This window comes from Panulirus ornatus, chromosome 7 (genome assembly GCF_036320965.1).
Source record: "Panulirus ornatus isolate Po-2019 chromosome 7, ASM3632096v1, whole genome shotgun sequence".
NCBI classification, from domain to species: domain Eukaryota; kingdom Metazoa; phylum Arthropoda; class Malacostraca; order Decapoda; family Palinuridae; genus Panulirus; species Panulirus ornatus.
Window position 1 is genome coordinate 4033288 of NC_092230.1, and position 288358 is coordinate 4321645.

The 288358-nt window shown below is 42.5% G+C and overlaps 2 protein-coding genes and 1 long non-coding RNA gene across 5 annotated transcripts in view; 1 reads left to right on the forward strand and 2 right to left on the reverse strand.

The window, feature by feature from the left end:
• Positions 1-6814: 6814 nt before the first annotated feature.
• LOC139749377 (glycine receptor subunit alpha-2-like) lies at positions 6815-238344 on the reverse strand. Of its 2 annotated transcripts, none has more exons than XM_071663162.1 (11): positions 238142-238344; positions 225509-225750; positions 197666-197751; positions 167308-167375; positions 157768-157991; positions 145989-146071; positions 122316-122450; positions 67787-67978; positions 49673-49741; positions 23963-24159; positions 6815-11626 (listed from the first exon to the last, which is right to left on the reverse strand). In XM_071663162.1, the coding sequence occupies exons 2-11, from the start codon at positions 225556-225558 to the stop codon at positions 11456-11458; spliced, it is 1275 nt and encodes a 424-aa protein (XP_071519263.1). In that variant the 5' UTR covers positions 225559-225750; positions 238142-238344; the 3' UTR covers positions 6815-11455. The 2 variants fall into 2 exon arrangements, with proteins under 2 accessions (XP_071519263.1, XP_071519262.1); XM_071663161.1 differs by having other exon boundaries at positions 225509-225913.
• Positions 238345-282563: 44219 nt separating this feature from the next.
• The window catches only part of LOC139749380 (uncharacterized), a 7916-nt gene continuing 2121 nt past the window's right edge, over positions 282564-288358 (reverse strand). Inside the window, exons 2-3 of the long non-coding RNA XR_011712956.1 lie at positions 283027-283179; positions 282564-282922 (exon numbers count right to left, since the gene is read on the reverse strand). This is a non-coding gene — a long non-coding RNA (uncharacterized lncRNA). The remainder of the gene's footprint in view (positions 282923-283026; positions 283180-288358) is intronic.
• LOC139749378 (L-proline trans-4-hydroxylase-like) overlaps positions 285918-288358 on the forward strand; it is a 13834-nt gene continuing 11393 nt past the window's right edge. Inside the window, exons 1-2 of one of the 2 annotated variants that reach the window (XM_071663164.1) lie at positions 285918-286072; positions 288103-288193. In XM_071663164.1, the coding sequence (XP_071519265.1) occupies positions 286066-286072; positions 288103-288193 (98 nt within the window). In that variant the 5' untranslated portion in view covers positions 285918-286065. Of the gene's footprint in view, positions 286073-286527; positions 288194-288358 lie in introns of those variants that run through there. The other variant, XM_071663163.1, reaches the window with a different exon arrangement.

The following is a 288358-nucleotide window of genomic DNA, read 5'->3' on the forward strand; positions in this document are numbered from 1 at the left end:
TTTTGCTATCCTGTCTCCAGGACCGTTTTTAACGCCACCCCAACAGATAACCTCGTTATGGACCATCAGGTCTTGTGTTATCTGACCTTCCCATGTACTGTCCTCCAGCAGATAACCTGGTCATAGACCATCAGGTCTTATGTTATCTGTCCTTCCCATGTACTGTCCTCCAGCAGATAACCTGGTCATAGACCATCAGGTCTTGTGTTATCTGTCCTTCCCATGTACTGTCTCCAGCAGATAACCTGGTCATAGACCATCAGGTCTTGTGTTATCTGTCCTTCCCATGTACTGTCCTCCAGCAGATAACCTGGTCATAGACCATCAGGTCTTGTGTTATCTGTCATAAGCCATCAGGTCTTGTCTTACGTACCTATCACTCCACTCTCCCTTCCGCACCGCCTTCCCACTCACCCGTACACTACATCCCTCTCACTCATCCCTGCCCTTTACTCTCCCTCTCACCTCTTCCTTACACTCTCCCACACGTCCTAATCCTTCAATATTCCTTTGGTTCTTCGTCCTCAGTCTTTCACTCATTGTCCTTCGCGGTCCCATCTACACCCATCTACACATTCCCCATCCCTCTCACCCAAACTCCTCACCTATCCACTTGCCTCCGTCCTTCACTCGCTCATCCACTCGCCTCTCTGTTCTCACAGTCAATATAACCATCCACTCTTCCAGTTATCCATATATCTTACTATCCCAAAGTCCCATCCCCTATCCACTCCGAGCTACTTTTCTCTATCCCAGTCATCCTGACCTATGATAGGCTGCCTATCCATTCACCTTTATACTCTACGTTAATATTCACTTCTATTCCCTGGCCTACAACTCATCCTTAATCCTCATCCTCAGTTCTCTAATCCTTCTGCTCATCCTCACTACATACATCCATTCTTCTGCCTCTAACCATTCCTTCATCCATGATGTCCGCCTAGGACCTTCACTTATCCCATCATCTGTCCCATATTACTAGCCCCCTCCCTACAATCCCATCCATCTAGACACACACACACACACACCTTCCTCGCTCCCCTTGAGCCTCATAACTCCTCATCCACCCGTGCCCTCCACCCACTCACGTCCATCATCTCCCAATCCCCCCCATTATATTCTCCACCTTCCCAATTGTACCCATCCCCCCCCCCCCCCCCTGTCGTTCGCTATTCCGCTCACCCTCACTCTCCCATCACCCATTTCCACGAGTTCATAAACCCTCATATGACCCGCCACGTCCAATTAAGCCCGGAAGTTTCAGCAGCCGTGTGTCATACATCCACCTCCTCATTCTCGTGTTCTTTCTCCCTCTCCTAATCATGTCTCCGATGATCGTATCACTCCCAACTCTTCTATCCTCTACATATGTCTTACGGTTTAGTATTATCGTGGGCATCTTCACCTCTCTGTTTATCCAAGTTCTCCTACCTCTGTCGATTCAATCTTCTTCTTCTTCTTCTTCTTCGTCCTCCTCTTCTTCTTCTTCTTCTTCTTCTTCCTCCTCTTTTTCTTCTTCTTCTTCGTCCTCCTCTTTTTCTTCTTCTTCTTCGTCCTCCTCTTTTTCTTCTTCTTCTTCGTCCTCCTCTTTTTCTTCTTCTTCTTCGTCCTCCTCTTTTTCTTCTTCTTCTTCGTCCTCCTCTTTTTCTTCTTCTTCTTCGTCCTCCTCTTTTTCTTCTTCTTCTTCGTCCTCCTCTTTTTCTTCTTCTTCGTCCTCCTTTTTCTTCTTCTTCTTCGTCCTCCTTTTTCTTCTTCGTCCTCCTCTTTTTCTTCCTCTTCGTCCTCCTCTTTTTCTTCTTCTTCTCCTCCTTCCATCTACTTCTTCCTCTTCCTCCTCTTATCGTCTGCTTATCACTACTATCTTCTTCTCTTGACAACAGAGAGCAGCGCGTGTCACAAGGGCCGACTCACCTCATCAAGAAGTTGAGCCAAATGGCTTATAATTCATCATCCCTTTCTTCCCTCCCTCTCGGCTTCCACCACCAGTTCGCCTGACAGAAGCAAAAAAGCCATGTATGTATACGAACGCTCCCCAAAAGGTGCCATCCAGGTGAGGATAAAGAATACTGGAAAAAAGAAAGAAAAAAAAACGAACTTGAAAGTGATTAACTTAAGATTGACGTCCAACTTCTATAGATAAGGACAGGTTATTGATACTGTCACACTGAACGTAGATTTCGAGAGGGGAAATTCTACGAACGTTTGGTTCCCAATGGGGGAAAAAGATATGTATTATACAGACATGAGACAGGACATACTGTGGCTTCCCTGTAAGGCCACTACACCAGGAAGTCTCCACACACCCACATGCACCACAATGATGAAGATTTATCCCAATATCTACATCAGATTTGCTAGAATTCCCGCAACATTTCCAATCAGAGAATTAATCTAAAATTCCAACTAGGATATCAATGATTCTCTCTCTCTCTCTCTCTCTCTCTCTCTCTCTCTCTCTCTCTCTCTCTCTCTCTCTCTACTGACCCTGTCTCTTCTCTCTACTGTCTCTCTCTCTCTCTCACAACTCCTCTCTCTTGCTACAATTGTTGAATCGATGCTTAATTCGCCTCCAAATATTACCTACGAGTCTTGAGGACGAAGAAGCCATTCTCCACCAGGTAATATATAGAAACACCAAGGCAGAATAATTCATATATTCCACTTCCAGAGATCTATTATCATATATGATTTACATACCCCCTTCACACTGTATAATATATATATATATATATATATATATATATATATATATATATATATATATATATATATATATATTGGAAAGGATCACAATTTTGTGCGTGATCAAGTATATTCCTATGAGTCCACGGGGAAAATGAAACACGATAAGTTCCCAAGTGCACTTTCGTGTAATTATCACATCATCTGGGGAGATACAAGAAAGAAATATAAATCACCTGATATACAACGAAGAGACAAGTTTCATTTTCCCCGTGGACTTAGATATATATATATATATATCTATATATATATATGTATATATATATATATGTTTGGAAGTCTTGTTTAACATATCTTTGGGACAGAGTACTAGAAACATGAACAGTTATTTAGAACATTTATTTCTAGCTCAAATGGAAATTACTAACTAGTAAACTACTTGTATTTTTAAGCAAGATAAAGGAAAGACATGTCAATAGAGCATAAGGGAATATTAGATATGTAATTTTGCAAAACTGAAACTATCATATAATCCAAGTAAACTGCAGATTTGAAGCTTTACTAGAACTTGTTTACAGTAACTATTGTTTATGTGTTAGTTATGACTGATCTATGTTTACATACTGTACATATATGTCATATATCATACCCATGTTTAAAGAAAAGGATAAGTGGATCATAGAAAAAAAATGATAAAACTGAGATAGAGGGATATCATTTAAAAATTCCCTCTTATTGCAAAGAAGGAAGGCATCCTAGAATATCAGAATGAAGAACAAAAACTGTGATCAAAAAGAAGAAAATTAATAATTATTGTGGAATCATACTTAGGATATAGGAAAATGTAGCACTTTTCTTGAATAGTTTCTTTAGATGAAGCACAAACGTAACTTTATAGACACTGACAGCTCTTAAGAATAAACAAAACACTTCTAGGGGAAGGTCTACAAGATTGTTTTCAGCATTTCTTAAGAATTGAAAAGCTTACCTCTGTAGTGTAGCAGCTAGTGTTGCTGACCTTGACACATTCATGGGCCGCTTGGAATTGAGCACATAGGTTCTAATCCTGGTTGTGGCAGCTGTGCTCTGTCAACCCAATTGTTTGTCCTCCCTTAGGGGTTGGTCACTAAAATGAGTACCTGGCTTAGGCTAGGGTAAATATATATGTAACATTAATGAGATGGCCTCAATTAGGACACTCAGTTGTCCATGCTGTCTCACCAAACATTAAAAAGAAATTATAGAGAATTTCTACAAAAGGTCAGACAGAAAAAAGACTTAAAGAAAACTAAGCATTTTCATGAATGAGATGTGAAATATCAAAGGAACTGTCAGAGCTTTCCTATGCTGCAGCAGCATACAGTATGCTCTTTTACGAAGGTATAATTAAAGATGAGAAAAGAAATTACTTTATGCAACAGTTCCAGTTATAACAGATTCCCTAATTTGACAGTAACTAATCAATAATTTACTCCCAGGTGTTTGACATTTTTCACTCGGAAAATGTTTTATGGAACTTTTTTGAATATTGATAGCATAGTTCGATAAAACTTTAAGGGTAGAATCACAAAAGGATCCTCGCAGTAAGTTCTTTGTTCAAAATTTATATGCCTCCTTACAACGAGAGAGAATTTTCGAAAGCATTTCTCGTCTACCCTCTTGGCTTAGTGAAAAAGGCAGAGGCGCATAAAATCCAAGGGGATACCAACACATCACTACATCTTCCTATCCCATTGTTTTGTAAAGTGCAATGAAGTAAAGTCAAATGACTCAGCTTTGGAAAATGCATCAATCCCAAATGTTCAAGAACCTGTTTAAGAGCCTGTTTTTAAGGTTAGCATATTAAGCTAGAGTGTGGTATCAGTGATATACAAAGATTGTAAACTAATGTTTAAAGATACCTAGACAGCAAATGAATGAATTTTTCTGTTAGTGAAACTACCTTGTCTGAGTGAAAAGACATGAGTGCAGATAAAGAAGTTCTTGTATTACTTATCTTCAGCACTGTTACATTAGCTGCAACCACAGAATCAAAGCATATTGAGTGACTTTTTTTTGTTGTATTACTTATTTTAATGGACTGCTGCATTAGGAGCAACCACAAAATCATTGCATATTAAATGTCAGTGGAGAGTTAAAGTCTAGCAAGTGAGGTTTGAATATTCGTCACTTACCTATTTGGTATTATGTAGTAGTTAGCTGAGGCACTGGTTGTATGCAGACCAATGATTGGTTGAATTTGTTAAGCAGTTAGCTGTTGGTTACTTAGGCTGTTCTTTAGTTTTTTGTGATTGATTATGGAAAGTATTATCAAGGGTAACTGTGGGCTAATTACAGTGTTACTATTCCATTGAATTCCTGTGCCTGACACGAAGAATGCTTACTTTATCATATTCTTTGATTGACTGATAATCATAACACTCACTAAAAAATTGAAAATAGCATTAAGAATTTGTTTGGAAGGAAATTGAATTAGACTATGCTTATTAAAGTGATCATATTTTTTTTCTTTCTATCCTTTTTTGTCACAGGAAACAGGTTTCTCCTTTCCCATGCACACACATACACAGTTGCATGCACTTTATGTGGCTTTAAGAAATGATTGGTCTGAGAATGCATGATCATATTTTTACTATAAGTCAGTCATACATGTTGATGTTACTGAATAGTTTTAGTTGTATTGTACCTCTGAATTCAACATTATCTAAATCAACAGTTGAATGACTGATAGAGTGCAAGCAGTTGCTGCATTTTCTAAGAATCAGATGACTAGGTTTGAACTGTGGATAGAACATAGAATAAGCAAATTTGAGAAAGACAAGTCAGAGTGAAGGAAGTGGTTGATGTTGATAAAAGAGTACATATGAGTTATGACAATAGGAAGAGAATGATTGAATGAATGCTTTAAGTGAGATGAGTATGAGTTTATCCCTGGGGATAGGGGATTAAGAATACTTCCCACGTATTCCCTGCGTGTCGTAGAAGGCGACTAAAAGGGGAGGGAGCGGGGGGCTGGAAATCCTCCCCTCTCGGTTTTTTTTTCAATTTTCCAAAAGAAGGAACAGAAGATTGGGCCAGGTGAGGGTATTCCCTCAAAGGCCCAGTCCTCTGTTGTTAACGCTACCTCGCTAATGCGGGAAATGGCGAATAGTTTGAAAGAAAGAAAAGAATATATATATATATATATATATATATATATATATATATATATATATATATATATATATACTCAACTCTTACCGTTACGCATTGCTCTCTTCTCTACTCCTATCTAAGTGGAACAAGCCAGCGCAAGCCATCACACACCACACACCTCTTCTGGTCTGTTTTCATCCTTACCCAGATCAATCTTGACCTCACAACCCTCTAACCTCTTTACCACAACCCCAAGAGTCCACCCCCTCGTAAGGGAATCAACCCCATCGTTCGCCCTTGGCTTCTCGTTCACCCTGGACATCTACGGCATAAAACCATTCCCGAAGCAACGCCAAACTTCTCATCCTTTCCATTTTGTTTTCCCTGAGAGCTAGAACATCCAATAGGCTTTTCTCCTCAAACGTAGGTATAAATCTCTCCCACATTATCCCGTTGGTTGCACGAACATTATAAACAACCCAAGACTGAGCCTCTGACGTACAAATTATCTCTTGGCTCCTTTTCTAGTTGTTTGGTTGGCAGACCAATGACCCTCGCCCTCATAGGACACGCAGATAATAATGCAAGGATACCTTATCTTTTTCATCATAGTGACGGACATAGCACGAGTAACATATGACCTAATCAAGGCCAACTCGAAAAAATATGATAGAAAAAGAAAGCGAAGTTTGATTAATCCTCAGCGAGTGTCTGTACACAAAATATGGCCTAATCTTGGGCATCTGAGAGAATAGAGCGAAAGAAAATTAAGATGGAGATTAATCAGAACTTCGCTAGTGCCTGCATACTCGATTCTCAAGATAAGACATATTACATGAAGAGGAAATAAAGAAAATGAATTGTCTTTCCATGTTATTCTGTGCTTTTTCTAATTCCTGTAAAGTTATGCTGTAGGGAAAAAATATCCATCTTCGCCCCTCGTGTATATCAAACTCTCGCCCTCCACCTTGTTGTCAGAAAGGATATTAAAAGAATATTCATATACTACCACTTTTAATATTCATCTTAAAATAGACACGAATAACAACGTCAAAATCAATCCGATACCCATATAGTCATGTGTGTGTGTGTGTGTGTGTTTAGACAAACAGTGCAAGGAAAAGATATAAACAGATAATCGGTATCTATAAGATTATAGCTATTACCTTAAGATAATTCAACCTCTGTGTAAACTTGAACAGTACTTTTCTTGCAGACTGGCAGCCAAGAGCTACACCATGAAGATCTATATGTACTTTGTATCACATCAATGATTATCAAACTTGACAGGTGAATATGGGGTCTTACCATCATCTCGAACCAGTGTCCTCATACAAGAATATCAAACCTTACCACACACATATCCAGTTGTGTTGCTGAACCCCGAAGATAAAACTGTAATACGGTTATGTAATATATATTCTTCTTCTACTTAATGAATACACAAATATAAATAACTTTATTCTACTAAGTATCAGGATAACTTTACCAGAATAACTTTACTAAAACACTGAATAAGCAGATATCATAACCAAAATTGGCTAACGCCAAAGCCATACATAAAATTATATAAACTACCAATTTAACTCTTAACTACCATTGTCATATGGGGATGAATGATAATCGAGGATTATCTGGGCCTTGGATCACAGATGATTATATATATATGAATGATTATATTATCAAAGCAAAACTCCAAAGAATTAACCACATAAATTATCCGTCTTAGAAACACGGTATGAAAGGTCTGGCTCAACACTTTATATATGATACTTATCAAACATTAAGTAATGAAGAGATACTTGCTATAGGAGTAAATGATGGAGTATGGTATACGTAAAGAAGACTGTGTTATAACCACAGTTAATTAACATATCCATGAAATATATTCATAAACAATGATGATATATATATATATATATATATATATATATATATATATATATATATATATATATATATATATATATATGGTGCAATGACAGTGCAAACATCCAAAACACATACAGTATCCTCCAACTGCAAGGATTCGAACCGCTGTTCTTGTGTAGAAGTTAGGAATGCGAACTGCTGGGTTATGTAGCCCATATAAAAAAAATGACCATTCATTTACGAGTAATCGATTACCCTTCGTTAAGTCCCGCAGTAACCATTGGTTAACGAGTTACCAGTCGTACAGTCAAACGCCGAGGCACATGAATACGAAGAGAGAGTATTAAAACCACTCATATACACACTATCCTCCGACAGAAGGATTCGAACCGGTACCGATTCTATGAAGCCAGTGCTAGAGAAATGACTATTCGATCACAAGTAATCATACACCATTTGTCTTGCAGACTGGTTACCTTGTGCCTGTCAGGGATCATAATAATCGGTGAAGAGGACCCAATCGTATATACGACGAAGGGTATTCGATCACTTGTAATGGAGCTGTCGTTTTCTATCACCGGCTACATAATATAGCCTGCTGCTTCCTGGTTATTATGAGACGCTGCACAGGTCTATATCATGAGCGGTAATATATTCAGTGCAAGAGTCAGGAGGGATGAAAAATGAGCTCTTGTACGTAGAGTGGAATCATTTAACGTAATTATAATAATTATGCATTTATTCATATACATATATACGTATATAGTGTGTGTGTGTGACCACTCAGCTGTCTTTTCCTATATGGCAAGGAGACACTTCCCTTCTTGCTTTACCCTATCAGACGAACAATTAATCACTTCACAGTGATTAAACGATCATATCTTTATATATTAAATGTTCTTTATGAATCGGTTGGAAAGCAATAGTATATCGATTCCCTTCAGAATAGATCCATACTTCGCTCAAGTCCACGACTTACATTATTTGCGCCTCCTTAGTCACAAAGGCAATTTATAGGTTTATCCTCTTTACCACTTTGCTCTCTGACTTTTACCACACTAATCTATGTGTATCTGATATCTTCCACTATCACAAATAGCCTCGAAAAGGACCTAAGTGGTCTGTCGAAAAGACCCAAATGGTCTGTCGAAAGGACCCAAATGGTCTGTGTTGAAAAGACCCAAATGGTCTGTTGCTGTCTAATTCTGGGTACTCGATTGTGTAACGTTCACCAAGTAAACAACACTTGTTATTGTTTACCATAGAAGAGAAAGTTTAGGTCTGCCACATGTATATGGGAGCTGCATAAACTCCAAGAGATGTATGGCAATGTATAGGAGACTTGATTGTGAACTTGGACTGAATATCAAAATCCTTATCAGGCCTTCACACATGAACATGGTTTATATGTCTCAGGAACCAAGACTCTGCCAGATGCTCCCTTATCTCTCTCTCTCTCTCTCTCTCTCTCTCTCTCTCTCTCTCACACACACACACACACACACACACATCTTCAAAGTTAGAAAAAGCTGTTCATAAAAAAAACTAAGAAAACTTTCATCTCAATCATTATGCACCGAAGGAGTTATTTTTTTCTTTTCTTTACGAGTTCTGTAAGTATTTGACAACCAGTTCTATTGGGACTCAACCAACTTTGGTGGCTATAGATTATATCAAATATGTTCCCTAGATTCACATAACTATCATATAGACTAAGATATACTCTTAATGCACAAGTCAGCTTCACAGGGAAGAGTTAACTGAAGACAATATATTTTACCGAAATATGATGGTTAATGTTGTACGCTCACACAACACGGGCCAAAAGGTCACGATTCTTAATTAGGGGAATAATTACCTGTCAAGAGTGATTAATGTGAGTTATAATGTACTTTTCCCCCCCAAGTGTATGATGACAGTACATTAACGTATGCATATATCTGACGCTGTGTATCTTGCCTGTATCACATTACTCTCAAACACTAGTTTCCAAGTTGCCTCAAGTTCCCTTGCAAGAATCAGTGATAGATAATGGCCTCTCTCTCTCTCTCTCTCTCTCTCTCTCTCTCTCTCTCTCTCTCTCTCTCTCTCTCTCTCTCTCTCAGGGGCTAGTAGAGTTCTCCGAGGCACCAGCGCGGCAATATGGCCTCCAACACTATGGAAAACACACAGGACAAGAATAGATGGAAAAAAAAAAGATGTCAGAAATAGAATTCCAATCTCATAAAATGGTAACAGAAACGGCCTATGTTTTTCACAGTATTTTTTTTCACGTTCTAAAAAAAATAGATGTGTGTGTGTGTGTGTGTGTGTGTGTGTGTGTGAAGTAGACTCTAATCTATCATATCTCAAGACTCGATCTATTCACTGCACGTCACAAACATGCTTACATTACATACTTGTGTATAAGCTGAAATCAACTGCTTTTCATGTCATAACGCTTTCCTTTCGATTGTGTCTTTCATTTACTCAATCTTATTATTCTTTTAGTCGTAAAAACCTCTTTTACAGGTGTTATTTCCAGCTTCAAAGCTGCGCTACATTCAGTAGCATGGGAAAGCAATGGGAGGGGGAACTATTCCTTTGCAGTAAGAAGTTGTTCAACGAGTTTGTATACTTCAACGATACAAATTCGACCAATGATGTTACCTTTATTAAACAGCACGGTTTTGACAGATCATGCGAGCTCAATTTCCTTAACGCATCATAAACGAAAAATATTATTTCAAGCCTTTGTCTAAATAGAGGAACATTACTATTCGCTATGGTCATACGTGCTGAGGATATCAGTAATTGAGAGCTGGGGGTGGTGGGGTGGCCAAGACCTCATGGGTGGGGTTAAATACTCTCTCAGCGCCACCTAGATGGCTACGTTGTGTTACTATAACTTATGTATCAGCAACGCCTCACTCATGACCACTGGAAAACTACATTCGGGTAGTCACTCGTTTATCAAAAGGCGTCCTAGCTACGTCTCTCTGTTGTATCTCCCCTGATGATGTGATTATTGCACGAAAGTGCACTTGGGAACTTATCGTGCTTCACTTTCCCCGTGGACTCTTAGGAATAGTATAACATGTTGTACCCTCAAGAAAGCAGAATGTTTTCACTATCTGGGCATATAATGATATCCCAAATACTTTGCATGTCACACACACACACAATAATATATATATATATATATATATATATATATATATATATATATATATATATATATATATATATATAGCCTAGCAGTGGTGCTTCCGCCTGCTACGCAGGGGTCCTGGGTTCGATCCTGGCTGTTGGAGGTTTATATATATATATATATATATATATATATATATATATATATATATATATATATATATATATATATATAAGCACATTTCTGAAAAGAGGATGTGGTGGTGAGGGGAAAAAAAAAGGAGATGCTTTTAGGCATTTATCACAATAGGTGCTTTCGTGTCTGTAGAGAGAACGAAAGACAATCGTCTAACCTCCCAACGAAGTACTATGGAAAAGCAGCGAAGCATAATGAAAAAGAAAATGCTTAAACTTACAAAGATCAACGATTACGTGTTTCAATACCAATATTGTCAACGTGTTTTTACAGACCAAAAACTGTAGCTATGAGACGAGGACTTCACCCTTAACGCTAAGAAATGCAATCATTCACAAAGGTATTAAGAGTTACGAAGTAGTGCGTAGTGAGACGCGTGTTGCCCTTTGGAGAGGAAGGGAGGAGGAGGAGGAGGGGCTTCTTCTTGGCTTCCTCCTCCTCCTACACCAGGTAATAACACCAGTAGCAGACGTTGAAGAACCCAAAAGCAGTTGGGAAGAGCACCCGGCACCACTCGTCAATCTTGCGCGCCTTCATCTTGTTCGTCTGCGTCAGAGCTTGTACAAACTGCACGGGGAGAGTTCTCAGCTCCTCCGGGGTCGTCTTACCGCCCTGTTAAGACCACAACGAGGGAGAGAAGAAAGCACCACCAGTGGTCAGAACGAGGCAAACAACATGATTTAACAGTGATTAACAAATGGAATTAGGCAAGCAACATGATCTAAGAGTGATTAAAAACAAAAAGAATGCTTCAAAAGATATTACTAGAGGTGTATGTATAGAGACGAGGTGGAAAATGATTGGGTAAAAGAAGAAGAATAAAGTACGTGATGAATGTGATGAAATATCGAAATTGAAATGAGACATTATTGGGAATACAGTTATCGTAGAGAAATGATGTTAAAGAAAATGGAGCAAGGGTGATAAAGAAAATGGAGCAATGGTGATAAAGAAAATGGAACTGATGAGAAGGGAAAAAGGTATTAAAGAAAATGATAAAAATCATCATTAATCATTGACTATATAATTCTTTATTTCAGAACAAAGACATTTATTGAAAAGTTATGGAATGGTTTTAGATATTTCATTTTTATTCGTTATTTCAAAATATATTACACCAATATGTATAAATGGAATGAATAGAGTAGATCTATCCTAGAAGAGAAACGGAGATGAGAGCGACTATCTACTTACATAAACAATAGTATCTATTTCTATAAAGACAGTGAACAATATCTGGTTATATCAACATATATGAACGTATTGTCAAATTCCAACAAAGACAAAAATATCATTGAAGTTCTTTGCCAAACAAAAAGATATAGAAATAATATGCTCAGAGAGGCTATTCATATATAATTCTTATAGTGCAAACCAATCGTAAACTTCTAAAAGGTGATTTTGAAAACAGAGGACACACACAAACGAGGTTAGATGAAATCTTAAAAGGTTTCCAATCATTTATCAGGAGTAACTGGCGATAGAGGAACAACTAATAAGGGAATCAGGTGGAAGAATATATATATATATATATATATATATATATATATATATATATATATATATATATATATATATATGATTATTACACGAAAGTGCACTTGGGAACTTTTCGTGTTTCATTTTCCCCGTGGACTCATAGGAATATCTTGATCACGCGCAAAATTGTGATCCTTTCCAATATATATATATACATACACAGAAATAATGGGCCACGACTTGTCAGGGTTCACTAGCACGCACGAGTCGGGAAGTGAACAGCTGTTCGATATTACAGAGCCGAGGGCGATAATGTCACAAATGCAACAGGTATCAGCCAGGTGTGTGAATGTCAGCTGGGAGGTGAATATAGATGTGTTCTGAGCAAAGTCGAGGAAGGAAACTCGAGTAGCTACGGCAACAGATCTGGAACACAGGTTGATGTAGGAACTTTAGAAAGTTAGGATCCAATTCCCTCCTCATGTTATACACACAGGATCTGGACTACTGCAATTTGTGTTAGTGTTTAGGGGGAATATTGTTGGCTATAGATAGCGGTCGTGAGGACTAGGTTGGTAGCAGATAAAGCTGCTAGGAAGGCCTAGCTGGATGTCTACCAGCGAACGCAGGATGAGGAGTGCTGAAGCAGAGGTGGAGGCAACATTTCTTCCGAGTTAATATATACCCGCGGACTTCAGATAGAGTCTGGAAACGAAGACGCGTTTTGATAAGGATTACGCCATCTGGACGACTCCCGGGGGAATCAGAGACCTTGGAGGGGCCCTGGCTCCAGATAAGATAGGGAAAAAAAAGATATACAAGACGAAATTTCTAAACCAAAATCCTGACATTTTTTCCCACATTCGATGTCCATCGAGGTGGAGGGTAAGGCGCTGTCAACCCTAAGGGGATCAATAAGGATTCTCCACCTGCGTCAGGTAGGGTCTTCCTTCGTCTGCCACCTCGTCAGGACGCCCTGAGTGCCTAAGAAGAAGACGACGACCACCTCCTCCGCCTCCATCTTCGCATGGACTACATAAGAGTGTGAGCTTGGTCGCCCCGGTGATCTAGGGTACCACTTGAACTACTCCTCATACCTCAAAGTCACGGTGTCTCCTTGGGACTCCAAGGTGTCTCTGGGGACATCAAGGTGTCTCTGGGGACATCAAGGTGTCTCCCGACGTCTCAGGTTGGATGAGGTCTGGAGGAACGGTGGTGGTGGGAGGAGGAGGAGGAGGAAGACGACGTCGTCGTAACGCAACGGTGTTGGAGAGAGGGAAGTCACTGATCAGAATCTAAACCTAGGTCTTGGAGGGTCTCAATGTCAGGGATTCCGCCTCTCCCTTCTGACATGGACTCGGGAGGCGAGAGCTTAATTTCCAACACCACACACACACACACACACACACATACATACATACACACACACACAAACTTTCCCATTTTATGGACGTAGCGTCTGGTATATGGGTAATACCAAGAGGGACTTTATAAGCAAGTGTGTTAGGGAGCATTTGGGTCTGTTCTGTAATGTTAGTCCTAACCACACCAGCACATCCCATAATTAGACTACATTCCCATTAACACAGTGATAAACTTTATCTTAATGTGTATTCAGTATTATATGCGAGCTGCAGCATACTGTAATCCTGGGAGCCTTGAAGAATGTGTGGAAGTCGAGAACATTATCTCGGAAAGCAAAAATGGGTATGTTTGAAGGAATAGTGGTTCCAACAATGTTGTATGGTTGCGAGGCGTGGGCTATGGATAGAGTTGTGTGGAGGAGGATGGATGTGCTGGAAATGAGATGTTTGAGGACAATGTGTGGTGTGAGATGGTTTGATCGAGTAAGTAACGTAAGGGTAAGAGAGATGTGTGGAAATAAAAAGAGCGTGGTTGAGAGAGCAGAAGAGGGTGTTTTGAAATGGTTTGGGCACATGGAGAGAATGAGTGAGGAAAGATTGACCAAGAGAATATATGTGTCGGAGGGGGAGGGAACGAGGAGAAGTGGGAGACCAAATTGGAGGTGGAAAGATGGAGTGAAAAAGATTTTGTGCGATCGAGGCCTGAACATGCAGGAGGGTGAAAGGAGGGCAAGGAATAGAGTGAATTGGATCGATGTTGTATACCGGGGTTGAAGTGCTGTCAGTGGATTGAATCAGGGCATGTGAAGCGTCTGGGGTAAACCATGGAAAGCTGTGTAGATATGTATATTTGCGTGTGTGGACGTATGTATATACATGTGTATGGGGGTGGGTTGGGCCATTTCTTTCGTCTGTTTCCTTGCGCTACCTCGCAAACGCGGTTGACAGCGACAAAGCAAAAAAAAAAAAAAAAAAAAAAAAAAAAAAAAATTATATATATATATATATATATATATATATACTCGACACATTATGTTAGTTCCTAATGCTATTTTGCTTTCACTGTGATCTTAAGTTCCATTCCTTTAATCAAAATTGCCTCAAAATTTTTACTCTATCTTCACTGCTATTTTTTCCCTCCAACATGGAACTGTTATATTGGCAATTAATCTTTCCTTCCATAGATTAGATGTTCAAACTACTTCTTCACAGAATTCCACCTGTCTTCTATATCCATCTTATATTTTAATCCTGAACGTTCTCCTTTGAAAGAGAATAAATAGTTAATTACTTACGCGTACCTATGGTTAAAACTTTGCCAAAAAGGAAAGACCTGCGCGTAGTGCTCACCGCAGGGAGAGCTTGTTGTGTAAGATCGTGTTGGCAAGTGTTATGCGAGAGAGAGTATATTTGTGGGCTGAAAGCCACCAGCCCATGTATGGATGCAACAGAAAGACAACGCAACGACCGGGGGGTCAAAGGAATGAGACTAGAAAGCCACTTTCGTCCAGCCTCAATGCCGTCACTCACCATACCAATAGACACACACACACACACACACACCCGAGTTGTACCGATAATACATCTCCCTGGTCTGAGGCTGCTTACAATCTACTACGTACCTGAGAGAGAGAGAGAGAGAGAGAGAGAGAGAGAGAGAGAGAGAGAGAGAGAGAGAGAGAGAATATATCTTTCCCTTCGTCTCGTACTCTCGATATTGTGAGCAGAGGTAAAAAAAAAACAACACACCAACACAGACCCACCGGTGATGCAGACAATACTATATAGTGCGTTTAACTGTCACATACATCGTCCCCTAATTAAGCCATCAGACTGAACTAGCGAGTCTTAATTAGCGACACAGCGAGTTAATCACCACACATTTTGGATTAATGACAAACTTCCTCACCGCGAGACACACAAAAGGATCGAATCCTCCTAAATACAGAGGAATCAAATCCTCTTGAAGCTCAATATTTAGGATTTCGAATCGTCCAGAGGGATGGGATTGGATTCCTGGGTAAGGTTAAAGAGAGAGAATTTCGAAACAGGTTACCAGGTCGAAATGTAGAATTCAAAGCTACCTATAAGGTCACACGCGGTCACCTCAACATGTACCAGTAACTCAAACTATTCTCTTGAACTGGAGAATATAAATTTGCATATCTGAATCGACAGAAAGATGAAATTATTATATTCAAGATTGTATGTAGTCAAATTAAATGTATACAAGAAAGATTCCTGTCCAACATTTTAGTGCATGATGAAAAGTTGACAAAGATGATGTGCGTGTCAGAACTGGAGGGAACGAGGAGAAAAGGGCTATCAAACTGGAGATAATGGATGGAATGATAAATATTTTGAGTAATCTGTGTTGAAACATGCAGGAGGGTGAAAGGCATTCACGGGATAGAGTGATTAAGAACGATGTGATATACTGGGGTCGACGAGCTGCCAATGTCCGGACTGAACCAGGGCATGTGAAATGTCTGGGGTAAACCATGGGAAAATCTGTTGAGCTTGGATGTGGATAGGGAGCTGTGGTTTCGGTGCATTACACATGACAGCTGGAGACCGAGTGTGAACGAATGTGGCCTTTGTTCTTCGTCTGTTTCTGGCGGTATATCGTCAACGCGGTAAATGGCGATAAAGTATGCCAGTAATACCATTAATGATGGTAATACTAATAATAATCTCTTAAAAATTGTGTTATTTAAAAGTATAAAAAGGTTTAACTCATATAAACCTAATCATTCAATTTTCAAAGAAATGGGAAAGCAAAAAGTGTAGGGATGATATTCATAAGATATAGTCTCCCTGTGAAAGACTACAGTAATGCCCCAGAGGGATTCCAGTCTTGCACTGCCTTTCTGTCAGTGAAGACCTCGCCAGAATGCCAGTCTAGATCAGCTCCCATAGGAAGATCAGGTTCCTTTAAATTCACATTCATTTATTGCCTTTAAGTTCTTGACTGATGGATGAGTTGTGCGTGGCGTCTTCACCCTCTGGTCACTCCCAAAAAATGGCGGGAAACGGAGATTCCCCCCTCCTAAAGCTCTTCTTTACCCTTAGCAGAATGAACTTGATGAATACATGAATTTGAAATAATCCATTTGGCTTTTAAATGATTTCGCCTTTTTATTCCTCGAAGTCATATTGAATATCTCGAGCATCTTAATGGCGCCAAAAAAAAAATGCACTAGACATTAAAGATCTCTTTCATATCGGTGACTCATAATATTCCTTCTGGCTGGAGAGACTCTCTCTCTCTCTCTCTCTCTCTCTCTCTCTCTCTCTCTCTCTCTCTCTCAGATCTCAATGCTCAAACATCCCATCCCACACAGACCCAGAGTGCATCCAGAACGCGCTTAAGAGACGAAGCATCTGTACAGTATTGGATTCTGGATCGAGAATGGGTTCAAGGAGAATGTGTTATTCATATGGAGTCCTTTTTTTTTTTTTCTTTTCCAGGTCAATTTGTCACGAAGGGGATAACCGTCAGACTTCCAGTTCTCGTTTCCAGGTTTTCACAGATCCACCATCGGTGTGGAGGTAGATGCAATATATCTTTTTCACATGCGAGGGTCCGGGAATATCTTAGTTCTTTCCTCTCTCTTTTCGGAATTTTCCCGGGGATGGGGGGGGGTGGCCTTTTTCATCACAGGAACCGAAAGGGTCTGAATATTCCACTCTCTCTCTCTCTCTCTCTCTCTCTCTCTCTCTCTCTCTCTCTCTCTCTCTCTCTCTCTCTCTCTCCACACCCAGTAGACCCTGGTTCTTGTCCATTTCGTTCCAGAGAGAGTTCCATAAATTTCGAAAAAAAATCCAGTCAAGTCTCTGCGGAAGCTCGAATTTTATTGCGGATCACATGTTCTTGAAAAATACAGATCTGGACTCTTGATAAAGAGACACATTGACGTGATGGAGATCAAAGACCCTGTGACACAGAGACTACCCTCTGAGGCTGAGAGTTGAGGTTAGGTCTGGTGAGATGTCTCCTTTTGTCTGTTATCCTTTGAAATGGTATAAAAGAGGACGATTCTTGTCCAAGTTTTCTAATCACGGTGATTTAACTGTGGCCTACTGCAATATATATATCTTTCATACTATTCGCCATTTCCCGCCTCAGCGAGGTAGCGTTAAGAACAGAGGACTGGGCCTCTGAGGGAATATCCACACCCGGCCCCCTTCTCTGTTCCTTCTTTTGGGAAAAAAAAAAAAAAAAAGAGGGGAAGATTTCCAGCCCCCCGCTCCCTTCCCTTTTAGTCGCCTTCTACGACACGCAGGGAATACGTGGGAAGTATTCTTTCTCCCCTATCCCCAGGGATAACAATATATATATATATATATATATATATATATATATATATATATATATATATATATATATATATATATATATATATTGCAGTAGGTGACAGTGATACGCATGACCTAATATTCCCTGATAACAACGAGGAAAAATGAAACAGTTTGATCGAGTAAGTAATGAAAAAGTATGAGAGATGTGTGGTAAGGAAAAGAGTGTAGTAGAGTGTGCAGAAGAGGGTGTGTTGAAATGGTTTGGACATATGGAGAGAATGAGTGAGGAAAGGTTGACAAAGAGGATGTACGTGTCAGAGTTGGAGGGAAGGAAAAGCGGACGACCAAATTGGAGGTGGAAGGATGGAATGAAAATGATTTTGAGCTATCGGGGCCGGCCCTTTTATGCAGGAGGGTGAAAGACATGCACGGGATCGAGTAATTTGGAACGATATACTATATTACACTATAATCATCAATATAGTATACTGTACACACAGTGGACTGAACCAAAGTATGTCTGTTGATCACTTCCTCCTCCAGGTCTCCTTGCCTATAGACAAGTATGGCTCTTTTCCATTCTCTTGGCACTGAGTTTCTTCAGCGATATTTTGAAGACTATCCCAAGACTATCTACAGATAACCATAGCACATGCAGCGAATTTTCATCACGACCAAGAGCCTTTTACGTGTCAAGACCTTTCAGTATTCTTTCAGTATTGTATTAATGCCTTTTTTAGGCATCTCGCCGATATATTTTCGTGTATGTATGTGTCACTGTGCGTGTGTATAAACCATCACCCCAGAGTGAGTGGATTAGAATTGTTAGAAAACAGTTTCATCTTTCTCTAACATTTCGGCTTGCGCAGAAGGTGCGTTCCAGAGCTATCTAAAATTCAAAGGTACATAACCATGTATACATCAGTAGGCTCATTTATCACCTTGTTGAACGCCGCACCACTGTGTTTTCAAAGGGGGAACATAGTGTGGCGTCCAGCGAGGTGAAGAATAGGCCTTCGGGTACATACAGCATCGCGACTATGTATCCTGGTGCCTCTATAGATGGCGTCCAGGCAACACAAGACCTTCCTTCTACTTCGCTTGTTTTCTATCTTCTTATTTTGCTAAACAAATGAGTTTGATAACTCGAAAATCTATACGAATATTTTTTCGAAAATACCCTGGCCAGTAAAGAGGCAATATATATCTGCCCACATAAAAAAAAAAGTCAATTTTCTGAAGCCATTTGATGGATTTGGATGAATTCAGTCTCGCCAAAGCTGACGTGAATATCTATACCATTTACCTGACATTCGTAGATTAATACCACAGTGGGTCGGGGATAGATCTAATTAAGAATACCCTAAAATATTTGAGAAAAAAAGAAACCGAGAGCCTGATATACGAGCAGTTTTACATTTGTGTGAACGAGAGGGAACTCGCACAAACTAATTTGAATATCACTTCCTCCATTAAATACAGTCTAAAAGATAAATATTATCTAGAAATTATATCAAAACAGTGTACGAGTAGGACTAAGTGATAACAATATCCTAAAACAAATGCAAGCGATTGACAGATACGAATATATTTCAATTCCCTTTTTCGATAGAGCATTAAATATTCTAATAAATGCATTCGTATGGGTCATCTGGTCATTTAGGTATTTCCAGGAACAGAGGAATACATCCAGCATTCGGGATTAGGGTCGGGGATCCCAGTTCTTCAAAATTAATTACAATTTAAGCTTCAGTTCGTGTGTGTGTGTGTGTGTGTGTGTGACCTACTACCACATCACGTAAGTGAGGAATACGAGGTTAGGTTCATGACAATGAAAGGGAAATGAATTTACATGCATAAATTACTCCATACCTCCCCTCTCGCTTTCTTCTTAATTTTTTTCTGAAAGGGGAAGAGAGAAGGGAGCCAAGTGAGGATATTCCCTCAAAGGTTCAATCCTCTGTTCTTAACGCTACCTCGCTGACGCGGGAAATGGCAAATAGTACGAAAAAAAAATTACTCCATTGTCATCAAAACTATAAGAAAAAAACTATCGACCATGTGAGGAAAGATAAAGTGATGCGAGTCAAATCAAAATTTGATCTGAAATGTTCATGATCGACTAATGTTATGGTATTGAACAAGTTCATCAATATATGAACGAGTCATCGATTTAAAACAGAAAATGGAAGTTGGTATGATCCAGTTCAGCAAATAGAAAAATTATTCTAACACGAACGTATAATACGCTTAATTTTGAAGGTATGGCAAATGAGTGGCCAAATCAAACACAAATTGGAAGTTAATACAACCCAATTCAATTTGAAAAATATGATACATCAAATAATATATCAAAATTTTGAATGCATCTCAGTATCGTTGAAGAAAAAACATGAAATGACCCTTTTATTGAACTAAAAAGAAAACGTAACTACATTCTTCGTCACGAACGTATAATACATCAAAATTTTGAAGGCATCAAAGCATTGAAGGAGGAAAAAAATAAATGAAATTACCCATCTATTCACTTATGGACGAATTCTGACAGCTATGAAGGACGGTATCCGAGGATCAGAGTCTCAAATATTCACAGGTCACCTGGAGGCTCTCGTGCATAACCCAGAAGTGACCCCTAACCCTTGATACCCACTCATACGTATACTCACAATCATCAAATATATATAAAGACTGGCAACCTTCCTTGGTATTCCGCGTGTCGTTCATATATATATATATATATATATATATATATATATATATATATATATATATACACTGCCCATGTATTACCTGAATGTCGCAGAAGGCGACTAAAAGGGGTGGGGAGCTGGAAATCCCCCCTCTCCAGTTCTCACTTTTCCAAAAGACGGAACAGAGAAGGGGGACCAAGTGAGGAGTTTTCCTCTCTTACGCTAAGTCGTCTGTTCTTGACGCTACCTCGCTAACGCGGGAAATTGCGGATATGTATACATGTATACTAAACATCTGATGTGTGTATTTAACTTCCTCTTTCAGTACGACTGGAAAATTGAAGTCGAACACCAGGTAACCACTTGGACGGCTCTCGACCACTAGGAGTGGCGTCGTCCACAAAATAGTAGGGAACCATACCTTGAAATCCTCTACAGAAAAAGAAAAGAAGACGTTCTCCAGTGGCTAGTCCCAGAAAGGGAGGCTGCTCAGTACACAGTTCTCCCCTGGACAGCAACCAACCCACCTCGGAAATCTCTAACAGGTGGCAGTTCGCTCGAACTCACCAGTTCTCACCACCTAACGTAATTCCCATATCCCTAATTGGCTAAATTCCCTTTAGATAAATATCTAGTCCACTACGAATTACTAAGTGGACAGGTACTACGCAGTGGAGTTTATAAACGAAGTCAACTCTCCAGTGGGTAGAGAGACCACGAGAAGTTTTTCATGGTGTAATTTGTAGAATTTTAAACAATTCGAGGTTTATACCCTGGCTCTGAGATGAGTCATGGGGTTGATATACGAGGCTAAACAACCTCGCGAGGAGAAGCGACTGAGAAGTATCATCCTTACAGTCGACATGTGAAGAAAAACGCTTTTGGGCGGAGGAGGAGGAGAGAGAAGATGTATGACAGGACGCGGTAGCTGGGAAATTTGTGTGCTGGTGTAATGGAACGCTGAGGAAAAGGTACGTTGGTGTATGATATCATAAGAACAATAAATGCTTTCTGGTCATCTCGTATCATTGCTACCTTATGATACGAGACGAATCTGGACGAGACGAAGAGATTCTTATGAGGAAAGGTACGTTGGTATATATATATATATATATATAGATATCTGGGAGTGGATCTGGCAGCGGATGGAACCATGGAAGCGGAAGTGGATCATAGGGTGGGGGAGGGGGCGAAAATCCTGGGGGCCTTGAAGAATGTGTGGAAGTCGAGAACATTATCTCGGAAAGCAAAAATGGGTATGTTTGAAGGAATAGTGGTTCCAACAATGTTGTATGGTTGCGAGGCGTGGGCTATGGATAGAGTTGTGCGCAGGAGGATGGATGTGCTGGAAATGAGATGTTTGAGGACAATGTGTGGTGTGAGGTGGTTTGATCGAGTAAGTAACGTAAGGGTAAGAGAGATGTGTGGAAATAAAAAGAGCGTGGTTGAGAGAGCAGAAGAGGGTGTTTTGAAATGGTTTGGGCACATGGAGAGAATGAGTGAGGAAAGATTGACCAAGAGGATATATGTGTCGGAGGTGGAGGGAACGAGGAGAAGAGGGAGACCAAATTGGAGGTGGAAAGATGGAGTGAAAAAGATTTTGTGTGATCGGGGCCTGAACATGCAGGAGGGTGAAAGGAGGGCAAGGAATAGAGTGAATTGGAGCGATGTGGTATACCGGGGTTGACGTGCTGTCAGTGGATTGAATCAGGGCATGTGAAGCGTCTGGGTTAAACCATGGAAAGCTGTGTAGGTATGTATATTTGCGTGTGTGGACGTATGTATATACATGTGTATGGGGGGGGGTTGGGCCATTTCTTTCGTCTGTTTCCTTGCGCTACCTCGCAAACGCGGGAGACAGCGACAAAGTATAATAAATAAATAAATAAATCACAGGAACAATAAATGCTTTCTGGTCATCTCTTATCATTGCTACCTTATGATACATTTATGATTCATGCCTGCTTGTAATTACCCCAGGACCAATTTCTATGAAAGAAAACGAGTGTTACACACGACCCGTGTCGAAAAGCTCCGTGCGCTACTTTCAGTAGCAGGGAGAAATGGATACCTTTAGAGTGAGAAGTTCGTCAATGAGACTATATACTTCCGAAGACACAACTTTACCAAAGTGCTCTTTCACTGACGGCGAATCCTCGAGCTGGCAGAGTCCGGTAACACCGACCATTATAAGAACGGATGGTAGTTAAGATACAATCTTTACTTACTGAGGATTGTTCGTATGATAAATGGGTCACTGGACAGAGATAGATTTGTCGTTCGTGAGGGACGGATGGATAGATGGGGTAGTGCATCTCTCGTTCGTTAGGGGTGGATGGATAGATGGGGTAGTCCACAGAATTACGAAATGTAATCTTACATTAGATCGTAATCATCCAACCTAATATGTCAGAAAGTCTTGTGTTTGTGGCATGTAACTCGGGCCCTTACTCAAAGGACCGTCAGGGTGTTGACAAAATCTAGTGTAGCACTGACTTCACACCAATCCATCACTAGAGATCTTTCCTGCATGCTGAAGGTGGAGAAATCAATTCTTAAAGAACTGTAACTTTCCCTAAATACCAGCGTTAGGAGAGTAACTTGAGGTGTCGCTGTGTGTGCACAGCGTATCCCTCAGTGTGGTGAGTATGGTATATAAATGTGTGTGTGTGTGTGTGTGTGTGTGTGTGTAAATACGAGCCCTAAGAGGGTTATGATCTCAAACACACTCCAGCGATGATCCAGTCTATCACTCGGTTCACATCATTGAGGCAAAGATCCACCTAAGACCACATTAAATGCAAGCACAGATCACCTGGGAACCAGCAGGCCCCAAGAAGTGAACCTTCTTGAAATGGAAAGCTATCATCATTATCATCATCCATTTCCCCCCTATGGTCTTCGAGCCAGTTATGGCAGAGTGCACGAAGAGATCAATTACAGCACCTTTTCTCGAGGCTTTCCAGCAGCCTGGAGGGGGGATATATATGGAACTGGGAGAGAGGGGCCAGCAAGTGAGGAGACGACATGAGCTTTTCCACCTATCCGAGACCAGTGATTGTAAACATTAAGGTCAAGGAGGGAGACTAAGCTTCAAGACATATTCTTCTTACCGTGAGTGTGGCAGCTCCCAGGATTGTGCCTCCGCTGCTACCTTCTCCCTCGTTGTTCCTGAAGCCGTTGCAAGGTCCGCCAAGCCTGGTGCTGCCGCCGCCCGAAGACCCCGACTCGCTCCCGCCAAAACCTCCTGGTCTTTTGCGCCACAGGTAATTCACCAGAGTGAACTCCAGCAGCGCGCAGAACACGAACCCTGTAGGAGAGAGAGAGGAAGAGAGAGAGGGAGGGAGAGCCATATATGGCCATGCAATGTCCCTGCAAGAGAACGCTGTGCAGGAGAGAGAGAGAGAGAGAGAGAGAGAGAGAGAGAGAGAGAGAGAGAGAGAGGTATGGCCGGGTAATGTTCCTGCAAGAGGAGGAACGAAGGGTGAAGGGTTAAGGGGATGAGACACTCAGCTGTGGATATGATTTACCTTTATAGGCTTTTAAGAGGCTTATATTCCCTTCCCCAGACGGCTAATGCTGTAGTTTTCTTCTTATAGAGAGAGACAGAGAGAAGCCAGTGGCGGTTGCTGACGTGACTTATTGCCATTTGGGAGCGCTAGAGTGAGTCGTATAACAAATGTTTTACGTTCGTAGGGCGTGACCCCGAGACGCGAAGAAGGGTTTACTACAATAACCCATCATGGGTGGGCGACAATAACTGATCCGTGTGTGTGATGTAGGGACGATATGGTCTCTCAGAGAGGGGCTGGGAGTGATACTTTCCATGAGTCAGCAGGGGCCAGCCAAGGGTTGGACCAGTATGAGTTCGAGTCTCAGGATGTGGCGGTCGGCCTACACCAAGCCTAGGTGTTCATCCTCCTCTCGTACAGACTGGTCGATAAATTAGTACCAGGAAATAAACTACCCCTTTATTAGTGTTCTTTATTGCTCTTTACGTATACAAGCAGAATAAAGTCTTGCCTTTATTTGACCGTTCTCCCAGAACCTTAGAAATCTTTTCACAACTTCTAGAATTCTTTTCACAACCACTTGTAAAGGAGGACATCCACAAGAATGTTTCCTCCCTATGAATCATACGTCTGCCCGAGATTTCAAGATGTGGTACACTGCGGTGAAGATAATAATCAAGAAAGATCCGAATGTCTACTCATTCATCTCTATTAATCAAACGAATGATTAATGTTCCTATGGCAACACAAGAACTAGCTTTATTAATCAAATGATTAATATTCCTGGAGCAACACAAGAAAGAGCCCTAATGCATCTAATTCATTTCCACCTCTGGAACGAAGCCAATAATGGTTTTTCCAGTATAGTTTCTTGTATTTTGGCAGTGAGCATACACCACCTTGCAGTACACAGCAATACCCAACCTCAGTCAAGTCTGGATTCCAGCTCTCCTCTGCCCTTCTCCTCCATTCCAGCAATACCCACCAGGCTGTTGCTGGAAAGAATTCGAACGCAGATGGGACTGAAGAATGAATGAATTTCCAAAAGAGACATTCACGAGTCCAGTTCACGATACTTAGTCAATATTCTACCATCTCCAGCAAAGCTTTCCAATCCTCCTGTTGCTAAGCAAAGCTTTCCAATCCTCTTGTTGCTCAGCAAAGCTTTCCAATCCTCTTGTTGCTCAGCAAAGCTGAGTCCTCATACTAACAGTGTCGTGTTGCCTCGAGCCGCGCACACACTCGACCAAAAGCTCACACAAGTTCAAGATCTCTGTTCTTGAGAAAGATAAAAAAAAACTATTAAACATCCCTTGCAGAAAAACGAATAAAAAAAATGCTCTATTCCGAAGGCGAGTTTATAAAAACGTTCGTCATAAAACGTTACTTCAGTCCAAAGGCCAGAGAAGGAAGACCTCATGAAGACAATGTCTGGACTGCAGCTCTCGCGCAAGAAATCTCCAACGTTGAATCTGGACCGCTGCTCACAACTCCAGGAAGTGTCAATATTGGATCACCACATTCGTAAAGTCATGCGAGGCTTGAGATAAACGTTTTATATAATAGGCCTTCACCCGCGCCCTTGTATGACGCCTGTGTCGTAGAGGTTCCCTGATAACGTGACCCTAAGTGCCAGAACTCGTCGACGACACAGAGGAGGAGGAGGAGATGCTGCTGGCACTTGCCTAAGACAGTTTGGCTTCGCGGAACTTCACCGCTAGTGCAGTGCGCGCGCGCCCGGGAGCCCCAGACCAGGTCAGGAGCACTGAAGAGATTAGCAGCATGATGCAAACCTGATTAGTTTACTTCACTATCCATCGGGATCATCTGGTATCCGAACACAATCTCGAACTACACCATTTAATGGCGCTCTCTCTCTCTCTCTCTCTCTCTCTCTCTCTCTCTCTCTCTCTCTCTCTCTCTCTCTCTCTCTCTCTCTCGGACGCGGAGCGTTATATATTCGCACAAATGCATCCAAGGGCAAGCCAGTCGATCAAGTCTCGTATTCTAATCGAAGAACTGTGTGTAAAATGGCTCTCCCGACGTCCATTAGCCACCTCCACGCCCCAGTACAATGGCCCTCCAGAGGGGGACGTATAACCAGTCTTGGCGAGCCGCTGGAACTGGCAAGTCTCTTTATGACTGCGATGCACCTACCCTGGGGTCAAAATAGACCCAAGTAGCCTCTGGATTTTATTACTGACTCGCATGAGCAACATTTGCGTAGATCTAAACGTGCAATAACGAAACGAAATCAGAGTTCTTGTCTGAACTATTGCGATGCGTATTTGCGTTTACAAACTGAAGTGGATTCAAAGATACTTACTTGGAGGAGAACTGACACCCTCTCCGTCAATTTCAATTTCAAATCAGGGCGAAAGACGCTAAGGCAGAACCAAAATAACAGAACACAACTAGATATAAAAGCGTGATTAAAGATGTCTTAAGGGCCTACGTGGTGGAGTGGTTCAGTGTTGCTGACCGTGAGTGATGCATTCACAGGCCACCAGGGGTTGAGCGCATAGGTTCGAAAAATGATTGTACAAGACTGTCCACAGGCAGCCTAGCCGTTCACCTTTCCTTAGGGGTTGGTCGATCAACTGGATACCTGGCTTAGGTGATGTGTGTATATATATATATATATATATATATATATATATATATATATATATATATATATATAGCATTTATGAGTTGGCCTTGACTATGGCATTCAAGTTAAAAGAAAAAATAATTCATTGTAGTTCACTGTAGCAACATAGTGCCTTTGAAGGCAGTTTCCAAGCCACAAAAGGCAAGAAATGTCCACCTCAACTACACACATTACACTTGTTTTCCCCCAGCCATTCAAAAAGAAAAGACAATCTGATTAAAGGATCAAAGGCAAGATTTAAGGGAATCGGACCCTGATCTTAAAGATCAACAACGGCTACTTTAAAGGATTAAAACACATAAACTTCATGGTATCTATTCACCTCAGATGTAGTCATACAAATTCCAAAACTTCTCAAACAGCCTCGAAGGCTATTCGAGAGCCGACAGAAGGTCATCTTCATATATCTTTTATGAAAATCCAACATTTTTCTCTCTCCTGCATAACTGGGGCTAACCCAGCTGAATAAATACATAAGATATACATTAACATATTCTGGAAATAACATCACAGATGTGTCTCTAGGTTCTAGAGACTCGAGAGAGATGTACGTTGGTTAGATACTATTCTCTGGCCTGAGTTTGCCACCCAGGCAAGAAGCGAGGCAACGAGACTCCTTAAATCCAGGAAGGGAACAGCAAGAAGCATATACAAGTCTTGAGATGGAGCAACGGGAAAAAGGTGAATCCAGAAAACGAGTGGCAAACACACACACACACACACATATATATATATATATATATATATATATATATATATAGAGAGAGAGAGAGAGAGAGAGAGAGAGAGAGAGAGAGAGAGAGTGCATAGGAACGCACACCTTCATATAACATACAAACCTCCAACAGCCAGGATCGAACCAGGCTGGCTGTTAGAGATATATATATATATATATATATATATATATATATATATATATATATATATATATATATATATATATATATATATATATAATGAATATATAAAGGTATGGAGGAGCGAGAAGTATTTAATTTCAGACAAGAAGCAACGGGAAAGATATACATTAAAAGCCGAGTGGGGTATAAACGCATCCGTGTGGGCCAACGGTAAGGTGTATAGACATTTCCCTCACACTTAGAAACCTGGGCATGACACTGGTGGGTCATCATACCACATCTCATGGGCTGGGTTCATGACACATCTCTACATACATCTGCCACGATGGAGGAGGAAGACGGAGAGGACGTCTTCGATCTCACGTTCTCCGGTAGATGCTGACGGGGACGCGGAGGGAGAGGAAGGGAGGAAGGTAGGAAGGAACCAGACCGAAATAGCTGTTGGGTTCCTATCAAAGGGTTCTATCCTACTTTACATGGAGAATTAGGCACTTCAGCCTCAGTGAAGAAGGCACCCGAGGCATCAAAGGCCCATGAATATATCTTGGGAGTATTCCTGAAAAATGTTGAATGTTTTGGACCGTGTCAGAAAACGGAAGATGGGAGACGGAAGGGGGGGAAATTATTTTCGAAGCCCCCGAGGAAATAACACTGGAGCCTACTAGTCTTGGGTCCGCCCCTTTGAACACGAGAAATTAATTCAATTCTGTCATTAGAAAATATAAAAATTAATCTTTTGAAGCTGTGAAATTCATGGATATGAAATCATTCTTAATGATTCCATTAATAAAAAAAAAAAGAAAGGAATATTCTCTGATCTTATTTCTTTCATTTTGAAAAACAGCGAACAAAATATTTCGTAATTTTGAGGGGTATCAAAGCCACCGAAGTGCAATATACACAAGAGCCAATAAGCTTGAGAAAGATTCGTTTCAGACTGGAGGTTGCAAGAAAAATGCTCATTCGGGTTTTAGGAGAAGGGAAGCAATATTTGATAGAAGGAGAGTACAGTAAGATTTTTCACCATCCATTATCAGGCACACAAACACACACACACACTATATACCTTTTCCTATTCACTTTTTTTTTTGTATATACCCAGGACGAATTTCTATAAGAGATCTGATGCTACCCACGATCTTTTAGAAAGGCTCCTGCGCTAATTCCAGTAGCAGGGCATGTGGACATCTTAGAAGTGTGAAGTGCTTTGAGGAGATTGTACTTCCTAGTGATATCGCCTTGCCAAAGGGGACGTTTTATATGCGACGTAACCTCAAGGAAGCTTAGTCACACACACACACACACACACCCACACTTACATATACAAGGACGCGTAATTTTCACCTGTAAATTAATCTACGCACCTTCGCCTCTACGCATCCGAGAATCGAACCCGCATCACCACCAATATTGGGTGGCATACAGCTACCCTCAGGACCATTAATGGTCCCAAAGAACCCGTCTTTCCTAAGCAACGGCTGCAGCTTTTAGGTCCCTGTGCCCACACACTCTAGGTCAAGTAAGGCATGACCTCCCACTCCCCCTGTCAAGTCTGGAGGACTCTTCAAAGACACTCACGTCTACTGTGGTCATGTCTGGGTATCGGAATAGGGAACGACCACATGCAAATCCACCCAAACACTTTCTAAAGCTTGAGGGCGATGAAAGTCACTACTCATCCACAAAGCAAGTCCAGGGGCGTTTGCTCCTTCCTTGCGGAGCGAGGCAAGAACGATATACCCCGAGCTATGGAGACAGAAAGGCCAGGAAAGCTCTGGAATCAGCACATATTACCTTGAGACCTAACATCAACACGAGGTTAGACAGCGCGGTGTATGCGAAAGCAGAGCCGAAATAGCAGCGCGTGATTGGAGAGTTTGGGAATAGAGATCGGCAGACGACCAATCAGAGAACCCGACGCATCTCCACATCCTTCATAGAGTGGCGAGATTTGTATAAATAACATGTAGTCTCACCGTGTCATGTCACACGAGGACCTCATATTTACACAGAGAATGTAAGTGGTCTTATAATTATAAGTAACTCCTGAAGAAAGTGTAGTAACTTTGACATCCACGACCTTAATGACCCTGGTAGTTGATAGGACTCAAACACAAACAACCAACGCGAGTCGCGTTTTCTATAAAGGAAGACTGAAAGGTGGAGACACATTGCAAGAATAGATTTCCTAACTCCTGTTTGTGTTACGGGACTCCATCAGTCTCCTGTATGTAGTCCAGAAGGTACTTATCGATCGTATTCCTACAGAAGATATTTCAAGGTCTCTTCACACGTACACTCTCCCAAAAAAAGTATCGGCACCCCTCTCCCTACAGACCTGAAAGTTTCAATGATCTACATCTAAACGAGAGAGATTAAAACTTGGCTTCACTGCCACCTTGATAACAGTTGTAAACTACATCAGGGTGGCAGCGAGGGCAAATTCTAATCTCGGTCACCCAGTTGTAGATTATTAGAAAATTTAAGCCAGGGGGTCCCGATACTTTTTTGGGAGAGTGTACCTCGCTCTTTTCACAACTTTTCCTCCATTTCTTCCCACCTTCGTAATCGTTTTACATTGATACACTCCGTTCCCCAGACTTTTCTGTTGTCATATCGTAACCCTAAAGAGAAAGAATCTTTGGTAAATGGAAAATCAAAATCTCTTGCCGATATGGAGTCTTACGTCTCTCTCTCTCTCTCTCTCTCTCTCTCTCTCTCTCTCTCTCTCTCTCTCTCTCTCTCTCTCTCTCTCTCTCATTTACTCCTTTCCCTTGACTGGTTTCGTTTTTGATACGATTCAATATCCCTTTGGCAGCGTCATATGTCATCAGTCTCCCAATTAACCTGGCTGGTATCAAACACGTACGTTTCATCAATACGTCAAGCGCCTCTCAAGTCTGATCAAACGACTTCCTGTAAATCCCCTTTGGCGATATATTAAAAATCTTTAGACCCGATTTCAACAAATCTTTGATGTTAAAATCCTGATGGTCGTCAGTTTCTTTCATAACTTTCTAGCTTCAAACGACATAGTTTGGCAAAGTTCGAGATCATATAACTTATATTATAGAATGTCTATATGTTTGGCTACCATCCCTGGGGATGAGGGAGAAAGAACATTGCTTGTGTGCCCCCTGCGTGTCGTACAGGGCGACTAAAAGAGGCTGGAAATCCTCCCCTCCTACATTCCTTTCCAAATGAAGGAACAGTGCAAGGAGCCAAGTGAAGAATCTTTTTCCCTCTAAGGCTCCGTCATCTGTTTTTGACGCTACCTCGCTCACGAAGGCGAAAATAAACATACAAGAATATAAGAAAGAAAAAGTGTTTAATATTTTCCTGGAGTCGTAAGTAGAAGTAGTAAAATCTTTTTAGAACTAAATCTTTAGGCAATGATAAAAGAGAGAGAGCTCAGGGTGGGTTTGAATAGGCTCGACTGAAAACTTATGGACAATATTCTTTTTTTTTCTACCAGGAAACTTACGGTTGCATGACTTCGCTTGGGGGGGAGAGAGAGAGAGAGAGAGAGAGAGAGAGAGAGAGAGAGAGAGAGAGAGAGAGAGAGAGAGAGAGAGAGAGAGAGAAGAAACGCATATCCAGCAATCTGATGCCTGGCCCCTTTATATGAATGTCTGCACGTGTCCAGCGATGTAATTCCTCTAACACCAGTTATTGCCTGGACCAGTCTGCATAGTTGCTATATTTCCCATTGGGGAGGTTTTACAATCGTCAAAGAAATTTCAGATTTGAAAGGTGTGACTATATTGCACCTGAGTAATGAAAAGCCACTTATTCAAATAATAGTTTCACTGTTATCAAGCCATCGAGATAGGGCTGTGTCGCTATCAATAAGCCAAAGAGAGAGAGAGAGAGTAATATTATAACCCTAAGGGAAGGATGATCCAATACCATTGTTGAAAGTTTAAAATGGTTACGAACATACGAATCTAATCCAACACCCAGAAACAAATGCTTTCATATTCAGCTGCCTTACTTCCTATTAACAACTTCGTGACCACAATTCTGAAGCAGATATGGCCAAAGGGATGAAAATGGCACCGAACTAAGGAATAATCTATTTGATTTTATTTCCATTTTGATTGCGCTATGATGGAAAATAACTTATGGAGCAAATTTGATGAAACAAATTATTTGCAATTTGGTCTGCAGCAGGGGATGCGAGATATCACTATGGTTGTTGAATTCTTTATGGATATTGTGGCGAGGGAGGTGAATGCAAGTCTTGGAAAGAAGAGTAAATATGTAATTTAGCAAGATACAGGAGACCTGAGAAGCGAGTTAGCTGTTGTTTGTCTATGACACACAGCACTGGTGATAGATGTACAGAGTCACTCCCAATCATTCGCATTAGTTCCTCTCTAATATCCAAGATAATCCAATTGGAATTTCAGCTCAAATGAAGATGACACCGTCTCTCAATATGTTGTCCGACGCCCTGGACCTCTCATATGTTGTCTCGTTACTGCCCGTCCTCCCTCATATAAATGATCCCATTAAGAGTTATTGCAATTACTGGACTCCCCCTTACAGTCTCGTCCCTCACCATCTTTGAGCTAAGGCAGGTGGAGGAAGCTTCTTGCAGTTCATACTAGTCTTGCTAGATGTAGGAAACGCTCTTTCCTCCTGTTGCCCCCCTCGCTGTATGTATGTGTGTGTGTGTTTGTGTTTTACGGGGAGAAAGTTTTACAATTGTGCTGCCCCGTCTCTTAACCTTGCATTTATGCCCCATGTCTTTACTTCTTCAGACACACACCAGCCAAAGTCAGCTAACCATTTATCGACCAGCCCCGAGAAGAGGGTAAACGCCTGAGTTACCTGTTAGCCAACTGCGGGCTCGATTCCAGGCTGGCCCGTGCTGACACATGGTCAGTAACGATAACCCCTTTAACATAGAGGTCTCTGTGTGTGTGCGTGTGTTAAGGAGAGCATGGAAGTGCATGAGTATATGCCTCGTCGAAGATAAAGTGGCTATATGCGTATATCAGTATATATTTTGATATACTGCTAATATATTCATCATCTCGAGTGAATGCTCACGAGTACACACGTATGTACATCTGTGTTTACAACATTATTCCATTTCCTATACGAAAACAGACTTGTTTGTTTCAAAGTACATTATACACATATCCTCACTTTTCCAACTGTAATCATGCAGCAAAAAAAAAAAGCAAACATATGAACCCCAATGAAGAAGGACAAGCTATCGGAAACCAATTTCCCTAATAGGTACTTAGGAACATGTGAACTACGGACGAAGGATCATTATGTTTGCCGCACTCTGGTTAGCGTAAACGAAGGCAAGATCCTAGAACGTAAAGGAGGGGAAATCGTTCGCCATTACTGAAATCAAGTTCCTTGTAAACATATTCTGTTCAAATGACCAGATACCGTTTTCTTTTGTCAGAGTCTTTCTGAATGATTTTAAGTTGCCCCTTTTTTTATATGCTTCCTTTGCTTGTCTTAACGTTTTGATAGGAATTCATTATATCATCATCAAGAGCGTTTGGAGCAGCTGGGAATGACTGTGGGTAGCTGAGTGAGACTGGGTAATACCAGTAGGCGGACGTGCATGTAGCGCTGCGCTCTTATTGGCTGGTACGCGATGCTGGGGCGTGTAGTAGTAGTAGTAATCTGTCTTGTCCTGTGTTCTGGTTGTCTAGTTTCGATTGTTTTTCTTCGATGATTAGAGATCCAGCGATGTGTAGGAGTCTTATGTCTTGTTCATGGCGTAATGTTCTTGTAAGATTTAACAATCGTGTCTCGTGTGAGGGCAGTGTTGTGGTTAGTGACATGTAGATTGATGGAACAGTCTTGAAGGTGTGGTAGAAACAGTCTTCTTGATAATGTACAGGTTCTCCTTCCCAAGTGGACGAGGTTGGTAAGGAGTACAGAGTCTCTTTGTTGACATATGAATTCATCTCTCCGTTGGATTCTTGTAATGTGGCCATATTTCTAGTACACCTGGTTGGTTATGATGAGGTTACTTGGTTTTTACGTGTTTCTGTGGTAGATTCTTAGCTTGGTCGTCTTGTGTGGTGGATGTCCCTGAAGACGGTGTCTCGCAGTTGCACTTTCATCTGTCGTGTTCGCTGTTGTCATCTGCGTGCAGTGAGGTTACTCTCAATGTAGAGTTTCTTGTAAGTTGCTGCCGCTGTGAGCTGGTTTCGTAAGAAGTTTTTTTTCTTTTGAGTGATTTGTATCCGTTGATATATATTCCTTGTCGCCAGAATAGTAAAATCGTCTCGATATTCTCGACTTCACAATCCATTTTCGAAGCTGTTGCCAGATACAACACCCAGAGTGGCGTTGTTGCCAGATACAACACCCTGAGTGGCGTTGTTGCCAGATACAACACCCAAAGTGGCGTTGTTGCCAGATACAACACCCAGAGTGGCGTTGTTGCCAGATACAACACCCTGAGTGGCGTTGGTTGCCAGATACAACACCCTGAGTGGCGTTGTTGCCAGATACAACACCCTGAGTGGCGTTGTTGCCAGATACAACACCCTGAGTGGCGTTGTTGCCAGATACAACACCCTGAGTGGCGTTGTTGCCAGATACAACACCCAGAGTGGCGTTGTTGCCAGATACAACACCCTGAGTGGCGTTGGTTGCCAGATACAACACCCAGAGTGGCGTTGGTGCCAGATACAACACCCAGAGTGGCGTTGTTGCCAGATACAACACCCAGAGTGGCGTTGGTTGCCAGATACAACACCCAGAGTGGCGTTGGTTGCCAGATACAACACCCAGAGTGGCGTTGTTGCCAGATACAACACCCTGAGTGGCGTTGGTTGCCAGATACAACACCCTGAGTGGCGTTGGTTGCCAGATACAACACCCAGAGTGGCGTTGTTGCCAGATACAACACCCAGAGTGGCGTTGTTGTCGTCCATATCTGTGCTCATATTCCCTACCAGAGTGGAAGCATCTGCTGTGTGGGTTAGGAATAGCATTGGCAAGAGGAGGGTGACTGAGGGAGCAAGCTGGCTCAGGAAACTGAGTCTTTGTTCTACGGTGATCTCTGGCGTACTTAACGACGCTGGTTTATGGTGTAGACTTTTTAAGTTAAAATATTTCCTCTGGCACACGTATCAGGGAAATGGTTCTGTGAATTTTTTGCTCCGGTATCTGGTAGTTTCGTGTTGGTATTTGGCAGTCTTCGTGTTGCTATCCGGCAGTCTTCGTGCTCCTATCCGGCAGTCTTCGTGCTCCTATCCGGCAGTCTTCGTGTTGCTATCCGGCAGTCTTCGTGTTGCTATCCGGCAGTTTTCGTGCTGCCATCTGGCAGTCTTCGTGTTGCTATCCGGCAGTCTTCGTGTTGCTATCCGGCAGTCTTCGTGTTGCTATCCGGCAGTCTTCGTGTTGCTATCCGGCAGTCTTGGTTTTACTATGTGTTACCTTGGTCGCCTTCAATCTCAGGGGGAGAGCATATCCTTTGTAGATGGCGAGGAGAAGGCAGCGAAAGCCTTTTTCTTCTTTTGTCGTCGCATTCTTATGTTTCTTCTATATGTCCCATTCCTGGGGCTGTCCCATTCCCAGGGCCTTCTATATGTCCCATTCCCGGGGCTGTGTTATTGGACCTTAACTTGGTTGTTTTCCTCCCTGGCGTGTAAACTGTCATTAAGAGGCGCGTGTCTTATTGTGGAGAGCCATGTCGAGTCTATGCTGCTGGTAACATGATGGTTGGTTTCCCTGCTCTGAGTCAGCCAGTTAACATTTTCTGATCTTACGATTCATGACAGCGACTCGATGGAGCTCGAGTACAGTTTATGACTCTGTATTTACTCGTTCTTCTGAGCTGCCTCTCGTAATGTAGTCGGGTGCACCACACAGGCAAACAGAGCTTTGCAAGTCTCTGGCATTGGAACGGGCATTTGTAAAGAAAGTTTCTCTCTCGACATCGGAGCACGTGAAGCAATGAAGGTAGAGGCAGAGAATGAATGTTCAGACCCAATTATAAGGCTGTTGATATGCAGATGGTACACTCAGGCCATGTCGGCTTGGCTCCACCCGATCACACACACACAGCCGAGCTAAACCAAAATGGTGTATATACGTTTGCGCGTTTGATCTCTGAAATCTGGGTACGGTAGTCATTCCAGTGCTGGGTTCTGAACTCGCGTAGTTACCTCTTTGATGCGTTCCAGGTCGTGTTGTGTGTGTGTGTGCGTGTGTTGCCTTTCTCCATCCCTGGAAACTCCAGGGAAGAGGGAGAGGAGGTGTGGCTGCCACGGCTGAAAGGTCTTTAGATTTCCAAATCTAAAAACATACACCTAGCATCGTACATAACCTACCCACGCCCCCCTTTCCATCAGGTCTTCCTGCTTCCCTTCCTCAATATCTTCTCTTCCTGTCCTCCCTCCCAGAACGCCGGCTATCTACTAGTCCTTTTCCTTCCTTTCCTCATCTCAAAGATATAATTCATTCCTTTTTTTTTCGCATCTCAGTTATAATTTATAATTTTTCTCTATGATTTTTTCTCTCTCAGAGCTGTAATTTATTCTTATCTCACAGATATACCTAATTTCCCTCTGCTATAATTCTTTCTTTTCATTTCACAGCGATGATATATAATTCTTATATCGCAAAATAACAATTCATGCTCTGTAACAGGTACGAGTTAATCTTTATCTCACGAATTTATTCTTTTATCCCACAGCTGTAATTTATTCTCAGCTCAGATGTGATTTATTCTTTTTCACCATCTAGCCACAGTGAATCCTTTCTGCTCGATCGAAATCACCTCTGGATTTCCCTCGTAACTGTGTACCAACAGATGTCTCAATTGCCTATCTAACATCCCACATCCCCCAAGATCATTAAATCTGTCCCATGTGATAGAACATGCAAGCAAACCTTCATAGAGGTCTTCTCAGCATCCTTGCTCCTAGGATTTACCACTCTAATGCACTTCCGTATCCCACAAGGTTAGGGACACAGAGCTGTGTGGCATCTTAAGTCATTCTCATCTTTCTCCAGTTCTTGGTCTTGAGTTTTTCAAAGTGTCGTCCCAAAGGCCCCTGTTCTCCTCTTCCCTTAGAGAGCTCCTCTGTCTGATTTTGAATCTATTTTGTCATGTTTCATTGATAAAAAGCCCAGGGGATTCAATTCCTTAATTTCCTAAATTCTTATTTAAAGGTATCTTAATTCCTCGATATGATTGTTATATAAAGTCTAATTCTTCACTTGTGCAATGTCGCCTTCCCTTTTCACTGCATATACGAGCGAAACAGTCATGCATATGTAAGCAAGAAGAGGAGAGGGAGCCAGGTACGAGTAGGATAGCGAAATGGTAAATAATATAACTTTATAAGCGAGAAAATTGTAAATATGTTCCCAAAACAAAGGTTAACCCGAGTTTGTAACTTGATAGAGATGGGGTCGTCGAGCGTGACCTGTGCCCTAATCCCTTCACCTGTTTCTTAATTCATTGACCTGTCTGAACCAGGTACATATTCTATGGACCAACCCTTAGGGAGGGACGAACAGCTGGGTTGACTGTGGACCGACTACCGTAAACAGGATTTGAACCTATATAGCGGTAATGAGATGGCCTCAATTCAGTTCCCCGTGCCGTCTCAGCTAACATGAAAAATGAAATACATTACATGTAGCTTGAGAATCTTGCTAGTCATTCCTCCACACTGCAAGATAGTAAAAAAAAAAGAAATTAAACTAGACTCAGCGAGATCACCGTAAGCAAAATGTGCAGCGAGAAAAATTGATGAGCTAACAGAAAGCGAATGAATGTTAAGTATACACAGGTCTTCAACAAACTGTGTGTTAAAGATACTATTTTGCCTGCTCACACGTATATATATATATATATATATATATATATATATATATATATATATATATATATATATACACGCTGCCATCTCTACTCCCAGATATCTAAAAGCATTTCAATCACTATTTTCTCCATCCAAACTCGCACCTCAACTAACTCATCACTCTGTACTGCTAAGCATTGTAACCATGCTTTTATTAACCAACTTCTACAGTTTCTCACTTTAATCTATCATGTGTGGCGTCAAGAATCAATAACTGACTCGCTTCATAGAACCCCTTCACCCTCTAGAGAATGCATACTCTCCTCTCTCTCCAAGACCCTTGCATATATACCGCCCTCACCGTCCACAGACAAATCAAACAACCATGATGCCATTACATACTCCTGTCGTAGACCAATCTTCACTTGGAACCACTCACCCTTCTCTCAACCTATTCGCATACGCGCCTTACACTCTTGAATAAACCTCTCCTCTACACCATATATTCGTAAGACCTTCAACAAGGCATCTCTGTCAACCCTACCATATACTTTCTTCAGATCCATAAATGCCACATACTAATTCTGTTTATCTAAATATTTCTCATACATTCTTTAAAGCAAATACTTAATCCAAACGTATGTACCAATTTCTTATCAGACCTGCGTTTAGAATCGGATAATTACAGTCGAACCTCCACACGAAATGATGATACGCTTATCTGTACAAGCATACAAAGCTTCCAAAGCTTAAGAATTCCAGCTTCAATCAACGGCCAAGATCTCGTACAATATGGGATAATGACTTTCACATGAGTTGATTTCTACACGTGTTGGAGCGAGAGCTCAAGCTTTATTTTTGCAGCTTGGATACACGTGTTCATCTGAGAGCTCAAGCTTTATTTTTGCAAGCTTGTTACATGTGGTAATCTGAGAGTTCAAGCTTGATCTTTGCAACTTGGATACATGTGTTCACCTGAGAGTTCAAGCTTGACCTTTGCAACTTGGATACGTGTGTTCACCTGAGAGTTCAAGCTTGACCTTTGCAGCTTGTTACATGTGGTAATCTGAGAACTCAAGCTTGATCTTTGCAGCTTGGATACGTGTGTTCACCTGAGAGTTCAAGCTTGACCTTTGCAGCTTGTTACACGTGTTCATCTGAGAGCTCAAGCTTGACCTTTGCAGCTTGGATACGTGTGTTCATCTGAGAGCTCAAGCTTGACCTTTGCAGCTTGGATACGTGTGTTCATCTGAGAGCTCAAGCTTGACCTTTGCAGCTTGGATACGTGTGTTCATCTGAGAGCTCAAGCTTGACCTTTGCAGCTTGGATACGTGTGTTCATCTGAGAGCTCAAGCTTGACCTTTGCAGCTTGGATAAGTGTGGTAATCTGAGAGCTCAAGCTTGACCTTTGCAGCTTGGATACATGTGTTCACCTGAGAGCTCAAGCTTGACCTTTGCAGCTTGGATACACGTGTTCACCTGAGAGCTCAAGCTTGACCTTTGCAGCTTGTTACATGTGGTAATCTGAGAGCTCAAGCTTGCCCTTTGCAGCTTGGATACACGTGTTCACCTGAGAGCTCAAGCTTGATCTTTGCAGCTTGGATACGTGTGTTCACTTGAGAGTTCAAGCTTGATCTTTGCAGCTTGTTACATGTGGTAATCTGAGAGCTCAAGCTTGACCTTTGCAGCTCGGATAAGTGTGTTTATCTGAGAGCTCAAGCTTGACCTTTGCAGCTTGGATACGTGTGTTCATCTGAGAGTTCAAGCTTGATCTTCAAGCTTGACCTTTGCAGCTTGGATACGTGTGTTCACCTGAGAGCTCAAGCTTGATCTTTGCAGCTTGGATAAGTGTGTTCATCTGAGAGTTCAAGCTTCATCTTTGGGGCTTGGTACAACCTACATACGAGGGAAAGGAGTAAAAACGCCTGCTGCTATACCTCAAGCTATCACTGCTCCACACAAACCCAACCTCCACGTTGAAGTTCGAGTAAAACTATGGGTGGGTCTGGCCACTGGAGCACCCATAGACATTGAACATCGCAAAGTCTCTATTACTAGAGATCTCAAGGTGTAGTTTTTAATCTTAAATGCCCTACAACCCCCACGCGTGTACTCGTACTGTAGTAGAAAAGACGCCTGTGTGTAAACATCTGGGAACAACATCTTTAAATCTAACGAAGCTCTTTCATATTATCCTTCGTCCTGAATATTACTCAGACCGAAACTTTACTTTAAAATTCATTAAACAATTTCCCACAAGTTTGTTGCGTACATTACAACTTTGCTGGACACTGTAAAATGAGCCAGTGCTCTGGGAACACACCATTGCCTCCAGGTTTTCTCCCCTGTTAGCTAAGGCATTAGTTACAACTTTCTCCCTCTCTCAACATGTATCAGTGAAAAGAAGAGCGAACCCTTCATCATAAAGAGGTTTTCTTTGAAGCTCTGATTCGTCATTGTATTCCAAAAAAAAAAAAAGAACAGATCATACCTTAAAAGCTGCTTAGGCAACACACGAATAGGATTAGAATTACTATAAATTCAGTTAGTATTAACTGAACTTTGTAAATAAACGAATAGGATTAGAATTGCTATAAATTCAGTTAGTATCAACTGAACTTTGTAAATAAATCATTATACGTGGGATCTCTATATACGATGACATTTCGAACGCGTTATCCAGTCGCTTATTTACAGTCCAAAGATATAAATTAACTCGACTGCTTTCTACATCATATGTGAACGTCATATTCTCACGCTCAGATATGTCATGAACGCGAAATAACAAGAGAGAGACTTTAAATTATAGGTCTTAAACACGAGAAATGTATCATCTACAAACAGTTTGATTTATAAATCAGAGTTTTATAATATCATTGGCAATAAGCAAGCCAATTTCATTTCGTAATGACCCAAAAGAAAAAGGGGCATTTTCTAGGATCGGTTTTAATGGAGATCCCATAAGCATTCCGTTAATTTGCATCATTAAATGATACATTAAAAAATCCCTTTACTGATAATCGTAAAAACCTTCCTTCATTTATTTTCAATCAAGGCCTTTAATTAACTACGAATCACTGAAAAAAAAAAGAAAACATTGTAAACATCTGTCGTTTCCATTAAAGGAATATTCGTGAACACGAACAGAAGCCCGTAGCCAGGCATTGCAAATAGACATGACAGCATATGTTTCCAAAGACCAAAACCCGTAATATCTGTGTGTGTGTGTGTGTGTGTGTGTGTAAGTCGGCTCACCAGTAGAGGCACGAGGGATATAGACCCAAACACTGCATGATGCAGGTCCCAGAAAGTCGTAATGAGCGAAATCCAATCACAGTGGTAGATTTCGACGTATGTACCATTCTATCTGGTACACTGGCTGGCTATGTACGCTATACACCCTCCGGCTGGCTGGCTATATACGCTATACACCCTCCCACCAACCATCCCCCCCCTAAACTTCCGTTAACTATACCCAAGCTATACTCGCAGGTCAGGTTTCCAGACGAGGTCAAAAAAAAATTAAAAAAAACCAAGTTATTTCCTCCGTTAGGATAAATTCTCATCATTCCTTCCTTGCCAAGAGATGATGATGATGCATTGTTTCCATACTCTCGTCTTTCCCTCCTCCTCTTCCTCATACCCCTCCGACACCTCGCGAGTCGAGACTGCAAACACCTCCAAAGCCAAAGGTAATCTCTTTTTATACTCGATTCATTTCTCTTACTAGAGTATTTCACCTATTCATTTAACATGGTTCTGACTGTGGCATATATATATATATATATATATATATATATATATATATATATATATATATATATATATATATATATATATATATATATTCAAATTGGAAAAGGAAAAATGCAGTGAAACAGATTTTGAATGATCGGGACCTAAGCATGCAGGAGGGAGAATGGCATGCGTAGGATAGAGTGAATTGGAACGATGTCATATACAGGGGTCGATCGATGTGCTGTCAATGGACGGAACTAAAGCACGTGAAGCGACCATGGGAAACCATGGAAATGTCCGTGGGGCCTGAACGTGGATAGGGAGCTGTGGTTTCGGTGCATTACCCATGGGGTGATAAAGAGAAAATGGATGTGAGCGGGTGCCTCCTTTCCTTGTCTTTTTCCAGCATAAACTTACACACTGATGAAGTCATTAGACCAGTACAGACGACGACCCATCACGTACAGCTTCTGTAGGAAGACTTGAGGCAGACGACCTCCCCCCTCCCCCCCCCCCCCCTCCGTCAGCCATAATGCGATAAAAAGATAAAAAGGAAAGTTAATGGAGCGACAGAACGAACGCGGGAGATCTAACGAGCCGGACAAGCTAATGACCAGGGGGTAACGGGGGAGAGTGAGCCAGCCAAATGGCTGGAGGTATCCAGGGTTTTATAGCACTAGAAGTGCAAATACGAGAGAGAGAGAGAGAGAGAGAGAGAGAGAGAGAGAGAGAGAGAGAGTCAGTGTGTGAGAGAGAGTAAGTGACTGTGTGAGAGAGCGAGAGAGTGTGTGTGTTTGTGTGTGTGTGTGTGTGAGAGACTGTGCGTGAGAGAGCTTGTGAGTGTGTGTGAGAGAGAGAGAGAGAGAGAGAGAGAGAGAGAGAGAGAGAGAGAGAGAGAGAGAGAGAGACTCCCAGATCAGTATGTGAAATCAAAAGCGGATGCAACATCCACAGCTCCTGGTCTGCAAACTCGACTTATCAAGATTGTGTATAATTTATTCCCACTCTAGTGCTATACACTAGTGCTCGTCTGGGATTATCCGTGACCAGATGTTCCAATAAAAACGAAAAGCTTGAAATATCATTCATTTGTTATACTTTATAGCCGTTTCCCGCGTCAGCGATGTAGCGCCAGAAAACAGACCAAGAAAAAACCATCCACTCATAAACACATACATACATGCACATACACGAACATATACAAACATCTACATAACATATCCACACACAAGTATACACATGTACATATTTATTCATACTCGCCTTCATCGATTCCCGACGCCACCTCGCCTCACAGGAGAGAGAATCGCCTCACCGCTACCCCCCCCCCCCCCCCCCCCCGCGCGCCAGCGAGGTCGCGCTAAGAAATAGACGAAAAAAAAGGGGCCACATCCGCTCACACTCTGTCTCTAGCTGTCATGTGTAATGCACCGAAACCACAGCTCCCTATCCACACATCCAGGTCCCACAGACCTTTCCATGGTTTATACCCCAACCTCATCCAACAAAAAAAAAAAATAGATATACAAGAGAGAGAGTAAGAATAAAGCTTTTTTTTCTTCCTTCTTGATCTTGGGCTAAAAAGCTTTTGGGATAATACCATCTAATTGCTGGGGGGTTAATGATGGCTGTACCAGGGTTCTGGATCTAATTAACGTGTGGAAACAATCAGCATCATAAATAGCACACAAGATTCGGTTTCCGCTAACATTGTAAGTGTAGTGAACTAATCTATTTTATGTATATTATCATGATAGCAGCAGAGATCGCTCGGGATGGACGAGGGTGTGTTTTACCCCTTCATCGATCTGGTCCCCAGCAGCGGGAGAGTCTGTGATGGAGAGGGTGGCTAGGGAGGAGAGAGTGTTGGAGAAGTGGGTTGGAGAGGAGGCTGGGCTGTGGTGTGTGTGTGTTGGAGAGGAGGCTGGGCAGGGTGTGTGTGTGTGTTGGAGAGGAGGCTGGGCAGGGTGTGTGTGTGTGTGTGTTGGAGAGGAAACTGGACAGGAGACAGTGGCAGACAGGAGGTTGGGGAGGGGAGAATGGTGGAGTGGAGGGTGGGGAGGAGAGAGTGGGGGAGATATGATGGGGAGGGGTAGTGAGAGCGAGATGGCTGGGGAGAGTGCTGGAAAGGAGATGGGGGAGGGAGATGTGGCTAGGCAAGAATATGGGTGAGAGGAGGCCAGAGACAGAGAAAGAGAGGGGGACAAGAGGAAGGCAAGAACATGGGGAGAGAGACGGAGAGCAGGAGAGTGAGGCAAGGGAGAGCTGGACGGAAGTCACGGGATGGGAGAGGAAGTCCAAGTCCAGGGAGGGGCGATGACAAGGGAATGGGGAGGAGCAGGAGAGGCTGCAGTGGTGGAAGGGTAGTGGACTTGGGAGACGAGAGGATCGGGAGTTGAGGGGGTGGGAGAGAGGAGGCCATGTGAGAAGAGGTGGGGGCGGTAGTTGGGGAGGAGAGAGAGAGAGAGAGAGAGAGAGAGAGAGAATGGGGGTGTGGGCTCTACCGATACAGCTAGAACGCAAACGAACTCAAAAGTTTTATCCTATGGAGGAAAAGATAGTATGGAAGAAGCCTGCCCAGAAATCCTTCGAAAGACGTAGCCCCTAATGTGTGTGTGTGTGTGTGTGTGTGTGTGTGTGTGTGTGTGAGTGTGTGTGTGCCTATGTGTGACGAAGAGAGAGAGAGTCACAACTGTCCCTTTAAATGACCTTGACTGAAGTGTGATGGAAACTGAACTCCGTTACACACACACACAAGTGTGTTACACCCGGCGTAATGAACTCGAACCGATAAAGCTAATTAACTCTCGGGGACTAATTAGATCCGATTGCTTACGAGCAATTACAATCAGACCGACGACGACGTTGGAGAAAATGGTAGTGGTGGGGAGGTGGTTGGACTTGAAAGTGACTCTTGGTATCTCGTTTTATTACCCGAGTCTTCTTTCACATCCTCTTATATCACAGAATTTGTGTATCAATACTGTCATTTTATCACGTAATTCTGTAAATTCTCTTCAATAAATTTCATCCATTAAGAATTCTTTTGATAGCATGACACATTTACATAAGAAGATCCGTTCCATATTTTCCATAACATTCGTCTATATCAAAGCCTTTCCTTTTCTCATTCATATACTCGACATTCCCTTTCCTTATGTCTGTTCTCCTTCGCATCATTTTTATTCAATTTCCATTCTGAATACATTTTTTTCTCTCGTTGTTGAAGGCGACTAAAAGGGAAGGGAGTGGAGGGGGGCTGGAAATACTCCCCTCCCGTTTTTAATTTTCCAAAAAAATGTAACAGAGAAGGGGGCCCAGTGAGAATATTCCCTTTATGGCATAGTCCTCTTTCTTCGCGCTACATCGCTAACGCGGGAAATGGCGAATGTATTACATATGTGTATATATATATATATATATATATATTTTATATTTATATTTATATATATATGTATATATATAGTACAAATGACAGACATGTAAGAGAAAGGAGAAAGCGACAGGAGGTCAAGTGGTTGGGGCAGGGGCTGAAAAAGAAGACAAATGAGAGTTTGGTTTGAGCATCAGTAAACATCAGGGAGATTAAGTGGTTCCGGAAGGCATCTAACAGCGGAACAAAAAAACTGAGAACACACGGAGCATCGGTGAAGGGGGGGCTAATGGGTAATGGGTAACAGGTAGTGATAAAAGGAGGAGGAGATGGAGCGAGTAATTTGAAAGATTAATGTGCTTAATGATAGGGTGGGAGATGTAGGGTATTTGGGTAGGAGAGAGAGAGATTTAAAGGGAGGAGATTTTTGTGGAAGATGCATCGAAGATAATGGTGTGGAAGAGAAGCTATTAGAAGCGGCGAGGAGGTTTTTATCGAGGGAAATTAATGTATAAGTAGAAAGAGGAGGGTGGCTGGTTCCAGGTGAAGGTTGGTGTATGAGAGCCTGAGACGAGGAAAGAATGGAAGGGGTGTTTTGTATATCCAGGTGTTGAGTCGAGTCATGGGGGTGGGTGAGGGACCAAAAGTTTGGGGCATTTAAGAGGTATGTTAGAAGGTGAAATAGTCGTAGCGATGTTGTATGGATGAGAGGCATGGGTTACATACAGACGAGAATGAACTGAATAAACAATGAATATACAAAATAAAATATGAAGATAAACAGATATAACTTTAAAAAGAAATACGATTATATTGAGAATATATTGCCCCAGTTAACTGAGAAACGATATGATGAAATCAGCTGCTCAACAGGTGGGAAGAATGATAAACAAAACGAATAATAAGCTAAAGGAATGACGTGACTGACTGACACGCACGCTTCGGAGTGGTAAAACGTAAACAAAGAGAAAACATTATCCTCTAGTGAATCAACCAGCCCGCCACCTATTGGCAGAAAACCCAACCACCACACTGGCCCACAGGTTACATCTCCGGCATTAGATCCGATGGCCCATGACACGCTATCTCCACACAGCCGTACCAAAGAGGACCTCCCTCTCCACCTACTACACACTCACACGCCCTCTGGCCTCAAGAAGAGATCCGGAGGTCTTGAAGTGTCACAGATTTCTCCTACGTGAGGCAAGTCGAAGTTACATGGTGGTGATGAACACCCTACGAGGGATTCATTCACTTATGTGAACCAGCAAAGAGACCCAAGTAAGGGCGTTTGAATACGTCACACCGAAGTTAAAAAACAGTCACCTGTGTACTTGTGTTTTATTTGTGTGTGTACCAACACTTAACTAGTGGCTGTGTCTTTGTAACTTGAGTGTGGCCGAGGTGGATGGACGTTCTTCCCAGGGTTCGAATCCTACCCGTGATTAGTCAGGTGTTTCAGTTACTGAAGGACATTTCTGTCAAAATTTTGCACACATAAGAATACACGAACAGGTGTTAGGCTTAAGTCGGGTGTGTGAGAGGGCAACTTCGAGTGGATGATTCAAGGAAGTGTATGTTAAAGTCAATTGTGTCCACAGTAGTCATGCTTGTGCGAAATGCAAGATACACAGTAGCCAGATGTGGGAATCAGGCTTGAGGATCAGTAGTCATATATATATATATATATATATATATATATATATATATATATATATATATATATATATATATATATGGACTAATAGAAGATTTCATATTTAAGATGTGTGGGTCTTAATGCGAGGCTCTGTAGCCATATGTACACACGGTGGGGTAAGTATGCCAGGTATATATCAAGGCCATACGGGAGCTGAGTCAGGTGTGCAGATCAAGTATGGGGAAGTAAATAAGAAACAGAAGAGACTATGAAGAAAAAGATTTAGACCATAATGAGTCAAGATGTGTCTCAATAACCAAAGGAGGGAATAGGTAAGCCAAGCGAAAGATGAGAGAGAATATGATACAAGCGTGAAAATAAGGAATATCCCATAATGGGTAACAAATATAGGAAAGAATACGTAAAGAAATAAGGGGACATACTGATGAACGATAGAGGAATACATCAAAAGTTGAAAAGCACGAAACTTGGTAAACGGTTTGGGGAAAATGACAAGTGTTCAGAAGAGCAACTTACCCTTGGGCCCCCCCCACCTCAAAAAAAAAAAAATTGAAGAGAGAGATACTCCACTGAAGCAAAGAAACACGCGGGAAAGATATGCAGATCTCCACTGTGTATTCTAACGAGCAGGAATTTCTTCTTTTTTTTTTTATTCCACATGAAACTGATGCGTTAGCCGCAAGGGGTACGATAACAACGCAGTGATTAAATGGACGAGTTGAGGGAGGGAAGACATGCTCCGGGCGCTCAAACCACCCGCTCTTATATTCGTTTCGTTCGACCTCCGTCGGGCAGAGATAGAAAGAGAGAGAGAGTGAGAGACCATCGCCCCGTCAGGCAGCGAGAGAGAGAGAGAGAGAGAGAGAGAGAGAGAGAGAGAGAGAGAGAGAGAGAGAGAGAGAGAGAGAGACCAGCATCTCAGTCGTCCTCTGTGTGTTTTTCTGTTTTATATATACAACAGCTACATCTATGTAGCCACAATACACACACACATTGCAAGTCGTAGGAGGAAGCCAGCCAGACGCGGGGTCCAACCGAGTGGACGGCCACACACATTAAAAACCCACACCACAATATTACCTTTTTCTTTTTTACTCACGAGACGCATAACGAGACTCTCGTACTGCCTCCAGCTACAGAGGGCTGTCCAGGTAAGGGCCTGGACACACAGTCCGTTGCCGAGTGTCAACGGTGGCAACGGGAGCGAGAAGTATTGCCACTTAATTACCCCACGAGTCTCTAACAGCCAACACGAATGATACAAAGCATCTCGGACATTTTTCTCACAACAAAACGTCCCTTGTCAGCAACGCAAGTGTAGAGTACGTTGCCTGGGCATTATATACTCACTCGTATTGTCGATTGGATTGCGAAATACGAGGAGGACCGGAATAATGATTGGAAAACAGCTTACACTCCACTGACCAATCCCAACCTAAAGCGGATCGAGCTAAGACTATGAACTGCATGCAAGAAAATAGACAAGAAAAAAAAAGTAATAAAAAAAAATATTGTATTTCGAGAGCGTTTCTCCTCCTTTCTATCGAAAAAAGACATGACACGTTTTGAGAGACTTTAGGGAAGGGGGAGGGAGGGGAAGAAACGAGAGAGAAATATGTGAAAGAAGAGCCCCAATGTGGAGGTCGAGATTATCAATAAATGTTGCCTAAAGTTGAGGAACTGGAAGGGAAAAAGAAGAGCGTCTCTCTCTCTCTCTCTCTCTCTCTCTCTCTCTCTCTCTCTCTCTCTCTCTCTCTCTCTCTCTCCTGGAGCAATACTATATATCCCAGCACCGTATTAGCTTCCCAGTACGGACTGGCTCGAGGCTGCCGCTGCTGGTGGTGAGGGAGGAGGAGGAGGAGAGGAAGAGAGAGGGTGGGTGGGTGGTTAGGTTAGGTCCTTATATTAAACACAGGCGAAAACCCTGGCGGCTGCAGGGAACGTACCTGAATATCGTGGAATTCAAAGCGCACATTGTTAGTTGATAAAGTCCCGCAAGAACTAATGCCGAGGGGAAAGTGTTTGTTAGCCCAAGCACAGCACTACTCTGGGGGGCCAGTGGTAAATGCTACCACACCTTAAATGCCAGTCCAAACTTAAATGCCACCCCGAACCTTAAATGCCACCCTGAACCTTAAAGGCCATCCCGAACCTTAAATGCCACCTCTAACCTTAAATGCCACCTCCAACCTTACATGCCACCTCTAACCTTACATGCCACCTCTAACCTCAAATGCCACTCCAACCTTAAATGCCACCCCGAACCTTAAATGCCACCCCGAACCTTAAATGCCACCCCGAACCTTAAATGCCACCCCAAACCTTAAATGCCACCCCAAACCTTAAATGCTACCCCAAACCTTAAATGCCACCCCGAACCTTAAAAGCCAAACCCAACCTTAAAAGCCACCTCCAACATTAAATGCCACCTCCAACCTTAAATGCTACCCTACCTTAAATGCCAACCCAATCTTAAATGCCACAGTTTGGCAACGCACACTCCATCCTGCGGTCGAACGTTCAAAAAAGAAAAAAATCCACTGTATCTTTTCACCACACAAGTGGACAAAGTTCCTTTGGAAAATGACATACCAAACAACACTCGAGGCTTCCAGGCCTCACCCTACAAAAATGCGACTGACAACAACAGTGTTGTAAGAATGCTTGTAGAGCAGTGGCCTTTCCCAGAACTACAGAGCTGTTTGACTACACAGCGCGAGGCGTAGGGGAGCAAACTGCCAACGTACATCCATCTTGGCTGCCAACATAGTGGACTACGGGAGTCATCAGTTTAGACCCGAGCCCTCGGATATAAACCCACCTGACAATATGGTTCTTTGAAGGGACTTCCCTAGGCTATTGCCTCCTAGTAAAGCCTTCTGAAAACTGAAAATTCTTCTATGTCAGTTTATAAGTGTTCCTGAACATTATATATATATATATATATATATATATATATATATATATATATATATATATATATATATGAGGTATTTTACACATCACCTCTCTTTCACTTACGTAATTGCTCCTCTGTAGGAAGGCATTCATTTGCCTTTTGATTTAACAGATCCTCACAGACCACACTTGTCTGGGCGAGTGTCCAGTGGTTCAGTGCCTCTAGTGTCTGTGTGTGTGTGTGTGTGTGTGTGTGTGGATAGTGTCCATGATCTATACACATCTCAATAATCCTTTTCGAAGGCACTGGCTGACAGGAGACTCACCTGTGCAAGCGCCCATCCACACATCGATGGCCTTCACGTACGACACCTGGGGCAGACCTCCCTGGATCCCTGCAATAGGAGAAGAATGACTGATGTAGTCATGTACAGGGGAGGGAACACTCAAAGGGAGGGAGGGAAATGTAGGCATGTATAGGGGGAGGAACACTCGCAGGGAGGGAGGGAAATGTAGGCATGTACAGGGGAGGGAACACTCGCAGGGAGGGAGGGAAATGTAGAACAGAGGAAAGGAACACTCTGGGTGGATGGAAAACGTAGTACAGATGGAGGAACACCACCACTGGGTGGATGGAAAATGTAGTAGAGAGGGAAAGAACACTCAGTAGAGGGGGTGATAGAAAAATCCAATCATTCACAATAATAAAATCATTAGACTTTCTCATGTGTATATGACCCTCATGTTCTCCTAATATTGCTTCCCAATAACACTTGTGATTTTCTTTGTCTCGAGTCTTCTGTAGATTTGACGTAAAATAGAAAACAGTGTCCAGATATATCAAAAATATTACACACACACACACACACACACACACACACACACACACACACACACACTTCGGTAAAGACCTTGATAGTATTCATACATCACAGATCTTTACCCAATCAATGGGCAATTGTTCAACCTTGAAGCAAAAGAAAAAAACTAAATACAGAGAAAAAAAAGGAAAAAAAAAGGAACATTCCATTGGAAACCACAGTACAATTGTAAACCAAGTTTGACCATTAAAGAAGATTTAATCCCATGCTCAGTTGTGATCTCACCCACGCTGCTCAGGTCCTGGATAAATAACACAAGTTTTACAATGATCTTAAGAACGGAAAATGTGAAGATAATTCTTTTGCTACCTCGTCCAGGCAAGACTTCTAATGGGACAAGGTGGAAAGGGACCTCCGCCCGCCCCCTCTAACTCTGGGCAGACATAATAACATTCTACACTTTTGGAAAATTTTAATTGAAGATGATACTGTTCGTGCTGGAGAGAGAGAGAGAGAGAGAGAGAGAGAGAGAGAGAGAGAGAGAGAGAGAGAGAGAGAGAGAGAGAGAGAGAGAGAAAAAAATACTTGATTGCAGCTTCCTACTTTAGCGAGGGAGCGCCAGGAACAGACTAAAATCAAGTGCCAGCATCCTCTTCCATTCTCTAGCTGTCGTTTGCTGTATCATCAGCAAACAACAACCGATTCACTTCTCAGTCCCCCTCATCCTTCACAGATGGCACACTCGCCCCTCCAAAACTCTTGCACTTACCTCTCTCACTACCCCATCCATAAACAAATTAATCATGATGACATCACACACCCTTAACGAAGCCCAATCTTCACTTGGTACCGTTCACTCTTCTCCCTACTAATACACCACAAATCTTTTCACCGCTTCCAGCATCTTTCTTTCTTCCCTTATGGAAACTTACGCAAGCTTTCACCACCTCTTCTCTCCTCACCAAACCCCACTCTATGACTCACTTTACATACCACCTCGACCTAAATACCCTACATCTGTCACTCTATCATCAAACACATTCAACAGTCCTTCAAAATACTCATTCCATCTCCTCACTTCATCACTACTTGTTATTACTTCCCCTACTGCCCCCTTCACGGAAGTTCCCACTTGTTCTCTTGCGTTTTTCATATAATTCATCTCCTTCCAAAACACGTTCTTATTCTCCCTAAACTTTACCGATACTCGCTCAACCCAGCCCTCATTAGCCCTCTTTTTCAAACCCTTCATCGTCCTCTTGACCTCCTCCCGCTTTTTCTTATATATTCTCCATCATTTGCATCGCCCAAAATCCTCAGTTTTCTCTTTCACAAGCAACTTTACTTCTTCATCCCACCACTCACTTCCCCTTTCTAATCTGCCCACCTTTCGCACATCACGTCCATTTCTTGCACACGCCATCACTGCTTCCCTAAATACCTCCCATCGCTTCCTCTTTGCCAAATACCTCTCCAAGTCTTTACCTTCCCCTCCACAAGGTGGGAGTGATCAAACATCCCATCAGCTGCCCTTCTCAGCTCGTTTACATCCAAAAGTCTCTTTCACTCGCCTTTCACATAATCCATAATCCAATTATGCCATTCATACATATATAATACAGTGACCTATTCTCTTTGGTCATCCTCTTCTCAAAAAACAAGAGAGATTAAACATATACAAATCGAAAGAACCAGGAGAATGCTAAACAACTTCCCCTCAACACCCCACTAGATATACAACCATGTGAAACGACACTCCCCAGACATAAACGAGGTATTAATTCTCGCCCTAGACACCGTTCATTCCTATATTACAAACAACGATTAAACGTATCTTAAAATTCTTCAAGCCTACATGGCAACTATCACAATGAACACAGTGATCACTTATTTCTCAATGGCCCCACTCTTACCTCACTTACACACACACACACACTTACATCACTACTACACTTTACGACCTGTGGTCCCAACTGGTGAACGTGGCTGGCTTGCCCGGCGCTGCGGGAGCACCATAGAAGATGGTACAGGGTCTTGGAGCAGACACATAAGGCAAGGTACAGCAATAAATCCATTTCATAAATTAGTTTTCTGACAACCCAGTTATACATGGCATTTGTACAGGTCGGTCTCCGCCTCATTATTATCTGATTAGGCTAACTCGTTTGTAATGTTTATGGTAAATGTCATTTATCAATTAAGTGGGAGGAAAAATAAGATTACGAGTCCCCTACTTTTGTATCTGGGAGTAGTTGTTCGCTAATCTCTCCGTCTCATATATATATATATATATATATATATATATATATATATATATATATATATATATATATATATATATTCCTATGAGTCCACGGGGAAAATGAAACACGAAAAATTCCCAAGTGCACTTTCGTGTAATAATCACGTCATCAGGGGAGACACAAGAGAAATATAACAGTCACTTGATATACATCGAAGAGACGAAGCTTCATCTCTTCGATATATATATATATATATATATATATATATATATATATATATATATATATATATATATATACGTGTATGCGTTCGTTATGATTGTCTTGGCTTCACTGTTACGTGAACCTTATTTTTCATTGTATTCTTCTCAGTCTTGATCTACAATACATTACATAATGTATTACTCTTGTATCACATTGGCACAAGCACATAAAAGTATGATTTTGCTCAAATTATAATGTTAATGTAATATCAAACGACCTTTAACTATTGTTGTATTGATTTTCATTATAGTGAAAAAAAAAATCGTACTCCTTAAATTTCTTAAAATGAAGAACTTTCCAATTTTCAAGAGTCTTTGTTATCCATTATTTGCACTTAATCAGGTTCAAGTCACGGACCAAAGTTTCTATCAAGGCCGGGCCTTAATCCAAATATAGAGTGATTAATAAAAGTGAAAAATAAGAGACGAGGGAAAATATATAAGAACTTTGGAGGAAGTGAAAAACGTCATATTCAATAACCACTCAACTGCTCATTACATATATTTTCATACATATCTGACTCCCGTTTTCGTTTCATCTTATAGATAAATCATTTCAGACACTCACGCAGATGCTCCCTAAACACTTGCTTCGCATCCACCTTCTTCTAAGCTGGTGCACAAGTACCAAAAATTGCCAGTCTCTTACTTTCTCTCTTTTAAAATCCCTGCAAACACCCTCTTGACCTCCTACCGCTTTCTCTTGTACACATCCTAATCACACGCCTTCCTTCCTTACGGGTGACATCCATACATTCCTCTCTTCTTCCACTAATAACTAAACATCTTCATCGCAATACTAATTGTCTTTTCCTCACATACAACCATCCACATGCAACACAGTCCAGCCACACATACATCGAATGCGCTCTTAATTACCCCCTTCCATTCTCCACAAACTACACACCCTTGGTTCCATTTTACTCTCACCTCACGCCAGTCTACACCCAGTCTACCTTAAGTGTCCCCCGCACAAGAGCCTCTTTTCTACACAGTTACTTTCACATCTCACTACCCACGCCCCTCTCATTTCCTCTTCCTTAAAGTCACCACAAACTTCCACGCTCACCTTCCAACAAGGAGTGATCAGACATCCCTCCAGCTGCATCTCCGAACACCTTCATATCAAATAGTCTCATTTGCATGCCTTTCATTGGACTTAAACTAAAAACTCACCTTCGTTTATTCATGAATGCATGATAATTCTCCCCTCAAAGCAGGTGTTCCTAACCACCAGTCCTGTTTCAGTACACGACGCCACGACCCATTTTCATTTACCATGGCGAACACACCCCCTTTATGCCCTCCAGTTATAACCTCGGTTAACTGCTGCATCACCCGGCCACCTTGCATCAGAATTTGCCGACTTCCTTTTACGAGGTTCTACGCAGCTTCATGACCGCGCTTCAATTAGGAGGAGGTGGGGAAACCATGAGCACTCATGAAGTGCGAGATGGTTCGCAGCAAGTCTATCTCGACTCCTTTTTCCATGTATTAATGATAATGATGCGGTTTTGTAGAAGGTATATTCTTACTGCGTATCTGCACGTTGTCAGAGTTCTAATATATATATATATATATATATATATATATATATATATATATATACACGAATAAAGTGTATATGAACGCGCACCTTCATAGAACATACAAACCTCCAACAGCCAGGATCGAACCTGGGACCCCTTGTGCAAGAGGCAGGCATGCTAACCGCTAGGCTAAGGGACTGTATAATGGGAAACAACTATTCGAAATACTATATATATATACATTATATATCATACGCTCGTTGTCTGTCTTGGACAATTACATGTCTATCCAATGGCGGCCTAGCTACGTCTCTTCGTTGTATATCAACTGACTGTTATATTTCTCTCGTGTCTCCCCTGATGATGTGATTATTACACGAAAGTGCACTTGGGAACTTATCGTGTTTCATTTTCCCCCGTGGACTCGTAGGAATATCTTGATCACGCGAAAAATTGTGATCCTTTCCAAATATATATATATATATATATATATATATATATATATATATATATATATATATATATACACAGCGAGTCCAACATTTACTAATGCATGTCTGGACATTTGCCAGGCTCCTCTGCATAATGATACGCGAGAGACTAAACCCCCGTCTAGTTATACTTGGCCCATGACAACCATGTCTTCACGGACCGAGTCATTTCATAAATGAACTCGACCCTCGTCGACTCTGAGTTACTCTGATTAGACATCGCTATTCCTAGCGAGCGAGGCCGTACTTGGCAGCCTCTCCCGAACTGGAGTGCATTGTGGACACAAGGTTCTTAGCCAAGGTGGTGGCGAGTGGAGAAGGCACAGACTGTGATATAGTTAATTACTCGGTTAACATACGAGGACCTGAGAAGTTCTCTACATTTTCTTTTTTTTAGCTTTTGCTTTTCAACACAGTGCAATAGAATATTTCACTTAGGATTTCTCAAGTAGTTCCTTCAGGGAAAAAAAGGAGAGAAATACTCAGCCACTCGTGGTATCATCTGGCGTCCAACATGAAGTTGGCATGAGAAAAAAATGAAAAGTTTTGGTTATAGGGGAAAAAAAGTTGAATGTGAATTGTGTTAAGGCTAGTATCTCTCTCTCTCTCTCTCTCTCTCTCTCTCTCTCTCTCTCTCTCTCTCTCTCTCTCTCTCTCTCATCCATCCATCTATCCGTCCATTTCTATCCACCAATCCTTCCATCCATCTATGCCTCCATCTCTCTATCCATCAATTCCCTCCATCCATCTATCCCTCCATCTCTCTATCCCCCCCATCCATCAATCTCTCCATCCATCTATCCCTCCATCCATCCATCTATCCCTCGCATCGTCTCCCGCGCCTCGCATATTCTGCCCCTCCCCCTAAACCCTCTCCTCCTTTCACATCGTCCATATTCATCACAAATTTTACTGTGTGCTTTTAGCTCAAACCCCTTTTTTTTTTTTTTCTTTTCCTACCCGAGTCGCCTTTGTGTTTCCCAAGGCTCATCCCTCTTCCCCCGAGGCGACTGCACCTCAACCCAAACTCCGACGACTCTTTCAAAGTATTATCATAGAATCTTGTGTATATTTTTTTTTTTTTATATACGCCCTTAAAACTTTCCTCTCAGTATGTCATAACACCCTTCTCAGATGTCTTCTCCTCTTCCTTCCTCCTCCTCCTCCTCCTCCCTCTTCCTTCCTCTTACTTCTTCCTTCCTCTTCCTTCTTCCTTCCTCCTCCTTCTTCCTTCTTCTTCTTTCCTTCCTCCTCCTTCCTTCCTCCTCCTCCTTCCTTCCTTCCTCCTCCTTCCTTCCTTCCTCCTCCTTCCTTCCTTCCTTCCTCCTCCTTCCTTCCTCCTCCTTCTTCTTCTTCCTTCCTCCTCCTTCTTCCTTCCTCCTCCTTCTTCCTTCCTCCTCCTTCTTCCTTCCGCCTCCCTCTTCCTTCCGCCTCCCTCTTCCTTCCGCCTCCCTCTTCCTTCCGCCTCCCTCTTCCTTCCGCCTCCCTCTTCCTTCCGCCTCCCTCTTCCTTCCGCCTCCCTCTTCCTTCCGCCTCCCTCTTCCTTCCGCCTCCCTCTTCCTTCCGCCTCCCTCTTCCTTCCGCCTCCCTCTTCCTTCCTCCTCCCTCTTCCTTCCTCCTCCCTCTTCCTTCCTCCTCCCTCTTCCTTCCTCCTCCCTCTTCCTTCCTCCTCCCTCTTCCTTCCTCCTCCCTCTCCCTTCCTCCTCCCTCTCCCTTCCTCCGCCCTCTTCCTTCCTCCTCCCTCTTGCCTCCTCCTCCCTCTTCTTTTTCCCCTAGTTGCTCTTTCTAAAACCTTAAACCCCTGTGTCAAGTGGACCTCTGCCGAAACCAGGATTCGAACCAATGCCCTCGTCCCCCTGGTGGCCCATTATATGTTGATCTTTTTTCATACTCGATTGCAGTTTCCTATATTAGTGAGGTAGCGCTAAAAATAGACTAAGAAAGAACACATCCACTCATCCATTCTCTAGCTCTCACGTGTAATGTACAGAAACCACAGCTCCCTATGCACATCCAGGCCCCACAGACCTTTCTGTGGTTTACCCTGGACTCCTCACATATCCTGGTTCAGTCCATTGAAAGCACGTCGACCCCAGTATACCATATCGTTCCAAGTCACTCTATCCCGTGCATGTCTTTGACCCTCCTGCGTGCTTAGGCCCCAGTCTCTCAAAATCTTTTTCACTCCATCCTTCCATCTCCAATTTAGTCTCCCGCTTCTCTTTGTTCCCTTCACCTCTGACACATATATCCTTTGTCAATCTTTCCCTACTCATTCTCCATGTGTCCAAACCATTTCAACACACCCTCTTCTGCTCTCTCAACCACACACTTTTTATTACCACACATCTCTTCCCCTTTCATTGCTTACTCGATCAAACCACCTCACATCACATATCGTCCTCAAACATTCCATTTACAACACATCCACCCTCCTCCGCATAGCCTTATCTATAGCCCATGGCTCGCATCCATATGATATTTGAGTCTACTATTCCTTTGAACATATTCAGTTCTGAATCCCCGAATAATATTCTCCGTTTCCACACATTCTTCAGAAACGTATAGTGTGTCATACTGAAAAAATTTACTATATTATTGTACCTCTTCTTCAATTATTTCAACTCTTATTCTGTTTCTAGGTATTTTCTACACTCTCTATTCTCCATTATCTTTACACTGTGTGTGTGCTTTTCTTTCGAACGTTCTGCAACGCATATCTCATTTGAAGTTCTACCCTCACTCTACTTGGTGTCATTCCTCACCCATGCCTTACTTGTCAGTGCCTCCCTATGCCTCGCCTAGTGTCACTTCCTACCCATGCCTCGCCTAGTGTCACTCCCTACCCACGCCTCGCCTCGTGTCACTCCCTACCCATGCTTCGCCTAATGTCACTTCCTACCCATGCCTCGCCTAGTGTCACTTCCTACCCATGCCTCGCCTAATGTCGCTTCCTACCCATGCCTCGCCTCGTGTCACTTCCTACCCATGCCTCGCCTGGTGTCACTCACTACCCATGCCTCGCCTCGTGTCACTTCCTACCCATGCCTCGCCTCGTGTCACTCCCTACCCATGCCTCGCCTAGTGTCACTCCCTACCCATGCCTCGCCTAGTGTCACTCCCTACCCATGCCTCGCCTAGTGTCACTCCCTACCCATGCCTCGCCTCGTGTCACTCCAAACCCATGCTTCGCCTAATGTCACTTCCTACCCATGCCTCGCCTAGTGTCACTCCCTACCCATGCCTCGCCTCGTGTCACTCCCTACCCATGCCTCGCCTAATGTTTATTCCTACCCATGCCTCGCCTCGTGTCACTCCCTACCCATGCCACGCCTAATGTCGCTTCCTACCCATGCCTCGCCTCGTGTCACTTCCTACCCATGCCTCGCCTCGTGTCACTCCAAACCCATGCTTCGCCTCGTGTCTCTCCCTACCCATGCCTCGCCTCCACCCCACATCCTACTCCCACAGTCTATCCACCTCACACAACCAACACTCATATTCTCCTCACCTCCATTCATTACCAACTCATCATTTCCAGTCTTCTCAACATTCTCACAGGATATGAAAGGTCTCATTTCTCCTTTATCTCCTCATCTATCACATAAAAGTCAATTTTAGGCAAGATACTGATTCATCCCTCAAGAAATCCTTAATATCTTCCACTCATCCCCCTTAAATCTTTTCCCTCCCATCTCTATCCCTTAACCCAGCCAGTTCCCGCCCCTCTCTACTTTCCACACCAACCCTCATATTTTCCTCTTCCATTTATCATTTTTTTCCATTCTTTTCTATTCCCTTTTTTGCCTTTATTATGCTAATCTTTACTGACTGGTTCTTTTGCACCCAAAGGTTATAAGCGTCCATGTTTCTGTTTTGGGTTGGCCGTAACGCACATTCTCTCTGGCTTCCAGCTCACTCAAGGTGACGCACTGGAAACTCTGGAAATGACAGGACTTTATTCAAAAGGCTGGTTCCAGAACGAACTGTCGTCGTTATGCAAATCTACGTTCAGGCTATGTAAATATTTTCTGGCTATGTCAATCTGTTCTAGTTATGTAGATCTATGTTCTATCTTTATACGTCTATGTTCTGGCTATGGAAATCTATGTTCTGGCAATGGAAATCATGTTCTGGCTATGGAAATTATGTTCTGGCTATGGAAATTATGTTCTGGCTATGGAAATTATGTTCTGGCTATGGAAATTATGTTCTGGCTATGTAATCTTAGCGTAACTGATCGTAAACAAAGAGAAACCAGCTATGTAATAATAGAACCTATAGAGCAACGAGTCTGGGAGGGGGGGGTCTTTATCCCAGGGCGGCCTCGCGTTTTCTTTCTACTCTGGGAGGAGAAAAAATGAAAACGGTATCTAGGACATGGGATTTTTAAGAGGGTGTGTGGGGGAGGAGGAGAAGGACGCTGCGTGGGTTCGTCAGCACAACGCAGGACTCGGCTGGATGCTTGTCGACCAGTGCTCCGTTGAGCGTGGTATCAGCGCTGCAACAGACGGGAAGCAAATTGTGCAGCGATGTATTAAGGGTAATGATAGGGACGCTAGTAGGGCCGTTCGCCAACTTAAAAGGGAGGAAGGCTGGTAGAGCCATTCGCTGACTGAAGGGAGGGACGCTAGTAGATCTATTCGCTGACCCAAGGGATGGACGCTAGTAGAGCCATTCGCTGACTGAAGAGAGGGACGCTAGTAGATCCATTCGCTGACTCAAGGGAGGGACGCTAGTAGATCTATTCGCTGACTGAAGGAAGGGACGCTAGTAGAGCCATTCGCTGACACAAAGGGAGGGACGATAGTACATCCATTCGCTGACTGAAGGGAGGGACGCTAGTAGATCCATTCGCTGACTGAAGGGAGGGACGATAGTACATCCATTCGCTGACTCAAGGGAGGGACGCTAGTAGATCCATTCGCTGTAGATTTAAGAATCGTCTCTCGTGTGAGGGTAGTGTTGTGCTTCTTGGTGACATGTAGTTTGATGGAGCTCTCTAGTAGGTGTTGGGCGAAGTCTTCTGGATAGTGTACAGGTTGTCCTTTCCCTGTACGTCATATTACCAAGTCTCCTTATTGACGTTTGAATTCATTAATCTACATTGGAGTCTCGTAATATTTCTTGATTTTTGTACAGCTGGTTGCTCACGAGATGAAGTTGTGAAGTTGCATTTCTTTTGTTTCTGTAGTTGCTGAAAAAACTAGACTTTGTTGTCCTGTGTGGTGGTTCTTTCTGGAGACGATGTCTTACAAGACAGATGAACGTGTATTACGAGTGTGTTCAGAAACTACAACACGCTTATAGATACAGCGCTAGGGACAGATGAGGAGAGGAGTCATTTGTTCACATCCATTCTCTAGCTGTCATGTGAAATGTACCGAAACCACAGCTCCCTATCCACAACCAGGCCCCACAGAGCTTTCCATGGTTGACCCCGGCCACCTCACATGCCCTTGGTCAGTGTATTGAGAGTATGTCACCCTCTCAGTAACATCAAGGATTTGCTGTGTCCTCGTTGACTCTTGTTAACGAGTGAGGAGCATCTTCTCCAACTGGAGTTGCAGATTTAGTCTGTCTATTGCTGTACATAGGGTGGTTCATCTGTCAGTGGTCATGCCTGTTTGACATCCCACTCAGCACAAGTTGGGATCTATATGAAGAATTATGTATTACAAGTACCACTTGATCTTGTCTGTTTAGATCTTGTTTAAATCACATGACAAACTGGATGAACTAATAGCAAATCAGTTAAAAGATTACGACTGTTAGTTGCAATAATCTACGTATCAGTTCATACCATAATGATGATTTATCCAATTGTGTGGGAATGTCTGGCACATCACTTCCAATCATTCTATGAGATACTGGGATTCGAACGTGTCTTTCAGTACTTCAGGTGGGGGTTCTTGTGTCTTAGGTAATGCCTCCTTGTCTAATTCCAAGTCCACCATCCACAGTTCCTAATTTAGAGAGAAATTCAACTTACAGTTCGTGGTTACTTTACACCCTGCCAGAGCCCTGGTGAGGTGGGGGATTATAATTGACCTGTGCGTGAATGTCATCCATCGTCCAGACTCCAGACCCAACACCACAGACGAGGTGTATTATCACCCATCCAGACCATCAATTCTGCCCTCAAGTTAACACCACTGGAGGTGTCGGGGACGCCCATCCACCAAGACAAACTCCGGCTATGATAATGACATCACATGTATTACCTGTGCAGTAAATGCCTTACCGCTGTCAGACCACAGGACGTGAAGAGCCCCAGGATCAAGATATATTTGGGGTAGTTCAGGCGCCACCTCATCTAACTGTCCTGGATTGAAGTAGACTGACTTCATGAAGTTTAATCAGATACTCAAAAGGCAGTGATGTATACGATGGTAACCTCTCTCTCTCTCTCTCTCTCTCTCTCTTTATATTACCATTAAGGTCCATTTGTCCACGTTCTCTCAGGTTAGTTAGAGACAGAGGGAGTAAACGACTCCTTAAGGTGTGTGTGTGTGTGTTCCCAAGCCTTTCCTCAGTCCATGTCACACACACCGTCTAATGTATTGCTGTGTATAAGAACGTCAGGTGTGGCAGCAAGAGAACCATTCTGAATCTTTTTTTGTATGTTTTCATCTCCATGACCAGTTCTTCTACCGATCTCATGATTTATGCTAAGTAGGTATCCTTAACTGCCATGTATTTATCATGATTTTTGTCAAGTTTCATCTTCAACAAACGAAAGCTTTTGTAGAACATGACATTCATCTGCAAGGAGTTTTTTTTCCCAATGTTTTCGAACTTCGATAAATTTCAGTTCATGTTGCCCTGTCTGTGTGGGGACCTTCCAAGTCCTCGATGTCTTCGCCAGTCACCAGACGCAGAAACTGATCACTGAGGCGGCAAAATAAAGACCAACTCTTTAACATCTGCTAACCCTCACTTCCCGTAGTGAACTAAATGTTTAGCCATGTGAATATGCTGTTCACACTCTGCCTGTTCTAACCCACATCAATTTCCCATTCCACTCTTCTCGCAGACGATCGTGTAGAAGACTTTAAAATCTCCTACATGAAGTTGTCCAGTACATTAACTGGGTAATAACACAAACGGGGCGAAGCTTGTGTGTCGAATGGAATGATACAGGTCATCTGGAGTGCGCGTCCGAGCGCAGGGAACTTGGAAGAAGTGCATTGGTTTAGATACCTTGAAGAAGCTACGAAAGCGGATGGCACCACGGGAGCTGGAGCGAGCCATACGTTGGGCGAAAGACACAAAGGTCCTCGTGTTGGAGAGAGAGAGAGAGAGGTCGATATCTGTTAGTGTAATGTTGGGGTATGTTTGACGGCACAATAGTCCCGACGGTGTTATGACAAACGTGTGGAAGACAGAGAATGTGTTGAAAATTAGATGCTTTGAAGACAAGTGGTTTTCTTTTTGGGTGTGTGAGGAGGACTGATCAAATGAGTGGTGATGGAGGGAGAGAGAGAGAGAGGTCTTGGTTGTGAGAGGATCATGTGCGTGTCTGTGTTAGAACAACTTAGTCAATCACCAAAATCAATGACAAATTTAGTTACTAAGCCAATAATGATAAGCTGAGTGGGACATATATATATATATATATATATATATATATATATATATATATATATATATATATATGTGTGTGTGTGTGTGTGTCTGTGTGTGTGTGTGTGCGTGCGTGTTTTAGTATCATCTGGTTGGAGTCCCATACTTAGTTATCTAACCTTGACGGGAATGACAGGAAAAGGAAGAGAGGCATTCCTTAAAAGTGCCTTAGGTAAGGAAAGGCGTAACGATCCATTTATATATATATATTCCACTGGAAGGAAAATACCACTTAAAGACTTCTATAGATATATGAAAGTGGTTCAAGGATATGGACATCTCACGTCTAAGTAATTATAGGAAACCTATAGTTAAACAGTTTCTATAAATTCCCCAAAAGGAAAAAAGAGAGAGATATAGATGCACGATATTAAGAATCCAATTTCGTTTTACTCTCAGAGAAAACCGAACCTGTTATCCGCTCTCGAAGGGAACAGGTCAACGAGACAAGACTCATCAGACGTACTGAGCAAACTGAAAGCCATTTCGAATAGTCTCAAGAGATTAACGACTTGTTTGCTAAAACCAGCGGAGCCAGTTGTGATGAAGTGGATTAAATGGATGATCAGAAGTTGAGTGAACATGATGTTGGATGACGTGTGGCCCCGAGTGACGTGGGTGTGTGTGGTTACCGAGGGACGTGTGGCCCCGAGTGACATGAGTGTGTGGGGTTACTGAGGGACGTGGATGTGATTAATAATCACATTATTTACAGATTAATGATCATCACATTTACAGATTAATCCCCCTGGAATCGTACATATATTGTTCTATTTCAATAATGGTATGGTAACAAGTTAATCCATGAACCACAGGGAAGTCAATATGAGAACCAGAAGACATCCTCGCGCGAGTATGTTAATACACAGAGGTGCCACAGATACCCACTCTCCGGTGCCTCTCGTCTTTGCATCGTATGCGTGAAACGGAACAAAGGCTTCAGGATGGGTATTCAACCACAATAGCCACATTACCACCTCCGCCTCCGCCGCTGTCGCAAAAAGGCGTCCACGCTCTGAATGGCAAGCAGGAATATATATATTACGCGAGACTCCAAGCTGCTTTGGGAATAGCTCAAAGCCAACCCTAAGCAACAGGGTTTAATGCCACGTTAGGAGAGGTTTAAAGTCGTAAAGTCTATGGGATGAAGAAGAATAGATTCCAGTCATCTCCAGCGGCTATAGAGTATGGCTTGACGGAATTCCCGATAGAATGTGTCATCTCACTTGTCAATAACAGATTTCTTTTTTATCCTTTTCGTTTATGAGGGAAAAAAAAGAATTGGAGCCTATCATTCAGAGGGAAATATTCATAATAGTAATATATCTAAAATATACATCACTATGTACACACGGCAAAATAAGTATCTTCGCGGATGGATACGATAAAATTCAAATTGATCAATACGACTCGTGTTGGCTCAGTAGAGATGGTTGGTGTTAATAAAAGAAACATCCTAATCCTCATGGTAGCTACATTTAATGGCTATTTCCATCGAAAATAATAAATCAGCAACATTTCTCATGGTAGATAACTGGGAAACATCACAAGAAATCGATATATGACTATCATGAAAACGGAAACGAAGCAGGAGGCCAGACCAATAGGTATTTCTCAACATTCTTCGCCCGCGGTGTCATAATGCTTCGCACAAAAAGTGGTCAGATACTTATTTACCGTCACTTGGTTCAGTTAAAGTCCAGACCCCATTTTCTTTGTGTGGTGTGCGTATTTCGAACCATTATCTTTCCTTTCACACTTGGCACAAAAGTACAGTAACCACCTCACCACCATCATCTCATCCCCTATAATCCACTTTCCTCAGGTAAGAGACTAAAGCTTCGTGCGCGTCTCATACATGATATTCTATTCCGTGGATTCCCATGATGTGACAAAGTCGCATTATATCCTAACTCCGTTTCAGATCCTCTTTATTGCGGGCAGAGTCGTCCCTCGATCGCATTTTGAAAAGGAATTTAGATACGCGGCTCTCTGTGAATCAATGCAATCTGCTGTCAAGCCAGACCCCCATATTTTTGGGGGAAAGGACATGGTTCTATTGTCTTCCCAGAAACGCGCGTTTTGAGACGGATCTGTTTACATTCTAATATAAATACAATTATTTTTTTTGTACACGGATATCTGGTCCTCACGGGAGCGCGGCACTTCTAAAGGGACAAGACATTTCCCATATAGCGAATGCGTACCTTGGAAAATACATGTAGCCAAGCACTCGCCTCATGATTCTACACATTCATCTCCCACACCAATCATAAGAAGGTACACAGAGCCTCCGCGAACACCACTTCCTTGTCTTACTCATTAGCATTTACTCTACACCTAAAGCCAGTAATAGACTGTTTAATCTCCAATCCGATATATAGTCGCATTCGATTCAAATCCAAAGGAAATCAAACAGCAACAAACCATTGGATCTCTTCGAAGCTGTTTATGATACTGTCTGCAACATATCAATGCCGGAAACACAAAACTAGTAACCGCAAATGAGGCGTTTCTCAATTGTGATAAGCGGACTATGGTGACTTCCCTGGCGGGGACACACGAACTCTGGAGACAGTCAGGGCAGGATACGCTCCACTAAACACTAAACATCATCTCAGGAAGGAGTAAGGACAAAATACCCTACGTGTTCTGATACATGACTCAGTATCTGTGTGTGAGAACATGTTCGACAGCTGGGGGGACACGCGTTGCCAACAGGTTATATTCAGTCAATATCAACCCGAGGCAACATTTCATAATAAATCAGGTCACCTAAACTGCACAGAACCGGAGGGCAGATAGTGTGGGAATATCGAGAGGGGCTTGTGTGAGAATTCAGCACCGGTGCTGGGAGGAGATTTTGGATTTATAGAGTAGGCGATGTCATCCATGTAACACGCGTAGATAAGACGGAGGAGCGAAAGAAGGTATTCAGAACCTTTATGGCTTCGTTAATAAAGGCTAGCGAAGGGATCACCAACTCTATAAGCATTGATGAAGACAATTGAACGCAAACTATAAAATTCTTTGTACGAGTAGACCAATGGCCGACTGGTTGGTCAATTGGTCTTTAGGGCTATCAGCTACTGCCAGGGGTCATTAAGGCTGTCAGCATCACTTCACTAGTTCCACTAAACGAAAACAAGTAGTCCCAACACCTTCTTCAGGTGTCAAGGGTAATTCTAATACCACATACCCTCTCACTGTACATATACCCAGTGGAGTGTATGGACGACATGGTGAGAAAATCGACCTTTTCACAAACCTGAAGCCAATACAGCCACCTCACCTCACGAGGAAGACTACAGATATCACCTGAATTTGCCGAAGAAAAAAAAAGTTAGTGAAATTTGACATCAATTTCCAATAGATGTGGTCCCGATTTACAGTCTGTGAAGATAGAAAAAATTATCAACTTTAAGTGTAATTCTGCATTTACTTTTCCTCGTGTAAAGTGCGTGGTACTAACATTAACTGTGCCTTCTCAACTTAATGTTGGCAAAGCACATTTCTAACATCGTATAGCCTATGCACGGTGAAATAGAAAGCAATTTAGATTACAAAAAGTAAAGAAAAAAATCCAAAATCAATACAAGAACAATCACGTTAGTTTATAAATTCTATGAAAGAAAACTTACGAAAAAAGATCAGAGGAATTCTATGATTTCAAAGGTGCCCAAACTTTTCGCTGGTTCAAATGAGACTTTAAAAGAGTGGTGTTCAGACTACGTGACATTCTAGTGTACCTAAAGATCACCGTGGCTGTGTCTACAACCTTCAATATAATCTACCTTAGTCTAACCCACAATTCGGGAGCTTCCACCGAGCGAAGAAACCTCACCAGAAAGACGAAATGTTCAGAGGTGGATGAATATGATCACAGGCGAAGACAGAGTTCGGGAGGAAAGGAGTTTTAAAAGTAATATTCCTCTGTCATCTATCAACACACTGTCCCACCTACCTCTGAAATGACAGCTTTTGAGATATCAGGCATCTGAAGTGAGATATAGATCTTTAAGTAACGTTGGGTGAAGGAGTAACGAAGACAAAAATGAAACCTACTAGTAAATACAAACATGTCCTTACGTTGGTAAAACTCAACAATAACGAAAATAAATATGATAATCATGATAATGTAACGAATAATAACAAAGAAAAAGGGTCTCTTAAGAATTTTGAGAGGAACACAAACTTGCTTTCTTAAGATCAAAGCTTCGAAGTCGGCACTTCGAGTGGACCCACATTACCACGCCGGGAAATTAAACTGTTATTCACATCACACAAGATCCCAAGCGACAGCAGGTGGTCCTTCCATGCCTCAGTAACCCCATTGTGTGTGTGGGGGAACTGTTGCCAGTAATGGAAACATCTCTCGAAGAGATATTTATAAATCCCATTACAATTCCGATTTGGGAGCAGTTAGGTAGACACGTAGAAGGGATTTAATCCTAAGGTATTTTGAATTGGAGGAGTGTGGCAGGGGTATAAAAGACTGAAATATTATACAAAAGGATTAAATTCAATTTGAAGATCGAGGTTATTTTCCAGTCGAGGTTCATTTTTTTTTTTTGCCCCTACGTATGGTAACGGAGGACCGATAACAGTACTACGAAAAGAGGCTAGAGACAGTGGCGAGGACCCTGGAGAGAGAGAGAGAGAGAGAGAGAGAGAGAGAGAGAGAGAGAGAGAGAGAGAGAGAGAGAGAGAGAGAAGAGCTTTTACACAATTCATAAACTACCATACGAAAGACAGACTTACCAGGGGACATGATCGAGTTAGTGAGGAGGGATGGCTCTTATCCCAAAGGGGAAACTGCGAGGAGGGTGGGTGACTTACCTGAGGACTTGGAGGAGACCGTCAGGAGGGTGGGTGACTTACCCGAGGACTTGGAAGACACCGTCAGGAGGGTGGGTGACTTACCTGAGGACTTGGAGGAGACAGTCAGGAGGGTGGGTGACTTACCTGAGGACTTGGAGGAGACCGTCAGGAGGGTGGGTGACTTACCTGAGGACTTGGAGGACACCGTCAGGAGGGTGGGTGACTTACCTGAGGACTTGGAGGAGACCGTCAGGAGGGTGGGTGACTTACCTGAGGACTTGGAAGACACCGTCAGGAGGGTGGGTGACTTACCTGAGGACTTGGAGGACACCGTCAGGAGGGTGGGTGACTTACCTGAGGACTTGGAGGAGACCGTCAGGAGGGTGGGTGACTTACCTGAGGACTTGGAGGACACCGTCAGGAGGGTGGGTGACTTACCTGAGGACTTGAAGGAGACCGTCAGGAGCGTGGTGACTTACCTGAGGACTTGGAAGACACCGTCAGGAGGGTGGGTGACTTACCTGAGGACTTGGAAGACACCGTCAGGAGGGTGGGTGACTTACCTGAGGACTTGGAGGAGACCGTCAGGAGGGTGGTGACTTACCTGAGGACTTGGAAGACACCGTCAGGAGGGTGGGTGACTTACCTGAGGACTTGGAGGAGACCGTCAGGAGCGTGGTGACTCCCAGTGTAGTTCGTCCAGGCACAGAGTCCACATCCATCCAGAAGGAGACCCAGGAGATGACTACGATGAGAATAGTGGGCAGGTAACTCTGGACCAGGTGGAACCCGATGGCTCGCCTCATGTGGAACTCCGCCACCAGACAACTGTAGTTACCTGCCCAAGCAGACGTGAGAAAGTGTCAGTCAGTCAGTCACTCACGCAATTGAATCGTTCCGCATCCAGGAAGGAACGTCTGTATAACGAATAAGAAGCTTAGGAACATGATCAGTACACATCCTAGGCTGGCACGCCCCGCGGTGGTATTCGGGAGGGAAACAAATAAAAATATATATACGAACAAGACGGAGGAGGGAAGATTTAGCATCCATTCCTGCAATGACAAGTTCATAACTCCTGCAGGAGGGAAGTGGGATAGAATATCTGGTGTGGAGGTGTGATAATGTATATAAATATATATATATATATATATATATATATATATATATATATATATATATATATATATATATATATATATATATAATGTTTGCCATTTTTCGTGCAGCGAGGTAGTGCCAGCAACAGATGAGAAAAGGTCTCATTTGCGCCAACATCCACTCCCTCGCTAACATGTACAATGCACTGCGAACAATGCCCCCTCTCCAGAGCCAAGCTCCACAGGCCTTTACTGTGGTTTCCTCATGACTTTATACGACCTGATTCAACGCGGTGACAAGCATGTCGCCTCATCGCTCCAGTTCACTCGTCCACGTCCACACGACCTCCTGAAGTTTCAGGTCCTCCGACCCCTCTCAAAGCACATTCCACTCCTTCGTACAAACTTCAGTTCTGTCTACCTCTTTTCCTGTCCACTTCCGACAGCTTAAGTGATTCTCTTATCACTCATTCTCTCCTTATCTCCATATGTTCAATATATGATCACACTTTCACCTCTTATAATCACACCTCCACCTCTCTCTTACCCTATCATTCAATACTGGGGCGCCCCTACTCAAACCAACAGTTGTCCTCAAGCATATCTAACACATCCACAATCTTCCATACATCTTTCTTTTCATCTGGAGCCCACGTCTTGCATCCACACCACACCACTGGGACTCCAATACCATCCGACATGCCCGTCTTTGCCCATAAAGATAGCGATCTCTCTGCTTCAACATCTTCAATGCAGCTGGAGCCTTAACCTTCCTTACCCACCTAATTGTTAATATCAGCTTTCAAGATTCCATCCGATGCTAAATCCATTCCAACTTATATGAAAAACTCCATTTTCAGAGAGAGAGAGAGAGAGCTTTATTGCATTATCATATCTTCAGGGAAAAGAAAGAGGAGAAACGAGACCAGAAGAATGATAATTCAGTACCCAGCCAGTTTGTGTGGACAGAGGAAGTGTTTTGTTTGCCTTCCAATGTAGTGTCTGGCAAGAGGCTGGGCATAGCGTCCCTCATACGACGAAATAATCCACTTCATACAATCCTTGTTATAATTCTTACTATACTTAATCAGAAACGTTTCTTTGATATTTCTGTCATCTTACATCCCTTATGAGAAGTTTCTTTTGCATCATTAACTCCAGTCTGACGTCTGTGGCCTTACAGACAAGACACACTTTAAGAATGCATCTGGTTACACACCACTGGCGAAGCTTTTGGCAACGCATGACCGATTTAATCTGTGGTGTTCACAGACTCTCTCTCGCACCTCACTAGGGATATCCCGCCTTAAATATCAGAACATTGACAGGAGGTTGAACTTTCACTCACAGCCTTGATCCAAAGTTGATCCAAAGTCCTTTATGAGCTCAGAGTAGCGCCAATGAGCTGCAAACGACTTCTGACAAAGAGCAATTTACGTACATTAGCTCAGAGATGCGCGAGTAATTCCACCTGCATCGCCTGGGTATTAAGTAACCCTCGTCCACTACGTCTACCGTTGGGATAATTGTACAGTTTCCTGGATTAGTACAATTACACTCGACCCGTTCGCTTCCCTCTTTTTTTTTTTTTATATAACTTAATTTTAACACTTCCAGCAGCAGGGGAAGGTAGACTCCCCTTTGAAGTGAGGGAAAGTTCCATGGCGAGGCTGTTACTTCGTATGATACAGCCTCGACTACAGGTACTCCTCACTCGCGTTGCAACCTCAAGCAAGCTGCACCTCGAGCCGAGCTGCACCTCGAGCAAGCAAGTTGCACCTCGAGCCGAGCTTGGAGACAAATGACTGACATAAAAGAAGGGTTTCCAGGGATTGTATGTCAGGTGTTGGAATACACGACCAAGTAGTAGAATCCACGACCATTATATGTACACACGGTTACAAAGACACTGCAGCAAAGAAAATCAGAACTAATGTAAAAGAAAAACTCAAAAATAAAATGTATAAAAAGACATTTTCATAACGTGAAAAATAACCCTAAAAAATTAACTGCATAAGAAAAAAATTTAATGATCGTATTGTCCCATTATCTAAAGACAATGGAATACTGACAATGGTTTATTGACTGCCTATTTCAACGAGTATTTCAACTCGTATTTACCATCGAAAATTAGTCTTATTTCACCTCAAGCTCAAAAAAAAAAAATACTTCTGGCCTCTTTTAAAGAAACTGGACATGAAGATTATCGAACGCCATGAAGTACTTCAAATATCTAGAGAAACTAGATCTCGAGAGCTAGACGATTTGGGAAAATGAACACCTGGGTTGGGTGTGGATCAACCCCCCCTCACCTAGGATTCGAACCCATGCCCCAAGGTGCATTTTGATATACGAATCATCTGCATGCCTGTGTGTTTGTAGGAAGCTGTATCCTCCCAAGCTTTTTTTAATTTCAAATGTGTTTGTATGAAGTTGTATTTTAAGCTTTAATTTTCATTTCCTGTCATTTTATTTGAACGTTATGCATTAAGGTTTATTGTGTCCGGCTCTTTGTATTTACCGTGAGCAGCAATTATAATTTCCACGAGAGTTTCACTTAACTTCCTAACTAATTACATTAATTTTTGTTTTCATGGTTTTCGTCCAGAGTGAAGCCACACTTTTTTTTTTTTTTCCATCTGGTTTAGACGTGCCTCAATATGAAAACTTTCCCAAATCCAGTGCCTTTATATATATATATATATATATATATATATATATATATATATATATATATATATATATATATATATATATATATATATATAAACTCCAGACAGACAATAACAGCCTAGAGAATCTATACAGACGGTCCTCTCGCGATTCTGCCCCTGGATGGGCAGGCAGTGCCGACATTGTGATTCAAATTTTTAACAAGTTGAAAATGTTAGAATGAGCATCTGGGCATCTACATTGCAAGCTGAATTGTCCTCTATACTTACCGCTCTTGAGGTGGTAGAAATCACTACCAGAGACAGTATGATTATATTTAGTTTATCTTCACTACTTGCCCTTAACATCCTGAGATCAGACTGTAACATGCTGGTCTCTGAAGCCAGAGACAAATATTGACATTATTGCTCAAGGGATTCAAATCAAATTATGGATTTTCCCCTCATATAGGCCTCTCTGAGTATGACAAATATGATGCAATGAACCATTCATCTGCCACTTCATGAAATACATTTAACAAAAGATATTTTCTCGAGTTGTGTGCCGATGCACTTGATAAACCACTTTAAATACCGTTCCAGATGTGGATGGAGATGAAAGCCAGTGACACGGGAATGGAAAATACCAAACGTCATAGCTTTTTATTGGAAAGGAGACTGGGCGGGAGTTACTGCCCCGCAGACCAGCATTTCTGGTGAAAATGTCGTCTGTAAGGTACTGGAAAATATATTCAGACTGGATAACGACCCAAGTGAGGAACAAGACGGTTTTGAAGAACGAAGGTCATGTATAATGAACCTCTTAGATTTCCATGAGAAAGCGAGCTCTCTTTTAGACAAGAGGAAAATCCTTTTGGACTGCTTGCATCTCGACTGATGGAAGACATTTGAATTGGACCTCATGGGATGATGAATAAGATTACCAAGCAGGTGCAGGAGGAAGAAGTCTTCAATGGATGGACGATTATCTTCATGGAAGAGAAGAGAAAAGACGCATAGCAGAGAAGTCTCCTAAAAATGGGTCGAGTTCACCACTGGAGTGCCGAAGGGTTCTGTTCTGGGACTATTCCTCCTCATGATCCATGTGAACAATTCGCCGTAATGTATGGACTCCTACCAGAGTGTTTGCAGATGATGCCAAAGTCACTGGATCAGAAGAAAACGATGGAGATTGCATCAACTTACAAGGGGACCTACGCAAACCAAAAAAAAATTAGTTTGATACACGGTTGATGAAACAACCAGAGTAGATAGAAATTAATGAGATGGGCCAGACCGAAAGAAGGCCCTAATATGAATATCATCTAACTGGAAATAAGATGTACAAATGTGTGTGCGAGAGAGAAACTTGGAAGTAGACATCATCCCTAATCTGCTGTCAAAGTCTAAACTTAAGACAGGAGTTGAAGAAACCAACTGCCTGGTGGTAAACAGAACTACATTCAAGGTCATAAGAAAATATTCAGCAAGCAAGCTGTTCACATCCTACATTTGAGAAAATATTAAGAATTTTCTTAATTTTGGTCACCACATTTGAAGAAGCACAAAGAGCTAACTGTAAAGTTACAGGGAAGGACGACAAAGAAAAATCCAGAAGTTAGGAATCAGAGTTACAGGGAAAGGTTACAGACCTTAGGTTTAATCACCTGGAAGACAGAAGAGAGAGGTGTGACCTGATCATAACCGTGAAGGTTCAAAGGTCATGGCTGTGGTTTCTGGGACCTGGCGACGTCTTCATCGACCTGGTTCAGTATTCTCGGGTCAAGTCAGTGTACATCATCTGGGGTTAAGGAGCACTCAGTATATCCAGGTTTTTATGTGCTGATGGCGTCTGAGGGACTTCAAATGCTGGGTGTGTCTACAGACACTGAACGGTTCTTTGAAACGTGTAAGGATAACAACCAGATGTCATGACATGAAACTGAGCGAGAAACTTGCTAAAAAAAAAAGATGTAAAGAACTAATTCTATAGTGAAGTTGTGGTGACTGAATGGGATACGCTCAGCGACAGCAGACAGAGTTCTAAAAGATTTGTTACAGTAAGGATGGTACAAGAGATGGGCCACAAGCGTGTAAAACTCCCTTACCGTACAGTTCAAATAGGTATTTACAAACAGGACTTACAAGCATACACACAAAAAAATGATACACATATACGCTCTAACACACACAGAGACCGCAAAACATACATACAAACCAAGGAAAAAGAAGTAGGGACAGTCACACATTTGCTTACACACACACCTCTTCGATTCTGCCAGCTAAGCCAGCAACGCAAAGCTGTAGTCTGCTGACCTCGCTCATACATTCTTCTCAAAGTGCTTAGGGAATCGTGGCGGCGAGTATGTCTCTCTCTCTCTCTTAACCCTCCTCAATGCAGAGGCATCTCCTCCGCTCCAGAAACTGAAAGCGGCTTACACGCAACGCAACCAGAGCTTCAGATCAAAGCTTGAAGATGCTACCATTTTGCTTCGTGTGTCCCAATGGGTTCCAGGACCACTGGTGACGCACTGGATCAAGTGATGCAAGAATTAAATAGGATGGAAGACGATATAGACGTTCTCTTTTTTTATATTTTCCTTGCGATTCCTCGACTCAAAAGGATTAGACTACATCCTCAGCTTAACACTACCTTAAGAGCAGCGAGAGACTCGGGAAATATAGCGAAAAATGCTAGTTTACTTTTGAGGAAGACCTGGAACCTTCGTTGGAATGGCTCCCAATAGACTTGCGTGGTGTAGCGGTTGGCGCTGCTGAACATGATGCACTCAAGGGCCCTCCCTCCAGGGTCGAGGGTGGGTCAGCAAAGGTTCGAATCCTGGTCGTGGAAGTCTGTGCACAGATAAGCCAGCTGCTCATCTTTACCTAGTAGTTGGCTGATAAAATGGGTACCCGACATTCTATGGTATATAGATAGATAGAGAGATAGATAGCGAGTGTGGGATGGTCTTAATTAGGGCCTTCAGTTACCCGTGCCGTCTTGGCTTAAATAAAAATAAATATACAAACCGAATCAAAACAAAAGTCATGTATAATGCATCTCAACACATCTACATTATCCCAACTACATGCTAGTATTTCTAGTCTCATCCAGTGAAAGTAATCCTCAAAAGGAAGCCAAGTAGTAAATCCTGGATTTCAAAAGAGACATAAAGGAGTCGAGATGATCGAAATCAGATGAACTAGAATGGATTTATCTCAAGGCGCTTTCTCATCTCTCTCCCCCCCCCCCCCCCACAAGACATGACCAAGGGAAGAGATAGCAGACGTTGAAACATACGCTCACTTAACCCCCAACTGTCCAAACTATGCCCAAGAGTGTACACCATTACAGTACACCATTTCTAGACTAATTCTTCTCTTAAGTTTCTTGCCGACAGAGAGTTTGCCAGACACAGAATAACTTGTATTTTAAGGCCAGACTGAAAAAAAAAAAAAAAGGACTTTCTAATACTTTGCCTTCCAAGTAGTTAAGGTCCATGTCGATCTGAGGGCACGGGGCAAATAATGGGCTGTGATGTAGATACAGAATCCATTCCCTGGGCAAAAGAAAAAAAAATTACTGAAACTGTCACGCGGGTTGCAAGAAAATGGGGAGGTTTGAATGGGGAATGGGGTGACTGATGATGGTCTGCGTTCAAATGGGGGAGCATTTACATCTCGTGGAGACTGCATGATTTTTGCTGGCAATTCCGTCGATGACACGAGGAGGCAAAACGTGTTTTAGTAGATATATCTACAGCTCCAGAATGGTCGAATTTCAAGGCGAGGTCTGCGAAAACGTTATGGAAGAAAACGACTTCTGGGCTAAAACAAGCACCGAAATGGATCAGGTTAGGTGGATGAGGACACACCAGATACAGACGTACTGTGTCAAGTTTAATTCATGATTCCACTCAAAACATTTCAGTATCAATCGTGTCAACTTAAATTCATCAAAATTCCACCAACATTTCATAAGTCTTGCTCATGATTTAGCTTTACCTCATAGTCTTGCAGTATCTACACACATGTTGAGAGCTTAGATGAAAAGTCCAGGGATTGAGAATGGTCCAAAGTTCTTCCCCTGAGGCACCCCACTTGTCACATCCCGGCAATTGGTGGCTTCACCATTCATGTGTGTGTGTGTGTGTGTGTGTGTGTGTGTGTGTGTGTGTGACTGTTAGCGAGCTGGTAACTAATCCATGCACATAACTCGTTTCCTACGTCATATAAATCACTACTGTTTACGGAAGTCGTTGACGATGACCAGCGTAAAACCAAATTGTGATTATGGAGTGCAAAATGATAATTAGAACGAGATAATGGTTCTTTTTTAATGAGAGTGAAGAAGGAACAAAAGATTTGTCAGTAGGACGACGAATAAATGGCTTGATAAAAGTGCAAAAATGTAATATTAAAAGTGTAGAAATCTGCAGAAGAGAAGGAGTCGAGGAAACTTGCGCAATTACGAGTTTTGTTCGAGCGAGTGGATGCTGGCGAGGGGAATATCAAATTTGAGTGTTCAACTCCAGTGATCAGCAGAGAAATCGAAAGGCTGAGGAAAGACAAAGAACGAACCTAAGGGAAGAAATGAAAGCCTAGTTGTAGCTTAAGTGTATGGAAATTCTGGAAATTCTTTCAACTGCAATTGATACGCTACCTAAACAATGACAGCTGAATTCTTAGCTTCAGTATATGGACATAGTAGTACATAAACACCCTGGAGATACTGGTTTTTAAGCTGCACGTAACATGTTACTCATCATCGTTACAGCCAGTCACAACTCGCATAAGAAGTTGTATGCGTGTCTTTGGTGAACATGAAAGTCCCCTCTCAGCCAAGCAGAACTGATGACATTTCCGAGCTTCGTTATAGAATCAGATTGCTATGGTCAGAATCGATCCCCTTTTAGGAGGAGGCCAGTTCACACACCCGATTACGAGAATAAAGATTAATAGGAGGCCAAAAAAAATTGCTGGGGGTCCAACGAGATGACAGATGATACTTTCCACCTACACTCTGGTGGCTCCTCTCTAAGGCCAGCTTATTCAGAAGCGAGTGATGTGGTGTAGCACACAAGGGGAACACACTACACCAGAAGCAAGCAACATTAGGGTGTTTAAAGCGACGCAGTATAAAGGCATCTTCGCGGTAACGAGATGCTGAATAGAAATAGCTTTAGTGACGAGGGAACTGGAATGCATTTGTGCATGGAAGTTCATGGAAATGTTATCCAGAAAGTGACTGGAAACTCTGAAAGTCTCGTTCGGGGTTTAGGACAACAGATCACCTCATTGATCTCATTGACGGACCAAGATAGAAACCCGAAATGGAAACAACTAAGAAAAGTCTGGAGTTTTATTTCTGGGGTTAGTTACATCTGCCCTGGAACGCTGCTCCAAAAAAGACAAAGACTCACCAGTACTTCCCTGTGAGCCAGACACTCAGTCATCAACTGTGAACGAGTCTCATCAGCCGATACGAAAAGCTGATTAAAACTCTGTCACAGAAGAAGCTTTGAAGGCTCTACAAGTGTGTGTTCCATGGAACGCTTCTCTCTCCCTCCCTCACTGGAACGTAGTTATCTTGTGTGAAATAAGAACTGATGGAAATGTTTTAGGAAAATATATAGAAAAATCTGTATATATTAAAAATTTTACAGAGCCAATGATGAAATTTCATGAAGGTACGAGGCACAGTGAGGTTAAGGTCAAACCCATTTTCTAAGCAACACAACTCGAGCAAAATCCAACGTAGGTGCGGATCTTATGCGATTAATTAACTGCTGTAGAACTAAGTTTATAACGTATTACGAGTGTCATCACAGTTGAATCACACCTTAAACCTGCTCGGTACCCGCTGATGAACGATAAACAACGCGAACCCAAAATTCTCTGCCATTCTATGAAGGCGACAGGAAAAGAAAAAAAGAATGGTTCCAAGGCCAAATTGTAGATATTTTCTTAAAATTGTGTGTCAGGTTAAGCGCCAGGTTCCGCAACCCTTTTTTTATTCACAAAACGCCATAACTCATGCATAATGCAAAGTAGGTTTTATTGGGTTTTGCTCCATTCAAAATGCAAATTACGGCTATTGGAGTTTTGCTCCCTCCATTCTTTTTAAATATACTGTGGACGCAAATGTATGACTTGTGGTACACTTCAGGTTAGAATGTGGCTCCCGGAGACAGACAGACCGACAGAGACAGACACAGACGGATCGACAGACAAACACAGACGGACCGACAGACAAACACAGACGGACCGACAGACACACACAGACAGACAGACCGACAAACACCCACACACACACAGACGGTCCGACAGAGACAGAAGACTGACGGATAATCTAATGCCAGAGCTACCGTCATGCGACTCTGGCAAGACACACGAAAAAAAAAATCAGGTCATGACATCAAAGTAACCATCACTATAACATGGAAGTGTGTAAAGGGTTGATGTAGGAACGTCCCAGACTGTGTTGGTTCCCACGACGGAGGGGACGAGACTACGAGGAGGAGAGGAGGTGGGGGATTGAGGATGAGGAGGAGAGGAGGTGTGGGATTGAGGAGGAGGAGAGGTGGTGTGGGATTGAGGAGGAGGAGAGGTGGTGTGGGATTGAGGAGGAGGAGAGGTGGTGGTGTGGGATTGAGGAGGAGGAGAGGTGGTGGTGTGGGATTGAGGAGGAGGAGAGGTGGTGTGGGATTGAGGAGGAGGAGAGGTGGTGTGGGATTGAGGAGGAGGAGAGGTGGTGTGGGATTGAGGAGGAGGAGAGGTGGTGTGGGATTGAGGAGGAGGAGAGGTGGTGGGGGATTGAGGAGGAGGAGAGGTGGTGGGGGATTGAGGAGGAGGAGGAGAGGAGAGGTGGTGTGGGATTGAGGAGGAGGAGGAGAGGAGAGGTGGTGTGGGATTGAGGAGGAGGAGGAGAGGAGAGGTGGTGTGGGATTGAGGAGGAGGAGGAGAGGAGAGGTGGTGTGGGATTGAGGAGGAGGAGGAGAGGAGAGGTGGTGTGGGATTGAGGAGGAGGAGGAGAGGAGAGGTGGTGTGGGATTTAGGAGGAGGAGAGGAGAGGTGGTGTGGGATTGAGGAGGAGGAGGTGGTGGTGGGGGATTGAGGAGGAGTATGGGAGGGGTAAAAGTGAGGGGGTTGTGTGTCTTATAGTGATGCTGGGAGTGTCGCGTCGGGAGAGAGAGAGAGAGAGAGAGAGAGAGAGAGAGACCAGGAGTTATACAGTGGTATGAGGTGGTCGTGATGATCGACCTGGTCCAGCGGGGCACAAGACGCATCGCTCGCGCGCGCGCACACACAAACACACACCCTCTCCCTACTCTTCTCTCCTATTAGCATAAAAAAGTGCGCCTCTCACTCGGTTAACTAGACCGACTGTCTCTCTCTCTCTCCCTCTTAAGTAGCGAGGCCAGACCACGTCGCGGGGACCTTGGGTCTGTGTGGTCTATGCATCTATGTTCAGGTACCTCTCTCTCTCTCTCTCTCTCTCTCTCTCTCTCTCTCTACGCCCCTGAGGGACAGACTCGTTCGGATAACCAATGCAGAGGTCGCGCCAGGGGTTTTATAGCGAACCTAAGGTTCTCTGTCGGATATGTCGGCACTGAGTCGAATTCAGTGACGGAGCGACTTACGAGGAAGAACGTAAAAAAAGAAAAGAAAAAATCTTGCTGACTAGAGAAGCAGCCAGAGCAGTCAGTCAAGAGATGTCTTAACCTAATTTGCGAGGAGCTTTGAACCGCTCGTGTGGCGATATTGGACGCAACTGGTGATGCTTACGTCCTCATTGGTGAAAACAGCTGTTAAGCTTTACCACAACGGAGAAGACATCTTCGTGTAGGGAGATGACAATGGTTTGCCTCTGCTGTCTTCTCCGCTATGTGTAGATGAACTCATTTTCCATCTATCTTACGTTAGAGAATTGCAAGAAAACGACAATATGGAACACTTATGAGAAATGACGCTGGCGAGGCAGTGGTTGTATTAACATTCCGATCCGACTTGCGATACCCGACTTACGATACCCGACTTGCGATACCCGACTTGCGATACCCGACCTACGATTCACAGAGCCGAGGAGTACAAGTGTTGCACTGAAGACGCGCACACGAGGGACGTGAAGAATTCAAACACGTGCCGTCTCCATGTTACAATAGCAAGCCAAAGAAAGAGAGAGAGAGAGAGAGAGAGAGAGAGAGAGAGAGAGAGAGAGAGAGAGTGTCAGTGATGCTGTAGCGGGTACAACGTTATATGCAGATATTTCTTTTTTTCTCCCCTGGCGTTGCGCTCCACGAGAATGGAATGAAATCCCAAGGAGATATTCTCTCCAAATATTAAGAGTCAGATCTTCTAATCTTCATTCCTCCACCCGTCCTCCACCTCCACCCGTCCTCCAGCTGGAGAGCTGCGGTGGCTGCGACTAGCCAGCTGCCGCAGCTGGTTCACCTCTGGCCAATCATCATAGCCCCCCCGCACCCCCAGCTGGCTCCTGGCTACAGACAGCTCAAAATTCGCAGGTCATGGACGGCACCAGAAGACCACACACACACACACACACACACACTGGTACGGAAAGAAAAAAAGGGGTTTCGGAAATTAAAAAACGGGGGGGAGGGGAAGAGAGAGAGAGAGAGAGAGAGAGAGAGAGAGAGAGAGAGAGAGAGAGAGAGAGAGAAGGGGCAGGACAGGAGGGGAAAAAAAAGGACAGAAAACTGCTGGCGAGACACAGACTCGAAGAGAGAAAAAGTAGTTTTTCTGATCTCAAAGCCCCACATTTTTCTCTTTGCCGTTCGTCCCCTGAACGTGCGATCATACCCACATGAAACGGAGGATTTAGAGAAAGACGAAGAGCAACCACCGTGCTGTATATCTATTAGCGTTCCTGACCGTGACGTATTTACGGGCCCGCCCGGGGTCGAGCGTGGCATAGGTTCGAATCCTGGTTGCGGTAGTCGGTCCATAGTCAACCCAGCTGTTCATCCACCCCTAGGGGGTTGGTCGATCAAACTGATACCTGGCTCAAGCTAGGGTATATATGTGTGTGTGTGTGTGTGTGTGTGTGTGTGTGTGTGTATTTCGGTGGAAAATAGGTAACATCCAAGACTCGCTCCTTCCTGAAGGAGAAACTAGGCCGTGTAAGGCAACGTACTGTCTGACGAATGTGGTAAACAAGTGGTAGGCAATTATCCCCCTTGACTTCCCTCTCTAAAGAGAAGCATATACGAAAGAGATTTAAGAGTGTAACTTCCCCGCATCACGTTTTCTGTTGTAAAGTCCAGGCTAAGGAATTAAAAGTTGCCTATTTCCACGTGTAGAGATGATCCTGGCCAATTGAGGACGACTGAGAACGAATAATGTTGCCCTCGATAAGACACACACACACTTATGTGATAGAATACTATAGAAGATATTAAGGGATACACTTATACTATTGAATACTATACAAGGGACACTAGTATGATACAATACCATACGAGCTATCTCAAGACACTTATACAATACTGTGTTATCAACGGACGCTCATACATGACAATCCTATAGGAGTTATTGAAGGACATATATGATAAAATATTATTAGCCTTATTGTGATCGGGCAATAGGATGGAAAAGGACTCCACACAGATAGCCTTAAGCACGTCACACTGTGTGAGATCTGATTCCTCAAGGAAGGCGTGAAAGGCTTTCTATACAGATTAGTATCGTCTTGGTCCGAGGTACGATTGCTATGTAAAAGCCCTCTATTAACCGGACTCCAAAAATCTGCTTGAAGTATTGGAGAAACCAATGACGTCAAGTCCAGAGACGAAGATTTTGAGGTTAGGGTCGTGTATAAAAGCTAATGTTGTTTGGAAACTTCTCAGGTAGAAGCTTTGGAGTGAGGCAGAGCTGACGAAGTCTCCGGCACAGAGGCTGAATATCCCTCCTTGGCGCTCCCAGAAAGCACTAAACCCCGAAAACCAGGTCTCTAGTACTAAGGCTCTGAATGTCCCTCCTTACCGCTTCCAGAAAGTACTAAACCCCGAAAACCAGCTTATCCAAGACGAGATATTGCAAGACAGTTACAACCCCCCCCCCCCCCCTCCCTGTGTAGAACCGGAGACCCATACGCTGGTATTAAACGCTGGTTCTTGTGGCTTCGAGATCCACTTGGGGTACCGCTTCGAAGAAGAGAAGCCATTTGAAAGACTCCTCCGCTACAGACCTGCTGTTAATACTGTACAAAGAGGGAATCAGCCTCCACATTGCGTTCTCCTTCGGTGACAAGAGAATTGGAGAGAGAGAGATAGAGAGAGAGAGAGAGAGAGAGAGAGAGAGAGAGAGAGAGAGAGAGAGAGAGAGCTAGACAAAAAAAAAAAGACATTTTCCATGAAATCTATATTGGACAGGAATTCACCAGAGCCCATGTCCATCAGCCACAGAATAACCACAATAATATCCATCAGAAATAAAGAGTTCTGGAACCTGGTCTCGTTCCATTCCAGCGATCGAAAAAAATACAAACCGTGGAATCAACAGTTCCTTTTGTTGATACGAGATCACACTCGTGCCTCCATCCAAAGCCCTGCAGCGTACATGAGTCTTCGAGGAATGGAAGCGCTTCTGCGAACCATTGGAAAAGTCGCTTGGAGGCCTCCAAGGCAATAGGCTATTCCAGGCCATCTTTACATCAATCCAGCTGGCTAAGAATTCGAGGAGTTCCAGGGGAATGATGTCCGACGAATACATCAGCAGGTAGGACAAACGTTTCATCAGCAGGCAGGACAAACGTTCCCTATGGAATCACCTGGGATGAATTCATCAGCAGGTAGAACAAACGTTTCATCAGCAGGTAGAACAAACGTTTCATCAGCAGGTAGGACGAACGTTTTCTAAGGAATCATCTGGGATGAATTCATCAGAACATTTCTTTGGGAATGATCTCAGATTCATCTACAGGAAGGACATACGTTTCCCTGGATAAACATCAGAAAAGAGATACATCAGCAGGAAAGTTCGTTTCTTGGGGGACAAGCTTCGGATGAATTCATAAGCCAGTAAACCCCAACGTTTCAAAATCCTGTTGACCTAGTAAGATCTTTGGGAAAAGCGGTTCTGATTAAAAACAGGAGACTAAGATATGTTACGCATCCACAATCAAACATTGCTTTCAGACTGTTAAAGAGAAAGTCCGATTTTTCTCTTACTTGGGATAGATTACTCGTTTCCCCAAAGTCTCTGGCTTGTATTGGGGAAAAACAGTTGGGCTGGAAGACCGCTGAAAAATAAAAAAAAGAAGTCTGTCTCCTTCCAAAAGCGGTATTGACGACGCTGGGAATCTGAATTACCTTCAAACAATACAGAGACGAGTAGTCTGGTTACCCAGAGGGATTGCTGTGCATGGAACAGCTTATTGCTCCGTGTGCAATGATGTCCAACTGATAATAGATTCCATCGATCAGCAGGTGGCGTCCTTGGAAGAAAAAAAAAGTGACTATCGATCCTATAAACTTATGGAGAAGAGGAGGAGGTGGAGGAGGACCATCTCTTCTTCAGGAGAGACAGGGTCTCTGAAGCAAGTTCCCCCGATGGTACGTCGTTCTTTAAGGCCTCAGGGGCCAGAGGTCTTCAACTAGTAGGGAGGTTACAAGACCAAGGGCTGACTAGGACATGAAAAGGGGCTTTTAACCCGTCGGGAAGGGCTTCAAAATTTCCTGGAGGAGGAGGAAAGGAATGAGGAATAAGAGCATTACAGCTGTGAGGCGGGATGACAGCGAGGTTACAAAATCCTCAATCTGTAATGGGTTCAGCAGATAGTTCTCGAGGACAAATTGACAGGATCCTCTTTCCCTTAACGAGGGAGCACAGGCTTAAGGACTTGAATACCCCTGATGTAGGAGTCAGCCTATACACAGTCTGACGAAGGCTCCTGAATCGACGAAGGAGCTACGTTTCTCAACCGAAGAACCTGCAGAAGCTGTTGGCGAGTCTACTGACGAAGGTGACGAATACACTTCGTTTGCTCGTGCTTCTAATGGTGGGTGGTCACAGGATACACCCTTGTCTTAACGAGGCAAATTGAGAAGTTAGTCAACGGCTCAAAAAAAAAAAAAGAAACGTGCCATCAGAACCAAGTTGGTGAAATCCGTCACCTCACACCATTCAAATACGAAGGATCGACCTGGAAGAGGCTGAAGCTGCCATGATGAACATCACACGGGAGCGACCAACTTCAGTTCGACCCACACAGGTGACGGGACCTACACACACACACACAACACACACACACACACACACACTGCAAATGCAGACTTGACCCTCCGGGATGCCAAGATCATGTGGTAAAGGAGACTATGATCTAAAGGCTACTTGAAGAAAGGAAAAACAAATGACCCAAATATAAAAATGAATGTCCTGATTAGCCCAGAGCTGAGCCTCCCAGCTATTACCGAACGCCTACTGTAGTCAGATGGGACACACAATCTCTCTTTAGAGAAGAGAAGGAAAACACACTGGGATACAAAAAAAAAAAAAAAAAAAAGGGAGGCCCAGGACCTAACGCTCAGAAACTGCTGCAAAAATATAAAGCTACATGATTTAGGTGTCAACATAAGGGATACTCTCGGTGTTTCACGGCAGTAAAGTCCCAGGTGTGAAGGGCAAAAAAAAAAAAAAAAAAAAACAAGTCTCGTCTATTTTCGGAAGGAGAATAGTTCTCTTTAAAGTCTCTACGAGACAAGACTTAACACTCACAGGCGTTGGGTAACCATGGGAGAGGCTCACCTCTTGGTCTTCACAGGGACTGGAGTCCCTTTGTGTAACTTTCGCCTTTCCTTCTTCATTTAGCCATGTCGATCATCGTCTATTGTTACCACACGATCTACACCGAGACACGATCAGGGTAGGGCTAAATGATACATCATTTCCTCGTCTGTCTCCTGGCTTAGGGTGGGTAAGCAGAGCGGTCGGGAGTTACGGTGCTGAAGGAAAAACCTATTTCTATCCTTTTAACCACATCAGCTCGAGGATATGAGAGTGATAGAGTCCTATGACCTAATCGGAAGACCAGACCTCCTCCCCATTGCACCAAATTGGTCTGGGTGTTGATGGTCACTATATCTACAAGAAAGGGGCCCTTCCGTTGACAACTACGTCGCCTTCATCTGTTTTCATCCTTTTCTTCCAATTTCCACAAGGACGACGCAGGAACCACGATCCGTCGCCTCATGAGGAGGCTCCCGGTACATTAGAAACTCCAGGTACCTGTGACTTAAGGTTGATTCAAAAGGCAGCGTCCCAGGACCAGAGCCATACCACTGGAGGGTGAGACAACACACACTTCGACTGAACCGGGATCGGAAAAAATTAGCTCGTGTTCAGCGGTACCAAGTCGATCGAGACGAGCAATCTCGTGGAAAAAAAAATGATATCTCGACTCTTGTATCGAACACTAAAAATGTAGCAGATAAAACACTTCAGAAAAATGAAAAGGTTTTTACCATGCACCTCTCTTTTTTAGAAGAACTTCAGCACAAGGGATTTGCCTGAATTTTTCAGTCCCTCGGGCAGGCACAGTGTGTCCCTAGTAAGATAACGGTGCTGTTTTGGTCGAATCGTGGGACCGGACCAGCTATCATGAAGCAATGAACCAACCCTCCCAGAACGACTACAATTTCCCCTTCATCCTCAATTACGTAGACCCCCAACCACAACACCGTGGATCAACGAGAAAATACAGTATCCATAAAACATACCCTTCGATTCCCCACAAGGACCGAGGTGTTGGAGTTAATTCATTAGTCTACCGACGCATCAGCAGAGGTCAAAGCCAGAGCCAAACGCAATCGGAGACATTGACCAACAAACGTTCGTAAAAGGATTCGAAACAGTGTCGACACTTATTACAGTGCAGCAAGGATTCGAAACAGTGTCGACACTTACACTACAGCGAGATCAATCTAAGCTCCTTCCAGTGTAAATTCCCCTTCTCTGGAAGTATTAAACCCTCCAAAAAATAAGAAATAAAACGACGGCTGTAAAATCTATCGAAGCACAAGGGAAGGGATGGACTCCAGTGATGGAAGGGGAGGTTAAGAGAAGGGCAACAACCATTACCACCATCTTGGGCCAACCAGAACCAAGAGTCTTCAACAGAAAGTCACATTGAGGACTCCTAATGTCTCACGTGCACCACTTTAAAGAACTACTTCGTTGTACCAACGTAACACAAAATGGACCTTGATAAAACCTCAAGCATTACGTTATAGAGAGCAGTATTTCGTTGTTTAAGATGGTGTTATGCTTAGGTGCACAAACAAACAAACTACAAGACATGCCGAGTATGGGAGGGGGCAACACCTACTATAAACACAAGAAAAATTAGTTTCCTTGCGCTACCTCGCTAACGCGGGAGACAGCGACAAAGTATAATAATAATAATATATATAGGGGAGAAAGAATACTTCCCACGTATTCCCTGCGTGTCGTAGAAGGCGACTAAAAGGGAAGGGAGCGGGGGGCTGGAAATCCTCCCCTCTCGTTTTCTTTTTTTTTTTTTTTTTTAATTTTTCCAAAAGAAGGAACAGAGAAGAGGGCCAGGTGAGGATATTCCCTCAAAGGCCCAGTCCTCTGTTCTTAACGCTACCTCGCTATCGCGGGAAATGGCGAATAGTATGAAAAAAAAAAAAAAAAATATATTATATATATATATATATATATATATATATATATATATATATATATATATATATATATATATATATATATATATATATATATATATATATATATATATATTCCTAGGATAAGGGAAATAGGATTTCGGCAAAGGATCCCAAGATATTCGCACAAGGTTACTGAAGGGGGAAAGAGCGAAGGGCTGGAACGATGTGGTATACAGGGGTCGACGTTATGTCAACGGACTGAACCAGGGTATGTGAACTACAGAAAGGCCTGTGGGGGCCTGGATGAGGATAGGGAGCTGTGGTTTCGGTGCATAACACACGACAGGTAAGAGAATGGACAGGACTGACTGCGGAGTTGTCTCTTCGTCTGTTACTGGCGCTACCTCGCTAACCCGAGAAACTGCAAAAAGAGAATATAAAACATATAAAACACCCACACACAATTATTAAACCATGGAATGAAAAAAAAAAAAACTTGTCTGGTCGTACGTCTTGGCTAAGCGCGACCAGGAGAAAATGTGCGACGCTGGGAATCAGTGGGTCGATGCTGGTCGTTTTTGTGGGTTCCTCCGATTGGTCGAGGGTGGGTCTAACACGAGCCAGCTGCCGCTATCTGGCTGGTGGGAGAGACGGATCACGGATGGGGGAGACAGTCGTCGTGTCCCCTCGAGAGAGAGAGAGAGGAGAGAGAAGGTCCTAACTCCCGATATTTCCAAAGCCTAGGCTGAAAATCTTTCGTAGACAAGAAAACAAAAGAAAAAATATATATTCTTTATGGCGCCTGACATGGCACGGGTATAAGATGGCTCAGCATCTCTGATGAAAAAGTAAGTACGAGAAAAGTGCAAGTTGAAATTAAACAGGGCTCTGCAGGTGTCTGCAGACCCGACTCTTAAAGGAGGACAGGTTATATGAAGAAGGAAAGACAAAAGGAAGAGGATTCGATACCTTAGCTGGTTGAGGGATGGAGGCGCCAATACAGCTAATCCTCGAGATTATGTTCCCTAATGATCCCTCTTTTTATGACGTCGACGAGAACTTATTCTACTGATTGCTCTGCCTAATGGGAAGAAATAAGAGCAAAAAACTACTTTTTTCAGCTATATGAAAATATTTTAAGATATCTACAAGTGCACTGCGTATGTAAGACAAATTAAAATAGTCTAATTGTTATTTTGACAAATACTGCTATGGCAATTGGATGTACATATGTTCTTACACTGGCATATAATTGGTTGCAAAATCCTTTTGGATAATGACAAAAGACACCTAGACCTACCCCCATGCAAGTCAAGTCTGCAACACTTCTTATGGCTATATCCGTCCTCGGGTGTCTCAGCCGGGGATTTGAAGGACTTCTTGAATAGTTATCAGTAGCACCTTACTGTACCGCTCTCTCCATTCATTGTAGCGATTCTAGGTAAGAAGTACAACCCTTCCCTACCCATTGTACCACTTAAAACAACCTCAATTCATGACATTATCCCCGGTTTTCGGAGTCTATTATTTATGAAGTGTTTACACCTGGTGAGGACTTATGCCACGAAACATGTTGAGCATTGTGAAGTTTCCATAAACCAAGTTACCTTAACTCCTACTGAAGCGCAATCAATATATAATAAATTCCATTTTTCGTGTCAACTTTCTAAATTTGCGAGTGCCAGGCACGGACGAGGCATAGTTTTCGACGTCCAAAAATCGGTAAAACTAATACGAGTTCATTTCATCTGTTGACATAAGCTGCTCCATCACAGAGGAGGAGGAGGAGGAGGAGGAAAAGTGTATCTGTCCAGTTAAGTTTATCGGGTGAGGAATTAATTCATATTCAGAATGGGAGATATTGTGGAGGAGTATATAATCAGTGTGTTGCTTTGACCCAAGCTTGTGTTGAAAGACAAAACCTAGAATTGTGTTTTTTCTCTTCAGACAAGAGAGACAGACAGACAAACACAGACAGAGAGAGAGTCAAATTCTTCTGGTAAAACACCTCTGATTTGATGATCCGTGAAATGACTTCAAAAACATTTTCGTTTTTTTAGCACAAGGTTTTTGACGCTGAAGACATTATTCTATGTTATCTCTGTTCAAGGGTCCAAACGCTTGTTAACTATTGTAAACGTAAAGGTCTTCATAAAGATCGAATATTGGATTGCGATTTAAAAAGAGGTCTATCCACATTAATATTTCCTTCTATTCGTATTTTACTTCATCTACGCCACGTCGCTGTTCGTATTTTATCTTGTCATATCGCGGGATGAATCACCTTCGAAAAGCCCCCACGCTTCCAAAATTCACTTACATTCATGTCTTGTTGAAGGTAAATATGTGGCTTTTCATCCAAACCCACAAGATATGAAAATGGTCAACACACACACACACACACACACACACGGATCCATCCGTGGTAAAAGGGTATTGTTTGGTCGGGGAAGTCACACACACACAGACACACACTTGTCCTGTCATTTATCTATCTCAAGTCCTGTGTTTACGATCGTCTGATTCATGTTCCATTGATGTTTCCCCTTTTTACGTCATCCAATCCCTCTCTATCATCGGCATGAACATAACCCACTTCTAATGACTCATTTATTGACATATGTATCCAATTTCTTCTTCGTCTTTTCCTCTTTCTTTCTCTATCTCTTTTGCTCATTACATTTTCTTACGTCACTCGTCTTCATCTTTTCATTCTAGTTTTGATTATACTTTTTTCCTGTTATCGTAGAACCTATCATTTTTTCTACTTCTGAATATTATCATTTTCCCTTCACGTTCTCCATTTACTCATCTTTAACCTGTTCATCATTTTCTACAGTATCTTTATTATCGTCTCCTATTCTTTCTCTTCCTTGTATTTACCAAGGAGAGTTAATCCAATTCCCACTATTTCTTCCAGTTCTTCTTCAGTATGTACTACTATCCTCCATTCTCCTTTGTTCTTCCATCTTTCCCTTCGTGTTATTCTTTCCCATCATTACATATGCACAGGGGATGGCCATCACAACACTTCTCTTCAAACCGGAACTTTTGCATCTTTCTTAATTCAATCTAATTAAATTTTCTTTGCCTCCCACCGGGGTCATTTCTCTCTCACGTCTCCTAATATGTGGGAGACGTCTGGGCCTGGCATAATTCTGAGCTTTAAATGAAGTCCAAATTAAAGCAAGCAAGTGTCGTTAATGGTGAATATCGCTTTATCCAAAGAATTTCTTTTTTGAGGCACAGACCGTATGGAATTGAGGCACAGACCGTATGGAAATTGAGGCACAGATCGTATGGAAATTAAGGAACAGATCCTATGAAAATTAAGGCACAGATCCCATGAAAACTGAGTTAACGGTGTATATTGCTTTATCTAACAATTACTTTCTTTTTCGAGGCACAGACCCTATGAAAACGAGGCACAGACCCTATGAAAACGAGGCACAGACCCTATGAAAACGAGGCACAGACCCTATGAAAACGAGGCACAGACTCCATGAAAACGAGGCACAGACCCCATGAAACTGAGGCACAGACCCCTATGAAAACGAGGCACAGACCCCCATGAAAACGAGGCACAGACCCCCCATGAAAACTAGGCACTCCTGACTTATTCTAATGAAATCCCTTCTTCCAAATAACACACAAACGTACTCATGAGAATCTATGTAAAATATCAGCCACAAACCAAACCCAAACACACCCACAAAAAAAAAAATGATGAAACCAGAATCACCTAAATTGATACCATCCAGAAAGAACTACCTACCCACACTTCATCCCCCACTGGTGTAACAATGCCATAAAAACCTTAATCATCTCATCTTATCCATGCCCTGATACCATATCAAATCAATTATAAGAACTACAGCCCATTTGCAATCCAAACACTTCTAGATGTTTTCAATTACTCCAAACACAACAAAATCCCTAACATCTGGAAATCTGTCACAGATACCAATCCTGAAACCCCTCTAAACCACCCATCCATCCCCCATCCTTCTACCACTATATCACTCACTCTCAGTATCCAAACTTGACAAAAAAAAAAAAAATATAATCCAAAACAAAACCAAAGAAAACATCCCATGCTCACTGACATAGTATAACTTCACATACAGACATTCTACAACCACAAAACACATACTGAGCTCACACAATACATGCTGGATGGATTCAACGAATGACAACCCCCCCTCCCGCACAGTTCTAGTAGCAATAATCAACAAAGCATTTGACACTGTCCCCTACACAACTGTCCCCTACATCAACTTATGCGAATCACTTCCTCTTGAGGATTTAGGTGTATCTATGGATGTAATCTAAGAAGTTAAAGCACTTAAGAGCATGTGACAAGTCTCTCTTTCCCGCTTGTCTGTCTATAGGACAGTCTCCATCCCAGGTACTCCCTCATGGTTGTCTGTGGGGCAACGACTCCCCACTTTCAATCTATACAGCAGCGTACTCAAAAGTTCTTTCTTACCACCTACCCACTCCTCCTTTCTCCGAAAATGACCTCTCTAGGACCCCCTTAACCTATTCACTCCCCCTACTAATGATTCCACTCCACATACTTCAACTCAATTTCCCTTCCCTTGCCTCGAGCAGGGAACATAGTTGCCTTCTTAATTAAGATCTGTCCAATGACGTTGATACAACCTCGCCAAAGGTGGCTTTTCACTGGCGATGTAATCACATGTAGACGAAGCCCAGTGACACCTATAATTATATATATATATATATATATATTTTTTTTTTTTTTATACTTTGTCGCTGTCTCCCGCGTTTGCGAGGTAGCGCAAGGAAACAGACGAAAGAAATGGCCCAACCCCCCCCCCCCCCCCATACACATGTACATACACACGTCCACACACGCAAATATACATACCTACACAGCTTTCCATGGTTTACCCCAGACGCTTCACATGCCTTGCTTCAATCCACTGACAGCACGTCAACCCCTGTATACCACATGACTCCAATTCACTCTATTTCTTGCCCTCCTTTCACCCTCCTGCATGTTCAGGCCCCGATCACACAAAATCTTTTTCACTCCATCTTTCCACCTCCAATTTGGTCTCCCTCTTCTCCTCGTTCCCTCCACCTCCGACACATATATCCTCTTGGTCAATCTCTCCTCACTCATTCTCTCCATGTGCCCAAACCATTTCAAAACACCCTCTTCTGCTCTCTCAACCACGCTCTTTTTATTTCCACACATCTCTCTCACCCTTACGTTACTTACTCGATCAAACCACCTCACACCACACATTGTCCTCAAACATCTCATTTCCAGCACATCCATCCTCCTGCGCACATCTCTATCCATAGCCCACGCCTCGCAACCATACAACATTGTTGGAACCACTATTCCCTCAAACATACCCATTTTTGCTTTCCGAGATAATGTTCTCGACTTCCACACATTTTTCAAGGCTCCCAAAATTTTCGCCCCCTCCCCCACCCTATGATCCACTTCCGCTTCCATGGTTCCATCCGCTGACAGATCCACTCCCAGATATCTAAAACACTTCACTTCCTCCAGCCTCTCACCATTCAAACTCACCTCCCAATTGACTTGACCCTCACCCCTACTGTACCTAATAACCTTGCTCTTATTCACATTTACTCTCAACTTTCTTCTTCCACACACTTTACCAAACTCAGTCACCAGCTTCTGCAGTTTCTCACATGAATCAGCCACCAGCGCTGTATCATCAGCGAACAACAACTGACTCACTTCCCAAGCTCTCTCATCCCCAACAGACTTCATACTTGCCCCTCTTTCCAGGACTCTTGCATTTACCTCCCTTACAACCCCATCCATAAACAAATTAAACAACCATGGAGACATCACACACCCTGCCGCAAACCTACATTCACTGAGAACCAATCACTTTCCTCTCTTCCTACACGTACACATGCCTTACATCCTCGATAAAAACTTTTCACTGCTTCTAACAACTTGCCTCCCACACCATATATTCTTAATACCTTCCACAGAGCATCTCTATCAACTCTATCATATGCCTTCTCCAGATCCATAAATGCTACATACAAATCCATTTGCTTTTCTAAGTATTTCTCACATACATTCTTCAAAGCAAACACCTGATCCACACATCCTCTACCACTTCTGAAACCGCACTGCTCTTCCCCAATCTGATGCTCTGTACATGCCTTCACCCTCTCAATCAATACCCTCCCATATAATTTACCAGGAATACTCAACTTATATATATATATATATATATATATATATATATATATATATATAAGGACGTGGTGTTGAATACGACAGCATATTCAAAGTCATTTATCTTCTTTCTTATGTTCCCTAAGTTTCTTATCACTATTCTAAAATAATTTCACCGAAATTGATTATCATTTTACTTCGACGTTTCACCTTCAATGAGCCATCGCCAGGCGGCGATGGTTGTATCCAACTGTCGACACTATATACACCAACTAGTGTGTCTAGTTACTCCATGTTTATAATTAATCCCAATATGTATGATGAATAGCTTATAGAGAGTTCTACACTCCAAGGTTAAAGGGAAGAGAGTCACAGCTAGACTGCCCTATGTCAGGTCACTGGTTGTTGAACGAGGTCAGGACCCCAGCAGGGGCGAAAGAGGGCGAATTGGAAAGCACACGAGAACATATAAACTAACCAGCCACGAGATAACTATTAGAATCATTATTCTACAATGACAGGTCATAAAGAACATCTTGGAGAATAAGACAAAATACAAGACTTCAAGAGTACAGTAGCAGCGAGGAAAAGAAGAAATTTGCGACGGCATGAAGCTAGATTTGTCAAAGAGGAAAGGAACGAAGTTGCCAACTCGATCTAAAGGCTGAGTGATTGAACCTCGAAGCTGTCACTCGACGCACCCCAAGCAATAAAACTTCCTCCTCCTTTGTCATGGGAAATGAGATGCGTCTTAAAGCAATGGAGAAATTCGTAAGAATGGCAAATATCCAAAGAAGAACAGAGTGAAAAAAGAAAAAGTGTCGTTTAGAGATGGATTGCTATGCTGGGGACAATTAGTCTTCATTGGCTGGAGAACAGATGTAATTGCAATTAACTATGATCAAACGAATTGTTGGCACTACTCGCCTATGCAACTCGGAGTACAAAGGGGTACACAGAGTGCACGGAGAGGTTCCCTCAACCCAAGCAAACACAAACCCTGAGTCACACGTTTGACTACCCAGCAAATATCAGTCAACCGCCCTCAAGCACAGTTTAAAATCCCACTCCATCAGACCACCATTTAACACTATACTATCCCATCTCTACCCGTGGATTTAGGGCTCACAAGCATTGTTCACACAACGATGATGGTATTACTATACCATCAAACTTGTCTACTTTTACCCTCGCTGACTCGCACACATTTCCTCCTCCGAAGAACCTTTGTCTTCGCTACGTTCCCTCGTCTTCCTCCAGCTCCTATAGTTCCATTGGCTGCCATATCCACTCACAGCCATCCAAGGCACTTAACTTCTTCCATGTTCTCTTCGTCCAGACTCAAATTGACCTCTCTAGGCCTCTGCTAAGTCTCAAACTTCATTCTTATTTATATCGACACTAAACCTCCTCTCATCCACTCTCCCCAAACTCGAGAATAAATTTGTGCAACTTCTCGCTCAAGTCGGCCACCAGAGACTGGGAGCGACCGACCTCTCACCCCCCCCCCCCCCCCCAACCTTAGAATACCAAGCCGCGCTCCTCCCTCCATGACTCTAGCACTTTCCTCCTTCCTTACGTACAGATAAATCAGCTAAGTTGACATCACGCATCCTTAATGCACTCCCTTCTTCGCCTAGGGCCACTGACCCTCCTCCCTCCCTCGCACACACGACATACATTCTCGATAAAAGCTCCTCTCTGCTTCAATTAGCTTTCCTCCTATATTCGTAAAACCTGCCACAAGGCATCTCCGTCAACCCTATCATATGCTTTCGCCAGATCCAAATATGACGCATAAAAATCATTCCCTTTCTCCAAGAATTTTTCCACACAAACTCGCACATCTTTTAACACCTTTTAAGCTACGTAGCTCCACCCTGGTAGTTTTTTTATTGAGGGTGTAAAGTATCCGCGCGAGCAAAAAGAGGAAAGCGAATGGTTTCTTGTGAAGGTGGTCTGCGGCAAAGGTATAATATGTCACCTTGGCTGTTTCATTTCTTAATGCATGTCAGCGGGGAGGGGGGATGAGGGAGTTAAATGAGTGTTGATGAGGGACGAATATGCAGTCTGTAGGGGGTGAAGGGGCCTGGAGAGCGTCTTTTTCTTCGCTGATGACAAAGCACTGGTGTCAGACTTGAGTCATCTCAAGTCAAAGAAATTAACTGAGCTTGGAAGACTGCGAAATGAGCAAGTCGAGAGTCGAAGCAAATAAAAGCAAGGCTATATAGTTTAACATGTTAGTTAGGGCAAGAGCTTGAATGGATAAAAAAAAATGGGAGGAAGTGAAGTGCTTTATACACTTAGGAATGGACATGGCAGCGAGGGGAACCATGGAAGCAGAGAGTCACAGACGGGGCGTAAGTTCTGGGTGCACTGATCAATGTGCAGAAATAAGAGGGCGTTATCTGGAAGGAGAAGACTAGGTACGTTTGAAGGTACAGTAGTTCCAACGATGCTGTATGGGTGAGAGGCGTACACGGGATAGAGTGAACTGGAATGATGTGGTATACAGAGTTCGACGTGCTGTCACTGGACTGAACCAGTTCATGTGAAACAGCCGGGGTGTCAATGTGTGTGGATGTAGCCAAGATGAGAAGAATGGGCAGAAATAGTATGTTTGAGGAATGGAAGCTTTTTCCCGTAGCAGTGAAAAAAATCTAAGGGATTAAAGGGAAGAATGTAAATATTTTCGGAATAAAGTCAGGGGTTGGTGCGAGGGCAAAAGCTAAGGAAAGGGTAGAACCATTGCTATAGCAAAAGTTGTGGGAGTGTGCGTAAGATCGTAAGGAAATGAGCTTTAGAGAACAGGATTACTCAACTGTCGAAGCCTCAGCTAAAACAGTCTTTTCGTAACCTGAGTGACCCTTAATTATATACACACGTCTGATGTTTACATTACATTTAGAAATGAATACATTGTTGATATTTTAAATTCATTTGTCAACTTTATGCGAGTGACGTCTAATACAGTTACACCCCTAACCAAACAGCACGAACACTGTAAAACGAAAAGGCAGAACCTCGTTTAACATTTGAGCAACGCAAGTGGATTCTTCAGTGCTACTGGGGAATTGAAAATGTAATAGAGGTGCAATGACGCTGGGGGAACTCGACTTGCAACTTGCGCCACCATCACTAACAATTGCAAGGTTACGGGGCAAGTTCGAGGCCGAGGAGAGAGTGCATGATGAGAACAAACACCTGGGAGACATCTCCCACATCAGTCGTGAACGGAAAGTGTTCAGACATTGTTACAGGACTTCGAACGATCTTCAAGTGTGTGTGTGAGACCATCTTCTCGTGGACCTGGTGCCTGTGGAACCAGTGTGTATCATACACTATTGCACGGTGCGGAGTGGCAACTGTATATGCAGTGTGCTTCGTGTCGTGAATGATAAAGATGATCCGGGTCGTCTAATCAAACTTGAGTGTTTTGTGTTCACGTGTAACGAAAACAAGAGTCTTTTCTAGATTGAATTGCTTGATCTAAGGCAACTGGTGAACTTAAATGTCAGTCTGCACAACAGTGTATGCTAACCACGAGAAATTACGTATGAAACAAGGCACTTAAGCTGCAGGAGGTACCATTAGGTTGCGGTCTACCTTCCATTGAAAAGACGAGAACATCGTCTTAAATAAAGCTGGAGGAAAGAATGATTGATGCTGGATATCGAGGACTTGTACTTGGGTTGAAGCCTGTTTCATTCAACAGGTCGGTTCGCCACCACATTACCACACGAATGCGAGACATCTTAATGCTCGTGCCCTTGAAAGGTGTGTGGGACGGAATAGGGCCAGTATGGAGCACCCTACCTAACCTTCCCCTTTTCTCCAACCCGTCGCTTACTCCTTCATGGTGTTGAAAAACTAGTTCCTCATACATGAACTCACCTCACAGAAACAGTGCTCACTCACTTAGGTAGTTTCTCTTCTACAGTAACTCATCAATTTGCTTTCTAATTAACTTTGCCCCAAACTTACGGATCACACTCCGTCAGGGATACTTGGCCGAGGTTCGGCGCATCCTAACGGTTGCCTTTCTTATATAAAAAGGCATCACGTTAGGTCTCTTCCATTATGTTGACCCTTTCCAGTAGCATCTTCAGCACATGTGGATTAATATTTGTTAGGACAATAAGTCTCGCATCGGCCAAGAACCCTTTATGTTAGTAATTATGTCTAACATATATTTCAGTACTTTTGAAGATTTCCATCCCATTCCACCTCAGTGGTGCTGGGGCTTTACGTAGTGCCCTCCACTGTGAATAAAAAAATTGAACTTGTCATTCAGTTCTTCGTATATCCTTACATCATCCACTGCAACACTCTCTCTCTCTCTCTCTCTCTCTCTCTCAATTCTTTAGCCCGATTACCTCTTCTTCAACTGACAACATATTTCTAATGGTTAAAAGTTTTGGATTCTCTCTAAACTTGTTTATAATATTCATCAGTACTCTCCAGGTCTTCCCTTTTTTTTTTTTTTTTCTTATGCTGCTATACTCGTTCCTTCCTCTTATACTTTACCCTCGCTAAGTGTCGCCTATACATCTTCGCTACAACGGATGGCAAATCTCCCTTCCCATGACCTTCGTCTGTAGCAGAGGCTAAAGCTACCAACTTGTCTACACATTCACGGTAAATAACACAAAACTTTCCACTACAAAGCCTTGGTTCCTACCTACTAAACTCCACAGTTTATGTCGCTATGGAAATAGAGTTCTGTGTAGTTTGCACGATTGAATCTCTTCTCATTCCCGTCGTATCTCTCTTTTTGTGTGTGCGTCCTCATTTACATTTCCAAACTTATTACAATATCTATTACGTCTAACGAAGGGGCTTCAATAAATTCTAACTTCCTCCGAAATTTCTCGGCCTATCTACTTATCTTCTGACTACACGATCTCGTAAGCAACCATTACTGAACGCCCTCCTCGGGTTCCATCTTACCAATGTGCCAGATTTCTGATGTCACACAAACTGCGTTTGTGTCGTCTATTGCCTCTAATACGCTCGTACTCCGCTCTGCCTCTTTTTCCAACATTTTTTTTGTCATTAACTCATCAGGAATTGATATTCGTCCCAGTGTTTTAACAACTTCCTAATTTTTAGTGCCACATCTTTCAGCGTTGATTGGTCAACCTCCATCTCTTGTATTCAATAAATTAAATTTTTCTTCTGCTAACAACCTCTTAATTTGATTAATAATCACTTTTCTCTGCGCTTAATATTACCTCTATACTCAATTTCCTCGGAGTAGCACTCTCGTCAAAAAACGCATTTGTTACAAAGGTGTATACTCTTCCCTGCTACTGGACGTAGTGCAGACTTGGGCCGCATGAGCCTTTAGAAAGGTCTTGGTTAATACCAGGAAGGACTTTCTCGTGGAATTTGATCCTTGGGTACGATAATTTAATGTCCCTAGGCCTCTCTCCCACCTCATCAGTATACTTAGAGTCCTTAGAAAACATACCGGCACAGATTATGACACGTGTGGGTACAGCCCACAAAAGGATAAGTTACACACGCTTTCAAGTCCCTAGAAAGTTGGAAGGTGAGAGGCAATCACCAGTATTTTGGGAAGCCGTTGCTCTTTGACGTGCTCGGGCGCTTGTCGAAGGGCACTAAGGCAGCATGGAAAGTGTTCCCAAAGTTTCCAGTGGCGTCTGGAGGAGGAGATGATGGCACGTATGATGTCAAGGAGACAAGAGTTTTGCTTTGTAGACACTTTGGCATTGTTTCACCAACAAATACTGGACGTCATGCGACACAGCCTCTTTATGAGGGACGTCCATGAACTACAGACACACAACCTATGGCCAGCGATGCCCAGCAACGGAAAGTTCAAGGGTTATCAGAGTGGTGACTCCATGTAAACAACACCCATGATGGAGGCTGGCAAGACCTGCCTGACGGACTGAGGGCTGTATTGAGGCAGCTGACGACGTCCACTTCAGCCATTATCTGTCGCCCTCCAGTTGTGACGATGAGGAACAGAATGCAAGACAGCAGCTTGCATGTGTTACACGATTCGCCTCAATGGAAGCCAGTGTGTATAGGCAATGCTCTTCAACTGTTTCAACCCCACGAAGGGACTTACAACTGGAAACTGCTACGTCGTCTCAATGGAAGCCAGTGTGTATAGGCAATGCTCTTCAATCGTTTCAACTCTACGAAGGGACTTACAACTGGAAACTGCTACGTCGTCTCAATGGAAGCCAGTGTGTATAGGCAATGCTCTTCAATCGTTTCAACCCTACAAAGGAATTTAACTGGAAACTGCCATGTTATTAGTTCCAAGAGGCTAGGTAGACCACACAGTACTAAGCAAGCTGCTACGTCACGTGATTGTGTTGCCATTGGTAACTCGAGGGTGGGCCGTTTTGATAACTGCTTCTTTCCTTACACCTCGAAGCTTTGGAATTCTCTACCCTCTCATGTCTTTCCTACCAACTATGAACTGGCACATTTCACAATACATGTTTTTCACTTCCTCCATAATTCTTATGTGTTTTCCCTTGTCTCTTCTTTCCCCCCTTTCATAATCCTTTCTATATTTCAACTAAGGCCGGGCCTTGATGTGGACTTTGGTCCAGGACTGGAACCTCCAACGTAAAAACAAAATGTATCACTGTTATAGTGTACATAGATAACATGGACAATCACATACCGATAATTTACACTACACGAGCACATTACTTGCATACTACTAGAATATTAACATTAATATTCAGTAATGAACACGATAAAAAAACATTCATTTTATTGCCATGCGAGAATAATGCGAACACCACCATTAACATTGTTATCCCTATATTTCTGCTGAGTTTTTACGACAGTAACCTCGAAAATTATATGCTTAGACACTTAAGATATTTCCCCACTTTCGTTTAACACTTTTGGACAAAATACATACATGTTCCTGAAAGTTATGGGCCACGATTGATGGATAGAAGTTGACATTGACGGCCTAACTGAACCCAGGCAGATGACAGTCTTAATCCATTCATAACACTGGAAAAGGGGGTTCAACACCTCTAACTGGTGTTTCAATGGATTTGAAATAGACTTCAAACGTCAAATTCTGTTAAGTCATCGCCTCTCATTCAGACCCTGGGGTCATATTGAAGATATGTGTGTGTGTGTGTGTGTGTTGGAGGAGGAATAGTAACCAACCTGTGCCAAAAAACATATCAAAAAAAAATTCATTTTTTTTTCACAAACATACCAACCAGGTTTGGTCGTCCGCCTAAAAGGAAAAAATTGGATTTTCGACACCAACTCCGTAACCTCTCATGTCTTCCACAATAACTATGACCTGACGCATTCTGAAAAGAGACTTGGGAGAGGAGAGAGGGAGGGTGGGAAGGTGGGTTCCACTTCCTCCAAAACTCTGTGAATACTTTCCCTAGTCTCATCTTTCCTCCTTTGATAATCCTCTCCAATTTTTCAATTAAGGCCTGGCCTTGATGTGAGAGAGAGAGAGAGACAGACAGACAGACAGAGACAAAGGTGAAGCAGGTTGAACGCGGATCAAATCAAATTCCATTCGAAGTCGAGAGAGGTTATGCTATCTTGAACATTCTCCTTTGTCCATTTCCAACACACGTTCGTAAGACGATGCATGAGGAAAATAGAATAAGGATTGGACCCCAGTTGGAAGAGGCTGGGAGGAAAATCAAACTAGACGAGAGATCTTTCAAGTCTACAATTAATGGTGATGAAGATAACAAAAGCTTGTGGCTTTATCAGTTTGCAGAGTCGGCTATAGATTGATCGGGCAGAGAGACAGAAGGCGGAAGTTAGATTACAGAAGTTTTACTGGAGACTATTTTAGGCAAGAACAGAAGCTTTGTCAGCAGTGGTCACCGAAGTTCTCATTTTGTCATGAAGAACAGCTTACGAGAGAACAGCTTGGCCGTGATGCTCAGCAGGTATGAAAGCATAGGAGGATACAGGGAGACAGAATATCAAAGTCATAATTACTGTAATGCAAAGATCCAGTGTACTATATTGTCCCCGTCTTTGGAATTATATATATATATATATATATATATATATATATATATATATATATATATATATATTTATATATATATATTAAGAATATATGGTGTTGGAGGCAAGTTGTTAGAAGCAGTGAAAAGTTTTTATCGAGGATGTAAGGCATGTGTACGTGTAGGAAGAGAGGAAAGTGATTGGTTCTCAGTGAATGTAGGTTTGCGGCAGGGGTGTGTGATGTCTCCATAGTTGTTTAATTTGTTTATGGATGGGGTTGTTAGGGAGGTGAATGCAAGAGTCCTGGAAAGAGGGGCAAGTATGAAGTCTGTTGGGGATGAGAGAGCTTGGGAAGTGAGTCAGTTGTTGTTCGCTGATGATACAGCGCTGGTGGCTGATTCATGTGAGAAACTGCAGAAGCTGGTGACTGAGTTTGGTAAAGTGTGTGGAAGAAGAAAGTCGAGAGTAAATGTGAATAAGAGCAAGGTTATTAGGTACAGTAGGGGTGAGGGTCAAGTCAATTGGGAGGTGAGTTTGAATGGAGAAAAACTGGAGGAAGTGAAGTGTTTTAGATATCTGGGAGTGGATCTGGCAGCGGATGGAACCATGGAAGCGGAAGTGGATCATAGGGTGGGGGAGGGGGCGAAAATTTTGGGAGCCTTGAAAAATGTGTGGAAGTCGAGAACATTATCTCGGAAAGCAAAAATGGGTATGTTTGAGGGAATAGTGGTTCCAACAATGTTGTATGGTTGCGAGGCGTGGGCTATGGATAGAGATGTGCGCAGGAGGATGGATGTGCTGGAAATGAGATGTTTGAGGACAATGTGTGGTGTGAGGTGGTTTGATCGAGTAAGTAACGTAAGGGTAAGAGAGATGTGTGGAAATAAAAAGAGCGTGGTTGAGAGAGCAGAAGAGGGTGTTTTGAAATGGTTTGGGCACATGGAGAGAATGAGTGAGGAGAGATTGACCAAGAGGATATATGTGTCGGAGGTGGAGGGAACGAGGAGAAGAGGGAGACCAAATTGGAGGTGGAAAGATGGAGTGAAAAAGATTTTGTGTGATCGGGGCCTGAACATGCAGGAGGGTGAAAGGAGGGCAAGGAATAGAGTGAATTGGAGTCATGTGGTATACAGGGGTTGACGTGCTGTCAATGGATTGAATCAAGGCATGTGAAGCGTCTGGGGTAAACCATGGAAAGCTGTGTAGGTATGTATATTTGCGTGTGTGGACGTGTGTATGTACATGTGTATGGGGGGGGGGTTGGGCCATTTCTTTCGTCTGTTTCCTTGCGCTACCTCGCAAACGCGGGAGACAGCGACAAAGTATAAAAAAAAAAAAAAAAAAAAAAAATTTATATATATATATTGTGGGTGTGTAGGCAGAATATTTCATCATATACACTGTTTGCTGAAGACCAGTGCATATTTGACACACGAGTTCTCTGTTGGTTTTTCCAATTTTCCTCACCACACGTTTTGCTGCATCAGATAATGCGAGAATCAAATGTCCTACAATAATTTTCCCTTTATATATATATATATATATATATATATATATATATATATATAAATTATATATATATTCCTTTAAGAAAATTTGCTTATAGATATATTTCTTCGGGTAAATCCTCACCAGAGGGTCTGTATCATACCCCAAGTGCGAGACGTACTGGCTAATGGCATCAGTGGCGGGGGGGGAGGAGCAACTTTCTCTTCTCCAGGCTAATAAGAAATGGACCAACTCCTTCGTGTCTTCCTGAAGCGCAGACGAACGTGAGGAGGAGGGAGGAAGAAAAGTTCTTTGGTTTTGCGTACATTTGATCAAGAGTCGTGATTCAAATGGTTTAAGGAATGGAAGCAATTAACGAATATCATTAATGACTTGATAACTATATTAATTGGACTTTTATTTCTAAAAAATACCAACTTGAGGCTTTTTTTAATTGTGTGATAAAGAAATCCTGGAAACATTTGAAATCCATCTTTAAACTTCATTACGACTTCCATGTTGAGGTATTAACCTAGCATCGAAGTTCAACATTTTCTTTGCAATGAAGTTCACGAGTCGAGGGATTCTTAATGGAAGTTAGACTTTTTACCACAAACGCGTCGCTTTTTTTCACAGAGAAATTCATACCTCTTAAAGCTAGCTTGGCTTTGAAAGTCCTGCCTATTACGTTCCTATGCCACACCTTCTCACTAAACACCGGAAAGTTTTGCGATCGAAGGCGGAGGAAAAAACAGGAAAATAAGTGCACACGATACCTTGACTTGGAACCATTTATTTCCTTGTCACGTCAGTCGATCCAGTTCCAAGACCTTTAGCAACATACCTTCACCTAGTATCTAATCCCAGTCACAATAAGTAAATAATCTGTACGTTTCTCATTCTTCAGTTCTTATTAACCATCTTATACCAGACTCTCACCCAGAAATTAACAAATTAAGGCAATTCAACATTACATTCATCATTTTGACTATGAATACTACCATTATTTCCAAAGTTACACCGAAATATTTTTCATTATCCCGATCTGGTCCAGCACTTCCCTAGGCGTCCAGTTACTATCCCGTGTCTATCAGTAACACTAGTTATGAAGAAGTCCTTATTTTTCATTATCTATTCTGATCTTGTCCTGCCCTTGGCATTCATAATATATATATATATATATATATATATATATATATATATATATATATATATATATATAATCATCCCTGTACCTTGTGTGCATACAGAAGTCTTTATGAGACCAAATTATCTTCAATCCTTATTGGTGGTACTCGTTACGCGCTATCCTCGTACAGATGGAAATGCACTAGGCTACATCCACTAGATTTACAGTACATCAAATGCCACTCTGTACGTAATAGATGGCGCTTTGGGAAGACATACGCTCGTCTTACGCAGGAAAGGAGACCAATACGCCCTCCAGCAGGTTAGCTGAAGCCAGACAAGAGTGTAATCGGCCAGTAGGAGGAAGAGAAGGAACAACGAGACGGATCGATGCCAAGTCTTTGTCAGTGTCTGGTGGCGTGGGCTGCCCTAGAGATCGTGTGGCCACTGCAGACCACATGCTAGGAATTTACGAGAGTCTAATATCATTCCTATTACTATTCTCCAGTTCCAGCTGCTGTCTGGGGTATACGGGTAGGGAAGCCGTGGTATTCTTGGCCAGTTTTGTTTCGTTACAAGTAGAATATTCTTTGGTGTTTCAGTTTTTGACTGCCACTGTTAGGTTATTGTGTTCCCCTTTTATACTTGACATCCTTTGTGTAACCATCATCCCCCCAACACACACGCATACAGGTACCAGTTGGTGCCAAATTTTGGCTTTTTATTTTTGTTTTTACTTCTGGGATCTTATGAAAAGCTGCCATTTTACCTTGGCAAAGTTTATTGCCGCCAATAAATTAATAAATACTACTTCAGAGCAATATGTTGCCAAATTTAGGACACAATCCAAAAGAATTTGTTCGCGACATTCTATATCATTCAGCAAACGATTTCGGTGTTTAGCGATAAATACGCATTTTCTCACATCTTGGCTACTTTTAGCGAGGAACCTAGTAATAAACTGGGGTCACATCATCTCGGTCTATAGCAAAGAACATAACTACACCTTACATAACCTTTACTCCAGTTACTACTTTTTTTCTTCAAAAAATGCTGACAACACAACTATTTCCATCGATGCCGAAGTGGCATAGCAGCATCGCCACTAAAAAGCAGCTAAAAAGCAGTTCCTCTTCTCCGTACACGTCTCCCAGGTCTCCTCCTCCGCCACCTCGTTCCTCCTCCACTTGTGGTCTCAGATCGAACACACACACACACTTCCCCTCCGTAGAACACAGTCTGTCCACTTCCAGTCCCCCCCTTACCTTCTTCATCTCCTTTCTGAAACTAGGCTGTCCAAAAATGTTACCCCTCCTCCTCCTCCTCCTCCTCTGCAATATTGGATCTCTAACTTTAATTCTTACCAGGGTTTTCGCTTCTGGGATGACGTTTGCACAAGATGTGATAAAAGGAAAAAAAATATATATGCCATGGCTCGCCTCGTGGATCTCGGGGTCTCCCAACTTCGTTGCCACCTGGCACAAATACATTTTTTTCTTCATCTATAACTTTACTCATATGTTTCGTATCCACTCTAACCTTCCCCACCCACCCTGCCATTTCTACCAAGTATGTGCAACCAAGTATTTGGTTTCCTGGCGAGGTATTGCTCTCTTCGAAGGCACGTGCCGAAATCCTATATGCAAGAGATTTCAACATACACCACAAGGATTTGTTAGGTTTCAGCCGTATTGATTCTGGTGGAGCCCAAATCTTTTTCTCTTTTGTCTCCTTCACGACCTGGAATATATACACAAACACCCAACTCGAGTTCCCTACAGCCACGACCACTTTTCCAAAACATAGTCGACTTTTTTTTCTACACCTCTCAATTCTCGCGCTCTGAATCTAGAATTTTTGCCCCCTTTGACGTTCACCGACCACAATCTTGTTTCGGTCACTTAATTGGGCACCCCCTTCTTTTTTTCCCCTCCTCAAAACGCGGACTTTGGCACTCTGGTTGAGGTCAAAGGTCATCAGAGGTTCAAGGACGGCTTTGAACCTAACTTTGGTCATTTTCTCCTCAGTGCATCAATCTTCACGTCTAAATTTCTTGAACCTAAGTTTGACCATCTTCAAACCACGTTCAAGTACCTTTATGTTCAAATATCTTTAATAAGCATAGTTCAAATAACTTCAAGCCAATTTCAAACATTTTCAAGCTTGGTTCAAATATAAATTTGAGTTTCAAGCTGGCCATGAACCTAACTTCAGATTCCAAAGCAAAGAACCCTGGAGAATTCTTTGCATACGCAAGAAGCAAGGAAAAGAAAATCAAGGATACAATTGGCTCATTATACAATGATGATTAATGGACTTCGTTAACGTAGCGATTAGCGTTCCTGACCGCGACGCATTCGCCGATCAAAGTATGCAAAAGAAAAAAAAAAAATATAGATATGTGGAGTGGATGAATGAGGAACTGCCTAACTAAGAGGATCCAAGTTTCAAAAGTAGAGGGAACAAGCTGGAGAGAGAGAGAGAGGCCGAGAAGGAAAAGGAAGGATGGAGTGATGGAGGCTTTAGGGTATCGGGGCTTGAACTTCAGGAGTGTGGAACTCGTGCAATGGATACAACAGAGTTGATCGACTCTGTATATACTGGGAGCTCTAGGCTTTTTATGGTGTCAACCAGGGTATATGAAGCTGTCAAGGTCAACCATGAAACAGACTGTAGTAATGCTTGGCTGTGGGTAATACGTTATGGATCCAGAGCTAATTAATATAGATGCGAGCAAATGAGGCCATTTTTTGTGTTGATGCTTCTATGCCAAGAAAAATCAATTACAATTATTCTTGTTATTAATATTTCAATTATAATTATTTTTACAATTACTCTAAGTATCATTAACATTTTTTTTCAATAATTTTTCTAAATTAGTTGAATTTTCATACCTGACGCAGGTCTTCCTTGAAGACCCAAGAGACTTCGTGCACTCACTTATTTTGCACAGCAATCTTACCAACTGCATCACTCCCCGTCCAGCCTATCATCGTCCCCGCGCCCCCAGGATGCACCAAGTTGCGAATCACTGCTCATAAAGACTCACAAGCCCCCGCACTTCGTTGTTTGAGGAGGGACTCATAACCTTGAAAGTTGACTTTTTTTTCCCCCGCCCTCCCCCGTGACATAAGTATGCATCTTCTAGGCCATTACCCTCCGCGCGAACTTTAAAAAGTTAAGAACGAGATGCAGAGGGGGTCGAGAAAGTGTCGGTTTTGAGTAAAAGAAAAAAAAGAGGAAGGAAAGTCTTTGCCCAAAGGAGTTTTCTTAATGTCCTCGGAAAGCAAGTGTCTTTCAATATCCTTTCACTTGATGACGGAAGTTTGTCCATGAATTACCCTCAGGAGGGGAGGAGGAAGGTCGATGTTATATATGTAAATACAAAGTCGAGGAGGACGAGATAATTAGGGCAGTCGCCCTTCGCAGGAGGAGACACATGGCCTACGTTAGGTTAGAGCAAAGTCTCGCATTTGTATCATTCCTAGACAGATGAGAAGAGGAATTCAGACAAAGACTTAATTCGCTCCAGACGACGGAGGTATATATTCTAACTCAAGATATCTCGTCCAGTAGAGAGACAGAGAGAGAGAGAGAGAGAGAGAGAGAGAGAGAGAGAGAGAGAGAGAGAGAATGTTCAGCCATGCATAGGAACCACAGACCTAGGCTCTCGACGGGAGGGTAATCCACGTAGGTTATTAATGACTGCGGTACCGCATTGGAAGTAGCTTCTCGGAGCTGCCGTTCGCCAAACACACAAGCTAATTAAAGAAGCGCCCCCTCCTCCCCCACTCCCAAACTGGCCCGTTATTACAGCTTATGCGGCAGAAGCAGCAGTACAAAGCTAACAGCACGTACAACGAGTCATTACTGCGAAAGGACATTAACGCAGGAGATTACACCACGCACACAACGTTAACACTTCGCTACTCACCCACACAGAACAAGCTTAGAGACAACAATGGGTTCGGCGCGTACTGCACCCACCCACACCAAACCTACCTTCACCTGCACTGCATTTCCAGAGGAAATTTGCATGACGTATATATTTTTTTGAAGCTAGCAAACAAGCTGCCAACTTTCATAATCCCTGATTACCAGGAGAGGGAAGGAGGGACCGAGGGGACCCTAACTCCTCACAGCGAGGGTGAACCAGTGATAAACCTCGACACGAGCCTAGAAAAAGGTGTGAAAATCAAGGAATTACGTTCGCCCGACGTGGTAGATGGACCATCCCGTGTTCCAACATTCAAAAATAGGTAAACTTTGACCCTTTTTTTTTTTCCCCAACCTTCGAGAATACGACTGCCTCGCTAGATTGCAGAAATGGCTATGACTTGGGAGTACAAACTGATCCCAGAAAACATCAAGCGTAGCTATTCAAGCGGCCAGATCTCCTTCAGGAGTTAAGACGAACTTAAAAAGTCGTAAACCCTCGATACAACCATTAATCTAGCAGGTTCATACGAGTATAAACAGATTCATATACTTGTCTACAATCTTTCTTGCAGAAAAAGCTGGGTAGAGAAAAGATTATGATAACGAACCTGAGTGAATTACAGCTTCTGTCAGGAACTTGTGCACACATATATAGACAGACAAGACATATCAACCATGTAGTGTACAAACGTCAACTATTTACCATCATATCCCTATTTTCGAACCCCGGTCCGTCTGTGTGGCAGCCACGTAGCCTAACCCCAACGTAACCACGACGCCTTGCGAGTCTTTAAAAAGAAAAAAAAACGCATCCCTTGTCTTGAGCGTAAACAGCATTATCTTCATCTGGAAGGGAATCGCGAATCATGATTGGCTACAGAGGATATACTGTCTTAAGCTCGTTTTAGTCTAAAGGTTAGGTTACCTAGCTGCCATATACATGATCACACTTGTCAGTGATAAGGTGAAATCGTACTTCAGTAGTAGTTTATACAACTTCATTTAAACTTTTGATTTTTCTATGCATATGACACGTTTCGTGGAGACAATCCACCTTGTTCTAATCCTAACATCACACTCAAGTCCCGCCGTCCAGCAATAAGTTCTTTTAAAAGAGTTCCAATATTTTCTCGACATTCCAGTTTTCAGAAGTCAATTATTTAACAGACATTCCAGCTTTTAAGAACAAGTCCTCAATTTTCTTTGCTTCATATCCCATTTCTTTTTAGAAGAGTTCCATAATTTTCCTCGAGGTCTTGATATTCCAGTATTAGAATTCCAAAATTTCCATTGAATACTCAAGATTCCAGTTTTTAAGAGTTCCATAATGTTCTTGATTTACAAATTCATTCTTAAAGTTCCACAATAGTCTTCAGTTACTAGATTCCACTATCTTTTTTTAGGAGATCTCCACAATGTTATCTAATTAGTATATATTCCAGTTTCTTTTGCACTCTTGTGGCTTCCCCAAACATCAATCTCTAGGCATGTCTTTGAAGTGGGTTAGGCTTCCTCAGACGCTCTGGAGTTGGTTAACAGTGTAAACAATCATATTATTAGGAGGGAGCTCGTCTTTGCCTCCAGGATGATTTAAAGTTTCCAAAACATCGAAGTGCCTAACTTAAGACGGTGCCCTTTGCTCAGAGTTTAATGGACGTGTTCTCGCAGACGTCCAGTACTTTTTTTTTATCTAATATTCCTAAATGAAGGGAAAAGTACATCTGGAAGGCTATGTGAAGTAGTTGACGTCCTTCTCCGGTGCTCTGGCCACACACAAAACCTGACGAAGTCTCAATTAAAATCCTTCCCATATGCCGTGGCGTTGAATTGCTGGAGTTAACAGGTAAGAAGTTTGAGTGGGAGATAAGGCATTTGATGGTCAATGGTTACATTGGAAACTCATATGTCGTAAAAACTGAAGTATTTATAACAGTCAAGAGGAGAAATTGATGCTTGATATCGTGGAAATATATAAAGTTTGCAATTATATAATCATATTTGAAGATTTATAGCCGCAACAAACGTAGAATTTTGAAGAGCCGAAAGTAGACTTGTGACGGTAGACAACATGGTAGAGGTAACAGCGACCAGTGGTTCGGAAAATGGAAAAAAAAAACAGAGGCTTCCTATAGCCTGTGGCTCAGAGAGGTGGCCCCCGGCACAGTTCGTCTCCATGTTGTCGAGTACACGAGCCATCAATATGTAAAAACTCGTCATAACGCTACACAGGGACATGTCTCCTAGCCCCGAGGATTCTGACAGGTTACACAGTTGGTGTACCATCAGTCAGCAAGGGTACGGAGCTTTCCAATTCTACTTTTCTTTTTTTTTTTTTGACCTTGAACTTAGTTCGTAAAGGTGACGACGTTGCGCAAGGACACCGTAGCGATGGAAGTCTTCCAGAGACATCTAAGAGAACTATGCTAATGGGATATATCCAGAGCTGCTAGACATAACAGGAGGCGAAGACCACACACACAGATTCATACTTTAATATTCCATAGACATTTAGTCACTTCCATCGTTTTAAGACCAGGTCTTCTCTTTAGACTCTCAAACGCGCACCACTTGCGTTAATATACGTGTTTACCGTTCACTTCACAAGACATTGAAGAGAGTTCTGGGAAAATTATATAAACTACAACAGAAGCGTGGAATCACCGACTGATCGTCCTGGGAATCAGAAATATGAACCAAAACATCTACAAATGAAGGAACGGACCATTATCAACCTTTAGAAACCCGAACCGTGCAGATATCTATTGCAAACCAGAGTTCTTGGGTTCGAAACCAACCGAGATAAACAACACAGCCAGACCTGTCTACTTTGGACGAAATTAATAGCGTAGCCATCCCATGGGACAATTAGGATGTCTCATTTCAACATATCTAGTAAGCTAACCATCAGAGTTCGACTGTGATGGGGAAGAGTCAATGTGCTGTAAACAGCACCTCTACATCCTAGACCGACTGAGTCTGGATTAGTTGAAGGAGAGATCAGTCTAGATGGACTGCACTACAAAAAGCAGCTGGGAACTGATAAACCTTACATCTGGGAACTGACGAGACATACGCATATATATATATATATATATATATATATATATATATATATATATATATATATATGGCATAGGGGGCAAACTCACATAGAACTTCCCTCCAACAGCATGGATTCGAACCCTGTGCCATTTGCGTGGTAGGTGGATAAACTAACCACTCACCGATGCGGCCTATAATTGGGAAATGACTATTCGATGACTGGTAATGTATTGCCCTTCATCTCGCGTCCATGAGCAACCGGGTCGAGACCGGCGGTCATATCCCGTTGGGCTCGCATTACTAGTGATCGAATAGTCATTTCCCTATTACTGTCAGCATAGTCAAGTGGTTAACGTACCCAACTACCATGCAAATGGTACAAGGTTCGAATCCCCGCAGTTGGGAAGCAAATTAGAATTTCATATATTCATATATAGGACACCATTTGGTAAACATGTGATTGTCCAAATGGCGTCCTAGCTTCGTGTCTTCGATGTATATCAACTGACTTATATTTCTCTCGTGTCTCCCCTGATGATGTGATTATTACACGAAAGTGCACTTGGGAACTTTTCGTGTTTCATTTTCCCCGTGGACTCATAGGAATATCTTGATCACGCGCAAAATTGTGATCCTTTCCTATATATACAAAACCTATATTTTTCATTTTCTCAGACAGTGATGGTAAGTGAACATGGGTCACATATATAATCGTCGATTACCTGTAATCATCTTTGTCTAATGTATACAATGTTTTATTAATGTTACTGTAAAAGCATTGGTGGTCAGAGGCACGAGATGAACTTATCCTAAACCCGAAATTCAAAATTTACTTTTAAACACCTTTGTTCGGCACTTTCAAGGAAGGTCAAAAACAAAATACATTACTTTCCCATCAATATCCCATTCTGTCTACAAGTTTGCCTAACACGCTGTGCATGGTAAAAGCATTCATTAACTTTAAAGCAAACATTCTTCATTGTTATTTGATCTTCAGCTGACAAATAAGACGAAATCAACAATTGCATTTGGTGTATCTACTAAAAAAATGTTCAGTTAAAATATACGTAAACATTTCTGATATATCGACCCTTTCAAAATGAGCAATATAATGACATGATATACAAGAGACAAGAAATGCTAGATATCAGCAACGAAGGGACGGTATAGCTATATACTAACCAGATGAACTCATTACAACGTGGTATATAACAAAATATATAAGAATACACTACCAAAAGATATCTACATTGTAGGATGTTCACACTAAATTACGATGCTCACACTAACTTAATGCCTCTTCCTTGCCTATCTTGTAATACAAATGTACTACCTGGTAACTACTTATTAATCCAGACCTTAAATGAAAGCCATATTGCGATATTGAAATTCAAGAGTATTATATTGGTCCAATCTAGAATACATAGGACCTGTTTTAACCCAGTGACCTTACGTCTCCCCTTGTATGTCAACTCGCTCAAATTTACTCTATCCCGTGCTCGCCTCACACCCTTCTGCAACTTCAGGCCTTGATCCCCCAAAGCATGTTTCACTGTACCCTTCCGTGTCCAATTCGTCCTCTATCATCATTTGTGACATACCTTTTTGTTAACCTCTTCACATTCGTAACCTCCAATCTGTCTAAACCATATTAGCCCATTTTCTTCAGCTCTCAACCATAACCTTATTACCATAATTCTCTCTTACCCTATCATTCTTTGATCCATCAACGCTCCTGAAGCCACAGGCTTTTGCAGATTGCCACTTGAATTGGCCACCAGAAGCACGTCATCAGCGAACAACAATGTCCACACATCCCAGGTGTTCCTCATCTACGACACACTGCAGACCTCCACTTCTCTCCAAGGCCTTAGCCAGGTACCCATTTTATCGACCAAACCCTAGTGGTGGTAGAACAGCTGGGTTGATTGTGAACCGACTGCCACAACCAGGATTCGAACCAATGTGCTCGACCATGGCCGGCCGGCCCGTGAATGATTCACGGTCAGGAACTCTAACTCGAGGAAACTTTTCTGTGTGTGTGTGTCCCTCGGGGAAACTTTCCGGGGAGTTTGGCAGGTGAAGGTCGTGCGCCTCCTTCTGCAGCAGGGAAAGAATGGGTTCCTCTGGAACGTTGTGTTGACTGGCGAGGCTTCTGTGCCAGTGATCCATACCAGCCCAATGTAACATTTCCCAAGTGTTGTAACCTCGTGCAGATGCAAGACTATATATATGTGCGTGAGTGGGCGTTTATGTATATACATGTGTATGGGATGGGCCATTTCCACGTCTGTTTCCTTGCGCTACCTCGCTAACGCAGGAGACGTCGGTTAAGTACAATGAATAATGAAAGAAATAATTCAACTCCGTAGTATTTGAGCATTAATACCTGCTCTAATTTTATTTTATTAATCTCAAAATTTTCTACTGACGAAAATAATTGAGATATTACGAGAGGAAACAGACAAAATCGAATATCCTATTACGTGTAAACATTACGTCAAGAACTTCAGTAAATAAAGTTATTACAACAGTTATAATTCTTCCAGAGAGTTATAGAACTGATTGTTAGGACGGTTATGGGGACGTCACCGAAAAGTTAATAAACTAAAGGACCAGAGATTTGCGGAAAAGGAAGAATGAATAAGAATCCTTTAGTTTGAAAAACATAAGCAAATATTCTATCGGTTTGGACCCAGAAGCAGAAGTGTAGTCAAAGGAAAATATAAGAAACTAAAGGAATCAAGGACCACAAAGTTGTAAAAAAGAAAAAAAAATGCAAGATTAAAGATCCTAAAGTTTAAAAAAAAACAAATTAATATTCTATTATCTGTTTGGACCCAGAAACAGAATTCAACTCTGTAGTCATCAACGGAAGACAACGGTAAAAAAAGAAAATAAAATGAAACTCTGGCGAAGATGCTGGAACTAAAACTCCCACTCACCTAATGACCTGTTCCTCCTATTTCGGACTTGAGGAAAACATGCTAGACTCACAGTCTCTGTCACAAGACGGACGTTGCTGACCAACTTGAAAAAGTCTTCCTGTGGCTCTTTTCTTTTTTTTTCTTCTTTTGCTCCTCCTGACCCCAATTGCAACAAGCAAGGTCAAGGATAGGTCGTCATTCTTAAAGAGAGGAAGCCATCCTTGATTCCGATGCTGAGCAGAGTTCATAAAGCCAATGTTTTTTAATGAATTTTGTGTATATAATACACACAGGTTTTTGCAGTGCTTGCAAAATAGTCCTACCTTAACTCCAGGGTTTTGCTATGCTAATGAAATATACGTAACTGCTGGGTTCTGCAAAGCTCATGAAATATGCTCAACTTCAATACAGGTTTTTGCAATGCTCGTAAAATATTCCTACCGTAACTGCAGGACTTTGTCATGCTCAGATTCACAATACAATTTAGCAAGGAATAACAGCGCTGCCTTAAGAAGCAGAGGATTATGCGATTAAGAGTCAAACAAATCTTCACGTAGCGTTGAACATCTAGGTGAACAGAAGAATTTCTTAAACCTTCAAGAAAATTGCTTTCAGTCCAAGAGTCGTACACCAACTAGCTTTCCAACACTTATTTTCGGCCCTTGACCGTATTTTGCAATCTTGCCACGTCTTAAAACTAATGTACTGAGCAACGCTGGTGATAAAAGTCGTTCAAAAAATTTGGAAAATAATGTTGTTCCTGAACAAGGCGTTGGGATAAAAGAGTCGTACTCGTTATCAGAGGTACACTTGTATTTTGGGCTAAGAGTAATGACCTTATTAAGCAGTTTATAACACTTGAAGGGTAATTACCTACAACCAACTTTAAGTGGTCCAAGTCGATTTGAAACCCGTTTCACAAATACCCAAGAGACTCGAATTCCAAAACTACAGATTCTAAAGCTTTTGTCTCAAGCTTACAAGGAGACACTGTGTATGGCAGGATCTTACACTATGTAGGAAAATAGTTAAGACTATTCAACCGTCTTCATCACCTTTTCTAGGCGTTTCCATAGAGACGAGGAGTCAAATTTAGACATTCTTTAAGCTTGCCGAAACATTCAAGAGAAATAAATTCACTAGTGGGGGGTGAGTGTGAACCGTTCCAGAAATGTCCAAATATATTTCAAGTCTTCATCAATGCCAACAATATACTGCGTCACTGGAACGACTGCGCATTTAATCCTTCTATGATTGAGTAGGGCAATAAAGTTTTCTGAAAAGTGCGATGGCCCCCAATTTTTACTTTCAATACTTCAACATTGATCTTGGTGTGTGTGTGTGCAGCTACGGTCTGCATATGGAGAGTGGAGTTTCCCCCACTGTTATATAGCAGAACCTGTGGGATAGCTTCATGTTTCCAGGAAGCTTAGTGAGCTTTGATTAAAGCAGAGATCCTTATTCCAATGTCAGTATTTAAAGTCTTCCTCCGAATTTCCAAACGAGTCTAGCGAGTGTAAACATTTATATCCATGTTTTGCCGAGCGTACAGAAAGGTACACAAATAAGAAATATTACTAAATAGCTAAATAGATTAATCCTATTTTGAATATATTTGAATGCACTGATAAGCGCATGTAAACATTTATATCCATGTTTTGCCGAGCGTACAGAAAGGTAGACAAATAAGAAATATTACTAAATAGCGAAATAGATTAATCCTATTTTGAATATATTTGAATGCACTGATAAGCGCATGTAAACATTTATATCCATGTTTTGCCGAGCGTACAGAAATGTACACAAATAAGAAATATTACTAAATAGCTAAATAGATTAATCTTATTTTGAATATATTTGAATGCACTGATAAAGTTGTCGGTCAGCCATAGGGCTTCCGCGAATACTGGACACGAAAGAACATGGAAGAAAATGATTGAGCCCAAGTGAAGAGCGTCTAAACTACTGCGAATTTGCAGTGGCTCTCGATGTGATACAGGAATTGAGGATGGAACGAATGCTTAAAATTCGATGCAGTTTTATGCTCATCGTGGTCTGAGGGTTTGGTTGTCCGGCTACCACACAAACGGTCCAGGGTTCGATTCTCAAGGCATAGTGGTAAATAGTTTACATCAGATGTGCGTGTGTCGTCAGAGAAATGGATAACTTTTCATTCTGCGTTCACTTCCCCACAAATTTCTTTCTTCGTGGTAGCTATCAGTCGTGGCGAAAAATAAAATAAAATATCAAAAAGAAATTGTACTGGTGCCCGATATTTTTACATTTTCTGTTAGAAGCGGTCGTGTTCAACTGACAATATCTCTGGCAAGTGCTGCACAAACGCTCCCTCTCTTTGGAGGGAAAGAGCGTCATGACCTCGCGTCCCTGGCCAGATTACCTGGTTGGGGCAAGGGTTAGCAGTGATGACCGCATCACCATTTGGCCTACCTGACCCACTGCAGGAAGGGCTGCTGTGAGAGGCAGCTAGCTTGGTAGGTCAGGTTAAGCGAGGTCAGGTCACAGGCGAGCGAGTGTACTGGGTTTTGGTAAACATTGTATTACTTGTTTGGGTTCATTTTGGAGTGTATCGCCTAATCGCTTCAGCAGGGGTGGCGTACCGATTTTTTTGGAGGGTCACTTGGTGCGTGTGCGCGTTGGGGTATTTTGAAGGCGGGAGTCCTCATGCCTTAAGGCTAGAATAAAACATACGAAGTAAGAGTCTAGTTAAAGAATTCCTATAAATACACCTCCATTTTCAAACTTAATCTATCAAACTTAATATATACTTGAATAAAAAGATCACATTACTGGAAAAGGGGCACAGATTTATGAATTCCTCATTAAAAAAAACAAAATACGTCTTAACTGATCGTTTTAGATGTGGTCACTTTGGTAGGTTTCCCACTCCACTACCTGGAGACGGAGAGGATTTCATTGACAGCTAATGAAATAAACACCATCGAGAACGAGAATGACGACATTAAAGTATTCTCATGGTATAAATATCAGATGCTTCTATTTCAGCTTTAACTTGGAGAAGCAGCAGCTACATGCTGCTGTTGAGGGAATTTGGTCATGTAAAATTTCAAAGATTCTTAGAAGAAAACTCAAGAGTGGCAGTGCATGACCAAGCACACCATGCAACACTTTCGTGACCGAAATGAATTCGGCATGAATACACACCCTCCCTCCTTCCTCCCTCACGACTCCAGGCAGGTCAAGTGGATGCGAGGGAACGTAGCGGTTCCTCCTCCACCAGCACGAAGCTTGAGCAAATTGTGTTGAATGTCGCCACTGCAGCAGTTCTATTCCATCAGTCACGAACGCTTCCACGGCAACCTCGAGCGCGCCAATGGCACTGAACACACATTTTGGTAAAATATATATTTCAGAAAAGCAACAGCAGTGAGGAAGGAGGAGGCAGCCAGCCTTCACCTCTCTCTCGGATATCATCATTAACGACGAGGTCTCGAACCCTGACGACCTCATTCTAGCTCTCGTTTGACACTCTCAAAGGCACCAGCCTGATCCGGCCAACGTATATTGCGAAAGATTATTGGGAGGAAGGCAGATACAGTCAGTAGCGAGTTCCTCTGCAAGACGATTTCTTGTGCCTTTGTATCACAGCTCATGATGGATGCGTCTCACGAATCCCTACAGTTATCAATGTGTAACGAAAGCATTAAGGAATTCGAGCAGGGCAAGCGCCAGATTTTGACAAGCGTGACCCGTATTATCGAAGCACGTAATGAAACTAGGCTCGTGTTAATATCTTCCAAGCAACGCAACTTATTAACTAGTCCACCAAGTTGATATACTAGGCTAGTGTTTACATCTTCCAAGCAACACTACTTATGTTAACTAGTCTACCAAGTCTATATCTGGAGTACAATCTACTGCAACTTTTAAGGTACTTGGCTTTCTTCACGCAATTGAATATAGTGTCTATGTCGTGCCTTCCCAGGAGCGCAATGAGCTCATCTCGCGTTGTAAACTGACAAGGAAGTGTCGAATCTACTCGCCCTATATCGTATGAAGCTTCCGAGGCGCTAGGGAAAGGAGAAGAGGGTCTTACTCTGATGAGAACAACGTCCAGCCCAAAGAGAATTTTCATCGTTTGGCGAATCCTAACTTATCTGATCGACGGAGGCGTATGTGGAGGCCACACCAGTACTTTTGGGTTCCGGTTCTGTGTGACTATTGCCTTACCCGCCTACCGAACTCGCCCAAAGGGGGTCACATCCGGCAGGTTGTTAAAACAGATACATTGTTGGTCGCTCATACCCGTCGAGTGCGATCTTTTAATTTTAAGTGACCAACATGGTAAAGGTAAGTAATATGCCCCAATTAAGGCCATCTGGAGCGAAAGCAAGAAGTTATAAAAGAAATTAGAAGTTCCACAAGTGTTTATACACACTGGTCTTGTAGGAAGCAGCTTACGTGAAGAGGAAAAAAAAGGAATTGAATTCCTTAGATTAGCTGATCGAGGGAAGGAGGAGGTACAACTGCCACTCTGTACACCCAATCGTCGTTATGTTGCCGACGCCAATGATAAGATTACAGACGAAACAGTAAACGCTGCTAGTAGGGTGCAAGGCGAACCACCACATCCGGGAAACCATCTCGCCGTTACGATGCGTTCCTTCGAAATGCATTTCTCGTACCTCTTGAGCCCAGGAACGTATTGTATAGAGGCATCAAAAGGATCCATTCACGTCAGTGATAGAGTTGGAACCTCTCGTTACCCAGTGCTAAATCATCTCTTCCGATGCTCGCTCGGGCGATAACCCGAAGTCGTTTTGGAATCCCGCGTTCGAAATGATTTCTGCGATACCCCAGACTAGAGTGTTATGTGGCTGATATCATCGACGTGTTGCTCAATCTCTCCCGCTTTCAGTTCTTCATCTGATGTGGACACTCGAGATTCCAAGCGAGCCTCCTCATTTGTCACGTCTGAATAGTGTCTGATGCTCGAGCAATAGCGAGCTGCCCGATGCTCGAGGAATAGTGATTTGGCATCAATGCCAAAGGACAAATCAGTGTTCAAATCATACGTGGTATGCAAGATAAGAGCGACGACTGAGCGGATGGTGGCATGTACAGATCATCAGATGGGATAGGAAAAATGTGGTTTCAGGAGAGGCAGAGGATGTGACGATCAGTTTAAGAATATGCGATATATATATTCAGAGAAAAGGGGGTTTCTTTGTAGGATATATAAACCTGGAAGAAGCATGAGATAGGGTGAATAAAGACGATTTGTGGGAGTTTCTACATATATATATGATGTGCGGGGTAAGCTACAGAAGCGATGAGAAGTTTTTATCAAAACAACGAGGCTCGTGTGCGAGTAGGAAGAGGTGGGTGAATGGTGCCACGTGAAAGTTTGTCTACGGTTGGGGTGTGTGTGTTGTCACCATGGCTGTTTAACTTCATGGATGGGGTGGTCAGGGAGGTAAATGCCAGAATAATTCACAATGTCCTTACCTCCCAAACACTTAAGACACTGTAGTTCCCCCAAGGAGCCGTTCTTTCTCCACCCTTCAATATCATTGTACACGATCTTTCTTTATATCTCCCACAGGCCACATTGCGATAGTCCTCTCACATGAAGAGGATCTCAATCATATAAGCATAAGCAATAAACGTGAAACATTACACCACACAATGAGAACACTGGCGCACCCAACACACATTGAATCGCTACAAGAAATATCCCGTCACCCACATCACACAGGTTAGAAGATTCCATGTTGCAATTTCTATAGCACTGGTCAACCACTCCCAGTGAAATCACGTCATGTTACGTATAATACCAGCAGCATAGCAATACTTACTGCCCACATCACAAACACAAAGGCCTTAATCAAACCCAACGCTCTCAGAACACTTACCAATACCAGCTCATGACAAGGAAAAGAATCCCTTAACCTCTATATACACTTCTTCAGCTCCACACTAAACTACGCCTCACCCTTTTCGTTATAAACCCTGTCGAAAGCGAACACAATAGTGTAAACTACAACTACACAAGACCAATCGCCAGCTGCTGAACCCCCACAAACACCCAACACGGCGATAGAAAAATACTTCCAGTACAATCTCGCTTCAATATGAGAGATATCCAGTTCTTTGCAGCAACTTTAGAACTTTCCTACCCATACCGCATCATAACCGACCACAAAACCAAGTTAAGTAGCAACTTAACACCCTGCCTCACACTTCAACACATCAAACTCAGATTCCACGTCAAAATGATACTCAAATTTCCACCCACATTCCTCATAAATTATTCAATATCCCGGACGAAGTTTTCCAAAACAAGAACGAAATTCTTTATTCTACGATGGAATCTCGCTCTGGCGTTCCTCATCTTCGAAGATGTTGATGTTTTCGAAACAATATTTCAAGTCTGATTTTTCACCATCTCGAAAATCAGACTGGATTAGAAACTAGTTGAACAATCAATATCTTCGCTGTCAGTATCTCATTTTCATTTCTAACTACCACACTACTCAAGGTATTTATCAATATCCCAATAACTACATCTATCACGGTGATGCAAGAAAAATACGTAACATACACCTGCTCTTTTCTCATACTTTACCACCAAGTCATTTCTGTCAAGTTTCCCATTGTCTTGCCTAGGAGCCACAATTTTCACCATGTCTCCAGTTATCTATAATCAATTTGTCAGTTGTGCATCTATTTTAACACTTCAATACGCACAGCTATGTTCCCGTGATCGACAAGACCCTCTCAAGGTAAATTCTGGAGTCTTTAAACGAAACTAAACACTTGTAACAGCACACTGATGTCGTCTCGTGTCTGAAGAGGACACGCACTTTCGTGGATATTGGAAATGAAGGGAGGAGTAACAGGGAGTAGCAATAACAGAGGGAGGTATGAGAAGCACTGGTTATGAGGGAGAGATGAGAGTGCAAGGAGATAAGAGAATGATACAAGGCGTGGGTCGAGTACGGATATAAATTGTCTAAGGGGAGAGGGGTGGGATGCGTGTAGAGGTTTCAAGAGAGAATTCAGGGGATAGTAATAGTGACTGTGTATATATCTCTAGACCACACATATCCAGGAACCTACCTCTATATACATACGCCATTTGCTCAAAGGATAAACTCTAATGTGAACGACGGGACTAAAACGTAAACCTTCACCTTGCCCAACATATATAAACTCGGGTCACATCAACGTCACTTGTTCAGGCCATGATTTGTGGATGAGCGAAATATAAGCAATAAATATGTACCACCCTCCGCAGTTTAAGGACAATATTGTTAAGGTCAGTAGATATATTATCCTCGCTACTGGACGGTGCAACTTTTACAAGCAATTTTACACAATACACCTTCTGGATTCGAACACAAAATGGCTCGTATTTAATAAATTGGTTATTTGCATTTACAACTTCAGGATTCGAACTCAAAATGGCTAGTATTTAATTATTTGTATTTATCAGTATTCCAAGAAAGCAGGTCTGTACAGCTCACAGACGTGTACGTATATATTGCCATACACAATCCTTTTTGGTTCTGGCTACACTACCCTATCATGTGGCGCTGTGGCTGACACAGATTCTACACACTTATCTCGTCAGTGTGGCATGATGCCACAGCACCATCCCCTCCACCGTAATCTCCTGGTATCAGAGATCTCTCACCGTCAACTTTCAGTCCAGCATCGCAGAAGTTTCAAACCCATATTATAACTCGTACACACCATAACAAGAAGAGACCAATCACAACCATTGTTAACAAATCTATTTAACCCTCGATTCTGTAGACTATCATTATACTTCTCTCTCATGTCTAGTGTCAGTCTTTAGCTGAAGTTTAGCAAAAATGTGTAGAGCGGTTAGCGTTCCTGACCATAAAGCACTGAAGGGCATCCCGCCTATACAGGGTCGAGCCTGGTATAGGTTCGAATCCTGGTTGTACGGCAGTCGGTCCACAGTCAACCCAGCTGTTCATCCACCCTTAAGGGGTTGGTAGATAAAATGGGTACCTAGCTCAGGCTAGGGTATAAACATATGTATATATATATATAGCGTTAATGGGATGGCCTTGATTACGGCACCAGCTACCCGTGCCGTCTCTGCTAACATCAAAAAATCTATACACTATTATCAAACCCAGAATTCTTAAAAGTACCACACCAGACCAGCTCCCGCACCAACCATGCGTGTGATGGAGACTTTCCCCCCACCACACACACACTATGAAATCCTGAATCTAAAGGACGAGAGAATATATTACCACAGATGCATATCTGTCTCTATAAATACCTAAGATGACTGAAATTTTTAGCGTAAGCTGAGTGAGCCCACAGGTTCCTGGGGAGGGTGAAAAGTTATGCAATATGTAAACGGCAGAGCAGACGAGCGGAGGTCGTGTGCGCGTCTTACATCATAGTGGAGGTCGTCCATGCGAAGAGGTGATGAAGTGTGTTATAAACGTAGCCTGTATGAGACATGCCCTAGCCATTGATGTGGGTAGTGGTCATATAGTGAACGACTATATAATATTCGTAGGGTAAACAAAACTATCCTTTTTTCATTACTTTATTATGTTATAGAACTGATCGCAGTTTCCTACGTAAGCGAGGTAGCGGTAGGAATAGAAGGCTTCATTTGCTCATCCGTTCTCTAGATGTCACTAATGCGCCGAAACCACAGTTCCTTATCCACATCTCTGTCCCACAGACCTTTCCATGGTTTACCCAGGACGTTTAACATGACCTGGCTCAGTTCACCGACAGCGCGTCGACCCCTGTATACCACATCTCAATGCATTGTATAGCTGTGCACGCCTCTCATCCTCCTGCATGTTTAGGCACAGATCACTTTTTTCTCTCCATCCTTCCATTTCCTCAGACGAGGTTCTCAAACACCCCAACACAGACCATCGTTTCGTATATTCTTGCATCGGTTTCATTATGTAATCTGTGCTTTTACCCATATTTACATCGTGAGACACGTAGCTGCAAGCAAGCTTTCCCCTTTCCTGTAGAAACTACTTCGGTGTCTGCTGCTACCAAGGGTCTGCGTAATCCACCCATTGTCTAAACCATGTGACACTCGTGAGTTCGCATGATTAGTGTGTGGCCGCTGTCAAGCCAACGGCGGGTCGTTGTGACATCTATTTCTTTCCCTACGCTTCGAAGGTTTGGAACTATCCTATCTATGTCTATCAACGCTTCTCTCAATCCTCCTGGCATTCAAAACTGCACGAAATCAAAAAATATAAAGACGAAGACCAAAAAAAGAATGAATCAACCGCTTTTGTGGTTGAATATATTTAAGTCAAAAATCCTTTTACAAATGACTCTCTCCAGTCTGCCGTATAACATTATCATGACCCTTTCCAAAGACGAAGATTCACTCCACCTGGAAAGTTACCTGTTCTTGCACGCCACAGGAACATCAGACCAATGCAATGATCACAAGAAGAACTTGTATCAGGACTTTCATAACAACACCCTCACTCTCCACTGACCCTTGCGTTATGACATTACATATACCTCAGACTCGCATCATCATTTCCATACGACACCACCACTATAACACGACGTTGTCTTATGACGCTACAATAGTGTTACTCTATACAAGGTCTTTTATTATGGTGCTATACCACCGTTAACTATCACTGGGTCATTTCTATGTACTAATATAGCACCATTAACCATATTGCCATTTTCTATGTTACTGTACCACCGTAAGACTCGTCACCCAAGGAACTACACCGTAGTCAAGACTTTATTCCCCTTATGGCACTATATTACCGCTAATATTCTGGGAATAACTGAATAACTATTCCAAGGACTAGTATATACCTCGATAACACAAGACCCTTAGTTATTATATGTTCAGACCCTTCGTTATGTTATATGTTCAGCGAATCAGAGAACATATTGACGTCAAAGCTATTGTTTCCCCCCTGCATACAATGTTGGTCTACCTCGATGCCAAGTCTGACACTATTACCAAACTCGTAAGACCAACCTCCTTGTCTTTACCACCACCAGAGACTACTCACCAATCTGGAAGCTCTCCTGGCAGGTGGTGGCAACGATGTCATTAATCTCAAACTGTGGCATCCTCAGGTCCTTGTACATCTTCACGGGGCTCTCCTGCTTCCACTGTAGGCTCAGCTCCTTCATCGTCTTGGAAACTAGAATACAGATAAACAGAACATGTCCTTTACTTTCTACTCTCTTATGTGTGTATAAAAACTAGAATAGATATAGCATGTCCTTTACTTTCTATTCTCTTGTGTGGGTAAAAACTAGAACAAACATAACATGCCCTTTACATTCTATTCTCATACGTGTATAAAACCTACAATATACAATGTCCTTTCCTTTCTATTCTCATAAGTATAATAACTGATTAAATATAAGTTCTTTACTACAATTCTTGTGTGTATAACACATTATTTCAAAATAATCAAGGAATTACATTTGATTATCAAATTACCACACGATCTTAATAGAGATAATACAGGATGAGATGATTATAGACAAGACTATAATAGAGTTCTTTCCCATCCATAGATGCTGAAGAGTACGCGCACCGCAGCAGGTGATGTAAAGCCATAACAAAATTGATAGAACTAACATCTTATTGATGATAATACCAGTTTTAACAAGTGACAATTATATTTTCAGTAATGGTTATCTTAATGGGTCGTTGACCTCGGTCTAGCTTTCATGCATCTACCATTTGCCTGAATAGCTTGATAGATGGTTGAGAAATGACGTCTCATCTGGGTCACCTTACGAATGTGCCATGTATAATGGGAAGAATCTAGCAAAATATTCCTTCGCACTCTCCTGTCCGCCTACAATTGCCTTAGCTGGCACTCCCGCAGCGCCAAGAACGTTGGCCACGTCCACCGGGTATGGCGAGAGGTTAAGAGCTGTAGCGTATGACCCGTGTGGCCAATGGCTTTACCTCTCTTCCCAGGTCGTGGTCCAGTGGTAACATACAGGCCTGCCACGCGCGAGGACCGGGGTTCGATTCCTTAGCGCTCAAGAGAAATCATTATCCTCTATCCAGTATGTGTAGGTGTGTGTTTGGTGGACCCAGGTGTTGGAAGCGGCAGGCATCCCTCACTGAGGCCCACACAACCATGGCTGGTGTGGTCCACTTTGTAGGTCCAGTGCACTCTTGAACTTGTCTACCGTGCACCATGTTTCTGATGATGGTACATGGCAAGGTGGTGAAGACTCTTGGGCCCCGGCGGGCGGGTTTAAGGTGTTCTCTCTTGTCCATATGACACGAATTTCAGAGGTGGTATTGTACACAGTCATCCATGAGTGTCGTGCCAGTAACATGTTTACGAGTATATGATGGAAACCAAACCTTCCAGGTTCTTCCAGGTACAGATGATGCATCTCTCCTGTGTGATCTTCAGGGAGTATAGCCTCGGAGAACGAAGCCAATCCAAGTAATCTAGGTCCTCTGCCACATTAATATAGGCCGTCAATGACCTCTGAATATCTTATAATTGCGCCATATATACAAGGTTACGAGACCGGGGGGGAGCAATACGAGTGTAAACCTCTCTTCTCGTAACAAATGCGCGATGGATGAGCAAGATTCAGTGGGATTCAAAGTGTCGGAACACAGCCTTGTGAAGCTGGTATGTGACTAAGGCATCGAGACGCCCAACACTGCAGTCTTCATGGGGCACGCGTTACACCAGCGGTCGAAATGCTGCAGACTTCACCTCAGCGGCTGCTACTTGAAATCCTTGGAGAGGACGCGTCTGAATTAGCCATCAGTCAGTCGCGAGTCCTTAAATCTTGCAAGAGGTCTGGCTCTGGGAGTGGGCGCGCCCAGGCGGTTTCATCTTAAGTCACATGTTCCCTTGTCGTTCAAGGAGACGGACATGTCCTGCAGGCGTTGGAGAGCAAAAAAAAAAAAGATTAATCGTCTTCCAGTGTTGAGTTCGAGAAAAGAGAAGGCGAAACCTGAGGGAAAACTCAGGTTTCTAGTGTTCTCGCTCCACGTTCAACTCGAACGGGAGAAAATCAAGCAGAGGCTTTCTAAAGAGATATTTAAGAAATGGTATGTTGAGGGAGTTCTCGCACAGAAGTATTGAAGAGATAGACTTGTGTATTTTCGTCTGTATTAAAAAGATTCTGGGCTTCTAAAGTTACCAGATTATCCTGTCGGTAACTTCTTGATAGAAATCAGTGCTTTTCAGCAAATCTTTTCTTTTTCTTTCATACTATTCGCCATTTCCCGCGTTAGCGAGGTAGGGTTCAGAACAGAGGAATGGGCCTTTGAGGGAATATCCTCACCTGGCCCCCTTCTCGGTTCCTTTTTGGAAAAAAAAAAAAAAATAGAGGGGAGGATTTCCAGCCCCCCGCTCCCTTCCCTTTTAGTCGCCTTCTACGACACGCAGGAAATACGTGGGAAGTATTCTTTCTCCCCTATCCCCAGGGATAGGAAATACTAGAGGTGATCCAGCAACACCTGTGGTACGCCAGCGAGCAGACGACTTCACTGGTTCTCCTCAGTCCGGATCTTACAACAGGTACGAAGAAACGAACGTTTGCGTTTCATACAGAGGGCGCTAAAGGTCCCTCATAAGTGTGCGCGCGTGTGTCGATATCACCAACATTATGACAAACTAAATCCCATTTGTTACCGACTAACGATCCTGTTATCCATCATTCTTCCAAATGTATCGAAGGATATCAATAAAAGGGAGCAGAAAAAAAAAATTAAATTCTCGTATCTGCATTTATGTTTAATGACGCCCCAAATATGGAAAATGGGCCTTGTCGAAAGCAGTGGTTTATGAACATTACTGGCCTACTGTGAGCACGACTGAAAATAATGACCCGCACTTACCCAAGACGAAGGGTATTCGACCGCAAGTTATCAAAGAGCAATACCTGTATTATGATATCCATAGCCTCAGCGTCTATACAAACATCAGCACATCGAACCTTTCTGTTCTAGGGATGGTTTTTTTTATACACACAAAGGGACTGTCGCAAACATGTTAATATATAAAGACCCATTTCTTGTATACCTGTTTATCACTACTCCAATACAGTTTCGGACCTCCGTGGCCTTTGCCAACTGGTAACCGAGAAAGATATAGCGGAAAGGAGGGCAAGAACATGCTATGTACAGACTACGTAAATGCTACACACTAACAGCGTGCAAGCCTTTCCTCTGTCATGCAACTTTAAACCTTTTGGCCACACAACTTGACCTGAAAGGTTCGTTCCTGTACGAAACTTGTGTGTCAGACTCCTCATCCGCATTCTCTTGCTAATTCCATCATGTTAATCACCATTTTCACAAATCTGGACATTTCTAAACACCTTTAACTTCTTCAACTATGAATACACTTTACAGAATGTAATGTAAACAGTATATTGTGGTGGATTTGGTCTGGATAAAGTAACTTATGCAGAAATTAAATCTGTGGATTCGTGTTAGCTATAGGCAAAATATCTATAGAGCATGAGAGCGTTTGACACTTAACTACACGATTTACCGGAATCTCGTACCATGATTTTGATATGCATGGTTTAATTAGATATCAATTAGTGACGTGTAATGCAAATTCAATAGACTGGTTTTTAATGTGTATAAAAATGCCGGCTGCCTAGGTAATGCACACTGTTTTATTTCACCCATTTATATTAGCTGAATAAGAGTATTCGAAAAAAAAAAAACTTGTTTCGAAGCCCATTTTCAAAGCGTAGTAGTACATAGATTTCCTCATCTTATCGATTTATGCCAAAGTCGATCACTCATGACTGGGCTAACATGTGACCAATCCCACGGTAATCACCACAGAGCCACACACGCGCCCACCACACACACACACACGCCCACCACACACGCACGCCTCACTCCCGCCTACCTCACTCCCGCCTACCACACTCCCACCTACCACACTCCATGCAAAAGCTGACCACTAGCCTCATTTTTCCTGGTCTTATATTATGATTCTAACTTATCGAATCTCCCAACACATGTTCTACACTACAGGAACCTAATGAAACGTATACCCACGCGTGAACACTCATCCACACAAGGTGCAGTCATACAGACTGGAGGAATAAAAGTTAAGGAAATTATTCTGGTGGTATATGAAGTGTTAATCTCCTTTAAATATGTACGAATACTACAAGTTACAGTGTCTTCAGTAGGTACAAGCTGTAGAGAGGAACATGTTGGAGTAAAGTAACCCATCTATTTCAACAATGACGCTTTACTGCAGAAAATGGGGCACTGGCCAGGGTATTTAAGATGAGCAAACCAGGGAAGTACCGTTAAAATATGGCATCTTGTACGACGTTTTCTATATAACCATCACTAAATCCGTGCACGACGTTTTCCATATAACCATCACTAATGTTATCTTAATGCCATTTTCTATATGCAAACTTTTTCATTCCGCCGCTTCAAGCCTGAATTATCAGGGGCGGGGACCCCACACCATGTTTCACTTGTCTCTACCCTCACACCACGTTTCCCTTCCCTCCACCTTCACACTCCTCCACCAACTCCCCTCCCATGGCGATTGTACCTCTGGTAGCAAAGATCATTATCAAGTAATGGGTATGATCATTTATCATAGCTTTTGATACAAGCAACACCGATTTATGAATTTTGGTTATTGCCTAGGTCAAGATAACACAGACAGGACAGTCCGTGCATCACTAGAGTCAAATGATGACTGGCTGACTGGTGTCTTCTCGCAGCTCAAGCTCAGAGAACGCCTCTGTCTACCCAAAGGTTTGGCTTCGAACTCACGAGTCGATCCCCTTGGGTTCACACGCCACGAACAGGAAGATGTGAATAACTTCTTGTTAGTTTATCGAAAACTGAAGTTAACATCAGATGTAGCGAGACGCCGTGGTGTGGACACTAGTAACAACATCGACATGAGCAAACTTCAGGACAAGTGGAAACTTCGAAGCAGCTTGAACTAAGAGCTTCGAAGTAGCGAGTCGATACTGCTTGGGATTCATACCTCACGGAGGGAGAGGACTGACAAAGACGACTATCCTAGTTGAATACCGTGGAGTCTATGTATATATATATACATATATATATATAAACATTACACGTCTATGTATATATATATATATAATATATATATATATATATATATATATATATATACATATACATATACATATAAACATATATACATATATACATATATACATATATACATATATATATATATATATATATATATATACATATACATATACATATAAACCATGGAAAGCTGTGTAGGTATGTATATTTGCGTGTGTGGACGTGTGTATGTACATGTGTATGGAGGGGTTTGGGCCATTTCTTTCGTCTGTTTCCTTGCGCTACCTCGCAAACGCGGGAGACAGCGACAAAGTATAAAAAAAAAAAAAAAAAAAAAAATATATACACATTACACGTACGTGCCTATTAATGTACGCATACCTACACTGCTATATTACATTCATCCACCGATCTTAGTACTAAATAGTACTATTTAGCGTCATATCAGCTACTGATAACTATAGTGCTATACGTATTGTGCAATTAACGCTAGTACGTATCCTTGTTTATTCATTCCATCAAGGTCGTAATTATGTTAGGGCAATTATAGATATATTTATTTTTTCATTATTAGGAACCTGTTACGATATTCAATAAAGGGCGATGGGGATATTATCCCATTAATCAGTTTGGTATCCCAAACACCTGATTTTCGATTAATTACCAATTAACTAGTCATTTTATTTATCATTTTTCTTAATGGTATCATAACTTCCATTTTCATGGCATCATTCAATTACCTTTTTTTTACGACCTTTTTTAATTGCTCTTTCACGTACCTGGAGGCAGAGAATTAATTTCTAACCCCTAATTTTATTTTCTTTCAATTTAAACTTTTGCTGACGATTTCAACTGATCGTGAATGAACGAAAAATCTTTTCCTTCTTGAATATTTCAAAAATGATTCGATACATTGAATTATTCACTTTCAAGTTACAACGCTTAAGAGATCTTATTGCCTATTTGTTAAGAGGATCAATAAGCGACTAACGAGTTCCCGGATGTAACGTTACAGCGGTGCTAAGCCACATGAATAAGGCATTAGAATCTCTTGTACATGGGGGATGGAGTTTCAGATTCACTGAACCCCACATGTACTCTGCTATCATACAACTCAAATCTATAAGCTTCGTTATGTCTATTTACAGCCGATACATTCCCATTAGAATAATCTGATCTACTGCTGCACATATTATAAAAGAACTACTTAACATCCTTTCTAACAAGCGTCATTCTGTAGTTTCACACCGTAACCTCTGGTTGGTCTAGCCATACAACTTTCTAGTCATCTGTTGCCCTTAACACCACCGAGTTAGACATCTAAAGGCTGCACTCGGGTCACTCCTAACTCTTCTCTCTTAGGTGAATTTGAGACCCATAGCCTTTCTTTATTACTATCCTAATTCTGGTACCGTCTCTATTGCCATCCTGTATACCTTCTGTTTTGTTTTTTTTTTGGTTTTTCTTTGCGCTTTAGAGGTTTACAGAAAAGAGAATGTTGGGGGTGAAGAATGGCGAGTAAGTGAGCATGGAAAGGAAACGTGTGTGGAAGAACCAGGAGAGGGTGTATGCAGAATGGAAAAAGATGAGGTGCGATGACCAAACCTGAGAGGCATATTCGAATTCTGGCCTCATGTAGGATGTTAAGGACTTGTCTAACATTCCCTTATCCATTAACTTAACTACAGTCTTAATATTTGGTAGTAGACAGCTGATCTCTAAGCTCCTAAGCTGGGACTCTGGCTACAGGATAGGGACGATGTCAACTCCCAAGTCCCCTTATAATATATATAGATTCCTGCAGTTTTATTTTTTTGTTTTACCATCAAAATGATATTCATATCTTTCGCTGCGACTCGACACGTTCCTGTGTTGGTTGATGCAACAACCCAACTTGCATTTCAATACCCTGAAGACGTTTATAATGTGCACAAAGACTAGTCCATCTACATTAAGCAAATTAGTTTTACATAGCGGACCCCTCAGGCTAGTTGGACGTGACGAGTGGCGTGCCCCAGGGATTAATATTTAGCCAACTTATCAAAACGTCCATTCATGATCTAGAAATGGATTTCATATCCAAGATTTCCATATGGAAGAAGCTAGATCATCGATCAGACAATATGACGAATCTAAAAGTCAATTTGTAAGTTCATGCCCTTTGGGAGAGAAAGAAAGATACGAAACATGAAACTCAAATATTCATATATTCGTCAGCCAAACTGAACGAAGAGATTTCATGGTCAGCATCGCTAGCCGGTACCCCACCGTAGGTGTGCAATGCCTTGATATACATTTACCCAGCGCCACTGTCACGAAGCTCAAAGTTTTGAAAAGAAAATTACAGACGTTCGTGCAGATGAGCACCTTATATAACACAACGGCAGTTTCATGTTGCTCAGAAGGGGGATTATAATAATCAGCACTTCCGTAATTGCACTTTTCCAAAACCGCTCCTCGGACCCGAGAGTGTACTCTCCCTCCATGATATGCAAATTAGGCGATTCTAATGAACGTCTCCACTCCATATATAGTTTTTAAGCTGAACCTTCTCTGCTACTCTCACTGTTGTCTGTGCGTGTGTGTGTGTGTGTCCTCGAAGGTAATTTCCCAAGGTATTGTAACAAACGCTTCATATCCACTTGGCTTCTCCTCCAGCATTCAGTCTCTCGCTTCACCTCCCTCAGCGAGCCACCTCACTCACTCCAAGCCCACTCCTCCCGCACTTCTCGTAGCTCAACTCCTGCTCTACCTTCCTCACTTCCGTCCTTCCCCTGCACTCCCACAGCCTCTGATCCGATTAAAGTTTCCCTGAGAGACTGTATTCGCCACCTCTTCAACAGCTTATATCAATGATATCTTGTTAGCCGAGATTGCACGGGCAGTTGAGGTCAACGAGATATATATATATATATATATATATATATATATATATATATATATATATATATATATATATATATATATATTCCGAGCCACATACTCATTTCATCGACTAACCCCTAGGGGTGGATGAACAGCTGGGTCGACTGTGGACATACTCCCCGTAACCAGGAATTCGAACCGATGCGACTCTCGACCACGTATGGACGGCCCGTGAATGAGTCATGGTCGGGAACGCTAATCGCTACACCAATTTATCCTCTTTCTTACGGCTATATACATTAAACAGATGGTTATAACGAATTATACTTTATCATTTACCCTTGAGAACTCATCCAAAGTTTCTCCTTAATACCTAATGAATGTATTCATATTACACCTTCCATCTTGCACTAGTGTGCCTTCAATCCTCAGATTCTTCTGAAGCAATCATTTCAATTACAGATTTCTTAATCGAAATATTCCATTTTCCTTCATGCAGATCTCTTCATCCTACACACTTACGTACAGTGCCTTTGGGGCACCACAAATGTCTCTACAGTGTTCCGTTACTAACATTATTTCTATTTCTCTCATTTTCAGTTTACATCATCGCGACCTTCCTCACGCAGCTCTGCACACATTTCCATCAACTGCGCCAACCATAACTCACTCAGCACTGAAATACGATCGACCAAGAGACGATCTAATCCCATTATGGTCACTAAAGAGAGTTTGACCCGTTTGCGTCCTTTCGTATCAAATATCAGAACTGAGCGGTCTTCACCGTAGCCTATAGAATTACGGACACGTCTTTGGCAAAGAGTATCTCTCAGCTACACATCTTGATCTTCTCAGCCTTGTCGTTATTTCAAGGACCTTCCTACTTGCCTGTTACGTAGTCCTCACATCTAAATCATCCAGATCCTATAATGACCTATCCTTGGACACCACTTTCACTCATCCATTGAAGCTAATCTCTAACTTCTAATTTCTTTATGTTTGCCGAGACTGCAAGGGCAGCCGAAGCCCTGATCAAAGTCATCCCATTAACGCTAGACATATAAAGGGCGAAAATCGCTCTAACGTAGGTCACAATGTAATGTTTCTATACGTGTGGCCCGACATGTTTCGTAGAGTAAATCCGCTTCATCAGGTGCGAGTAGTTGAAGTTACTTAAATCCCAACAGAAGATACGTCCGTCGTCTACCAATATTAACGACACATTTACCTGACCGACAGTAAATGAAAAAGGAAAGTAAATAAAGGAGGTGACAAGTGATGGGGGTTAACCTGGGTAGATGAGAGTCTTGGACCATTCTTACATTTTCGTCATTTATTTAATGATCTGGTTAATGATAAGATGGGCTTTTAAAGTTGCCTGGGGACAAATCAAAGTTTTAAGTATTAGCAATTAAGAAATTTAATGACTTTACGTATGACATTATCAGCAGAGGGGTATAAATAACCGGGATTTTCAAGATGTATTGGGGTGGTCATGTTCATGACAATTTTAAGATATTGCATTTTTGTGGTCATCCCTGCGTACTGTGTGACGGTGCCATCATCATCTTACTGTCAGTCTTACCTGTTTGGCCAATGTATACATCTTTACATGCCTAGCATTTGACAGTGTAAACACTCCCAACTATTGAATGCTTTGGCCTATTCATTGAGGTCTTACTGATGGTGTTATTGTACTGGAAGGCAACACATTAAAATCACCAATTTTCAGTATATTTCTTAGATTAGCCAAGTTGGGAGAATAGGATAACACTAGACCATTCAGAACAATCCTCCTTTGTCCTTTTTGTGACGTGTGTGTGGACGTACGTTTGTGTGTATGTACGTGTGTGTGAAAATAAAACCTGCTGGAGTAAAACTTTTTTGTGCTGGACTTTAACCGAGCAATAAATACAACGTTGTTTTTTTTGCTTTACTCAACAACAGCATGTGACGTAAGGCTTGTGCTTCGCCTCTGGGAACCATCAAGCGCACCCAGGAACTACTATTTCAGCTATGCACGGCAGTGACGTGGTGGTGGTAAAAAAAAAGCATTTTTGCCCGCACCTGTTATGTGACCTACTCACTTTAATGCAACCCACTCCAGCGACCTGGACAGCCATCTTAACTGTCATGGGATGCAAACAAGTTTGGAACTTGATGGGGATAACACGTCAGGGAATATATATATATATATAAATTTTCATACATATTCGCCTTATCCCGCATTAGCGAGGTAGCGTTAAGAACAGTGAGCCTTAGAGGGTATATCCTCACTTGGCCCACCTCTCCGTTCCTTCTTTTTGGAAAATTGCAAGTCCCCCGCTCCCTCCCCTTCTACGACACGCAGGGAATACGTGGGAAGTATTCTTTCTCCCCAATGATTATATATATATATATATATATATATATATATATATATATATATATATATATATATATATATATATATACCCAAGGCAAGCAGATATGAATACGTACATGTGGTATGCGTGTATAAATGAATACGTCCGTGTATGTGCATGGATATGTTACGTATATGCGTTTACGTGTATACTAGTGGATGGGCAGTTCTTAATCCGTTTCCTGGCAATACTTCGCTAATGCATGAAAACGCGATAAAGTAAGGGTTAGCGTTCCTGACCATGAAGCATTCGCGGGCCCCGCAAGGTCGAGGGAATAGGTTCGAATCCACCTTTCAGTACATTATACATGTAGTCATGCACAGAGTGGGTGTGGACCAGTAATATAGTTTTCTTGACAATTGTTTGCGAAGTGGGATGGAATTACTTTGTGATATACGGGGGGCGGGGACAGTTCCACAACGGTGCTGCTCCATCTCGATCTCGTATTTGTGTACCATTTATTTGTTCATACCAGTGTTAGAACGCACCCATTTTGGTTCTTGGACAGCTAGATAAAACGAAACGTATCTTTCCACACTGACGTTTTTCTCAAAAAAATTATGACAAAATACGAAATAACACACAGGCTTTGCGATACGAGTATATCAATTCTGGCAAATTCAGGAAAAGGAACGAAAACTTAATTATATTGTCTCCAACCTCCGCTTCACTTGCATTCAAGATTCATGACCCACAACTCCCACACTAAAAAAAATTACGACTATATATTCTTCCGATTATATTATCTTCATAATTCAGTAAATATAATCACGCGTGTGTGGCGCTTTTTCGAACAAGCCGACAGAGGTGATGGATATATATATATATATATATATATATATATACACATTCCCCTTTTCCTTTGCTAGCGATCCAGCGTCTGGAACAGACGAAGGCAGGCAACGTTCGTTCACATCCATTCTCGAACTGCCTTGTGTAGTGAACCAAAAACCACATCTCCCCATCTACATCCAGGCCCCACAGACCTCTCCATGGTTTACCCCGGTCACTTCATATCTTCGGGGGGAAACACTATGAATTACTACCATACGAGAACTCTCGAATGCTTTAAAGAAAAGACAAAATCCATTCAGACATTTCAAGACATGCCCATGTCTACAAAGACAGTCAGTGTGGAAGAGACCTCTTAAAGTGGCCACATTGGTTACCAGTCGACAGATTAAAGGAGTCAATTGAACCCTGGGCTTCTCAATTGCATGCGAGGAGCAGTGTGTGGGGGACACAACATTGCACAAGTCGCCCCTCTCCGCAGATATGTGAATTCTGAAGGCTCCCATGAGGAGGTGATCGAGTTTCTACCCCTTCAAAGGTCAGAGAAAATATCTTGGACCAGCTGTTATCAGTTTATCTTCCCAGCTGTTATCAGTTTATCTTCCCAGCCGTTTTCAGTTCTTTAAAAGGGAAAGACTTCAACACCCACCACTATCGTCTCAAGTTCCGATTAAAAGCGCACTACAAGATGGCAGAGCACACAATGGACCTACATTTCCCTACTGAAAAGAAAGTTATAAATAATTCTTTCTTACCTAGTTTTAAGGCCGAATCAACCGCGCTCGGACCTGGGGTCTGTGTGGTCTGTGTATCTACATAACTCTTGAATCACTTTGCCTAACTACCCCAGGGGTACTCTATACACAGTCGTTTCCACCAGGGTTTCCCCAGGTGTTGACCTTAGGGGCAGGTACAATCAGTCGTCAATATAGGACCTTCTCTTGCAAAAGAGATGATGACTGAGGAAATAAGCACTTGTGAGTTGTGCGTTCGATTCTGAAAAAGCGAAAGAGGTTTCTATGGGAGCAAGACGACGAGGATAAAGAGCTAACAGATCCCCAGTAGATGAAATTGTACTTCATGGTAGCCATCACATTTAAGAATCCCTAATCTCTAGAAAGGAAATATTTATTCAGCTTAAAAGATATTGATCACCAGATCGACTGAAGCAAAACTAAAGTTATCACACAATAACTAACAAATAGAAACAGTAGAATAGTGTCTTATCAAGCAATAGAAATATCAGTACGAATCAAAAATGTCTGCTTATATAAATCATTTAACTTTATAAGTAAAACAAATGAGTATGCGTCCAAGAACAAAGGTTAACTTCGAGTTTTTCAACTTGAGAGATGTGAGGTCGTCGAGGCTGACCTGTGCCCTAATCCCTTCACCTGTTTCTTAATTCATTCGTCTGCTGACCCAGCACAGTGGCGGGCGAGTGGCTGGTGTAATGTGTTATGGTTTTCTTCATCTGTACTCACGCCTGACCATGTCATTATACGAAAGCGCTCGACAATTCGTGTAGTCCATTCTACTGTGGTTTTACTTACGTCTATGTGTAGTCAATAAATAAAGAACGTTCTGATTCAAGGATCATTCGGTTGAAAATATACCATTAAGAAATTACAGCATTGCTCGATAAAAAATCATAATATTACTTAATCACAGAAGATCTCGTAGCTCCGGCCAAGTATACGAGTGAGGCAAGTCTATACACAGTAAACGAGGTTTTATTGGGCAAATGTTGTGGTTTATACGTTATACATTGGATGGTGAATTAAGTGAACACTGTCAAACAAATATATATTCCGGTTGAATTCTAGTAGTATTATGTAAACATGCATTATGCATTCGTAAGTGAGCATTAAGTGATATAACGTTACATTACTCGTGGTAGTGCAGTGGTATTGTGTAGATATACATTATGTATTCAATGGTGAATATTTAATCGTGAATACTTCAACCCAGCTTGCGTTACAGTAGTATAATAGTTGACATGAGAAAACTAACGCAGATATGCGTGTTGTGTGCGCGTGTGCACACTTTTTGGCGAAGAACGCGAGAGGTATGGCTGAAAGAGCCGAAAACATACAAATATGAAAGCATTTGAGGCACTAAAGATCACAATCAATGCTCAAGTATAAACGAAGAAAATGCCCCCTCTCAAAAAACATATACCCCTATCGTATGTTTTATAAAACAGTTGGCCCAAAAAATCTAGTTTCGTAGATGCAGCTCTAACACAAGTGGAAACTTTTATACAACTGCACCAGTGACCATAGTCTTCTGTACGAGAATATAAATGAAAAATAAGAAAAAACTTTGCATACTTTAGAGAAATGTTGGCCCAACCTTATCGTTGTGGATGCTAGTCTAAGCACAAATGGTGGGGGTAATTTTAAACAGAAGCGCAACTTCGTAGGATGGAAACTACACTGTGTTTCTAAGCTTATCAGATTATCTTTCACAATCTCTAAGGGGCTGAAAGTGGTCTGGGATGAACATCGCTTCAATACCCAAGGTTCTGCACATAGTACAACGAACACACAAAGCTCTCGAAATGAACGCGGGTCATCAAGATTGGATCTACATGGAAGGTTAAATGGCGACATTTTCCTGTGTGAAGATAATCCAAAATAATGGAATGCTGGGCTAAAGGCTTTCGCTTGTGATAAAACACTTTCGTCGGTACTTTTAGAATTGCTACATAGATCTTATACCTTCGACTAGAAGCATAAGAACCGAATATCTTCGCTGAAATTATAAGAACGAAGTATATTCTCTAAGAACTGCTTCCGAATATTCGCCATACGTTAACATAAGAACTATTCTTAAATATCTTCGCTAAAAGTAAAGGAACTGCCACTGAATATCTTTGATGAAACTACAAGAACTTATTCAATATTTTCACAATCAAAAATATTGCTCCCGAATATCTTGACCAAGATTAAAAGCTGCTAAAGATCCTTCTAGAGATAAATGCTCCTACATATCTTGCATAAAGTTAAAAAAACTGTTCCTGCATACCTTGCATAAAGCTAAAATAACTGCCCCTGCATACCTTGCATAAGCTAACTGCCCCTGCATACCTTGCATAAGCTAACTGCCCCTGCATACCTTGCATAAGCTAACTGCCCCTGCATACCTTGCATAAAGCTAAAAACTGTTCCTGCATATCTTGCATAAAGCTAAAAACTGTTCCTGCATATCTTGCATAAAGCTAAAAACTGTTCCTGCATACCTTGCATAAAGCTAAAATAACTGCTCCTGCTCATCTTGCGTAAGCTAACTGCTCCGGCATACCTTGCATAAAGCTAAAAGAACCGCTCCTGCATATCTACGCTCCAACTAACTTAATAGAACTCCGTTTATCAAGTCTCCCCTAAGAGGGTTGTTGCACGCGAGGCGCGTACCAAAAATTCTATATACTCTGTACGAGGCTGGTGGCCTCGCTGGGGTAGTTCACAGCACGAGAACAGGAAACACAACGATGATGATTTCCCTGGTGGGATTTCTCGTATGTTGCATGCTTGGAGGACCTTCGCTCCTGGTGGGCGTGCGCGCGTTCTCCATCCGCCATAAGAGTATAGACAGTGAACAAGACTATTAGGGGAATATCAAAACCCATAGAATTTAAGCTAATGTGTTACATACGTACTTGCACTTCAGTCTTGTTAGTTAAAGACGGCACGGGCAGCTGAGGCAATAATTAAGGCCATCAATCAACGCTATATATATATATATATTTTTTTTCTTTTTTTCTTTTTTTTTTTTTTTTTTATACTTTGTCGCTGTCTCCCGCGTTTGCGAGGTAGCGCAAGGAAACAGACGAAAGAAATGGCCCCCCCCCCCCCCATACACATGTACATACACACGTCCACACACGCAAATATACATACCTACACAGCTTTCCATGGTTTACCCCAGACGCTTCACATGCCTTGATTCAATCCACTGACAGCACGTCAAACCCTGTATACCACATCGCTCCAATTCACTCTATTCCTTGCCCTCCTTTCACCCTCCTGCATGTTCAGGCCCCGATCACACAAAATCTTTTTCACTCCATCTTTCCACCTCCAATTTGGTCTCCCTCTTCTCCTCGTTCCCTCCACCTCCGACACATATATCCTCTTGGTCAATCTTTCCTCACTCATTCTCTCCATGTGCCCAAACCATTTCAAAACACCCTCTTCTGCTCTCTCAACCACGCTCTTTTTATTTCCACACATCTCTCTTACCCTTACGTTACTTACAGACTTCCCCAGAACTTTAAAGGGGAAGTAAATGTTTATAGTTGTGTTACTGGAGTGATAGTTTTCATGCATGGTGTTTTTGACAAGAAAATAGTGAAGTTGGAGAAAAATGTAGCTTAGACATTGAAGCTTATTGATACAGTGGTGAAATTGATGAGAACTGCTATTGACGTTTGTGTGAATAAATTGTACATTTCCTTTTCCATAGCCAGAGGTTGAACCATTATGTGACATTCATTTTTTTCATTCATTTCAAGCTAAAAGTTTGTTTTCTAAATTGTTTCTTACATTTGTCATATGTATATATATGTATGTGTGTGTGTGTGTGTGTGTGTGTGTGTGTATGTGCGTATGTGTGTGTGTGTGTGTGTATATGTATATATATATGTATATTATCCCTGGGGATAGGGGTGAAAGAATACTTCCCACGTATTCCTCGCGTGTCGTAGAAAGCGACTAGAGGGGACGGGAGCGGGGGGCCGGAAATCCTCCCCTCCTTGTATTAACTTTCTAAAATGGGAAACAGAATATATATATATATATATATATATATATATATATATATATATATATATATGCCTGAGCAAAGTACCAGTTTCTTCGACCAATCCCTAGGGGTGGATGAACAACTGGATTGACTGTGGACCGACTGCCGCAACCAGGATTCGAACACATGCGCGCGACCCTGTGAATGCATCACGTTTATACTCTTAACACCTACAGACACATTCACACGAGCAGAAAAAACTGAAGAGACTGTCTATATGGGATCTCATTTAACAGATCTCTTTCCAAAAGTAGAAAAATATATTTCCTTCATCTTTACGCCGCTCCACTACACAGGTCACAGACATACAGGAAATGGAGGTATGGACTGCCTCACCTAAGAAAGGAAAACGGCCCAACGGAAGAAAATATACGGAGGGTTGACCAGGGAAAAAGAATAGAGAAAAAAAAAAATGCTTCGCTAAGACGAGGGATACAATGTATGAAGACACTGACGGCTGAAGATCGGCAAAGAATGGCGGGAAGGTGGACCAGCAGTGGCCATAGACCTGAACAAGTAGACATATCAACCAAGATCTACATCATACATAACTAGAGACAGTGTAAACTAACGTGGCCTTTCTTGGTCTGTTTCCCTGGCGCTACCTCGCTGAAGCTGAGGGTAGCGATTCTGTTTCCTGTGGGGGCGAGGTAGCGACGTGAATGGATGAAGGCAAGTATATAATAGGAATAAAGTACATGGTATTCGAATAGTCATTTCCCTATTAGGGGCGATCGTAGCCTAGTGGTAGCACTCCCTCCTGCCACACAGGGCTCCCAGGTTCGACCATGTCTGTTGGAAGTTTGTATGATATAACATAAGATAATGATTAATGTACCAAGCTTCAGTTTGGCTACACAAGAAGCTCCTTCAATTAATCGTTATGTCTAATCTGAAATTAATCACCTACCACCGGCCCTGGGATCGTCATTACAGTGAATAATCGCCAAAGTTTCTTGCCTGCTTCACACACAGAGGCTCTCCCGTCTATCGCCAAACCCCTTCGGCAATATTCACCACCACTCGTTCCTCCCATCGCCATGTTATGCTAAACGGTTCGAGTACATGGGTCTATTTTTTTGCCCTTTTTCAAGGAATCGCTAATTTTTAGATGTAGGTACTTCAGAATCAAGGTTTTAGGCTACAGCATATCAATTAGCCAAGACCCTATTAAGGCCATCAAAAGACGACCTTAGCCAGATTTTCTGATAGTTATACTCGCTCAAAACAGGAGACCTTGCAACCTTAGATTATAAAGTTACCTTAGGATCAGTGTCAGGATCTAAGGGTACCAGAACTCGGGCCTTAAAGTTGACAAACGACGCCTTTAAAGGTTTAAAGTTACAACAGATTCACGTGGCCCCTAGAAGACCAAACTTTTGGATGTAGGTATTGTAGAATATTGGAAAGGCCAAGCTCTTTTCTTGCTATGTAGTATAGGCTACCAAAGGCCACCCCAGCCTTGAAACTACTTATTTCCTACTTATTTCACTACAATTCAAAATATGTGAACTTGGAGCCTCGTATCAAAAGGAAGGATGTAAAGGCTTCAAGACCAACAAATGCCACTTCTCAAGGTTCTAGCATCATACTAACACTTTAATGTCCCTTATTTTGGATACGGATACAATCTACGAAAGGCCTTAAGCCATCGCCAACCTTCAAGGTTTACACCCAATACATCTTCAAGCAATACCGAAGGATCAATAATGACTTTATAGATATTTCAGATCCTGAGCAATATTCTAAGATACTAAACGGTAGCCTTATAGATTATTTCAAGGCCACCAGAGGGTTCCGGATCGCCATCCAAGACAATACACCACACCGAAGACCGCCATCCAAGCAATACAGATCGCATCGAACTCGCCATCCAAGCCGTACAGATCGCATCGAACTCGCCATCCAAGCCGTACAGATCGTATCGAACTCGCCATCCAAGCCGTACAGATCGCATCGAACTCGCCATCCAAGCCGTACAGATCGCATCGACCTCGCCATCCAAGCCGTACAGATCGCATCGAACTCGCCATCCAAGCCGTACAGATCGCATCGAACTCGCCATCCAAGCCGTACAGATCGCATCGAACTCGCCATCCAAGCCGTGCAGATCACACCGAACTCATTCAGAATAGACGACACAACAGCTGCAAATCGTAACGAAGGTATTCCAGGATCAAGACGGGGTCCAAAAGTTATCAAAAGCCTCGCATTTCAAATGCCAACAACAAAGCCCCCACTTTGCAAAGTTCACACACATTTCAGGTTCATAATATTCAGCCAGCGTAAAAGTTCCTCGCATTTGAATCTTTCATAAGCCCGTCTAAAATGCCACTGGAAAGCCAACAAAAGTAATTTTCAATGAAACTATTCAAATATAACCCATATCTTTCGCGCCCGCCCGCCAAGTAAACCATCGGAAGTTGATGTAATCTTATCTATACATCTTGGTAGTAATTCACAAAATTCAAAGGTAGTTCTAATACATGAAAGTATTAAGGCCTTTACAATTTAGTTAGTGTGAAGTCACAGAGCAAAGCGTTCGTATTGCTATTTTCCTTACCAACTTTTCATATTCATCTATGGATCTTTAGGTTGAACATTATAGATTTTCTACCAATGTTCAACCTAAGTAGATATTCTACCACTGTGTCCTTTCTTATCTGCCCACCTCACCTTTCGCATGCCACACCAGTCTAACATACAAGCACAGTCATCAAACACCTACCATTTCGCATCCACTCCCCTAACTTCGTTTACTCTCGCATCCATCCATTTTCTTACAAAATTTCTCCCGATATTTCTCTTCACACAAGTCTTTTCCAAACCTAACTCATCACCCTCTTCTCATCCAGTGTTTCCTTTCTCGAAAACCTCTACAAATTTTCACCCTTGCGTCTACGAGACATTGATCAGACATCCTACTACTTTCCCCTTTCAGCAAATTTTCATCGAAAAGTCTCTTACACAAATATGAAATCAGTATGTAATCCGATGACCAGATGACCATCTTCCCTGCTGTCATGATTGTCTATGTCCTTTTTGAAACAGGAATATCTAATCACCAGTCCTTTTACCACTCAAAGGAGAGCAAGACTCGATATAATGGATAATTTCTACATGATAGATCGAAATCTTACGATTATAAGCAACAGGTCCAGCATTTCCACTGGCCCTTTACATCTTCTCAAACCCAAAACTCTCATTGGCTCTAGACGCGCGCGCGCGTGTGTGTGTGTGTGTGTGTGTGTGTGTGTGTGTGTGTGTGTGTGTGTGTGTGTGTGTGTGTGTGTGTGTGTAGACGGAACCAGCAGCGACCTCTCATATCCTCCCAAGTCCCTCACTCCTAATGAGCCGGAAATTTAGTGTCGACTTGATGACTGGTGAGGCGAGGGTAGTCTGCCTCGCGGGCATTTGGTGGGCCTTTTTTCATTCTATCCAAAGAATTGTCGAGATTCACCGAACTCAATCTAACGCGTTCAAATGATAATGAAAGCACTTCCTATCAGGTTCTGGTCATTTTGAGAGGTAAGAAAACGTAAGAGTGCAAGACACTGGGTCACCTCTAATATACGTGTATATCTCTTTCAGATACGAGATGACGTTACCAAAGACAATGAATCCAAAAACCAACAACTACAAATATAACCTTTTTGGGAGGAAGCATTTTGCTACTAAAAGAAAATTGGAAAAAAAAAACCATTTTTTTCGAGTGAATGTTCTTGGAATAAGAAAAGACTACCATTTTCTTTGGAGTTCTTGAAAATGTTTGAATGAAGCAATCCGAGTGAACCTTTACCTTATGACACGTCTATCATCCTCCAAAACATCACTGGAAGGGAGGAGACACACACACAAGCGAAAAGAACACCGCCTTGAGCCACGAGACATACAGGCTCCTGGGAATGTCGCCAATGTCCTTATCAGAGTTTCCGAGAAGAGACCCAAACTCAAAGACCTTCCTTCAGCAGCAAATAAGTTCTGCTGGAGTTGGGGTTCTCATGCCCTCACCCTTGACTCTTCGTTCATCAATAAACACACTTCGGTGATCTCAAACAGTTGCAATCGTTCATGAACAAGGAATTATGCAAAAAAAAAAAAAAAAGGGAATATATCTACCTTCTGAAGATACACTAACTCTAGTAATGACATCTTGTGAATGATCGCACGAATTAGATTTCATGAGAGGGACGTCTGTCTCAGGTCTTGATAGACATACCACAATCTTGCATTTCCATCCTCGCCAGGAGAAAGTCTGGTGATCTACCTAACGACTTGGTTGAGCTCGACCCACTCAGACTTTCTTAATGGGTGGACTCTGAAAACACACTCGAGATGCACCTATTGAAGCAGGTTGTACGCCCAATTAAACAGGTGACCATATAATGCCTCAAATCTTGCCTATACACAAGTGGAGTTCCGCGACTTTTGAGGAATAATATAGCAAGACACACACACACTCTCTCCAGATCCCTGCTGGACTTTAGAGTTAATATGGTGCATCAGGTAACACGAGAGAAGCTCGCGCTCTCTCTCTCATCTTGCTTGTAGTGCTACGGTGAACATACCAGAGAAAGCAGACGTCCAGTGGTTTCTTCTTTCGCGAAGAAGAACAAATGTTTACGGAACAATTACGTTCACACCAGATGTCATATCCAGCCTAGAGTTTTACTCTCGTTTCCGTAATTATTTTCTTTGCATCTAGAATCTAAATATTTTTTGGCTTTTGCAACAGTTTTACGCTGGCTTTGATAAAAAAAAAACCAATATCAGGTTATTAGCCCACTCAACTTTATCCGAATGACCAAATTTTATATATTAATATATATATATATATTATATATATATATATATGAACGCTTAATCTATTGAAATACGACACGTATTGTCCCTTTTATGAAAACCCCATTTTACACTTTTTTTGGGTGTACACTTGAATGCACAATATGCTGTTGCCTTACTGATTGCTCATTTCACATTTTCATTTGAGGTAAATTATTTTCGACATACGTTTCATGATTGTCGAGCGCAACAGTCGAGGCCGACCGCTAATTACTTGCTGGCAAAGAGGGCGCCTAGTTTTATAAAGGTGGCTGAACCCTGACCTAAATCACGGGGTTTCAGATCTCCTTTCCTCCAACTACTCGATCCTTTACTGTGGTCCTACGATCCTATCGTCTTTAAGTACACGATCCTCGCCTCCTACTCAGCACCAGGGGGAGGACAATCGTTCATTATAGCCAACTAAATGATCCTGGCAACGTAACTTATTGTCAGACGCAGTGATTATACTGCGCTTGTCTCGATGCTTGGAGATGGTTGTTTGAGAAAGAGGGAGGTTGGCAAAAGTGGCGCCAAGCACACGCACTGTCTGGGAAGACAAATGAATTGCGAGGAAAGTCGAGATCACTGTAAAGATTCTTCAAGAGTTATCCATTCTCTCCGTTTTCTGTCAGAGTTCACCAATTAATCTTGCCGTTGCTTTCCCATTGTTTGGTCATTACGTACCTAACTTGCTGTACATTTATTTTCTATCCGTCTGTATATGCATTACATTTTTGGCAAGCCAATTTTCTCGGACTTTTCCTTTCATACTTGATCGCCGTTTCTAATGTAGAAGAGTTAGCGTCAAGAACAGACGAAGAATGGCCGCATCCGCTCACATCCATTCTCTAGCTGTCATGCGTAATGCACCGAAACCACAGCTCCCTATCCACATCTAGGCCCCAACAGACCCTTCCATGGTTTACCCAGGACGCATCACTTACCCTTGTTCAGTCCATTGACAACACGCAGTGTGGTATTACACGATATATTCTGTTTCGTATCTCCCAGTTTCAACTTATGGCCAGTTCCCTGACCACACTTGCGTTACAAGTTCCACAGTTTCCTTAGAAAAATGCCTCCTGAGGCTCCTGGTACGTTTCATAACCAACCAGGTACACAAGACATTACACTATTTTCCCTTCAGAGATAGACTGTGGACGCTCCATCCCCTATTTCACAGATATTAGTATCACAGAGTTTTCTTTTAAAATGGAAAACGCGACTGGTGTTCTTTTGCAGCCCATATCCAACCAAGTAGAGAGATCCTTATGCCATTTTTCCCCTCAAAGTCACACCAGGAGTTTTCGATACACGACTACAGAATTGTGTAGATCTCCTCCACAGGTGTTGAAACGCAGGCTACACAGACGAATGTCTACAGAAATATTAGGCGGACTGACAGACTCCTTCCTGCGTTCCTCTTTTTATGGAAGCACATAAATGGGGAGGAATTTCAGTCCCATGCTCACGTCCGTCTTATTCGCTTTTTTACGACATGCAGGAAATATGTGACCAGTACTCTCTCCCTTGACCCCGGGATTATATGTACGTATATCATACATCTCTGCTCCCTATCCAAATCCAGGCCCCTCATACTTCCTTAGCTTCCCTTGGATACTTGATATATACTCTGTTCAGTCCTTTGAGGGTTCGTCGACCCCTCTATACCACATCCTTCCAATCTACTTTATCGCAGGTACGCTTCGCAACCTCCTGCATGTTCAGGCTCTAAGCATTCAAAATAGTTTTCGTCCCATCCTTCCATCTCCAGTTTAGTCTCCCTAATCTCATTCCCTCTACTTCTGACACCTATATCCTCGTTTCTCTCCATATCTCTAAACTCTCTTCAGCATTCGATCATATTCTACTTACCTCTTCTCTTACGCCATCATTTACTGGATCAAATGACCTCAAACCACCAAATGTCCTCGGACAATTCACTTCCAACACATCGACCCTTCGCTGCACATCCTCACACAACTTGCGTTCACACTGCATCGCTAGGACCACTGCATCATCAAACATACCCATTTGTGCCCTAGATATTAGCTACTTTTTCCACATTCATTTAATATAACCACGAGGGAAAAATGGAACGAATGAAAAGTGTAATTTCGTGTTTTACATCCACAGGGGAGACTAGACGTAAAGGCAGATAACCAAGTACGCGAGTTTTGAATTAGTTGCTATAGACTACGGCAGCCAGTAGGTCAGTGGAAAATACTTTCCGTATTTCTGAAGCCTCGAATTGAAACAATTTATACTCACACCGACAGTCACACAGTCCGTGGATGCGCGACTACCTCGATAGTGTTAAACACGAAGCCATAAACTTGGTATTTAACTTATGCTGGAAGCCGTAGAAAAAAAAATGACAGACTTGATCCTAAAGTGTTCGCGTGTCGCACCCTCAGAAAAATCTATAGTTTCGACTCTAGATTTGTCACGGGAATGCACGATATAGTTTTTATTCATAAAATTAAAAAATAGAATGATTCCGCTGGTTAATGATGTACGTCATCCGTTAAGAGACGAGACCTCTAGGTTTACACGAGGACATAACGTTGATTCACACGAAGGTCAAACTTGATGACCATTGCCTGCATCCGGCATAGAAGCGCAAGTGTTGGTAATGTGTTATAACGTCTCCCAGTGGCAATATCCACGAATATTCCTCTCCGATGCTTCACGTCTGTATGTAACTGAATCATTTCCCTTGTTCAATGCAGAATCCACTTCAACACCCTCGCGTATACGCGAGAAATAACATCTTTAAGCTTAGCGTGAAGACCATAACATTACCATTTCATCACCCTTGCTTATACGCGAGGAGAAGCATCAAAAGCGTGAGGAAAAGTAATATTACCAGTCGCTTTGCACGGACCTGTAGCCACATAAAGGTTAAACAAACTACTACTACTTGTACTCACAGCTTGCCACTTCCATAGTGCAGACCTGCGAATCCAGCGGGAAGGCAGACAACTCCATCATACATGAGAACACCAACTTCAACCTGGAATGCAGAGGAAAGCGGTTAAGAGGAGTGAAACCTCGAGTAGGGGGAAAGCTGTGTGGGAGTCTAGACGAGGAGGAATTCATCGTTAAATGAAAGGGATTTCAAAGGCTACTAAGGTTCTAGGAAACTACTTAAGGAAGGCTATACTATCTTCACTCTTTGCTAGACGCACGCTGAAGACAGTGAATAAAAAGCTACATTAATATTTGTACAAGATTTATCAGGAAATCTTAAGTTAAATGTAATATATAAACGCAACAAAATCATAATAGTATACTTGAACAGACAACCTAAAGCATATTCGGTGAATTTCGAGAGGTAAAATACATTTGTGGCTAACAAAAGTGTGTTATGATATATGACAAGGTAGGATTATAATCAAAGTATTAAATACAAACAGGGTATTATATAAGGTAGGATTATAAAGTACTAAATACTAAGTACTTGATTAAATACAAGGAGTTGCCAAAATAGACAATACGAGAAATATGCCATTTATCTTAAGTGTGCCATGGAGTTAGACAATGGGATAGAGTCAGGATAGATCACTAGAATGCTAGTATGAAGCACAAATTACCTTGCATTCAAACCAAAGGGATAGAAGAGCGGTTCTTTTGAACACTTTAGCCAAACGTGAACATGGGGCTGACGACAAAAGGACAAGAGAAAACGAGGAGATAGTTGTCACTTTTTTCTAATTCTTGGTTCATTCCCAGTTGTCCCGGGGTCAATCAGGCAAGAAAACCAGTTATATCAGCCTTCCGAGAAACTCTCCTTCCCTCTCAGATTTCCAATCAGCCTTCATCTTTCCTCATGATCACTGCAAGTGTATTGTCCGCAAGACCAAGTGTTCCTATTGCCCAAAGAAAGTTTGGCAAACTTCGACTGTTTACAAACTTCCCGACTGTTTACAGAGAAGTCATCCTGGGCTTCGTCTAAAGGCATCTCAAACCATGTTTTGATCTCCACCTTTTGCTCAACTCTCTCGTTCTGACGGTAATATAGCTACATCCGATCGGTAAAGTAACTTTGCTTGGCTATCTTCTTCTCTGCCTCTCAAAACTCGCCCTTGAACGAGTAGAGTTAACCCACCCCAACGATGTTCCTCTAACTGGTTCTAAACCCTTTCCTGTGGTCTCCTTTCGTACTCTCGAAAAAAAAAAAAAGAGCATCACAAGCATCTGTTCTCATTTACAGCAATTATAACACTTGCACAACATTTACGGTATTTACATATGTAAGCCACATGAAAATGCATTACGATTCTTTTTACAAGAGGATTGAAAATAACAGAACCCAAGGTCAAAACATAACCATCAATCAGTATTATAAAGGATACAGAACCTGGAGTTATTCCTGGCATATTAAGCTTAATGGTGTGCGATTACCATTCGGGATTACCATCCATGTGTTACAGGGGGAGAGAGTGTTTTACACTCTTGTTGCCCCCGTTTCTTGGCTGTGTACACGGGTACTATGTCTATTCTTGAGCGTACACACACACACGGGTACCTCCGTGGTGCACATGTTAGAAAATAGGGCCAATGAGAATGAGCATCAGTGTGACGAAATGTAAACTTTAGGTACACATATACGATAGGTAAACATATGAAGTATTAACATCCATTCTCCTTAGTGAGAGTGAAGGCTTTCAACTAGGTTCAAACATCTCCAAAAAACACCAGGATGTTCTGAAATTACTAGGCATAAATCCTTTTCCCAATGTGTGTGTATATATATATATATATATATATATATATATATATATATATATATATCCTAATCTGAGCCAGGTACCCATTTTATCGACCATACCCTACGGGGTGGATGAACAGCTGCGTCGACTCTGGACAGACTTACGCAACCAGGATTCGAACTTAAGCTGACAGCGACTTGAACCAGCGGAAATAACTACCTCGTACTCTTGAGCAGATGACCTGAATTGACCTGGTTAATGACCTGTGCCCTATCCAGATACCTGTGATGAGAACAGATCCACACATACAGAGCTAAACGGACGAGAGACTAAAGCCATTTACATTCATTAGCGTTTAATCTCAGACATTAAGGCTTTAATGACACCATTATTAAACTTAAGATCAGTGTAATCAAATACATATGTTGGAGTTTTATACGCGATCCACAAACAAAAAAAAAATGAAATTAAATTCACATTACACTGGCCGAGTGCTCTGAATTACCATCAGACATACAGAATACATAATTCAAACTTGAGTTTCATGTAATTACGGGGTCATTAAGCGATCAACTGCCAGTGTCGAGAATGTATCAAAAGGTGGTGCTAGTCTGAGCTTAATGGCCATCACACGGCGCTTGACGACTCTTGAATAGTTATGATCGTCGAAGAGGAGGAGGTGGTGCCATTAAGGCTCTCTCTCTTCACTCCTATGTGGGGGTGGGATGTGGGGTAGAATCCCACTAATAGCCCTATGGGACCCCACAGTCCCAAGGTAGGTGGGGTATCTTGTACCGTAGGATCTCGACCAGACAATCCCACGACATGTGCGTCTTGATCCCAAAGGTACACACACTCACTCGTTAAGAAGAGGGGATAGAGAAAGGAAGTGGACAGGGGTTAGGTGCACTTGATGAAAGGGGACACGTACACATGTACATATTCATACTTTGCTGCCTTCATCCATTCTCGTCGCCACCACGCCACACATGAAATGGCACCCCCCACCCCCCCAAACACACACACACACGAGGTAGTGTACAGCTATATGGTGTACGTTTGATGTGTGTGGATGGATTGCTGGAGACGTGTTTACGACGCCTGTTCCCTGTTCTTCCTCGCTCTTCCAATATGCCCTCGAGACTCTTCACTCAAGAGAGTTGGCTTCAATTAATCTCGAAGACCCAGACTCCTGACATGGTGGAGGAGGGAAGGGGTATTCACCCACAGACGCGTTTGGCCTCATAACATGAGAACGGAGTTGGCCAATCTCCACAAGTCTTCTTCCCTGATCTCTTATGATGATGAAGAGCGAGCGTACTCTTGATCCCATCCTCATAAAATTCTCAGCCCGAGAGAGAAAAAAGATTTTTTGAGGTCTCCTCCATGTCACCGCAGGTCCATAACCAAGGACCGATGAACCCTATGACTGAACTCCTTTCTCATCCCGACACTGCAGTCTAGAGTAGGGGCATCTTAGCCATATATCCGTCGCCTACTACCCCATTCGGCTCGGCCCTTATACAAACATTGATCGACCCCATGTTCCCCGGAATGGAGAGAGACGCGCGCCTCGCTCATTAACCCAACTACTCGTCTCTCTGTTCCTGTACGGAGGTGCCTTGATATTGTCCCCTACATAACCTCATGCCCTCGCCTTAGGATGAGACGGGAGGCCAAACGTTTAACCCAATACGTTTTGTAGGACGTGTGATGTGTTCCATAGACTACTCCCCCACTCCTAAACTCACACTTCCAGGATAGGATATGTGCATTACCCTCAAGTAAACCCATTCCTATGGTGTATCAAACTGGAGGGAGAGGTTGCCTTCGTCTATTGTCCTTCTGAGGGAGGAGACTCCCATTCAGCCTCCAGAGTCCTATGCTAGGTGGTGTCTAGCACTGCACGGTCCCAAGATGAGAGGTCTGGCCTTCCAGTACAGCAGTGGTGGGTTCCAGGCCTCTGGTACAAGATACGTGGGTTGTAGCCTTCCAGTTCAAGACTGATAAGCAAAACCATCCAGTACTCAATTCTCCAGTACACAACGGGTCCAGTCCTCAGATAAGAGATGGGAGAGACTCGGGCTTCCAGTACCAGGAAACCTAGAGGATCAAGCTAGAGGATCAAGCCTCGAGCCAAAGACTACTGGAACTCCAACCTTCCAGGACGCTGCCAATCCTCTCCGCTTTAATCCTCGCTTCAAAACTTGACATTTTGACCTGAATTTTGTGGTGGAGGACACCAGGAAATTCAAAAAGATCCGGGTACCCTCACAACATAACCCTGACCCGTTATTCAACAGTTTCCAGCATTTCAGTATTTTCCAGGGTTCGAAACGATGTTCCATATCACCAAGAAATTTGTTATTCACACTGATCCGGCACCGTTTTATACGACAGAGATAAAAGTCAAGGAAAATGTAGTCGACATTACAATATATACATATATGCATAACATTAACACACACACATATACAACTGTACATATTCATACTTGCTTGCCTTCATCTATTCCTGTCGCTACCAATAAATATTCAACACTAGCTTTCCGTTTGTTTTCCATTTTTTCCTACCTCACGTTCTACTTCATCAAATAAAGGGAAATAAATGTCATTCATTTACCACTTATCCTTGAAATACACCAGACACTTCTGGCACAAGAACACTGCGCGTCTTAAAGTCACTTACTACAAGAATAATAATGACTACATTATGAGATACACCCTCACATATAACCCATAACCAATGGAGTTTACAAGTACTGCTGCCTAAGCGAAGGTTGTAAACCTAACCTACAACGATACAACTACATCACTGTCGACATTCAACACTTCAAGACTGAGGCCTTTGACAACTACAACAGATACAACAATCTTAGTCTCACTCGTCAGCATCTTGCTGATAACACGATAATGCTGGAACATTGCCACAACCCTACAACAGATAACCTGTACATAATAGGTTTATCATAAGATAGCCACGAAGCGGATCATTAATTCAAGTTAGATATAGTCTACGTGAGGTGTAGAGAGTCTACAGGTGTTTATACGAACTTCTGTAGCTGCGCTAGATGAATGTATGGCAGCTCCAGTCAATCTAAAAGAATCTATATAAAGCTTCATATATATAATATATAAGAGTTTGTGAGAGGCTTATATTGTCCATATAATCTACAGTATATCAACCAAACTGTCCCAAAATTCATTCTCTCCCTCCCTCCCTCTCCCCGTCTTGGAGACCTAATTATATACTCCCACCCCAACCCTGACTAAGTTAATTTACTCTATCGGCGTCTGAGGGTAGTTCCCCACCGCCCCTTTCTTCCCCACCCACCTCTCCTCCTATCACTACAGCTAGGGAGGGTAAAAATACCACGAGTGTGGCAGGGCGGCGATATTAATACCATCACTTTACCCGCCTGATTACTCTCAAAAAAAAATAAAAACGTTCCCAAGGGAGCAGTACATCTCGCCAACGAAAACAATTTAAACGTTTGCCCAAAAATGTGTTGCCAGGTTCACATTTCCCTGAACGACTTCTTTCTCTGTGAGGGGGAATGGGAGCGAGAGTTTTTGCAGTAGGTGTTTAGAAAAAAAGACAAGTACTTACGATTTTCTACTTTTTTCAACAAAGTCTTTCAAAAAAAAAAATGGGGAAAGGTATAGTATTTTCTGCTACTTTTTTCAACGTATTAGAATCAAATTCCTTAAGTTTTTCGATAGTTTAGAAGCATCGATATTAGTCAGAAAAGAACCTATACAGGCGAAATCTTGGGAAAGAAATTATTCCTCCATATCCCATATTAGTATTCAAAGTCAATGGCAATCGAAGTCACTGACAATAGAAGACGGTTTACATAGAGCATCACAGCTAGTACATGGGACCTACGTCAAACATTCCGCTGCACTTCGACCTATCAAAAAAACTTTATAGATCCCCAGGTAGGCCATTCAACTTATACCATCCAACAACAGTATTCCATATATATACATATATACACTCCCTTTACATTTGGAATCCAGGATGTAAAGACACAGGTTTGATCGTAGAAGGCCCATGCATGCTAAACTGTCGGTAATGCCAAGTTCTATAACAGTCGTGTGTGTGTGTGTGTGTGTGTGTGTGTGTGTGTGTGTGTGTGTGTGCGTGTGTGTAGTCTAGGTCAAAATCCCACGAGAGACTACATCTTCAGACTGCCTCCGAAGAACTGATCTAGAAGTAAAACTCCTCCAGACCGCAGCCTAGTCTACACCATTAGGGTAGAGAGCACGATTCTACCTCATGAACTGTGGCCATGCTCTACACCATTAGGGCAGAAATCACAATTCTCATGAACTGCAGCCTTGCTCTCCTATCTGCAGGTGCCAAAGGCCTTTGACCCAGCCTTCTCCATCATAGGGACAAAATGAAAGCTCCAAACGAGAAATCAATATAAGAATTTTCAAACAAGCCTTTTGCGATAACAAGAGTCCACCTCCCCCAGACGTCATTTGTTACGGGGGAATGATCACACAGGGTACATGCCACACTCCAAGGGCTTCAGGGTGGACGTCCTTCAAGTGCATGCAGCGAATATACCGACTTTCACCAGCAGACTCAATTCTCCGCGATCCAGAGGTTTTATAAGGCTATCTTATTTATCCCATCTGGCTCTGCAGGTTTTCATAAAGTGTAAGATCGACAAAAATAGGATGAACGAGGTGTACAGTGATGTATCTTGTAGGGAAACTCTCGGAAGATTATGGGATACATGTGAAGATACGTGCCACAGTAATCGGGTATGGTTCTCATTGTATTAAATTGAAAGATGTGGAAATTCAGAAATCCACAGCGGAAATTGAACCTCAAATGTACTGGATGGCGAGAAATGGGAGACTTTGCGTAAAGTTACCTCCACCTTCATAAACAAGAGAGTTCTACTATTACATTTCCCTGCTCTAATGTATCTCCTCCTCACCCCCTAAACGTCCCTCCAACCTTATCCCTCTCACTAATATAATCAGTCTTACTATAGCGGTTATCAGAAGGCGCAGACTATCTTATCTTACGTTTTATGATATGCGTCTCAAGAGTGTGTGGTCCAAGCAGACCCATCGCATCATAGAGGCCCAGCACAACCCAACGTCCTGCTAAGCTCGCGCAGTGCTCTGCCACCTTCCTCCAAAACGTTTCATCTTGATGCGAATGTGTTTAATTTTCGATCCTTTTCATTTCGTCCTTTATTGATGATCTCAGTATCCTTCAGTGCTCTGCTGTTTACTTTCAAGTATCTCACGCAAATAGCAAACAAATTTCCTTGTGTATCTGAAAAGATTTAAAAATTCAGCCTTTAATAGGCCAGTGCCATGAAAAACTGCTCCATAATAGTCCAGTGGCATTAATTTCTCCTTTATCCCGACCCGTCAATTCCAGGGCTGCATTGTTTGATCTCAAGACTTCCTGACGCCTTCAAAGTTCCTCCGGTCCAGATGGTAATTCTCCCTCAGTCCTGGAGACTCTTGTCGTCGCAAAGCAGTCAAAGAGTCTCTCGTAGTTACAACTTCCATCTTGAACGAAAGTTGGTCTGACATCAGTTGTGCATCGCTACTTTCCTCCCTTCTTCGCTCCCCCGAGCGACTGACTGGCTGGCATACAACTTGCCCTTGAAAAACAATGGTGATGCTTCCTCCTCCTCCCAAGCTCGTAGTACAGACGCGTCGCTCAGCTTTAAGGTTTAATTCCCGCCAAAGGAGAAAAGTTCTCCTTCGCTCGAGATATTCGTAATATCACAGACACACGCGCGGTATGTGGGTGGTGCTATTGCATGTCCCCCCACCCTGGAGGAGGTCTTCTTCGTCCCCCCCCCCCCCCTCCACCCTGGAGGTCTTCGTCCCCCCCCCCGCCCCACCCTAGAGGTCTTTTTCGTCCCCCCCCCCCACCCTGGAGGTCGTCGTCTTCCCCCCCCACAGGTCTTCTTCGTCCCCCCCATCCTGGAGGTCGTCTTCGTCCCACCACCATGGAGGTCTTCGTCCCCCCATCCTGGAGGTCTTCGTCCCAAGTCTTCTTCGCCCCACCCCTCCACCCTGGAGGTGGTCTTCGTCCCCCCTCGAGGTCTTCTTCGCTCCCCCCGAGAGGTCTTTTTCGTCTGTTCACTCAAACCTCTGATGCTGCTACAGAGAAACTGGCTATCATTTTTCCCAGAGTGCGTTGGGCAATGTCAAGCATTAACCTAACCACTCACCCCCACGAATCTTAAGACTGTCTGGCATCAAACTACGCACTCCTCTCATGAATCTTATTCCTCTGCAATGTCTTCACGAACGCTGCAGTGGTGTTGGTATACTATTTGTTTACCCGTGATCAACTTCGACAAACGAACGCGCTTGAGACTCCGCATTTCCAGTTTCCTCGTGGATTTACTTGCATATTTACCGAATGGCGTCCTAGCTACGCCTCTTCGTTGTATATCAACCGACTTTTATTTCTTATCTCCCTTGATAATGTGATTACACGAAAGTGCACTTAGGATATATATATATATATATATATATATATATATATATATATATATATATATATATATATATATATATATATATCAGAGTCCACGGGGAAAATGAAACACGAAAAGTTCCCAAGTGCACTTTCGTGTAATAATCACATCAGGGGAGACGAGAAAAATATTACAGTCAGTTGATATACATCGAAGAGACGAAGCTAGGACGCCATTTGGTAAATATATATATGTATATATTATATATATATATATATATATATATATATATATATATATATATTGTTTTTTTTTTTTTTTTTTTTTTTTTTTTTGCTTTGTCGCTGTCTCCCGCGTTTGCGAGGTAGCGCAAGAAAACAGACGAAAGAAATGGCCCAACCCACCCCCATACACATGTATATACATACGTCCACACGCAAATATACATACCTACACAGCTTTCCATGGTTTACCCCAGACGCTTCACATGCCTTGATTCAATCCACTGACAGCACGTCAACCCCGGTATACCACATCGCTCCAATTCACTATTCCTTGCCCTCCTTTCACCCTCCTGCATGTTCAGGCCCCGATCACACAAAATCTTTTTCACTCCATCTTTCACCTCCAATTTGGTCTCTCTCTTCTCCTCGCTCCCTCCACCTCCGACACACATTCTCTTGGTCAATCTTTCCTCACTCATTCTCTCCATGTGCCCGAACCATTTCAAAACACCCTCTTCTGCTCTCTCAACCACGCTTTTTATTTCCACACATCTCTCTTACCCTTACGTTACTTACTCGATCAAACCACCTCACACCACACATTGTCCTCAAACATCTCATTTCCAGCACATCCATCCTCCTGCGCACAACTCTATCCATAGCCCACGCCTCGCAACCATACAACATTGTTGGAACCACTATTCCTTCAAACATACCCATTTTTGCTTTCCGAGATAATGTTCTCGACTTCCACACATTCTTCAACGCTCCCAGAATTTTCGCCCCCTCCCCCACCCTATGATCCACTTCCGCTTCCATGGTTCCATCCGCTGCCAGATCCACTCCCAGATATCTAAAACACTTCACTTCCTCCAGTTTTTCTCCATTCAAACTCACCTCCCAATTGACTTGACCCTCAACCCTACTGTACCTAATAACCTTGCTCTTATTCACATTTACTCTTAACTTTCTTCTTTCACACACTTTACCAAACTCAGTCACCAGCTTCTGCAGTTTCTCATGAATCAGCCACCAGCGCTGTATCATCAGCGAACAACAACTGACTCACTTCCCAAGCTCTCTCATCCCCAACAGACTTCATACTTGCCCCTCTTTCCAAAACTCTTGCATTCACCTCCCTAACAACCTCATCCATAAACAAATTAAACAACCATGGGGACATCACACACCCCTGCCGCAAACCTACATTCACTGAGAACCAATCACTTTCCTCTCTTCCTACACGTACACATGCCTTACATCCTCGATAAAAACTTTTCACTGCTTCTAACAACTTGCCTCCCACACCATATATTCTTAATACCTTCCACAGAGCATCTCTATCAACTATCATATGCCTTCTCCAGATCCATAAATGCTACATACAAATCCATTTGCTTTTCTAAGTATTTCTCACATACATTCTTCAAAGCAAACACCTTTTCCACACATCCTCTACAACTTCTGAAACCACACTGCTCTTCCCCAATCTGATGCTCTGTACATGCCTTCACCCTCTCAATCAATATCCTCCCATATAATTTACCAGGAATACTCAAACTTATACCTCTGTAATTTGAGCACTCACTCTTATCCCTTTGCCTTTGTACAATGGCACTATGCACGCATTCCGCCAATCCTCAGGCACCTCACCATGAGTCATACATACATTAAATAACCTTACCAACCAGTCAACAATACAGTCACCCCCTTTTTTAATAAATTCCACTGCAATACCATCCAAACCTGCTGCAATTACCAGGGCAATTACCTTTGAGAAATGGTCGGTGCATCTATTTTAAGTCAAAATACGTCACCACAAAGTCAGTCTGGCAAGAAAAATCCAATCAGGAAACCATATTTACGAAAGAAAACGCACCAGAAGGGGTTAAAATATTCATGGTCTAAATGGACTGAGTAGTATAATATGTTTACAGCTTAACACGACTGCATTTAGTGTAGGCTAATCCAATACACTGTTCTGGAAATTGAATTTCACCAAGGCTCCCACTACAATAAATGCTTTCCGGAGTGGTATACTTTCCAGGCTTCCAGCATACGGCACAGAATCCTTTCCAGGCTTCCAACATATGAAACGAAGTCCTTTCCATGTTTCTAGCATATGACGCGAAATCCTTTCCAGGCTTCCAGCCTATCACACAAACCCTATTTATTCAAACTGTCGAATCCGTTAGAGCGTTTGACAATTCAAAAAGGCTTTTTTTCACGTTACCCGAGACATAGGCAAAGGAGACACCAATCAAGGCGTTACACAAGGCACCAACATGGGCCCGCTCTGTTTCCTCATTCTTATCAGTGATACCTTGAAGGACACAAGATACCGTTGGAAGTACAAAGACTTCACCTTTGGCATCACTATCATCAACTACTGACTTCAGTGTCCTTCAGGAGTGGACTATAGGCAACTTCATTAACCAAACCAAACATTTAATGCAGATCAACCTGGATGCAAACAATATCCTGCCCCCCCCCCCCCCCCCCCCCCCCGACATTACAATAGGCCTCGACATCCTCCGTCACTTCAGATAATCATTTATAGTGGAAAAATCACTTCATCACACTCGTCGACTTCCTCATACCGTCTGTACCTTCTCTGTATACCCTGGCATTAGACATCCCGTTTACATCAAGTGCTACATCCTTTCCATGATTTCGCCGACCTAGTTCATCCCATTACACATCGTCATACATGACCACACAAGTAACAGTTCCCTTCAACCTCGTACGAACGCACCTCCCGGCCTCCTGTATCAACACTCATACCCTGGCGATTCAATGCCTGACAGCGTCAGTTTTTTTTAATAGGGTTGGAAGGGTTCTCGTAATCTAGGTCGAGGTCACGAACCCAGGGGTCTCGCAACATATGTAAACTTGTGCGTCTCGCAGGCCAATAGACCCGTCGTGTGTTGGTTTGATCTCTGTAATAAGGCTGCCTGGACGCTAATGGTATTGACAGACTGTATATGTACCATACGGTGGAGGGCACTGCCGACAGCAATGGCTTTAATATATGTATATTTCATTAACGCCCTGAGTGAAACACGATACACACGCGATAGGGCGTAGAATCCTCCTATTGAGATGCTGAATAACGGACCAGAATAGGGTGTTCCTATACATGTATTCCTTTCTTACCACGGGGAAATGAAACACCAAGTTCCCAAGTGCATTTTCGTGCACTAATCACATCAACAGGGGGAGGATACAAGAAAGAACTATACCAGTCGATATACAACGAGGACACGGAACATCACAAGTACCATAAAGAGGAGAGTCTCACCTGAGCATATAGAATATCTCGCCCTTAGGGTTGATTCGGACTAGGACGTTAGGCACAGTCACGAACTGGAACTCTGCATGCTTGGCGTTGGGGAAGTACACCTCAGGTTTCCAGATGGCCTTGACGAGGTTGGGGTCATTGAGGTCCAACGGCTGCATGATGTCTGCGTGGTTCAGACGCTCGTCTACCCACGTCTGTCTGAGGTAGATGTCCACTTGATAATCCTGGAAGAGAAACGAAACGTTTAGTGGGGAACGAAACCCAAAACGTTCAGTGAAGAACGAAACGAAACAGTAAAGAAAGTTTTTCCATTACGCAAAAAATCACGAGATACTTTTATATTATTCTGGTTTGATAAACTTTTAAGTCTTGAAAAGTTCAAGAAACAATATATATACAGTTTCCAGGGTACGTTCTGTCCCTTATGGTAAACGCGACGAAATCTTAGAAGTTTCCAAGACATTTCATATTTCATCAGTTCTCTCTGACGTGCACAGAAAATACATATATACTACTACCGAAAAATATATATATGTAGCAAATATACAAAGTGTAGGCAAGATGCAGGTAAAAACCACATTGTAATGGTAATAACGAAGTAGTAAGCGCTTTCGTATGATAACATGGTCAAGACTCAGTCTCAATGGGATTATACGAAAGTGCTCAACGCTTCGCATTTTCCTCTTCAGTGTGGGTTTACCTTCATCTTATGTACACTCGCTACTTGTGCAACACACACACACACATATATACAAGGCTAAGACGACATGGGCAACTATGCCTCCATCTAGTTCGCTGTGCACTACAGCGAACTAGGATTCGACCTTATCGGTCGACCCCAGCTGACTTGTGAAAGTCGCGGTCGACAACACTGCTTCACTACTAACATGGGAACTGTGAAAAACATCTTTGCGACGTTTTTCGAGGATACAGTTCCCATCCTCAAGGCCCAAAATAACGCGAGAAAATAACTTAAAAACACGTCACTTAACGATGGTTTGAAAATACAACCACCACTTTTTCATTAAAAATCACACTCGGTACACAAATCTTAGATCAATGACTTCAGAAATGCACTATACTGAAACTACTTACGTCAGTGAAAGTGTCATCCGAACGGAAAATTCAGTATTTCGCACATTATACGAACTACGTAAAACCAGGATTGGGTATGTTTACAAAAATCCTTTGCACTTCTCAGTTCCAGATCTATGGTTAAAATGGCACTCGTTCTCCAATGCACCTTACAAGTCACGTCGCGTATCGTTCTGCGCATGCTCATGATTGGCTCGATGACTGAATAGCTGCTTCGAACAACAATATGAACGACTCTTGCGCAAAGACACGAGACAAGATTTGCGTCGTAGTCTTAACAAAACGCTGAGATTTGACTCACACACACACACGAATTTCCTGTATAAACCTGATGGCTGTAGGCAGTCCGGGATCCTACCTTTGATGATTGCTCATGATAGACCGAGTAAGGCAGATTGCTGAGCGGCTGGTTCGAACGAAACGAGCGAACCTTTTCGTTCAGAGATACGAGACAAGAGGTGCTTGGTCGTTTTGCCAATACGCTGAGGTTTAGCTCTCATACATGAACTTCTGCATAAAGATGATGGCTTTAAGGCAGTCAGGGGATCCTGGCTTTGAATATGAACCGGTTTTGGAACACATCATGAAGTTTAAGATCAAATTCTCTCATTAATGGTAAGCTTATGCAGTGATGATAGTCTGAGTTGCGGTGGTTTAAGTGCTTGTTAGGTCATTTCCTTGTGTATATGTGTTTGTTTGTTTTGTTTACTAGTGGGACGAAAAATGTGTGAGTATAGGTTCATGAAGGGTGAGGTAGGACTCATTTCTTTTCTTTCTTTTTCCTTCTTATTTTGTTTCTACTCTGGGGTCGGTGGTTCTTTATAGTGGTGTGGATGGAAAGGGTCTAATACTCTTTCAAAGACCTGAGTAGCGATTATCATAGGGTAGAATTATATACTTGTAAGTTCTGATTGCTTGGAGATGCTGGCCAGCTAATGATTCTTCCTACTGGTTTGTTTTGCGAGGTTTGAAGCTCTGCTCAATTTGATACTGAGAGTTGAAACGACCAAAAAGGTGAGGCGTAGTTTACGGTGGCGCAGATGAATTGGTCCTACAGGTATTCTATTTTGCACAAATGTAGGACGAGTAAGAGATAGGAGGACCTTTTAATCCTTTTCGTTGCTACTGCTTTGATGTTTGTGGTGTGTGAGTGAACGCGGGCCATCTCTTTACGTTACTCAGTCTTGAAAATGTCGTTAATGAAAGCGCCTGATCAGACTTCATTTCAAACGTTGCCTTGTGGTTTGGTCTTCATCTTGTGTGCACTCGTGTACTGCTTCTATTTATATATCTACAAAGTCCTTACGTTAGGATTGTTGCCCTTAGGCTTAAAACTTTCCGTCATTAAAGTATAATGCTCCACTTGGATGTGTTTTTCCCGCCTGTCCTCTTGACGCACATTAGCTGACAATTTTCTTTGTTGTGAGGAGTGAACGTCAGGGAAAAGCGTCGCGGGGTCGTGAAGATGCTCATATCAGCGTCTCTCCCTCCCACACAGGTGGATCAGCAGCCCAGACATAGATCGGAGGCCCCTTTGAAGTAATGCTGAGAGGCGTAAAGCCTTTTCGAGGAAAAAAAACATTATTTGAGTCGCTAGCGACCAAAAAAAAAAAGGTATTTTGTTCATGTTTTAGACGGGGTTAAGGGCTTGGATCACGAGGATTACAAACTCACTCACCCAGAGGTAAATGGAAGAAGTCCTCGCTTTGTATCTCTCCTCGTTGTACACAATATTTGCTCTGTATGTGCCCCCGGGGGCACTCGACTCTTGTGGCGCTAAAACTAATAATACGGTTTTTCATAAGTCATTCAGGTGCCAGCGACGAGTGCGTACACACACACACACACACACACACACACACACAAGTAAAACAGAAGAACGTCTAGAAAAAAAAGTCGACTGGTCTTTTATAAGTTGATTTAAACGTAAGACTTAAAAGCCATTTCAGTTTTAGGTTTATGACTCCAACATCATTAGAGTTAATGCCTTCTTCAGCATGGACTTCAGTCTTTGTCATCAACAGACATTTTTTTTTTGCGACAGTTTAAACCTTAACGATTTAAGTGCTGGTTATTTTGACACACACTCCTCTCTCACTTTCCTCGTGAGTTCTCATATTTGAAATAAAGGACAAAATTTGCGACGGTCCATTTCGAGGAGGCGCTCCCTCCTCTGTGTAAGCAAGTCGCACAACCATTTCCATACGTCTCTGAAGAATTTGTGTGTGTGTGTGTGTGTGTGTGTGTGTGTGTGTGTGTGTGTGTGTTTGTAAATGTTCTCGCAGTGTACGAAAACGAGTTTTCAAAATTAGATTTTTACAACATTAGCGGAAAGTTATGAGACTACTCGCCAGTGTCTCTGATTCTCCAAGAGATACTAAAGATGGATAGTTTTTTTTGCTTTTCCTTGCCGACTATGCAGCTCCAGGGTACACACTCTCCTCAACGGCGACAGGGGAAAGAAAACGGGCGGTGGTTCCTTGCTATTAGACAGCATTTTTAGACTCTACTGGGGGAAAAAAAAATGGCTGTTGGTAAAATCAACTCGTTTTTTTTTGTGGATTTTAAAGATAATTGAAGTAAGAAAACAGCACTAGGGTATGTTCATAGGTCCTTCGTATAGTCAGAACAAATGTGTGCTATGTCTTCACTCTCTTATGTATACACACACACACACACACACACACATAGACACATACACACACACACACACACACACACACACACACACACACACAGCCCAACCTAAACCCGGTGTGTGTGTGTGTGTGTGTGTGTTGGCGTAAGCCTAGATCCCTACGTTTTCTGCGCGTACAATCCCTAACTTGAGCGATGTAAAGAAAATGCTACACACTCCTGGAACCCTCAACTCTTGAGACCTCTTATCTATGGCGAAATTTTGCACTTAGACAGATCTAGCGAGAACGTATAGAGTTAACATTATAGAATCGTGTGTGTGTGTATGTGTGTGTGTGTGTGTGTGTGTGTGTGTGTTTCCAGTGTTCTGTGGGAGCGGGCGTGATGGCATGTCTCCAGACTGAATACCATGAGTAACCCGGGTGCCTACGAGGAAGACAAATAAATGGAAGACAGTGACCTGGGGTTAGGGATAGGAACTTGACAGCCAATTAGCATAAGGCTCACTGCACTTCCGTGTGAGTGTGTGTCTGTGTGTGTGTGTGTGTGTGTGTGTGTGTGTGTGTGTGTGTGTGTGTGTGTGTGTGTGTGTGTGTGTGTATTACCACGATAATTACATAATCAATTATGCGTAGCTACATCAGCTGGCTGCTCGGATTATCCTTAGTTATTACCCAGGTGAAACTTGATTATACGCTGGTGGAGAGGCATCTGCCTCGCTTGGTGGAGAGGCATCTGCCTCGCTGGCTCTACCCTGAACGCGCGATAGTTGAACTCGAGCCACCGCCTCTTCAGTATAGATACGTCGGTGATGATAACGGATTCGAGAGAGAGAGAGAGAGAGAGAGAGAGAGAGAGAGAGAGAGAGAGAGAGAGAGAGAGAGAGAGAGAGAGAGAGACAACCAGGCGCTGTAAAACAGCCTTTGGAATGGGTGATTCGTATCAGACATTGCTCAGTTTGATGAAGAGAATATAGAGGCAAAAAAAGAAAAAAATTCCCAGCTTTTATCTTTTCTCGCATGACTCATCTCTAGCAATACCCCGACGCTTCTCTGAATGGAAACTCAGTTAGGGACGACAATCCTTGATTTATTAGTCCAAAGGCTTTCCTTTCGTGCCATTTTCTCAATGCTGGTAGTTATCAAGCCAAGACAACATTTGTTTTGTTTTTCTTATCTTGTTCTGGTGAGTAATCATATATGTGTTTCTATGTGTGGGTGTTACTTGTAATTTGTGTTCGTCTGCTACGGGGAACTGTCTCCAATTTGTGTTGCCTCGTCTCTCAATCCTGTTTACATATTTACAATGTCTTTATTCCCGTGTTTGTTCAAACACACACACACACACACACACACACACCTGTCTAAGACAGGTGCTCATTTACCGCTCATCACCGAGGGGAGGATGAACAGCTGGGGTGAGTGTGGGTCGACTTCCACCGCCCTACGATTCGAAACGAAAAGCAGATCTGACCCCGTGCAGATCCGGGCTGACTCATGGTCAATAACGCTAACCGCTACATTACGATGCCACGTGTGCGTGTGTGTATGTGTGTGTGTGTGTGTGTGTTTCTGTCTGTCTGTGTTTCTGTCTGTCTGTCTATTTGTCTATTTGTCTGTCTCTTTATGTTTGTGTCTGTCTGTCGGTCTGTCTGCCTATGTTTATGTCTGTCTGTCTGTCTGTCTGTCTGTCTGTCTGTCTGTGTGTGTGTGTGTGTGTGTGTGTGTGTGTGTGTGTGTGTGCGAGTCAGTGTGTGTGTGTATGTGTATGTGTGTATCTCATGCTTCGGGTACTCTCCACCACATCCCGCAGCTGGGTGTTACAGTTGTCTGGAACGCGAGATATTACAGCACTGTTTCACAGTTTTACGTGGCATTGTCTCGTAAAGTAGAGGAAAGCCAGTTCGCTACAGAAACGATTGGATAACAGAGGCACATGTTGGAGCCTTAGTGGCGAAGCTGCGTTCACTGTCTTGATTATTCAGTGTGAATAATATTACCGTCCTCCACGAGTCTTAGAACGAACGTATTATGCTAGAAACTCACGTATGTATATATATATATATATATATATATATATATATATATATATATATATATACATATATATTCCTATGAGTCCACGGGAAAATGAAACACAAGTTCCCAAGTGCACTTTCGTGTAATAATCACATCATCAAGGGGAGACACAAGAAAGAAATATAACAGTAAGTTGATATACAACGAAGAGACGTAGCTAGGACGCCATTTGGAAAAACAAGTGACTGCTCGTAGACTCATAGGAATATACTTGATCACGCGGTCAAGTGTGATATTTTCCAATATATATATATATATATGCTTGCCATTTTCAGTGCGAGCGAGGTAGCTTTAAGAACAGATGACGGATAAGCCTTAGAGGGGGGGATGAAATTCCTCACTTGGCTCCTTGCTCTGTTCCTTCTTTCGGAAAGTAATACAAAGAATTGTATCATGAGTATTCATAAACGTCTGTATAGAATGGATAGCTTTGTCGCGGGCAAAATTTGGAGACGGTTCCCTTTCGTGTCCCTGTATGTTATGAAAGACACATTGGCGCCAGATCCGAACACCACAAACCACGAATACTTATGTACCAACGGCGTCTTAGCTCCGCCTCCTTCTATCTCATTCTTGCACCTCCGCTGACGATGTCAATACACGAAAGTTCACTCGGGACTTATCGCGTTTCCTTTTTCCCTCGAGGTTACCAGCATACATCAGTACATGATATATACCGTTGAGTGTATGATAGTCCCGTTCGTGTCCTTGTTGCCAGCACCGCAATAGAGGTATATCATCATGCAGCCAGAGCCATTGATAAAAGAATTCATTTCCGTTCCCTCATTCGAAAAAAAGGTTGAAGGACCCGAATGAACCAATCCTTTAAGGCAAGGGAATACCAGAATGAGAATACGTTTGCTGTTTTGGCTCTTTTTACGAGTTAAATCACAATAGTCAGCGTATATCTTCCTGGGATTGTCTGAAGAGCGAGAATGTGGTTAAGAGCAAACGATATATGCGTGTGTGCGTGTGTGTATTTGGAATGACCAGGTCTTTTTCGAGAGCAACCTGACGACATGGAGAATATGCATGAAGTGTGGCCCCCATCCTCACATCCCCACCAACACGTCTTTCCCGACAATGAGGCAGAAGATGAGTGTCATCGTCCATTTGTGTCCAGAGGCAGGGCCATTTTGTTGAAGTTCCATCCACGGTGGGCCAAGACCTCATCCATACCAGGCCACATGATGGCAAACATTACTGGTGTCGGGAATTCCCAGGTACATGGAGGCCAGCGTTTGGCAGCAGCGCTATCCAATCTTCGCCAACGACTTACTCGGTGCAAGTTATAACCCTTCAGACTGTCTCCCATTCATGGAGAACCTCCCCCTCTAAGCAATGCGGTCACATGCAGAGGACTCTTGCAACACTTACTAATTTCCCGAGATCATCATTGACACGAAGCAACGTCTGCTGGATGCTATTCCGCAGAGAGACAGAGAGAAATCCTCAGATATATATTTTTCGGCTTCCCCGCCTGACCAAAGTTATTGTGATACTGGCACACATAACCCCGGGAGCAGAGTGACCTCTTCGTCCATGGCGCGATAGAGATTGTGACGGTCTGGTGTGGTAGGAGCCCATTCCTGTCGCCAGCAAAGTGAGGATAAAAATTTCGACATGTAGATGACCACGGAACATATCACCTCCCAGCTAGCGTTGCATCCGCGGGATGTGAGATCTGAACCTCCCAATATATCCTGCGAGCGATGAAGAGGAGAAGTTTGCCCACACGTGCAAAGAAAAAATATATTTATATACACACACACACAAATGTTTTATTTGGGCAAACTTTCCTCAATACAACCGTTCGTTGTACTTCAACACTCCTCCGTATCGAAACAGTGAGTGAAAACAGGTGATTTTATATACGATTCCTTAGTTAATTCTTTCTATACCACACCATCTTCTCCCAATGCATGACATGAGCCATGTTGCAACAGGGCAACATTCCATTCTGATACGTAATGAGCAACAAAACTATTAAGATTTGATTTCACTTGAATTTACAGGAATTGGGGGTTTGTCTCATCTATGGCGAATAGACCCGCACACCAGAGTTCTCATATTTCATAACATCTATGCAGTTCAACTGGTCTCGGTCCCATATATTAGCGGGTCTCGAACCCCGTTACTTTCATCCCAGATGAACCAAAACTTTTGGTCACTACTTACCACACAGTCTGATGTTTCAGGGATTAATAATTGTGGAATCACCTGCTCGTTCGCAAATGGACCTTCGTGTATCTCATAATATTGATGCTCTAAACTCTGAGAAGTTTTCAAGAAGGTTACCTTCTACTCTTACTATCATTGTTACTACTAGTACTACAACTATTGTTATTACTACTACTACTACAATTTCTACTATTCTACTACTACTGTTACTACTAGTACCACTACATCTACCATTACTACTACTACCACTACTGTTACTACTATCAATAATGATAATAATAATAATAATAATAATAATAATGATTATAACAATAATAACGATAATGATAATAATAATGATGATAATGATGATAATAATAAAAATAATAATAATAATAATAATAATAATAATAATAATAATAATAATAATAATAATGATAATAATAATTATATTAATAATAATAATAATAATAATATTCATGATAATAATAATACCACTAAATTCAACTCCTCCTTAATATGGTTATCATACTTCATCATCCTCACCTCAATCTTTATGACCTTAAGACTCACGTACATCTCTCTCCTTCTGGCACTTCATGTTTTAACAATAGCCTCTCACAGAACTGGCACATTTACCTATCATAACTATGGCCCTAGTTCATACCCTAAGCACTATGATGACAAAAATCCTTCTGACCTACCTCTCTCTCTCTCTCTCTCTCTCTCTCTCTCTCTCTCTCTCTCTCTCTCTCTCTCTCTCTCTCTCTCTCTCTCTCTCTCTCTCTCTCTCTCTCTCTCTCTCTCTCTCTCTCTCTCTCTCTCTCTATCTATCTATCTATCTATCTATCTATATCTATCTATCTATCTATATATCTATCTTTATCTCTCTTAGGGTTAAAGTCAGACCACCTCCCTTTGGGTCTATGGGTTCTGTGCATCTGTGTAGCTATGTCTCTCTCTCTCTCTCTCTCTCTCTCTCTCTCTCTCTCTCTCTCTCTCTCTCTCTCTCTCTCTCTCTCTCTCTCTCTCGCTGCTGCTCCTGCTGCTGCTAATTGCACTAAAGTCAGACGCCCATTAACGATCATCTCAAGCGGAGGAATTTTACTCTAATAACGTCATTTTCCAAGAGAAGGCAAGGGATTGGGAGGTGAGGGTGGGGGTGAGGGTGATGATGATGCAGAGCGCTGGAGACGACGCGTTTAAACGGCCAACACAGACAGAATTCCAGATGACCCCCCCCCCCCCTACGGACGTGGGGGAGAGAGAGAGAGAGAGAGAGAGAGAGAGAGAGAGAGAGAGAGAGAGAGAGAGAGAGAGAGAGTTCACAGACGACCCGTCGAAATGAAGAGAACATGTCACGCATTCAGACACACTGACATAGAACAGTGTCATTCAATGGCTATTGAGAAACTCGTATCTTTTATCTGATCATTTAGTCTTCTTATCTTCATCGTTCCTCATCTTCCCTTCACCTACTTCCTATATCACCTCCCTATACCTCTGTCCCCTTCCCTCCCTCACCCTCATACAGCCTCACCTGCATCACACGCTCCTATAATCACCTTACCATTGATGATGGGTCGATGGATCCGAAGCTTCGAATGTAGAGTTCGCAGGACACTGTGGTCGCGTCATCTGTGGCAGAAGAGAGAGAGGAAGGGGAGGATAAATGAAGTGGTTACTCGAACTCACCATGACAGCTGTAGGGGTACTAGTGTAGCTACGTCATGTGGGGGTTCTGTTGTACCTACGTCATGTGGGGGCACTGTTATACCTACGTCATGTGGGGGTTCTGTTGTACCTACGTCATGTGGGGGTACAGTTGTACCTACGTCATGTGTGGGTACTGTTGTACCTACGTCATGTGGGGGTACTGGTGTAGCTACGTCATGTGGGGGTACTGTTATACCTACGTCATGTGGGGGTACTGTTGTACCTACGTCATGTGGGGGCACTATTGTAGCTACGTCATGTGTGGGTACTGTTGTACCTACGTCATGTGGGGGTACTGTTATACCTACGTCATGTGGGGGTACTGGTGTAGCTACGTCATGTGGGGGTACTGTTATACCTACGTCATGTGGGGGTACTGTTGTACCTACGTCATGTGGGGGCACTATTGTAGCTACGTCATGTGTGGGTACTGTTGTACCTACGTCATGTGGGGGTACTGTTATACCTACGTCATGTGGGGGCACTGTTGTAGCTACGTCATGTGTGGGTACTGTTGTACCTACGTCATCACTGTGAAAAATGTGAATGGATGGCTGAACTGATATAAAGTAATTATGCAAGTGTGATATGAAAGGGGAGAATAGTGTCCCATTGGCAGTTAATGAGCCGTCATTGTTAATCATCAAGAACAATGTGTTATGGACAGAATTTGCAGTCTGTCTGTGGGCGTATAACATACGATACTTTTAACAAACATGGCTCCGTTCAATTCAGACGAAACAAGATCATCGTAATTTCCTATCAGTCCTTTTGAATGTGTGGATCATCAAGTGTCACTCCATTCCATTCCAACTTGTATGAGTGAGCATTTGATCGAACAAGTCCAACATGAAATTCAATGAATATCTACCAACCCACACACACACACACACACACACACACACACACACACACACACACACACACACACACACAGAGAGAGAGAGAGAGAGAGAGAGAGAGAGATAGAGAGAGAGAGAAGTGGTTATTTCCAACTTGACTGAAGGATTAAGGTGTGAGTGAGGCTTGAACTACCATGGATTGCTACATACAAGACGCGAACTCTACCGACTGGGCCATCAGACTTATGAAAGGAGAATTGGCTGACTCACTCATTGCAAGAATGATTCGTCCTATTAGGCGTTGAGGGCAATAGTGGCAGATTGGAATCTGAGTCTGGTTGAGCGAGAGGAAGGAGAAAATTGAGAGGATATGTGAATAGAAAGCTGTGAATATGTGAAAATTGAGAGGATATGTGAATAGAAAGATGCAGGAGACAGGAGAGAACCTTGAGGGACACTGCTGTGGATGAAGAAAGGGGAAGAGGCTAATTCACGAAGACCCGTGGAGATGGATCGGCCAGAGAGGAAGTTGGAGGAAGGAGAGTTTTTCTAAACCCCTTATGGCAGATCCCTTGCGTGAATGGCCTCATTACAGAAAGTAATGTAATAACTCCAGGTATTTTAATCTTTTGCAAAGAAACAAGTCCTTGTTAACTGGCTGTTTACACAGTGCTTGTTTACATTAAGTTAATTCGACGTAAACAAACTGGGAACAAGGAAGGTTTTTCGAGGAAGACGAAGCAAATGGCATCTGGCAATGACCAAAGAATGTGAGATACTTCTAAGATTAATCACTCCGATACGTATAAGTTCCGGTACATTAGCAATAGATGGAGAGAGTTTGAAAAGCAGGAAACATCTGAGATTCACTTAATATCTCTGGGGCTGTAAGGCGTCTATGGAATTCAGGACTTTTCAAATGATATCTGGTCAGCTGAGGCAACAGCACATGTGCAAGAATCTCCCCTGACGATTCCCTCAAAGGATTATGTGGTGTTAAGGACTGAGGGACGGATCTCTGCTGCTACCTCACCTCTGCTCCTACCTCACCTCCGCTGCTACCTCACATCTTGATAGTAACAACAGACATACTTTACTGGGTATGACCGAAAGTTTAAATGTAAGTTTCTCCTAATATGCATGTGATGTGGTTCCATTTCGAAGCTGAGGGGGATAGAAAAGACCAAGAAAAGATCATAACATTATGCAAGTGGTCGTAATGTTGGTCAGTGTCAAAGACTAGAACACTTTTGATTTCGTGTTCTCTCGTTATGTAAGAAATGCTCATATCCACGGCGTTGAAGCAACCAATAAATATAAGTACGAAAAGGAATCATAGAGAAAGAAAGATCAGTTGCAATAACAAACTAAAAGAAAAAAATTCTTCACAATGTTTCGAGGGAGAATTTTGAAGAGAAAAAATCTTTCAGTAAACAACTGAGTCTTTGGAATTTGCATGTGTTAAAAACATCCGCTTTCCAAAAAAAAAAAACATGGCAGAATGTTGACGCAAGTTTGGATTTACTGTAACAATATTTAACTCTGCTTGTCTACAACACACACGCGCGCCAGCTCGAAGATCTTTCCACAACTGGGCATGAGTGAAAAGTCGTCACCATGAGCGAGACCTATGATGAAACGGCTTACAATCTCGTGGAGAGAACTCCTCGCTTCGAAGGAGTCCATCATGTCCCTGCTACTGAGTGGAGCGCAGCTTTGAGGCTGCAGGAAACTGTGGAGAAAAAAAACAAAAAACGATCGTTCTTGGGATAATACGAAGATCCTTAGTTGAAGTGGGCCTGAGGTGTGACCGGGTCATTAAATATATAGAAAAAGAAGAAAAATGCCAATTACCTTATAACCCGAGTCAGGGGCAGTATAGACGGCGCGTACGTAAAGACGAAGAAGAGGATTCAGGCCAGTATACTTGAACTTTTGGAGAGTTACAGAGCTGTATACATCTAAGAAATAATACACAAAAGGATTCAACTCTCTTTCTCTCTCTCTTATAGTGATGCCGTGTTATCTTACTGCTGTCGATTCTTTGAACATATGAGGTCGCTAAGGCCCTGTAAATGGCATCCGATTTCTTCACCGTGACAAGTGAGGTTCTCAAAGCTCGAGTTTAGGATCCTATCATTCTTGTATCTATATCAGTGATGTGGAGACGTGAGTGGCGGGAAATACCTCATAATTCATTGTCGATAGGAATTTAGCAACTAAAGCCTAAACAAAAGAGGACTGGCTAATGATATGAAGAGGTTTAAACAATGAGTTGCAGTGGTTAGAGGTGTGAAATGAACCTCACTCTAGAGACATGCAAAGTAATGTATTCTTGCGATAGATGCATCAAATACGAACATGATACGTTTCGTTTGACGCCATTGAAAGTAAAACAAAGGAAAAGACTTTGGAATGATGCTTAGTTATGAACTCAGATATGCAAGGCAGTGTGGAAAAGCCTGGAAAAGCGCAATGACACATCTGTGATGGATCATCCTCGACTCTCTATCGAGTGGAATCAGAAACCTTCCATCTCACTGATTCCTCTGGTGTCATATCTCTTCAACCAACCCTTTTCGCACGCTGCGATGTTGTTGCTCCCTCTCTATTCCGCAGCTATCATTTCGGCCACTGTTCCTGAGGGCGGCTTTCTGCATGTGTTCCCACTTCGGAGGTGGGGGCTCGTAGCACGCGTCTGGCTGCTGCTTCCCATAGTTTGTGTGTGAAGATTGGTCACTTGAGGATGGACCGTTGTGATACGTTTCCTCGAACAGCTAAGTTGTAGAATTCTCTTCCCTCTTTTGTCTTCCCCTCTTCATATCACCTTTTTTTTTTTCCTTTTCTTTAAGCGTCATGTTCTACAAACATCTAATTCTTTCTTTTTCTTTAATCATTTTCTTCCACCGTCACTATATCATTGGTGAAAATTTTGCTTGTTCCTCTTTTATTCTATATCATTTTTTTTTTCCATATTTCACATATGAAGAGATACCTTTAATTTTTCCATACGTATTACATTTAAGAGAATCGTGAAGACACTGGCCTGCCAAGAGAGAGAGAGAGAGAGAGAGAGAGAGAGAGAGAGAGAGAGAGAGAGAGAGAGAGAGAGAGAGAGAGAGAGAGAGAGAGAGAGAGAGCAAAGGACTATCCAGATTAAAACGAATATTTGCTTCTTGGGATTAGAGGGACGTTTGAACTGATGTTGCCCAATGGTGCATCAATACAATGGAGACAAAGATCATCTGGTAATGCGTACAGCCCATCCCAAGGGAGATTACATTACGGTAATTATCAATTATGAGGCACAAGGGGGACTCATTCAGCGAAACGATATGAGGATTTTTCTTTTTTCAAAACCCGCGCACCTCATCACCAGGACACCACCATACAACTTCTGGAAAATGGGAAGAGAGGAGAAAATGCGTCACTGGTGCCATGAACGAGATGAAAATGCACAGCTAAGTACAGAATGAGAGAGCCTGTGGAAAGCATAAGAGGTGTGTGTGTGTGTGTGTGTGTGTGTGTGTGTGTGTGTGTGTGTGTGTGTGTGTGTGTGTGTGTATACGTTGGGAGAAAATCCCTCTGAAAATGTGTGTGTGTGTGTGTGTGTGAGGAGATTTCGTGCAACGCCTGATGTGTTCTATGCCTTGGTAAAGCCCTCATGATGATGTGGTCCTCCTCATGGCAGAAACTGGGGCGTTGCATGAGGGGGGACGCTGCTCCTCAGAGCATTCTCATAATTTTATACACTAACGACTCAGGGGGTCATGACCTGAAATAGCAGTGGAAATGTCAAGAGAAGAAATGCTGTCGTGAATTACGTATCAAGTCTACTTTTACTAAGATACGTATGATATCATTTCCGAAGATGGAACGTACGGGAAAAGGGCAAAAGACTTCGAACGGTAAAGAAAAATAGAGAACTCCAAGCACTTACACAATGATCATGTGAGGCCAGAGTCCTTTGACTATACCTTAGTCTAAGTAATGTTCAGATACGGAAGCAACCACTGCTCAAAAACGCTGCTCTCACACATACTCTTCAAGTGGGTCTTCTTCCCCCCCACACTGGCAAATCCGACGCACGACCACACCCCCGAGCATTACCTCAGTAACTCCTGGTGTAGGGAGGTACAGATGAGGGTGCTACCCACCAACACAACAGTGATCCAAACATCACGTCTGGTGGTATGCTCCACCGGGCGGCCACCCCTTCATACAGCCGTCATCTACTATCGTTATTACGGTGTAGCTCTGACAGGCCGAGCTCTGTGTACCTCGTACCGGAAGGCCGCTGATATATAGGCAGTATTTCATCTCTGAAGTTCATCACCTTTATTGATGGCGTGACTCTAAACGAGTTATTCTGGTCTCGTTGCTTGACGTTCGTGGATGCAATACATGTACGACAGCTTCTCGAATATAAACTCGTTTTGAAATGGAGTGACATTTTGGCATGAAACATCCCCGACCCTTTTACAGGTAAGAGCTGTTCATACTAAAGGTCTACATAGAATACACCTTAGATTAGACCAACCATAAGATTACGTATGTATTCATATGAATGAATACCCTGTAAAAGATCGAACCACCAGATGACCTATATTCCTCATTAAACACAGAAAAAAAAAGAATTCCTATGAACCACGATATGTACTCGAAACCCAACAGCGAACCAAACACCACCACATCAGTCACATACTAATATTTCAGGGGCTACATCAACAATACTGAAGCATCTGAAGTACACTTCAGGACCACTGTAATACCGCATGAGCAGGTGTATCGTCATTAAACACCTTCAGGTACTTTCTCTCGAACCAATACCTTACCTCATAGTACACACCTTCCACTCTTTAGTACATCATCACATATAACCCATAGTGACATAGAACAGTTTCAAGTGGAAAGGGACCAAAAATTATCTTTATGACCATTCCACATCATCAAGTACGTTCAGCTTTACTGAGTGTAACCAGCATTTGATTAATCTTCAGGTCAATGAAGAATATCTTACAATGCCACCAAATATTCTCTACCGTATGAAGGGCAATATTAGCAGTGAGTTTGTATGGTGTTAGAGTAATCTTGAACGCCTTAAGAAGGTTCAAAATGCTTCGATCTGTCCTTATAACTTAATGGTATCGACCCAAGCAGTTAACAGCCCCCAACGACCATATAACTTGCCAACCAAACTACCAGAAATCTAAGCAACGCCTCCATCTGTGGTTATCATTTGACGTTAACGATCCTGGCAGTTAGTAGCTCCCAACGACCATATAACCATAAAACTAGCCAAACTACCGGAATCTTAGCAACGCCTCTATCGTCAGAAAAATTCATTTCCACAGCGCTAGTTATCAGTTACATTAATAGGGTCATTTGAATATCACTTTATCAACAACGCTGTCGGATATTCCCCAACCAACAGTTTTCGTGCAATCACAAATTGCACGGCAACTTCCCAGTGGTCAGAGGAGGATGTCATCCAACGTAGGTGCTGCTGGGAGTCCTCACGTCCCAAGTTGGGACTCGACCATGTAGCGTGTGTTCCCACCGTCCAACAGTCTGTCACCCCCGCCAAGGTCCATTAAGTTCCCAGTTTAGATGCGAGGTGGAACAAGCCTGTTTTTCGAGCGAACAATTCCGTCTGTTACCACATCCAGCGGTGTGGCTTAGACACAAAGTGGTGCTCTAGTTTGTCACGAAAAGATAGATTTTTGTGGATACTATTTTGCAGATACTATTTTGTGTATACTATTTAGTGGATAATATTTTGGGAATACTATTTCACTTCATAACTCAGGTCTATGTAACTCACACTTCATGTTTTTACATAGGGTACATAGAATCAACACTAAGTCATCAGCCACACTCATCAGTAATACACAACTTTCTATCTCTCTCTTCAAATACTTAGTTCAATATTGAAAGACTATAGACTACAACTCCTATTACTCACTGGGACTGAATAACTACTGACACGATAGTAGATTCCACTAAATGGGATGAATATACAGCGAAATTCCTTGAATTTAGTCTAGAGAGAGAAGAGTTATACAGTCTTTATAAGGTCCTGATATAGTCCTTATATAGTCCATGCATAGTCCGTTTATAGTCCTTATATAGTCCTTATATAGCCCGTATATAGTCCTTATATAGTCCTGTGTTGGTTTAGTGCATCACGTATCAGAAGGGACGAAGATAAGATGGAGTTAAAAGTCCGAAAAAATTAGTCAATAAACCCGCTGATCAGCGACCCAACTGACACCGAGACCTTTCCAACCAGCACTACATGCTCCTCCACCTGGCGTTGCACATGAATACTAAAAGCTCATTACAAAGTTGAAAGTGTCCATAAAGACTTCCAGAAAGAGAGATTGTAAACCGGAAGGAATTAAATAGTTTCATGGTCATATTCCATAAAGATAACTGAAAATAGTGTGAAGGGAGATTGGAAATTTAGATCGAGCGAGTTTCACTCTGTTTAGTCAGATGATAATGATCAGAGAAGTCTGAATAAGCTGGACGTATTGAAACATCCCCGCAGCCACCATGCCCTGGCCTCTTGCTGACAGTAACGGGACAATGAAAAGACCAATAAAGTGGCCTTGACAAGAGAACATGGCGCGGGGTGAAAACTGCATATGTCTGCACGACAGGGGTTTGGAGGTGAAAGTGGAAAAAACTGATGTCATTTTTTTCATGCACACGAGTTGTATTGATCAGATCAGCTGTAGGGATGCAGATGGAGTCTGGTCACAGAATCTACCAGCGGAAGCGTCTGTAAAACTGCGCTTCAAACATAGTCCAAACTCGTCCAGTTCCGTCGAGGTCCAGTTGGAAGACCGGAAGAAGTGCCCACACCTCAAAGGAACACTGGAAGGCAAAACTGCACTTCAAGCAAAGCCAATCTTTTCCACTTCCTTCGAACTCCTGGTGGAAGACTGGAAGACTGGAAGCCTCCACACCTCAAAGGAACACTGGAATGCAAGGTTATATATGTGACACGTTGGAATCAGTGGTCCAGGCTCACAGGAAAACAGTCGGAGGAGGTGAATGACCTAATGATGGCACAAGAGGAGGAGATAGACGATGTAGACAGTGATCCACTCACGATTACTACTGACCACACAGACGTGTTGGTCCTCAACATGGCCTTCCAAGATCGTATTGACCGTAACCTGATGTGTGGCACGAGAACCATAACAAGAATTATGCTGTGAGAAAAGATAATGGTGTATGGCTGTTGGACAAAGAGCATCCGCTATCTCGCTGGGAATCCACAAATATTCATTCTTAGGACGAGGGGAAGTTGAACTCCCTGAAGATCCTCCTTGAAAATGCAATACACAGAGATGCACTTCGCAGATAGCATCTTCCTTGTAAAATATCACAAGTAATTTAGGCATTTCACTTCCCTCATGTGTTCAAGGAGGTCATCAACCTACCATGTCTGTAAAACTTCGCTCGCCACCTTCATCCGACCCCAAGAAATGGTAAATGGGAGTCTGACCAACTAACCTCTTTGTGATGACTGCCTCGACATGCCTGCTCTCAGAGCCACTTATCAGTCTGGGATATGACACTGGAGTCTTGGCAAGTGCACTTCCCTCCTCCCTGAGTGGAGGTTCAGTGGGGCTGGCAGACTCGCCATTCAATGGATGACTTCGATTCCCTACTTCAGAAGTTGTTTTTGAGTGGCTCTCTCTCTCTCTCTCTCTCTCTCTCTCTCTCTCTCTCTCTCTCTCTCTCTCTCTCTCTCTCTCTCTCTCTCTCTCTCTCTCTCTTCTCCGCAGTAGCAGGCGTGACTGTAAAAGCCCCGGATTACGTACGATTGCTTTGTGAAACACCATTGACTATTGTGACGTGATAAGAGAGAAGGATGGACCGAAGGAATAGGATATCCTTAGACGATCAGGTGTGGAAATAGTGGACTCAAATGTAATGACGATTTCAAGGTATCTCATTGATATACTATTAATATACTTAGTTTGCTTCATAATGAGGTAGTATGACTACGTCTTGCACAAGCTGTTGATAAAGTGGCATGGTAGCCATTTCTTAACAAGACCAATGATTCACAGAGCTAAAGTTAAATTAGATATTCAGAGAAATTATTCCAGACTATAATACCAGCCATCGTTTTCAGAGTTCTGGTATGATAAGTACGGAAATAGTTTACAACTCATGAACAGGGAGGATGACTGTGGACCGAGTGCCTCAACTAGGATTCGAACCTTTGCAACAAATAAGACTTACACTCACAGATAAGAATCCAGCCACAATGGGTTAAGACAGGTCGTGGCTATTGAGTTACGAGGACACGAACCCTCGCCTCTCACTGTGGAGTCGAAATCTGCCATATCGTATTAACTGCCACTTACAACCAGATCGAACCTGACGTGTGTTGTTGTCTCAAACTCAAAAGTGGACCAGCGTTGACCCATTGCCAAATGTACCACGCTGAAGCGGGATTAGGTTGTATAATAACCTACCCTGTCTTAGGTTCCTCATAGGGTTGTTAAATGTGGTAATTTGACAGTTCATCATCGCTACCTTCCCTCTGGGATGGCGTAAGTACTCCCGATTTTGCAGCTCTTCAGACGGTCCCTTCTCGAAAATAACATTCATCTGAAAGTGGCGGGAACTGTGAGGTGTGCGTGTGAAAGTACTATGATTATCAGAGCAATGTCGGTAATGTGACTATGGAAAATGTGGGTTTTTTTTTTTTCTCTCTCTCTCTGGTCAAGCTTCTGGTGTTGTTTCTCCCATTACAGTTATGGCTAAGGTGTGGCTGTAACAAGGCTGTGGTCTGGTGAGGTTTCCATCATGATGTGGCTCTGAAACCCCACATTTGTTGGGATAGTATATGGAGGTAATGTGGTTGCAGAAATGTGGACGTCGAGCCGAGGACGAGGATGTGGCTGTGACAAGGTTGTGATCAGGGAGGTGGTTAAAGAGTGAGGGCAGTGCATTTTCCAGTGCGCAAATGAATAACGAAATGAAGGAATGAAGAACCCATGTTATGCTTCTTCAACACACGTCGGCACGACCACATCAGCAAAAAGAAAGAGACAGCTGGGAGTCGAAAGGAATATTGCATAACAACGTTCCTTCTATGCACCTACCAGAGCTCTAGATATACGACCCTGTTCAAGGGAGATATAAAAACCCGACAGTGTAATATGGCACCTTAGCCTGGCCCATCTTTCAGCACGACTCAATAGGGTTTTCTCCGCAGCGTCACACAACAGTATCTGGCTGAACATAACACCACCCAGGTTATGAAAAAAAAAAAAAGGGGGGGAAACGGATAATATATGACATGGCTGTTTACATCTCATTCGTGATGGGGATCTTATGCCACCTCCGAAGGAACACGGTCCACTGCTGTATGGACACGTCACTTCCAAGAGGGAAAATGGTTCTCCAGATGTTATCTCGTATCTCTCACGAAAGAAATGGGTCTCACTGAAGGATCTACTGCGTTAAGGAACATCTATCAGTAGACCTGACTAGCTATATACCTAATCTCATTTTATACCTTTCTGTCTCTCTATCTATCAATCTATTTATCTATCTATCATCTATATAATATGCATTATTTTTCTCCGTACTTGTTCGCCGTTTCCTAGGTTAAAGAGGTAGCGCAGGGAACGGACAAGGAATCGCCGCATTTGCTCACATCCATTTTCTACCCCACGTGTGTAATGCACCAAGACCAGAGTCTTTTCATGATTTCCTCCCGCCATTTCACATGCCCTGGTTCAGTCGACCCCTGTATACCACATCGTTCCAAGTCATTCTATCCCATGCACCCAAAACACTTGCCTCTCAAGATCTTTCCCCTCAGAAGCACTGAAAAATCTCTTATCTCTCGCAAACCACTTTCATTTTCACCCTCATCAGCCTAGATCTCACCTCCTTACACTCTTCACACGCTCCTACAACTCCTACTTCAGGAATAGTGCTACCCCTTCCTCTCTCTCTCTCTCTCTCTCTCTCTCTCTCTCTCTCTCTCTCTCTCTCTCTCTCTCTCTCTCTCTCTCTCTCTCTCTCTCCACACGTGTATGCATACCCAGTCTCTATCCTGGTACCCAGCCCCTAGGGGAAGATGATGAATAGGTGTGTTGACTGTGGACCGACTGCCGCAAGCGGGATTCGAACAATGTGCTCGACCCGGGCGGCCCGTGAATGCATCCCACGGATTCCTAGCGCGTCGGAGAAGACAATGAAAGGGGGAAGAAGCTGGCGACTGGAAACTCTAACCTTCTTGTACTTCTATTCCAAAAAGTTGGGACCGAAGACAGAAACAAACGAGATATGCTCCTCCTCCTCCTCCTCCTCCTCCTCCTCCTCCTCCTCCTCCTCCTCCTCCTCCTCCTCCTCCTCCTCATAATAGTGTGTCTGAATATACGTAGATGTTACCAAGAGTAGAGGAAAGGTAGCATGGTTGAGGAGAAGAATCTTGATATTCTAGCTGAAGGGAAAAGGGGAAGACTAGTTTGGGAAAGTCTTGATGGTAAACTCGGGAGTTAGTGTGAGGATTATTAAATAAGGAAGGCATGGTAATGCCACTGAAGAATTAATGGGAATGTGTGAAAGAATTCAAGGAGTGAGGCCCAGGCTGGTGTTAGCAAAAATGTAAGTGAATTACGAGGGATGGGTGATAGTGTTCGTGCACCTAGAAACGAGAGAATTAAGGAAGGAAAAGTGAGTGTTTTGGGAGAAGCTGATTGGGTATGTCAGTAATTTTGATGCAGGGGATCGACTGGTACTAATGGGTGATTTAAGTACAATTGTGGATAATGTTGCCAGTGAGGGCATAAATGGGGGACATGGGGTACCCAGTGACGTGAATGAAAAGGATGAATAACTAATGTGATTATGTGATGAAGACATAAAAGAGTAGAGAGTTCCAAGACTTCGAGGAGTAGGGAAAGAAACAGTTATCAAAACGGCCCACCTTTGAGTTACTAATTGCCATACAGTAATCATGCGACGCAGCAGCTTGCTGAGTATTGCGTGCTCCAGCTAGTGGTGGGCTGAACACAAGCAGCCAGCTCTCGGGAGCAAAGACCAAAGTAATACCTGTAAAAGAGGGAATGGGAACCAACATTGCGGAGTTGGGCAATTGGAACAAGCTTTGAAGTTAGCCTGGAGAGTGGATAAGTCGGAAGCCTTTCGAATGAACTCTGCCAAGTAAGAATACAGAGCAATGACCACCCCAGAGTGAGAGCAGTACTTTATTCTTTGATAGATCAAACCTTCCTATAAATGGAGCATCTCTTTAGATGAAAAGAAATTTCGAATTCGAAGTCTAAAGACGACTCCCAGTTTCTTAGAGGCTGACTTAGCTATTTCCGTAATATGAGGTAAGGTAGATGCTACAGTAATACCTAGAATGATAAATGAGTTAAGAGGTGGAATTACTGAGCCATCAAAGGAGAGAGGAATTTCTTGTATTTATTTAGCCATTATTACTTTCTATATATCTCCCGAGCATACTTGGTTTCTCCCTTTTGCTCTGTTATCTACAGCCAGTGGTTTCAGAGTTAAGAGAAACTAATGACTCTTTGCTTTTCTATGATAAGGAACCTGTGGATCATAAGTCCCTTTCCACTTCAGCTGCTCCAGCTCAGTCATTAGAAGACAAAGTCGAGACACAAAGGATGGAAGGTAGTCCCCGAGATAATCTACCTGATGGAAGGTAGTCCCGAGATGATCTACCTGATGGAAGGTAGTCCCCGAGATGATCTACCTGATGGAAGGTAGTCCCGAGATGATCTACGTATTTTCAAGATATCACGATGGCTCAGCCAGCAACTCTCAAGACCACACAATACACAGACCAGATCTACCTCGGCATTAAGCTATTACTCGAATGGACTTCAGGTGGGAGAGGCATCCCCCTATACATACCAAAGAACCTCAGACTTGCTTAACCATCAAACCTTTTCCTTTCCTTTACCCCCGGCAGAGTTTGGTCCGGTCCATATGAGCCAACTTCACTCAAAACTTCTTTCTACTCTTCAAACCATATTCTGTATAGGGATGTGACCACGTAAGAGCCTCTCATCCGAGTATAATTCAACATCCTTTGGCTAAAAGCTTTAGCCTTGACCCTCAGCAAAAAAAGCGTCTATGTAATCTGTCGACCAAATCCATACCCTCTGCTTTGAATATGAGATACGTTTTCAGTACGGGAATATTTTCTTAAATGCGTTCGTTGACCGCTTTCTTATATTCAACAATTTGATTTGATTTTCTTCAAGCCAGCTTTGCTGGTCCCCTACATCTCCCCAGTGGCTCCCATTTGGTGCATGGTTAGCGGTTAGTAACTAACCACTTCAGTAATATCCTTCTTCAAGCTCTTTCCATGATATCATGTTCTTATCATCTTTCACATTTCGTTATCTTCGCACCATATACCTAACCTGCTGCATATATGATAATAACATGCATTTCTCTGTCTCAAATGACCTCTCAATAAGTAATTTAATCTCATGTTCATCGCATTTATATTCTTTCTCTTCTTTTCTGTCTCTTTAGATAACAAATTTCTATTTCTAACTTACACTTGTTTTATATTCCTCTGGCAAGCATAAATGGGCCTAGTAAATAAACAATTTACTGAAGTGTCAGTTTCATCAACTCATCCATCTAGGATAAATTACAATTCGCTATAACTCATCAATCTATTATCAATTACATTCCGTTATCGAAAAAGGTGTTTCCTGCCAGTCATCAGTCAAGCACCATAAATATATGGAGATTAATTCGTCTATACAAACACGCTGCTGCTCAACAATGAGCTTTCCTATAGCAAAGGTTCATAAGTTTATGAGTTACACAGTATCTCCCAATCTCCTACTGCTCATGTGAGGCTTGGTGTAAAAACAAATGGTCCAACCTCCTAATGTGCATCTCTTCTACGTAGAGACTACACCACTTACTTGATATCATGTGCTATCCTGATGATATCAGTATTAATTTAGTGATTCTTTTATACCTTTACATACTGAGTCAATTTGTCTTTCATTAACAAAGCGTCCTCGTATTCACCTCTTTTGTTTTTCTTATACTCCATATCGAAAAAACGAGTTCCGGATGTTATATCTATTACTGTCTATCACTCCTTCACTTAGTATTATTTTAGCTAAAACTTTGGGAAACATCGTGAGGTTCAAAGGGCATCCCGTTCATAGGACATGAAGTGAAATAATAAAATCATGACCTTACATAGAATTAAGAAGATAAATACTCACATGAATGCCATCAAGAGAGCCACACATTTAGAGAACACTGGGACAAACGTAATCCAATCTGTTTTAACTGCAAGTGTACTGACGTGGACTCTGGCTTCATCAGGTGCCCCTTTGAAATCCTCATGATTAAGGAAATAATTGGAGACTAAACGTAAATCTTCTAGGGCCGAAAATAGGATAATTATAACTATAACTAAACTGAGGCAAGAAACCAACAAAGCCTCGTCAAAGGGGAGAAAAAAAACAATGTAGCGAAAGACATCATATTTAACCCACCAAACAACACGTTATTCAAGATGATGACCTACGTCATCCATGCGCGTCTGTCTGATACCGCTAGGCTAGGCAGTGACGGGAAGGTTAACACACAAAGCCGCTGTTAATGACTGGCTCTCCGGACGGGAGAGGAGTCCCACACAACGCCACTTTTCCAAGGATTTTCCCAACACTGAGTAATGGCTGTTGGTGACATACACCTGGTTAGCACAGGGTTCCTATTTCACGATTTAGCCTAAGCCAAACTACCTGAGAAGAAGGAAGAAATGGACGACTCACAACTACACCCATCAACCAAACTCCCAAACCGAAGCATCTATGCACGAAGGATACTCCCTCAGGCAAGCTACACAAGAGAATCCGATCCTACTCGATCTCCTAGACCCAAGCACCTCCTCCACCCAGACAACCAGATCGAAGACAAGGAAAGAGAAGAGGCATCAGGTTTTGCTCTGCCTCTTCACCGTCAAACAGTCTTGGAAGGAAGATTAATCAACGAATCGAAAGAAGGAAAACTTAAGTTCACCTACAAAAGCTCAAGGAGAAACGTACTCCAAATACATCAAATAATACGAGGATGTTCTTCATTTAAGAAGACCACGGAGTGTAAAGATGAAATCTCGACAGAGCGACCTACAAATGGGTCATACCGATGGGTAAGTCAGGAGGTAAGGCTGCAAAAGCAACGCATGGCAGACTCGCAAACACAACACCTTGGAAGCAAGATGGACTTTCAAGTCAATAAACATCACTCACACTAACTGGGCACCGCTGTGAGGGCACAGTGTTGCAAAACCCGTTCAGGAAACCGCGAGTTTGACCAAGTCTTGACAGAAGACAAGCATGGACCTCTCATGTTCCTGTCTGCCAAACCGATCGAGGTGGCAAACCTCGTCAATGAGAATTATCTGAACTACACTACGCATAGTTTTCAGGGTAACATGGTAGTACGACCTACAAATACCTAAAGACCAAGTGTCAGTGCCACACGATGTCTCCCACCCACACGTCCACATCTGCCGACTGCAGACAATTTTTCTAAGTGTTAGCAGAGACGACGCGGGCGACTGAATGCCCTAATCAAGGCCGTCCCATTAACGCTCTCTCTCTCTCTCTCTCTCTCTCTCTCTCTCTCTCTCTCTCTCTCTCTCTCTCTCTCTCTCTCTCTCTCCAGCAAAGTATGAATTATGTGCATGTGTATGTGTGTATATGTCTGTGTGTGTATATATATATGTATACGTTGAAGTGTATAGGTATGTATATGTGCGTGTGTGGACGTGTATGTATATACATGTGTATGTGGGTGGGTTGGGCCATTCTCTCGTCTGTTTCCTTGCGCTACCTCGCTAACGCGGGAGACAGAGACAAAGTATAATAAATAAATAAATATATATATCATAACCTAGCTTAAAGCCAGGTACCTAGTTTATCAACCAACTCTTAAACCAACCCCCTAAGAGGAGGATGAACAGCTGGACTGACTGTGGACCGACTACCGCAACCAGGATTCGAACCTATGCCACGCTCGACCCTTTATGGGCAGTCGGCCCTTAAATAAATCAAGGTCAGAAACGCTAACCGCTACACCACAGAGGTCTATAATGAGCAGAAAACACATTAAAGTACTTCTAGAAAGACCTTAATGCTCTGCACTCAGTATTGGGGCAAGAAAATGCCAATGCAATGGACAACTCGCTCATCCACTGAATGAGTGAAAGAAAATGCTATCCATCTCGGACCTTACTTCCCAGAGTGTTCATTAGAGCGAGACAGCGTATCAATCCAGACTACATACCGGCCAAAAGGTGTCATTTTTCACACCTGTAGGCGAGAGACAGATTGATAAACAACATTTCTTTCCAGTTCGAATCCCCGTCCAGTTCAGGCTGGGCCTCAGCCGTGCAGATTGGAAAAGTTTTACGACTGAACTTAACTTCCACAACTTAACTTCCGCAACTTAACTTCTAAAAACCTAAACGGGAAAAAGGCAAGACAGTAGAGAGGTGGGAGGAAATGACTGTTTTTGACGAAGTCGCGAGAGCAATGTAAAACCAACACAGCAGAATCAAATTACAGAACTACACTGGTTCATTACAAGTTTACATAAAGGTCATTTAGGAAGTACGGCAGTATTTGTTTCTATTCCTTGTGGTTTAGTGGTTAGCGTGGATGACCATGACGTATTCATAGACCGCCCAATACAGTGGTCGAGAGTGGCATAGGTTCGAATCCTGGCTGCGGCAGTCAGCCCACAGTCAATCCAGCTGTTCATCTTCAACTTGTGAAGGAAGTGAAGGTACTGCATAGCCACACACAACATCAACGTATTACGTCTTATTTCACAAAATAAGAATGGACAGAAGACTACAAACAGTTGCAGAGTGCGACATGACCCGAACTTATACGAAAGCACCTGGGAGGGACACTTATTTCACAGATGGAACGCACTTATAGACACGCAAACTCCTAGGAAAAAAAAAAAAGAAGCATCAAATACTCCTAGGAAGTTATAAATGCAAACCCTCTATATCTTCGACCAGAATGAACAAAAATTCCGAAGACCCTAAGGTAGAAAAAAGAAATATATATATATATATATATATATATATATATATATATATATATATATATATATATATATATATATATATATATATATAGAATCTCTGCCCCAGGACTATAAAATTTCGACCCAGCCACCGAGGTCATGCTTTTACGAGACCTTTGCGATCGCGCCAAAGGGAACGCGTACCTTCAGTCGCAATTATTGAACCAGCCAGCTTTCCCCCGAGCCTGACCTGACCACTCTTACGACCGTGGCAGACGTATACAACACGTTCAAAGATACGTCACCAGGACATAGCAAGATCAATACAACAATAATAAGAAAACCTGAATCCTTAATTGCATCTCTACCCTCATGGTTTCCATCACAATTCTACATCGCTACGATGAGACATGTGAAGTAGGAATGTCAAGCAAACAATAGACCACAGAGAGATATCTCTCACGCAAACAATACACCATAGGGAGACATCTCTCACGCAAACAATACACCATAGGGAGACATCTCTCACGCAAACAATACACCATAGGGAGACATCTCTCACGCAAACAATAATCCATAGACAGGTATCTCTCACGCATACAATATACCATAGACATGTATCTCTCACGCAAAAATATATACCATAGACATGTATCTCTCACGTAAACAATACATCATAGGGAGATATCTCTCACGCAAACAACACACCATACGCCTACATCTCTCTCGGGAACACGCAGCAGAAGACTGGAAAGATAAGAAAAAGACAATACAACAAAATACAACTCGGATTCAAAGACAATAACAAAAGGGAACAGAAACAGACACTACCTTTACCTACGAACAAAGAACACCTGCAGTGTAGAACAGAGAACAATGCAACGTTACCCATCCGGGATCTATCCAAAACATCTGACATAGGGATCAAAATACGAAATAATGGAACCCTGTTTTACCACTTTCTTGGCACCTCACTAATACGTCATGTTCTTGTGAAGAATTATACATGACCAGACCACCACATACTTCACCACTTTATACAGATGACGCACCAACCCTAAGGAAAGAAGGCATGAAAAAAATATATATGTTGATCATAATACACAAACTTTGAAAAGACATTATGGAACACGGAATAGAACGGGAAAATACAGACAGACCATCAAACGAAAATTCCCAATGACCTAACGCATCCAAACAAAGCCCCAGACGCAGACCTCAAACATAACGATCAATTAAGGTGCGCCAGCGAAGAGGTGGAGGTGGGGAATAATGATGTTTTGAGTTCAAAGGAACGTCATTATTGGTTCCATAAAGGCTGGGGTGGAGGAAAATATGAAGATAGTCCTCAATGCATTGATGAAACGTAAAAAGACGGCCAGCAATGAGATTAGAACATCCAGCGGCACTCATCTTACAGCAATGAGAAGACCACATGTGGAATATTACCTCCGTGGTGTAGCGGTTAGCGTTTCTGACTGCGAGGCCCTTAGGGTCTGCCAGGATGAGCCAGCACGAATCGGTTTGAAATCCTCCTGGTGGGGCGGCAGTCAGCCCACAGTCAACGCAGCTCTTCATCTCATCTAAGCTTAGGGAACCAGCGACCACAGAACAGTATACAGGTGGAGCAGCCTCACCACACGTATTCATACAAGAGGAAAAGAATGTCTGGAGGAAAATGTTATAGCCGAGAAAACCCCATTTTTAAGAACGATAAAAAAAAAAAGGCAAAAAGAATATATATATATATATATATATATCGCAACTCACACCTTCCCTGGCCCAACAGCAAACAAGAGCTGAGGAGTTTAGAATAAAAAAAAGAAAGAAAGATAGGGAAAAAAAAAAAGACATGAAAAAGATTTCCCTTAGAGGATATACAACCCACACACCAAGACACAACACCACCAGCACAAACAACACCATTCAAGAGGGGGGGGAAAAAACATAGACAACAGGATTCATGGAGGAAGAAATCGTGTGAGCCAGGTGGGCAAAACACTTGCTCGCCACTATCCTCCGTATTTTCTATTTTCGTCCACCAGAATTCTTGCGTTTATGATTTTCCTTCTATTTTTCCCCACTCGGCCCACAAGGGACAGATGCGTTTACCTTGATCATTACTGTAACTACTACTACTACAACTACTACTACTACTACTACTGTACTACTACTGTCATTAATACCACTACTACTACTAATATTCAACTTCTGCTTCTACTACTATTCTCACTACTACTACTAGTACGGCATATTCTCTAAACATCGTAGAACACAATAAAAAAAAAATATCTTTTCGCGTGAAGACATGGTAAAGTTCCTGAAATACTGCAGTACAATTCTGTCTGTCTGGTGTTGTGACTTCCCCGAGTAAAGAGAAATTACGAAAGATAATTTTTCACTCTTCAACAAGAAAGCAAAAGTAAACAACTTCGAAGCTTAGTAATGCTACATATATACTTGTCATATATATATATATATATATATATATATATATATATATATATATATATATATATATATCATAGTTGTGTCCATTGCCAGTGCGATGACCCGTGTATACCACATCGTTCCAATTCACTCTATCCCGTGCACGCCATTCACCCTCCTGCTTGTTCAGGCCTCGATCGCTCAAAATCTTTTTTCACTCCATTCTTCCATCTCCAGTTTGGTCTCCCGGTTCTACTTGGTTCACCCCACCTCTGACACATATATATATCCTCTTTGTCAACCTTTAATCAAAGGTCTTAAGCCAGCAAATAGCACTCACAGTGAGAGTTACGAAGAACTCTGTGACTTCCGTGTTGTCAAGTGTTTAGGTGTGAGATGACGAGACTGTATGTGTGGGTGAGGCAGAAATAGAGGGCAAAATTGAGGGGATTCTAGGATTTTCCTGTAATATCAAAGATTACCAGTAACTATAAACTTGAAATGCTATTAGAATAATAATCAAAAGTGAAACATCTGTTATAAATTCGCAAGTTTACGAGGTGTTGAATACAAGAATGAATGAATTCTACGAATGAGAAGCATACCAGAGTCCAATATACCTAGGAATACAAGACAGACACATGACTATGTGTGTGCCTAGAAAGGCACATATGTGAGGGAGGACGAAAACGAGTCAGGTGTGAACAACTTGGCTAAGTGAAGACATATGCAGGGGGAGTCAAAGAGCGCAACAGGAGGGCGTCAGGGGAGAAAATGGGATGACAGCAAGGCGTCAAGGGAGAAAATGGGATATGTAGTGGAGACCATTAAATCCAAGAGGAAGATGAAAGGTTCGGGAACACAGTCAGATCCACTGGGTTTAATGTGAACATGCTTTCCACTGCAGCCATATTAGCGAGCTCAGGAGAGGGGAAGTGAGAGAGGGGAATATATAAAAGATTATGAGGCATACGAGTGGTAGGATATTCGGATATTCTCAAATCCACCTGGCATATCGTATGAAGGGAGAATATTTGAAAGACCTGTTACATGTTGTTGTTGGATATTTAGGCGTTGTGGGAGAGGGTCACTCTCAGTTGTAGAAATAGGTGGTTTGAGGCCCACCAGATGTGGGAAAGGAAGATTGAACCCACTAGATATGGGAAAGGGAGACTGAACCCACCAGATATGGGAAAGGAAGATTGAACCCACCAGATATGGGAAAGGAAGATTGAACTCACCAAATATGGGAAAGGAAGACTGAACCCACCAGATATGGAAAAGGAAGATTGAACCCACCATATATGGGAAAGGAAGATTGAACCCATCAGATATGGGAAAGGAAGATTAAACCCACCAGATATGGGAAAGGAAGATTGAATGTCATGTAAACAGTGATACAGACTAAGAATCTTAGAACAAATGGAGAATTATCAGGGGATGAACGTGTGTACAGGGGAATGAGAGGAATAAACAGGTGTACAGGGGAATGAGAGGAATGAACAGGTGTACAGGGGAATGAGAGGAATGAACGGGTGTACAGGGGAATGAGAGGAATGAACGGGTGTACAGGGGAATGAGAGGAATGAACGGGTGTACAGGGGAATGAGAGGAATGAACAGGTGTGCAGGGGATGAGAGGAATAAACGGGTGTACAGGGGAATGAGAGGAATGAACGGGTGTACAGAGGATGAGAGGAATTAACGGGTGTGCAGGGGGATGAGAGAAATGAACAGGTGTGCAGGGGATAATAGGAATGAACTGATGTGCAGGGGATGAGAGGAATGAACCAACAGATTATAGTGAAGGAACCTTCGAAGACCAGTCGATATTGTGGAACGCGTAAGAACAGAAGGCTGATGGAAGGTACGGGAGAGTGGGCAACGGAATGATCATAAACAGCTGAGGGACTGACGACAAAGATGAGTGTGCATAAGAGCGACACGCAGGTATGGCCCTTGAGTCAGGGTAGGTATAAGAGGAGGGCAAGAGAGAGAGAGAGAGAGAGAGAGAGAGAGAGAGAGAGAGAGAGAGAGAGAGAGAGAGAGAGAGAGAGAATTACGTCGACACACAGACCCAAGGTCGATGCGATGTTGTCTGACCTGAAAGCTAACAACGACTTGTTTGGTTCAAACTGCTGCTGTTCTCTGTCTCTCCTCACACTGAACACTTGTTGTTGCGCTTCTGGAACCAAGCTTATCTTTCTTTAAACTTGCCAGGATTCACTCCAGGCAAGGCTTTTCTCCTCTCACTTGACAGAGAAGATAAAAGAATCTGTCATATCTTTTTCTTTTGGTTTTTTTTTTTTTTTTGCTTTTAACTTGGTCTTGATAAATTAAAGCTCGGTGTCTTGTCTTAGGCTCAAGGTGATTCTTGTAAAACAAATTACTCTCTCTCTCTCTCTCTCTCTCTCTCTCTCTCTCTCTCTCTCTCTCTCTCTCTCTCTCTCTCTCTCTCTCTCTCTCTCTCTCGCTCCTCTTCTCTTTCGTCGGCCTTTTGTCACACCATTTGCTCTTGGATTTCCTCTTTTTTCTCTCTCTCTCTTTTAATGTTCGCTGTGACGGTATGGGCATCTGAGACCCTAAATAGGCCCTCCCTATAAACACTACATATACTATATATGATCATATTGACGAAGCAGACACCTGACGATCACACATGAACTCGTTGACCACGAAGGAATATCAAAAGCATGAAAAAGCTGCGTAAGCGCTTTCGTGTATTTCGACACATCTTCCGAAGCAAACAGTGACGAATCACAGATGGAGGAATGTATACAGAGACACCAACAGATGTTACCAGGATCACATCTTACACGGTAATCATATATATATATATATATATATATATATATATATATATATATATATATATATATATATATATATATATATATATATATATATATCGTTTTTGCTCGGTGTCCATTGTCGCATCACTTGATTTTCCTAACCTCCCTCTTTCCTTTTATGTATACAGTAGGAAACTGCATCTAAATCCCTTTTTTTTTGTTTTTGTTTTCTTTGATTGTTCATTCCATACTGTATTAATTACATTTTCAATTAGTCCAAATATGACGTTCTCATACTGATTATCTCTTGTCAACATTGTCTTCAGTTCTTATACTGCATGCATGAGGGTGATAGGTGTGCACGGGAAGGAGCTGGAACCATGTGGTATACAGGGGTCGCCTCGCTGTCAATGGACTGAACCAGGGCATGTGAAGCGTCCTGGGTAAACCATGGAAAGGTCTGTGGGGTCGTGGATGTGAATAGGGAGCTGTGGTTTCGGTGCATTATACATGACAGCTAGAGAATGGATGCGAGCGAATACGGCTTTTCTTGTATTCCTGGCGCTACTTCCTAAGGCGAGAAACGGGAAACAAGCATATACGGAATATACATACACATATCAATTCTTAGTATCATTTTCAGTTCTTCCTCAGCTTTCAGTGACTTAATCTTCTTTTTTCTTTCCTTTTTCCTCTTCTTCTTGACTTTCTCTATTCCCATGATATTCTCATTCCATTTTCTCTATGTTAAGTTCCAAGCTATTTCATTAATTTTACCGCCAATTCTTTCATTTTTTCAACATGCTCGTCCATCCTTTCTTCACAAGTTGCTCATCCTCTTCTTCTTGTCTTTTCCACAATCTTTTTCTTCAGCTACCATTTTCTTTCTTCTCGTAACTAGATTTGGTTCCCCCAATTTACTAGATTGGCACTGAATTCCTGGCTATGTCCTTTAGACTCATATTGCACGTTGCTTCGTTGTGAGTGCCCAAAATTTACTTAAAAACTCCCATCTCTCTCCGGTCTGGAAAAATTAGTCCATTCCCTTTAGTTAGGCTGAGGCAGACCCAAAAAAAAAAATTTGATAATGATAAAAATTCCCCTTATTTTGAAACTATGGCAGTATACACAGCGTCTCTCCTTCATTACAGAAATGGATTTTGTAATGCACTTGGTTACTGAGATGCCGGAGTGTAAGGGCCACTATACAATCTAAGTTTTTTCATCCAGTTTTAACTATGTCAAAACTGCATAGTTAAACCTAAAAATGTGGGTGGTATATTAACTTCATAATTTCAATTGTACACACCAAAATGTTTGGATGTACGATAACTGTCAGTGACAGACATCGCATAGACCAACATTTTGGCTTGTAGAGTAAATCAGACTGCACAGGTGGTTTAACACTCAAACGCTCAGCTTAAGCAGAGCAGTTGTTGGCCAACACATTTAAAAACGAATGAAAAACAGCTTGTATGGTGGTCCTTAGGCATCACATGAGCGTGGCTTTAGGCATTTAGTGTTGCCAACAAGCCTATTAATGCACTATCAATGTACGCAAGGTGCGCTTCGATTCTCCAAACTTTGGTTTGCAATTCGACTCCCATCCATCAATGGTTCCTTTGTTTTATCCACTGCTCTCCTAACCCCACAACCGTCAATCCACACCAAAATCAGTGACACCCTCTCCTCCTCAAAATGAGGTCGTCTGCTTTAAAAAATCTCGACCTACATCACATGGAAATGTCCGGAACCCTGCCACACTGACGGTGAGGGGGTGGAAACCCTTCGCGTTATCTTATTCTTTACGATCTGGAGCATATTATCAGCTGCCCCTTATATTCCAGTCTGTCACGACCACTCTCCCAAGACTCTCTGGTTTTGTTTTTCACATCCAATCCTCCACCTTATAGTTCCGCAATCTCGCCTCCAGTTGGTTCACTTGACCACACACTTATCAATGTCTCCTCACAAAGGCTTCTCCTCCTCCGGCTGCCCTCTTTAAACGTCAGTCTTTGCACTTTAAAGGCAGTGGATAAATGAAAAATGCTGACTGAGGTAACCTAACTTTCCATGGGAAGATTACAGCATCTAATTTAAGCTCTGCTGAGATTATCGCAAATGTTTTTGTAGTGAAGTATGTCATCAATTCCAGAGTTGGAATTACAGAACCATCAAAGGAGAGAGGAAAATTGTGGGGGATATTTCGATAAAGAGATGCGTAGAAATTGGGTTTTGGAGACATTACACTTAACCAGATCTTGTCTAGCCCACTGAAATATCCTCTCCAATTCCGGGTTTATTGAGGAAGCTGTGTCAACACGAGATGCTGATCCAGAGAGAGAAGATTTAATTGAAGGATGTGGATAAATGCAGCGTGGAGTCGTCGGCGCACGAGTGCATTTGGTTATTAAAAGAGAAATCGTTGATAAAAAGGAGAAAAAGTGAAGAAGGCAGGACAAATTCTTGACGGACACCGCTGTTAACGGAGACAGTTCGGCCAGAAAGGAAACTAGATATGATGGAACAAAGTGAGGGAGAGAGGCGAATAGAGGGGAGCTTAAGTGATGAGACCCCGGTGGCACACCTTGTCAAAAGCTTTAGACACGTCAACGGCAAGTACATAAGATTCCTCAAAATCTTTCACACATGATGACCAGACATTAACATGATAGGAAGGAATATCATCGATGCGTCTCGTCTTAAGGAAGCCATACTATTGATCGGAGAGAAGACTGTGAGATTCAAGATGTCTTAAGAATGTGGGAGTTGAGGAGGGATTCAAGGACTTTGGAAATGGTACATGTCAAAGCAATAGGACGATAGTAAGAGGGGTTAGAACGGTCACCCGTCTTAGGGAAGGGATATACCAACTCATACCTCCAAGAAGATGGAAAAGTTCTTGTTTTATAAACGGTAAAGAAACAGACGAGCAAACACAAGTGCAAAGTCAGGTGCTTTAAACTTCCTATACGTCTATGCAAAGACAATTTTCATTTTGATAATAATTCGATAACGGTTTAGTGCAACCAGAGTCTGAGGAACTAGAAAGCATCAGCTTAACCTCCTCATTCAAGCTTTGGTCGCAGCCATGACACCAACAGATTAAATCCAACATGAAGATCACAAACAACCTCAGGTGTGCAAATTAGGTTCGCCATCGTACCTTCCGGTGTGAGAGGACTTGAACTATGATATTTCATCTCATTAATTACTTCCCAATCTTTAACTCCATGACCTTGAACTCTGACATTATATGACTTTGGGGCGCGTCAAAAGGGTCGGTAGCTGTATTACGTCTTTCAACACACACTGATAGTTGATAAACACAGATAGACAAATCTATCTACATCATGGCTGTAAGATGAATATTCAGCCATGAAAATGTTGTAGGGTATGTTAGCTCCCAAAGCCATAGGTCCAAATTCAGTGTTGTTAAAAGTGTTGTTAAAAAGTTATTTCGTAATAAAAGTGCATTTTGCATTTTGAATGATCAATAACCAGGTTAAGATGCAACTGAATACGATGATAAAACAGTGTTTATCTGAACAAAGCGGAGGGAAATGAAAGTAGATGGCACATCCTTTTTAACCACTGCAATTTCTCCTTCACTTTGGCCGCCTTCGCTATGTCTATGACACACACCAAAATGACTTAACAGTGTTCCTGACACATTAAATAACCTTACCAACCAGTCAACAATACAGTCAACCCCTTTTTTTATAAATTCCAAAACAATACCATCCAAACCCGCTGCCTTGCCGACTTTCATCTTCCGCAAAGCTTTTATTACCTCTTCTCTGTTTACCAAATCCATGCCACTTAGCGTGAATTAATATACATTATAGTTAAGCAAATGTAACATGTCACTTTAGTCTTTGCACTGATAAGTGTTGATTCAAATCTACTTTGATTCTCAGGAAACCTCGACCATTTCTCAAAAAGATGGAGTTTATCAGTATTAGTCTCAATTACTGTTACTTTCGCGTCTTTTGACATTCTTCGTTGTACTATGTCTTCATTGATTCATTGCACAGAGCATGATATTCTTCAGTATATTGAATAGAAATAGAACATGCATGTATATCGTCGTTCAATTCTTCCATGCTCACCCACAACCGTCCCCTTTAAAGCCAGCGACATTCACTCGACGTATCGTAAAAAAAAAAAAAGGGGGTAGGGTCGTCGCGTTGATTCCATACTAGGCTTCGAACTAGTCAGTGACGCTCTGTTGACAGACAAGCTACCACTCTCTCTCTCTCTCTCTCTCTCTCTCTCTCTCTCTCTCTCTCTCTCTCTCTCTCTCTCTCTCTCTCTCGTCGCTCTGTTACCTATCGTTTCCTGCTAATGTCAATACACAGCAACTGTGTGACGTGTCACTGACATCCGAGTCACGTAGATTGCTTCACGCGTGTTATCTTGGTATGTGGGCGAGCCTGAGAAATGTAAACTATGTTACTTGAGCACATCTGGGCGGAGGAAAGAAAAGAAAACGACGCAGAAGCTGTGGCTCTGAGGGGAACTGTGGCTCTGGGTAACTAATTTAAACTCAACGAGGTTTCTCACGACGTCTTCCGCATTTTACAGCCCTTGAAATCTTTCATAACACAGCAGTGACAGACAGTCCGTTCTTCCTTCCTCTCACTTTTTACACTTGTGTTTCACCGTCATTTCACCGCCTCTCTCTCTCTCTTTTAAGATCAGGATTTGAGTGACAGTAAGAGCTTAGATGAACGCTGTTCGCGAGTGCTGGCCTTTCGTAAACCTTCCCTTACGTTTGAAACAAGCGGACGCCGTTTTTTTTTCCCCCCCTCCAGCGACTTAGCGCCCAGCAGAGTGGCCTCTGTCATAACTATGGGGGGGACTCAGCCCAAGACTTTTTCTCATTAAGGAAGAAGATAAGTTCCTCTCTCCCTCTTTGTCAGTTCTGTAGCTTGTGCGAAAGATTACACTTAGAAATCATCGTCGAAGGAGAGTAAAGGGATTAAGGGAAATCAGATGATTGGATGAGAGTGTGCGAAAGAGATTGGGGGCAGAGCGAATCATGAGTGGCAACTGAGGTAGAAAACTTAGAATTGGTATGTTGGCCATAAAGACGAAGTTAGAGAATAGCACTATCTTCCACATATGTTGGAGAAGGAATGTCGGCGAGCAGGAGAAATTCAGGGAAAGGATGATTCTGACTCACAATAAATCTAGCTTAATAGTTGGAGATGCCTTAATTAGACGATCAGGACTAGAATATCTATGTTAAGGGGAATAAGAGAAGAAATTTCTGCTTTCTTTGCGTTAAACTGTAAGATATTTTGGGGGTAGCAAGGGAGGGACGTCACTCCTCAGTGAGAGAGACGCGTGAAGGAGGGGGTGTAGCATGGCGAGATGGGGATCAGCTAACCCTCGTCGAGAACTGTGAGGAAGTAAAGGGAAAAGGCAGAATGCAGCGGCTTAATGTCACTTCACACGTCCAGGACACTCGTCCTAAAGGACACCCCGCCCTACAGGACAATCGTCGCCTCACAGGACACTTATCCCACAGGACAACCGCCCTATAGAGCACTCGCCCCACGGGACAGCTCAGGACAGGTCACAGGTGCAGGCTGGTAACAAAAGAAGTGAGGGAACGTGACAAAGGTGCAGGCGAGAACACCTTTACTCACAAAAGAAGTGAGGGAACGTGACAAGGTTTGGTCTGCTAATTCAGGATCGGAATGAGGGCAAGTTGGAGGAATGAGCAGAGTCGGGCCGTAGGAGATCAATTTCCAAGTAGAAACAGGGAGCAAGATAGAACAGGTCAAATCAAGGTTACGAACCATGTTTTAAGTGGACAAGACTCCCTATATACAATGCTGCACATGCCTATCAAAATGATAACTCACAGTCGTGTACTACAATACTTTATGTTGATGAACGGACCGTACGTCAAAAAAGATATCAATGTTAGGGACAACTGCTTGGGGGAAACAAAAAATAAAAGGTTATTCGGAATCTTGGTTAGATACTGAAAATACAGATTTCCTCGCCGAATACACGAGTCCTGGATGCAGTATATGTAACAACGTTAGGGGGATATACAGAAACTGGTGGTCTGTTGTTGCTCTTTGTTAAAGATTCAACGTAATCCTGTACTGAAAATTGTTGGAGCTGTTGCTAAAAGCGACTCCAGTTCTGTAGTAGGAATCAGAGATACGCTTCGAAAGGGTATAATTGCAGGATTAGTTTATAGACGCCCCCCAACAAAGACACACCAGAGATTGAGGAAGCACTTGATTACCATTTGACAGAGTTTAACAATGAACAAGATTCGATTATAATGGGAGATTCCAACACCATTATCTACGAGGGTAGAGTTCCCCCTTACAGCAACTTGGGACGTGGGTTCTACCTAAATCTATTTGCTGGTGTCTTATTCGTTGAGACGAATACTCGCGAGGGGAAACACATCTGATTTAGTTACAGGAGTAAAAAGAGGATCCCAGTGATAGTGTTGGAACAAACGTACATGCAGATGGGGCGTTAGAATCAGCGTCAAGAGTGCTAGAAAGCATGAGGGATGAGGACCGACCTGTGCGAAGAAGTAGCTATACAAAACTAGTTCCAATATAGGTCGGGTTGGAGGCTCAGACAGCATAGAAGACTAGCCATGGGTTTCTCTCTCTCTCTCTCTCTCTCTCTCTCTCTCTCTCTCTCTCTCTCTCTCTCTCTCTCTCTCTCAGACTGTGGTTCTGATTAGTTTTCATTTGAGAGCTTATGGTATAACCAGAGCTGACTTGCCAAAGGACGATTTAAAGTATACTGGAGAAGTTTACAAAAGACTTATATAACCAGATGGAATGATGCTGAGACTAAGAAAGAAAGCGAAGGAAATAATAAAAAGATACGGATGAGAAGGAGAGAGTCGGCGGAACGAAGGACAGACGAACAAGTGAAACAGATTGATGTTTACAGAAATTTGGAGTCAATGTAGTAAGTGCAGCAAGTACGAAAATAAGTGATACTTTAAGACTCAAGAATAAGAGAAACAAAAATACGAACAGGGTCGTCTCCTACATACCATGTTCGCAGTGTTCTATTGGGAATGTAGCTGTGGCTTGGACAAAAGCCTAAGTGAGCACAAGGCTGATATTAAGGTTCTAAGGACTTCAAATTCGTTGAACGTCACATGCACGGAACCATATCCAACTTCTGTGTTGAAGGCTCAAAAAAACGTAGTGCCAGAAGAATTAGGAACGAAGGATAGAACAATGGTCGAGGAAGCTTATATCGCGACAGAGGAGACGACGAATCATAGAGATGGATTCTATGAGTTGCCAAATGGACCAGCGGAAGAATGAATGTTGAAGCTCACAACATAGTGGAGGAGTGTGGCGCAGCGCCGGAGGACCTATGAGGTCACGACACGTCACTGTGTCCAGAGGGTTGACCTAAGCTGTTGTCCATTTCCTAAAGATGGTTCACTGAACCGGGACGTAGGAATGAAGTGTTCTAACTGTCTTAAGCTTCTTGTTCCATCCTAATCCATTCATCTGTCATGATTCTGAACTCCTGGCTATACAACAAAATCCCCGACATTTGGAAACCTTCCAGCGTAATACCAATCGTAAAGCCCTCTAAACCACCCAACTCCCCAACCTGCTAACGCCCTATATCCCCTCTATCCTCAGTGTCCAAACTCTGTGAAAAAAGAGAAAAATGACCCACAAGAGAAAAAAAAAATCACAATCTGACTCACACAGCACAGCTTCATACTCGAACATTCTACCACCACAGCACACACTGAACTCACACAATATATCCTAGATGGATCCAACTTTCTACAACCAACCCCCTTCCCGCACAGTACTAGTAGCAATAGAGATCAACAAAGCATTTGACACTGGCCATCCTGACACAAAAATGACTCAACACAACCCGCCACAACCATGACAAAAGGTGATTGGCTAAGTTCATAGGAGGCCACCATCCTACACACACACACACACACACACACACACACACACACATTGCTCCTCTTCATCCAACCAGTGCTTGCATTAGAACTGTGCCTCACTTACTGAGATGGTTCGTGGGCGTCGCTCGTCGATCATACGTCTCCAGAAGATGGTCCAGAATCTGTAGGTCCGACATCTTGCCACACGACCTGAAATATATAGCGTTGTTGACATTTGGTTCGCTGCAGCGGAGCTGATCAAATGCTGTGCTCACGGGTGTAAATGCAAGTGTGTATGACTTGTGTGTATGTGGGTTTATGTGTGTTTGTATTTACCTATTTGTCCTGTTTATTGTGTGTATGTGGGTTTATGTGTGTTTGTATTTACCTATTTGTCCTGTTTATGTCTAATTTCGCTTGTTTCAGGTCATGTACATAACTGCACATTTTCAAGTGTATATGTATGTTTTTGCGTGTTATGCATTAGAGTTGGCGAAAGTGGATGGCTGGAAATCCCCCCCCCCCCCCACGTTCTTGTATTACTTTCCAAAAGGAGAAAAAGAACAAAGAGCCAAGCGAAGACTTTTACACTCTAAGGTTCAGTCATCTGTTCTTGACGCTACCTCGCTCATGCGAGTATGTATGCAAAATGAAATACATGTTATATATATATATATATATATATATATATATATATATATATATATATATATATATATATATATATATATATATATATATACATATATATATATGTATGTAATTCTATGTATCATACCTGATCGCCGTTTCCCGCGTCACCGAGGCAGCACCAGGAAAACAGTCCAAAAAAGGCCACGTTCGCTCACACTCTATGACTGTCATGTGTAATGCACCGAAACCACAGCTCCCTACGTAGCAATTATGATGGAGAATATTACGTAAAGTGTTCACCCCTGCTCGTTCTTTGCACGTAACCAACGAAGCCACAGACCATGCAGGCCCTACCACTTGAGAGTAATCACCCACACCAAGCTCTTGTTTCCCTCTGGGGAAATACGGCTCCACAGAATCAGGGGTGATTGAAATGCTGCCTCAGTTCCGTGAACTGCCACACATATATATATGTGTCCGGCAACGCATTACGTGACCACAGTGGCTATTGCACCGTGGTGTGAAATATGATACGTGTGTGTGTGTGTGTGTGTGTGTGTGTGTGTGTGTGTGTGTGTGTGTGTGTTTGTGTGTGTGTGTGTGTGGAGGGAGTATTTTGAGGCAGGTGGATGGTAAGGCCAGATGTGGATGAAATGGATGGATGGAGAGACTCTGCAGGCAGGTGAGGAGTAGTGAGGATGGAAGTATGAGGCTGCAGATGAATGAGACACTTGGAGGAGGAGAGAGCTGGAGGACGAGGTGAGGCAGGTGGAGGAGGAGTGTGAGGCAGGTGGAGGAGAAGTGTGAGGTAGGTGGAGAAGTGTGAGGTAGGTGGAGGAGGAGTGTGAGGCAGGTGGAAGAGGAGTGTACGGCAGGTGGAGGAGAAGTGCGACGCAGGTGGAGGATGAGGCAAGGAGAGAGTGAGGGCACGTCGCCCCTCATATACCACATCGATTCAATTAATTTTATAGCCTGCACACCGCCTTATCCTCCTAAGTGTTCAGGGTTCGATGCCTCGAAACCTCATTTTCCCCAGCCTATTCTTACCCTCGCGGTCTCTCTCTTCCTCTTCATTCATTCCACTTTTGCAGCATATATCATCTTAGTTCGACGTTCCTTTTCCTCCAGTTACCACAGCATCTCTCTCTCTCTCTCTCTCTCTCTCTCTCTCTCTCTCTCTCTCTCTCTCTCTCTCTCTCTCTCTCTCTCTCTCTTTTACAGTCATGCCTCGCTGGATGAAGCCGCCTCGCGCCACAAACCGTCTCAAGGCATTTCATTCCCAACGCGTCCACTTCTTGCGTTCTCTGACATTCAGAGTCCTACACTCACATCTACAAAACATGATCAGGAATACCTTCAAACATACCTAGATATCTTAGGTAATACACACAGCTGATCTGACCCACAGAGAACACAAAAGGAATTGTCGAATTTGAACTTAGGTTCGGCTGGAGACATTGAGAACATTAAGAACCCATGAGAGAAAAATTATTTGATATCACCTCTCAAAGCCTCTGTGATCTTCCCACCCATACAAGACTATGTGCAAACATCACATAAGGACGAAAATATTCACCATACACATGGGTGTACAGCCCATTTTCCATTTTGAGAAATATCTACCTTACTGGGAAGGTCAAAAGAGTGGAATAACATCATTAAGACAATGTTAAGACACGTAGGATAATAATTCAAATATCTTCTACAGAGCAGTTTGTGGTCGTAAGGTTACAATACGCTCAAGACATCCCCTGCCTGCCCACCTAGCGGCCGTCATGCGTACTATTGTTTGCTCAGCTTATCACAAAGGACCATATCACCTAATGTAGCCATGTTGTTGATAACACACGCGCCCCTAGAGTAAGTCACTATCGTACGAGACCCTCGCTTGATAATGATGATTAGTTTTAGCTGTCATGCAGGCAGGAGGAGGACGACGGGTCTATACCCGACATGAACACATGATTAAATAGCAGAGTGATAAGTAGCACCCAAAAGAGAGGGAATTGTTTTGAGTTTACTAGGCGGCACATCGCCTGGCCCGCAAGCCTTCTTATTACGCTTGAGCCTTTGGTTCCACACCAGGCGGAGTTGAAGGGTCGTCCAAACACTTATGTACACAACTATGTGTCGTGAGATAAGTTCGGCTTCTACCACACACCACTAAGGTTAAGAATGTCCTCAAAATGTTGCTTAACTTCCTGGTCTGTTGGTGAAGAGGCGTGGGTGAGGGTAGGCGTGTGTGAGTGTGTGGCTGGCTCTCCCCACCGCGCCAGTCGATGCCACTCCATATCCGAGCATAATCATTAAAGCAAACGCTCCCATCTGCCCACAGAAAGTCACAGCCGGCGTTACGTGTGCCCTGCTTGTACAAGCACAGTTATACAACACTGCGTGCATACATACTACCAGCAAACACATATAAGTCTCACCAGAAAGCTGAGGGTAGATACGCTGCGGGAACATACGTAAACACTTTATCAGGATCAACAGTGTCGTATTTGATAGGCTTTTTAACTAACCTACTTGTTATTTGGGTACGGAGGAGAGCATGATGGCCCAGACCACATGCACGGGAGGCGAGGTACTCTTGAATTGACGGGATTTGTGATGATACTGCTATAAGCGCATGGTCTGAGGGTAAGCCTAGACCAAGATCAACGTGGTGATCACATGGATGCGTCCAACTCAGACACTGGGTTAATGCCGTACACAATGCGTCCAACTCAGACACTTACTGGGAAAATGCCGTACACATGACTCGTGATTATTTAAATCCGACATTCTTTTCTCCACACATAAGCCAAGTAGGGCATTCGCATTACCGTTGGGTATCTAGACTTTAATTTGGAATATTGGGATAGGAAGACTACACCAAATCCATGCTAAATGGCAACCCACACAGTGCGTTGCCAAAGCGAGCATTCGAAGTACCCAAGCACTAGGCATCTATTTCTGTGTTCACTCATTTTGACTTTATTGCACACCACTTCAATACACATGACTAAAGTATGGCTATATATATATATATATATATATATATATATATATATATATATATATATATATATATATATATATACATATATATTTATATATATAGCGTTCATTGGATTCCCTTGACAGGGACTCAGTAGCCCGTGCCGTTTCAGCTAACATGCTAAAAATCATCTTTATCAACGCTCTTTAGCTGGTTGCGTTGTAACTCACGTAGTTCAGCCAATGATCGCCCAGCCCCGCTTGGTAAAGTTAGTGATGGGTTTTTACAGGTCGTTCAAAGCAGTATGTGGCATGTGGTAGTCGGTGTTCACGGTGTGTGTGTGTGGAGACAGTCTGATATTTCACGAAACTGTTGTCTCTTGCGATCTTAGGAATGGTCCTCAAGTATGCCCAGCTATGCATTGCACCTTCATAGATCTTTTGTCATAAGGGGGTATGTGTCCACAGCGTGGGAGGGCAGTAATCTTGGAAAGATACAGAGAGAGACAGCGAAACGCTACCCTCACTGGTCCCAGACACACACACATATACAAAACCTTCTGTTTCATTGTTTCTCTAAGCATTGTTTAAAGACACTTGATCCCCACAAGGATTTTATGTATTTTTGGATTATCTTTTAACTCTAGTCTGAAGTAGGATCATTGAGAAAAGTGTTCTACATGAGAATGATTTGACTTTATACTCCCGTGATGGTAAAACTCGAAAGTGAATTATCATGTCACTCAGTACAGCCATCACTGCACCAGAGGACATATATGTAATCCAATCCTCTTCACTGGGAAGAGCAGGTATTTCTTCACGTGAGGTCTAAACACAAGTTAAAAGTAGTTTTCAAAGCAAGATATACAATCCAGTCATTATTCAAGGTCATGTATGTTATTGCTGCAGAGATGCAGTCGTCATATATCTACGTATAGGAACAGGAGCTATGTAATGCTTTCCATTTCTTTTTTTTTTTTTTTTTTTTTGCTTTGTCGCTGTCTCCCGCGTTTGCGAGGTAGCGCAAGGAAACAGACGGAAGAAATGGCCCAACCCACCCCCATACACATGTATATACATACACGTCCACACACGCAAATATACATACCTACACAGCTTTCCATGGTTTACCCCAGACGCTTCACATGCCCTGATTCAATCCACTGACAGCACGTCAACCCCGGTATACCACATCGATCCAATTCACTCTATTCCTTGCCCTCCTTTCACCCTCCTGCATGTTTAGGCCCCGATCACACAAAATCTTTTTCACTCCATCTTTCCACCTCCAATTTGGTCTCCCACTTCTCCTCGTTACCTCCACCTCCGACACATATATCCTCTTGGTCAATCTTTCCTCACTCATTCTCTCCATGTGCCCAAACCATTTTAAAACACCCTCTTCTGCTCTCTCAACCACGCTCTTTTTATTTCCACACATCTCTCTTACCCTTACGTTACTTACTCGATCAAACCACCTCACACCACACATTGTCCTCAAACATCTCATTTCCAGCACATCCACCCTCCTGCGCACAACTCTATCCATAGCCCACGCCTCGCAACCATACAACATTGTTGGAACCACTAGTCCTTCAAACATACCCATTTTTGCTTTCCGAGATAATGCTCTTGACTTCCACACATTCTTCAAGGCTCCCAGGATTTTCGCCCCCTCCCCCACCCTATGATCCACTTCCGCTTCCATGGTTCCATCCGCTGCCAGATCCACCCCCAGATATCTAAAACACTTTACTTCCTCCAGTTTTTCTCCATTCAAACTTACCTCCCAATTGACTTGACCCTCAACCCTACTGTACCTAATAACCTTGCTCTTATTCACATTTACTCCTAACTTTCTTCTCTCACACACTTTACCAAACTCAGTCACCAGCTTCTGCAGTTTCTCACATGAATCAGCCACCAGCGCTGTATCATCAGCGAACAACAACTGACTCACTTCCCAAGCTCTCTCATCCACAACAGACTTCATACTTGCCCCTCTTTCCAAAACTCTTGCATTCACCTCCCTAACAACCCCATCCATAAACAAATTAAACAAACATGGAGACATCACACACCCCTGCCGCAAACCTACATTCACTGAGAACCAATCACTTTCCTCTCTTCCTGCACGTACACATGCCTTACATCCTCGATAAAAACTTTTCACTGCTTCTAACAACTTGCCTCCCACACCATATATTCTTAATACCTTCCACAGAGCATCTCTATCAACTCTATCATATGCCTTCTCCAGATCCATAAACGCTACATACAAATCCATTTGCTTTTCTAAGTATTTCTCACATACATTCTTCAAAGCAAACACCTGATCCACACATCCTCTACCACCTCTGAAACCAAGCCTCATTTCAGGATGTTCGTTCACAAACGCGTTGAACGTTCAGTAAGAAATGCCTAATCACCAAACCACCATTTTTCCAGCGACATGGAAGTGACAACGAATGACACCACTCAAGCAACATGCACCACTACAAAATTCAGTTAGGACACTGCCTCACTCAAAACAGGAGGATGTCAACATCTTTAAAGAACTCCATCATGACTGTATTAACACTTAAAGGACATGAGCGTCGAACCCACTCACGATAATGACCGCCTATTATCGACACACACACACACACACACACACACACACACGGACCTGTTAATGCTGAGCCTCTCTTGTCCTACAGGGACATGTAACATTAAGGTATCGAGAGAATTATTGTGTTTTTAGGTAACTTTCATTAAGGTTAGAGTGGAAGTGTCCAGTTGTTTTTAAAATGTAGGTTTTTGACGTTCGGATATTTAATGATGAGATGCAGAATTTCAAATTAGACTAGGATACATTGTTTCTATTGAGATTATGTAAATTACGTTTTTAAGGTAAGTTTGATACTCTTTAGTAAACTTTCTTTACACTTTCTCGATTATTCATGAGCTTTTATAATATATATGTTTTCAAGGAACACTTTTCACAACTTTATGTTTTGAACAGAAATTCATAATGTATATGTTACATACATGTTATCTTTTGTATACAGGATCTGATGATGGTGTATGAAGCTACCGAAGCGTAAAACCAATAATTCCAAAGATGTTTTTCCAAGCCCTAGGGAATTTTTTCGTATCACGATTGCGTTTTCCAGTCAACACATCTATTGCTGATATCTATCTAACTATCTATATATCTCATTGTTTCTTTCCTACTTCGCCGTTTTTCGCGTCTGCGAGGTAGCGTCAGAAACAGAAGAAAAACCGTATTCGCTCACATTCATTTTCTTGTTTTTATTTGCAATGCAACGAAACAACAGCTCGCTATCCACTGCGCGACCTCTTCGTATTCTCTGGTTTAGTCAGCTGACAACACGTCGCCGCCTATAAACCACATCGTTCCAATTCACCGTATCCCATGCACGTCTTTCACCCTCCTGCATGTTTAAGCCCCGATCTTACAAAATGTCATTCACTCCATCCTACCATCTCCAATTTGGTGTCCTCCTTCTCTCCTCCATTTCCGAAACACATATCTTCTTTGTCAACCTCTCCTCACTCATCCTCTTCATACGTCCAAACCATTTCAACACTCCCTCATCTGCTCTCTCAAACACGCTCTTCTTATTGCCACACATCTCTCTTCCCTCTTATTACTGACTCGATCGAACCACCTCTCACCACATATTGTCCTCAAACCTTTCATTTCCAACACCTTCACTCTCCTCTGTACATTCGCATCTATAGCCCAAATGTGGCATCTATGTATCTTCCAGTAGTCTGTCATGACTAGATTGTTGTTTGGAGTTTCCTAATCTCTTTTCAACTTCCCAGGATCTCTTGTCAGTATCTCATGTCAGTCTTTTATGAATTTACTATTTCAGTTCTGTTAGGTACACGTGATATCATATTTAAAGATATATATTTATTCTTAACGACGCTCACTTGTCACTGAATCAAAAAGGTCATGTATATGGGTAGCCCTGTGGCAATCCATAGGATAATAGACCGTTTTAAGGAACATTCACTGACAGTCACTTCATTTTTTATATAGTTTTCGCTATTATTACGACTGGAATGACTGACTGACTGAAGGATGAAGGAAGGAAACCCATTCGCGAATGAAGTGTAAAAGGAAGGAAGAAGGGAAAGAGTCAAAAGTTAGTAAGAGGGAGTATAAGTAAATAGGGAAAGAATTTGGAGCTTGACCTGCCTTACATACGATGGGTGCCAAGTTGGCCGAGCTTGGAGAGGACATGGGTAACTGATGAGGTCTTTTGAGTTTAATGAGTTTTTGGGGGGCTAAGCTGATGGTCCCCCCTCCTCCCCCCAAGGGAATGGGTTGGATATTTATGTACAGTAGTTAATTACCTGTGCAGGTAAGTAGAGGATGTGTATGGGTTAGGAGACACGTATGGAACTTGCTCGTTAAGCGTGACGCTAATCACTCGTTAAACGTGAGGCAGCTCATTTGTTAAACGTGACGCAACACACTCGTTAAACGTGACGCAGCTCACTCGTTAAACGTGACACAGCTTACTTGTTAAACGTGACGCAACACAATATGAGAAGCTTAAGAGGTGAATTGACGTAGGTTCTTCAAAATTAGCAAAAGCTTCGATAATCCTGATATAAAAGACTAGTTAGAGAATGATTCATCTGATATCACTCGTTTAATGGTTACAAACTCGTTTTATCCTCCAATATAGCAAAGACCTTTTCTTGATATCATTTTCCCCTTCTTAGCTATAGCTCAATGGAAACTTTACATCAATTTATTTTTCCTTTCAAATAACTACGTCTTCTTTTCATACCACATTGGTCTGTGGGCCTTAGGTCTTTACCTACGCCACAAACTGCCTCGAAAGGCCCCAGTGGTCTGTTGCTGTTCGAATCCCTTTGTATTTCTTTATTTGTTTGATTTTTTGAGGTAGCTAAGACGGCACGCACAGCTGAGGCCCCAATCAAGGCCATCCCTTTATATATATATATATATATATATATATATATATATATATATATATATATATATATATATATATATATATATATATATATATATATATATATATATATATATATATATATATATATATATATATATATATATATATATATATATATATATATATATATATATATATATATATATATATATATATACACACACATACACACACACATACACATACTCACACCACCTTAAAACAAGTGTGTGCGTGTGTGCATTTATCTGTATCTCTGTTTTCCTTTGCGTTTGTTGGGACGTGTTAGAAATAATATAAGAAAATAGATATAGAAATGCTTCTGCCGGGAGGATGATGGGGTGCACGTGTCCCAGTAGAGACTTCCCAATATTGGTTTAGGGGAGGTAAGTTCATTCCCTGGTGGACTGGTACGCGTCTGGTGGGTTATGTGAGTAGTAGTAGTGTGTGTGTGTGTGTGTGTGTGTGTGTGTGTGTGTGTGTGTGTGTGTGTCTGACCAGCAGTGTGTGTGTGGTAGGGCTGATCGACTGTGGTAATGGCCAGCAGTGTGTGTGTGGTAGGGCTGATCGACTGTGGTAACCAGAAGTGTGTGTGTGGTAGGGCTGATCGACTGTGTTAAGTCAACTCGTGTGTCGAACAATATGTCGATCCTCGTGTCGAGCAATACCTTTAAGGTATATCTCACTCGAGGAAGCCACTGCATGCATTCAAAGTCCACACTAACCAGTCAGCAATACAGTAAAAACCCCTCCTTTTTGGTAATAAAGTTAACTGCAATACCATCCATTTACAGTCGCTCTTGCTGGATTTCGTCCCCACGTCTCGAAGGCTTTGGATAACGTCTCGGGTTCTCGTACTGGCAGGGCGCCCGTCGCTCTGTGCCTAGCTGTCAGGTCGAGGGAGATGGTGAGCACAACCCAGTCAACCAGCAAACCACCACGATCACTGTGCGTTTTCTCAGTGATAAGTGCTCCTCTTACAGTTAAGTGTTCCTGCACTTATACTTACACTTATTGACCCTGTAGTTTACGTTTGTGTTATCTAATCAAAGGTTTTATGACAAGGGGACGAAACGGAACGTACAGAGGCTATTCGTCAATGTGAGGAGGGAAAAATTGATGAGGAGGGACGTGATACAGCGTTTGAATATGGCGCACCCGAGACCTTACACTCCACTACCCTCTCCTCAGTGTTTACTAGGAGATCCTCACACACATTCTCTGATGCAAACACCTGATCCACCTAATCCTCTGCCACACCTGATCCACCCAATCCTCTGCCACAACTGATCCACGTAATCCTCTGCCACACCTGATCCACCTAATCCTCTACCACATCTGACACCACATTGTTCCTCCACTGTCTAATGCTCTGCCCATGCCATACTAAGTAAACCATTTAATCTACACGTAAGAAATGTAGAATCATTATATACATTGCTGGACGCTGGTTAACTGACACCAGAAGGGACTGAAATACATATCTGAACGAACGTTTTAGCTAATTACGATGAAACCTTCGGTAAGGTAATGCTGAAATGATAACTTTCCCTTCCGTGAAAACCATCGTTCAACATAGAGGGTTCTTGATATGTTTACGTTTGTCAAAATGGCTCGTTTCTCACAGGTCAACGAGGTTCCTCTGTCAGTTTCAGCTTCTCTTTATTACCCCTTCAGCCCCCATAACCAAAGCCTAGTTTTACTTTACATCTCCAGATTGTGTTTCAGTTCTCCGAAGGCATCTTCATTCCATTACGAATTTGCTCTGGTTACCACCTTGTCTTAATGTCCTAATCCTAGTTTTTAACACCTTTCACTCACTCTCTCTCTCTCTCTCTCTCTCTCTCTCTCTCTCTCTCTCTCTCTCTCTCTCTCTCTCTCTCTCTCTCTCTCTCTCTCTCTCTCTCTCTCTCTCTCTCTCTCTCTCTCTCGTCCTTTCCCTTTCCCCAGTTTGGATGATCTGAACCATTCTGGACTCATGACGTCCCCCCCCTCCACCGAAGAAGCTCTCAGTTATTCCATGCGATATCTCGTGAGTGCAGTCACGATGCGTGGTCATAGAGAATCCAGCTCCCCCACAAGACGCTGATATCGTGAGGCGTCACTTAAGGAATCTATTGAATTACTTGGCTCGAAACGAGGAGGTAAACTGTGGGGATTATTGGATTTCCCTGACAAGATCCTCGAGAGTAAGACAGAAGGAAGACTCTAACTTAATCTTAGCTTCTCAGTAAATGACAAATCATGAGTTGCGCAAAGTTACCCACTTACAAAGATCAACACGCCTCGCAGGTATAAGGTCTAAGTGACGTGGTCCAGTCCTGAAAATACTGGAAAGATATTGCAGCTCCTTAAAAGCAGTAGATGAAAAGGATAGCTGTCTCTCCTCTCCCTCCACTCACCTCCGGGCGGAAAACAAGTAGGAAAAATACCTTGCAGAACTAGAATGCCTGAAGGATTTTTTCTCAGGGAAGTCAAAGGGTAGAATAAACATCCCATCCCAACGACTTTTATACCTTCTCTTTTTGTTATAAAGACAATATCAAAGATAAACCCTGAGCTCCACCTTCTCTCATCACCATGTCCATTTTACTCCTGATTTGAAAGGAAGATACAATAATTCTCTCGTATTCCATTAGAGGAAGCGACACGGATTAACCAATGTTGGTTTGTTACCGCAGCATTCCAGGGTGGGATCAGCAGTTGAGAAGGTACGTTATGATGATCGATTAAAAGAATTATTCAATACTGTAGAGTGACAGTGTGATGATCAAGCCTAATTTTGAACATACTGTTAGCGTTACACTGAACAAGATATTCTGGTAACTTTCTTCCACGCGTCAGTAATGTCGCTGATGAAGAAGTATTTCATGCAATGCAGATTAACTCGGTGACCCCCTAGGTTTTAGTCCATTTTCTCTCGTTGGTAGCGATGGCGCGACTGTAAAGATATTTTCAATATCAACGTTGTTGAATTCTTTAAGTACATCAAAACATTTTGTTAACTTGGGGCCGCCTCTTGGATAGAGAATATATTCAATCCTCGCAGTCTATCCACACATGGAAGGAATTAATTAAGTTGTTTTCCGTTTCACTCCCTTCAATTAAAGAATATCTTAAGAACTTCTGGGATACATGAACTCAATATTAGTCTGTTTCTGCGACGGCTTGGTGGAGAAAAAAATCATTTTCTTCGACAGAGTTGATAAGTCCAACAGCTTTGCTTCCTACACATGAAATACTTCGTCTCAGTTGATTTCTGGGAGATCAAAACACCCTCTAGAATGATCGAATCTCTCTCTCTATTATCCTTTATTGCTCATTGTGTTCTCTCGTGCATGACAGTGTCAATATCTGCTGGCTGACGAGGGTGTTTATATACGATGTGTATGTAAAGTTTGGAAAACTGTGTGGAAGCCTTCAACAGCCATGGATGTTGTTGTCAGAATTTCACTGGAGTTTAGGGTATGAATTTTAGGAATAATTTATACACTGCAGCTCCGCTTCCTCGGACGTCTCTATCCCTTGCAAATAATTAATAGTCTGGCAAATTGTACTCGCGAATCTAATGGGTGTTTTTCATGTTAGTCATATTTTTGTTAATTCAGTGATATGAACGTATCCAGTCTCTACCGAGCAATGTAGTTCAGCTAATTCATTTTGATCTTATACTCATGTCAGGTCGATCTGACCTCCCCCGCGTGACCTGACCTGACCTGACCTCATCCGCCTCTGCTATCTGGTCGACTAACCCACCACTACCGGGCGCCTGAAGAAATATTCTTACAAAACATTTGCAAAGCGAGTTGATCTTTGATTCATACTGCCAAAGAGTTCTGATCCTTTATTACGAAAGTGAATGCTGACTTCGTTGTCTAATCCTCTGTCTCCTATTGGTCGAGCCACATGTTCACCAGAGACACTGACAGCATCAGTTCACGGGCGTTTCAGTCCTTTATCTACTCCTATCTACATTCTCTAAGGGCAGCACCAATCTTACCGATATCATCCGATCTATCCGATCAAGGTACCAGTTAGCTCGTTTTGATATATATATATTCTTCTACGATAACTTCTCAGTTCGTGGGCTTGCGGTAAACGCCGTTACGACCCAGAGAGAGAGAGAGAGAGAGAGAGAGAGAGAGAGAGAGAGAGAGAGAGAGAGAGAGAGAGAGAGAGAGAGAGAGAGAGCGGGGGGATTGGGGGATGGGGGCTGGAAGTCTTCCCCTCCCATTTTTAATTTTCCAAACGAAGGAACAGAGAAGGGAGCCAAGCGAGGATATTCCCCCTCTAAGGCTCAGTCTTCAGTTCTTAACGCCACCTCGCTCACGCGGGAGAAGAGCGAACATGTACGGGAAAAAAAAGAAACTACTAAATATTCACGAGGAAGGAAGTGCCTTCAGCTGCAGCAAGCCTTAGACACGTCAAGGTCAAGGGGGAGAGCGCCGTCTGGGTGGCGGAGGTGGGGAATATTAGATTCAGCGCTTCTGGTGAGGGAAAACCCTCACCCCCCTTGCTCTCGTTGCCTAGTGTTTATAAGAACGCAGTTGAGGGAGGAGGAGGAGGAGGAGGAGGATACATATGCTTCGACGTACAGCACACACACACACATACACAGAGCCGCTTGTGAGCAGATACGAGTGGAGGAGACGTGCATCAGGGGAAATTATTATGGCACTGGGATTTCGCCCAAAGGACTGGAGGAACCCCCTTTGTGATTCCTCGAGGTCCCCACACTGATCCCATCCCATCTGACGTATCCCTTGTGGTATATTGGCTTCCTCTCTTACTTGTTCTTGTTGTTTGTGTGAGGTTAAGCCTCTCCGTAACTCAAGGAGGTGCGAGCCCTATGCTTTAGGGCGCCCTGCTGGTGGTGGTGGTAAAGGGGGTCTAAGCACTCTGGGACTACGAGGGTTTGGGCTTGTTATCTCTCTCTCTCTCTCTCTCTCTCTCTCTCTCTCTCTCTCTCTCTCTCTCTCTCTCTCTCTCTCTCTCTCTCTCTCTCTCTCTCTCTCTCTCTCTCTCTCTCTCTCTCTCTCTCTCTCTCTCTCTCTCTCTCTCTCTCTCTCTCTCTCTCTGAGGAACGACGGTCTTGGACTGACTCATTCGGGTCATCAACTTAAAATATCTCCACAGTTAACAGCTGACGATGTGTGTGTGTGTGTGGGTGTGTGTGTGGGTGTGTGTGTGTGTGTGTGTGTGTGGGTGTGTGTGTGGGTGTGTGTGTGGGTGTGTGTGGGTGTGGGTGTGGGTGTGTGTGTGTGTGGGTGTGGGAGTGCTAGCATCGCAGACCGGACATTCAGGCGCGTTGTTACGTTTCTTTCAGGAGGAAGAGGGGAAGAAGGGGAGGATAGAGAGGGGGGAATGCAGACACTGTGGGAGTTTGGAAGGGGGGGAGAGGGAATGTGTGTACTGTGGGGGGTCAAGTTCAGAAACCAGGAGAACACTCTGGCCAACTATCAAAAGTTGACTTTTTGACTTGTGACAAAGTTTGGTCACAACTTTGCTGGAAGCTTGTGGAAACCGAAGAGACATCAGGAACTTAAGTCATAGTTGTAGAGGAATACAAAGAAACTCCATTAGCAACAGACCATTTGGGTACCTTCAAGGTTCACTGTGTTAGTGGGAGACATCTTGAACTCACAGATTGATGTGCTAAACGTTTTAGGAAGGAATATAGATAAATAACGAACCTCCGTACTGTCAGCGCGACTAAGGAGACGCAATACTGTGGGGCAGAATCGAGTGAGAAACGGCAGAAGTTGGTGATGGAGTGTGGAGGACGAAGTTGAGAGACACTAAGAATAAAGCAAAGCTATTAGGTTTAGCAGGGTTGGGGGACAGGTTAATTAGGGGTGTGAGTTTGAACGGAGATGACTTGGAGGAATTAAAGTGTTTTAGATACCTTGGAGTCTTTATTGCAGCGAATGGAACCATTGAAGCGGAAATGAGTCAAAAGGTGGATGAGGGGGAAGGAGAAGGTTCTGTGAGGGGGCGAAGGTTCTGGGAGCGCTGAAGAATGTGTGGAAAGAGAACGTTATCTAGGTAAGTTGGGCAAAAATGGGTATCTTCGAAGATATTGTAGTCTCAGCAATATTACATGGATGCGAAGCATGGGCTAAACATAAGGCTGTTCAGAAGGGGGGTTGATGTGATGGTATTCAAATATTTGAAGACCATATGTAGTCCTCAATGATGTGATATGATCGAGTAAGTAGTGAAAGGGTAAGAGAGATTTGTGGTAATAAAGAGTGTGGTTGAGAGAGCTGAAGAGACTTTGCTAAAATGGTTTGGAAATGTGGAGAGAATGAGTGAGGATAGGCTGAGAAAGGGGATACATGTGTCAGAGGTGGAGGGAAGAAAGGGAGCGGGGAGACCAAATTGAAGATGGGAGGATGAGGAGAAAAAGATTTTGGGAGATGGGGGCCTGAACATGAAGGAGGGTGGAAGGTGTGAATGGGATGAAATGAATTGGAACGATATGGTATACCAGGGTACATGCCCCGTCATTGGACGGAATGAAGGCATTAAACTGAATCAAATTTCGTCTACATCTCTGAGATATCTTCTCCAAGTCTTAGTTTATTGAGGAAGTTGTGCTGAGACCAGATGCAGATCGAGTGAGAGAAGAAGGAACAGAATTGAAGGATGTAGAGGAATGCAGTGTTGAGTCGTCAGCATATGAATGCATTTGGTTATTCGCGGAGGAAAGAAAATCATTCATGAGAAAAGGAGAAAAAGTGTAGGAGGCAGGACAGAACCTTGAGAGACATCACTGTTGATGGAGGAAGGGAGAGAGGCTGGTCCATCAACACCCTCGGAGATAGATCGGCCAGAGAGGAAGCTAGATAAGATGGAGCAGAGTGAGGGAGGGAAGCCAAAAGAGGGGAGCTTAGAGATGAGACCCCGATCCCACACCTTGTCAGATGCCTTGGATTTGTCAAGGGCAACTACATAGGGTTCCCCCAAATCCTGCAGGTGTGATGACCAAACATTAGTGCGAAAGGAGAGAATATCACAACTGGGTATATCCCTACAGAAGCCATACACATCAGGAAGAAGAGTGAGATTCAAGATGTCTGAGGATATCAGAGTTGAGAAGGGAATCAAAGACTTTGGAAATGGTAAATGTCTCAGCAACAGAGAGATGGACCGAGGGCTTAGAACGGTCACCCATGTTAGGGATGAACTAACGCATGATTCCAAGGGGAAGGAAAAATTCTGGTTTTCAGCATAACTGGAACAGACGAGCAAGCACAGGTGCAATCCCAGACCTATCAGTGATTGACGAGGAGATGTTCCTGCGCTTCCTTTGAATAAAAGAACACTTCGCCTCACGGTTAACGTGCTTGCAGCGATTATGGACAGTGATAAATTCCGAATGGGAAATGGAGGAAAGAAAGTTTATCCAAGCTCGATATCCCTGATCCCTTGCCTGAATGACCTTCCCCTATTACATCACTGTTGACCTCACCCTGTCAAGTCACTGTAAACCTCCCCCTGTCAAATCACTGTAGGCCTCCCTCTGTCAAATCACTGTAAACCTCCCCGCATCAAATCACTGTAGACCTCCCCTGTCAAGTCACTGTAGACCTTCCCCTGTCAAATCACTTTAGACCTCCCCCTGTCAAATCACTCCAGACCTTCCCCTAAAAAATCACAGTACCCCTTCCTCAAACCTCAGCTTTCCCCCTAGTCAAGACCAGCAGGTACTGATCTCGTCACTCAATCACATAGTGACAGCTTTATGCTTGCCTTCACCAACCTCTTGCTAATCTAACACCAGTTTGTTGGACACGTCAAAGAAAAGTCCAAAATACAAGGGTTTATTTCAACAAACAGACGGGAGTTATATGAAGTAAATATTATCAGTATATATATATATATATATATATATATATATATATATATATATATATATATATATATATATATGAAGCGGAACATATTTAAAGAGACACTTGGACAGCCTTGTCGTAAAGCTCCACGGAAAATCCCCTGGGGATTTGCCCGACAGGTGCAGTAATCCGGTCGTCCGGGGGATTACATAGGTATTTACGTTCTTTTTCCAGTGTAGCCATACCTGCAGGCCCGCCTGAACTTTCTGCTCCACTCCATTTACTTGACGCCATAAGTTCCTTCGATGAAACTTTCAAATACCGTCAGTGAGGGGGGGAAAGAAAATAGGCCAATGTTGGTTTATATATTCATGATTACTCAGTACGACATGATGCAGTTGAACATTCAACATTCCCACGGATGTTTCTTAGAGCATTGCTTACAAGCAGTCCAGAATGTATTACGTATATGCTGTCCAGAATCTATGATGAAGAGTTCGAGGATATATATATATATATATATATATATATATATATATATATATATATATATATATATATATATATATATATATATATATATATCATTAGATCTAAGTAAAAGTTTCCCAGATCTTTCATTGATCGATCTCTTTATCTGGAAAAGAAACTGTTTTATAGAGTTAAACCCCATACCTCCCCACAACACCAAGAATCTTATACTTTTGTCATTTAGTGATGACTTTAGTTCCCCACCTACTCAAAGCCTTTAATGTGAATGTAACCTTCAGAAATATCAGTACTATTAGGAGTGTTTCAATCAAAAACTCGCCAGAAAATTCTGCGGTATGTGTTTACAGAATACCTTGCAAAAGCTGTAATAAGTTTTATATTCGGCAGACTAGTAATGATCTAACTATTAGACCTAAGTGACATAGATATTATAAAAGAACAGTACAGGTTTCCAATGCCTTGTTTATTCTTGTTAGAAATTATGACCATTGTACTGAGTGGAGCACTCAAAACCTGCAACTCTCTGATCAAGAGAAATATCACTGAATCTTCCCTTGCTAAAGACACAAAGAATTTCAGTATGAATATTAGTGAAGGTCAATGTGGATTGGACAGCCTTGTTGCAGACAAAATTTTTAAACGGCTTAATCAGTCTTGAGCACGTAATAAAGACTTTATGACGGGCGAGATGCCAGACCCAATTACCACAACCCACACAAATATGTCAACGGAGACTGCACAGCTCCGCCTCGCATATATATATATATATATATATATATATATATATATATATATATATATATATGTGTGTGTGTGTGTGTGTGTGTGTGTGTGTGTGTGTGTGTGTGTGTGTGTGTGTGTGCTTCGAAGCAGTACATATGATAGCTAGAGAATGGAATGCTGACCATCTTTCTTACTCACATACGTATACATGTGTATGTCCTTTTCAAACCAGATTTATAAGCCTTTTTTCAGCACACATCTCCATAAGCTGTTCATTATCTCCATTTACTTTGTCTTTACCCCAAACCTCCTAATCATGCCTTCAACTGCCACATTACTCACCCTTACATTTAAGTCACCCATTGCCAAAATACCCGGTTTTGGACATCAAAATTGCTGCCACGGTCATTCAGCTGCTCCCAAACCACTTCTCTCTCATGAGAAGTTCTCGCATTACATTTCTATTTTTACTCATATCAATCTAGAGCTCATTTACTTGAGCTCTTTTATACACTATCACAACTGCTGCTTTAGCAGTAGTGCTACCCCTTCCTTAGCTTTTGTCCTCAAACCAACTCCTGACTTTAATCGTAAGACATTACCATATCATTCTTTCCCTTTACTCTTGAGCTATGTTTCACTCAGAGGAAGCAACATCAAGGGTTCTTTCTATTCACCTTGGCTACATCCACACACATTCAGACACCCTAGCCTGAGCCTTCGAGGAGCATGAACATTCCCTACTTGGCTCCTTGTACTCCATGTTTCAGGAATTGAAACACAAGGAGCGTGTGTGTGTTTTTGGTGGGGGAGGACTGGTAATGTATTCCCGCCACCATTCCCCCTCCATTCCCACCTCATTAATTTACCTTCTACTACACGCAGGGAATACGGAGGTAGAATTCTATTTCCCTTACCAAAGAAAGGTATTTTGGGAAACGTTGCTGAAATGTGTGAGAGATGCGTCTGGCATGCGTAAGGTGGGAGGTAGGTAAATTAGGAAGGACAGTGAGTGGTGGGATGACGAAGTGAACTTCTTAGTGAGAGAGGAAAGAGATGTATATAGATGGTACTTGCAGGGAAGGAGTGCGAATGACTGGGAAATGTATAAGAGAAGGTGGCAGGACCTCAGAAAAAAGTTTCAGGGGTAAAATAGATGAAGCAAAACGAAAGCTGGTGTGAGCGAGTATCGTTATGCTTCAGAGGGAATGAAATGTTTTGGAAGGAGGTTAATAGTGTGTAGACAAGCAAGAAAACAGATGTGACCATCAGTGAAGGAGGCAAATGGGGAAGTGGTAACAGGTAGTGATGAAGTGAGGAGGAGATGGAGCGAGTATTTTGAAGGGCTGTTAAATGTGTTTGATGATACGGTGGTAGATGCAAGTTGAGAAACGTCTTAAGGGTGGGACTGATAAACAATATGCTCACCTGACGCCAGGTGAGGTGAAGACGAGGGCAAGTTTGGAGAGGGAATGACACATGAGATTATCTGACTCGTCTTTAGAAAATATACAGAATGATACTGAGATGCAAAGAGAGTTTTGAAAAGAAGGCAAGTGCATGGAGAATCTGCAAGTATGAATAGTTAGACCTGCTTTTATGACCGATATTAGAAAATGTGTTTGAAATTAGGGTACGAGGAAATGAAACGTATTTAGTAAAAAAAACTGATTCTCAGATTCGCTTGCTGTCATGCATGGCATCAACACGTCTGCAGGAAGAGCCTAAGCAATAAAGACGGATCTTCCTTTTAGTAAAGCATGAAGGACTATTGAGAGGAATGAATAAAACGAGGAACTAACTTAACAGACAGATATATAGCAGAAAAGGTGATAGTTGAAAAGGTTAAGAGTGAAATTCTGAGCAAGTTAGGTTACGTGAATTGTACGAAAGAAAATCGTAACGAAATAGATGTACTTAGTGTAAAATAAATGTAATGTTTTAAAGAGGTCGTCAAATGGAAAACAAATATAATGCAGCCGAACTTTCATCTAAAAGATCAATGTAACAATGTGAGCTATTGATCAAAGGAAATGTAATTGTTTCAGAGAAGATGAATGCTCTTCTGTCATTCATGTGTCAAATGATAGGAATACAACATTGTTTATTCATCTGCCAGAGAATATAAATATAATGCACTTCGTCTTCTGTCAAAAAATAAACAAACTGCTGCCAATAATTTACAAAGTGTAGCATACATTTTTGTGTATCACACACACACACACACACACACACACACACACACGAGAAATATCACTGAATCTTCTATCATTAAATACACAAAGAATTATAACCTTAATATTAGTGAAGGTCTATACAAATGGGATAGCTTTATTGTTGATAGAATTTGTAAACAATTCCCCTTTTTGGCCACATAAAAAGTTTATGATACGCTTGTTGTCTGTCTAGGACAATCACGTGTTTACCAAATGGTGTCCTAGCTACGTCTCTTCGCTGTATATCAACTGACTGTTATATTTCTCTTTTGTGTCTCCCCTGATGATGTGATTATTACACGAAAGTGCACTTGGGAACTTTTCGTGTTTCATTTTTCCCCGTGGACTCATAGGAATATATATATATATATATATATATATATATATATATATATATATATATATATATATATATATATATATATATATATATATATATATATATATATATATATATATTTGTCAGATGAATCTCATACCGAGAATGTTCTCCAGGAATTATTCCCTGACAGAGAGGTCTGGTCGACATCCATTCATACCCAAATTTAGGTAAATACCTCTCAGACTGCTGCATTCAGACACAGTATGTCAGAAACTCATCATGCATGCATGAGACTTTTGTCAATGCACACAAACATGCATGAACTTCGTCAGCGGGGATGAAGACCAAGACCTCTCTCTCTCTCTCTCTCTCTCTCTCTCTCTCTCTCTCTCTCTCTCTCTCTCTCTCTCTCTCTCTCTCTCTCTCTCTCTCTCTCTCTCTCTCTCTCTCTCTCTCTCTCTCTCCTTAACTTGAATCATGTATTCCCTCCCATCTCATGCTAATCCAATCTTTATATATTTTTTTTCTATCATCGTAAAGTTCATTTCCCATTTGCATACCGCGGGTCAAAAGTACGTCCAGACATGAACCTGCTGTGCGTACGTTAATTGTGGAGTCTTCAACTCTCTCTCTCTCTCTCTCTCTCTCTCTCTCTCTCTCTCTCTCTCTCTCTCTCTCTCTCTCTCTCTCTCTCTCTCTCTCTCTCTCTCTCTCTCTCTCTCTAGCACGTCGCGTTTACTGCAGGGAACCATAGCTTTGCCAAACATGCGAGCCTGGCCCCCCCCCCCCCCAATTATCTCCAATTATCACTAATTGCACCCCCCTCCCTTCCCTTCCCCCACGGTCTAAACGAAAACCAGTTCCTAGCCATATTCATCAGATAAACCCCGCTCTTGTGTTTATCAAGGCATTCATGTGGATAACCACGAAATCATCTCAAATTCCAATAGATTCCAGCAGATTCCAAAATAATCAGACGAAATGCTCGAAAAAAAAAAGGGAGAGAAATATGATTCTATTTGCCAAAGCATGTGTTTGAATCTCTTAGACTGGTAAACTTACAGCATCGGGGCTGTGGTCATCTGCTCACAGATATGTCTTATATTAAGCCACCATCAACATCATTGTTCCTGGAAACATATTATTAATGGAATCTGGATCTTCGGATTTAAGGTTAAAGTCAGCTGTATACATTCATTTTGAAAATGGATTATGAAGTCTAGTAATCCTGCAATTGACAAATGAAAGCTTCTGGACACTTACAATATTTTTCATTTGACTGTTAATTAACTATCGCAACATTATTAATGAAATTCAGCTTTGCAATCGAAGGTGAACAGGTGCAATCCATTTCAGTGTATATATATATATATATATATATATATATATATATATATATATATATATATATATATATATATATATATATATATATATATATATATATATATATATATATATATATATATATATATATATATATATATATCAGGAGTTGGTGAGAGAACAAGAGCTAAGGAAGGAGTAGCAATACTCCTGAGGCAGGAGTCGCTGGAGTGCGTGATAAAATGTGAGGAAGTAATTTCTAGACTGATCCGTAGGTTAAAACGAAAGTGAACGGCGAGAGATGGATGATTATTGGTGCTTATGCACCTGGTCATGAGAAGAAAGATCATGAGAGGCAAGTTTTTTAGGAGCAGCTGAGTGGAGCAGCAGTTTTGAAGTAAGAGACCGGGTATTAGTGATGGGTGATTTGAATGCGATGGTGAGTAACTAGGCAGTTGAGGGTATAATTAGAGCGCATTAGGTAATTAGGTATCATGAATGGAAATAATGAACTAATCTCCACATTTGACACCGTGTCATCAAACATTCAGCAGTCCTTCATAGTACTGACATCATTCCCTCTTCACCTCATCTCTGACTGTTATCACTTTCCTATCTGCTCTCATAAACCTCTGTTTCTCTTGAACAAGCAACTCCACTTTGTCTCACCTGTCACTTCCTTTCTCACATACCTACCTCCCACCTCCCGCATGTTACACACTTCTCTCGCATATGTCAGCATTCTTTCCATAGATACTTTCCATTCTTCACCCATTCCTCCTGTTTCATTTACTCTCACCTTTTGCCACTCTACACTCGATCTCTCCTGGTATGTCTTCACACAGACCTCTTTTCCAAGTTCACTTACTTTAAGCATCCTCTTCTGAACTGTATCATTCTCTGTTTTCGCAAAGCTTCTACAAATCTTCGCCTTAGCCTCCACCAGGTAATGATCAAACATCCCACCAGCTGCCCCTTTCAGCACATTCACATCCAAGAGTCTCTCTTTTGCACACCTATACATCATACGTAATCCAGTAATGCTCGGTGACTATCTTTTCCACTTATACACGTATACCTATGTATGTCCCAAGTATACCCAAACACCAGTCCTCTTGAATTCAGCACACAGATCCAGAAGCTCTTTACCATTCCCATTCAAATCACTGATTACCCTTTACCACCCTCAATAATACCCTCATCTTCCACGTTAATGACTTTTGCATTCAAATCACCTATCGCTAATACCCAATATCCAGCATCAATACTTCTGGTGCTGCGTTCACTCAGCTCCTCTCAAACCTCTCTTTCACAGACCTCTCGTGGCGAGGTGCGTAAGACGCAGATAATATAATCACTCACCTCTTGTAATCCGCTTTCATTTACTCGCGTCAGTCAGAGGCCCCGTTTTCTTTACACCCTTGAAAAGATTCCCACAACTTTTTCTTACGAAGATGCACTTCCACTTTCTTCCTTACATAGGAATTACCACTGCCTCTTTCCTGACTTACTTGCTATTTGATCTGTTGCCACGAAGCACTGCAGTCTTCACAGCCACCAGCTAAAATCGTTCTTGCAGGAGATTTCAATGTACACAACCAGGATTTAGTTAAGATCTACCCGGGGATGATCCCGGTGGAGCCGAGTTCTACCCGGGGATGAACCTGGTGGAGCCGAGGTCTATTCATTTCCCCTCCTTGAAGATTGGAATAGATAATCCAACATCCAGCGCCAGTTCCCCGCCATCATGACCACTCTTCCAGCACAATCGATCTCTTTTTTTTTTTCAACCCTATATCATTTCTGTCCCCTTTAGGTTCTCCGACCACAGTCAATACTCTTTTTAACTTCTATTTTTCTATGTTCGCTGAGACGGCAAGGGCAACTGAGGCCCTAATCAAGGCCATCCCATTAATGTAACCAGGATTCGAACCTATGAGCTCGACCCTAGGCTGGCGGCCTGTGAATGCGTCACGGTCGGGAACGCTAACCGCTATGCACCACGGAGGTCCCACATACACCCTCTATTCCCCTAAGGAAGTTCTCTTTGTCTATGTATGTTGGATCGTAACCTTTACCAGTTACGATCCAACCTGTGTCGTGAGCGGACGTGTTTCTCCTAAGTTTCCAGTTCCCTTTGCCACCACAGAAAATGGTAACCTGCTCTACGTGCCAGGTGTCCTATCTGTGTGAGAGGGGAATATACCAGGGATGACCTTACCATGGCTCATAATCAGTCAATATCATGTTTGTTTCGGGAGAGTGTAAAGATGTAGGCAAGTAGGAGAAAAGTTGGATTATTGGAGCTTAATGCCAGTTTACTAGAGGGTGGATGTAAGATTGGTAGAGGCGGGAAACAAAGCAGTCAGGGAATATGAGAGTGAGCAGAGGTTAGCTACAGCAGGTTGGGTACGAGGCGAGCTGAGTAGATGGCAACGTAGGCCAGAACTTGGGGTCTTGTACCGCGGAGGATCAAGGAATGAACCAGGTTAGGGAGCAGGACAGGTCTCCCTGTTCCGTTCCCGCACACACACACACACACACACACACACACTGACAAACACTCACTTGCACCTATAATGATATTCATGTTAACTGGGCCTCGACAACTGATTTCCAAAGGTCCTTACTCACCACAAAACAAAATTACCTTCATCGCAGAAGCATTATTTCAAAATGAAACGACCTGATATCAATTGATGCGGCAGTACCGAACGATATTGTAATTTCAGAAATGGGGTTAAACTCTGGGAATTAACATTTACTCGCCAAATTAACAATTACGGAATAGAAAAGATCTCTTGCGCATGTCAGGTTAGTGGTGTTTTAACCTATACTGGAGACAGCTCAGGTGTAGTTAAAGAAAAGTAACCTAAACGCTTATACTTTTATACTTTGATATTGCCGACAAAAGAGAAAAGTAGACCGTCTTTTGGCGTCATATAAAGACCACCTGAGGATAAGAAAGATTGGAAAAACGACCATAAGACGTAATTAGATCTAGTGTATACAACAGAGCTAACATGGTGGGGGATATTGACGATCCTCGTCGAAAAATGGAACAGGTTTTTGGGTGATCAAGAGGGAAAAAGGACCACTAATTACCTTGACTGAAGAGAGTTTTCTTGACCAGTTATTTGATAAAGCGACTAGAGGCCAGATGACCTTTCGATCTCCCCTCATCGCCGACAGCAACTAGAGGCCAAGAGACCTTCCTCACTCAGAGGCCAAAAGACGTTCCTCACTCATTCTCTCATTACCGACAGCAGCTTGAGTAGTTGCTCATTATGAGGCAGGCGAGACTTGGGCAAATATTGATCATTCTGTTATCAATCCAGAGATGGCTCTTAAGAGGTCGAAAATTCAGATCAATAAACTCTTGGTCCAAGATCACAGTCGAGCGAACTTTGGTGAGTATAAGACAAGAAATTACCAACACCGACTGTATGAAAACTCGTGGATATGAATACATTAGAAGATGTATGATGTATACCCGTGATGATGAACCTTTATTATTACATGTATACTTCATACCTTCTTTAAGAATAATATTGGTCCAAGAATTATGAAGAGAGCCACTATGAACTCAGAACAGGGCCCGAGGCATAGGCAAATAGACGAACAATTTTGCCCAAGCGAAAAAGTATATAACAAACTCAAGTGAATGGAAAACAATGAGACTGGACAAGAGCTTGTAAGAATACAGAGATATTCATAAGGTCATAAGGTAATTGCTAGGATGAGAAGAGAATATCCAAGAATGTTATAACAACATAAGGAATTCTTAGATTATGTAACACAAAGACAGAACGTCAAAGATATAACACGACCGATAATATACGAACGTAGCCGTCTAGGGTCGAGCGCATAGGTTCGAATCCTGGTTACCGGCAGTCGGTCCACAGTCAACCCAGCTGTTCATCCACCTCTAAGGGATTAGTCGATGGAATGGGTACATGGAAAAGCCTTGATTAAGACCTCAGCTGCCCGTCTGCCATCTCAGCTAATATAAAAGAAAATAACACAAATGAATACCTGAAGTCACAGGGAGAGTATTTCACATATAATTATATGACGAAAGTGAAACAGATTCATTATAAATACTGAAATTATGCAAACGCCTGGAAAATGAAATCAGTGAACTCATATTTGAATTACGACAACATAAGCATGAACTCCCAAGTCACAAGACCCTAAGTGAGTCTTACTTTCCAACTGATTGCGCACCACTCAATAGCTTTTGAGTATATTGTTTTGGAATGGTATACTGAGGAAGCGTCGAGGATGTTCAAACAATGGCTCTGAAGAGGAAGAGGGACCTTGTCTATAATTCAGTGAGGTATACCTTGATTCTAACACTACCATCTGCTATCAGTGACATACTTGTAGGCATCAGTTAGTATACCGTATACCTTATATTCTGAGTCGATCATATTATGTCTTGTTGACCTAAACCCAGACGTTATGTTATGGTCAAGTGTACTCCTTTCCTTCCCAAATGATATTATCATTTTCAATCTACATTCTCGGAAAATCTACTTCATACATTCATTCAATCTTGAGTCGTAGTATTGATATAACGACTTTAATATCCGTACTCCTATTTTTACCGTATGTATGAGACCTAACACCCGTAAATATAACAACATACTACAGTATATTCCCAATATTTTATTTCATAACCTCTCTTTCCCATAGCTTCTCCTCCTCTGTAGGTACATTCAAAAATTGAACGTGATCCTAAGGGCACTGTCTTGAATTACTTCTTTAACATTGTAGCCAAGCCTGGCGAGCATAACGAATTAATTGAACTAATCCAAGAGATATACAACTCCTTCATAACTTTAGATAAGACATCAACAGTTTTATGCCTCCTGCATTTTAAACTGTGCTGTTTTCCCAGACTCCACTAAAAATTTAGTTCAACCCCATCACTCACTTTCCTTTTCAATGGTCAATCATCAACATCATCATCACAATCCCTAAATTCATTCACTCATTTTCCATTCCTCATAACCAACTTTTAACAACAAACCTTTGGTTATCTTTCTCTCATTGAGGTATGACTATCGTTCAGTCCCTTGACAGCACTTCGACCCTTGTATACCACATCATTCCAATTTACTCTGTTCCGTGCACGCCTTTCACCCTCCTGCGTGTTTAGGCTATAGACGGAGTTGTGCGGAGGAGGGTGGATGGTTTGGAAATTAAATGTTTGAGGACAATATTTGGTGTGAGGTGGTTTGATCCCACAGACATCGTCAAACCTCATTACGATACCTCACTGTCTATCACATCTTGATCTCACTTCGATAACATCATCGTCAGCATGTCCCATTAGCCTAGCACGAAGTAGTGGGTCTTCATTCGCGATCCTATCCATAATAAAGTTAAGAAAGTAAACTCCCTGTGGAGTTCCTTGATTTTTACATCACGTTGTGTTGAGTACAGTTAAAAATACAGTATTGATGTTGTTCTCTAAGTGTATAACTCTATCATTTTCAAGAGACATTCTCCCTTTTCTTGGCTTAAGTCCCCTCAGTTCACCAGGCTTACAAGCCTCAGTCATTGCTCCCGTAAAATCAATTCAAATGAAGAACGTGTCTCTGTCGTTTGCTAAAATGTAGGCAGTTTGCTTTGCGTCCTTGTGGATCCATTCATACCGATGTGAGATTCGCCAAGATTAGCAAAAGTCCACTTTTTCCATCACCTTCTCGCCCGGCTTACGCCAACTGGAAGTAAGGCTTATACACCAGGAATTCCTTTCATTTCTCTTCAGCAAAGACAGGACTACAGTCATCCAGGACAACAGATAAGTGTCCTGCTCTTAGGGACACGTCATGCACCACTGTGAAGGATTTTTCCTCAAGAATCTTAATCAGAATGTAGATAAAGATTAGGTTATAACGTTATCTGAGTCTTATCTAATCTCATTTGTTCTCACTGTATAGTAAGGTTTAATGGGGTCATGACTTCCAAGATGTGGGATGCATGAAGTGTCCCCCCACCACGTATATCTCTGGATAATTGAACCGTATTGATATTTCTTCACGAGAGAGGTTGGGGTGACACACACACACACACACACACACACACACACACACACACACACACACACACACACACAAGGGATTCTTCAAAGGCGGATCGGAAAATTAGACCTGCAACGTAACGGGGCGCTGCATGTGTTGCAGGAATCATCCTCTGTGTGTGTGTGTGTGTGTGTGTGTGTGTGTGTGTGTGTGTGTGTGTGTGTGTGTGTGCAAACTTGAATTACGTGTTTCCTGATAAATCCATTTATCCTCTCGTAATGATAACATACAGCTAACTATTCTTATCTTAACAAAACAGATAACTTGCACAGTTCACACTTGATAAGAGATAGTACAGTAGACACTTGATAAAAGACAGTACAGTAGACACTCATAAGAGACAGTACATACTATTACTCACCCCAGCTGGACCTGAGACCCGAAGATGACGAAGGCTATGAAGGGGCCCATGGAGAGAACCTCTGTTCGCTGCACTTCATCCCATTAGTTCCAAGTCCTTGGTCCCCCGGCGCTCCTGAATGACGCACTTCAGATTTCTTTATCTTCTTGGCGTCAGTGAGGTCATCCCCCGACTGTCTCTCAGTCCTGTGTCTATGGAAGGATCCATTTATCATCATTTTCTCTTCCTCCTCTCGTTTCTCGCTTTCAGAATAAGATCAAAATATGCAAAAATCACTTATCCCAATCTTCAACTGTCTTGAGCATTTAGTTCTACAAAATCTTAAACTGTAGCTAGATATGTTTGCGTTTGTTATATATATATTTTTTTCTCTCTTCTTATTGGTGCGAACGGGACTTTGCTACACTGCGGAGAGCATTAAGACCATCACTGACTTATACATACAACACTCTCGACCTTTGTGGCCGCAGCATCAACTTCAGCCGTAGGTAATATCAACCAACATATATGACCTTACAAGATTTATCCAAGATGAATTATACAACAAGAGTAACACTCCTTTCAAGATACGTATCTGTCTCACTGTTACAAGAAGACTTTGGCTGTGATTTCTCTTCCAGGGCTGAATGTCCATTAGTTATGTATTTAAACTTCATATTAAGATGGAGGAATTTATTTGTATAGATGTAAGATATAAGTGAAACGATAAATAATGTGTGTGATGCTATTTGTGTGTCACGGGGAGAGATTTTTACTCTCTTGTTGCCCCGTCTCTTATGAAAAATTATATATATTTATATATATATATATATATATATATATATATATATATATATATATATATATATATATATATATATATAATTTGTTTGAAGGAATAGTGGTTCCAACAATGTTGTATGGTTGCGAGGCGTGGGCTATGGATAGAGTTGTGCGCAGGAGGATGGATGTGCTGGAAATGAGATGTTTGAGGACAATGTGTGGTGTGAGGTGGTTTGATCGAGTAAGTAACGTGAGGGTGAGAGAGATGTGTGGAAATAAAAAGAGCGTGGTTGGGAGAGCAGAAGAGGGTGTTTTGAAGTGGTTTGGGCACATGGAGAGAATGAGTGAGGAAAGATTGACCAAGAGGATATATGTGTCGGAGGTGGAGGGAACGAGGAGAAGAGGGAGACCAAATTGGAGGTGGAAAGATGGAGTGAAAAGGATTTTGTGTGATCGGGGCCTGAACATGCAGGAGGGTGAAAGGAGGGCAAGGAATAGAGTGAATTGGAGCGATGTGGTATACAGGGGTTGACGTGCTGTCAGTGGATTGAATCAAGGCATGTGAAGCGTCCGGGGTAAACCATGGAAAGCTGTGTAGGTATGTATATTTGCGTGTGTGGACGTATGTATGTACATGTGTATGGGGGGGGTTGGGCCATTTCTTTCGTCTGTTTCCTTGCGCTACCTCGCAAACGCGGGAGACAGCGACGAGGTATAAAAAAAAAAATATATATATATATATATATATATATATATATATATATATATATATATATATATATATATATATATGATATCGTACTTGACCGCCGTTTCACGATTTGGCGAGGTAGCGCCAGGAATAGATGAAGAAAGGCCACATTTGCTCACATCCTTTCTCTAGCTGTCATATGCAATGCACTGAAACCAGAGACCTTTATCCATAAGCATACTCCATAGATTTGTCCATGGTTTCCTTCGGCAGTTCATATGCCCCTTTATACCACATCGTTCCAGTTCTTTGTATCCCTTGCATGCCCTTCACCCTCCTGCATGTTCAGGCCCCAGTCAGTCAAAATATTTTTCACTCCATCGTTCCATGTACAATCAGGAGTACTCTTACCCTTGACCCTTCCACTTCTGGCACATATATCCTCTTTGTCAACCTCTCCTCACTCATTCTCTCCAGATGTCCAAACCATTTCAACACACCATCTACTTCTCCGCCAACCACACTCATTATTACCACACATCTCTCTTACCCTTTAGTAACACGATCAGACCACCCCACGTAACATAATGTCCTCAAAAATTCAATTTCCAACAAATCCAGCCTCTCCCACACACATCCTCATCTATAGGCCCTACCTCGCATCTATATAACAATTATTCTATCACTTTGAATGAAAACCGATTTTAATTAGTCTGCCTATCCACCAAACGAGTCGAGTCATTAGAGGCATTGGGTTCGGATCATACTGACTCATTCCTGTTCACACCGAATCTAAACGATTCAGGTTCGTCAATGCTAAGCCTCACTTGGAGCATCGAGGGAGTCATATTCCCTCGCTGAATTACATGTTCTGTTGTGGGTTCGACGACGTAAAAGGTCAACACCAAAAGTCCAGATTTTGTGTGTCTTTAGACGTTTATTCCCAGACTTTGGTGAACCACACAGATGAATCGTTAGGTGCATAGAAGGCAAGAGGCACTCCCGACCTAAAGTATTTGAATCATCGGCCTGTATGATATAATGTTGCTCACACCACAGTGGACTCGATCTGAACCGAAGCGAAAGAAAATGGGTTTGCCCATATACATGATTCGACTCACATCTCGACTCGATGTGATTCGAACTGATTCGACTCTGCCGTTGTGATCGGCTTCTACAAAAAATAAACATATTGATTTACATGTACTGGAAGATTTTGGATCAGTTTCATCGGCGCCTGGAACTTACGGGACTCCAGAAACAACGGACTAAAGCCACTAACACACGGTCGAAGTAGCATCAAATCGTCTCGAGTCGTCTTGAATCCCTTTTCGACCAGATTCTGGTCACCGACGCATGCGCGGTAGATGCGTGTGGCGTCCCTCTGGCTCTTACCTGACCAACCTCCCTCAGTTTGTTTAAAGGTGCGAACGTGGATGTATACTGCTGTTCTCTCTCTCTTGTGTGACGCTTTGTGAAAAGGTTTGCGCTAACAAAGCCAGATTTTTCGGTGTCTCAGTCACGTTTTGTATTCGTGATAGCCATGAGTGTCCTAAAGATAGACAATCTGAGCTCAAATAGATACTTAGAAGTGATCAAAATGATCTAGTTTGGGGTGTGCGTTGGCCACTTGTGTGACGAATATGGTGTTATGCGTTCCCACGTCAGTGCCATGTTAAGAAACGAGTTTCCACGTGAGTGCCATGTTATGAAACGAGTTTCCACTTATGTGTGCCATGTTAAGAAACGAGTTTCCACGTGAGTGCCATGTTATGAAACGAGTTCCCACCTGTGAGTGCCATGTTATAAAACGAGTTCCCATCGTGAGTGTGCCATGTTATGAAACGAGTTTCCACGTGAGTGCCATGTTATAAAACGAGTTCCCACGTGTGAGTGCCATGTTATAAAACGAGTTCCCATTCGTGAGTACCATGTTATAAAACGAGTTACCACATGCTTGGCGAATACAATGTTAAGAAATACAGTCCATTATCAACATCATTGATATGTAGGAGAAACAGAACGGGTCCCAAGGCTGATACTTGTGGTACACCATTGTGTGGCTTGACCATCAACAACACAGCTATTTCGACCAATTCCTTTTCATCCGACGAAATGAACAACCACCTCCGCTCCCAGCCTGGACGACCAACATTGTAAATGGTCTGTTTCCGTGAGGTGTGAACCCGAGCAGTATCGACTCGCTGCTTCGAAGCTTTCATTAGTAACTGTGGGTTGGGTGGCGGAGCGGGAGACGACTAGGGGCCTGGGGCGTGAGGGAGTGACAAGGTAACAAGGCAAGGAGGGAAGAAAGAGGAGGACGCAGTATTTTACGAAGCAAAAGTAGAAATCAGCAGGATTTAAGCATGAATGATGAGAGTGATAGTAATCGAAAATTTGAACAATATTTGTTGCTTGTGATAGAGGCCTGAATCAAACACACACACACACACACACACACACACTAATGTCACCAATTCAAAGAGTAACCTTTGCACTTGCTGGATTTGTCGTTTAGGATTAGGTTTAACGACCTACAAAGCAGGTTAAAAAGACTCATTTGAATAGTTACTTAAATCGTGTTGTTCTCGATATAATTACCCCAAGAAGCTGTTAAAGATTTTTTAAGTATAATGAATATGGAAACTATCAATTCTGTAGCTCATCAACAGTTCCATATAACGTATCACAGTTTACAACCTGTAACAACAGTCTGGTGTTGGTTGTAGAGTGACGGTGTGTATAGTGAGGTGCTGTAATGATGTCTGGAGCAAAGGTGGTGTCAGCACCACACACATTGCCCCCATATATTGTGGTTAAGAAGCAATCATTTCACCACGGGAATGTAGATACTAAATTGTGGTGGTCTGGGTAAAGTAATAACAAGTTATTGCCTCTCGTCCGCTGCTTCATGTGGAAATACATAACCTTGCCGTCCTTGTTCAGTGATAACCAGAACATGTTGGCCACTGTATGTTACACAGTGTAATAAATACGATCTAATCTCATGATGTTTAATGATGCGCGAGATCTAATAAAAGATATTATGAATTAGAGTTGCTTAAGGCAAATTTAATAAACTGATATGAATTACAGAATGTCAGCTGATGATCCGATAAAGGACAATGTGTCATTTTTTTCCCCATTTATCTAAATAATTAGAAGGCTGAGTGTCAGTGTCATTTTTCCCCATTTATTATCTATATAAATAGCTGGTGGCTTGTGATGGCGTTGGATGTATTCAGTTAGTTATTGCATTGCTCATATCTACGGCCAATATAAAGAGAGTCCCTTGTAAGCTGTAAGCTTATCTGTCGAGTAAAGCTTAATTCGATGTCGATCTTAATCACTCGTGACTACTTTGAGCTAACAATGTATCCGATCAAGAAGTGACCCCCCCGCTCCCACAACAGAGCCACACTCCCGCCTCACTCCCACCACACTCACGCCCGCACTCACGCCGCACCACACTCACGCCTCACTCACGCCCGCACTCACGCCACACTCACGCCTCACTCACGCCCGCACTCACGCCTCACTCACGCCCGCACTCACGCCACAATCACGCCCGCACTCACGCCACACTCACGCCTCACTCACGCCCGCACTCACGCCACACTCACGCCACACTTAAGCCTCACTCACGCCCACCCTCCCACCTCATTCACATCCACACTCACACCTCACTCACGCCTCACTCCATGCAAAAGCCGACCACTGGCCTTATTTTCCTGTAGTCTTATATTATGCTTCTAACTTACCGTATCCCCCAACACATGTTCTACGCCACAGGAACCTAATGAAGTTTGCGTCATGAATACAACGTCCATGAGAAATGTATACCCACGCTTGGACACTCATCCATACAAGGTGCAGTCATACATACTGGAGGCGTTTTGACATAAAACTTTGGGAAATTATTATTTTGTTGTATGGATTGTATATTAAGTATCCGTTTTCTATATACGGTAGTTACATGATACAGTGATTCTTCACTAGGACCAAACTGTAGTAGGAAATGTGTTAAAGCATTTGATCCATTGCATTTGATCGATTAAGCCGCAGTACAGAAAACGGGTGGTGTGCTGGGTAGCGAATAGGAAGAAACAAGCGACGTGCTGTTAAGAATAACATCTTACACGACGGTTTCTATATAACCTCATCACTGATGTTATCTTAATGCCCCATTTTCTATATGCAAACGTCTTCATTCCGCTGCTTCCTGGTAGGATTATCAAAGGCGGGGGCCCCACACATCATGCTTCACTTTACCCACACACACCGTTTTCCTTCCCTCCACCCTCACACCCCTCCACCACCAACCCCGACCATGGTGATTCCACCTCTGGTAGTTAGATCATTATCAAGTAATGAGTATGATCATCATTTATCATTCGTCTTTTAATTAAATCAATTTCCATTTATGAATCTTTATAATGACCCGCTTAAGGTAATAGAGGCTGGAGTCGTCTCGCAGCCCGAGCTCAGAGAACGCCTCTGTTTACCCAAAGGTTTGGCTTCAAACCCACGAGTCGATCCTCCCAGGTTCACACGCCACGAACAGGAAGATGTGACATCGTAAATAACTTCTTTTTTATCTATCGAAAACCGAAGTTAACACCACATGTAGTGAGACGGTTAGGATACGAGTAAAGATATGGACATAATGAGCAAAACTCAGGAGAACGAAAGCTTGGAAGTAGCTCAAAATGGAAGCTTCGAAGTAGCGAGTCGATACCGCCCGGGTTCATACCTCACGTCGAGTGAGGATTCACAACAATGACTGCCCATTGGAGGAGAGGCGGCTGAACAACCCTATCATACCCATATGATCTAGATTTCTAGTGTCAGTAGACCTTTGATGCGGAACTTTATAGAAAACTTCTTAGAAATCGAGATAAATGAACTGCTTTACTCTCGTCTTAAATGTTAATTATAAATGAAATCGAGCAGATGTAACAGACATGAGCGATTTCGTCTCACGCGACGCTGACAATCGTTCACTGAGTTGTGGTCCTTTCAATTATTTACATTATTGTCTCGAACGATGGTTTCCATAACTTTTCCAACTACAGACGTTGAGCTGAGTGGCCGAGAATTTCCGAGAATTTGAATATCGGTGTTATATCAGTAAGCTTCCATTCCTCTAGAACTTGTACCGTAACAAGTGACTTACTGACAGAGCAGTCAAGGGTTTAACTATCCAATGTTTTCGCCTCTTTCACTGTCTTCGGATGAAACCTCTCATGGCCTCCCGTTTCATGCATTTTTGTTCCGTTTGTTCTGTTTCTTTCCGTTATTGTTGATAGTATTTCTTTATCGTTTATGTCACTATGTAGCAGTACGTTCACCTCTCTTATCATTGAAACTGGATTCAGGATATGTCTCTCTTTTTTGAACAACTATTCCCAATCTCTAGTCCTATCTTTTCATCTAACAACCCCACGAGATGTTCACCATTTCTATTCAACTCACTGAATACCCCCATGTCCCATAATACCCTCAACTGCCACTTTACTCATTCTTGCATCTAAATCACCCATCCCTAATACCCGGTCTCTAGCACCAAAACTACTGACACTTATTCACTTGTTCCCATAGCACTTGCCTCTCATCAACCTCCTTCTCATAGCTAAGTACATGATCACTCATGATTACCCATCTGTCGTACTCACTTTCATTTCTATCCGCATCATATTGGCGCTCACTTCCCTCCACTCTTTCACACACTCCCACAACTCCTGCTTGAGCAGTAGTGCTACCCCTTCCTTAGCACTTACCTCATACCAACCCCCTAACTTTACCAGTAAGACATTCTCAAAGCATGCTTCTTTACCCTCAGAGCCAGATCATCCTGGTTACTTTCCTCAAACATCTGGGTTACATCCACACATATGCAAACATCTACCTTAAGCCTTCGAGGTGGCTTATTATTATTATTATTATTATTATTATTATTATTATTATTTGGGCGCCATGCTTCTTATCGGTGAGACATGCGTGTATATGTTCTACAGCACGTTAACCTAGATTTTTTTATGTTAGCTGAAACGGTACGGGCAGCTGAGGCCCCTAATCAAGGCCATCCCATTAACGCTGAGCCAGGTACCCATTTTATAGACCAACCCGTAGGGGTGGATGAACAGCTATGTCGACCGTGGACCGACTGCCGCAGCCAGGATTCGAACCTGTGCGCTCGACCCTGGGCAGCCCGTGAATGCGTCACGGTCAAGAAGGCTAAACGCTGTCGTGATTTTTTAGTGTGCGTTTTTTTTTTTTTTTTTTTTAGTGTTTATGACTAGCTATAGACTGTGACATATAAGAAAGAAAAAGTATTCCTTTGCGTGTACTTGGGAAACACTGCACGTATTTTGGGAACATGGAACTCGAATTAGTCTAACTTCCAAGGTTGTATATTTTCTGTGACATTTTCCATAACATCAGTGCATCTTTTGGAAGAGAACATTTCTCCTTTTTTTTTTAGCATTTGTCAGCCATTCTTTTTGAATTATACTGTAGCCATGGAAACTGCTACATATTGTCTTGTGGGGAAAAAAGGAATTCATACACGTTCACGTCACTTGAGATTAGGAAACACGGCACCGTAGAGGAAAATACGGTTCCTGGCAGTGTCCATAAGGTCGAAGGATCGGTGACTCTATTTTCAGGTTTGCTACTAAGCCTCAATTTTACTGTAATATAGAATTTCCATTCACTCTTCCAGCATACCAACACATCAGCGGTGGTAAGCTTGACTCCCCACTTTGCAGTATAATCTTACGATGCCTTTGACTTGCAGGTTTAGCTTAGCCAGCACGGACCTTGGAGGAGGAAAAGCTGGCTGCATCTACCGGTAGAATAAAGCTCGTGGAAGACTCTATAATCCAAGGACAGCTGGAGGAGGAACTCTTCGCCAGGAACCCATCACGCCGTAAACGCATATGCTCTCCAGGCGTCAAGGTAGACGATGTTGCCGACGTTGTAGACAAGGTTGGTAGGGGCTATAAGGCTAACACTCTCCTTATCTGTCGTGTCGATGCTGAGGGCGTGTTGAGGGAGTGATCGATGGGGTGCGGGGGCTTTTCGAGAACATCACCAGTTTAGTCGACGTTGCCGAAGTAAAATTATTGGTGTGATTCCAGTTCTTTCTAGGACCGGCATCAGGAACGCCTTCTTTAGTGAGGTGTTCAGTGAAAATAGCAGGTTAGTTCGCGGGGGAGGGTAAGGACAGACTACACTTGAACGAAGTAGGAGTTGCGCGTTTTAGTATCCTTTTGAGTGAGTTTACACGCGAATTCCCCACTCTATCTAATAGTGACTGGATAAATAAAGCAGACGATAGCGTCTGGCTTTTCTTTTTTCAAAGTTCATTTTAATCCTGTGGCGTAAAATGTTTGTATCCGTTGAGAATGTCGACTTCATCTTTTACAGAAATTTAAGATAAGCTTCGTAGGAAAATAATAGTCATCCTAGCACCGATCATTCCCACGTCTCCTCCCTATCTAACAGACCTTCCTCCTCTTTTCCATTCACTGTACCAACATTCGAGGTCTCTCCACTAACCTCTCTTCTACTTCCCTCCCTAACAGACCTGCCTCCTTTTCTATTCACTATACCAACATTCGTGGTGTCTCTCGTCCCTCTCCGATTACCTTATTTCTCTCCAAGACCCAGTTGTCTAATGTCGTTCTCCATAACCCCCCTTTCTCACCTCCAGCTATAATCTCCGCGCATGATTACGGTTCAGAGGTGGTTGTCTGTGCTTATTCCACCATTAACCCACCTCTGACATGCCTCGAAAACCTTGAGTCCCCAAATTTTGATGTTATTTGCCTCACGGTCCGTTTCCCAGCTACCCCTGTTTCCTTTGTTTCGCCTGTTGCTCTCCTGATTCTACAAATTCTATGTCTTTCTTGATCTAACTTTCCTCCATGAAACCGCGGCATCCTGGCAGCAGCTAGCCCAAATCCTCTACCTGGAGGATTTCAACGTTCACCATAGGGAATGGTTGAATTCCTCCCACACGGATGGTGAGGCGACTGAGTCTCCCACATCCTCCATTCTCAATGGTCTAGAACGCCACCCATATTCCAGTGTACATATTAGTATAACCTGGGAGTAGGTTTTCTCTAATACACATAGAATTGAATACGACAGCATATTTACAGTTATCAATCTTCTTTTTTATGTTCTCTAATTTTCTCAATATTGTTCTACAATTAGGTAGGTGTTTAAACACTAGTTTTCCAAAATCATCCATCATATTTCAATCCAACTTTCGTCTTCACAGAGGCATCATCAGGAATCCACAAAATAAAAAGAGAAGAAACCGAGTCACAAAACTTGGATATAAAGTATAACGCAAACAACATGTATATAAGAAACAAAGTACAGTACACTGAACGTAAAAAGTAAGGGGGGGGGGGAAACTATAAGCGATACAAATTGACAATATCATGACGGGTAGAATGAGTTACAACCTAAATACAAAATATGGATACAGAAATACAAAAAAAATTACACGAAGTAGGAATATAAACAGTCCATCACTAAATGCGCTACGTTAGGCCAAGAGGGAACGTAATTGTCCGAATGTGGCGTTGAGGTAAGGTTGGACTCGTCTATTTCTCTCCGACCTTCAGAACCCAGGACCGTGTTGGTCAGCGACTGGTTCCCCCTGTCCTGAAATAGCGGACTCGGTAGCTTGCGGCGGGCCAGTGACGTGTTCCTCTGTTCTAAAACGGCATTAGGTCTACGTCCTATTGGTGGGCTATCAAAGAGCTGTAAGGCGGTGGTCATGTTTGTCTGGATGTTGAAGACAAGTGCTTACGCTCTAATGTGAATGGTTCCTAGTATCTGTAGTCTCCACCGATCACTGCAGCTAGTAATGATTTTGGATTTATTTACTATGATCTCCCTCATGAAAGAGAAAAAGAGGTATTTGGGCGGTACTATTACGGGAGGAGAGAACAAATGATTGGGAGATGTATAAGAGAAAGAAGAAGGCCAAGGGGATGCTGCAGTGGTTGAAAAAGATGGCAAATGAGAGTTGGGGTGAGCAAATATCAGTAAACGTCAGGGAAGGAGGTCAAAAGTGTAGCAAAAGCAGGAGATCAAGTGGAAACATCGGTGAAAGGGACAAATGGGAAAGTGGCAACAGGTAGTGATTAGGGAAGGACTTTTTTGAAGAACTGTTGAATGTGGCAGATGTAGGTTGCTTTGGTCAGTAAGTTATGCGAAGTGAGAGTGCTTAATGAGGCTAGTTTGGTGAAGAGAGAGGAGCTAGAATGTGGCAAGGCGGTTAGAGTCGATGGTATTGTCGCTGAATCTATCAAAAAATCGGATGACTATGTTGTTAATTGGTTCGTTAGGATTTTTAGTCCATGTATGGATCATTGAGGTGACCAGTGGAAGGTCTTAAGAGTCCATGGTGTGTGAGGAAAGCTACTGGAAGTTGTGTGAAGTTTGTATCAAGGGAGTAAAGGAGGAAGGGAGGAAAGTGAGTTGCTTCAAGTGTGGATGGAGTGGCAAGGGAGGTCGATGCAAGAGCCTCGTGGAGAGGGGCGAGTATGCAGTCTGTAGGGGACAACGGTTCCTGGAAGTGAGTCAGTTGTTGTTTGCTGATGACACAGCACTGGTGGCAGATTCGAATGAGAAACTGGAGAAGTTAGTAATTGATTTTGGAGGAGTGTGTGAAAGGAGAAAGTTCAATGTGGATAAAAACAAGGCTATTAGGTTCAGAAGGGTTGGGGGACAGGTTAGTTGGAGTGTGAGTTTGAATAGAGAAAAATTGGAGGAAGTGAAATGTTTCAGATACCTATGAGTGGGCATGGAAGCGAATGCGAGTCATAGGGTGGGTAAGGGGGAGAAAGTTTGTGGAGCACTGAATTATTTATGGAAAGAGAGAAAGTTATCTGGGATGGCAAAAGTGAGTATGTTTGATGGTATAGTTGTCCTAACAGTATTATATGGATGCGAGGCATGGGATATAGATAAGGCGGTGCGGAGGAGGATGGATATATTGGAAATGAAATGTTTAAGGACAATATGTGGTGTGAGGTGGTTTGATCGAGTAAGTAGTGTAAGGGTAAGAAAGATGTATGGTAATAAAAAGACTGTCGTTAGGAGAGCAGAAGAGGGTGTGTTGAAATGGTTTGGACATATGGAGAGAGTGAGTGAGGAAAGGTTGACGAAGAGGACATGCGTGTCAGAAGTGGAGGGAAAGAGGAGACCAAATTGAAGGCGGAAGGATTTTGAGCGATCGGGGTTTAAGCATGCTGGAGGATGAAAGTGTACAAGGGATAGAGTAAATTGAAAGGATTTGCTATACGGGGGTGGACGTACTGTCAAATGGACTGGACCAGGATATGTGAAGCGTCCGGAGTAAACCATGTGGGGCCTGGATGTGGATAGGGATCTGTGGTTTCGGGGCATTACACATGACAGCTGAAGAATGGCTGCGACCTTTCTTATGTTCCTGGCGCTACCTCGCTTATGCGGGAAGTGGCAGTCAAGTGTGACAAAAGGAAAATGTGTTTCTGGGCTTCGGCCTTATGAGGTTGCACTGCGAGAGATGAGTCACTTTGGCGAGGTTATATTTTTGTGTGTACATTCTTATGAAAAAAAGTTCTCACATCAAGGGAATGACAGAAGTCCACATCAAGGCAGGACGTTAATTAAAGTATAAAGAAGATTATGATAGGGAAAAAGGAAAGATATGTGTACCTACATATGTTCATACGGGAGTATATATATATATATATATATATATATATATATATATATATATATATATATATATCATGGCACATCACAGCACTACCTTACATTTGTAAACAAGTACTGAATGCAGAAAGGTCTAATTATACAGACAATTGTTTTTCATTACACTTTTCAAAGACGTCTGTTGTTCGACAGAGTGCATTAGTGTTTACATAGCAACTTCACTGAGATGCATTTGATCCTTGTACGAAAACGATTTTCATCAAAGCATTTCGAAAAAAAAAAGGTGGTCACATCCTTGCAATATATCAAATAGTATGTTGAAATCACAGTGGTTTTTGGGGTGTACCTTTTCAAAGACACTCACTTTGACTTTGAAGTATTGTATTCATTTACGTAAACACTTGCATCAGAACACCCCAAGGGAAAGAGAATTGAACGTGCGAAGCCATTCTTACGCGTCTTTGTAAACACACAGGCCTCTGTGGCGAGCCACTGGAGGGGTAGGAGGAGGAGGAGCAGCGGTGGTACGACACGCTGGCCACCACCCGAGTGTTGCCGAGGACAGTGAGAGACTGAGAGGCAAGCGCTAGGTGCCGGCAGACCAGCAGACGCGACGCAGCCTCCGATCACCTCCCCCTCCTCTTCGCCAGAGCCATCACCGTTCAAGTGAGAGCAACTCTGTGAGCCGACCCCAGGGTGAGTGAGGTAAGGACGCAGAGAGAGAGAGAGAGGAGTGAGGCAAGGCGGTGAGAGAGAGGGGGGTCCTAAGCAGTAGCATAGTGCTCTCTCTCTCTCTCTCTCTCTCTCTCTCTCTCTCTCTCTCTCTCTCTCTCTCTCTCTCTCTCTCTCTCTCTGCATCGTAACTCATCCAATTTTTCTTCATCGACAGCTACCGCCACCCGCCCACTCCACTCCATCCGCTATAGCCATGACCACCACGGCCACCTACCCACCCACCACTCCATCCACTACACAGAGGAATTTGAACAGCAACAGACATCTTGGGTCCCCTCGAGTCTGTTGGCAACAGTGGAGGAGGCACGAATGCCATAGATCAGTGAGGTAAGAGTAGAAATAAGTATATAAAAGATAAAAAGAAATATTTACTTTTCATGTAGCTTAGGAGGCACAAATAATGTCAGTCTTAAATTTAAAGTGAAATATGTATGAAGTCTATTCCTAGACGTATCTATGGTACTACTTTCAACCACTGTGTTTGGCAAATCATTCCACATGCTAACTATCCTGTTGATAATTTTGACTGTATCAGATCACCCCTAAACCTTCCCATTTCTAAACTAGATAGATTTAAGTCGTCTAATCGACTCTCATAGGATTTGTTTCTCAGTCTGGGAATCATCTTGGTAGCTCGTGTCTCTACTATCTCCATTCTCTCGATGTCTTTCTTCCAGTATGGTGACCAAAACTGGACACAGCTAATTTCCTAAACACAACCCCATCTATAACAAGTGACTTAACTTCAGTTACTGCTCTTTGATGTGGAACTTTCTCAAATGCTTTTCGAAAATCTAGATACAGATCATCATCTGCTTCATTTTCATCATACATGTTGATGATATCATTAAAGAAATCACTGGTCTAAAAAGAAGGACGTAGGAAAGATGGTCAGCGGGCATTATTGGATCATATATGACAGGCGTTTTAAAGATGATTTTGGATGAAGATGTGCTGAGATGGGCAGTTGTTGGGATGTCTGATCACTATCTTGTGGAGGCGAGGGTGAAGATTTGTACAGGTTTTCGAAATAGAGAAAACATTGTCTGTGAGAAGAGTGGTGAGAGTAAGTGAGCTTGGAACAGAGACTTGCGTAAGGAAATACTAGGAGAGATTAAGTGTAGTATGGCAAAAAGTGAGAGTAAATGAAGCAAGTGGAGTGGGTGAGGAATGGATGGTAGTTAGGCAAACAGTGCTTGCATGTGCGAGAAATGCATGAGACATGCGGTAGGTGGGCAGATTAGGAAGGGTAGTGAGTGGTGGGATGAGGAAGTAAAGTTGCTAGTGAAAGAGAAGAGAGAGATGTTTGGGTGGTTTTTACTGGGGAGGAGTGCAGATGATTGGGGAATGTGCTAGAGAAAGCGGCAGGAAGTCAAGAGGAAGGTGCAGGTATTAAAAAAAGAGGGCACATGAGAGTTGGGGTGAGCGGGTATCAGTAAACTTGAAGCAGATTGAAATGTTTTGGTAGGAGGTAAATAATGAGCGAAAGACGTGAGAACATTGGTGAAGGGAGCAAGAGAAGAAGTGATAATAGGTAGTGATGGAGTGAGTATTTTGAAAGACTGTTAAGTGTGTTTGATGATACCGTGGTATATGTAGGGTGTTTTGTCCCGGGTTAGTTAGCGAAGTGACTCATAAAGTGATTTGGTGAAGAGAAAAGAGATGGTGAAAGCCTTGCATGAGATGGAATGTGGCAAGGCGGCGGGAGTGGATGGTATTGTAGTTGAATTCATTAAGAAAGGGGGTGACTGTTTGCTAATTGGTTGGTAAGGATTTTCAGTGCATGTATGGGCTATGGTGAGGTGCCTGAGGATTGTTGAAATGCATTTATAGTGTCGTTGTATAACGGCAAGGGGGATTTAGGCGAGTGTTCAAACTACAGTTGTATAAATTTCTTGAGTATTCGTGGAAAATTGTATGGGCGGGTATCGATTGAAAGGGTGAAGGCATGTACAGAGCATCAGACTGGGGTGGAGCAGCGTGGTTTCAGAAGTGGTAGAGGATGTGTGGATCAGGTGTTTGCTTTGAAGAATGTATGTGAGAAATACTTGGAAAAACAGATGGATTTGTATGTGGCACTTATGGATCTGGAAAAGGCATATGATAGGGTTGATAGAGATGCCTTGTAGAAGGTCTTAAAGATATGTGGTGTGGGAGGAGAGCTGCTAGAAGCAGTGAGAAGTTTCAGTCAAGGGCGTAAGGTTTGTTTATGAGTAAGAAGGGAGGAGAGTAAATGGTTCAAAGTGAAGATTGGTCTGCGGCAGGGATGTGGTATGTCCCTACAATTAGAAATATCATTACAAGCTGAGGCATTTGGAATCAAACCTGATAAAGGATCAAATTCCTGGTTAATATTATCGGTGGCTTTTGCTATAGATAGTAGTAGTGTCGACGGAAGAACAACGCGTGACAAAGTTTCTTGTGTTAGATTCATCTCGTCCTTCTTCAGCTTTTTTAGGTCGTGGTGTTGGCGTCTCGGTGTCGGAGTCGTGTTTCAGGGATTAGGAGGATTTCCAGGGCTTTGGTAGAGGTTCAGGACGAGGATCAGAGGCAAGCATCGGTTCAGTGGGACATGCAGCTTCCTTAGTAATGGCACACGTGATAGGCTTGCATTACACTGCCATAAGATTGTTTGAGGTCCGGCAAGTTAGGGACTAGACCCCCAAATGGCAGGGATAAAATACCCTGAAATAGCTGAGCAATTTTCTTTTTGCCTGGGGTTGATAATCTGACGAATAGAAAACCTAACGACTATATTAAGGTAGGAGGCTCGGCAGAGCTACACAGGTGGAGTTCTCTTGTCAGTCACCTGGTATTGAAAGTGATCTCAGACGCCAGCCTTCAAAGGGACAAACTACACTGTGTGTAGGTCAGCCACCAAGACAGACAGTCCTAGTAACTGAAGTTACAGGGAAGAAAAAGACCTAAATCTAAGCAAGCTGTAGCTATTATACCCTCATACCACCTAGTATAGTACGCGATATACATAGGTTCGTAACCTTTTCTCTCCATTTTCCGCTTTGAGGGAAAAGCTTACGCAAACACAAAGTGCTTCAGGGGAAACTCTTCCTCAGCGAGCCTCTGCCTAAAGCATTACGACCAGCAAGGACAAGTTGCTGAAACGCGACTGTGTTAACTGATGATGTGTTTATGAAACACTATAAAATCGTTATCATAGAATGGATTAATTCCTTGTGGTCTTAATGTGTATGTCACTAATTCTAATTCTTCTGCATTAGTACTGGTAATTTCATCTCTCTCTAGTTATTAGTTCTTAGATATGAAAATGTTCCATTTTGTACCTAGTTCAGTTGTGTTGACATACCATCTTATTGCGTTCCTTTGGCTTGTATCATCAATGATTTTGAATGTACCATAGGGAGTTAAATGGATATAAGCATTTCTATGAACGCTCTATATGAGTTTTGCTGAATCATTTCATTGCAAACTCGACCTAAACCTCTAATTTAGAAAATATAATAGTTAGCCATACTTCGTTTTCTAACACAATGTTAAGATAGAAAACTTGTAATTGATAGGTAACTATACTTTTCTAACGTAGCCGTCTGTTATCGTTTTCCCCATAGTTTCCTTCTTGACTATAGAGAAATGATGGTATTTCCTGCTGAATTGAGAAGCTATTTCTTCGGCAGGATAATGGGTATGGGGGCAAGTTTAGTAATGACTTCAAAGAGAGGGATAGAGTAAGCTGGATAGATAGGAGGATAGGGAGAGAATAATGAGAAAATAAGATACTGAGAGAATTGGGAAGAAGGGATCGTTAGATGGATGGTAATGAAGAGATTGGTAGAAAGGGAAGTGCTGTAAATCCCAGCCAGTCTTTCCTCTTCAGCTTTACATTTCTGACCTCACCTTAACCTAGCCATAGGGACAGGATGGTCTTCGAGGTGCAGAGAATGAAACAATTATCAGAAAAACCTTGAGTTGCCACTGACCACACAGTCATTATTGTATTGCAGTAGCTTGCCAAGTAATGTGTGTCCTAGGTAATGGCAGGGGCTCCCAAGTAGCCAAAAAGTATTACCTATGGGGGATTAAGAGTGAACCAACACTGCTGCAGTGTAGGGCAAATTGACCAAGTCGTGAGGTTAGGTCAGGTGGCGAATATAAGGGTGCAAAATGCTCTAAGATTGGGTCAAGTCCGGACACAGACTGGACAAAGAAGCTATTGTATATAGTGTGTGTGTGTGTGTGTGTGTAAATGCTGTTAGACTCTCAGGATTGGTATTCCTTCAGAGTCACCCAGAGCCATTTCGAACATTCTTTCTCTGGAATCCACCACTTCCATCACCTGTGCCAAATATGAGAGTTGTATATTTCCACTGGAACGGTGTTCATTAGATATGTTACTGCTGCATGACTGACTAATTAAGAGAAAACGCTGATGGAAGCTGTAGAGCAGAGCGCAGATGCAGATTGTACAGATAATGGAGCTGCTATTACGAGCTTGAATGAATGAATGAAAGAATACCCCTTTAAGAAAGGGAACCGCTGGGTGGAAAGTTGAAGAATCAGTTTTGATAAAGTGAGATTTAGTGGAAGGTAAAAACCCTTTTTTAGGTTAAAGTATAACCATCTAAAATCTCTATCCTCCCAGGTTAAGGTATAACCACCATATACTATTTCCACCCTCTCAGGTTGAAGTGTAACCACCATCTACTGTCTCTACCTTCCTTTGTTAAGGTATAACCACCATCTACTGTCTCTAACCTCCCATGTTAAGGTATGACCACCACATATTGTCTCTACCACTCCCAGGTAAAAGTATAACCACCATTCAGTGTTTCAGCCCTACCATATTAAGATGTAACCACCACAAAGTGTCTCTGCCATCCCAGGTTAAGTTATAACTAGTAACTCCTGTGTCTTCTCTTCCAGGTTAAGGTATAGTCGCCATCTACTGTCTCTCCCCTCAGAGGATAAGTTATAACCACAATCAACTGTCTCCCACCCTCTTGTGATTGTGTGAACAAGACTGCTTGAACTGGTATGACAATGGAAAGAGGTGAAGCAAAATTTTGGAAGCACAAGTACAATCAAGAACATGTGACTGCAAGAAACTAAGTTGTTTTGTGAGATATTCAAAGTTCCATGAAACAATTGCAATTACCCAGGTTAAGGTATAACCACAAACCACTGTCTTCACAACCCCAGGTTAAGGTATAACCATAATATATTATCACTACCCTCCCAGGTTAAGGTATAACCACCAACCACTGTCTTCACAACCCCAGGTTAAGGTTTAATCATAATATATTATCACTACCCTCCCAGGTTAAGGTATAACCACACTCTAATGCCTCTACCACTCCCAGGTTAAGGTAAAACCACAATCCACTGTCTTTACCACTCCCAGGTTAAGATATAACCACCATCTACTGTCCCTACCACTCCCAAGGTAATGTATAACCACCACCTATTCTAACACTTCCAGGTTAAGGTATAAACACCATCTAAAGTCTACCACTCACAGGTTGAATTATAACCACAATCAACTATCTCTACCCCTTAGGTCAAGGTATAACCACCATCTACTATATCCACCACTCCTGGCTTAAGGTATAACTACATCTTGCTGTCTTGTCTATAACACTCCTAGGTTAAGTTATAACCACCATCTACTCTCTGTGACAGTTCAAGCTTAAGGTATAACCAAACTCTACTCTACCACTCCCAGGTTATAGTATAACCACCATATACTCTCTCTACCACTACCAGATTAAGGTATAACCACAATCTACTGTCTCTACCACTCCTAGGTTAAGGTATAACCACAATCCACTCTCTCTACCACTCCTAGGTTTAGGTATAACCCCCATATACTGTCTCTACCACCATCAGGTTAAGGTATAACCACACTTTTCTGTCTCTACCATTCCCAATTTAAGGTGTACCACTGCATACTGTATCTATCCTCCAAAATTAATGTATAAGCATAACTGCCATCTACTGTCTCTACCGCTCCCAGCTTAAGGTGTAACCACCATATACTGTCTGTAACACTCCCAGGTTAAGGTATAACCATCATCTACCATCTTTACCACTCCCAGATTAAGGTGTAACCACCATATACTGTCTGTGCCCTCCCAGGTTAAGGTATAACCACCACCTACAGTCTGTACACCCCCAAATTAAGGTGTAACCACCATATACTGTCTCAACCCTTCCAGGTTAAGATATGACCACCATCTGCTATCTCAACCACTCCCACATTATGGTAAAACAACAATCTGCCATCTCTAACACTTCCATATTAAGGTATAACCAACACCTACTGTCTCTACTACTCCCGTGTTAAAGTATAATTACAACCTACTGTCTATCCTACAAGAATAATCTATAACCACCATCTACTGTCACTTCCTCTCCCAGGTTAAGGTATAACCACACTCTCCTGTCTCTACCACTACCATTTTTAGGAATAGCACCTGTCTACTGACTCTACCCTCACAGGGTAAGGTATAACCATAATATACTGTCTCTACCACTCCCATGTTAAGATGTAACCACTATCCACTGCTTCTATCACCGTCAGGTTAAGGTATACCCACCATCTACTTTCTCTACCATTTCCAGGTTAAGATATAGCCAAATCCACTCTATCTACCCCTCCCAGGTTAATGTATAACCACCATCTACTGTCTCTAACACTCCCAGCTTAAGGTATAACCACCATATACCGTCTCTAACCTTCTAGGTTAAGATATGACCACCATCTACTGTCTTTACACCCCCATGTTAAGGTATAACCACCATATACTGTGTCTACCCTCCCAGGTTATGGTATAACCATCATCTGATGTCTTTACCACTCCCAAGTTAAGGTATATCCACACTCTACTCTCTCTACCACTCCTAGGTTAAGTTACACCTTCTGAAATTAATGTATAACCATCATCTACTCTCTCTACCCCCATCAGGTTAAGGTATAACCACCATCTACTGTCTCTTCTACTCCCATGTTATGGTATAACCACAATCCATTGTCTCTGCCACTCCCAGGTTAAGGTATAACCACCATACACTCTCTCTACCACTCCCAAATTAAGGTATAACCACAATCTACTGTCTCTACCACTCCTAGGTTAAGGTATAACCACAATCCACTCTCTCTACCACTCCTAGGTTTAGGTATAACCCCCATATACTGTCTCTACCACCATTAGGTTAAGGTATAACCACACTTTTCTGTCTCTACCATTCCCAATTTAAGGTGTACCACTGCATACTGTATCTATCCTCCAAAATGTATAAGCACATCTACAGTCTCTACCACCACCAGGTTAAGATATAACCACCATTTACTGTCTCTACCACTCACAGGTAAAGGTATAACCACCATATAATGTGTCTCCCCTCCCATGTTAAGTTACAACCATCCACTGTCTCTGTACCACTCCCAGGTTAAGGTATACCCATAATCCACTGTCTCTACCACTCCCATGTTAAGGTATAACCACCATCTACTGTCTCTACCACTCATAGATTATGGTAAAACCACTATGTATTGTCACTACCACTCCCAGGTCAAGATATAACCAAAATCTACCGTCTCTAACACTCCCAGGTTAAGGTATACCACCATAAACTGTCTCAACCCTCGCAGGTTAAGGTGTATCCACTGTCTACTATCTCTACAACTCCCAGGTTAAAGCATGACCACAATCCACTCTCTCTACCACTCCCAGGCTTAAGTATAACCACCATATACTGTCTCTACCTCCATCAGGTTAAGGGATAACCACCATCTACTGCCTCTGCTCTCTCGGGTTAAGGTGTAATGACCATCTACTGTGTTTACCACTCCAGGTTAAGGTATAACCAGGGTATACTGTGTCTACCCTCCCATTTTAAGGTAAAACCACCATGTGCTCTCTCTACCACTCCCAAGTTAAGGTATAGCCACAGTCCACTATCTCTACCACTCCTAGGTTAAGGTATAACCATCATCTACGGTCTCTATCACTCCCAGGTTAAGGTATTACCACTGCCTACTGTCTCTACCGCTCCCAAGTTAAAGTATAACCACACTCTACTGTCTCTACCACTCCCAGGTTAAGGTATAACCACCATCTACTGCCTCTACCACTCCCAGCTTAAGATGTAACCAACATATACAGTTTGTACCACTCCTAGGTTAAGGTATGACCACCATATACTATCTCTACCCTTCCAGGTTAAGGAAGAACAGCCATCTACTATCTATACACCCCTATGTTAAGGTATAACCACCATCTACTGCCTCTACCACTCCCAGCTTAAGATGTAACCAACATATACAGTTTGTACCACTTCCAGGTTATGGGATAACCACCCTTTACTGTTTCTATCACTACCAGGTTAAGGTATACTGCCACATACTGTCTCTACCCTTCAAAATAAATGTATAACCACCATCTACAGTCTCTACCACCATCATGTTAAGAAAAAAACCACCTTTACTATCTCTACCACTCCCAGATTAGGGCATAACCAATACATACTGTCTGCACCCTCCATGATAAGGCATAACCATCTACTGTCTCTATACCACTCCCAGGTTAAGGCATAACTGCCATCTACTGTCTCTACTGCTCCCAGCTTAAGGTGTAACCACCATATACTGTCTGTAACACTCCCAAGTTAAGGTATAACCACCATCTACCGTCTTTACCACTCCCAGATTAAGGTGTAACCACCATATACTGTCTGTGCCCTCCCAGGTTAAGGTATAACCACCACCTACAGTCTGTACACCCCCAAGTTAAGGTGTAACCACCAAATACTGTCTCAACCCTTCCAGGTTAAGATATGACCACCATCTGCTATCTCAACCACTCCCACATTATGGTAAAACAACAATCTGCCATCTCTAACACTTCCATATTAAGGTATAACCAACATCTACTGTCTCTACTACTCTCATGTTAAAGTATAATTACAATCTACTGTCTCTATCCTACAAGAATAATCTATAACCACCATCTACTGTCTCTTCCACTCCCAGGTTAAGGTATAACTACACACTCCTGTCTCTACCACTACCATTTTTAGGAATAGCACCTATCTACTGACTCTACCCTCACAGGGTAAGGCATAACCATAATATACTGTCTCTACCACTCCCATGTTAAGATGTAACCACTATCCACTGCCTCTATCACCATCTACTGTCTCTAACTCCCTTGTTAAGGTATACCTACCATCTACTTTCTCTACCATTTCCAGGTTAAGGTATAGCCAAATCCACTCTATCTACCCCTCCCAGGTTAATGTATAACCACCATCTACTGTCTCTAACACTCCCAGCTTAAGGTATAACTACCATATACCGTCTCTAACCTTCTAGGTTAAGATATGACCACCATCTACTGTCTTTACACCCCCATGTTAAGGTATAACCACCATATATTGTGTCTACCCTCCCAGGTTATGGCATAACCATCATCTAATGTCTTTACCACTCCCAAGTTAAGGTATATCCACACTCTACTCTCTCTACCACTCCCAGGTTAAGTTACACCTGAAATTAATGTATAACCATCATCTACTCTCTCTACCCCTATCAGGTTAAGGTATAACCACCATCTACTGTCTCTTCCACTCCCATGTTATGGTATAACCACAATCCATAGTCTCTGCCACTCCCAGGTTAAGGTATAACCACAATTTACTCTCTCTACCACTCCCAGGTTAAGTAATACCCATCATCTACTGTCTCTACCTCTCCCAGTTTAAGTTATAACCATCATATACTGTCTCTACCCTCCTTGGTTAAGGTATAACCACCATTTGCAGTCTTTACACCCCCATATTAAGATATAACCACCATGTACTGTCTCTACCATCCCAGGTTAAAGTATAGCCACCATCTTCTATCTCTACCACTTCCACCTTATGGTATAACTGCAATCTACTGTCTCTACCACTTCCAGGTAAAGATATAACCACTATTTACTGTCTCTACAACCATCAAGTCAAGGTATAACCACCATCTACTGTGTCTGCCCTCCCATGTTAAGGTATAACCACCATCTACTGTCTTTACCAGTCCCAGGTTAAGGCATAACCACTATATACTGTCTGTACCCTCACATCTGAAGGTGTAACCACAATCTGCCCTATCCACCACTCCCAGGTTAATGTATAGCCACACTTCACTATCTTTACCACTCTTAGGTTAAAGTATAACTACACTATAATGCCTATATTACTCCCAGGTTAAGTTATATTTGCCATCTGCTGTCTCTACCCTCCCATGTTAAGGTATAACCACCATCTTCTCTCTACTACTACCACCAGGTTAAGATATGACCACCATCTACTGTCTTTACCACCATCAGGTTAAGGTGTAACCACCATCTACTGTCTCTACCCTCCCATGCCAAGGTATACCCAACCATATACTCTCTCTACAACTCGCAGGTCAAGTTATAGCTACAGTCCACTATATATACCACTCTTAGGCTATGGCATAACCACCATCTACTGTCTCTACCACTCCCAGTATAAGGTGAAACCACCATATACTGTTTATACCACTCCCAGGTTAAGGTATAACCACAATATGCTGCCTCTACCCTCCCAGGTTAAGGTATAACCACCATCTACTGTCTTGACACCCCCATGTTAAGTTGTAATCACTATGTACTGAGTCAACCCTCCCAAGTTATGGTATAACCTCCATTTTCTGTCTTTAGCACTCCGAGGTTAAGTTATAACCATGATTTCCTGTCTTTATCACTCCCAGCTTAATGTATAACACCACACACAGTATCCACCCTCCGAAATTAATGTATAACCATCATCTACTGTCCCTACCACTACTATGTAAAGAAATATCCACCTTTTCTGTCTCTACCACTCCCTGGTTAGGGTATAACCACCATATACTGTCTCTACCCTCCCATGTCAAGGTATAACCATCTACTGTTTCTATAACACTCCCGGGTTAAGGTATATCCACCATCTACTGTCTCTACCACTCCCAACTTAAGGTGTAACCACCATATACTGTCTCTAACACTCCCAAGTTAAGGCATAACCACCACATACTGTTTCTACCCTCCCTGGATAAGGTATAACCACCATCTACAGTCTTCACATCCCCATTTTAAGGTATAACCACCATATACTGTTTCTATCCTCCCAGGCTATGGTATAACCATCATCAACTATCTATAGGACTCCCACCAACAGGTATAACCAGAATCTACTGTCTCTTCCATACCCTGGTTAAGGTAAACCCACAATCCACTGTCTCTACCATTCCCATATTTAGGTATAACCACCATCTACTGTCTCTACCTCTCCCAGGTTGAGGTATAACCAAAATCTATCATCTCTACCACTCCCAAGTTAAGGTATAGCCACCATCTACTGTCTCCACCCTCCCAGGTTTAGGTATAACCACCATATACTGTCTCTACCACTCCCAGGTTAAGATAGAACCTCCATCTACTGTCTCTACCACTCCCAAGTTAAGGTAAAACCACCATCTACTGTCTCCACCACTCCCAGGTTAAGATATAACCATACTCTGCTCCTCTGCCACTCCCAGGTTGAAGTATATCCACCATCTCCTGGCTCTACCACTTCCAGCTTAAAGTATAACTAACATATATTATCTCTACCCTCCAAGGTTCAGTCATAACCACCATCTACTGTCTATATACCCACATGTTAATGTATAACCACAATCTGCTGTGTCTGCCACCTCCTGGTTATGCTACAACCACTATTCAACAGTCATGTTAAAGTATAACCACCATCTACTGTCTCTATCCTCCCTGTGTTAAGGTATGACCACCATTTACTGTATCTACCACTCCCAGGATAAGCTACACCACCATGAACTGTCTCTGCCACTCCCAGGTTAAGGTATAATCACAATCTACTGTCTTTACCACTCCCATTTTAAGAATTAACAACCATCTACTGTCTCTACCCTCCCAGGGTAAGGTATAACCACTGTGCACTGTCTGCCACACCAAGGTTAAGATATAATCACATTCTATTGTCTCTAGCACCATCATGTTAAGGATAACTACCATCTACTGTCTCTATCTCCCATTTTGAGGTATGCCTATCACCTACTTCCTCTACCACACCCAGATTAGATTATTCTTATCTATTTATTATACTTTGTCGCAGTCTCCCGTGTTAGTGAGGTAGTACAAGGAAACAGACGAAAGAATAGCCCAACCCACCCATATACAAATGTATATACATAAATGCCCACACACACACAAATACATACCTATACATTTCATCATTATTATCATTATATTTAGCATACTTAGTCGCTGTCACCTTCGTTAGCGAGGTAGCACAAGGAAACAGACGAAAGAATAGCCCAACCCACCCACATACACGTCCACACACGCACATATACCTATAAATTTCAACGTTTATTTATTTTTATTTATTTTGCTTTGTCACTGTCTCACACGTTCGCGAGGTAGTGCAAGGAAACAGATGAAAGAATGGCCCAACCTGCCCACATACACATGTATATACATACACATCCACACATGCAAATATACATACCTATACATCTCAATGTACACATATATATACACACACACAGACATATACATATATACACATGTACATAATTCATACTGTCTGCCTTTATTTGTTCCCATCGCCACCTCGCCACACATGGAATAACAACCCCCTCCCCCCTCATGTGTGCGAGGTAGCGCGTAGGAAAAGAAACCAAAGGCCCCATTCGTTCACACTCAGTCTCTAACTGTCATGTAATAATGCACCGAAACCAAAGCTCCCTTTCCACATCCAGGCCCCACACAACTTTCCATGGTTTACCCCAGACGCTTCACATGCCCTGGTTCAGTCCATTGACAGCACGTCGACCCCGGTATACCACATCGTTCCAATTCACTCTATTCCTGGCACGCCTTTCACCCTCCTGCATGTTCAGGCCCCAGTCGCTCAAAATCTTTTTCATTCCATTCCTCCACCTCCAATTTGGTCTCCCACTTCTTGTTCCCTCCGCCTCTGACACATATATCTTCTTGGTCAATCTTTCTTCACTCATTCTCTCCATGTGACCAAACCATCTCAAAACACCCTCTTCTGCTCTCTCAACCACACTCTTTTTGTTTCCACACATCTCTCTTACCCTTACATTGCTTACTCGATCAAACCGCCTCACACCAAATATTGTCCTCAAACATCTCATTTCCAGCACATCCACCCTCCTCTGCACAACTCTATCCATAGCCCACGCCTCGCAACCATACAACATTGTTGGAACCACTATTCCTTCAAACATACCCATTTTTGCTTTCCGAGATAATGTTCTCGACTTCCAAACATTCTTCAAGGCTCCCAGAATTTTGGCCCCCTCCCCCACTCTATGATTCACTTCCGCTTCCATGGTTCCATCCGCTGCCAGATCCACTCCCAGATATCTAAAACACTTTACTTCCTCCAGTTTTTCTTCACTCAAAATTACCTCCCAATTGACTTGACCCTCAACCCTACTGTACCTAATAACCTTGCTCTTATTCATATTTACTCTTAACTTTCTTCTTTCACACACTTTACCAAACTCAGTCACCAGCTTCTGCAGTTTCTTACATGAATCAGCCACCAGCACTGTATCATCAGCAAACAAAAACTGACTCACTTCCCAAGCTCTCTCATCCACAACAGACTGCATACTTGCCCTTCTTTCCAAAACTCTTGCATTCACCTCCCGAACAACCCCATCCGTAAACAAATTAAACAACCATGGAGACATCACACACCCCTGCCGCAAACCTACATTCACTGAGAACCAATCACTTTCCTCTCTTCCTACACGTACACATGCCTTACATCCTAGATAAAAACTTTTCACTGCTTCTAACAACTTGCCTCCCACACCATATATTAAAACATTCCACAGAGCATCTCTATCAACTCTATCATATGCCTTCTCCAGATCCATGAATGCTACATACAAATCCATTTGTTTTTCTAAGTATTTCTCATACATTCTTCAAAGCAAACACCTGATCCACACATCCTCTACCACTTCTGAAACCACACTGCTCTTCCCCAATCGGATGCTCTGTACATGCCTTCACCCTCTCAATCAATACCCTCCCATATAATTTACCAGGAATACTCAACAAACTTATACCTCTGTAATTTGAGCACTCACTCTTATCCCCTCAGCCTTTGTACAATGGCACTATGCAAGCATTCCGCCAATCCTCAGGTACCTCACCATGAATCATACATACATTAAATAACCTTACCAACCAATCAACAATACAGTCACCCCCTTTATTAATAGATCCCACTGCAATACCATCCAAACCTGCTGCCTTGCCGGCTTTCATCTTCCGCAAAGCTTTTACTACCTCTTCTCTATTTACCAAATCATTTTCCCTAACACTCTCACTTTGCACACCACCTCGACCAAAACACCCTATATCTGCCACTCTATCATCAAACACATTCAACAAACCTTCAAAATACTCACTACATCTCCTTCTCACATCCCCACTACTTGTTATCACCTCCCCATTAGCCCCCTTCACTGAAGTTCCCATTTGCTCCCTTAACTTACACACTTTATTTACCTCCTTCCAAAACATCTTTTTATTCTCCCTGAAATTTAATGATACTCTCTCACCCCAACTCTCATTTGCCCTCTTTTTCACCTCTTGCACCTTTCTCTTGACCTCCTGCCTCTTTCTTTTATACCTCTCCCACTCATTTACATTTTTTCCCTGCAAAAATCGTCCAAATGCCTCTCTCTTGTCTTTCACTAATAATCTTATTTCTTCATCCCACCACTCACTACCTTTTCTAATCAACCCACCTCCCACGCTTCTCATGCCACAAGCATCTTTTGCGCAAGCCATCACAGCTTCCCTCAATACATCCCATTCCTCCCCCACTCCCCTTACCTCCTTTGTTCTCACCTTTTTCCATTCTGTACTCAGTCTCTCCTGGTACTTCCTCACACAAGTCTCCTTCCCAAGCTCACTTACTCTCACCACTCTCTTCACCCCAACATTCTCTCTTCTTTTATGAAAACCCCCACAAATCTTCACCTTCGCCTCCACAAGATAATGATCAGACATCCCTCCAGGTGCACCTCTCAGCACATTAACATCCAAAAGTCTCTCTTTCGTGCATCTATCAATTAACACGTAATCCAATAACGCTCTCTGGCCATTTCTCCTACTTACACACATATACTTATGAACCTCTCGCTTTTTAAACCAGGTATTCCCAATCACCAGTCCTTTTTCAGCACATAAATCTACAAGCTCTTCACCATTTCCATTTACAACACTGAACACTCCATGTATACCAATTATTCCCTCAACTGCCACATTACTCACCTTTGCATTCAAATCACCCATCTCTATAACCCGGTCTTGTGCATTAAAACCACTAACACACTCATTCAGCTGCTCCCTAAACACTTGCCTCTCATGATCTTTCTTCTCATGCCCAGGTGCATATGCACCAATAATCACCCATCTCTCGCCATCAACTTTCAGTTTTACCCATATCAATCTAGAATTTACTTTCTTACACTCTATCACATACTCCCACAACTCCTGATTCAGGAGTAGTGCTACTCCTTCCCTTGCTCTTGTCCTCTCACTAACCTCTGACTTTACTCCCAAGACATTCCCAAACCACTCTTCCCCTTTACCCTTGAGCTTCGTTTCACTCAGAGCCAAAACATCCAGGTTCCTTTCCTCAAACATACTACCTATCTCTCCTTTTTTCTCATCTTGGTTACATCCATACACATTTAGACACCCCAATCTGAGCCTTCGAGGAGGATGAGCACTCCTCGCGTGACTCCTTCTTCTGTTTCCCCTTTTAGAAAGTTAAAATACAAGGAGGGGAGGGTTTCTGGCCCCCCCGCTCCTGTCCCCTTTAGTCACCTTCTATGACACGTGAGGAATGCGTGGGAAGTATTCTTTCTCCCCTATCCCCAGGGATACATATATATACATACACAGACATATACATATATACACATGTACATACTTCTTACTTGCTACTCTTATTCATTCCTGTCACCACCCCGCCACACATGAAATAACCAACCCCTCCCCCCGCATGCACGCGAGGTAGCGCTAGGAAAAGACAACAAAGGCCACATTCATTCACACTCAGTCTCTAGCTGTCATGTATAATGCACCAAAACCACAGCTCCCTTTCCACAGCCAGGCTCTACAAAACTTTCCATGGTTTACCCCAGATGCTTCACATGCCCTGGTTCAATCCATTGACAGCAAATCGACCCTAGTATACCACACCGTTCCAGTTCACTCTATTCCTTGCACGCCTTTCACCCTCCTGCATGTTCAGGCCCTGATCACTCAAAATCTTTTTCACTCCATCTTTCCACCTCCAATTTGGTCTCCCACTTCTCCTCGTTCCCTCCGCCTCTGACACATATATCCTCTTTGTCAATCTTTCCTCACTCATTCTCTCCATGTGACCAAACCATTTCAAAACACCCTCCTCTGCTCTCTCAACCACACTTTTGTTACCACACATCCCTCTTACCCTTTCGTTACTTACTCAATCAAACCACCTCACACCACATATTGTCCTCAAACATATCATTTCAAACACATCCACCCTCCTCCACACAACTCTATCTATAGCCCATGCCTCGCAACCATATAGCATTATTGGAACCACAATTCCTTCAAACATGCCCATTTTTGCTTTCTGAGATAATGTTCTCGCCTTCCACACATTTTTCAACGCTCCCAGAACTTTTGCCCCCTCCCCCATCCTGTGACTCACTTCCACTTCCATGGTTCCATCCGCTGCCAAATCCACTCCCAGATATCTAAAGCACCTCACTTCCTCCAGTTTTTCTCCATTCAAACTTACCTCCCAACTGACTTGTTCCTCAACCCTACTGTACCAAATAACTTTGCTCTTATTCACATTTACCCTCAGCTTTCTTCTTTCACACACTTTACCAAACTCAGTCACCAGCTTCTGCAGTTTCTCACCCACATCAGCCACCAGCGCTGTATCATCAGCAAACAACAACTGACTCACTTCCCAAGCTCTCTCATCCACAACAGACTGCATACTTGCCCCTTTTTCCAAAACTCATTCACCTCCCTAACAACCCCATCCATAAATAAATTAAACAACCATGGAGACATCACGCACCCCAGCCACAAACCACCATTCACTGAGACCCAGTCACTTTCCTCTCTTCCTACTTGTACACATGCCTTACATCCTCAATGAAAACTTTTCACTGCTTCTAACAACTTGCCTCCCCCACCATATAATCTTAAAACCTTCCACAGAGCATCTCTATCAACTCTATCATATGCCTTCTCCAGATCCATAAATGCTACATACAAATCCATTTGCTTTTCTAAGTATTTCTCACATACATTCTTCAAAGCAAACACCTGATCCATACATCCCCTACCACTTCTGAAACCACACTGCTCTTCCCCAGTCTGATGCTCTGTACATGCCTTCACCCTCTCAATCAATACCCTCCCATATAATTTACTAGGAATACTCAACAAACTTATACCTCTAATTTAAGCACTCACCTTTATCCCCTTTGCCTTTGTACAATGGCACTATGCATGCATTCCACCAATCCTCAGGCACCTTACCATGAGTCATACATACATTAAATATCCTTACCAACCAGTTAACAACACAGCCACCCCCTTTTTTAATAAATTCCACTGCAATACCATCCAAACCTGCTGCCTTGACGGCTTTCATCTTCCGCACTGCTTTTACTACCTCTTCTCTGTTTACCAAATTGTTCTCCCTAACCCTCTCACTTTGCACACCACCTCATCCAAAACACCCTATATCTGCCACTCTATTATCAAACACATTCAACAAACCTTCAAAATACTCACTCCATCTCCTCACATCACCACTACTTGTTATCACCTCCCCATTCGCTCCTTTCACCGATGTTCCCATTTGTTCTCTTGCCTTACACACTTTATTTACCTCCTTCCAAAACATCTTTTTATTCTCCTTAAAATTTAATGATACTCTCTCACTCCAACTCTCATTTGCCCTCTTTTTCAACTCTTGTACCTTTCTCTCGACCTCCTGCCTCTTTCCTTTATACATCTCCCAGTCATTTGCACTGTTTCCCTGCAAAACTCGTCCAAATGCCTCTCTCTTCTCTTTTACTAACAATCTTACTTCTTCATCCCACCATTTACTACCATTTCTAATCTGCCCACCTCCCATGCTTCTCATGCCACTAGCATCTTTTGCGCAAGCCATCACTGCTTCCCTAATTACATCCCATTCCTCCCCCACTCCCCTTACGTCCATTGCTCTAGCCTTTTTCCTCACACAAGTCTCCTTCCCAAGCTCACTTACTCTCACCAATCTCTTCACCCCAACATTCTCTCTTCTTTTCTGAAAACTTCTACAAATCTTCACCTTTGCCTCCATAAGGTAATGATCAGACATCCCTCCAGTTGCACCTCTCAGCACATAAACATCCAAAAGTCTCTCTTTCACGTGCCTATCAATTGACACAGAATCCAATAATGCTCTCTGGCCATCTCTCCTACTTACATACATATACTTATGTATATCTCTCTCTTTAAACCAGGTATTCCCAATCACCAGTCCTTTTTCAGCACACAAATCTACATGCTCCTCACCATTTCCATTTACAACACTGAACACCCTATGTACACCAATTATTCCCTCAACTGCCACATTACTCACCATTGCATTCAAATCACCTGTCACTATATCTCAGTCTTGTGCATCAAAAGTACGAACACACTCACTCAGCTGCTCCCAAAACACTTGCCTCTCATGATCTTTCTTCTCATGCCCAGGTGCATATGCTCCAATAATCACCAATCTCTCTCCATCCACTTTCAGTTTTACCCATATCAATCTAGAGTTCACTTTCATACACTTGATCACATAGTCCTACCACTCCTGTTTCAGGAGTAGTGCTACTCCTTCCCTTGCTCTTGTTCTCTCACCAACCTCTGACTTTAATCCCATGACATTCCCAAACCACTCTTCCCCCTTACCTTTGAGCTTCATTTCACTCAGAGCCAAAACATCCAGGTTCCTTTCCTCAAACATACTACCTCTCTCTCCTTTTTTCTCATCTTGGTTACATCCACACACATTTAGACACCCCAATCTGAGCCTTCGAGGAGGATGAGCACTCCTAGTGTAACTCCTTCTTCTGTTTCCCCTTTTAGAAAGTTAAAGTACAAGGAGGGGAAGGTTTCTAGCCCCCCACTCCCATCCCCTTTAGTCGCCTTCTACGACACGTGAGGAATGCGTGGGAAGTATTCTTTCTCCCCTATCCCCATACACAGACATATACATATATACACATGCACATATTCATACATGCTGCCTTCATCCATTCCCTTCGCCACCCCGCCACACATGAAATGATACCCTCTCCCCCCGCTTGCATGTGAGGTAGTGCTAGGAAAGGACAACAAAGGCCACATTCGTCCACACTCAGACTCTAGCTGTCATGAGTAATGCACCAAAACCACAGCTCCCTTTCCACATCCAGGCCACACAAAACTTTCCATGGTTTACCCCAAACGCTTCACATGCCCTGGTTCAATCCATTGACAGCACGTCGACCCCGGTATACCACATCATTCCAGTTCACTCTATTCCTTGCACACCTTTCACCCTCCTGTATGTTCAGGCCCCGATCGCTTAAAATCCTTTTCACTCCATCCTTCCACCTCCAATTTGGGCTCCCATTTCTCCTCGTTCCCTCCACCTCTGACACATACATCCTCTTTGTCAATCTTTCTTCACTCATTCTCTCCATGTGTCCAAACCATTTCCAATTCACCCTCTTCTGCTCTCTCAACCACACTCTCTTTATTACCACACATCTCTCTTACCCTTTCATTACTTATTCGATCAAACCACCTCACACCACATATTGTCCTCAAACATATCATTTCCAACACATCCACCCTCCTCCACACAACTCTATCTATAGCCCAGCCTCGCAACCATATAGCATTGTTGGAACCACTATTCCTTCAAACATAGCCCATTTTTGCTTTCTGAGATAATGTTCTCGCCTTCCACACATTTTTCAAACGCTCCCAGAACTTTCGCCCCCTCCCCCATCCTGTGACTCACTTCCACTTCCATGGTTCCATCCGCTGCCAAAATCCACTCCCAGATATCTAAAAGCACCTCACTTCCTCCAGTTTTTCTCCATTCAAACTACCTCCCAACTAGACTTGTTCCCTCAACCCTACTGTACCTAATAACCTTGCTCTTATTCACATTTACTCTCAGCTTTCTTCTTTCACACACTTTACCAAACTCAGTCACCAGCTTCTGCAGTTTCTCACCCCGATCAGCCACCAGCGCTGTATCATCAGCAAACAACAACTGACTCACTTCCCAAGCTCTCTCATCCACAACAGACTGCATACTTGCCCCTTTTTCCAAAACTCATTCACCTCCCTAACAACCCCATCCATAAATAGATTAAACAACCATGGAGACATCACGCACCCCGCCACAAACCAACATTCACTGAGACCAATCACTTTCCTCTCTTCCTACTTGTACACATGCCTTACATCCTCAATGAAAACTTTTCACTGCTTCTAACAACTTGCCTCCCCCACCATATAATCTTAAAACCTTCCACAGAGCATCTCTATCAACTCTATCATATGCCTTCTCCAGATCCATAAATGCTACATACAAATCATTTGCTTTTCTAAGTATTTCTCATATACATTCTTCAAAGCAAACACCTGATCCACACATCCCCTACCACTTCTGAAACCACACTGCTCTTCCCCAATCTGATGCTCTTGTACATGCCTTCACCCTCTCAATCAATACCCTCCCATATAATTTACTAGGAATACTCAACAAACTTATACCTCTTAATTTAAGCACTCACCTTTATCCCCTTTGCCTTTGTGCAATGGCACTATGCATGCATTCCACCAATCCTCAGGCACCTTACCATGAGTCATACATACATTAAATATCCTTACCAACCAGTTAACAACACAGCCACCCCTTTTTTAATAAATTCCACTGCAATACCATCCAAACCTGCTGCCTTGTGGCTTTCATCTTCCGCACAGCTTTTACTACCTCTTCTCTGTTTACCAAATTGTTCTCCCTAACCCTCTCACTTTGCACACCACCTCATCCAAAACACCTATATCTGCCACTCTATTATCAAACACATTCAACAAACCTTCAAAATACTCACTCCATCTCCTCACATCACCACTACTTGTTATCACCTCCCCATTCGCTCCTTTCACCGAATGTTCCCATTTTTCCTCTTGCCTTACACACTTTATTTACCTCCTTCCAAAACATCTTTTTATTCTCCTTAAAATTTAATGATACTCTCTCACTCCAACTCTCATTTGCCCTCTTTTTCACTCTTGTACCTTTCTCTCGACCTCCTGCCTCTTTCCTTTATACATCTCCAGTCATTTACACTGTTTCCCTGCAAAACTCGTCCAAATGCCTCTCTCTTCTCTTTTACTAACAATCTTACTTCTTCATCCCACCATTTACTACCATTTCTAATCTGCCCACCTCCCACGCTTCTCATGCCACTAGCATCTTTTGCGCAAGCCATCACTGCTTCCCTAATTACATTCCCATTCCTCCACCCACTCCCCTTACGTCCATTGCTCTAGCCTTTTTCCTCACACAAGTCTCCTTCCCAAGCTCACTTACTCTCACCAATCTCTTCACCCCAACATTCTCTCTTCTTTTCTGAAAAACTTCTACAAATCTTCACCTTTGCCTCCATAAGGTAATGATCAGACATCCCTCCAGTTGCACCTCTCAGCACATAAACATCCAAAGTCTCTTTAACGCGCCTATCAATTGACACAGAATCCAATAATGCTCTCTGGCCATCTCTCCTACTTACATACATATACTTATGTATATCTCCTCTTTTAAACCAGGTATTCCACATCACCAGTCCTTTTTCAGCACACAAATCTACATGCTCTCACCATTTCCATTTACAACACTGAACACCCTATGTACACCAATTATTCCTCAACTGCCACATTACTCACCATTGCATTTCAAATCACCTGTCATATATCTCGTCTTGTGCATCAAAATACGAACACACTCACTCAGCTGCTCCCAAAACACTTGCCTCTCATGATCTTTCTTCTCATGCCGGTGCATATGCCCAATAATCACCAATCTCTCCCCCTCCACTTTCAGTTTTACCCATATCAATCTAGAGTTCACTTTCATACACTTGATCACATAGTCCCACCACTCCCGTTTCAGGAGTTACTCCTTCCCCTGCTCTTGTTCTCTCACCAACCCTCTGACTTTAATCCCAAGACATTCCCAAACCACTCTTCCCCTTTACCTTGAGCTTCATTTCACTCAGAGCCAAAACATCCAGGTTCCTTTCCTCAAACATACTACCTATCTCTCCTTTTTTCTCATCTTGGTTACATCCATACACATTTAGACACCCCAATCTGAGCCTTCGAGGAGGATGAGCACTCCTCGCGTGACTCCTTCTTCGGTTTCCCCTTTTAGAAAGTTAAAATACAAGGAGGGGAGGGGTTTCTGGCCCCCCGCTCCTGTCCCCTTTAGTCACCTTCTATGACACGTGGGAATGCGTGGGAAGTATTCTTTCTCCCCTATCCCCAGGGATACATTATATATTACATACACAGACATATACATATATACACATGTACATACTTCTTACTTGCTACTCTTATTCATTCTGTCACCACCCCGCCACACATGAAATGACCAAACCCCTCCCCCCGCATGCACGCAAGGTAGCGCTAGGAAAAGACAACAAAGGCCCATTCGTTCACACTCAGTCTCTAACTGTCATGTAATAATGCACCGAAACCAAAGCTCCCTTTCCACATCCAGGCCCCACACAACTTTCCATGGTTTACCCCAGACGCTTCACATGCCCTGGTTCAGTCCATTGACAGCACGTCGACCCCGGTATACCACATCGTTCCAATTCACTCTATTCCTGGCACGCCTTTCACCCTCCTGCATGTTCAGGCCCCAGTCGCTCAAAATCTTTTTCATTCCATTCCTCCACCTCCAATTTGGTCTCCCACTTCTTGTTCCCTCCGCCTCTGACACATATATCTTCTTGGTCAATCTTTCTTCACTCATTCTCTCCATGTGACCAAACCATCTCAAAACACCCTCTTCTGCTCTCTCAACCACACTCTTTTTGTTTCCACACATCTCTCTTACCCTTACATTGCTTACTCGATCAAACCGCCTCACACCAAATATTGTCCTCAAACATCTCATTTCCAGCACATCCAACCTCCTCTGCACAACTCTATCCATAGCCCACGCCTCGCAACCATACAACATTGTTGGAACCACTATTCCTTCAAACATACCCATTTTTGCTTTCCGAGATAATGTTCTCGACTTCCAAACATTCTTCAAGGCTCCCAGAATTTTGGCCCCCTCCCCCACTCTATGATTCACTTCCGCTTCCATGGTTCCATCCGCTGCCAGATCCACTCCCAGATATCTAAAACACTTTACTTCCTCCAGTTTTTCTTCACTCAAAATTACCTCCCAATTGACTTGACCCTCAACCCTACTGTACCTAATAACCTTGCTCTTATTCATATTTACTCTTAACTTTCTTCTTTCACACACTTTACCAAACTCAGTCACCAGCTTCTGCAGTTTCTTACATGAATCAGCCACCAGCACTGTATCATCAGCAAACAAAAACTAACTCACTTCCCAAGCTCTCTCATCCACAACAGACTGCATACTTGCCCTTCTTTCCAAAACTCTTGCATTCACCTCCCGAACAACCCCATCCGTAAACAAATTAAACAACCATGGAGACATCACACACCCCTGCCGCAAACCTACATTCACTGAGAACCAATCACTTTCCTCTCTTCCTACACGTACACATGCCTTACATCTTAGATAAAAACTTTTCACTGCTTCTAACAACTTGCCTCCCACACCATATATTAAAACATTCCACAGAGCATCTCTATCAACTCTATCATATGCCTTCTCCAGATCCATGAATGCTACATACAAATCCATTTGTTTTTCTAAGTATTTCTCATACATTCTTCAAAGCAAACACCTGATCCACACATCCTCTACCACTTCTGAAACCACACTGCTCTTCCCCAATCGGATGCTCTGTACATGCCTTCACCCTCTCAATCAATACCCTCCCATATAATTTACCAGGAATACTCAACAAACTTATACCTCTGTAATTTGAGCACTCACTCTTATCCCCTCAGCCTTTGTACAATGGCACTATGCAAGCATTCCGCCAATCCTCAGGTACCTCACCATGAATCATACATACATTAAATAACCTTACCAACCAATCAACAATACAGTCACCCCCTTTATTAATAGATCCCACTGCAATACCATCCAAACCTGCTGCCTTGCCGGCTTTCATCTTCCGCAAAGCTTTTACTACCTCTTCTCTATTTACCAAATCATTTTCCCTAACCCTCTCACTTTGCACACCACCTCGACCAAAACACCCTATATCTGCCACTCTATCATCAAACACATTCAACAAACCTTCAAAATACTCACTACATCTCCTTCTCACATCCCCACTACTTGTTATCACCTCCCCATTAGCCCCCTTCACTGAAGTTCCCATTTGCTCCCTTAACTTACACACTTTATTTACCTCCTTCCAAAACATCTTTTTATTCTCCCTAAAATTTAATGATACTCTCTCACCCCAACTCTCATTTGCCCTCTTTTTCACCTCTTGCACCTTTCTCTTGACCTCCTGCCTCTTTCTTTTATACCTCTCCCACTCATTTACATTTTTTCCCTGCAAAAATCGTCCAAATGCCTCTCTCTTGTCTTTCACTAATAATCTTATTTCTTCATCCCACCACTCACTACCTTTTCTAATCAACCCACCTCCCACGCTTCTCATGCCACAAGCATCTTTTGCGCAAGCCATCACAGCTTCCCTCAATACATCCCATTCCTCCCCCACTCCCCTTACCTCCTTTGTTCTCACCTTTTTCCATTCTGTACTCAGTCTCTCCTGGTACTTCCTCACACAAGTCTCCTTCCCAAGCTCACTTACTCTCACCACTCTCTTCACCCCAACATTCTCTCTTCTTTTATGAAAACCCCCACAAATCTTCACCTTCGCCTCCACAAGATAATGATCAGACATCCCTCCAGGTGCACCTCTCAGCACATTAACATCCAAAAGTCTCTCTTTCGTGCATCTATCAATTAACACGTAATCCAATAACGCTCTCTGGCCATTTCTCCTACTTACACACATATACTTATGAACCTCTCGCTTTTTAAACCAGGTATTCCCAATCACCAGTCCTTTTTCAGCACATAAATCTACAAGCTCTTCACCATTTCCATTTACAACACTGAACACTCCATGTATACCAATTATTCCCTCAACTGCCACATTACTCACCTTTGCATTCAAATCACCCATCTCTATAACCCGGTCTTGTGCATTAAAACCACTAACACACTCATTCAGCTGCTCCCTAAACACTTGCCTCTCATGATCTTTCTTCTCATGCCCAGGTGCATATGCACCAATAATCACCCATCTCTCGCCATCAACTTTCAGTTTTACCCATATCAATCTAGAATTTACTTTCTTACACTCTATCACATACTCCCACAACTCCTGATTCAGGAGTAGTGCTACTCCTTCCCTTGCTCTTGTCCTCTCACTAACCTCTGACTTTACTCCCAAGACATTCCCAAACCACTCTTCCCCTTTACCCTTGAGCTTCGTTTCACTCAGAGCCAAAACATCCAGGTTCCTTTCCTCAAACATACTACCTATCTCTCCTTTTTTCTCATCTTGGTTACATCCATACACATTTAGACACCCCAATCTGAGCCTTCGAGGAGGATGAGCACTCCTCGCGTGACTCCTTCTTCTGTTTCCCCTTTTAGAAAGTTAAAATACAAGGAGGGGAGGGTTTCTGGCCCCCCGTCTCCTGTACCCTTTAGTCACCTTCTATGACACGTGAGGAATGCGTGGGAAGTATTCTTTCTCCCCTATCCCCAGGGATACATATATATACATACACAGACATATACATATATACACATGTACATACTTCTTACTTGCTACTCTTATTCATTCCTGTCACCACCCCGCCACACATGAAATAACCAACCCCTCCCCCCGCATGCACGCGAGGTAGCGCTAGGAAAAGACAAGAAAGGCCACATTCGTTCACACTCAGTCTCTAGCTGTCATGTATAATGCACCAAAACCACAGCTCCCTTTCCACAGCCAGGCTCTACAAAACTTTCCATAGTTTACCCCAGATGCTTCACATGCCCTGGTTCAATCCATTGACAGCAAATCGACCCTAGTATACCACATCGTTCCAGTTCACTCTATTCCTTGCACGCCTTTCACCCTCCTGCATGTTCAGGCCCTGATCACTCAAAATCTTTTTCACTCCATCTTTCCACCTCCAATTTGGTCTCCCACTTCTCCTCGTTCCCTCCGCCTCTGACACATATATCCTCTTTGTCAATCTTTCCTCACTCATTCTCTACATGTGACCAAACCATTTCAAAACACCCTCCTCTGCTCTCTCAACCACACTTTTGTTACCACACATCCCTCTTACCCTTTCGTTACTTACTCAATCAAACCACCTCACACCACATATTGTCCTCAAACATATCATTTCAAACACATCCACCCTCCTCCACACAACTCTATCTATAGCCCATGCCTCACAACCATATAGCATTGTTGGAACCACTATTCCTTCAAACATGCCCATTTTTGCTTTCTGAGATAATGTTCTCGCCTTCCACACATTTTTCAACGCTCCCAGAACTTTCGCCCCCTCCCCCATCCTGTGACTCACTTCCACTTCCATGGTTCCATCCGCTGCCAAATCCACTCCCAGATATCTAAAGCACCTCACTTCCTCCAGTTTTTCTCCATTCAAACTTACCTCCCAACTGACTTGTTCCTCAACCCTACTGTACCAAATAACTTTGCTCTTATTCACATTTACCCTCAGCTTTCTTCTTTCACACACTTTACCAAACTCAGTCACCAGCTTCTGCAGTTTCTCACCCACATCAGCCACCAGCGCTGTATCATCAGCAAACAACAACTGACTCACTTCCCAAGCTCTCTCATCCACAACAGACTGCATACTTGCCCCTTTTTCCAAAACTCATTCACCTCCCTAACAACCCCATCCATAAATAAATTAAACAACCATGGAGACATCACGCACCCCAGCCACAAACCAACATTCACTGAGACCCAATCACTTTCCTCTCTTCCTACTTGTACACATGCCTTACATCCTCGATGAAAACTTTTCAATGCTTCTAACAACTTGCCTCCCCCACCATATAATCTTAAAACCTTCCACAGAGCATCTCTATCAACTCTATCATATGCCTTCTCCAGATCCATAAATGCTACATACAAATCCATTTGCTTTTCTAAGTATTTCTCACATACATTCTTCAAAGCAAACACCTGATCCACACATCCCTACCACTTCTGAAACCACACTCACTGCTCTTCCCCAGTCTGATGCTCTGTACATGCCTTCACCCTCTCAATCAATACCCTCCCATATGATTTACTAGGAATACTCAACAAACTTATACCTCTAATTTAAGCACTCACCTTTATCCCCTTTGCCTTTGTACAATGGCACTATGCATGCATTCCACCAATCCTCAGGCACCTTACCATGAGTCATACATACATTAAATATCCTTACCAACCAGTTAACAACACAGCCACCCCCTTTTTTAATAAATTCCACTGCAATACCATCCAAACCTGCTGCCTTGACAGCTTTCATCTTCCGCACTGCTTTTACTACCTCTTCTCTGTTTACCAAATTGTTCTCCCTAACCCTCTCACTTTGCACACCACCTCATCCAAAACACCCTATATCTGCCACTCTATTATCAAACACATTCAACAAACCTTCAAAATACTCACTCCATCTCCTCACAACACCACTACTTGTTATCACCTCCCCATTCGCTCCTTTCACCGATGTTCTCATTTGTTCTCTTGCCTTACACACTTTATTTACCTCCTTCCAAAACATCTTTTTATTCTCCTTAAAATTTAATGATACTCTCTCACTCCAACTCTCATTTGCCCTCTTTTTCAACTCTTGTACCTTTCTCTCGACCTCCTGCCTCTTTCCTTTATACATCTCCCAGTCATTTGCACTGTTTCCCTGCAAAACTCATCCAAATGCCTCTCTCTTCTCTTTTACTAACAATCTTACTTCTTCATCCCACCATTTACTACCATTTCTAATCTGCCCACCTCCCACGCTTCTCATGCCACTAGCATCTTTTGCGCAAGCCATCACTGCTTCCCTAATTACATCCCATTCCTCCCCCACTCCCCTTACGTCCATTGCTCTAGCCTTTTTCCTCACACAAGTCTCCTTCCCAAGCTCACTTACTCTCACCAGTCTCTTCACCCCAACATTCTCTCTTCTTTTCTGAAAACTTCTACAAATCTTCACCTTTGCCTCCATAAGGTAATGATCAGACATCCCTCCAGTTGCACCTCTCAGCACATAAACATCCAAAAGTCTCTCTTTAACGCGCCTATCAATTGACACAGAATCCAATAATGCTCTCTGGCCATCTCTCCTACTTACATACATATACTTATGTATATCTCTCTCTTTAAACCAGGTATTCCCAATCACCAGTCCTTTTTCAGCACACAAATCTACATGCTCCTCACCATTTCCATTTACAACACTGAACACCCTATGTACACCAATTATTCCCTCAACTGCCACATTACTCACCATTGCATTCAAATCACCTGTCACTATATCTCAGTCTTGTGCATCAAAAGTACGAACACACTCACTCAGCTGCTCCCAAAACACTTGCCTCTCATGACCTTTCTTCTCATGCCCAGGTGCATATGCTCCAATAATCACCAATCTCTCTCCATCCACTTTCAGTTTTACCCATATCAATCTAGAGTTCACTTTCATACACTTGATCAAATAGTCCCACCACTCCTGTTTCAGGAGTAGTGCTACTCCTTCCCTTGCTCTTGATATCTCACCAACCTCTGACTTTAATCCCAAGACATTCCCAAACCACTCTTCCCCGTTTACCTTTGAGCTTCATTTCACTCAGAGCCAAAACATCCAGGTTCCTTTCCTCAAACATACTACCTATCTCTCCTTTTTTCTCATCTTGGTTACATCCATACACATTTAGACACCCCAATCTGAGCCTTCGAGGAGGATGAGCACTCCTCGCATGACTCCTTCTTCTGTTTCCCCTTTTAGAAAGTTAAAATACAAGGAGGGGAGGGTTTCTGGCCCCCCGCTCCTGTCCCCTTTAGTCGCCTTCTATGACACGTGAGGAATGCGTGGGAAGTATTCTTTCTCCCCTATCCCCAGGGATACATATATATATACATACACAGACATATACATATATACACATGTACATACTTCTTACTTGCTACTCTTATTCATTCCTGTCACCACCCCGCCACACATGAAATGACCAACCCCTCCCCCGCATGCACACGAGGTAGCGCTAGGAAAAGACAACAAAGGCCACATTCGTTCACACTCAGTCTCTAGCTGTCATGTATAATGCACCAAAACCACAGCTCCCTTTCCACAGCCAGGCTCTACAAAACTTTCCATGGTTTACCCCAGATGTTTCACATGCCCTGGTTCAATCCATTGACAGCAAATCGACCCTAGTATACCACATCGTTCCAGTTCACTCTATTCCTTGCACGCCTTTCACCCTCCTGCATGTTCAGGCCCTGATCGCTCAAAATCTTTTTCACTCCATCTTTCCACCTCCAATTTGGTCTCCCACTTCTCCTCGTTCCCTCCACCTCTGACACATATATCCTCTTTGTCAATCTTTCCTCACTCATTCTCTCCATGTGACCAAACCATTTCAAAACACCCTCCTCTGCTCTCTCAACCACACTTTTGTTACCACACATCCCTCTTACCCTTTCGTTACTTACTCGATCAAACCACCTCACACCACATATTGTCCTCAAACATATCATTTCAAACACATCCACCCTCCTCCACACAACTCTATCTATAGCCCATGCCTCGCAACCATATAGCATTGTTGGAACCACTATTCCTTCAAACATGCCCATTTTTGCTTTCTGAGATAATGTTCTCGCCTTCCACACATTTTTCAACGCTCCCAGAACTTTCGCCCCCTCCCCCATCCTGTGACTCACTTCCACTTCCATGGTTCCATCCGCTGCCAAATCCACTCCCAGATATCTAAAGCACCTCACTTCCTCCAGTTTTTCTCCATTCAAACTTACCTCCCAACTGACTTGTTCCTCAACCCTACTGTACCAAATAACTTTGCTCTTATTCACATTTACCCTCAGCTTTCTTCTTTCACACACTTTACCAAACTCAGTCACCAGCTTCTGCAGTTTCTCACCCACATCAGCCACCAGCGCTGTATCATCAGCAAACAACAACTGACTCACTTCCCAAGCTCTCTCATCCACAACAGACTGCATACTTGCCCCTTTTTCCAAAACTCATTCACCTCCCTAACAACCCCATCCATAAATAGATTAAACAACCATGGAGACATCACGCACCCCAGCCACAAACCAACATTCACTGAGACCCAATCACTTTCCTCTCTTCCTACTTGTACACATGCCTTACATCCTCAATGAAAACTTTTCACTGCTTCTAACAACTTGCCTCCCCCACCATATAATCTTAAAACCTTCCACAGAGCATCTCTATCAACTCTATCATATGCCTTCTCCAGATCCATAAATGCTACATACAAATCCATTTGCTTTTCTAAGTATTTCTCATATACATTCTTCAAAGCAAACACCTGATCCACACATCCCCTACCACTTCTGAAACCACACTGCTCTTCCCCAATCTGATGCTCTGTACATGCCTTCACCCTCTCAATCAATACCCTCCCATATAATTTACTAGGAATACTCAACAAACTTATACCTCTAATTTAAGCACTCACCTTTATCCCCTTTGCCTTTGTGCAATGGCACTATGCATGCATTCCACCAATCCTCAGGCACCTTACCATGAGTCATACATACATTAAATATCCTTACCAACCAGTTAACAACACAGCCACCCCCTTTTTTAATAAATTCCACTGCAATACCATCCAAACCTGCTGCCTTGATGGCTTTCATCTTCCGCACTGCTTTTACTACCTCTTCTCTGTTTACCAAATTGTTCTCCCTAACCCTCTCACTTTGCACACCACCTCATCCAAAACACCCTATATCTGCCACTCTATTATCAAACACATTCAACAAACCTTCAAAATACTCACTCCATCTCCTCACATCACCACTACTTGTTATCACCTCCCCATTCGCTCCTTTCACCGATGTTCCCATTTGTTCTCTTGCCTTACACACTTTATTTACCTCCTTCCAAAACATCTTTTTATTCTCCTTAAAATTTAATGATACTCTCTCACTCCAACTCTCATTTGCCCTCTTTTTCAACTCTTGTACCTTTCTCTCGACCTCCTGCCTCTTTCCTTTATACAACTCCCAGTCATTTACACTGTTTCCCTGCAAAACTCGTCCAAATGCCTCTCTCTTCTCTTTTACTAACAATCTTACTTCTTCATCCCACCATTTACTACCATTTCTAATCTGCCCACCTCCCACGCTTCTCATGCCACTAGCATCTTTTGCGCAAGCCATCACTGCTTCCCTAATTACATCCCATTCCTCCCCCACTCCCCTTACGTCCATTGCTCTAGCCTTTTTCCTCACACAAGTCTCCTTCCCAAGCTCACTTACTCTCACCAATCTCTTCACCCCAACATTCTCTCTTCTTTTCTGAAAACTTCTACAAATCTTCACCTTTGCCTCCATAAGGTAATGATCAGACATCCCTCCAGTTGCACCTCTCAGCACATAAACATCCAAAAGTCTCTTTAACGCGCCTATCAATTGACACAGAATCCAATAATGCTCTCTGGCCATCTCTCCTACTTACATACATATACTTATGTATATCTCTCTCTTTAAACCAGGTATTCCCAATCACCAGTCCTTTTTCAGCACACAAATCTACATGCTCCTCACCATTTCCATTTACAACACTGAACACCCTATGTACACCAATTATTCCCTCAACTGCCACATTACTCACCATTGCATTCAAATCACCTGTCACTATATCTCAGTCTTGTGCATCAAAAGTACGAACACACTCACTCAGCTGCTCCCAAAACACTTGCCTCTCATGATCTTTCTTCTCATGCCCAGGTGCATATGCTCCAATAATCACCAATCTCTCTCCATCCACTTTCAGTTTTACCCATATCAATCTAGAGTTCACTTTCATACACTTGATCACATAGTCCCACCACTCCTGTTTCAGGAGTACTCCTTCCCTTGCTCTTGTTCTCTCACCAACCTCTGACTTTAATCCCAAGACATTCCCAAACCACTCTTCCCCTTTACCTTTGAGCTTCATTTCACTCAGAGCCAAAACATCCAGGTTCCTTTCCTCAAACATACTACCTATCTCTCCTTTTTTCTCATCTTGGTTACATCCATACACATTTAGACACCCCAATCTGAGCCTTCGAGGAGGATGAGCACTCCTCGCGTGACTCCTTCTTCGGTTTCCCCTTTTAGAAAGTTAAAATACAAGGAGGGGAGGGTTTCTGGCCCCCCGCTCCTGTCCCCTTTAGTCACCTTCTATGACACGTGAGGAATGCGTGGGAAGTATTCTTTCTCCCCTATCCCCAGGGATACATATATATATACATACACAGACATATACATATATACACATGTACATACTTCTTACTTGCTACTCTTATTCATTCCTGTCACCACCCCGCCACACATGAAATGACCAACCCCTCCCCCCGCATGCACGCAAGGTAGCGCTAGGAAAAGACAACAAAGGCCACATTCGTTCACACTCAGTCTCTAGCTGTCATGTATAATGCACCAAAACCACAGCTCCCTTTCCACAGCCAGGCTCTACAAAACTTTCCATGGTTTACCCCAGATGCTTCACATGCCCTGGTTCAATCCATTGACAGCAAATCGACCCTAGTATACCACATCGTTCCAGTTCACTCTATTCCTTGCACGCCTTTCACCCTCCTGCATGTTCAGGCCCTGATCGCTCAAAATCTTTTTCACTCCATCTTTCCACCTCCAATTTGGTCTCCCACTTCTCCTCGTTCCCTCCACCTCTGACACATATATCCTCTTTGTCAATCTTTCCTCACTCATTCTCTCCATGTGACCAAACCATTTCAAAACACCCTCCTCTGCTCTCTCAACCACACTTTTGTTACCACACATCCCTCTTACCCTTTCGTTACTTACTCGATCAAACCACCTCACACCACATATTGTCCTCAAACATATCATTTCAAACACATCCACCCTCCTCCACACAACTCTATCTATAGCCCATGCCTCGCAACCATATAGCATTATTGGAACCACAATTCCTTCAAACATACCCATTTTTGCTTTCTGAGATAATGTTCTCGCCTTCCACACATTTTTCAACGCTCCCAGAACTTTCGCCCCCTCCCCCATCCTGTGACTCACTTCCACTTCCATGGTTCCATCCGCTGCCAAATCCACTCCCAGATATCTAAAGCACCTCACTTCCTCCAGTTTTTCTCCATTCAAACTTACCTCCCAACTGACTTGTTCCTCAACCCTACTGTACCAAATAACTTTGCTCTTATTCACATTTACCCTCAGCTTTCTTCTTTCACACACTTTACCAAACTCAGTCACCAGCTTCTGCAGTTTCTCACCCACATCAGCCACCAGTGCTGTATCATCAGCAAACAACAACTGACTCACTTCCCAAGCTCTCTCATCCACAACAGACTGCATACTTGCCCCTTTTTCCAAAACTCATTCACCTCCCTAACAACCCCATCCATAAATAAATTAAACAACCATGGAGACATCACGCACCCCAGCCACAAACCACCATTCACTGAGACCCAATCACTTTCCTCTCTTCCTACTTGTACACATGCCTTACATCCTCAATGAAAACTTTTCACTGCTTCTAACAACTTGCCTCCCCCACCATATAATCTTAAAACCTTCCACAGAGCATCTCTATCAACTCTATCATATGCCTTCTCCAGATCCATAAATGCTACATACAAATCCATTTGCTTTTCTAAGTATTTCTCACATACATTCTTCAAAGCAAACACCTGATCCATACATCCCCTACCACTTCTGAAACCACACTGCTCTTCCCCAGTCTGATGCTCTGTACATGCCTTCACCCTCTCAATCAATACCCTCCCATATAATTTACTAGGAATACTCAACAAACTTATACCTCTAATTTAAGCACTCACCTTTATCCCCTTTGCCTTTGTACAATGGCACTATGCATGCATTCCACCAATCCTCAGGCACCTTACCATGAGTCATACATACATTAAATATCCTTACCAACCAGTTAACAACACAGCCACCCCCTTTTTTAATAAATTCCACTGCAATACCATCCAAACCTGCTGCCTTGACGGCTTTCATCTTCCGCACTGCTTTTACTACCTCTTCTCTGTTTACCAAATTGTTCTCCCTAACCCTCTCACTTTGCACACCACCTCATCCAAAACACCCTAAATCTGCCACTCTATTATCAAACACATTCAACAAACCTTCAAAATACTCACTCCATCTCCTCACATCACCACTACTTGTTATCACCTCCCCATTCGCTCCTTTCACCGATGTTCCCATTTGTTCTCTTGCCTTACACACTTTATTTACCTCCTTCCAAAACATCTTTTTATTCTCCTTAAAATTTAATGATACTCTCTCACTCCAACTCTCATTTGCCCTCTTTTTCAACTCTTAAACCTTTCTCTCGACCTCCTGCCTCTTTCCTTTATACATCTCCCAGTCATTTGCACTGTTTCCCTGCAAAACTCGTCCAAATGCCTCTCTCTTCTCTTTTACTAACAATCTTACTTCTTCATCCCACCATTTACTACCATTTCTAATCTGCCCACCTCCCATGCTTCTCATGCCACTAGCATCTTTTGCGCAAGCCATCACTGCTTCCCTAATTACATCCCATTCCTCCCCCACTCCCCTTACGTCCATTGCTCTAGCCTTTTTCCTCACACAAGTCTCCTTCCCAAGCTCACTTACTCTCACCAATCTCTTCACCCCAACATTCTCTCTTCTTTTCTGAAAACTTCTACAAATCTTCACCTTTGCCTCCATAAGGTAATGATCAGACATCCCTCCAGTTGCACCTCTCAGCACATAAACATCCAAAAGTCTCTCTTTCACGTGCCTATCAATTGACACAGAATCCAATAATGCTCTCTGGCCATCTCTCCTACTTACATACATATACTTATGTATATCTCTCTTTAAACCAGGTATTCCCAATCACCAGTCCTTTTTCAGCACACAAATCTACATGCTCCTCACCATTTCCATTTACAACACTGAACACCCTATGTACACCAATTATTCCCTCAACTGCCACATTACTCACCATTGCATTCAAATCACCTGTCACTATATCTCAGTCTTGTGCATCAAAAGTACGAACACACTCACTCAGCTGCTCCCAAAACACTTGCCTCTCATGACCTTTCTTCTCATGCCCAGGTGCATATGCTCCAATAATCACCAATCTCTCTCCATCCACTTTCAGTTTTACCCATATCAATCTAGAGTTCACTTTCATACACTTGATCACATAGTCCTACCACTCCTGTTTCAGGAGTAGTGCTACTCCTTCCCTTGCTCTTGTTCTCTCACCAACCTCTGACTTTAATCCCATGACATTCCCAAACCACTCTTCCCCCTTACCTTTGAGCTTCATTTCACTCAGAGCCAAAACATCCAGGTTCCTTTCCTCAAACATACTACCTCTCTCTCCTTTTTTCTCATCTTGGTTACATCCACACACATTTAGACACCCCAATCTGAGCCTTCGAGGAGGATGAGCACTCCTAGTGTAACTCCTTCTTCTGTTTCCCCTTTTAGAAAGTTAAAGTACAAGGAGGGGAAGGTTTCTAGCCCCCCACTCCCATCCCCTTTAGTCGCCTTCTACGACACGTGAGGAATGCGTGGGAAGTATTCTTTCTCCCCTATCCCCATACACAGACATATACATATATACACATGCACATATTCATACATGCTGCCTTCATCCATTCCCTTCGCCACCCCGCCACACATGAAATGATACCCTCTCCCCCGCTTGCATGTGAGGTAGTGCTAGGAAAGGACAACAAAGGCCACATTCGTCCACACTCAGACTCTAGCTGTCATGAGTAATGCACCAAAACCACAGCTCCCTTTCCACATCCAGGCCACACAAAACTTTCCATGGTTTACCCCAAACGCTTCACATGCCCTGGTTCAATCCATTGACAGCACGTCGACCCCGGTATACCACATCATTCCAGTTCACTCTATTCCTTGCACACCTTTCACCCTCCTGTATGTTCAGGCCCCGATCGCTTAAAATCCTTTTCACTCCATCCTTCCACCTCCAATTTGGGCTCCCATTTCTCCTCGTTCCCTCCACCTCTGACACATACATCCTCTTTGTCAATCTTTCTTCACTCATTCTCTCCATGTGACCAAACCATTTCAATTCACCCTCTTCTGCTCTCTCAACCACACTCTTTTTATTACCACACATCTCTCTCTTTTTCTTTCATTACTTACTCGATCAAACCACCTCACACCACATATTGTCCTCAAACATCTCATATCCACCATCCTTCGCACAACCCTATCTCTAGCCCATGCCTCACAACCACATAACATTGTTGGAACCACTATTCCTTCAAACATACCCATTTTTGATTTCCAAGTAATGTTCTCGCCTTCCACACATTCTTCAATGCTCCCTCCTTTGCCCCCTCCCCCACCCTGTGACTCAGTTCTGCTTCCATGGTTCCATCCGCTGTTAAATCCACTCCTAGATATCTAAAACACTTCACTTCTTCCATTTTTTTCCATTTAAACTTACCTTCCAATTGACTTGTCCCTCAACCCTACTGAACCTAATAACCTTGCTCTTATGCACATTTACTCACAGCTTTCTTCTTTCACACACTTTACCAAACTCAGTCATCAGTGCTGTATCATCAGCGAACAACTACTAACTCACTTCCCAAGCCCTCTCATTCACAAAAGACTACATACTTGCCCCTCTTTCCAAAACTCTTGCATTCACTTCCCTAACAACCCCATCCATAAACAAATCAAACAACTATGGAGACATCACGCATCCCTGCCGCAAACCAACATTCACTGGGAACCAATCTTTTTCCTCTCTTCCTACTCGTACACATGCCTCACATCCTTGATAAAAACTTTTCACTGCTTCTAGCAACTTGCCTCCCACACCATATACTCTTATAACCTTCCACCATAAACTGCCTTCCCTCCCATGTTTAGGTACAACCATCTATTGTCTCTATACCAATCCTGGTTTAAGGTATAACATGAATCAACTGTCTATACCACTCCCAGGTTAAGGTATACCCACAATCCACTGTGTGTTAAGGTATAACCCCCACCTACTGTCTCTGCCACTTCCAGGTTAAGGTAAAACTACCATCTACTGTCTCTACAACTCCTAGATTAAAGTATAACCACACATTATTGTCTCTGTCTCCCAGGTTAAGCTATACCCACAATACATTGTCTATACCATTCCCAGATTAAGGCATATCCACCATCTTCTGTCTCTGCCCTCCCAGCCTGAGGTATAACACCCATGTATTCTCTCTACCACCAACAGGTTAAGATATAACCACCATCAACTGTCCCTACCACCATCATGTTAAAGCATAACCACCACATACTTTTTCTACCCTCCCAAGTTATGGTATAACCACCATCTACTGTCTCTGCCACTCCCAGGTTAAGGTAGAACCACTATATACTGTCTCTATGCTCCCATTTTAAGGCATAACTGCCACCTACTGTCTACCACTCCCAGGTAAAGATAGAACCACCATCTACTGTCTCTTCCATTTCCAGGCTAAAGTATAACCACACTCTATTCTACCACTCTCAGGTTAAGGCATATCCACCATCTACTGTCTCTACTCACCTAGGTTGTTATAACCACCATCTACTGACTCTACCAGCATCAGGTTAAGGTATAACCACTACTGTCTCTACCCTCTCATATAAAGATACACCCACCATATACACTTTCTCTCATGCCCAGAGTAAGTCATAGCCACAATCCACTCTATCTACAACTCCTAGGTTAGAGTACAACCACCGTCTACTGTCTCTACCACACCCAGCTTAAAGTATAACCACCATATACTGTCTGTACCACCCCCAGGTTAAGGTATAACCACCATATACTATCTCTACCCTCCCATGTTATGGTATAACACCCATGTACTGTCTTGACACTCCCACGTTAAGGTATAATCACCACATACTGAGCCTTCCCTCTCAGGTTATGGTATAACCACCATTATCTGTCTTTAGCACTCTGATGTTACGGCATATCCACAATCTACTTTCTCTACTACTTCCAGGTTACGTTATAACCACACTCTTCTGTTTCTACCACTCCCAGGTTAAAGTATACCACCACATAATGTCTCTACCCTCTGAAATTAATGTATAACCACCATCTACTGTCTCTACTACCATCAGGTTAAGAAAGAACCACCTTTACTGTTTCTACCACTCCAAGGTTAGGGTATAACCATCAAATAATGTCTCTACTCTCCCATGTTAATGTATAACTATCTAGTGTCTAAACCACTCCCAGATTAAGGTATTACTACAATCTACTGTCTCTATTTCTCCTAAGTTAAGGTATAACCACACCCTACTGTATCTGCCACTCCCAGGTTAAGATATAACCACCATCAACTGTCTCTCCCACCCTAGGTATAGGTATAACTACCATCTACTGTCTCTACCACTTCCAGCTTAAGGTATAACCACCATCTACTGTCTCTAGCACTCTCAGGTTAGGGTATAACCTCCATCTACTCTTCCACGTTAAAGTATAACCACTATCTACTGTTATTACCTTCTCAGGATAAGGTATAACCACATTATACTGTCTCTACCACTCCCACCATCTTCTGTCTCTAACCTCCCATGTTAAGATGTAACCACCAAATACTCGCACTACCCTCCCATGTTAAGGTATAACCACCATCTACTGTCTCTACCCTCCCATTTACTGCCTCTGCCACTCCAAAGTTGCCTGCAGACTCCTTGTCAGTTTCTGTCTGTAGACAGCTTGCTGCTTTCTCTCTGTCTCTAGATACCTGTAGGGCAATGTGTGTATGGATAGAAATAAGCAAAGTGTTTACCGAGATGTATACAAGGTGTATACACAGAAGGAGCAAAGGTGTCTATAGACATAAAGTGACAAGGTGTAAAGAGCTCTTGAGCTGGTAGAAATCACTCCTAAAGACAATTAATGATGCTTTATCTCCACTTCTTCCCCTTAAACACCAAGTACAGAATGTAACATGCTGGTCTCTGAAGCTTGAGACAAGTATTCCAACATTATTGTTCAAGGGATTCAAATCAAACTGTTATGGATTTTCCCCTCACATGGGGCTCCTTGACCATGACAAAGCTGATGCTTTGGCACAACTTGCACTTTTCAAGGGTGATGTTGAAAATAACAGTGGATTGTTCTTTAAAAGCCTTAAAGCTTTAAAAAGGTACCAATAGACATCTTTGAAGCATGAAGACAAGTTCAGATAATCACAAGTAGAAAAATTTTCCATCACAGTGAAATGTGTAAGTAAAATATGTATATGGTGAAAGTAATAAGATCAGCAGATGACAAGATGTTGCAATTCTTAGACTAAGGCTAGGCTATAGGTACTATAGGCATTTCGGCATGTCTGGAGATGTTAATCATGTGCATTGTAAAATTTGTGGTCAAAATTCTGAACACAAATTAGAACACTTATGTTGTAGAATGTGAGAAAATAAAGCCTTTTAGGGATGGAGCTACACAAACCCTGCAAGAAATGTCACAACACCTTATTGTTCAGAACAATAAGGTGTTGTGACATTTCTTGCAGGGTTCACAACAATAAGGAGGTCTGTATTGGTAAAAGTGGGTTATATCCTGCTGTTCGTAGGTAGGGTCTTTGCTCACATATTGAAGACTATGTGTGAAAGGAAAGTACCAGATTTACCAATATGGAAGAATACTATCTTATATAGCACCATGTATTGATTGTATGTGAAAATATAGTTTTAAATATATAGCGCTTAAAATTCAAATAAATATGATCCACAATGTTGGTATTGTTCAGAGGTATTTATATTATAAATGGCTAATGCACTTTTAATTCTATGTAGACTGTGTTGTTTGAAAAAAAATCAAGATGTACATATATATATATATATATATATATGTGCTTTTATTATAAGTGGGTCTGATATACTTGTATCTATAATTCTGTATATTCTTAAATAAGCATTGCATATTCTATTTTCATGAATTCAGTGATCAAGGGGAGGAAATGAATAAAGTAAGATTTTGTTTTATTGATACCATAAATTAGTACAAAAATACAAAAGCCTGGAACTAACAATAAATGCAATGTGATATATTTCTAAAACATTACAAAAATCGTCCACTTTGAACTGCAGAATTTATGAATATATAAGGCAGTATTTTTTTTTTTACATGTATTCAAAATATAGATAAAATGACAGAATATGCAGAGTAACAGTATAAGAACAAATTCATAAAAAACAAAACTTGCCCATGCAATAATAATAAAAAAAAAAAAAAAAACATAAAAGGTATAATAAAAATTAGCACATGACATCTGTTTCACATAATTCATACAACATTTGTGTAGCCATGAATATCATGATTAAATCTCAAAAGAAAAAATTCATAGATTTTTTTTGGTGTCTAAAGTTACCTATATTGTTTATATATTTTCTTCTTTTATGCATAGTCGCAAGGTAGCATTAAGAACAGAGGACTGAGCCTTAGAGAATGGGGACAAATGAGAATATACCCTCCGTTTTGTTTTTTGAAAAGTAAAAATGGGAGGATTTCCAGCCCCCACTCCCTCCACTTTTATTTGCCTTCTACAACACACACGGAATATTCTTTCTTCCCTATCCCCTGGAATAATATTGTCTGTGTTGGGCCATTCCTCGTCTGTTTCCTTGCGCTACCTCACTAACACGGAAGACAACAGTTAAATATGAATAAATCTATTTTTTTATTATTCATTATACTCAGTCACTGTCTAACGCATAAGCGAGGGAGCGCAAGTAAACAGACGAAAGAATGGCCCAACCCACCCACATACGCATGTATATACATAAACACAAGTACACGTGCATATTTATACTTGCTGCCTTAATCCATTCCCGTTGTTACCCAACCACACATGAAACCACCCCCCTCCCCCCCTGCGTGCGAGGTAGCGCTAGGTAAAGATTAAAAAAAAAAGGCCACAATTGTTCACGCTCAGTCTCTAGCTGTCATGTGTAATGCGCCAAAACCACAACTCCCTTTCCACATCTAGCTCCCACAAAACTTTTATTGGTTTACCCAGATGCTTCACATGCCCCAATTCAATCCATTGACAGCGCGTCAACCCCTGTATATATGTATGTATGTATATTCCTACGAGTCCATGGGGAAATGAAACATGATCACGCACTAAATTGTGATCATTTCATATATATATATATATATATATATATAATATACTCGAAACCACCACACATCCTCAAACACCTCACCTCCAACAAATCCACCCTCATCCGCACAACCCTATCGACAGCCCACGCCTCACATCATTGCTGGAACCACCATTCCTTCACAAATACCCACCTTTGCTCTCCCAGACAACGTTCTCGCCCTCCACACATTCTTCAACGCTCCCAGAACCCTCACCTCCCCCCCCACCCCGTGACTCACCTCCGCCTCCATAGTTCCATCCACTGCCAAGTCCACTCCCAGACATCTAAAACACTTCACCTCCCCCAGCCCCTCTCCATTCAAACTCACCTCCCAATTAACCCGCCCTTCGACCCCACTGAATCTAATAACCTTGCTTTTATTCACATTTACTCTCAACTTTCTTTTTTCTCACACTTTACCAAACTCAGTCACCAACTTCTGCAGTTTGCAGTTTCTCACCCGAATCACCCACCAGCACCATATCATCAGCTAACAACAACTGACACACTTCCCAAGCCCTCTCATCTACAACATACTGCATATTTGCCCCTCTCTCCAAAGCTTTTGCATTCACCTCCCTAACCACCCCATCCATGAACAAATTAAATTAAACACCCATGGAGACGTCATGCACCCTTGCCACAAACTGACATTCACTGGCAACCAATCACTTTCCTCTCTTCCTACTCGTACTCATGCCTTACATCCTTGGTAAAAACCTCTTGCTGCTTCTAGCAACTTACCTCCCACACCATATACTGTTAAAACCTTCCACTAACCATCTCTATCAACTATGCCTTCTCCAGATCCATAAATGCTACATACAAATCCAACTGTTTTTCTAAGTATTTCTCATATACATTCTTCAGAGCAAACACCTGATCCATCCATTCTCTACCACTTCTGAAACCACACTGCTCTTCCCCAATCTAATGCTTTGTGCATGCCTTTACCCTCTCAATCAATACGCTCCCATATAATTTCCCAGGAATACTCAGCAAATTTATGCCTCTGTAATTTGAACACTCATTCAGGGTAAGAGAGATGTGTGGTGATGGATGGAGTGTGGTTGGGGGAGCAGGGGAGGGTGTGTTGAAATTGTTTGGACGCATGGAGACGATGAGTGGGGAGGGATTGGCAATGAGGATGAGTGTCAGAGGTAGAGGGGACAAGGAAAAGCAAGAGAAAAAGATTTTAATTGATTATGGCCTGAACATGCAGGGGGGTGAAAAACGGCGTGCAAGGAATGGAGTGAATTGGAACGATGTGGTGTGCCGGGGTCGGCGTGGTGTCACTAATCTAGGCCAAGGTATGTGAAGCGTCTGGAGTGGACCATGGAAGGGTCTGTGGGGCCTGGATGTGGATGGAGAGCTGTGGTTTCGGTGCATTACATGTGGCAGCTGGAGACTGAGTGTGAGCGAATGTGGCCTTTTTGTCTTTTCCTGGCACTACCTCGCTGGAGGAAGAAATTATGTGTGGCGGGTTGGTGACGGGAATGGATGAAGGCAGCAAGTTTGAATATGTACATGTGATTATATGTATATGTATGTATATGGGGGTTTATGTTTACAATTTTGTGTGTGGGAGGTTGAGCCATTTTTTGTCTTGTTTACGCGCTACCTTGCTGATGTGGGAAACAGCAGTTAAGTATGATATATATATATATATATATATATATATATATATATATATATATATATATATATATATCGTAGAAGGCGACTAAAAGGGGAGGAAGCAGGAGGCTGGAAATCCTCCCCTCTCATTTTTTTAATTTTCCAAAAGAGGAACAGAGAAGGGGGCCAAGTGAGGATATTCCCTCAAAGGCTCAGTCCTCTGTTCTTAACGCTACCTTGCTAATGCGGGAAATGGCAAATAGTATGAAAAAAAAAATATATATATATATATATATATATATATATATATATATATATATATATATATATATATATATATATATATATATATATATATATTATCCCTGGGGATAGGGGAGAAAGAATACTTCCCACGTATTCCCTGCGTGTCGTAGAAGGCGACTAAAAGGGGAGGGAGCGGGGGGCTGGAAATCCTCCCCTCTCACTTTTTTTTTTAATTTTCCAAAAGAGGGAACAGAGAAGGGGCCCAGGTGAGGATATTCCCTCAAGGGCCCAGTCCTATGTTCTCAACGCTACCTCGCTAATGCGGGAAATGGCGAATAGTATGAAAAAAAAAAAAAAAAAAAAATATATATATATATATATATATATATATATATATATATATATATATATATATATATATATATATATATATATATATATATATATATATATATATATATATACACATATATATATATTCACAGCCATAAGTACTTTATTTCTATATCCTTTGGAAACACATGAACAAGTTCTTAATTTCTTTTTTCTCTGTCATTTGCATACTGCACACAGCTGTCTTCGTCCTGATGCTTCTCAAATCTCATGTTAAACTTTGTGTAAATACACAACATACGCAGTAGTGATCAGCGTCATCTGTTGAGCTCCCACATAATTAAAGCGAACAGTGATCAACATGCGTTTCAACCAGCTTTCCTTCTTTCATTAAGAGTCTTTGGTACGTGAGGCAGGCCACCAAAGTCGAACATCCCAGGCTTCGATCCTCTCTCTCTCCATGCTGTAGTGCCTGCAAGACAGATAGTTGTAGATGCAAGATACTTGTAGGTGAAGGGTAGATATGTGATCTGACCCTCCCCTCTTTGCACTATAATTACAACAGTGTGTACTGACCTGCCACTGCTGAACATCAAGTATGGATATTGAGGAGTAATTTTGCAGGTTGTAGGCTGGGGCACCAGACTCATTTTTCTAGGGATGATTATTATCACTAGATCAAGTGAGGTCACCATGCTCTGACCTGCCATCAAGACACGACGAAACAATCTATAACGTAGAGAAAAGTACAGTAAATGATGAAAAGGAAAGGAAACTCCGACGAGGAAGAATTTGGAGACTTACATGCAGTAAAGTAAAGAGGAATAATGTCAGTAACCATTTTGACAGTATCATAAGACTGGGGAAGACATCTAATCTATAATGGCCATTGATTTTTGCTTTGAACACTTATGAGGAGATGCTGTTGATCTCGAAAAATCCCCACCAAATAGCTAAAAGCATTGCTCCCAAGGCTATGTGAGTAAGACAATAAAATGTAAGATTACTTGATGGTAAAGCACTGCAAGGAAAAGACATCACACAATAAATGTTCATGTGCTTGGCACAAACCTACTGGTAAGATAAACACTGCTCAGTCAGACTAATCATTCCTCTTTTAGGTGTTTAATAGAGCAGATTCACATTTGATTCAAATGAAGTGAATTTTGACAAAGAATAAAACCCATGGATCAGAAACCCTTAACAGTTGATGAAGCAAAACAAATCAGTGTAAGTTGCATGTCTAACAGAATATGAACTTTATAACTCAAATATTTCACTGTAAAAGTCAGAGGCCAAAAAAGTATTAAATCTTAGTCTTGGAGTTAGAGCCTAATACAGGAATATTAGGAAAAAGTATAGGCAAAGATTGGAATTGATGAGGCTAAATCATTACTATTTGGAATTTTTTACAAAAGTTCTAAAAGTTCTGCAGAGAACAATAATCTGTCCATATTATGGGTAATGTTCCTAATCTAAGAGTCAATTCAATACTATTGATGGCAGATTTTGATTCACCCTAGATTATAAATAAGAGAACAGGTAGCAATGGAGAGTGGAATCCCACCAATAACTAACATACTTGAAGGATCAGTTCCAGGTATCAGCATATTGACTACACCATCTTGTTTCACAATGAACAATGAGGAATATGTAATGGACTTGAATTCAATTGAGGAGAAGGATGTATTTAGATTACAAGAAAACTGGACAAAAGTGATCATGCTATCCTACAATTCTCTTAAAATATAACATCTGATATAACATTGAAAATATCAAATTCGGACGAGGGAGATTACATGACAAACAGTATTTCTGTCCATTGATCTGGAAGCAGCATTTAGCCTTAGTAATTTACATACTGACCGCTGTTGTAGGTAGACAAATCCCCATAATTTTTAATAATGTCAGGACAAGTGAAGCAAATTAACTATCTTTTCTCAAAGACCTTTGGTTCGAAAACTAGACTGAAATTGGGAAAAGTACAATGAAATTGAGATTACTCTCAAGAGGTAAGTACACTTTAAGAACAAAGTCAGATCTCTGAAGAGGAAGATTCCAAAGAATGGTGTAAAGGAAATACTTATCTCTAACTCTGATGCCTGTTCCAACTGGAACTCCCTCAAGAGGTGGCCATGGCAATAGCCTCCATAACTAATGAACTCCAGGGTCGTTTCTTAGCCTATAGTGCCTCACCCTTAACAGGCCACTGGCAGAGGGCAACTCTAGTGCAATGTGTGCAAAGACTCCTACCTAATTCCTACTGAATACTTCTACCTATTGCTACTATCTACTACTTCTACCTAATACTCATGGCCAAATGTCCCCTCATACTGCCAAAAGACAGGGCTAGCGCACAGTGCTCACCGCAGAAAAATGAAAGTTTCAAATCATGAGCCGTGATTTAAGTGTTATGTATGACAAGGAGATATTGTATTTTGTGGACAGAATGCCAGTAGTCCATGTGTTTGTAAGGCAGAGAGAAAAGACAACCATCTAGGTTATAGGAGTGCAACTTGACAACCCCTGAAGTGCTGGTGCACTCCCGATACTCAGGCAGGTAGTACCGGTAATATACCTAACTGGTTGAGGGCTGCCTACCAACTTCTACGTACAATCTAAAATATCTAAACGAAATAATAAGGTGCAACTGTAGGAAAAACAAAACTTCTATCCAGAGTGATATGCTTGATCATGCCATGGACAATGCTAATCAGTATGAGAAGGCCAACACAGCATCTTCAGACAATGATAAGGCTGGGAAACTCAGTTTTATGACATTTGGGCTCAACTAATATCAATCCACCTGTTGTGTAGAAACTGAACATCAAAGAGCCCTTTAATTTAGCTATGGCTACTGAAGAGATTGTTGTGGGTAAAATAGCTTACTTGAGAATAGCAAAATCACCTAATCCTGATGGTAATCATCCAAGAATATTAAAGAGATTTGGGTCAGTGTTTTCATGTTATCCCTTTTGTTACTGCCTGATGCTTCTGTAAAAATAGGTAAGATACCGTAGGATTGGGATCTTGCTAATACTCCCAGGTTAAGGTATAACCACCATCTACTGTATCTACCACTACCAGGTTAAGGTATAAACACTTGTCTACTGTCTCTATTCTCCCAGGTTAAGGTATAACTACCATCTACTGTATCTACCACTCCCAGGTTAAGATATAACTACCATCTACTGTCTCCACTCCTAGGTTAAGGTATAACCACCATCTACTGTCTCTACCACTGCCATGTTAGGGTATAACCATCATCTACTGTTTCTACCACTCCCATGTTAAGGTATTACCACCATCTACTGCCTCTACCACCCCCAGGTTAAGGTATAATCATCCTCTCAAACTGCACACAAGAACATGAAGCTCGGCTGAATTTGAGGTTCTGCATGGCTGCTATCTACTCTCCTCTTGGTGGTCTGTTGATAACTTCTCTGGCAATAACCTGCCACACTCCTGAACCCCCTACAACCCATCCCTTCAGTCAAAAGACTCAGGGACAACAGCCACAGGTTTAATATGTAGCCGATTCTGTACGGGGAGCCAGCCAGTCGGCGGGTGTCTCTCTCCCTGATAACATCAGCTAAGCTACCTACTCCCTCAGCAATGGCAGGTACTGCTTGACAACAAGGGTGTCTTGCTTTTTTTATTGTTTGTCTTTCATCTGTAATGAATCTTGAATGGTTGATGCATTTAGTGTGAGGTGCGTGTAGTTATGGCCTGTTCGTATCCAGTGACATTATCATAAGTAGTCACCGTTCGATGCAGTTGTATATAACTACATATGAAATGGTGTAATTTTTACCATTTGGTTTAAAGTGGGGAAAAAAAGGTAACTGATTACTGCGGTACAGACATGGAGCCTTTAACGATGCCAGAGCCTGCAAGTGTTTTTCGGTGGTAGGGACTTGCAACATTATCATGACTGGCTAGGCAACAGGGCGGGCCAGCTGACCCAGAGGAGTACACCAGATAAGATAAGTTCTTGAAAAAGTACACAGAATAGCAGCACCGGTTGCCTCAAGGTCACAGATAACACTTATCATCCCCATCACTCACGTGTTTCAGTCAACGGGGAAACACGTTCGCCCATCAATGACTAAATGGCAGCAAATGTCTACCACTTGCTCGCTCTAGGGAGGAGTGCCCTGGCCTAAGTTGCCAATGAGACAGTCGAGTCCATTTCCCAAGTCGACCGCAGCCAAGACATCTTAGAAGCCTCCTCAGCCCATGACCTCACAGGCCACACTATCACCATCCTAACTTCGGCTCCGAATGAGAACACTTCGTCCTAAACCTATACAAGGAAGTGCCCACAGACACCTCACGAACCAAATCTGGAAGGGAAGTCTTTACTCCAGCAAAGGCCTGCCGTCCAGAGTGCCTAATATAGGTAATGTGGCTGGACTGGCTCCACTGGAAGCACTGTACCTCAAGTCTGTAATGAGGGTACACCTTCCAAGTCCCCAGTGGAGTCACTCTCCTCCCAAGTCTCCACAGTGGGCTTTACTCCCACAGTCCCCACTGGAGTCTCGAATTAAGATAATGCCAGCCTGTCACACCTTTGCCTGGCTACAACGGCGACTGCTTGTTGTGTGGACATTTTGGTGTCCACTGGGTCATGATTGACCGATATGGCAGCAACACTGGTGCTTTATGAGTTAAGACTGTGGTGTGGCAACATCGGAGGTTGATGAGTGGAGAGAGAGGAACAAAAACCTTTGAAAAGAATATTGTGGACACAGAAGAGAAAATCTAAAACTTTTCCACAGACTCAGCTGGAGTCGATTGTTAGAAACATAGCAACTACTCGACGAAGAGACTTAAATGCAAGAATCATATAGACTGATGTAAATATATGAGAAACTGAGTAACGAGTTCCAAAGGGTTTCCACAGCGAGAGATACACCAGGGAATCGAACACCACTGAGATGGAATGGGAAGGCTTTAGAATGCACTAAGATAAAAAGAAAAGGCTAAAAGAACACTACTAAGTGATCTTGATCCTTACAAGGCTTCCGATCCTGATAGGCTTCGCTATATGTATATGCTGAAGCTGTCTGTACGTATGATACAGAGACCTCTTGAAATAGTTCCAAATCTTACAGTAGAATAGCAAAATGCCGAGGAAGTGGAAAAGGGACGATCTTGATGCCTGTCTATGAAAGAGGCACAGACCTCTGATGAGTGTGGTCAGTAAGTTTCTGGGGAAGATAATCAAAAACTAAATGGATGACTTTATACAAAGGGGGCATTACCTCAGCGGGACACATCAAGGAGGGCATATGAAGCCAACCTCTTGGATTTCTACGCTAGTGAAATCTGTCTTAGAAAACAGAGAAGGCTAGCTGAATGCTATTAACACTACACCGCATGGGAGGCTGATTAGGAAGCTGAATCACCAGACAGTAATAAAGAGAATTTTCCCTTTATAAAAATGTCTGTCAAAACAAGCGAAGGAATCATTTCAGAAATTTGAGACTGAAGTCAGCAGTGGAGTACCGCAGGTTCTGTTCTGGCACCTCAAGAAGCAGTTCAGGCAACGCACTTGAAAGGTCAAGGAATACCCTCAAGAGGCGGCTCAGGCAACATACTTGAAAGGTCAAGTCAGGGAACTGATGATATATATCTCTCTCTCCTCAGAGACCTCAGTCTTCACCTACGACGGGTCATCTTTCTCCGTGACACCAGATGTGAAGAAGGCCTTCGACACCAACGGCTACATCCTCCTCAGGTAGGTACTCCTGCGTGCAAACCTTGCCCTAGTTAGTCATTATTATCATCGCAAAGGATTAGGAAGAATGAACCCAAAACTCTGGTATATCCTATGTGCTGCAGAATGCCACTAAAAATGGGTGGGAGATGAGATGCCGCCATCCCCACTTCCTGTATTTCAGTG

Excerpts from the sequence above, each read along its gene's own strand:
- LOC139749377 (XM_071663162.1), bottom strand. The coding sequence starts at position 225,558 with ATGGGCCCCTTCATAGCCTTCGTCATCTTCGGGTCTCAGGTCCAGCTG. Across the intron at positions 197,752-225,508 it reads GGGTCTCAGGTCCAGCTGGG|GTCGTGTGGCAAGATGTCGG; the intron begins GTGAGTAATAGT and ends TATATATTTCAG. Across the intron at positions 49,742-67,786 it reads GGTCTCCTCCAAGTCCTCAG|GGATCCAGGGAGGTCTGCCC; the intron begins GTAAGTCACCCA and ends CTCCTATTGCAG.